The following is a 288,358-nucleotide window of genomic DNA, read 5'->3' as shown; positions in this document are numbered from 1 at the left end:
TATATAGCTAGGTGTTTTAGTGATTAGGGTTGAAGTTGTTGATCAACCCATTCGCAAAGGCATTCATTTAAAGAGCCAATGCCCGAAATGATAGGTCTCAGTGGAGGGGAGACCATACCTTTATGCACTTTTGGTAGCCCGTGGAATATAGGCACTATGGGGTGTTCTACAAAAAGGTAACCTGCTACTTTCTCACAGAAAAAACCTTGATTGACTTCCTCTGTAACAATAGATTTTAATTTATGGGGAAATCATTTCGTGGGGTCTTCTGTCAATTCTCTATAAGTTTCGGAGTCGTCAAGGACATGGTGTACAGAATGTAAATAGTCACATTTATTTAAAACTACAATTTTTCCGCCTTTGTCGGCCATTTTTATTATTTCATTATTATCCTGTAATGTCTTCAAACTATCCCTCTCTTCTCTACTAATATTATCTGTGAAGCCATTCACTCTATGGGTGTCATAGAATTTGACTAAATCATTTTCAATGGCTCTTTGGAAAGAGTCTATAACAGTAGTTCTCGAATTAAGGGGATAAAAATAAGGATTTGTTGTATTTACCGAAACATTGATGAAAACCTACTGATGAAAACCTAGTGTATGGAGATGTGCTTCCCTTAAGAGGGTCTGTGTCACAAGACACATTTATTTCCTATCTTTGTCCTAGGGAATTAATGTGTTTTGTTGAAAAAAACCATTTAATCTGTTTCCAAGAAGGTTGGGTGACAACCAGTAGAGCCACCATTACAAGTTGTCATCCAGATTTCCTAAAATCCTAAATGGCTAATATGTAGCTATATACAGTCATGGCCAAAAGTTTTGAGAATGACAAATCTTATATTTTCACATGATCTGCTGCCCTCTGGTTTTTATGTGTGTTTGTCAGATGTTTTTATCACATACAGAAATATAATTGCAATCATATTATGAGTAACAAAAGCTTATATTGACAGTTAGAATGAGTTAATGCAGCGTTGCAATATTTGCAGTGTTGACCCTTCTTCTTCAGGACCTCTGCAATTCTTCCTGGCATGCTCTCAATCAACTTCTGGACCAAATCCTGACTGATAGCAGTCCATTCTTGCACAATCAATGCTTGAATTTTGTCAGAATTTGTAGGTTTTTGTTTGTCCACCCGTCTCTTGATGATTGACCACACGTTCTCAATGGGATTAAGATCTGGGGAGTTTCCAGGCCATGGACCCAAAATCTCTTTGTTTTGTTCCCTGAGCCATTTAGTTATCACCTTTGCTTTATGGCAAGGTGCTCCATCATGCTGGAAAAGGCATTGTTGATCACCAAACTGCTCTTGGACGGTTGGGAGAAGTTGATCTTGGAGGACATTTTGGTACCATTCTTTTTTCATGGCTGTGTTTTTAGGCAAGAATGTGAGAGAGCCGATTCCCTTGGCTGAGAAGCAACCCCACAAATGAATGGTTTCAGGATGCTTTACAGTTGGCATGAGACAAGACTGGTGGTAGCGCTTACCTCGTCTTCTCCGAATAAGCTGTTTTCCAGATGTCCCAAACAATCGAAAAGGGGATTCATCAGAGAAAATGACTTTACCCCAGTCCTCAGCAGTCCACTCCCTGTACCTTTTGCAGAATATCAGTTTGTCCCTGATGTTTTTTCTGGAGAGAAGTGGCTTCTTTGCTGCCCTCCTTGAGACCAGGCCTTGCTCCAAGAGTCTCCGCCTCACAGTGTGTGCAAATACACTCACACCTGCCTGCTGCCATTCCTGAGCAAGCTCTGCACTGCTGGTAGCCCAATCCCGCAGCTGAAACACTTTTAAGAGACGGTCCTGGTGCTTGCTGGTCTTTCTTGGGCGCCCTGGAGCCTTTTTGCCAACAATGGAACCTCTCTCCTTGAAGTTCTTGATGATGCGATAGATTGTTGACTGAGGTGCAATCTTTCTAGCTGCGATACTCTTCCCTGTTAGGCCATTTTTGTGCAGTGCAATGATGACTGCACGTGTTTCTTTAGAGATAACCATGGTTAACAGAAGAGAAACAATGATGCCAAGCACCAGCCTCCTTTTAAAGTGTCCAGTGGTGTCATTCTTACTTAATCATGACAGATTGATCTCCAGTGCTGTCCTCATCAACACCCACACCTGTGATAATGGAGCAATCACTGAAACAATGTTAGTTGGTCCTTTTAAGGCAGGGCTGCAATGATGTTGAAATGTGTTTTGGGGGATAAAGTTCATTTTCTAGGCAAATATTGACTTTGCAAGTAATTGCTGTTAAGCTGATCACTCTTTATAACATTCTGGAGTATATGCAAATTGCCATTAGGAAAACTGAAGCAGTAGACTTTGTAAAAATTAATATTTGTATCATTCTCAAAACTTTTGGCCATGACTGTACTTCCAATGAAAATGGCAGCACTCCAGTAGTTTCAAACAAAACTGCTGAAGTTTATTGCATATGTAAGCGACATTTCATCTCCAATGAGCCTTTGCAAGCAGATATATACATCCCTATGGCCACAATTTGACTCCGGGAAAGCTGGGTTGCATTCTACAAGGGAGAGCTGAAATGGAATAAGATAAGATAAGATAATCCTTTAATAGTCCCACCTTGGGGAAATTTCATTACAGCTTTAGTCTAAGGCACCTTGGACAAAACAGCTGCAACCCAAGGAAAACTCTGCAGAATTTCTGTAAAAAACGCTGTGGAAAAAAACTTTCTACCACTATCATACCTATGCGGTACACACCAGTGTTTCCATAGGTATAATTGAAATGCTGCATTTCTGCTGTAGATTTTTTTTCTGCAATGTGTGGATGGAATTAAGTAGAATCTCATCCACTTTGCAGGCAATATAAAACGTAGCATTTTTTACTGTGGCATTTCCGCCATGGCTAAAACACTTGAGCTTTTGAAGGTCCCTGACCTTAGTGTTTTGTCACCCAACTTTCCAAAAAGCTTAACTTGTTCCTTGCGCCGTGCCTATGATTGTTTCGGTATCTCAGCAGCTCACTGGGATGCCATATAATGGGCGTGTTGTTGGCGATGATAATCCGCCTGCTTCAGTGTTTCGGCTGCTCTAAGAGCCGCTTGACGCTTAGCTTGCTCAATCCTCCTCAGCTCCACCTGAGGAGAAGGCTGTTGACTTCTCGCTACCTTCATAGCTCTCATTTTTTGAGAATTTTGCAACAAATTAGATTTTCTTTTTCCCACCATGTTTAAAATTGGGAAACTGCCAATTTGGATTAAAGGGGTTTCCCCATCTCAGTGTATCAGCATATGTTTTTGAAAAACCCATGACAATTTTGTTTTTGCACTTGAATTTTATTGGAAATTTTTTTCAAAAGAACAAGTGGAGGGACATAAGAAAACAATAATGTGATACAAAAGCAACACAATAATAATACCATCATAACAATAAGAGTAATAATAATTCCTGCCAAATGGACTTTAAATAAATAATTTTTTAGTTGTCTTAGATGCATGTTAAGACAGAGGTCCAGTAGGAATAATGCAATATATAGAAGTTAGTACTTAAAACCCAACCATGAGACCCACGTCCCCCACTTATTCTTGAAAGAGGAGACATTACCCATTCTACATGATAATAAATGTTCCATAGTGCAGTTAAAAGTAACCCTCTAAACTATTTCAGGCACATTGAAGACTTGTGAACTTTTCCAAAGTTTGACTATTTTAGCTATTTTTTGGCTATTTTAGAATATGGAAAATAATACATTGATTGAGCGACATGTGGACCCCAGGTGAATGGATACTGCACAACTGTACATAATAGATCATAAATTTGATCTAACAATGTGTGATTTGCGGACAAGACCACCATACATGCATTTCCTCGCCACATCTCCACATCTCCAGTAAGTTTTGGATGCTGTACGCAAAATGAAGGCTAATCTGGAGGGTGTATAATACCATATGTATAGCAATTTCCTGAAGACTCCAGATACAGTGAGATACCTTACTAGGCAAAGAAAATACATCAGTCCATTGAGCATCTGAAAATACATGGCTGAGGTCAAATTCCCATTTAGACCTAAAGCCCAGTTGCAGTGGATATAGATGATCACAGATGGCTTTATAGGCATAAGAAATTCCCTTAGACACCTTAGCCTGACTATAAAAATATAAGGCAATTGGAGGAGCAGGGTTAGGACAAGAATATGGGATCCTACTCAGAAAATGACGGATTTGTAAGTATTTATAGAAATCCTGTTATGGGATCTTGTACACTTCACTGATGTGAGCAAAGGAGCATAACACCTGGTCTTGAAATAAATGACCTACGGTTTTTCTGCCTCTTTGGATCCATTGCTGGATATCCAAGTCCCAATGACTGTAAAATTTCTAAGGGAACAGTTGTAAGGTAAAACTGAAAAATATTCAATATGTTCAATATGGCTTAGTTTCCATACTTCTACAGCTGCCTGCATTGTAGGTAGAGACACTTTAACTGTAGGAGATGGGAACAACGCAACAACGTTAAGGAAGACAATCCTGAAACATATTTCTCAATATCTACCCAATGTTTTCCATTAACAATGTGGCACCAGGCTTTCGATTGATCTAAAATGGATGCAAAATAGCAGTGGAGCAAATTAGGACAATCAGCATGACAATTTTAACTGTGGAAATGTTTGTGTTTCCCATTAGATTTAATAAGAGAAGAAAAACAGCAGAGAAAAACAATGAAAAAAACTGTGGAAAAAAATGTGATGTGTTTTGCATCATTTTTTTCACTGTATTCCGCAACTTAGGGCCTTAGCCTTTAAGGGTTATCCGGGAAATAATAGTATTTGAAACCTAAGCTAAACACCTCTTCCCTGCCTACCCTTTATCTTAGTTTACAAAAAATGTATATTTAACCAGATTGCCGGGGCAGTCAGGAGACCTCCCCAGGCATATTTTCAGATTTTCTGGTGACGGTCTGTTTCCCGGAAACGGAACATCACCTATTCTAACCCCCCCCCCCCCATCATACTTTCTTATCTACCTGTCCGGATTTTCTGAGCATGGGACATCAATTCCTTCAGGTGTGTGGCTCCTCCTCTTCTTGACATTAGCTGGCATCTGTGTAATAGAGCCGGAGTGCCGACACATCGGCTTTATTGCACAGGTAGGGGTGACTGGCAGATGGCAGAAGTGTGAGAGAGGGAGGGGAAGGAAGTAAGACAGGGAGGTAGTGTGAGTCAGCTCTGAGTGAAGCGCAATGTGTTTCAGTAGTTGTAGGAAACAGAACAGGAAGCTACCCATGTAAACAAATGCAGAAGATGCCAGGAGCTCCCAGAGAAACTCAGAAATCAAGCAAAATACTGATAAAGGTATTTGATTGCAGTTATTAATCTATTAATAGCACTAACAAACCTTTTTTGAAAAATATTTTAGAAAATGTTAAAATATTTGATGCTCCATAGGTTCTCAATAGGATTGAGGTCAGGAGATGATGGTGGCCAAACCATGATTTTATCTTCTTTTATGTCCATAACAGCCAATGAGTCAACCATTTACCTCAGTTGCGTAACACTTCAAAGTTGGTTTTCTCCAAACCTACAAAAGTGACATACTTAATGAAGGTATGATGTTTATCACTGTAATATGCTCTTTAACACAATGTAGGCAGTTGAGTATGCTTGGGGGAAGTTGTAGACTTAAGGACCACTTTAACCATAGGGCTAATGGTGCACCCTTACCGTGCCCTATGGTTTCTGGGGCCCCCTCACCTGCCCCTGATCATGTGGGACAGTCCCACATTTAGGGCTCGTTCACACGTGAGCAAAGGGGAGGTTTTTGACAGTGGATTTCACGTCAAAAACCTCCCCTTTACAATGGTGGTCTATGCAGACCGCCAGGCTTCTTTTCTCTGCCAGCAGCAGTACCTTCCTATGTCGGCTCATTCATTTGAGCCGACAACGGAGGGGAAAGCTGCGACCGCGATGGTCGCAGCAGGCGGGTTTTGAGTAGGGAGAGACGCGGCTCACCGCGTCTCTCTTAGTGTCAAAACCCGCGCGGGCAGTTCACGTGTGAACTAGCCCTTAGGGTGCTGTCCCACTGTTCCAGGCGGCATTTAGTGATTTCTTTAGGACACTGCACTGGCATCCAGTCGCTCACTCCACTCCCAATTAGGCCCAATGAATGGGCTTAGTCGGGAGGAGGGAGTGTATTCAGGACAAATCGCGAGGTGAATCGGCATGAAGAATGAGCCGTTGTTTTTGGTTAGGATTTAGAGGCGGATACGGCCTTAAAATCCTGACCAAAACACCCCGTGTGAACTTACCCTAACAGTTTTTGGAGTGTGTTTCTCTATTGACACAAACTGGGCACAATATTTCAGCATCTAAATTGGCATATCTCTGAAAAAATTGCAAATTTCACTTTTCATTATGAGCTGCACATTAATTTTTGGAAATTAAATTAATTCAACACTCAAGGTTTAAAAATGCTTAGTTAGGCACTCGATAAATCCCTTCAGTGGTGTAGTTTAATTAAACTTAGATCACATATCTGAGCATTCCACTTTACTGGCAATTCAGTAGCTCTGCAAAAGTGGCATGACATCCAAAAACCAAACTGTGCTCCAAAAGCCAAAATAACGCTCCTTCTCTTCTGTGCTTGGCTGTGACCAAATAGTGGTTTATATCCCCGTATGGCAAGGACGTTATCCTTGTAATGTGCTCATACATGGTGGGCACTGGTGTTTGAGCAAACAGCAGGCCGCATTTGTGAAGGAGCGCTATGTGTGTTTGGATCACAGATTTAGATTGCTGGTCTTTGAATGCCATGTTACGTTTGCAGAGACCCTAAAATTGCCCTTACAAAATGGGGTCACTTCTTGGCGAATTCCAATTTACCGGCATCTCCAGGGTTCTGCAAAAACAACATGGCATCTATGGCATCCCTCTAAATCTACAATTCAAAAGCTAAAAAGCAGAGTGCTACTTCCCTTCTGAGGCTTTCTTTGTGCCCAAGCAGCAGTTTACGTTCCCCGTATGCAACATTTTTGTATCTAGGAAAACCCACTTAAGGCTAATTCTCCATGTAGCCGGCCGCAGCAAAAGAGCGCAGTGGGAAAAACCACAGTAGCAACGCATTGACATTTTTCCTGCATCTCTTTTCACAGAAAGTCCACAGAGGTTTCCTCTATGAACTTTCTACTTCCATTATACCTGTAGTGAAACCGCCAGCATTTCTGTAGCTATAATTGATAGAGATGATAGAGATTTGATCAAATACCTCCGCCGCATAGTTCTTGGTGTAAAAAAGCGCGAGGGAAGGAGGGAGGGGCATCAAATTTTTACTGCCCCTCCCTCCTTCCCTGGCGCTTTTTTACACCAAGAACTATGTTGCGGAAGTAAACAATCAAATATACTCGCTCATCTCTAATAATTGACATGCAGTAATTTCCAAAAACTGCTACGATTTTGAAAATCACAGCGCATCTGCACGAGATATTTTGTGGATGGGGCAGAGCTGACTGCGCTTGCCTGTGGCCATTTTCTTGTGACTGATTACACAGTAAGCTGGTGTAAGTGACCACAAGAAAATGGCCGTAGCATGTGCAGTCGGCTCTGCCCACAGCCCGATGGAAGAGCCCACTGTGCATGCCTAGAAGTTTGAAACCCAGGAAGGAAGAAGACGCAGAGAGAGGCATTTCAGACGAAGAGAGGCTTTTCTATATCATCCAGGGAGAGTCCGCATGGACCGAGGTGCCATTTTCCCGGCAGTGCGTGGGTGCCGCCATTTTCCTTGTGATCACCGGCACCCGGCGTAAACTCCAGGGCCGACGTCACATTACTATGACAGCCAGGAGCCTTGTGAAGGCTCCCCGGCTTGTCATTACATTGCTTCTATAGCAGGCTATGCCACATAGCCTGAAATACAAGGGCCGATATTTTGCAATGCATTGCAATGCATTAGCATTATAATGCATTGCATTGGTGATCAGACCCCCTGGGGTTCAAGACCCCTAGGGGGTCTAATAAATGCAAAAAAAAAAAAGTAAAAAAAAATATAATTTTTAAAAAAAAGTATTAAAAATTAAAATCCCCCCCCTTTCCCTAGAACACATATAAAAGTAGTTAAATACTGTGAAACACATACATGTTAGGTATCCCCGTGTTCGAAATCGCCTGCTCTACAAATCTATAAAAATATTCTTCCTGTATGGTAAACGCCGTAGCAGAAAAAAGTCAAAAGTTTTGATTCTGATAAATATTTGAATAAAAAGTGATCAAAGCAATAGCATTTCCCGAAAATGGTATAATTAATAAATACACCGGGCCCCGCAAAAAAAGACGCCCTATGCATCCCGTACATGGACGTATAAAAAAAGTTACCGCTGTCAGAATATGGTGACTTTTAGAAAAAAAATTTTTTAACACAATTTTGGATTTTTTTAAGGGGTTAAAATGTAAATAAAACCATATAAATTTGGTATCCCCGGAATCGTACCGAAACACAGAATACAGGGGACATGTCATTTTGGCTGCACAGTGAACGCTGTAAAACCGAAGCCCGTAAGAAAGTCACAGAAATGCATTTTTTCTTCAAATCCACCCCATTCTGAATTTTTTTCCAGCTTCCCAGTACATTATATAGAATAATTAATGGTGGCATCATGAAGAAAAATTTGTCCCACAAAGATTAAGACCTCATATGGCTCTTGGAGAGGAGAAATAAAAAAAAGTATGGGGTTTAGGAGGGGAGTCAAAAATGAAAAACGAAAGTCAAAAAATGCCATCGGCGGGAAAGGGTTAAGGCTATTTCTACGTGTTAGGGAGAGAAAATGGGATTCCAATGATTGGATCCCTTTAAAGCGGCTCTGTGATGAGGATTTTGCTGTTTTTTTTTGCAAATTCAGAAAACCCTTACCTAATTCTGCAATACTGAAATTTATATACATCAGAATGGATTCCTTTTTCAGCATAAATTTTTCTGTAAAACCCATTTAGAAGAATGGGACCGCCACGGAAATTGTGCCACATGTGAACACACTTTTTACCTTTATAGAAACATCTGCTCCAACAAACAAAACAGAGCATTAAAATGACAAAAATTCTTCCAAACTGCTATGTAAACTTAGAATATAAAAAATGTGTTGCTCAGCAAAAGCTGTCTTGTTTAGAATCATATTTTTTTAATAATATACTTTCAACAAATTGTTAAAACTGGAATTACTTTGCAACAATTAGATTGATCTATAACATTTAATCATGCTTTTTGTTTCTTGTTGTTAGTCACTTAAAGGTGAAGAGGTGGTTACTAGGGACTCTTAATTTGGATATTTAGTGAATGAGAGAGTAAAGAGTTAAGTATTGCTGGGAAATAAAAAGGGTGGGCAGTTGGAAATCCCAGCTACTTTGGCAGCAGACAGGCCTTTGTCCTGAAACTGGCGCCTGACGCCTGCCTGACGGGCAAAATACCTCCCCTCACCCAGGACAAAAGAGCAGAGAGAACCAGCATGCTGCTGCTCCCAATTAGGAGGCTTCCCTCCCTGTCCATTCTGCCTTTCTATATAGTAGCTCCCATCGCACTAGTCTCGTTTAATCATACAGCCATTGTCACAGTCTGTTATCTCCAGCTGAACAGTGTAGACCACCTGATCTCACACTTTGCAGAAAAACTGTGCATTGTCCTAACCAATCAATGTGTGATCAATAGACAAGTGGTCTGTGTGAAAAGTGGAAACAGATTCAAGCTAATTGAAACAAAACTACACTGTTGCCTTCATTCTTCTAGCCGAATAATAATTTGTGGGAAGTTTGCAATCAACAGCTTTATTTGTCTATGTGAAATAGATGTAGACAGGTTCTTTTACAAGACTTCATATAATGTATTACAATAGCTTATTAAGGTGTGAACTTGGACTTTACTAAGGATGAATAGTAAATGATTTGCTTGTCCTACAACAGAATGAGATGTTTGCTGCCATACTCTGACTGTGTAATTACCAATTAGCTTTGTTATTGTAAAAGTATAAAAAGATACCAATATTGAATTGTTTATTTCATTCACTAAATAGATCTTTTTTAATCTTAACAGACCAAAGCACTATTTTTTTCTGCATAGTTATGTGACATTGAGTGGCAAGTATTTTTTCCATTGTGAAAGTTAACAGCAAGAACGTCAGCTGTCATATATGTCAATCACAACTTCATGTTTTAAATGTGTGGCCTGAAGTATGAACTACCAGTTAAGGCACTGGGTAGTTGTGTTTGTGCAGGTTTAGTGTAAACAGACTGCAATGACTTTACACCAGTTAACTTTACTGGGAACCTGCACCTGTGTGTAGGTGCTATTAAGTAAAGGCTGTCAGGGGTTAAACGTCACCCCTGATTAGCAACACAAAAATGCTGCACAACAGCTTGGAGCTACCATGTCAATACACGGGCAATAGTATATTCCACAGAGCGCTGCTGGCAGCACCACGGGCTGGAACAGCAACCACTGCACAGAGCCCTTAGTCAGGCTACGTGCCTAGCAGGGGTAATGCGCTCAGGACTCTTTGATTAGAACAGATAGTTAAGTCAGCTTTTTGGTCCCTAACGGCAGTGCCCTGGTTGGGCCAAGGAATGCTATCTTAGTAGCCTAGTCTGGCAACCTGCCTAAAATCGAAACCTAGCCCTGACCTCCTGTTCAAAGAATTTTAGTTAAAGTGTGAGCACCCAGTGGGAGTCGGCTAACACTATAAAACGGCAAGTCCCTGCCCACAGGGCGGTGGCCATAACTTCACTGAACATGCTCAGTATGGGCAAAATGGGACTTAGTAGCCGAGCGGCTCCAACAGGTCCGAGCATGCTCAGTAGGGAGAGAATGGGACTTAGCCTCTGTGCGCCTCCAAAAGGTCTGAGCATGCTCAGTAGGGGAAGAATGGGACTTAGCCTCTGAGCGCCTCCGAAAGGTCTGAGCACGCTCAGTAGAGGAAGAATGGGACTTAGCCTCTGAGTGCTGCCAAAAGGTCCGAGCATGCTCAGTAGGCAGAAAGCTGGACTTAGACTCCACACATCCCACTGCACGACGCCAAGAGCGAGAGCTGGGTTAACCCGCAGGTGGCGCAGTGCGCTGGAAGGGAAACCTGAGGGACCCCATCCTAACAGCCACCTTAGGCTGAAGATAAGATAAAATAATCCTTTAATAGTCCCACCATTGGGAAATTCAGTGTGTTACAGCAGCATAGATAATACAGTAATATAATTCAAGAAAGAACACATACAAGCTTAGGATAGCAGATAGAAAATATACTAGGAGTCATAGCAACTAGGAAGAAAAAAGAAAGACTCAGGATCATTTAGTTCTCTTTGCGGAGTGCTCTTCCCTTAGTCTGATGTTGATTATACAGCCTGACCGCGGTTGGTAGGAAGGATCTCCGATAGCGCTCCTTCTCACTGTTGTTGTGAAGCAGTCGGTCAATCCTTCTGTCTCCCACCACTTATACTGGGTCTAGCGGGCTCCCCAGGACAGTGCTGGCCCTTCTATATCAGCTTGTCAAATCTGTTTCTGTCTCTGGCTGGTATTATACTCCCCCAGCCAGCGACTCCGAAGAAGATGGTTGATGCTACCACAGAATTGAAAAAGCAGAAGTGCCCCCTGGACTCCAAAGGGCCTCCGAAGCAACATGTTGCGGAAACGCAGATTTTTTGTTGCACATTTTGTTGTGTTTTTTTCAGCCAAAGTCAAGAGTGGATTAAGTAGATGGTAGAAGTATTACTATATAGTATTACGTACTATATATTTGTCTCCGCTGATTTTTTTTCCTCCAACAAAGATGTAAAACTAGCCTAAAGTGGGTTTTAGCTGAAGGCAAGAGCCAGACAGCATGCTACTGACAGGGCCCCAGGGCAGAAACACAGTGGCAAGGGCTAGGCAGCAAGCTGCTTCTGAAAAATAAATTCATGGTGGCAACATTTTAGGGATTTGTGTATCAGTGTCAGGTAATATTTGTATATAGATATATATTGGGTAAATGTCATCTTCCTGATTTTGGCGAGAGCAACTACCCATCTAATGTATAAGGGCCTTCTGACTCTTCTCTGATGGTTATCTTACATACAGTGATGTCTATAAGTGTTGGAACCCATGAATGTTTTAAATAAAATTAAGGATTTTTCCCAGAAAATTATTGCAATTACACGTTTTGTTATACACATGTTTATTTCCTTTATGTGTATTGGAAAACACAAAAAAAAGCAAAAGAAAAAAAAAGAAGCAAATTGGACATAATTTCACGCAAAACTCCAACCTTTTCAAAAATTGTGGGTAAATATCTTTTTTTTAAGCATGTGATGCTTATTCAAATTCACCTGTAGCAAGTAACAGGTGTGAGCAATATAAAAATCATACCCGAAACTAGATAAATAGGAGAGAAATTGACTCAATCTTTACATTGTGTGTCTGTGTGTGCCACCCAAAGTATGCAAAAGAGGAAGAGCAGAAGAGTAAAGGAGTATACAGCCCATGACACTGTAACTAATCTCCCTGGACATGGAAAGAAGAGAAAAATTGATGAAAGGTTGCAATGCAGGATAGTCCAGTTTTGGATGAGCAGCCCCAATCAAGTTCCAAAGAATTTCAAGCTGTCATGCAGGCTCAGGGTGCATCAGTATCAGCACAAACTATCCCTCGATATTTAAATAAAATTAAATGCTATGGTTGGAGACCCAGTAGGACCCCACTGCTGACAGAGAGACATAAAAAAGCTAGACTGCAGTTTGTGAAAATGTACATATGTTAAAATCTCTCTGGGAAAACGTCTAGTGGACAGATGAGATCAAGATACAGCTTTTTTGATAAAGCACATCCTTCTACTGTTTATGGAAAAAGGAATAAGGCCCACAAAGAAAAGAACACAGTACCAACATTCAAATATGGTGGAGGTTCAAAGATGTTTTGGGGTTGTGTTATGGCCTCTGGCAATGGGTGCCTTTGAAATGTGCAAGGCATTATGAAATCTGAAAATTGCCAAAGGATTTTGGGTGTCAATGTAGAGTCCAGTGTCAGAAAGCTGGGTTTGTGTCCTATGTCATGGGTCTTCCAGCAAACATATTTCAAAAAGCACACATTTTCAAATGTTAGGAGCAATGGTTACATGATGGTACGCACACGTGGTCAGGCTCTGGACAGGACAGGCAAACCATTAATAGAGATGAATCCACCGCTCGCTTCCTGTGCCTGTCTGCCGAGACGGTGACGCTAAGCCAGTCCAGGACAGCTTGTCCTGGACTGGCTTAGGTCAGCAAAAATGCCGCCCTCCCCCGGGGCCCCGGCATAGCACCGCCTGAAGCGGTCACTTCAGGTTGCCTCACGGGAGGTGCGGCGCTGACGGAACCTATATTCTTCTATGCTAATGTATATGCACAATGTATCTCATCTTGTAGATTAGAAGCAGCCCAACTGTGTACTTGAGCCTCCTTTAAATTGGATGTTTTGCCCCCACTAAACGTATCCTTTTGGTGTAATATTGTAATCACTCATTCCATTATTACATTTGCACATATAAAGTTTCTTTCGATGCTAAGAACTCCTTCTTGGTGCATTATTTCTTTTGTCAGTGAGTGTATAAGTGTTAAAGAAATCAATTAACTATATTGGCAAGGTTTTCTCAAATACATAGTAGATGAGATTGGATGAAGACACGTGTCCATCAAGTTCATCCTATAACCCTACAGTGTTCATACAGAAGAAAGAAAAAAGAAAACCCCTTGAAGCTCATGCCAATGCCCCTTGTCAGGGAAAAAAATCCTTCTTGACTCCAGTCTGGCAGTTGGTATGAAAACCTGGATCATTTTTTTTTTTTTAACAAAATCTAAAACCTATAACCCATAATATTTTTTGGACTGGGAAAGTCATCTAGACCCTCTTTAAACTTGCAAAATCAATCCACCTTCACCACATTCATTGCTAAAGAGATCCATAGCTTCACTGCTCTTCTAGTAAAGAATCCTTATGTTGCTGGAGAAACTTTCTCTCCTTCAGATGTAGAGGATGTCTCCTTGTCACTGTCACTGGCCTAGGAGTAAAAAGATCCTTAGAAAGTTTTTTGTGCCGTCCTTTCATTTATTTGTATTTTGTTAGAAGATCTCCCTGTATCTTTTTTCTAAACTGAATAACCCCAAAACTGTCATTTTATTACACTCCATCCATTCCTCTAATAATCTTGTTTACCTGCTGCCCAAATCGTTTTCATTGGCAGTCTTTCCCAGTAATTTACTATTAAGTACATAATCATACTTTTTTTTTTTTTTTAACCAAAATGCATAACCTTACATTTGTGAACATTAAACTTCATTTGCCAAGTCTCCGTCCATGCTTCCAGCTTCCTTAGATCCCCCTGTATTATTCTACTATCCTCCTCATTTTTGATCACCTTACAGAGTTTATTATCGTCTGCAAATATGGACACCCGGCTTTGTAAACCCTCTACCAGGTCATAATAAATGAATTATATAAAAAAAACTGCATTAGTACAAATCCATAACATACAGCGCTGAATGAACACTAGCACATTATAAAAGATGCTACTAAATATACAACTGCATACTGCATGCTATTTGACTACCAAGAAGATCAGGCTGAATATATATCATTATAAATGTATATCTGACAGGTGCTTTTGGATGCACATGATATGACAGTTGTAATTATAGATTCTGTAAGCTGGGGGGCAGCAAACCCTTTGTGAAGGAATCAGACATGTCCATAAAGTTTTGTGTGGCTCACTTCATCCAAGAGTTCAGTAAGACAGATATTTCATCTTTCACATTTAGTTTTATAGACATCACAAAGGTTCTTAAGACAGCTGAGAATCCACCCTAGAGGAAACATAACAAGCCCAACCCCCACAAATCACCAACCCCCACAAATCAATTGTACCTAAACTCAAGCTTGAATTTGCCAGCCTTTGGAAGCAAATCCACCATACTATCCTATTGGTTCAGCTGACTTCTGCTACGACTTGAATGAAGCTGAAATCATTGAAAGAAGAACTAGAGCAGAAATTAATGCATCACCATGGACACATACAACCAGAACACATTTCTATAAATTCCTACCCCATACCCCCGAAAAAATGAGATTAGCTAATAGACATCTGAAGGTACTAAAGGGAGGGTGGCTGAGATAAAGCACCTTCAGATCCCTCAAGGCAGAAGAGGAAGACACCAGGCAATATTGATTGCAGCATATTGACAAATCTGGTGGTAGAGTGTTGTTTTCATCTTCTTCCTTACCAGAATTACCTGAACTGTAATCGTTCAAGTAACACCTGTGAACATGGAGTGGAGGTGGATCAACTTGGGTGCTGCTTCTATTCATGTGACCCTTAGAAATAACCAGCCAATCCAAGGTTCATGAGAAAAAAACACATGGCCAGGGTAGAGTGAAAGAAACTTCCAAGATTTTATGTTGTTAAAATATCAATGTGTAACTCATAATTTCTGGTAAAGTAACTTCAAACCTTAGGGCTATTTCACACGGGGTTACTTGGGCCGGATTTTGATGCGAAATCCGTGTCAGAATCCAGCTAAAAAAAAAAGCCTCCCATTGAAATCAATGGGAGTCGGTCATTTTCTTGTTCCCGCTCGCAGAAAAAAGAAGCGACATGCCCTTTCTTCAGGCGGATTCCCCGGCTGAATCAGCCTCAGACATCCATCCGCCTCGCAACACCTCCCTCCCAACTAGGCCCATTCATTTGGGCCTAATCCGGAGCGTAATGCCACGACTGGATGCCGATGCATGAATCTAAGGTGGCCTCCATGTCAAATTCCAGTCCGAAAAACTCACGTGTGAACTAACCCTTATTACTCTGTATTAAATTTGAGTCAAGTATCTAAGCATACCTTAGGCCCGATTCAAGCACTTTTCTCTCCGCATTTTTCATGTGGAAACCGAGTGGAAACCACATGGACTGCATTATAGTCTATGGGGTCCGCGGGTTCTCTTAGGTAACTGCTTTTTTATGTGGATTAGGTTTCCATTCGGGGGGGTCACTAAGTGGACCCCCATGTACGGAAAGCAGAACACCAGATGTGAACTGGGCCTTAGACTATTTAGTTTGACAAAACAGCAAAATAGCTGATTTTCATACAGGGAAAGTCACCAAACATTAGATGTTTTTGTCAATATTCATTCAGCTATTCTGTAATGCTAATATTTATATACTATGTTAAGCCAGATATTCCATTCATCCTTTAGAAACACATCAGTTTTTAAGTTGATATCATGACATTTCGTTTGAACAGTGCTATTATTTGGTGAAGTGCTAGCATTCTTCTTTTGCAGTGGTTCACATGCTAGGCTTTCTTCAGTGAATCTGAAGACTATATATGTTTTCTTTTTTTTTAAGGGAAACGTGTCACTACAGAATAAGCGGGATGCTGCCTTGCTGTGTAAGAAAAGCAAACCTCCACACCCAAGCACCTAAAGCTGATCTTACTGTCTATTGTTCACCAATTACTAATCCAAGTGAAGAATCAATAGGCTGTGATGCTTTAAGATTTCTAAAACTTCTCTTTTCTTTGAACATAGTATTACTATTAACAATGGCAGTTGAAAGTGATTTAGGACATAGTCTAACATGATCTGAAGAAGCCAATAGCTTTGTGAAAATCTCTTTTTTTTCTAGTCATCAGGAGTTTTAGGATTATGTCGACTTAGTTTACATGATGAGAATGATTCTGTGGCACAAATCTATTACAAGTTTGCAATTTATTGCTTTTCATTTCTTTATGGCAAGCTGCCATTTAAAATTACCCTTATATTACCATAGTAACAAGTTATACGTAGTGTAGTGTTCAAGCCATCAGTTCTTACTTCACACATATTATTTATGCCTGATCATCAGGTAAGTATATATATAGTAGCAATAACTGAAATCAAGAACACAAGTAATATGTTGAAGGGGATAGCATTTATTAGGACAGCTTGATTTGGGAAAACTCTGTTCCCTTCTCCCTTCATCAGGTTCAAGTCTTATAATATGTTCCATAATGTGTGTGTGTATATATATATATATATATATATATATATATATATATATATATACAGGGCTGCCATCAGGAATTTTGGGGCCCCATACAGCCTAAGTGGCCATTTTAAAACTACTTTATTTTGCGACATACCCATTCTGTATTACATTTCCCTTTATTTAGCAGCATTACAAGGCTTAATCAGATTCTATTTGCAGGTAAAATCTGCTACGTGTGAAAGCGCCTATAGAGAGCCAACACCATCTATAAGAGCTCTCTTAATAAATCCTCAGGGCTTTTTCACATTGCGTTTTTGGCCTCCCTTGCCGGGATACGTTGGCAACCAGTCAGAATCAGCTGTCAACTTATCCCTGCATGAAGAACTGGCCATTAAAAAAAAGGGGGGGCTGCAGTTCTCCATGCAGGGATAAGTGGGGAGCTGATTGTGACTGGTTACCAACGTATCCCGGCAAGGGAAGCCAAAAACGCAAGGTGAACACTCCTTTAAAGTGAAAGTCCCACCCCCAAACAGGCTGCATTGCTAGTAGCATAGCAGCCTACATCATTATTAATAGAAAGCACACGTACCTTTGGAGGTATTGTGTGCCTTGTAGTTCTCCAGCTAAAAACTTATATATTATATATTATTGCCCCAGTTCCCTCTCCGCAGTGCTGCACACCCGATGCCCCCCCCCCGTCCACCTTCTAACATCTTTCCATTGCCCCCTGTACCCATACCTCCCAACTTTTGAAGAACCGAAAGAGGGACAAAATGTGCGGCGCTCTGCGTGCTGCGGCAAATTTAGCCCCGCCCACTTTTATGTTGACTCCGCCCATTCTCATTCATTTTTCATGTGCCCGCACACAGTATAATACTCCTACAGTCACCCGTAAATTATGTCCCCCCCCTCTATCTCTCCCCGAGCTTCATATACACCCTTCATCTGCCCCCAGATTCATGTCCCCCCCATCTCTTCCCCCAGATTAATGTCCCCCCATCTCTGCCCCCAGATTAATGTCCCCACATCTCTGCCCCCAGATTAATGTCCCCACATCTCTGCCCCCAGATTCATGTCCTCTCCATCTCTGCCCCCAGATTCATGTCCCTTCCATCTCTGCCCCCAGATTCATCTCCCCTCCATCTCTGCCCCAGATTCATCTCCCCTCCATCTCTGCCCCCAGATTCATCTCCCCTCCACCTCTGCCCCCAGATTCATGTCCCCCATCTCTTCCCCCAGATTCATGTCTCCACATCTCTGCCCCCAGATTCATGTCCCCCATCTCTGCCCCCAGTGTCATGCCATCCTCTCCATCTCTGCCCCCAGTGTCATGCCATCCTCTCCATCTCTGCCCCCAGATTCATGTCCCCCATCTCTGCCCCCAGTGTCATGCCATCCTCTCCATCTCTGCCCCCAGTGTCATGCCGTTCTCTCCATCTCAGCCCCCAGTGTCATGCCGTCCTCTCCATCTCTTCCCCCAGTGTCATGCCTTCCTCTCCATCTCTGCCCCCAGTGTCATGCCTTCCTCTCCATCTCTGCCCCCAGTGTCATGCCGTCCTCTCCATCTCTGCCCCCAGTGTCATGCCGTCCTCTCCATCTCTGCCCCCAGTGTCATGCCGTCCTCACCTTCATCTGCCCCCAGTTTCACGTTCCACCTCAGTACACATTACTCTTACCTTCTTCCACGTTCCCACGCTGCTCTCCAGGCGCCTCTCTCCCTCACTGGCGCACAGTTGTAGACGCGATGTGACGTCATCACATCGTGTCTACACAGCCAGTAGGCGGCGTTCAGCGGCGAAGAGAGGAGCTGACACAGGTCAGCTCCTCGCTTTGCCGCTGCGCGCCTCTCTCGCTGACACATATGCGGCTGAAACGAGGAACTGACAGGTCAGCCCCTCCTTCAGCCGCATATGTGTCAGTGAGAGAGGCGCGCAGCGGCGAAGCGAGGAGCTGACCTGTGTCAGCTCCTCGTTTCAGCCGTATACCGTATAATGACTGCTGCGGGCGCCAGGGGTCGGCACACGGTGGCAGTCCAAAACCGGGACCCCCCCCATTTCTCAATTTGGCCAGGCCCCTGACGCCAGTAGCAGTAATACTGGCCTATCAGCGGCCCTATATATATACATATATATATACAAACACACACACGTCACCCTGTCTTTGCCATTAAAACTGTGTACATTTGCAAAAAGTCAGGGATTTTGTAGAATTACAGTCATGTATAGGATTATCCACTTATTTCGGGTGATAATGATCATCATTTTCATATGTAGGTTAAAACACAGTGGTGTAACTCATGATCACATGAGGTGCGACTGCGACGGGGCCTGGAGTGGTACGGGGCCTGCAACTATCTGGAAATGGCCTGGGCCCCGGACAACCATGATAGTGGTTGGGTAAAGCCTTGTTCTCCGACTACTATAATTATTGCTAATGGAAAGGGGCTCCACCGTGCCCCATTTAATTAAATGCCAGCCCAGGGGAGGTGTATAGAAATAAAAAAAATACTTATATTCACCTGTCCTGGCTGAGCATCCACTCCGGGGCTCTTTCTGCCAGTAACTGAGGTCACGCAAGCGGTCACCTGGGTTGTGCCGCTGTAATGACGTCATTGCGCAGACCACAGGACAAAGCAAGGATGCCCCAGAGAGGTGAGATTAGGTGAGTATAAGTGTTTTTTTATTTTCAATCACTACTCCTGGGCCTCTACTTAGTATACTCTGGGGTCTGAGAGATGTCAATTCCTCCCTGCTGTGCCGTATACTCGACTCTGCTACATATCAGATGTAGCAGAGCTGAGTATACGGTAAAACAGGGATGAAGCAGAAGAGTGGCAGGATGCGGTAAATCCATAGGAATGAATGGAAGTGGCAGACTTTGCCGGCGTCTGGCTGCTTAACCCCCTGTGTGCCGGCCACTTCCATTCATTCCTATGGGTGTGTGCTATTAGAAACGGAAGTTTCGAATAGTATTTGCTCATCTGATACTATAGCTTTTCCCACAATGATTGGCCAGTAGCCAAGCATTGTAGGAAATAACCTCCGACCTCGATCCCGCCGGAAAAGATCGGGATCAGAATTCCGATCGCGATCGTGAAATTTACTCGATCGCCGTTCGGAATCCGAACATTTCAGATCCCGATCGCTCAACCCTATTATTTAGAAGAGCAAGCACCTCAAGGGAAAGAGCTGCATTTTGCACATTCGGGTCAGAGGGGGAAGCAGTCGGCAAGGAGTACAGATTGATGTAATATATTCCTGTAATCTCAGTGGGGTCATAAATTATAGTCTCATCAGAGTGCAGAAGGGCATGTGCAATACCTCTCTCCACTTGATTTCAAATTTGTTTAGCTAAGTGTGTCTTATTGGGCCTGTTATAACAACACTGCTTTGTGTAAAGGAGTATCTTATCAACCCACCGAAGGAGATCTGTAATCTGAGCCCAGAAGTCTATCAGTAATTTTAGGAGGAATCTCATCAGGTGTAACAACATGCGGTGTTCACTTCATCGCAACCAGGAGCGAAGGTCATTAATATGGAAAGTGGCATCAAGTTTGAGTTTAGTGCCCAAGTCAATACAATGACCTCTGATTACCATCCCTTTTGGGCTTCCCAAAGTGTTCCCCATAACTTACATACTCACTTTTTACCACTCGCTGTGCATTCACGTCTGGGAAACCAATGCTCACTACGCCACTTGATAAATTGTTTGAAGAGTGCAGTTTTTACAATGGGGTCACTCCTTAGGGCATTCATTTTTATTGGTACCTCAGGGATTCTGAAAAATTGATACGGGATCCAAATACCAAACATCTAAATCTACATTCTCCAAGTCACATAGCACTTTGCACATGTACAATATGCTGTGTATCCAACCTTCACTTTAGGTCAACATGTATGATAATGTTGTACCCAGAATAACATACAAATGTGTGTCCAAATTGCTGTTTGGGCACACAGCTGGGCACAGAAGGGAAGGAGCGCTATTTGGTTTATGGAGTTGGGATTAGATGGTTTGTTCTTTGAACACTTTCGCAGAGCCTCTTGAAATGCCAGTAAAGTGGAAACTATAGCCCTGAAGGAATTTATCCAGGGGTACAATGAGCCTTTTTAACCCCCAAGTGTTGAATTAGATTGTTTTCCAGATATGAATATGCACCTGATGGTGAAAAATAAAATACAGGATTTCAGTGGACAATATGTTGTGGCCAGCTTGTATGAGAGACAGATGCTCCAAAAGCTTGAAATGTCATATCTCTGGAAAAATTGCAGTTTTTACTTTACAGCTGCACATTCTGGAAACTAAAATAATGCAACATACAACAATTGCTTGGTATGCCGCATTATAAATCCCTTGAGGGTATAGTGTTATGGCCAGCAGGATATATTAAAAAATACTAAAACAAACAAATATCCTGTGGAGTCCACTGGGCTCAGAACTGCAGGGCGTACAGGTGTAAACAAGGCCCGACAGTTAAGCTCACTGCCGGGCTACACCTCAAACTAAATGCTCCCTGTTACTTCACAAGGAAACTGCCACTGCAGGACAAGCAGCCGCCTAAGTGAATACTAAGTCTTGGTGGTTACTTCACCACAAGACAACAGAAATGACCGTGTGCTCCCAGCAGCTTACTGGGCAGCACTAGCACCACAGCTATCTGCATCTGTAGTACCACAAGTGGCAGACTGCCTAAGGTAGGACTTGCACAATAATAACAAAGGTACAGGGAACCCTCAATTTTAACCCATAAGGGAATTTCTGCCTAACTAGGCGGCTTACTGCCAACTAAGTCTTGCACAGACAAACAAGTGGATATTGAGAACCACACAGGAACCCATGCATGCCCACACAGATATTTGCAAATGAAGTTTGATATTAGAGCGCCAGGTGTCCGAACCAGCCTCCTTAAATAGGAAGAAGGCAGGACCGATCAGAAGCCCAGGGGCTACAAGCCAGACATCGATTGGCTGACACCAGTGTCAGTCAGCATGCTGACCACGCCTATCGGCTGCAAAGGGATTAACCCCATACATGCTGGACTGAGCCGAAATAGTGGAACAGGCTGCGACTGTGATATCATGGCCGCACCTGCTACACAATCCTAACATATAGTTTCCAAAATGGGGTCATATGTCTGCAGATTTCATTTAACTGGTGATTCAGGGACTCTGAAGTTGCATGACATCCAAAAACCAAACTGTGTTCCTTCCCTTCTATGCCCAGCTGTGTGCCCAAACAGCAGTTCATACCCACGTATGGCATGGACACTGAAATAGCATATGTCGGAATATTTAAATTTTCATTCTGCATCATCCACTGCACATTTCTTTTTAAAAAAACATCTCTTGGGTCAAAATGCTCATTATACCTCTTTATATATTCTGTGAGGGGTGTAGTTTCCAGTGTACTAGTACTTTAGGGGCTCTGCAAATGTAACATGGCACCCAAATGTGATTTCAGAAAATCTGCCTCAAAAAGTCAAATAGGGTTCTTTCTATTCTGAGCACTGCACATACTATATAATATATACTATATTTTATGACCTTATATGGATTATTGCCCTGTTCAGGAGAGATAGTGTAACGAACTATGTGGTGATTTTTTTTTTTTTTTAATTATTATTTAACCTCTTTTGAAAATGGACGGTTTATTGAAATAAATTTTCATTTTCTCATCCCAGGGCTAATGAAATCTGTGAAATAGCCATGAGGATAAAATACTTGTGTAATTTCCAAAATGTAGTCTTTTTTTGTGGGGTTTCCATTGTATTGGTATTTTAGGCAAATATTATATGGCAGGTGAAAACTATTCCAGCAAAAGCTTCTCTTCAGAAGCGCAGTGTCGCTCCTTCCCTTTGGTGTGCTGTTTACACCCACATGTGGGGTATTTCTGTGCTTGTGAGAAATTGCATAAGAAACTGTGAGATGCATTTTCTTATTTAACCCCTTGTGAATGTTTAAATTTAAGGGATAAATTTATGTATTTTGAAAAAAATGAAATGTCTAAATCTCTTCTACATATTGTTTTAATTTCCATAAAATGCTTAAAGGGTTAAGAAAGATTCCAATATGCATTTTTGAATTATTTGAGGGGTGCAGTTTTCAAAATGGGCTGATTTATGTTGGATTTCTAATATATAGACCTTTTTAATCCTCTTCAGAACTGAAATGGTCCCTCAAAAAATGAGTTTAGGATATTTTCCTGAAAAATTGCCCTTAGACTTAAAAGCTTTATAATATTGAAAATAAATTTAAAAATTAATAAAAGATGATGCCAATAAAAAAGAGAGATATGTTAGATAATATTTATGAATGTACTTGGGAAGTACCACTATCTGAAAAGCAGTATTTCACATTTTGTAAATTGCTAATTTTTCTAAATTTCCAATCTTGTTCTTTGTAAATAAATGCATAAAATATTGATCAATGTTTACCACTAACATGAAGTAGAGTATATCATGAAAAAATTATCTCAAAACCACTTGTGTAATTAAAAAGCGTCTCAAAGTTATTGACATATAAGTGACATATGTCAGTTGAAAATAAAATGGAGCTTTGTCCTTAAGGCAATTTTTGGCCATGCCCTTAAGAAGTTAAAGGGTCTGTCTAGCTTCTAAACCAGGGGTCGACAACCCCTGGCACGGGTGCCACCCTTGGCACGTGGGCATATCTTGCTTGCATGGCAGCCTGCACAGGACCTGCATCTATTAAGAGGAGAGGGAGCGTCCTTCAGTGCTCTGCTACAGCAATGATATAGGAGCTCCCTCTTCTCTTGAGAGAGAGAAAGAAAGAAAGAAAGAAAGAAAGAAAGAAAGAAAGAAAGAAAGAAAGAAAGAAAGAAAGAAAGAAAGAAAGAGGAAAGCCCAGGAGGCCGAACTCACACTGTGCAGTACGAGGACCCTGCCTGGATCCTGCTCCTGCTTTCTGCACCCTGCAAAGAAAAGGAGGAGAGGAAGCTCCATACAGCAGAGTGAGATTAAAAAACACCAGGTACATGCTGGGATTGCTATTCCTATTAATTCCAGGCATTTGGGGTTATTAATTTAATCCCTCACATTAACCCCTGTGTGCCTCATATAAGGGTTAGAAATATGTGAGATATATGGAGGTAATAATAAAGGACCTTAATAATGAAGATACCTAATTAGTACCTCCATATGTCTCTCACATATCAGTAACCCTTATGTGAGGTACACAAGGGTTAATGTAAGGGACATTATAGGGTTAACTGCTATTACTATGAGGCACGTGGAGTTACTAAACTGTAATGCACATGACCAGACTTTGTATCTGCAATCGTGGATAAAATTATGGACTATTATATTTCAATGGGCCCAGACACACAATCGTCGTTTTTGCGGCTGTGTTTCCCCGGGGCCAAATTGAAGAGCTGCAAATTATGGAGCAGGTCCATTATCTGTCCTATACCTTTCCTATCTTTCTCCACATTTGCAGCCCTGTTACTTCAATTTTAATGTATAAGTCAGTGAATACCACATCTGTGCCATTTCTGTGCAGGAGGCCTAAGACTGAAGCCCCACGTTGCGGAAATGCAGCATTTTTGTTGCAGATTTTGCTGTGGTTTTTTTGAGCCAAAGCCAAGAAAGGCTACTAATGAATGGGAAATATCTAGGAAGCTTCTTATATGTCTTCCTTCTGCTTAATCCACTCCTGGCTTTGGCTCAGACAAACGCAGCAAAATCTGTAACAAAAAAATCTGCATTTCCGTAACGTAGGAACATGCAGCTTTTTTTTGTTGAAGTTGTAGATGCAGTTTTAGTTTTTGGAGCCAAAGCCAAGAATGGCTTCTAGAGTAATGAGGAATATATAGAAAGTTCATATACTTTTATCTTCTGCTCAATCCACTCCTGGCTTTGGCTCAAAAAACTGCAACAAAATCTGCACCAAAAAAAGCTGTGTTTCCGCAATGTGGGGCCTTAGCCTTAGGTCTTAGGCTGTTTCTTTTCAGATGGTGGCACACTGTGTACCCAGGTGCGGCTATAGCCAAATCCAGTCCCCAGGATTGCCTCAGGCGGCAGAAACCCTAGGTTCACCCCTGAGTGTGACATCACCCAACAGGTGTTACCTCACTCTACTCCCAGTCGCATGTATTTACCACTAATTGCACATGTACTTACAAGACTTCTAATGGAAAACTACAGGTGTATCTAGGCAAAAAGTGGTAAACGAAGACCTCATCTGTGATTTTGTGATTTTTTAATTTAAATTGGCACACCGAACAAAAAAAGGTTGTCTACCCCTGTTCTAAACCAATAACAATGCATGGGCCTTTAATAGTAGCAGAAATAAAACTTGATATTACATCCTGGGTGTCAGTGGTGTAACCACCAAAGCCTGGGCCCCCCAGCAAAATTTTGACTTGGGACCCCCCACCATAGCATAGCGCCCCTTTCCTGGCCCCCACACAGTATGACACCCCATTTACACACATTATAATTAGAGATGAGCGAACACTAAAATGTTCGGGGTTCGAAATCCGATTCGAACAGCCGCACACTGATTGACTGTTTGAACGGGTTTCGAACCCCATTATAGTCTATGGGGGGGAAATGCTCGTTTCAGGGGTACGCAACGTTCGATCAAATTCTACTTACCACGTCCATGAGTAAGGATTGGGCTGGATTCTTCTCCCTGCGCAGCGTCCCCGCGTCCTCTTCCGGCCTTGAATTCACTCTGCTAGGCTTCGGGCCTGGCAGAGTGAATTCAGAGCCGGAAGAGGACGCGGGGACGCTGCGCAGAGAGAACACTTCTAAAGGTAAGAGAAGAACCAGCGTTGATTGGCAATGTATAGCATTCTGCCAATCAACGCGGTTCTGCATCGAATCCTAACTTTGAACAGCTAGTAGTACTCGATCGAGTACTACTCGCTCATCTCTAATTATAATGTCTCAAAGTGACCTCCAGACAGTATAATGTCCCATAGCGTCCCCTCCATATAGTATAATGTCCCATAACAGCCACTCCACACAGTATAATGTCCCACCGTGGCCCCTGTACACACAATATTACGCCACACCGTGGCCCATGCACACACAAACTGTTATTCCCCATAGTGACTCCTGTACACAGTATTATGCCCCACCGTGGCCCCTGCACACACAGTATTATGCCCCATAGTGGCCTATGCATACACTATTATGCCCCCATAATGGACCAACCATGAACAAGTAGTGGGGAGTGTGCTGGAGCCCGGGAGAGGTAAGTAACTGTGATTTTATGTTTGTATTCTTCCCTGAGTCTCGGATCATTATTATCTGGGGTCTGAAAAGACCGCAGAGTATAATAACTGTTCATGGTCTACCATGGGGCATAATAATGTGTGCAGGGGCCACTGTGGGGCATAGTAGTGTGTGCAGGGGCCACTATGGGGCATAATACTGTGTGCAGGGGTCATTATGGAGCAGGATTGGTTAAGGGATTAAAGATAAGATAAGATAATCCTTTAATAGTCCCACAATGGGGAAATTTCAGTGATACAGTTTCATAGATGGTACAGTAGTATATAACAAGAGAGGAAAAACACATACAAGCTCATGGCAGATAGAGAAATACTAGGAATCATAGCAACTAAAAAAGAAAGAAACACAGACACACTGCAGGATCATTTAGTTGATTTTAGTTTAGTTTAGTTGAGTTCATTTTAGTTTAAAATGATACATTTTGGTGGAAATGTTATTTCAGGTCCTCCAGGAGTAGGATTTAAAGATTATAAAGTGCTTACATCTTCAAGATAGTCACATGCTTCAGATATACTGGGACAAATCTGCTGTGTGTGAGCATACTATTAACCTTATTTCCCGAAAATAATAATGGTAATAATATAATACATACAATAATTTTATATTTGTATAATTTATCTAATGTTTTTCCTTTGCTGTTTTTTTGTACATAAATGTAAAGCGTCCAAATACAATTCATGTCTCCGCTGCCATGGAGGATCAGGCACTGTAGCTTTATTTTATCAGCTAGTTTCCCAAGCATTACCAATATCCTATTTCCTTAGTCTGCCACTAGATGTCACTGTTTGTTAAATCCCAATTTCTGGAATATTTCATTATTGGGCATTTCCAAAATGGAATTAGTACATCAAATAATCATATCATTTAATTTGCAATTATATTTTTTTTTATTAAAGACAAGATTACCTGTATGGTGTTATTTCTATTTATAAGGTATATTCACATATCCCTTTTTAATTCTAATTATTAAGTATTCTAACATACAGTAAAATGATGTGTTGGAAAGTACTCTAGGGGGCACTTTGAGTATATGATATAGTTTAATAACATGGTAAAAATATCACATCATCTACTGACCTGTTTTCAGCAACTCTTTTTTAGTGCTGTAGCTTTAAGTTTACTTTGTATTGGAAATGGAACTATGAACTTTACGTAGAAGTACACATTTTTGTATCAGAAGTTTCTCATACCATGAGCAATTCTGACAATCCCGAATGTTGGAGTAAATTGAATTACAGATTAACTGTGAAAACACTAGAATTGTCTAAAAATGTTTCACACTGAAATGGTCTTCTCGTGATATAAAAAGATATTTAGCTATTAAAATTAGAAACCATATGTGAGTTATATGTATATCTGCTCTTCACGCTTGGATAAAACATTCTGGACACTTCAGGACATGTACTACAAAGTACTTCACACCTTTCATCTTATATGAAACTGCATGGTACTGCTTCATACAAATTGTAAAGGCATAACAAAGTGCAGAAGGTTCTTGTCTTTGAAACATACCAATTTTGAGAGAAAACAAATGGTGAAATGTTATTTCAAATCCCACATTAAAGAGATTTTCCATTATTGGACAAAATATTTCAAACTAAGTACGCCGGTTTTCTAAAGGTACGATGTCTGGAACATGATATTTTGGGTCAACAATTGAGCCTTTTCCCGTTTTGCCATTTCTCATAGTGGATGGAGTTTTGTAGTGCAACTAAAGGCTCATAGGCCTTTGTACAAAAGTTCAGCTTTGAGCCCCCTGCACATCATCTCACAACTGTCAACTATCAGACTTATTTAGATGTCTGTGCACACAACCTTCCCATCATTTCCTTGTTGGCGCCCCCTGTACAGTAATTGTTCCCTCTATTGCATCACAGCCTACCCTTCTTGACTATATACTGCTGACCAACTGCTATTTTGCTATTATATGGTGAATTTCCTCTTTGCTGACAGTGGAAGGTTGTGTATCATAAATATTCTCACACCAGAGTACTAGAGAACAAGGGTAATATATTTACAATACAAAGACTTCCAGCTATTAAAGGAAAACTAAATGGAGATCAGAGATATTTTATCAGCTTTAGTGTGTTGAGTGTGGCCCGTGGGCCCCCTGACTTTTGGGCCCAGCTGCAGCTGCGGCAACTATGACCCCTATGGATACACAGGCATGTATGGACAGACCTGGACAGGATCATTACTGCTCAAACATTTTTTAACACCAATAGTACCTCTCCAAATATATCCAGCCACCCGGTTACCTCTGTAAGAAATTGTGTTTTTTTAAGGATTAGTGTACTCACCTTCTAAACTTCCTTCTGCCAATCCCTGTATGCCTGTGTGTATATACCTCTGCTTCTGTGGAAACACCCTGGCTTTTACAAATGCATCTCGTCTTGCTTGTTTCATGATCTGCTGTTTGAACACATGTTGTCCTTCTGCCTATATGTCTTTCCATGCATGCACTAGTCCTTCTGCCTTGTACTGCTGTTCAAGTGGATGCATTAGTCCTCTTGACTTGTATCTAAGTTTGAACACATTTGTCATGTATATATATGCGGTTTGGATCGATGTCCTTCCATTGTCATGTTTATATGCATGTTCTTCTATCTGCCATGTTTGGACACATGTCATTTTGTCTACCATGTTTGGTCTTCTACCAGCTATGTACTCTTGCTACTGTTAGGATGGGGTGCCGCAGGTTTCCCGTCCAGCGCACAGCGCCACCTGCAGGCCGATCCAACCCTCACCCTCGGCGTTGTGCAGTGAGCTGTATGGACTCTAAGCCCAGCTTTCTGCCTACTGAGCATGCTCGGACCTTTTGGAGGCGCTCAGAGACTAAGTCCCATTCTAGGTTCCAGTGAAAGGCAGGAGCAGTCTAGGGATCTAGTTAGGATTCCTTGGCTCTGCCAGTGGGAATCTGTATGGCCTATTGTACTGTCTACTTACAATGTAGCTCCTAGCTGTTACGGAGCCCTTTATGTTACTGACCAGGAGTGGCGTTTAACCCCTGGCAGTCTTCACTGTGTAGCAGGGTGAAGCATATGCCAGTGTCCATCTCTCTGCAGAGAGTTTGCAGATGACTTTTGCCACGGCCTCAATTGGCTTCACTCAGCAGCTATACACAGGTGCACTTTCCAAATCCAAATCATATGGAGGTTGAACGGTTAAACGACAAGGAGCCTGCTTGGACAGCACCCTTAGAGGTGGCCCAAAGTCTGACTAGTTTGGTAGCACCGTGGGTCCACATTAGCTGTCTGTTACATAATTATTGTAATTTACACAAGGAAACTGTTGTTATATATAGCTGACATCTAGCTAGAACACAGGAATACTGACTTGCAACAAAATTATTAAGACTCTTTCACTTTGTGCAGCTGATGATTAAGAATGGTGCACTATTGTTTTAGTAAGGAATCAAGGAATCACAAAATATTATAATTCCATCCAATGTTAAAGCATACTCACCAACTATCCGGGATCTTCTGGTAGGCTACTGAAAAGAGGGGTGAGCAAATTCCCTGGCCTAGCAGATTCTCCCTGTCATTTCAGATTTGACTTAGTATGACTGTCACTTAGTATGCCAGCCATATGGTAAGAAAAGAACTTGCTCAAAAGTAGGTATTATATGCACAAGAAAGGGGCAAATCACATCCAAAAGGCCCTGTCCAAAAAGTTCTGAAGAATGCTCTGTACGCTGAACTCCCTAGATCCAGCATTAGAATGTTGGCAAGTGTGCCCTAAAGTTGTTTCCTAAGATAGCATACAAAGGCTTCTTTCAGATGGATTCTGTATTAAGACATCAGAAATAAAATAACAGCACACTCCATTGCATTCTGTATGTTCAGAAGTATTCTCCCTTTGAACCACTGTGTGACTTGACGTGTTTATGAACTCTAATAGCATACTGTATAGAAGTGCCATATGCATGTGGCAGCTCATAGACTGCCTATGGATCTGTAGGCTATGTGTCACTGTTCAGAGTCTGTGCGCAAAGCATTTTTAACATGTAGATGCCCTTAGGAAGCGTACCTCCTGTTCTTGTTTTCACAATGCAGTCTCTCCCTCTGAAATAAGGTAAAGTACTATAATAATATTAGGACACTATTCAAATTGCACATCTGCAGCATTATGTGACCGAAGGAAATATGACATAAAAAAGACACAACAAACTTCCTGTGAAATTTTATTATTAAGACTGGGTTCACACCAGCATTAGTGCACTAGTTTGTCAAACCGAGTATTAGAAAAATTAAACTTGATAATCCAGGAGTGGATTGTAGATTGAACCCTTTATAGGGTCTTCACGACTCACACCTGTTTTTGGCTTCATAAACTACATCACCAAAACCTGAAAGTGAGTCCTTACCTTCAGGATGCTGGCACGCACTATGGCTTTGGCTGGGCTGAATTGCCAGTGTTTTTAATGAACACAGTGAAATAGTTATTAACTATTGCCCGCTGCTTGTACTACCTGCACAGCAACCTGAAAAACTGCACAGAAACAAGTAGCAGGGAACAATTCATAAATGTGGCAGTGTATTCATCCAGAGCCACACCATGTTGGAGGACTTTAAAAACACCACAAAATTGGCCCGTGGAGGCCCAGCCCTACACCGTTAATATCTTACTGCTGCAACTAATTTGGCTTTTATTTTGCAGCAATTATTTGTTTTTTTTTTCATACCTGCCTTCTAGGAGCCATAACTTTTTAATGTTTTTGTCAACGCGGTTTTTGTGCACCATGTAGAGACTGGGTACATATAATGAAAGATGTTATTATTTTTGAGAAGGAATGGAAAAAAGAATTCCATTCATTTTCTTCTGGCCTTCATCTCGCAGTATATAACATAGTAATGAAGTTGGAGGAAGACAAAGAGCTATCCACCTAAATTATTACATAGTTGAACCAGAGTAAGACCAAAAAACCCCATGAGGTTGATGACAATTGCCCCATTGCAGGGATAAAAAAATCAAACCTGCAATCAGTATACTTTAGATCAGTGTTTCTCAACCTTTTTAAGCCAAGTACCTCGCCGTGAAATTTTTTTCCCCCACCGAACAAGTAGAGAAGAAAAAATAGCACTCATAATGTGCCAAGCAAGTCCTTTTGCTTAGGGGCTCCTGTTGTAGGCACACACAGGTTCTGAGACTGTTAGCTTCTGACCAGCTTTTCACTCATCAGATAATAGATCAGAATCTTTCTATTCAGCATAGACTATCCCCTGCTGTAGAGACCTGCCTCCTTAATACCAACCTAATGTCTTCTGACATCAGTCTCTGCTTGGTGGCCACTGTGTCTCAGTATTTGAAGATGGAGGGTGGTTTGGGTGGCACAGGCTTTGAAGGAGCCTTGGAACCTGAGCACTTGCTAAATGTGTCCTTTTCAGAGCACTGGTCCTCAGCCATGGTCCGTATTCCCTCAGACTACATAGTGTTCCCACTGGGGTATACATACCAAAGGTTGAGAACCACTGCTTTAGCTCAATTCAGTCTCAAAAACTCTTAAACCCATAATGTATAATATTTTTCCTTTCAAGAAAGACATTTAGAGCCAACAAAATTATGCAACATACACATAGTTTCTGATATGGAGGGAACTGAGGTACTTCTCCAATGCTTATCTATGAGCATCTTTGCTGAGGTTAGTATGTAAAACATAATGGTTTTATCACCTAGAGAGAGACCTGTTAGGCCAACACGTAATAAAGCTAGATCATTGGTTAAATTTGTGAGTTTAGTATTGTATACAATACATTTTTAATACACTTTCACAGGGGTGTGCTTGCCCTAAAGCACTTTAAGGCTTTAGCCTCAGGCTGTGCCTACTACCAGAAACTGGGGACACAACATATTTTTAAATTGGTCACAACCTATTGGATTATTTCAACAGATTTTGACTAATTTTTACTCACCCGTCCTCGCTCCTGTCAAAGTTGGCTTCTGGTTTGGCCTCCAGGGGGCACTGCATGTTATGTCACCAAAAAAGGTACAATATGCTATGTCAGAGCCAGGGGGATAATACGGTAGATTTCCAGCATCATTTATGCCAGATTTCTGGTGTAAATGATTATATATCTGGTGGGGGCGATGGGCCCACCCCTAGCACAAACTTGCCCCTTTAAAAACTCACAATTTTTTGGCCAAAACCTTGATATTTGCAAAATATTGAGACCTTTTATGCCTTGTACGACAGGCATAATAAATCTGTCCTATTGTGCACATTTATGGTCGAAAGCTAGTAATGTGTTAACTCAGATTTTGATTATTTATTTTTTGTGTAGATTGTGAGCCCCATACAGGGATCACAATGTACATTTTTTTTCCCTATGAGTGTGTCTTTGTAGAATGGGAGGAAATCCACGCAAACACGGGGAGAACATACAAACTCCTTGTAGATGTTGTTCCTGGCAGGATATGAACCCAGGACCCCAGCGCTGCAAGGCTGCAGTGCTGACCACTGAGCCACCGTGTTGCCCCTCAGATTTTATTTTTTGTGGTCGGAAGTGGTATCTCTATAGTTCACTTCACGCATCAAAGAGACTATGGTCACCCCTGCCCTTCCAGTAATCTGAAAGAAGGTCACATTTTCAGAATAGGTGCAAAATAGTACTTTTAATACTTTGGCACCTACAGCATACATGGCATGGAAGAGTAACTATGATATATCAGGACTCTTAGGAAACTATTTATGTAATTTCTAGCTCTCTAAGGCAAAAATGGCCGAAGTTATGTCAAAATTTAAGTGACATGTATGTCTATGGGAAAGTGGATGTTAAGCAGCAGATATAAACTACTAGGTAATGATGCTTGACTGTATCTTTTTTATACACACATGGCTTTTATATTACAAAAAGCAACAGTTGTATATAAAAATTACCCTGTTTTGATGACTTTTTAGTGCTATATGCTTGTTATTATGGTAAAATATTTATGGCTTTGTGTCAGGTTAAAAAGTGATGAAGTGGCATGACCCGAGATGTGGCAGAGCTGAGTGTGCGCTGAGTTCTGTAGCAGAGCTCAGTGCACACTCAGCTCTGCTACATCTCTGGTGTAGCAGAGCTCAGCACAAACTCAGCCCTGCTACATCTCTAGTGTAGCAGAGCTCAGCACATGGCCAGCTGTGCTACATCTCGGGTGTAGCAGAGCTCAACGCACACTCAGCTCTGCTACATCTCTGGTGTAGCAGAGCTCAGCGCACACTCAGGTCTGCTACATCTCTGGTGTAGCAGAGCTCAGCACAAACTCAGCCCTGCTACATCTCTAGTGTAGCAGAGCTCAGCACATGGCCAGCTGTGCTACATCTCAGGTGTAGCAGAGCTCAACGCACACTCAGGTCTGCTACATCTCTGGTGTAGCAGAGCTCAGCACAAACTCAGCCCTGCTACATCTCTAGTGTAGCAGAGCTCAGCACATGGCCAGCTGTGCTACATCTCGGGTGTAGCAGAGCTCAATGCACACTCAGCTCTGCTACATCTCTGGTGTAGCAGAGCTCAGCGCATGGCCAGCTCTGCTACATCTCTGGTGTAGCAGAGCTCAGCGCACACTCAGGTCTGCTACATCTCTGGTGTAGCAGAGCTCAGCGCACACTCAGCTCTGCTACGTCTCTGGTGTAGCAGAGCTCAGTGCACACTCAGCTCTGCTACATCTTGGGTGTAGCAGAGCTCAGCTCATGGCCAGCTCTGCTACATCTCAGGTGTAGCAGAGCTGTGCGCTCAACACTGCTACATCTGAGATCAGACTGTGGACTCATCTTAGACTCCGCCTCCTCCGGCACTCAGCTCTGCTACATCTCTGGTGTAGCAGAGCTCAGCACACACTCAGCTCTACTATAACTCTGGTGTAGCAGAGCTCAGCGCAGGGCCAGCTCTGCTATATCTCAGGTGTAGCAGAGCTCAGCGCACGGCCAGCTCTGCTACATCTCAGGTGTGCACTCAACACTGCTACATCTGAGATCAGACCACAATGGAGACTTCTGTGGACCGATCTTAGACTCCGCCTCCTCCAGCATAACCAACATTGATTGGCCGAATGCTGTACTCTGTATGGCATTCGGCCAATCAACGCTGGTCAATGCATTCCTATGGGAAAAAGTCAGCTCCCGCATATCGCAAGCTGACAGGGATCCCGACGAGATAGAGCCCCAAAGAACTGTGTGAGTAACATTCCCACCTAAATAAAGGTAATCCCTAGCTAACCCTGTCTGTACATCTGTCCCTGTCTCACAGTCACATAGTTCACAGTCTCCTATGACCCGGATCTTAAATCCACTATTCATATAAATTGGAGGTCACCTGATTTAGAAAGCCAATTACTTTTTCCAGTTTTTTTCGATGCCTCTGTTGTCGTAGTTCCTGTCCCACCTCCCCTGCACAGTTATTGGTGCAAAAAAAGCACCTGGGAAGGTGGGAGGGGATAAGAATTTTTAGTGCGTTTGCCTCGTGGTATTCGATTGTAATCGTATACCTCAAACAGCCTGATATTCGATCGAATATCAATTCAATCGAACGCCGTTTGCTCATCTCTACTGTACATACTAACATTACAATAATATTGGAAAATACAATGGTGGAGTTATTTGTTTTAATTTCTTGTTACTATGTCAACAGTGTGACAGTGGCAAGTGACTCTGGCAACTACAGACTTTGGAGAAAAAATTGTGACACACTACATACTGACTTGCCTGCCAGCTGAAAAAACTAGATTTTATAATTATAAGAACAGCACTTGGAAGCCAGAAAAGAACCTGGATTATTCTGTCCATTATCCTCTCATAGTAGCAAATGCAACATCAACATTGTGTCAGCAGAGAGACAATTTACATAACTTCAAGAAAGGTTTGTGTGCCTGGCCTGCCAGCTGAAAAAGCTAGAACATCCTCTGAAGTGGAAAGGGTCCTATAACCATGAGAATAGCACTTGAAGGCCAGAAAAAAGCTGGATTATACTGTGAATTATCCCTGTATGAGAGGAGCACATGTGGCAATTTATGTAATTTCATGAAAAAATTGTGGTACACTTGCAGCATGCCTGTTCTGTCAGCTGAAAAAGCTAGAATATCTTCTAGGAAGGAAAGTTCTAATGACCATGAGACTAGCACTTGACAGCCAAAAAAAAGCTGGATGATCCTGTTAGTTATCCCTGTATGGGAGCACATGCAGCACCAAGGCATGACAATTTATAGAATTTCAAGAAAAAATTGTGGCGCACAAATCAGTGTACCTCGCATGCCATCTGAAAAAACTGGACTATCTTCCAAAAGAAATTGTGATGAGGTAGGAGGTGTTCTTCTTATAGTTTATATGATTTTCTGCATACAATAATAATTTGTCATATACTGATGCTCAACCTGACGTTCCACAATGTGCCTTAGTGCCTCTCAATGTGTGCTTCACCCTACAGCCATTATATGTGGGAGGGGGAGTGTAAGCAATGGCTTGCCCTGGTATGGTTGGGGACAGAAAATGGTCCACTGTGGAGGAACTGGGGGAGATGGATCCCACCTTGTGTTGAAACTGGGCCTGTACCGACAAGATGATACTAGTAAGTACTGAGCCTTGTTGCATTTCTAGACTGTGACCACTGATGCTCAAACATTTGACCCAGTGGGCCAACAATAAGCTATGTCTTGTCCCTGCTCATAATTGCTGCTTCACGTGTTGATGGTGGTGTGCAGTTTTCCTGAAATGGACATTTACAAAGATTTTTTAATATGGTAATGTACAAGAAAAATCCCATAAGGGAACATGTCTGCTAGTGCCACTACCACCTGAGCTTGCCTTAGACTCAAACAGCAATTTGTATGTATATTGGTTAACAGAGAAAAAACCCTTAACAAATGCAGATACTTCACTAACGGAATTGACTTTGTCAGTAAAAAACAATGTGTCCACTGGAATAGTGGGGAATCCAATTTATAAGGTGTGCCGCTGTCACTCCTCTTTAACCCATAACATTTAACTTTTCTTCCTGGCAGCCCTGGGCCTGAGCTGTCATAGCTGATTGGCACTTCCACTTTGTGACGTGTATCAGCCTCCTACTGTATTGTGCAAATGTGGGTGTCTGGCACATGCAATGAAAAGGTGGCCTTCTAGCGATGATGTCCTGGGGTCCAGATATCCACAGGAGAAGTGGTGAGTACTCTCCAGTGACATTGCAGGTGTACATATCGATTAGTCCGACATGACCTATGTATATTATAAAACAACAAAGCAGCAGAGGTAAAAACATAGATTAGAAAGTTGAAGGGGAGGTGTAAGGGAATTGCTAAGACAGCAATTCCCAGAACTGTTAAACCCTGGGAGGGGCACAAGAGACAGTGAGCCCTAAGCTGAAGCCCCCCGCTTTCCCTTCCTATTGCCAGGCCCTATCCTAGGTAATAGGTGACAACCACGAGGACAATCCCTCCCTGAATATGTGAAACACAAAACGCAGACAAGACGAACAACAACAAAGGGAGGTCAGCTAGCAGGGTTCGGTAACAGGAGAGCGATGCAGTGCCAAATCGGAGTCAAGAGAATAGTCAATGAGGAAAGCCAAAGGTCAAGTATAATAGTATAAGCAAAACAGGGACAGTAAAAGCAGGTATGCACACGGCAATAACAAGCACTGGTGTGAATGGGAACCAAGGCTAAATAGGGAGGAAGAACCCGCCCATGGAGTTCACAGAAAGGCAGCTGTCAATCATAGGGCAAGGCCAGATTAACCACTTAATGGACAGAGGCAACCTTGGCAGAAGATGGGTGTGGTGCAAATCCAATTAAGGACTAGAGCCGTGTTCACACAGTGCAACTAAAAACTTTAAGCAGATTATCAAACTGCACACGCCTCCTGCGCCGCAGCACGCGAGCAGAGGGTGGCGCAGAGGCCCGAACAGGCAGAGATGTTACAGGAGGAATGGGGACCTTTTCCTTTCAATGTGGATTTATTCTGGGCAACTCCTTTAAGGCACTGAGATATTATTAGAAAGATGGATTCAGTCTTATGACGCTTATCTGCTGAGGCTCAGCTTAAAAAATGGCCTCTAATCAAAGCTTTGTGTTCACACCACATAAGAGTAATTCTTAAAACTCCAGGGAGTCAAAGGAGGATGGCTACATGCTTTAGCCACTGTGGCATAGATCTTGGCCATGTGTGGTCCAACCAGCTTACAAGTCCTTTTTTGGTGGGTTGAACTTTTTTGGCATGACAAACAGTCTGCCAGGAACATAGCTATCATTCAATAGATTGTAAGTAGGTGAAAAAATAATGTATACTCCCTTTCTGAAGGTTGTTAATGCCATGTGTCCAGGAGAGTCTTGGTTTGAGAAAAATTATCCAACTATAAGTGTTTATCTGTGATAATTTGAGCAGTGGTATTAAGAGGGGCCATATAGATATATTTGTCAGGATTATCAATACAGCTTCTACACTCTAGATAGGTTAAAAAATCCAAACTTTAATTTAGTCCATTAAAACTTTTAATGGACTAAATTGAAGTTTGGATTTTTTAACCTAAGAGTGTTGCAAGCCGCTCCCTTCATCTACTACATTCTGAATGATTTGCCTCCTGGGTCCGGAGGTTTGGTTTGGCACCTCTGAATACTGAACATCTAAGTGGTAAGATACAGCCCATTTTTTTTTCTATTTTCTACACTCTAGATACTTTAAGATTACCATGTCCATCTGGGAAGATTCTTCAATTTCAGAAGTAACCTGGGCTTGTCCAGTTAGCAGCTGCAGATATATATAAGACCCCTCCCTTCTGACCCAGGTTACCTGCTAATTTAGTTTTCTAGTTTGGCAAACCTGATTGCTTCCTTCTGACCCTTGGCTTGTTCTCTGGTTATTCATTTAGCTGCTGATTCTGCCATTGATGTACCCATTCATATTTGACCCTTGGTCTTCTATTGGATTTTGGTTTTGTCTGCTAACTCGGCCTCTGACGACTTCTGGTTTCTGATACTTTAGCCTGGATGATTATTCTCCTGTTTCTGATCTGTCCTGTAAGTTAATTGTAAGTTCTGGTTTGGTTTCAGTTAGTGGAGCATTTATTAACTATACAGTTGCTGGTGGTGACAATTCAGGCTGTCAAAATTTGCAAAGTCCATGTGTCCTTGTGGCTAGCACTGGTGAAGGTGTTTTGGAACTCTGTGTCTGCCTTTCAGTGCTGCACTGGTTTTAAATAGCTTGTATTTTTGCCCACTGTTATCAGTCAGTTTCTGGTTTTGCTGGTTTTTGCCCTTGCATCTCAACCATAACGATATTGCAGTCACCTACAACTAGTATAGACCCCCCTTTAGGCCAAGGCCACACGGTAGCGAGCCGCAGCAAAAAAAAGGAAAACTCTGCAGACTTTCTGCCCCTATTACACCTATACAGAAAATTCCAGCTTTCCAGCTGAAGGTATAATTGACATGCTGCTATTTTGAAAACGTAAGCATTTATAAAAAAGCAGTTTTCCTGTTGCGTAATTTTTTTCTGCAATTCTGGCTAATCCCATCCACTATTCAGGTATGCATGTAAAATGCAGTGTTTTTTGCCGCAGCCAAAATGCTGTGTTTTCGTAATGAGGGGCCATGGCCTTATATTTGTTGATAATCTGAAATAGTGTTCGAAAAAATTCAGGCTTCTTTTTTTTGAGCCATATAAAATAACCAGGGGATAGGTAATATTGTTTATGTTACATACCAATAAAACATATCTACCATGGAGGTCTGTGTGGGATTGACTAATTTATATTGCAATAACCACAGCTCACTTTTCATGTACCTTAGACGGGGCAATAATTTGTTGAAATTGTCTACGATCTAATTCTTTTTCCATAACATGAACCTTCTAAATAGGGTATGATGGCCCTTTACATTCACAAAGGTAATATGTAGAACCATAATGGGTTATTAACAAAAACTTTCATTAGGCCATCCCCTGAATAATAATGAATGCATGAATACATAGGGCAATGCATGGAATCCACAATATAGCTGGCAAGACTTTAGCACACATACCATGTCTTCAAAACGTAAGGCACCATTTATACCAGATGAATGATACCACATGCGGTAAAGAGAAAAACATCAGTCATAGTGTAACATTATATACCATACCCAGAGAATGACTGGTTGTAATACTATAACTGCCATAAGTAACTAAATCCAACTTATAGCCATAGTCCTTCAAATAACGGGGCTACTACTCTGAGATCTGAGGGGAAATAAAAGTGTATCCCAGAGATTTAGTTATCCATTTTATTTCCACATGAGGGAATGCTGTGATGCCGTAGGAATTGGAGTAGTGGTTATGAGGTTCCATTCTTGGATTAATTGCATCAATTTTGTGGGAGTGATTACCACAATTTTTCGTCCATCACCAGCTTACTGGAAATCCCCACTTATTTGGTGGGCTTTCACCATCTGCTACAAACATCGATATGTCATTACATTTTGCAGGCACCTTTTCTGGATTTCTAGTAGCTAACATCATCTTTTCCTTAAAGTGAAAAAAGTAGAGGCAAGCAATAACACAAAAGCGATTTCGATTCATAGATCTGATGTACTGTCTATCAAAAGGCCATTTTGCTTTGCATCAAGAACTAGGGCTAGAAATTAATCTGTCAGAAACTCTCCCAGTTGCTCCATTTTTACTGATTTAGGGTTACCTGAATTCTGATACCTGTTAATCTTAATCTCCACTTTTAGGCATTGTGTACAAACTTCCTTCTCTAGTGAATTTCCCAAATCAACTAGCTCATTGTGGGCTACTGAGTACTTGGCGATTTTATTTTCCTCTTGGGATGTGCATTCACCTGTAGATTCAAAAAGGCAGATTGGCTATCTTTTTGGAGTGATTACCTCAGGTTGTCTAACAATCTATATAAAGAGTCCTCTGAGTCAGGTATAGTAATAGGCTGACAGCTAGGTTAAAGGTCTAGTGCACTATCTTGTGCAATGCAATGCTGATGTATGGAGAAAGGGGCAGCATAATTACTTGTGTGCTTCATGTATTAAGAGGGTCTGGACAGGATACAAGGTCCATATGGAGTTGAAGGCTTAGGTAGGCTATGCTGTGGTATATTGCTTGATATGAAGAAAGTGAAAGAAGTAGGCGAGGAGAAATTGGTGTGCAAATTTTCAGTTCTTTGCGGTGCACTGGAGCCATGTTGGGACCGAGTAGTAAGTAAGAACTGGGTGAGTCTTGCTGCTCCTTATTTTTTTCTTGTCTTCCTCATGCTGCCACCAGGATTGGTATTCTGTGGATTTAAGATATATCTATGTATATGGATTGTTGCTTTGTAGCTACTTTGAGACCTGGGAATATGGAGCTAGTGAAGATGCCTTTGAATCCATATGCCCCCTGCTAGTGCAGTGTTCTTTCCTCTATGCATAGAGGATGTTCCTTTGTCACTATCACAGTCCTAGCAGTAAAACATTACTAGAAACTTCCTCATTTTGCCTCCTCATGTGTTTATACATTGTACATGTTGTTCTTGTGAATAGGGACCCACTATGGTGTACAATACTCTACTTGTGGTTGTACTAATGATTTGTATAGATACAATTTTATTTGCCTTGGCAGCAGCTACCCTGCATTAGTCGCTAAAGGTAAGCAAACTAGTCATCAAAATCCTCATATTAATCCAGCTGATATTATAAGTTCCAAGAAGAAGGAGTAAGCAGAGATTCTGTTTCTGTTTTTGTGATATATTGTTGCTATTGCTCGCAGATTCTGGGTGTCAGAGATAACTTATATTCTGGAATATTAATGCCTTACCAATACTAGTGTACGTGGTTAGAGGGTGAATGCCTTCTCCTACCTCTAAGCCTCCCCCGCAATGAGGCTGTAGAGTGCCGCGGGGTTGCAATGGTACAGGATGACCAAGGAACAGTCACCAGATTGTCATCAATGTATAATAGCGCAACACAGAAGTATTATAAGATAAGATAAGATAATCCTTTAATAGTCCCACAATGGGGAAATTTCAGTGATACAGTTTCATAGATGGTACAGTAGTATATAACAAGAGAGAAACACATACAGCTCATGGCAGATAGAGAAATCCTAGGAATCATAGCAACTAAAAAAGAAAGAAACACAGACACACTGCAGGATCATTTAGTTCTCTGTGTGAAGTGATGTTGATAATACAGCTGAATGTGGTTAGAGGACATGAGGAGGGGTCACAGCATGTAGCTATAACAGGCAGAAATGTTTTGCAGAGGTGGGGGACATATGCAGCTATCATGATAACATGTGGCAGTTCCTTTGGTAGGTGGTGAGATCTCCTGCTCACAGCTGATAGTTCGGTATCTTGCATCAGCGCTATTGTCCATTAACCACAAAAAAAAATAAATGCCCCAAATATCCTTCATCACAAGCCCTCCTCCTCCTCCTTTATTCTTACCACTGTGTTCTACTGCCCAGAGAGGTCTGAAGCCATCCAGGTAGACAGGGTGCTGCTCTCTTGCCAAGCTTCCATAAACACATGGGTAGGTGGGTGATGGTAGGTTCCCAGGTTGTAACAGAGTCTCACGTGTCCACAGTAATAGAAAGAAATACCAGTCAGCTGTAGGCATCTTCACACATCAGCAGTAGACGCCAAAAATCATCTCCTTGAAAAGAAGAATTCCACACATCCATGCAGGTTTCTCCTCCATGCCGCATGGTGTCCATATTATATTGTACAAGTGATCAGTCCCTGTAAAAAGTGAGAAAACGATTTTAAAAAATAATTTAAAAAACAATGTCACTTGTCGAATAACTAGAATAAAAAATTCTAAATTAGTATCACCTAATCCATAAAAATCTGAACTATTAAAATATAAGGTTATTTATTTTGCATGATGAACGCTGTTAAAAACCAAAATACTAAATGCCACAGTTTTTTTGGACACTTCACCTTTCTTCATGAATAAAAAGCGATAAAGTTATATTCACCAAAAATGGTACAAGTAAAAAATACAGCACCGTAAAATACAAGTTCCCAGACAGCTAAATCAATCAAAAAATAAAAAAGTTATGGGTGTCAGAACATGATACCTGTAAGGGGTTCTGTTTTGTAAAGGTGGCAGAACATAACAAAACCTATATAAATTTGGAATTGCTATTACCAGAATGAACTGCGGAAATAATGAATGAAGTTTCTAAAAATAAAACCAAAAAACAAGGATGAATTTCAGGTTTTCAAACAGCGTCCCCAAAAAGTTTAATGGAAGGCAAACAAATCATTACATGTGGCTTGTAGCTGTGATGTCTAAAAGTAAAACTTGTCATACAAAAATACATTTGTTGACAGAGAAATAAAAATATATATATTTTTTAAATGCTCAGATTTGAAAATGAAAAGGTATTGACAATTCCTGAATTCCAAAATATACCAACTACCTAAAGGTTTAAGCTTTTTGTATGTTTGCTCAGTTTTGTCATTCACTATCTCCTGTTAGAATTACCATAAATAATTCCTACACAATATTTCCAAATTTATTTGAAAAATAATAACGTGATCAGGTTCTTCCCTCCTCCACTGTCTCCTAGCCCACTCCTTATAGATGTAATCTCTATAGTCGGAAGGTCCTCTTTTTCTGTTTATTACTTTTATTCTTTTAGTTCATGTTTAGTACTTATGTTTTGGCCTATGTTCACAAACGTTTTTTGTATCTACGGCCACTTGGAATTAATTGGTGCTTTAAAAATCAATAATAAATATTTTTGTATTTGTATTGAACTAACACTAAAAACATGTAACAGAAACTGTCAGAAATTCCAGATAAAATTTTTTTTACAAGCCCGACTTTTTCTTCAGTAATATCAAGGAACAACTCAATGGACAACTGTCTGACCCCATTATAGTTCCTTGAGATGCTTTGTTGTCTGTTATTAGATGGACTATTTTTCTGTTCTTATAGTCCCATGAAGGACCAGAAGAACAGACAGAATGACACAGATGTGAACATGCCCTTCATTGACATTGTACTATGGCCTTTATTTGTTTAGTGCAATACTCAGAATTGGCCTTGTCCTGCAGACAACCATCCTCTGGAGATGCTCTGATACAGTTATGTGCCCAAAAAATCTAAAAGACGATAACCCCATTTGAAGCTGATATTAATGTCACTAGGGTATTTTTCCTATTAGTTGATTTACAAATAACATCTCAAGAATCTTCTCTTTTATCAATGTGGAAACATAAAAAATCCTCTTTGTCACCATGATTCATTCTCCTCTTGACTATTTGCAATTTGCTACTAATTGCTGTTCTACTTACTAAACTCTCCCCTCTATTTGTCCTGAAGCAGTCAGGCTCATCCTTCTGTTGAACTGCTACACGTATCCATCTAACTTGTGCCAGTCATTGTATTGATTGTCCATCCACCACAGAATAGTAGTTACATTTATTACACTCACCAACAAAACCCTCCACAGTAGCTCACCTCCCTATATCTTCTTCCTTATCACTGTCTATCACCCTACCAGTCCTCTCCATTCTACCAGTGCATCCTCTGATACCTGAAGATCTCACTCTCATCTACAAGATTTTTCTCAAGTTGCAGTGGTGCTCTGGAATGCTCTACCTTGGAAATCAGATTAATATCCAATTTCTGCACAGAGCCCTAAAAAGATATCTTTTATAGGAGATTTATCACTATACCTTATACTATATTTCCTTATTCTAAGTGATCCCTTCTACTTTATTTCTCAGCTATCCTTTCTAATTTACTCTTCAGAACCTGACTTATGCAGAAGTTGCTCTTAGTATCATTAAATTCGCTGGCTGGTGACTGGTTTATACAGTTTGAAGGGAGTCTATCATTGTTGACATTGATTTTTCATTAAACATGCATAGGAATAGCCTTTAGAAAGGCTATTCTAGCCCTAGCTCTGTTTTTGTTCTGCTCACTGCTGTTTTTCAAATAAGTTGTTTTCTTCATCTATGCTAATGATGCTCAGAGAGCACTTGAGGATTCATCCTGTGTTCTGAGCACAGCATCATCATACCCCCAAATACCATCTCCTGGGCCACTGCATCATTCCCCCTTCATGCAGATGAGCTGTCCAGGTCACTATCTTCACTGCATCTAAAGTGCCTATATGTTAGGATTCTGCCTTGTGTATCGTGTGTACTGGAATCAGGTGCCCTGAAGCAAGATGGCGGGAAGGGCTTCGCTGAACTAAGTTTCCTGTTTCCTGCAGCTGGGCTGGACTCCTGGTCACATGCCTCTGGTCACATGCCTTTTAAGGGGCATGGTATCTTCTGCACATTGCTTGTGTATTCCGTTGGAGTTTCCTCTGGCTGGCCTCAAGCTCCTGGAACTGGCTTTATCCCGCTGGTTCCCCAATCCTGCTGGGTCTTGCAGTCCACCTCAGGATCATCTCTGCTTGCTTCTGTACCTCTGCTGGGCTCCCCGACTCAGTCACCTGACTACACGTCCTTCAGCTTAGCTGCTGCACCTGGCGACTCTGCTGCCCGCACGGAAGTGCGAAAGGTCTGCGCCTGCTGTCGCTGAAGACCTCGGTGCCTATTCGTCCACCTGGTCCGCTCTCCGGGATTCCCGTCCACCGACAGACTCTATCTGCCCTGACCTCCATTTGACCTCTGCCTGGTTACGCACCGCCTTCCCCCTCTCAGCTGGCCCTCACTGTCTGCTTGTCTATCCTGTGTCAGATTTGCAATAAAGGATTGAAACCGGACCACTGGCCTCCTGCGTATCCACTCATATCGTGACACTATATGAGTCGGATGTTGGAGGCCAGAACAGGCATCTTTGCCAAGCAGGGCATAGTCCTGCCATCTTTGACTGATTGCCACCCTCCAGATTGTCATCGGAGAATGGTGAATGGTTGCCATGACATCCAGGAGCCTATTGAAGTGAAGGGATTTTACTATTCACTGCAATACATTAGTATTGCAGTGAATGGAATGGGCAATAAGACAACCTAGTGTTCAAGGTCCTTAGGGGGTCTGATCATAAAAGTAAAAGAAGAAAAAAAAATTTTTTTAAAAGTAAAAAATAAAAATAAATGCAAAAGTTCAAATCACAGACTTTCCCTAAATCACATATAATAAAAACATCATCTTGACCCACATAAAAAGACGTCATAGCCAGCTCCAAACACATACATATAAAAAAGTTACAGGTGCCAGAACATGGTGACAAATTATTTTTTCATATTTTTCAAAGTTTTAAATTTTTTAAAAGGTAGCAAAACATTACAAATCCTATATAAATTTGGTATCACCTTGATTGTACTGACCCACAGACTACAGGTAACATCATTTTTACCAAACAGTGAACGCTATAAAAATTAAACCCATATGAAATTGTGGCAAATGCATTTTTTTTCAATTCCACCTCATTCAGATTTTTTTTTCAGTTTCCCAGTACATTGTACAGGATATTGAATGGTGCCATTAGAAAGTACAATTTGTTTTGCAAACATAATGTGTATAATGGGAATCTGCTAACTGAAAAATGAATAAGTTATGGCTCTTGGAATATGGAGAGGGAAAAACGGAAATGCAAAAATTAAAATTGGCAGGGTCCTTAAGGGGTTAAATACTGACTTTTCTACACTACTTGAACAGTATTGACGCAACTGAATTATCACAGGAGATTATTCATACTGGCTGATAAGGGTTCTTGTTTTTTGCTCTGAATAATATTCTCTGTAGGATTGAGGTTTATAAGAAAATTTTTTGTTGCTAACTAGCCTTTTTCTGCTCAATACATGCTAACTACCGGGGAATAGACTGAATACTCTGAGCACTTTAATGGCCAGTGATTAAAATGTTAGGCAAGATGAAAAAGCACTAACATAAGAAGTGCCCATGTGCAACCGTTCTTCTATGGAATGGTTGATGCTTCCCTAGGGGAAAGCAACCAGTGCTAACTTTGTTATAATATGCTGATAAATCCCCTGATCAAAGAACTTAAACAATTTTGCATTGCTTTTCATATTATTTTTCAAAGACACAGCTCCAAAATGTTTAAGGCATGCTAGGTGCCGAAATTCTTCTTCTTTTCCTTGGGCAAGGAGGGTGGGGAATGAAGTTTCAATACAATAAAGATAACAAGTATTTAGCTGCTTGGACATGCTCAACTGTATTAATATGAGTTCTTAAAGTTACTGCAGTCATTTTCATGCTAAGGTTTTTAATATATAATAACTCCTTTTACTTATGTGAGCAAAAAACGCAGCCGTAAACGCCGCGTATACACTCATAGTAAAAAACGCCGCGTAAACGCTATGTAAACGCTACCCTCGCATTTCTACACCAGTAAAAATAAGCACACATTGAGCCTGGCGTTACTCCGTGTGAAGGCTCCCTAAAGGGGTTGTCCAGGCAAAAATGGACAACCCTCTTAATGTTTTAATTAGGTGGGGGCAGTGAGAAAAAATTAAAAAATGCATACTCACCTGTCCCCGTAGCTCCGGTGTCCTGTGCATCTCGGGTACCTTCTGGAGTTGTACTGAAGCTGTTGTTAGGCCTTAGCTTTCACGTGACCGTTTAGGCCAATCAGCAAAGGACCTGAATAGCACTACCTGTGACATCATGGGTCCTCATTCTGAGGCCTGCTGAGGCCACGGATTGGCCTGAGTGGTCATATGACTGCTCAGGCCAATCAGTGGCTTCAGTACAACTCCGAATGAGACCTGGGAGAGCAGGAGACTAGTTAAGGAAGTTGAAAATAACATTTTTCCTGATGAAAACATTCAACAATGAAAACAACTCAGCAATGACCATATTAAGCGGATATAGTCCCTACTAAAATTAGAGACATTACAGCAACCTCAATTTAAGCTGAGCATGAGCTTTCTTCAACCTGGAGAGGCTTGGTCCTCTATAAGATACCAGCTAATATCTAGATCAGAGTAAAGATATATCCACCACAAAGCTTACTTCCACTATCCACACCTCAAACAGACCACTGGGGAAAACAGCAATGAGTTGTATCAAGCCATACTTGAAAATTTTGATGTCAATATTGTCCAGAATGCCGTTCAGTTGAAATGTTCCCAATTATTCCCGACTGTCCTAGTGCTGTTAGCAATTAACAGTAAATGACTAAGTAAGTAGGTGTACCTTCATGTCCATTGTAGAACTTTACACGCTACCCTTGATTATCTGGCAGAGACTAAAGTGCCATGGCACAACCTTATGTCAAATTTCTACTTTCAAAATTATATAGTGTTAAATATAGGATTCCTTATTCCTTATTATTATTATTATTATTATTATTATTATTATTATTATTATTATTATTATTATTTGTCCTTCATGGGGATCATGTTTGTGGTCAGAATTTCATATCACTCTCCTGACAGTTTCTGTTCACCAGACACCAGTGATGCTGTGTTGACATGAGATGTGATTTCTCTGGTTTATCACTATTAGCAACAGCAATCGCTATGTCCCTCCACTGAATTCAGCAGTGACATATTGACACTCTGTGACATGTCATGTCTTAGTTTAAGTTTGGCAAACAGAGACTGGTGGGAGCCTTGAGAAAATAAGCACTCATTGCTTTTTCATGTAAAAAAAAATGATGGGGTTGTAAAACATATATAACTTAGCAAGTTTAGGTTTCTAAGTGCATACCATACGGATAGGAAAAAATGCATCTTATGAATATGCTTTATGGCAGTGGGATTCAGTTGTTGGCCTTTGCCACATCAAATTACTGAAAAAATCTTCTGTATCAGAAACTGCGTAAACGTTATCCCAACTTTGATAAAAAGGTGTCACACACAGCTTAGTGTTTGAGACAGGTTTGCTATACATTGGCCAGTGCTGATGCTGACCTCTGTTCACCACTGAAAGCGGGCAGCATGGCAGCTCAGTTTTTAGCACTGTTGCAGCACTGGAGTCCTGGGTTTAAATCCAGCTACGGACAGCATCTGCATGAAGTTTGTATGTTCTCCCTATGTTTGTGTTTTTCCCTCCCAATGTGGAACCTTAGCCTAAACGTGTAAGAAAATGCAAAATGTTGCAATTTTTTAAAAACATAAAAGATGCAAATGCTTATTTGACAACTTCTTCATTTCAGAATTCTGTAGTCTTATAGCAGTTACTGGGCAATGTGTATATGCACTGTATTTATGCATCCAGACGTGTACTTGCATTGTATTTGCTGTGTATAAGAGCTGTTGTTGTTACTGGCAGTTGTTGGAGTTAGGTAATAAGAAAATGCCTTTGCTAATATGTGTAACTGCCAAGCAGTGTTGCACTTACCTTTATACTTGATACTTCTGTAAAAGGCTGTTATAACCATCATGCTACATCCCTCTCTGTGAGAGTATCTGTAACCACCAATATCATTGCTTAAAGAGGACCTTTCATCTCCTGTGGCACATGCGGTGTAATACACCGCTAGAAAGAGGAAGCGTTCCTTAATGCCCAGCGATGACACTCTTACAGTACAGCGCTATAGACGCTGCTGTGAGGAAGGGCTTTCCTGACTGACTGTCAGAAACACCCTTCTGACAGTGAAGAGCTATGGGACCGGCACCGATAGCTCTTCACCGGGGGCACAGAACGGGAAAGCCAATAGTGTGCTGAATTCAGCACACTGTCGGCTTTCTCACGGTATATAAAACTGCATGTGCCCTAGGAGGTGAAAGGTCCTCTTTAAGTACTGTGTAAACTATGAGTCTGGTTCTTCTGCTGTCTTTCTGTCATTCTTTAGTGGGGCCCCGAATTCATCCTAGCATGTCACAAATCCTGAGAAGGTCTGACTCCCTTAGATACATGTATATAGATATACATTTAATAGTTGTCAGTGGAACAGTGATGAGCCAACAGCTATTTCTTCTGAGTTAATCTTAGAGCTCGTTCATACAAAGCACTTTCTTCACGGCCAAGTGTACACCTGAGGGTAACAGAAATGAATCTATTGTAATTGTCCCAAGAAAAGTCATGTTCTATTATTTCTTCGATCACAATGGTTATGTGATTATATCTATCAAAGTCTATGAAGTTGTGTGCTGGCTGTTAATACAACGACTATCACATGGCTGCTGAATTGTGTTGACTCTGCATGTGTTCTCAGTGGGAGGAGGGAAGTAAACTATTGTAGGACACTTTTGTGTATCACCCTGAGAACAAAAGGATAGGCGTATAAAGTTCAACATGTCCAATCCTTCTTTCATTCAACATCCTCGGGTGAAAGTAAAGACTTTTACATGCAGATTAGTTAATTGACCGGCTCTGACAAAATTGCCACACTTGGTTGACATTAGACTAAAATAAATAGACTCTTTTAGGATAGGTTTATACTATCGATATCCATTGCTCATCCATCATAGAATGAGAGCAACAAAGATCAACTGCAGAATACAGATGGAGCACCCTCATGTCCATCTGCGTTCACCCTCATATTAAAAAAAACATGATAGAAGCTTTTTTTTCCATTGCAAAATTAAACAAACATAAGAGTCAGTGAGAATGGATATAGATGGGCGGTATGAGTTGCTTTGGGGCTCTGTCTGTGTTCAAAACTCTATTGCTGTTAAAGTCAGTTGTATTACTCCTATGATAGTTGAGAGCAACAGACGTTCACAACCATAGTGTGCTATGGGAAGAATATGCAAATCCGCCTTCCATGATGTAATTAGGAAGACAGTTGCTGCCTCATTGTTGCAAACCAATAGAGGGCGCTCACTGGAATGTGCAAGCCTGTCTTAAGATAGGATTCCAGTGAAATAACCCAATAATGGCTGCTCCCTTTAGCTTCATGCCCGACCTTCCAAGAGGCCTTTGTTTAGCAATGACACTGGGATTATTACCAGGTTATAGTCTCTCAATCGAGAACCATAGTGTGAACATTCATTAAGAGACCTCCTGTGTAAATTGATGGCTCCATTATTGTGATTACACTATTTCTTAGGGAAAGCAGTTGGAAAAATGTAGATTAGTTAAAGCATGAGCAGAATTTTTGTAGCTACTCTACTTGTTTTCTTGACCATAATTCTTGAAAGTTAACACAAAAAGAAGCCTCTTATCCACTATTTTGCATTGAACAATTTAAGAGCTCATAAAGATAGAGGGAGTTAGTCATCAAGGTTCCATACCTGTTATCAAGTTATGTCTTAGGCTATATTTCATGTGGTATTCATGACTGTTTTTTCCATCATCGGGTCAGATTTATTGCAGCTTTATCAGTATACAAGAGTATTTCAGACTTAGAGGATACATTTGGAAGAGGGTGACTCTGATATACACAGGAGAGCCAGGAGACTGAGCAGCTTGGAATGTTCCAGCTGATGGGTCACAGAGCATGCTGGCAAGATCCTGTTTTTATTAAAATAAAGGATGAAGGACACTTCTCTGAAACCAGCTTTGTATAAAAGAATCATAAATCTTCAATGTTACCATAAAATATAATACTTGAGAACTATTCAGAGTTTTACCTTTTTATTCCCCAGTTCCTGTTTCTTCTACATTTTACATTTTTAATCATCTCAGTAGTGAAGAGATAGGCTATGTTCACATGGTACATCCATTGTTCAGATAAACCGTGGCAGAAATCTGCAAATGAAACGTAGAATTCTACTGAAATGTAGCCAATACATCCACATGCAAATCAGTACCATTGTAATTGAAGGAATTTTTTCCATAGGGATTTCAATAAAATTTCATAAACACCAGGAAAAAAAGAATGCCACACAATGAAAAAAATTGTGCTGTCTTACCTTGTGGCAGGAGGTTAATGCACCTACTGTTACAATACGACCTATTGGCTTGACCCATTGCTTTCTTCAATTCCTCCCCTTATTTATAGATTATGCCTCACACATAATTTGAGGCTTATGCTTTTAGCTTATATATTGTTTTCCTGCTCTTTCTTTTTTTCATTCTCTCTATCCCATCCTATTCTTTTCCCTCATACTTTTTATTTTTATTTTTTTATCATTCCCTACTACTTTATCATGCCTATAGAAAGCTGGTAGTGTGGTTACTGAATGTTAAGGGGCTTCACAGCGCAAAAAAAAAAAAAGCTCAATGCTCATTAACTACTGAAGCTAAAAGACTGCATCTTAATCTCCCTTACTGTTCCCTGAGAACACTTGGGGAACTTCACTGATAGGGATGATTGAATCTCCTGATAAAGGACCTCATTGCCTCGCAGACATACAATATTTGTATCTCTCCAACTCGAGACAATCACGTGCTATTTCAGAATTCTTGAAGGCGGTAGACAAATTTTTGTGGTGATCCTGAGTAGCAACCTTAATGTGACACATGAAACTGAGTTATACTTATCTTCTGGCTCCTTACAGCTTCTTATTTGCGAGTTTCTGTCTTTGCATGGATTATCTCTTTGTATGTCATCAACACTTACACTTCCTCCAAATCGCTGCAAATGTTGACTCCATAATGTTCTTGGATAACGCATTAATTACTGTGACTTTTGCCCAACATACCTCACCAGTGGAAGCTCATTGTATCATTGTTGGACTTTATAGATGTAGCCGTTGCTCTCATGAAATACTTTTCACAAAATTTCACAGACGTCATGGATACAAAAACCCGATGGAAAGCCCATAATTGCATCATACAAGGGGTAATTATCAGCAATGGTTCCCACATTAAGAAGGAGTGAGCAAAGTGAGTTAATTCTCTTACTCCGCCTATCACAGATCTTAAATGGACCTACAAATGTGCCCTTTATTCTTATAAACCTGCTCAACTGTCAATGGAGTTAGAGGAACTTAAAGTACAACTTATCTCTAAAGCAAAGAGAATCTTCATCAACTCTTCTATAAGTACGCTAACAAATGCAATCAATCCCATGTTAGGGCCCTGCTCTCTTGTAGGATGTCCATGTACATTCCACAACTTTATGACAAGCGAAATACAGACCTCCACCTTCTAAATGCCATAGCAGCCACTTTTAGTGACTACTGCACCTCTCTTTACTAGGTGGATCAAACTATCATACAAGGTTGCAGTACGAGGTTCCGTTTCCACATGTGACAATCCATATTCGACTTTGGCCTTCCTAGAATAGCAGGCACAGATTTGTTGGAACTAGATGTTCTGATTGCGATTGAGGAATAAACTACGGGTAATCAAAGATAAGTCTACAGAAAAAGCCCAGACCAGATGGTTTTCCCTTACTCTACTATTAAGTATACTAACATCCTGTCCCCGTCTCTCCTGAATGCCTTTAACTCCAACATCTCTGGCTCTACTTGGTGCACACACTGCGGTAATCCACAAGCCTGAAAAAGATCACACCCTCTGCTCCAATTACAGATCTCACTATCTCTAACTTTAAAATTAATTTCTCAAAATCAGAAACATTGAATGTCACACTATTTGATGCACTTGTAGCCTCTGTGTCACGATACTTCTCATTTCGATGGTCCACACAAGACCTTCACTACTTGAGAATGAACATATTCCCTGAAAGATGCTTACCAGCTGGACTTTCTCCAACTCTTTCAAAACTGACAAGACCCTGATGGAGTATGTACTGGGACTGGGATAATGCAACACACTATCTTGGCAGCGTACACCCTACGCCTTGGTTCTCCGGACCAACCAGCACCATTTTCATGATTAAGGGGGAAACAAACCTTGGAATAACCTTTACTGCAGAGCAGAAAGATTGCGTATTTCAACTCAAGCACAACTGATGCACAACTCATGCATTAGTTCATGGTTCCAGGAAGTTACTAACGTGTTGGTACTGAGTACCGTCCCGACTAAGCATGAGGGAACCTTACGCCACATCTTTTGGTCCTATCAAAAATTAATTCCATTCTGGAATGAGGCAAATAATGCAACAAATGATGGCTATAACCTGCCCTATAGTGTGAGACCCCACTTAGAGTGTATGAATGCTCCCTGCTTCTTTTTCTTATTATGGAAGCTTGAGCTTGCATTTTTCTCTTCTGGAAACAGGATACTTCTCCCCCAATGACACTTTGGACCATGAAGGGCAATGATGTTATGCACACGGTAAACCTGACCGCCTGGACCACTGATTCCCATGCAAATTTAACAAGACTTGGTACTACTGGATAGGATTCCAATCTTCTGCTGAATACCGCAATCTTCCAAGCTCTATGATACGAGCCTGGTTGCTTTAGTGGTCCCCCTGACGATCCGAATCCCTATTAAGTATTACCACAATCTTCCTCGGGACCTTGTATGTCCCAAGACTTCCACTAAAGTGGTGCATTACCTTTGTTTGTCTTTTGTATTTCTATGTTATTAAAGTGACAAAACTAAATAAAAACTAAAAAAAAAGCGCAGCAGCAATTATTGGAGTGTCTTTCCAGCTGCCTATTTATCCTCCCTCCTGTCTTCATAAACTAATGTAGAAAGTAACTATGCCTGAATACTGGAGAAAAAATATTTCAAGATATATTACAAAGTTTCTCATTTTCACTTATACTATGCATTTATGTAAAGTTGAGGTACTCTTTAAGGTTGTCTTTTCTGAGGGCATTACAAAGTTTGGTCTAAAAATAGAATATAGAATTGTATTAGCCTTGCTGAAAGATGCAATATTAATTTTGTTAAATTAAAAGTCCTATTCTGAGGTATTGCAGCTGATGGACATGAGGGTCCTGGCCACATCACAACCCCATGGTTGTGTGATCTGAAACATACTTCAGCCTCTGGGGCGAACCCAACATCTCATCCACCGATTTCACATAATTACCTGTGAGATTGGTGGAGTAAGGGGGGGGGGGGGTGGAGCAATCCTGAAGGCTGAAGGCCCTGGGGTCGTAATGTGATCCATCAGCTGCAATAACCAGGGACAGGTAAGTAAATTAACAATCCCATTAATGACTTATGTTGACTAAATACATGAAATCTAGATCATGTAGAGGAAGGCAAAAATGGAAAGCAGTGCGCTCCTTGTTGGAACCGTAGAATAGTAAATTTTTTCAGTGTGACTCCAAACTTCCTCAAAAATTGGGGGACACTTCACTGTTTATGGTAAGGGCTAAATCTTTGTAGCCACGGCAGAGATAGCCTAATCTGTATCAATTTGTGTCTATATAAAAAAAATTCCTCATTGTGTTCATTTGCCAGGATTTTGTTATACTATGTTGATATCAATGGTATATTCTGTTGGTGTAAATGAGTTGAAAAATGTTTACTTCTAATTCCAGGAATTACATTTATATATGTAAATAGAGAGTATAGTTTTCAGAAACATGTTTTGCTTATCATAATCTATTACCCAAATATTTTAACTTCAATGAAATATATGTCAAAGATAACATACTACATAGATCCAAAAAGCACTGTAAGGGCTAGTTCACACGTGAACTGCCCGCGCGGGTTTTGACACAGAGAGAGACGCGTCGAGCCGCGTCTCTCTCTTGTCAAAACCCGCCCGCCGCGACCATCGCTGTCGCGGCTTAACCCTCTGCTGTCGGCTCAAATGAATGAGCCGACATAGGAGGGAGCTGCGGGGGGCGGAAGCCGCGCGACTGAGACAGCGCGGCTTCCGCCTGAAGAAAGGACATGTCCTTTCTTTTCTCCGCTAGCAGCAGCTCGCCGCTAGCGGAGAACAGAAGCCCGGCGGTCTCCATAGACCACCATTATAAGGGGAGGTTTTGGACGCGAAATCCGCTGTCAAAAACCTCCCCTTATACTCACGTGTGAACTAGCCCTAACTCACTATGCTGACTGCCGTTTATAATGTTGTTTTACAAGTGATCAATTGTAGAATGAATGATTAGTTTATTACTGTGGAATCACATGATTTACACCTTCATGAATGGTTTCCTGTATAGATTTGCTAATATGACCCTAAATAAAAATAAAGCTAGTCACTAGCCCAATGTCCATTAGCACAGTATTTAGTTTTTAGTTTGAAAGCCTTCATTTGTTGGAAATGAAAAACTATCATACACTTTATCAGAGCATAGCATAGCATATGATTTATAGTAGCTGCATGTAAATAGTATTTAAAGAATGCAATGTATGTAATGTAATGTATCTGGATGAGCTGAGTACATAGAAATATGCCTGCTATGATGGCTATTACTATCAATGTTTGCTTTTTATTCAACCTTCCAACATATCTATATACCAACTATTAGAGATGAGCGAGTAGTACTCGATCGAGTAGGTATTTGATCGAATACTACGGTATTCGAAATACTCGTATTCGATCGAGTACCACTCGCTATTCGAATGTAAAAGTTCGATGCAGAACCAGCATTGATTGGCCGAATGCTATACAGTCAGCCAATCAACACTGGTTCTTCTCCTACCTTTAGAAGTCTTCTCCGTGCAGCTTCCCCGCGGCGTCTTCCGGCTCTTCCTTCACTCTGCCAGGCATCGGGCCTGGGCAGAGCCGACTGCGCATGTCCGCTTGTAGTGCGGGCATGCGCAGTCGGCTCTGCCCAGGCCCGATGCCTGGCAGAGTGAATTCAGAGCCGGAAGATGCCGCGGGGACGCTGCAAGGAGAAGACTTCTCGGAGGATCCAGCCCGACCCTCACTCGTGGACTTGGTAAGTATAATTTGATCGAACGTTGCCTACCCCTGAAACGAGCATTTTCCCCCCATAGACTATAATCGGGTTTGATATTCGATTCGAGTAGTCGAATATTGAGGGGCTACTCGAAACGAATATCGAACCTCGAACATTTTACTGTTCGCTCATCTCTACCAACTATGCTGTAATAGTGGAAATACTCTTTTAAGACGGGGTCCCACATTGCAAAAAACGCTGCATTGTACAGTACCTGCAAAGTGGATTAGATTCTGGCTAATCCCATTCACACATTGCAGAAAAAAATCTGCAGCAGGAAAGCTGTATTTTCAAAAATGCATTTTTCACAGACTTTCAATTATACCTACGGATCTATTACCATAGCAGCTACATCATAGGTACAAATTTTCTACAAAGTGATTAACCATATTTGTCATGATACTTATTGAGACAGGGCCTCAACACAGCAATGTGAGCTATTGTTTTAGCAGTCATAGTCAGAAAAATCTGTTCCTACCTAAATTTGAGATGTATCATTACTATCAGAAATATTCAATAGAAAAGAAGGTGAGTGTGTTGCTATATTAATGTTAAAATACCAGCAGAGGCGGCATGGAGGTGGCACCCCACAGGGCTGTTTTACCACATTGGTGGGCCAATGAAAAGGTTTCATAAGCGGGCCACCACATAGTATAATTCCTTCTTAGTGGCCCCATACAATATAAGTGGCCATGCCCCTGCACTTATAAAAAAATTTTGCTTCCTGAACACTTTTGAGTGTTTCTTATGTAATTTGAGCTGCTTAACATGAAAATCATCTCAACATTTTCCTGTCATGTACTGTTTTTCAGAAATCTTCTTTGTTAGGATTTTTTTTTTCAGATTTTCAGGCTGTTCAAGTATTTTCCACAATATATGTGCTGTGCTTTTATGTAATTTATAGGCAAGCAAAGGCAGGAATTTTTTCAATTTTATTGAAGTTGCAAAACTTTAGTGGAATTGTTACAGACTAGGCAAACATACACGTCTGGTAGAGGCTGTAATATCTTTTTGCAAAGATTCTGCAAATTATTTAAAAAATAAGCAACTATGAACTACTCCAGTATAATCTGATATAGCTAAAATGTCTCTTCAGTGTCGGAACAGTCACAGTACTTTCTGTTACTTTTGTGGTCAGTACTCGCATAAGCTTCAAAGACGCACAATGACAGCTCTTACCATGAAAGCCTGTGAGCTGTACTTTAGATGCAAGATTGGTGATCAAGACAAATTCGGGGCTACTTATGTCTTTTGTGCAAGATATATGGTTGATCTTAGAGGTTGGCTGAGAGGTTCTTGCAAGTAAATGCCGTTTGCTGTCCCAATGATATGGCTTGAACCGAAGGATCATGTGGCCGACTGTTACTTTTGTTTACACAGTGTCTGTGGTTTCTCTGCTAAGAATAAAAAATGCATTGAATATCCTAATCTGCCTTCAGTTATGAGACCAGTGCCACATGATGACACTCTTGCAGTACCAAAGCCACCAGAGACATGGAGCCTAGAGGAGGCAGTCGATGAAGATGTTGCAGTCCATAGGTCAGAGATGGAGAATGAGGTTGATTAAGACTTATGTATGTCTAGTGAGTGTCATCTTATAACACAGCCAGAACTGAATGACTTGGTTCTGGACTTACATTGGGCAAACATCAGTGCCGAGGGGGGAGCAGGAGCGTCTGCATCAGTGTGTTGTGATACTTAAAAAAACATCTTACTCATCTAACTCACTTAGATCGCTCTCTTTAGTAAACACCTCTTGTGATATTGCTGGCATTAGTTGTAGCCAGCTTTTGAAACGCGTCAGATGTTTATATTAAAGTCATGGTCACTGTGCACTTTTTGGGAAGGTTGCTACTATTGCAAAAAATACATTGGAGCAGATGTAGTGTAGCTCCCAAAGTAAAACCTCACTAACCATAGTGGACCCTGAAAGTTAGTGAAAGTTGCTATACATATGCTCAGGATGACAATGAGATTAAGACAGCTCGTTAGCACTGTTCCAGAAGAGAGCTAGGATTAGGAATTATGCTTTTTCCTATCTTTATGATCACAGTTATGGTCAGGAAGTATATAGAGGAAAAACTGGAGAGATAGTATCTAATTAAGATCTAGTACTTGTATGTTCTGTGTCCCCCATTGACCCTTTGGTGTTTTAGTCACTATCTGTGTATGTTGTGGAATTATTTTATATGCATTAGAGATTCTTTTAATGGAATTAATAAAGAATTATACGTTTTAATACGTCCTTTTGGTTATGGATGGACTCCTATAATTTTTATTTTTCGCACAATTAAAGCATGCAATGCCCCATTTTTTGCATATAGTTATTTTTGGATTCTGACTGATCCCATCAACACATTGCATAAAAAAATCTGCAGCGGAAAAGCTTAGTTTTCAAAAACAAATAGGGGCAGAGCGTCTGCAGAGGAAAATGCAATGAAAAACTATGCAGATGAAAATGCAATACGTTTTTACTGCAGTTTTTTTCCGCAGTTTTGCTACATGGGGTCTTAGCTTAGAACTGACTTCTGAACTGTGAAAACAGGTAATTGATCGGGAGATGTTCAGTACTGATTCTTGGTGTCATTCTATCCTTGCTTCCTGCTGTAAGCAATGGTGTTATTAGCCTAATACTGCCCTTGGACCCACCTCTTCACAGGTCCCTTACTGGGCACACCATTCATTTTCAGAGAAAGATGAAATTGAAGTAAACTGTGTGTTATATAGCATGGAGATAGTATATTACATTTCTCTAAGGTTACATCTTCTTCAGTTGCTACTTTCATTGCAATCTTCAACTTGTTTTGTCTAATAAACTTATGTGTGAGAAAATGAATGTGGGCAGACTATGACTGAGAACGGATGTCGCAAACATCACTAGTTCGTTTCCTTGAGGAGTGAAGCATCTTCATGCCTCTTCAATTTCGTTTGGATTACCTCATTGTGTAGCAGAGGACATATTTAGAGATAAGGGTGCTATATTTATCAGCACTTCTCCAGCAGCTGGATGTTGCTCAGATGAAGCTTATACAGACTCGGTGGCACCAGTGCACTGATTTTATTGCTTCTTTAATTCTTCCAGTGGTTCTCTGAGTGGTCTTTTCAGAAGGGCTTCCATTATTCTTGAAGGAAATGTTCTTCACTCCTAACCCACACAAATTGATAATGGTATTGATAGACACCTGAGCCCTGCACTGCAAACTTTGGACCATAGGGAAAATAATAGCTATGTTTGTCCAGCTTTTATTGTAAAACATGGTCTGCGCAGCCACCGTAATGGAAAGCCTGTGCACTCCATAATAATGAGATCTTCTGTGCAATTGATTTTCAAGGACTTTCTTGTGGAAGTAACAATTAAAGGAGTGATTCTTGTACATCAAGCACCTTCATAATGCTGGAGGGATAAAATAATACATGCCATTTGAAAAACTGAAACTTCCCCTTCAATACAATGAGACCGTTCAGATAGTCTCGCCAGCCTAGGCTTCTATGCATTATGGCTTGTTTATTTCTTTCATTTGTTATTTGTTCATCTATTTGCTGAACTTTCCATTCTTTTTATTTGAGATCTATGTGAATATATTTATTTTTGTTAGTACAATTGAAAAATATAATTTACCTTTCTATTACATTTTCGCAAACAAAAAAAACTGTAATATTAGAGTGAAATAACAGCAATGGTACAGCAGAAAGCCGCAGCATTACAGGGATTCTATCATTAAAATGACATTTTTTGTCCCTAACACGTAGGAATAGCCTTAAGAAAGGCTATTCTTCTCCTACCTTTAGATGTCTTTTCCACGCTGCCGTTCGGTATAAATCCTGGTTTTCTTCAGGATTCACTATCTCTCTTGCAGCACTGGGGGCGGTCCCCAGAGCTCAAACAGAACTGGGGCCGCCCCCAACGCTGCGAGAGAAATCTCCAGCACCGCCTCTATCTTCTTGTTGAGCAGCCTCTCTCCGTGTCTTCTTCCGGCGCCATGGGTCAGACTTGTACACCTGAGCGGTTGGCTCTGCCATTTTTTTGTGGCCGCAGGCATGTGCAGTCGGCTCTGCCCGAGCCCCGATGGCAAAGCCGACTGCGCATGCGTAGAAGTTTGACCTACAGCGCCGGATGAAGACGCATAGAGGGGCTGCTCCAGAACTAGATAGAGGTGGCGCTGGAGATTTCTCTCGCAGCATTGGGGATGCCCCCAGTGCTGCGAGAGTACTAATTTGCATGCCAAAAAAACCTGGGATTTCTACCGAACGGCGACGTGGAGAAGACATCTAAAGGTAGGAGAAAAATAGCCTTTCTTAAGGCTATTCCTATGTGTCATTTTAATGATAGAATCCCTTTAAGGCACCACAAAACTGCCCCAAAACGCATATTTTTATACATAGTTTTTGGTGCAGGTTTGTCGCATTGTCATTAGAACTGTTTGAATTTAAACAAACATAAATAGTTTAAAATGTTATTGGTTTAAGACTAAAATGTGTTAGATTGCTAAAGGGTTAAAATGTATAGCAAAATGTGCAAAACAAAAAGTGACATATTTGGGAGGGTTTTTTAATTTTTTTTTGTAGATTATGCGCTCCATATAGGGATCACAATGTACTTTTTTTTTCTCATATCAGTATGAGTATGTCTGTAGAATGGGAGGAAATCTATGCAAACATGGAGAGAACATACAAACTCCTGATGTTGATGTTGTTCCTGGCAGGATTTGAACCCAGGACTCCAACGCTACAGTGCTAACCACTGAGCCACCATGTTGCCTCAGGTCTTTCAAATTTTTATCTGACTGTAAGGGTTACTTCACACGGAGTTACGCTCCGTGCTTTTTGTCCATTTTAGGGAGCCTTCACACGGAGTTACGCTGCACTCATTTTGAACGTAAAAACACGTTCAGAATGAGCGCGTAAAAAGCAGCTCCCATTGACTTGAATGGGAGCTGGCATACGCGCGCTACCCATTGAAATCAATGGGAGGCCTTTTTGGTACTTTTCCCTCATCGGGCCAGCATCGCAGTTGAGCATCAGCATCGGGACATGTTGAACTGCTGAATACTGGTCCGATGCTGGTTGACACTGGAGCTGTGTATAAAGAAGCAGCGGATCAAAGGATGCCAGAGAGGGGTGCCCATACCCTGATGCTGTGGCTGCAGTGACACACACGCAGCATCTGTCACGGTGGCACACCGATCACACCAGGCCGGGCTCCACCATCCTCTCCGCACCGCGAGTAAGGGCAGGGTCTGGGCGCCCCTCTCTGGCATTCTGTGATCCGCTGCTCCTTTATAACCAGCTTCAGTGCCAGCCAGCTTCGGGTCAGTAGTCAGCAATTCAGCATGTCCCGATGCTGATGCTGAACTGCGATGCTGGCCCGATAAGGGAAAAGTACGAAAAAGGCCTCCCATTGATTTCAATGGGTAGCGCGCGTATGCCGGCTCCCATTCAAGTCAATGGGAGCTGCTTTTTACGCGCTCATTCTGAACGTGTTTTTACGATCAGAATGAGTGCACCGTAACTCCGTGTGAAGGCTCCCTTACACGTGTAAAAATACACATGTAAAATGTAGTTAGCCATTGAGTTCAATGGCTTTTTTTTAACGCGCGTCTTTTTGCGCGCAAAAAGACACGTGTTATATGAAAAAGATCATTGAACTCAATGGCTTACATTTTACATGTGTATTTTTACACGTGTAAAATGTAGCAAAATGCGCGGAGCATTACTCCGTGTGAAGGCACCCTTAGAGTGTTAAAGGAACACTAAATAACGAAAAAACACAAAAAACTCCCGACACAATCTTAATCTCATTTATTTATTTATTTATTTTTGTCTCATATTAGAATTAACATTGACAAATATATGACAATAGAGTCCAATCTCAGCTGTGTACTCATCATCCTCATCATTAATCTCTGTCTGACTCTTAGACAATTGAAAGAAATTTTTTGAGAGAAGTCCTCAGTAGTTGATACCTTTTTTAATGGCTAACTCAAAAAGTTTTTTGATGACATATTTCGAGCTTTCGGGACTACTATAAAGGTCCCTTCATCAGGATGGTATAACACAATGTCTGAAGGTAGGCATATATATACAGAGAAATGGAGTGTTAGATGCAAAATAGATGGAAAACAGAACATAAACAGTTTTAAAAAACAAACAAACAAAAAAAAACACACATATATATCAGTTCGCAGGAAAGTTCTCTGGGTTTATGGCTTCTTTGATCAGTGACGTGGTGTCTAGTGGTTATAAAAGGCCATAAAACCCTGGGCCCTGTTTAAACCTTGTTGGAGAGTGCGAAAGGTCTTCATAAGTTTAAATTCCCATATGAGGCGATCTTTTCTGTCTCTGAAATTCCCCCTTAGTACCAGGATCTTCATATCCTGGGTCATATTATGATTTTGATTACAGAAGTGTTCTGGCACCGGGAGGTCCATTCTTTGCTCTCTAATCGTATGTCTGTGTGAGTTCATCCTCATCCTAAGTGACTGTCCTGTCTCACCTACATACAGGCCCTCAGGACACTTAGTACACAATATCAAATACACTACATTAGGTGTGCTGCAGGTGAAGTTACCTGGGATCTTGTAGTGTCAATCAGAGTTCGGGATCTTTATTTTGTCCGTAGTCAGTATGTGCGGGCAGGTTTTGCACCTCTTCTGTCCACATGGAAATGTTCCTTTGTTAGTTGGAGGTGACAGTGAGCTGCTAATAATCATATTCCTGAGGTTTGGTGGCTGTCTGTAACACAGGAGGGGGGGTTCTGGAAATATGGATTTTAGATGGTGGTCTTTTTGCAGTAGTGGATGTAATTTGCGTGTGATTCCTCTCAGTGTCTCCAGGTGGGGGTTATATGTGACAACCAGGGGCACCCGAGTGTTCTCCTGTTTGGTATTGTATTTTAATAACTCTGATCTTGGTAGTCTGGTGGCCCTGGTGATTTGGTTATCAATTGTTCTTGGATGGTACCCCTGCCTCAAGAATGTGTTTTTGAGGCCCCCAATGTGCTTGTCTCTGTCCACCGGGTCTGAACATATGCGATGGTATCTGATGGCTTGGCTGTAGACAATGGATTTCTTTATGTGTTTCGGATGAAAGCTATCCCATCTTAGGTAGGTAGGGCGGTCAATCGGCTTCCGATACAGTGATGTCTCAATTTTGTTGTCCTGTATCTTGATGACTGTGTCTAGGAAGTTTATTTCTGAGAAGGAGTGATTGAGCGTCAGGTTGATGGTGGGATGGAACTGGTTGAATTGTTCATGGAAGGTTTTCAGCTGTTGTTCAGACCCAGTCCAAATGATTAGGATATCGTCAATGAAACGGTAGTAGGCCAGAGGCCTGGTGGTGCAGGTGGAGAGGAAGTCACTCTCAAGCTTGGCCATGAAGAGATTAGTGTACTGTGGCGCCATTCTGCTCCCCATTGTGGTGCCAGTCTGCTGTAGGTAGATGCAGTCACCAAAAGAAAAGTAATTGTGGGTGAGGATGAATTTTGTGAGTTTCACCACAGCTTCAGCATTCATACCTTGTCTTTCCATGAAAAACTGGCAGGCGTTTACACCATCCTGGTGTGGGATGTTGGAGTACAAGGATTCTACATCCATGGTGGCCAGGATGGTTCCATCTGGAAGGGGACCTATAGTGGATAGTTTATTTAATAGGTCTGTAGTATCCTGTAGGTAGCTGGCTGTATCTTTCACTAAAGGTTTGAGGATGCCCTCCACCCATCCAGAGATCTGTTCAGTAAGAGTCCCAACACATGAGATGATCGGTCTCCCTGGGTTCCCAGGTTTGTGCAGTTTTGGAAGCATATAAAAAGTCCTGTCCTTGGACTTGCTGGTATGAGGCTGCTTAGGCCTTTGGCTCCATCAGATAGACCGGAGATCACCGTTTTTAGTTTTTTGGAGTATTCCACTGTGGGGTCTGAATCCAACTTGGAGTAGTAGTGCGTGTCATTCAGCTGTCTGTGTGCTTCCTGTATGTAGTCTGATGTGTTCATCATGACTATAGCGCCACCCTTGTCCGCTGGTTTAATGATGATGTCGTTATTATTTCTCAGAGATTTTATGGCCCTTCTTTCCTGGGCACTGATGTTAGATGGCAGTGCTTTATTTGTATCCAGTATAGTTGATTTGACCATGTGTCTAAAACAGTCTATGTAATTATCAAGATGGATATTAGATCCATCAAGATCTTAGACAATTGGTTAGAGTGGGAAGATCCCTACAATGCCTTGTCTATAGAAAGACAAAAAGATCATTAATCCCCTATTCTAGGCTTAGCCATGACCCCTCTGCCAAACCCCAGTTAACAATGGAGCTGATGACTTTGTTTCAGAAAAAATCTGAGACAGCCAGGCTACGTCATCAAGTTTTTACCTGTATCATCATTGGTGCCCCTTTTAGTAAAGATTAATAGGGTGAAAAAAACTATTACAGAAGGAAAATGTTATGCTTCATGACTAGCAGGGTGACCCAGTGGCCAGTCACATTGAAAAAAGTAAAATAGAAGAGTCATTGGGGCTTGTTGACATATACCACAGTGTTTGGGATGATTTAATATGAAATCTAACATGCCTGACCCATTTTCTAACTGCAAATAACGATTGGAGATAACACCTCTTCCCATGTTGGCTGTTTGGTAGTCTAAAGGAGCCATCTTTTATTTAAAGTAATAAAGTTAAAGATGGGTCATTGATCCAAAGAGGTATTTATAGATCGACTTGACAAGAAATATTTCCCCGAAATAAGGAAAATGGTCTTCTGCCTGGTGGGGGTTGTTTTGTCCGCCTTCTTCATCAATACTGCAGGATAATGCATTGAACTATTTACACTTAAAGGGGTTGTCCGGGATAACTTGAATTCCCTACTGTAATCTAAGCACCCTCCCCCTTGTACATTCTAAATAACATTATTAAAAATGTATATTTACCCATATTCCTGGGGCGGTCATGTTGCATTTTTTGATTATCCGATGACTATCCATTTCCCCATTTTCTAATTCCCCCCCATCCACTCCATTATACTTACCCTCCATGCTTCTTCTGGTGAGACAGATCCTCCCTCTATAATGATTCTGCAGGGTGTGTGCTCTTCTCCAAGCACTGTGCTCGCATTGCATAATTCATCTCTACTACACTTCCACGCATGCGCAGAAGAGGATGATCATCACTAGAGGAGACAAGCTTACACAGACTGAATCAGTGCAGGAGGAAGGGAGACTGTCTCACAGGAAGAAGTGCGGAGGATAAGTATATAATATGGGGTTGGGCTGAGTAGGTAGGGAAGGGCAGGATACCTAGAGAGACAGGGAGGGGATATATGGGGGGGAGGTGAGGAAGGAGGGAGGAGTAAGGTGAGAGGGGTTAGTGAGGAATTGATCTGATCACCAAAAACTTTTAGGCTTTGGGCTAGTGCAGAAGTTAGAGCAAGAAACAGAAACATATAAACAAAAGCAGGAGATATGAAAAGCTCCCAGAGACACCCAGAAATAACTCAAACACGCTAAAGGTATATGGGTGCATTTATTAACCCATTAATAGCCCTAACAACATTTTTAAAATAAACATTTTTTGCCCGTAAAACCCCTTTAAACCCTTTTTTAACCTTACGTTGTTACGTTGCAGAAGGGGGGCTCTAAATTAGAAATTAATTCCGAATTAACATGTCACATGTCAGTAATATACTGTTAGATTACGGCTGTTGTGAGTAAGTGGAAGCACTATGAAATTCTTCAATACTTTATAAGAAAACATCCTCTGCTTTAAAGTAAGAACAATCTAAGCAAGGTCATACTGGCCGGAATACTACCTTTTGACTAAGGAGGAAAAGTGACTTCCATTGGGTTTTATTGGATGATTTTAAATAACATGTCAAAGAAACAATTTTGGAGGCTTCCAACCATTTTACCTAAGGCTGTTTTTCACTTCAAAGTGTGGATCTCATAATATGGAAGCAGGCTAAGAGTGTGTTGTGCCTTAAACTATCTTATACTGGACTCAAGCAATGATTGATAAAAGGTTACAAGCTTAATGAGCCAGGTGCAGGTCATTATTAGGCTCTCCAAGCGCCCACGTTTGGAACCTATAGCCCCATTGTGGAATTCATTATTTACCATTATTATAGAGTTTCTATTTGTTCTTATAAACATTATTGAATAGACATAAATATGAGAACCAGTGAATGTGATATCATGTTATCCTCCAGTGTGAATGAGGCTGACATACAATGAACCTCACACAGCTCCATAATCCAATACAGGCAAAGAATAAATATATTATTGCTTGCAGGTGCCACTTTGTACTTGGATATACTTTACCTCTAAGATTGTAACCTGGCGTGATTAGATCTCGCATTACCTTGTGACTTGGCAGTTAAGTCATGTAACTTTCCTGTAATTATTGTTGTCTTCATTATATATAGCAGGTTTTAGGTTGAAATATTTGTTTCTAATGTTATTTTATGTCACATTTGTATTTTGATATATTTTAAATATGTTTTTTTCTTGTATTATTTTATAAACTTCACACAAAGAAAGGAATTGAATGGATACAAGTAAGGTTAGCTATATAAACATTCCCATGCTAATGTTTCTGATAGTCAGACCTGAGACTGACTGTTATAATGGAAAAATCAAAAACCATGATGTATGTACAGTCACTTCAGATTTCTTATGGCTACTTATGGTTGTGGTGTAGTCTGAATTTCAAAATCAATAACTGGTATCTGTACAGTATATGGGTATTGGAGAGCAAACAATCACATTACTGGAAGTACATTATCATAATGTGTAAGACAATAATTAATAGGCCTGATGACTTTTGTAGATTGAGTTATAGAAATAGGTAGGCAATGTGCTATACTATGATCCCACAGATTTCCAACGTAAGCATCCTTAGAACGGGGAATACCCATAAAATAACATAAAAACCTACATACAGTATATGCCTGGAAACATTAAAAAGAAATCCCCATACAAGCTTAAAACAAAAATAGTTTATTACAATATCAAATGAACACAGACCACTAATGTTATAAACAAAGATTTGCATGGGGAATGGAGCATTGTTGTAACCATCCTTATGCACCACATACGCAATGAGTAATTCATGAAAATTCATAAATAAATAATTCATAGATGTCATAACAGTATGGTCAATAGTCAAGACCATATAAATACCCTAATAGAATTCACATATCAATAACATAGTGAGTCCATAAATAATGTGTCAATAGTGCAACATTTTATCACCTAAATATCCAAATCCAATACATGATTCCATGATAAATGATGCATCAGTGATCCATAGAAATAGACTGAATGCTAATGGAGTAAAATTACCGATTACAAACATGAACCATGCTGAACAAACTTGTATAGGTGGAGGTGTAAAGGGTGCAGGAAAGCCCTCATATAGGGCTCTCAGCATAAAACGATGTGAGTCCGGGGCCCCATGGACTGTAAATGCTGCGATTTTACAGTATCTGGCTAATCCCATCCACACGCTGCAGAAAAATATTGCAGTGGACATGTTGCAATTTCAAAAACCATCAGATTTTTTTAAAAATCACAGCATATCAATTATACTTACGGAAACACCGGCGTTTTCAGTTTAGGTATAACTGAAGTAGTAAGTCCACAGAGGAAACTCTGCAAACCATCTGTGAAAAACACTGTGGAAAAAGCTGAAATGCATTTCTACCACGTTTTTTCCCACATCACTTTTTGGCTGTGGCCTTAGCCTGACTCTTGATATTTATGTGTTTAGTTTTAGGCCTAGTTGAAGAACAAGATGCTTTATTTTGTTTGCTAATATGAGTGTCTAATATATGGGTTAGAAAAAAGAGGGTTGCTCCGATATTAACTATCAGTATGTCTTTGTAGAATGTGAGAAAATCCATGCAAACTTGGGGAGAACATACAAACTACTTGAAGATGTTGTTCCTGGCGAGATTCAAGCTCCAGGACTCCAGTGCTGCAAGGCTGCAGTGCTAACCACGGAGCCACCATGTTGCCCCTTGTGATTGTGAATATTCTTGCCAGTGGGCAAATGGTTGAACCAACCAATGGTTTAACCAACAGGTCATTGCCAGATTTGGCAGAGCATTATCAATCTGGCTTTAGGCAAATTTTATTTTTGTGACAGTATGGAACCATAAAAGGCAACCTTGTTATCTGTCCTCCTCTGAAGTCCCTTACATTGCAAATAAATTTAGCATGAAACTCATGAACATCCTTGCAGCTATAAAGACTATTGAGTCATTCTAAAGCTAAAATATTTCTAAAAATAAAATTAGTAAGGGAATTGCTATTTAAGTAATTCTCCTATGTAACCTATAACTTTCCTTCCTGAGTAGTTAAACTGGGTGGTAAAATCTATATGAGGGACATCAATATTTTATGTTGTGTAATGTAATATATCATTCTGACAACTATTTCTCACAAGCATATCCAGCAAAGCCAAGCATTAGGGACATGGATCAATTTCCAATCCCCATTGGTCAGACTCATAATGGTGAAAGCTGTAAAAGCAGACATATATTTACTTAGAAACCCCATAGTAAGGAATCACAGTTCTTGACTATCTTCGTAGTTTTACTTTCAATCTCTAGAAACCTGGCTGCCTAACCAATAACCTAAAAAATATTCTGTAGACCTCGATGCCAAGATACTGCAGTTATTATTTCATTATCTAGCGCATAATAAAATGGTAGTAATGATTTGAAACATTGTATATTTATCCTATAAATATTTTATGAAAGTGAAGGAGATCTCCATTTGTGTGTTTACTCCTGAAACGTAATCCCTTAAAAAGAAATCTCTAAATTATAGATTTTCTTTAGCTTTTCTGGTCTGTGATATATTTCTGCATGGCTTTGAAGAAGAAAATTACATTCTGTATTAATAGGTATTTTCTTTTGAAGACAGTTTCATGTCCAGTGCACAAGTTTCTGTCATGAATTTCTAGCTAAACCTTCTGCAACAAAAGAGCTGAGACTGAAGTTTTAACATAAAAAGTCTCCACATGTTGACTTAATCATTGGATGTCTCCTTTTGATCATTCCATCATTAAGTACCATTGTAAAATAGCTACAAGGCTTTAATGAGGCCAAACTGTCCGGCGTGCACAGAAAAGCCACAATGAATGAAATATTTCAGCTTTTGAAGAGTGCAAAAGCTGCTTGAAATGGAACATGAAGCATCTGCCATTTAAACAAGGTGATAAATTCATAACATTTCATCTGGGCAATATGGCAAATATATGAAAGTTCCTTTCAGTGGTAGATTCCAAATAATGCAGTCATTTGGTGCGCAGTAAAATAGGCTTTACTTCAGGAAAGTGATATTAGAAATATCCTACAAGTATGAGGAAACCGTCAAATGCAGAGACAGCAGAACTGTCCTTGGATATACATACAATAAAATGGAGTCTATTCTGCGCTGTCGTGATACTAAATATCAGAATATTTTTCGGTAGACCTTGATAGTAAAGGTGCACATATCAGTGCTGTGAAACTGCTTCATCTTCATGGTATCTTTCCAATGGGGTAGAGATAAATAACCACAGATAATGGCAAATATTATTGAAAAATTACACATGGAAAGATACAATACATGTCATGGAAAACCAATAAGCTCCTTCACCAATTGACGGCTATTCTTCCACATTTGATGCATAAGTGATCATGTAGCATATGTAGTGGGCTAAATCATTTTCTACTATACAGTAGAACACAGGCATGAAACACTGGATACAAGATAGCATTGATCAGTAATACACACTGTGTTGTAGTGTGTATAGTATAAAATAATCTTTTAATAGTCCCACAGTGGGGAAATTTCAGTATGTTACAGCAGCATAGTAATACAGATACAGGATAATACACAGTAATGTATTACGGAAGCAGACACACATAAGCTAAGAGGAGATATACTAGGAGTCCATAGCAGCTAAGGAACAGAAGAAGAAAGAAGGAAGACTTCATAATCATAATCGTTAGTTTTCTGTGCGGAGCGATCTTCGCTTGGTCTGATGTAGATTTTACAGCCTGATCATGGTTGGAAGGAAGGACTTGCGATAGCGCTCCTTCTCACACTTGTGGTGAAGCAGATGCTGCAGTGCTGCTGAGTGCCATCAAGGTCTCATACATGGGGTGGGATTTATTCTGCCGCATGGAGCTCACCACGAACAGTATCCTTCTGTCACCCACCACCTGTACTGGGTCCAGGGGGCTCCCCAGGACAGAGCTGGCCCTTCTGATCAGCCTGTATCAGCCTTTTGCTGCCAGGGGTCTGAGATGGACAACTAAAAGTGAAATTGCAATGTGAAAAAAATTATACTAACCCCTTATACCTATATATTTTCTGGAAGTAGAAACCTGTAGTATTGTCAAAATATAAACAGGCACCTTCATGCAAATTTGATTTAAAGTGAATGTTTTATAAAAAAAAAAAAAAAGCAAATCAATTTATTAGTTGCTATAAACGAAACCAAACAAAAAATTATATGCACCAAACCTCCCAAGTATAAGTATTAAACGTGTGTAGAGTTCATTCATATCACTAAGGCCTATACCTGAGCGCACGTGTCTTCAGAAAATCACCAGAACTGGAAGGAACAAAAACCTACTTAGAAGCTGCAAATACAAAAAAAAGGATCATCCTATAAAATGTAGGGATTACACATGGTTAAAAGCAAGTGCCCCCCTAATCCCTATATATTTCTTGAAAGTAGAAAACCTGAAGATAGGTAATCACAGGTAGTGTCTCAATGTGTTATTGATAGCCTCATCCATCTTCATGTAACTTTGTAACAAACCCAAATAACATTTTGAAAAATGCACTAAAACATATTTGAACCTAAAACTTTTATTCAATCGTACATTCACACAAAAAATACATATAAAATAACTTTTTTAGATTGCACAGCATACCGTATATAAAAACACAACTTAATATTTCATATATACAACCACCTTGTTGCAGCAAACAGAGATTACAACCAAAAATTGCTCAAAAACTGAAATTTGCCACTCAAGCAATCCCTTTCTGCAAACAAAATGTATATTCCAAAAAAACTGCAATATTTGAGAAATTAATACATACCACACATATATAGATTTACAGGTGCAGGTGTTAATAAAAAACCAAAATCGCAGAAATGCGCCAACCTATTTTGTGCATGAAGGTTAAAGAGGGTCTTACATAATAATATAATTTTCTATCCACCTATAAAAGTTCCAACTGTAATGAATAATTATAATCTCAATACCTAACTAATGTGATAACTTATGTTGGTTTCAGACTGGTGTAATGTGGGCGCTTTATTGCTCAAATATTATGGATGCAACCTCGGCAGTGTGTACTGTGGGTGCCAAAACCCCCCCCACCCATTAGAATACTAATCTGAAACTGCCCAAAACTGCCATTTTATATGGTGATATTTAATGGGAGAAAATGTGTTTTCTGACTGATATAACTTTTCCGCCTGACAGAAATGTTTTATATGCTAATTTCTAGTAATAATTGTTATTGTTGTTATTTTAGTGTATAACAGATATCGCTAGAGAGGCGGTCAGTGTATTTTACTCTTTAAATATCAAGTATGGGCAGGATAGGGACAGGGTACATTTAAACTTTATAGATGACTTTGTGATTGTGTTGTGTAAGTGGTTGGTGCAACTCTATTGGCGCCCCAACCTGGACAATGGTAAACATCTGGGTCACAGCGCAAATAAACTTCCTGGTTATGTTCAGAAGGGTATTACATAAGAATACCCATGTGATTAGGCTCAGAGGGGTATTACATTATCCCTCTGTGTAAAAATCATTGATAGAAGAGGGGATAACAGACAGAAGTCCATGCTAACTCTCCCCCTGGAGTCACATACAGATTAAACCCAGACAATGATGATTTATCATTGACTTTGCAGCCTGCAGCTCTGCTCCTCTGTCTCTCCTTCATGTTTCTTCCAAGATGCTGCCTGAGGCTGGAGGGTGGCTTTAGAGCCTCATATCTCAGGATCTATTAGGGCTATGAAGATGAGATTTGATTTATTTTACAGATGAGAATCTCTTAGGGTCAGTGCACACAGAATTTTTTGGTGCTGATTTTGAGGCAGATTCAGCATCAAATCCTCGCCAAAAAACTCAGTGTGAATGGACCCTTGCACATTCAGGGTGATTTGCTGTCAGAAATTGAGATCTGCATTAGGATCTCCATGCAGAACAGCATTCTCACCAATGAATTGCTCTGGATCTGTAAGGACTATCATGAAATTCTCATTTTTAAAATTAATCCAAGACTATCATCAGAGTGTATAAATACATGGGTGACAGGGAAAGGGTTAAACATGTCTATATTTTGAAAAGTATTGGAAATAACGCTTGTAAGATTTGAGGGTAAAAGAAGAAGATGGCCAGCAATAAGTTTCATGGATAACATTCCAAAAATCATGAAACTTAATAACATGACAATTACATAACCATACAAGGATGGTGGGGGCACTGCAGAATATCAGCATACATCCCCAGCGGAGCTGCTGCAGCAAACACCAGCTTTTTTGGTGCCACAGCTCTCAGCTGAGATTTCTCGGTGGCTGGCCAGGCTTTCAACCTTTGCAATGCAATGCAAAGGTTGAAAACTGCAGCTGAACACACAACAAAAATTGACAAGATGTGTGGGGGAGGGTTGCACTGTGTGGATGGGATGTGTACCTCGTTTCTTTTTTCTGGGAGCCGGAAGAAACGGCTCCCGGAAAAAGACCTGAGCGGTTCCCATTGATTTCAATGGGAGCTGTCTTTTTGGTCAGGGTTTTGTGGCGAATACGGCCTCAAAACCCTGACCAAAAACTACGTGTGAACTTACCCTTAGTGTGTCAGGGCCAGGTATGACTTGCCGTTTTTGCCTATAAATAGCTGCAAGTAAGTTGGTATTTATAGCTGTGGATGACATTTACAGCCTATGCTTGCATCATGACAGTCTGCAGGTAAATGTATGAAATGAGGCTCTGGTCCTTACTCATGCAAACAACCATAGATTTATCAGCAAGTATGGAACCCATTCATTTCTATAGACCCATACACACGGCTGTAGTTTTTGTGTCCGGGAGGTATACAAGGACTGCAAATTATGAAGCATGTGCTATTTTTGCCTACATTTGCAGACAAGTGTATTGGATCATACAAATCTTTTTCGCGGTTCTGTGATTACATATGTCATGTAGACATATTTTTTGGGGATCAGTATTTGCCGACTGTAAAAACCACTATGGTCATGTGCAGGAGGCCTAAGGTTCTATTCCGCATTTATGAAGTCCTGCTCACTTCTTCCAACACATTCTTATGTTTTCAAAATGGTGGCAATAAGGCCTTCGCAAATACACTGCTCATCCCAAAGTCCATATTTTCCTATAAGTTTTTGCCAGAAAACTGTAAATCATTGATAAAACTACTCTAGTGCCCATCTAATTGTACAACCATTTTTTTGTTCTCATATTCCTAACATAACACGTAAAAGGTTTAGAAATTGCAATTGTGAAATCTGGTTACAGCTGAGATAAGTTATGAAATATAGATGACAATCAGTTTAGTTATCCCAGCTGTAAATTGAAAATATATTGGAAGCATAAAGCATTTTTCAATGTAGGGTTAAGAATCAAAATCTATATATTTTAACCAGATGGGATAGGACCGATTTAGACGTTATTAAAGAAGTCTTTTTGCTATTAGCTTTCTGCACAGCTGGTGTAGATGTAACCATAAGAAGCATTTCTAGTAATATATTGATTTTTAACTCCACATTCTCCAGTCTTTATTTTAGAGGAAATGCGCATACAATCTAAGCCATTAACCCTTTGAGGACACAACCCAAAAGTGTGTTAAGGACCAGGCCTCGTTTTTCAAAACTGACGTGTCACTTTAAATGGCAAGAATTTTGAGATGCTTTAACAAGTAATTTTGAGTTATTTTTTTCGGGACATATTGTACTTCATGTTTGTGGTAAACAATCACTATTTTTGTATTTATTTCTAAAAAATAATATGGGAAGAATATGCAAATCTGTCTCCCGAGAAGTAAACAGGGAGACAATGCCTCTGTTATGCCGCCCTCTATGGGAAGCACCCTGAACATCATGCCCGACTTTCCCAGAAGTTCAGGGTGCTTCCCATAGAGGGCGGCATAACAGAGGCACTGTCTCCCTGTTTACATCTTGGGAGACAGATTTACATATTCTTCCCATGTTCCCTTGCAGTGGAGCAACTATGGCTGTATAAGTCTCCACACATCTGAGAAGGTGGTCTCTCCCTAAGGATGGACATTATCCCCATAAAAAAAAAAAAAAAAGGAAATTTTATGGAAATTTGGGAATTTTTTTTTCATAATGTTAAATGCTCTGTTTTTCAGATAGATAGTCATACTACCCAAATACATTAGTAAGTATATGCGAAGAGAGTGGAGGAGCAGCACACAATCCGGATACAAAAGCTCCTTTTATTGAATATGGTGCAGACGGGTATCAGCTGTGGACATGCGGACAGCAACCGGCCATTTCGCACTTACCGCGCGTCTACAGGCTTGACAACATTGTCAAGTCTGTAGAAGCGTGGTAAGCATGAAAAATCCGTTACTGTCTCTTCATCCAATGTCATCCAAAAAACCACAATTTAACTATGCACTCCAAAAAGCACATAGCACTCCATCACATCTGTGCCCTGCTGTGTACCCAAATGGCAGTTTATTTCCACATGTATGACACTGGTGTACCCAGGATAACATACCTAATTCCATAGGTTGGTATAAACTGCTGTTTAGGCACAGAAAGGAAGTAGCGCTATTTTGTATTTTGGAGCACAGACTTCAATGGTTGGGTTTGTGGACGTCATTGCGCTTTTGCAGAGCTAAAACACCAGTCTATAAGAAGGTTGCGGATGGTCTTGTTTCTCAGCATTAACATTTTAAACTCTATTCACTGGGCAGTGGGTAGCCAATGAAGGGTTTGTTAGAGGGGAGAGGCCAATGAAAAACAAGGAGACAATTCTGCAGCCCTTTGGCGATTAGGAGCCTCTTCACAGCCTATACTGCGACTGTTAAGCTTCCTTACATCTCCTCCCGCCCATTCACCTTACATAATGGTACTCATCAGGGTTGACCACTATCTCCACTCCTCTTTGTCGAACCTATAGTTGCTGTTATCTGACTACACCCTGACATTATTGGGATAAAGATACAGGACAAGGAGTTTAAAGTCTTGATCTTTGCAGACGATGTCCTCCTGACTGCTTTTCTTTTTCACCTGTGTTACCCACACACCATCACTTCTGTGATTTTGGGTCTGTGGTTTTTGGTGGGTCTTTTCCGTTTTGTGGATATCATTGACTCTATAATGTGTGCTCTTCTCCCCTTACTGACCTACAAGCTAAATTTAGTCTTCCCCTCTTCAATGAATTATATCTTATATCCAGATTAGCCATCAGGCACTCTTATTTCTATCCTTTTTGAAAAGCTGTGCAAATCTGAATCCTCCATGGTGGTCTTATTTTGGATAGCTATCGTGTTCTGTCTAACCCCACTCTAACTCCGACATACATACAGTATATGTGGAGGTGCGAGAATTATCTGGGTGAACTTCTGTCCTACCTATCCTGGATCATCATTTGGAGACAAGCGGCTAAGACCTCTCGATGTATTCCATATACAGAGAATATCTACAAGATGATGCTCCATTGGTACTACACCCCGGCTTTGCTCCATTTCCTTAATGCTACCATACCAGATGCTTGCTAGTGGTATGGTGCTTGTGGGACCCACATATTTAATCTCTTTTGGTCAGGCCCTCTGATACAACCATTTTGGTCCCAGGTTCAGGTCTTGATATAGCGAGTATTGGGTAGTCCCCTCCCACTCTTCCCCTGCACATATCTTCTCAACTTTCCCACAGAGAAAAAATGAATTAAAAATCTCTCCAGTTGCTATTATACGTTCTTGCTCTTCCACAGTGCATTATAGCCAAGCATTGGAGACAGCTCCGCCACCATCCCTGGAGTTCGAACTCAGAACTCTGGAATACTTGACCGCTCTCCTAAATGATGATGAGGATGGAAGTCAGACAATGCGATACATTATGGTTGCTCTGTGACCTCTAATTGCTACCGCAGTGATTCTCCCTGAATCTCTTCCTGAAAGTACATCCTTTCTTTCTCCCTATTTCTTTTCTTCCCTTCCTTCCCCTTGTCTTTTGTTTTGTATCACTGCTCCCTTTTTTTAAATTTCTTTTATCTTTGTTATGAACACTTGATTTTAATTTACTGTGTTTTATTATTGCTTGCTAAGTATTCATTTCGCTTATTTGATTATCTAGCGTCAGGAATGTATTATGTCTGAGTTTATTTTATTTCTGTATTCCTGTTTTATACCTTTATGTTTTTTTTTTTGTTTTACAAAATCCCAACAATAATTACAATTGAAAAAAAAGAGAGGTGGAGAAAGCAGGCAGGAGGTTGAAGGGGAGCCAAAGCATTGAGGGATCCAAGATAATATTAGATTGTTTTTGCAGATTACAACAAAGCCATTAAAGGGATCCTATCATTAAAACTCAATTTTTCTACCTACCATGTAGGAATAGCATTAAGAAAGGCTATTCTTCTCCTACCTTTAGATGTCTTCTCTCGCAGCACTGAGGGCGGGCCCCAGCACTCAAACAGCACTGGGGGCATCCCCAATGCTGTGAGAGAACTCTTCACTGCCGTCTCCACTTTCTTTAGGAACGGGTATTCTTCACGTCTTCTTCCGGCTGTGGCTTCAAACTTCTACAACGGCCACGGCCACGGCCCAACGGCCACAAGAATATGGCTGCTTACACAGTATTGTAAGCTGCCCGAGGCCAAGAAGTTTTAAGCCACCGCCAAAGAAGACGCTAAGAAGACCTGTTCCTGAAGAAGATGGAGGCAACGCTGGAGAGTTCTCTTTCAGCATTGGGGACGCGACCAGTGGTGTTTGAGGGGCCCACCCCCAGTGCTGCGAGAGAACTCATTTGCATACAGAGGAAAATGGATTATATACCGATCAGCGCCGCGATGAAGACATCTAAAGGTAGGAGAAGAATAGCCTTTCTTAAGGCTATTCCTATGTGGTAGGCAGAAAAAAATGCGTTTTAATGATAGGATCTCTTTAACTAGAAACACTCAGTAAATATTTAGCGACAAATTAATGGCACTACAGCTGCATTAAAACTGAGTCAAATGGCTGTACCCAAAAAAGGGCACAAAAATTGTAGCTATGCCACTCCAGTAAATGGATGGCGTAGAAAATGGAATGAGAGCTACATCTTAGGACAGAAATTATAGACTTATAAATGTGTCAAATTTATCGAATATGCTGCATTTTATAAATTTGGTGCAAATTCGGTAACACAGACTAATGTTAAATTCTCTTCATTGCTTTTTCCTAGGCAGCATCATGGTGTCACATGAGACTACCAGTGAGTGAAATGCTTCTTTCTTGAAGGAACACTCACAGATAAAATGCACAAAACTATTTCAAATATCCCAGCTCTTCATTCCTTCATTTATTCTTTCCCTTGGCTTGCTATTCCATTCCATTCACTGAATTTTATATACAGTCCTATGAAAAAGTTTGGGCACCCCTATTAATCTTAATCATTTTTAGTTCTAAAAATTTTGGTGTTTGCAGCAGCCATTTCAGTTTGATATATCTAATAACTGATGGACACAGTAATATTTCAGGATTGAAATGAGGTTTATTGTAGTAACAGAAAATGTGCAATATGCATTAAACCAAAATTTGACCAGTGCAAAAGTATGGGCACCCTTATCATTTTATTGATTTGAATACTCCAAACTACTTTTTACTGACTTACTGAAGCACAAAATTGGTTTTGTAACCTCAGTGAGCTTTGAACTTCATAGCCAGGTGTATCCAATCATGAGAAAAGATATTTAAGGTGGCCAATTGAAAGTTGTTCTCCTATTTGAATCTCCTCTGAAGAGTGGCATCATGGGCTACTCAAAACAACTCTCAAATGATCTGAAAACAAAGATTGTTCAACATAGTTATTCAGGGGAAGGATACAAAAAGTTGTCTCAGAGATTTAATCTGTCAGTTTCCACTGTGAGGAACATAGTAAGGAAATGGAAGACCACAGGGACAGTTCTTGTTAAGCCCAGAAGTGGCAGGCCAAGAAAAATATCAGAAAGGCAGAGAAGAAGAATGGTGAGAACAGTCAAGGACAATCCACAGACCACCTCCAAAGAGCTGCAGCATCATCTTGCTGCAGATGGTGTCACTGTGCATCAGTCAACAATAGAGCGCACTTTGCACAATCAGAAGCTGTATTAGAGAGTGATGAGAAAGAAGCTGTTTCTGCAAGCACGCCACAAAAAGAGTCACCTGAGGTATGCAAATGCACATTTGGACAAGCCAGCTTCATTTTGGAAGAAGGTCCTGTGGACTGATGAAACAAAGATTGAGTTGTTTGGTCATACATAAAGGCGTTATGCATGGCGTCCAAAAAAAACAGCATTACAAGAAAAACACTTGCTACCCACTGTAAAATTTGGTGGAGGTTCCATCATGCTTTGGGGCTGTGTGGCCAATGCCGGCACCAGGAATCTTGTTAAAGTTGAGGGTCGCATGGATTCCATTCAGTATCAGCAGATTCTTGAGAATAATGTTCAAGAATCAGTGATGAAGTTGAAGTTACGCCGGGGATGGATATTTCAGCAAGACAATGATCCAAAACACCGCTCCAAATCGACTCAGGCATTCATGCAGAGGAACAAATTACAATGTTCTGGAATGGCCATCCCAGTCCCCAGACCTGAATATCATTGAACATCTGTGGGATGATTTGAAGCGGGCTGTCCATGCTCGGCGAACATCGAACTTAACTGAACTTGAATTGTTTTGTAAAGAGGAATGGTCCAAAATCCCTTCATCCAGGATCCAGGAACTGATTAAAAACTATAGGAAGCGACTAGAGGCTGTTATCTTTGCAAAAGGAGGATCTACTAAATATTAATGTCACTTTTCTGTTGAGGTGCCCATATTTTTGCACCGGTCAAATTTTGGTTTGATGCATATTGCACATTTTCTGTTAGTACAATAAACCTCATTTCAATCCTGAAATATTACTGTGTCCATCAGTTATTAGATATATCAAACTGAAATAGCTGTTGCAAACACCAAAATATTTAGAACTAAAAATGATTAAGATTAACAGGGGTGCCCAAACTTTTTCATAGGACTGTATATATATATATATATATATATATATATATATATATATATATATATATAATCATTACCATACATGTTGGCACTCCTGAATTTTTCCAGAAAATTAAGTATTTCTCCCAGAAAATTATTGCAGTTACACATGTTTTGTTATACACATGCTAATTTCGTTTGTGTACTGGAATAACACAAAAAAAAACAGACAAAAAAGCTCCAAAAATGGTCTGGACAAAATTGTTCAAACTCACCTGTGGCAAGTAACAGGTGTGGTCAATATAAAAATCACATCTTAAACCAGATAAAAAGGATAGAAGTTGACTAAATCTTTGCATTGCATTGTGTGTCCGTGTGTACCACACTAAGCATGGAGAACAGAAAGAAGAAAAGAGAACTGTCTGAGAACTTGAAAATCAAAATTATGGAAAAATGTCAACAATTTCAAGGTTACAAGTCCATCTCCAGAGATCTTGATGGTGCACAATATAATCAAGAAGTTTAGAACCCATGGCACTGTAGCTAATCTCCCCGGTCGTGGAGAGCAGAAAAAAATTGCTGAAAGGTTGCAATACATGATAGTCAGGATGGTGGATAAGCAGAAAGAAGTTCCAAAGAAATTCAAGCTGTCCTGCAGGCTCAGGGTGCATTAGTGTCAGTGCGATATATACATCGACATTTCAATTAAATGAAATGCTATGGTTAAGAGACCCAGGAGGACCACACTGCTGAAACAGAGACCTAAAGCTAGACTACAGTTTGCTAAAATGTATGTGGTTAAGCCAAAATCCTTCTGGGAAAACTTCTTGTGGACAGATGAGACCAAGGAAGAACCTTTTGGTAAAGCACATCATTCTACCGTTTACTGAAACGGAATGAGGCCTACAAAGAAAGAGAGATCTTAAAGCTGTTGTTGGGGGAGGGCACCCTTCAAATATGAGAGATCTGGAGCAGATTGCAAAAGAAGAGTGGTCCAAAATTCCATGGAGAGGTGTAAGAAGCTTGTTGATGGTTATAGGAAGTGATTGATTTCAGCTATATTTTTTCAAATGGTGTGCAATATTAAATTGAGGGTGCCAGTAATTTTGTCCGGCCCATTTTTGGAGTTTTGAAGGAAATTATATAGTTTTTTTGGCATTTTTTTGTGTTGTTCCAATACACACAAAGGAAATAAACATGTGTATGACAAAATGAATCTAAGTATTCTTCTCCCCATGTTTAAATTTCTCCTCACTGCAGGTACCAAGGAGAAAACAAACTGCCCCAATACACACTTATGCAATGCATATAATCTACTTAAAAACGGAGTACTTTTCTTTAACCAATTCATTTTATTATTTACTTATATTTTATTATTATCTATATAAATATCTCCATTGGGTCTCAAACAAAAAATGGAAGCAACTGAAAGCCAGAAATAGATGATAAATGGAAGTATGACCACAAAATCAATAATATGGAGTTCATTTGTAGAGATGCATATGTCTGCATAAGAGCTAAAGACACAATGCTAAGAAATGTATATGCAAAGTTCCTTTGGTTTGGGTCATGAAGCTATACATTGCCATGAAGATGTTTTTTTTTCCTGGTTTTATGTTGCAGTTAGAGATGAGCGAACAGTGTTCTATCGAACTCATGTTCGATCGGATATTAGGCTGTTCGGCATGTTCGAATCGAATCGAACACCGCGTGGTAAAGTGCGCCATTACTCGATTCCCCTCCCACCTTCCCTGGCGCCTTTTTTGCTCCAATAACAGCGCAGGGTAGGTGGGACAGGAACTACGACACCGGTGACGTTGAAAAAAGTAGGCAAATCCCATTGGCTGCCGAAAACATGTGACCTCTAATTTAAAAGAACAGCGCCGCCCAGCTTCGCGTCATTCTGAGCTTGCAATTCACCGAGGACGGAGGTTTCCGTCCAGCTAGCTAGGGCTTAGATTCTGGGTAGGCAGGGACAGGCTAGGATAGGAAGGAGAAGACAACCAACAGCTCTTGTAAGAGCTAAATTCCAGGGAGAAGCTTGTCAGTGTAACGTGGCACTGACGGGCTCAATCGCCGCAACCCAGCTTTCCCAGGATCCTGAATGGAATACACTGTCAGTGTATTCCCGTATACCCGATATATACCCCGATACCCGTTCCAACGGTGTGCCCCCCCACCTTCACCCCAGAAATACCCTGCAAGTCCCCTAGCAATAGAATTGGGGCTATATACACCCACAATTTTTACTACTGGTATACAGTGCCATTGTCTGACTGGGAATTCAAAGAATATATTGGGAATACAAATACCCTCATTTCTTGCTACTGCCATATAGTGCCAGTTTCTGACTGGTAATTCAAAGAATATATTGGGGTTACGTGCACCCACAATTTTTACTACTGGTATACAGTGCCATTGTCTGACTGGGAATTCAAAGAGTATATTGGGAATACAAATACCCTCATTTCTTGCTACTGCCATATAGTGCCAGTGTCTGACTGGGAATTCAAAGAATATATTGGGGTTACGTGCACCCACAATTTTTACTACTGGTATACAGTGCCATTGTCTGACTGGGAATTCAAAGAATATATTGGGGTTATAAATACCCTCATTTCTTGCTACTGCCATATAGTGCCAGTTTCTGACTGGTAATTCAAAGAATATATTGGGGTTACGTGCACCCACAATTTTTACTACTGGTATACAGTGCCATTGTCTGACTGGGAATTCAAAGAATATATTGGGAATACAAATACCCTCATTTCTTGCTACTGCCATATAGTGCCAGTTTCTGACTGGGAATTCAAAGAATATATTGGGGTTACGTGCACCCACAATTTTTACTACTGGTATACAGTGCCATTGTCTGACTGGGAATTCAAAGAATATATTGGGGTTATAAATACCCTCATTTCTTGCTACTGCCATATAGTGCCAGTTTCTGACTGGTAATTCAAAGAATATATTGGGGTTACGTGCACCCACAATTTTTACTACTGGTATACAGTGCCATTGTCTGACTGGGAATTCAAAGAGTATATTGGGAATACAAATACCCTCATTTCTTGCTACTGCCATATAGTGCCAGTTTCTGACTGGGAATTCAAAGAATATATTGGGGTTACGTGCACCCACAATTTTTACTACTGGTATACAGTGCCATTGTCTGACTGGGAATTCAAAGAATATATTGGGGTTATAAATACCCTCATTTCTTGCTACTGCCATATAGTGCCAGTTTCTGACTGGTAATTCAAAGAATATATTGGGGTTACGTGCACCCACAATTTTTACTACTGGTATACAGTGCCATTGTCTGACTGGGAATTCAAAGAGTATATTGGGAATACAAATACCCTCATTTCTTGCTACTGCCATATAGTGCCAGTTTCTGACTGGTAATTCAAAGAATATATTGGGGTTACGTGCACCCACAATTTTTACTACTGGTATACAGTGCCATTGTCTGACTGGGAATTCAAAGAATATATTGGGGTTATAAATACCCTCATTTCTTGCTACTGCCATATAGTGCCAGTTTCTGACTGGTAATTCAAAGAATATATTGGGGTTACGTGCACCCACAATTTTTACTACTGGTATACAGTGCCATTGTCTGACTGGGAATTCAAAGAGTATATTGGGAATACAAATACCCTCATTTCTTGCTACTGCCATATAGTGCCAGTGTCTGACTGGGAATTCAAAGAATATATTGGGGTTACGTGCACCCACAATTTTTACTACTGGTATACAGTGCCATTGTCTGACTGGGAATTCAAAGAATATATTGGGGTTATAAATACCCTCATTTCTTGCTACTGCCATATAGTGCCAGTTTCTGACTGGTAATTCAAAGAATATATTGGGGTTACGTGCACCCACAATTTTTACTACTGGTATACAGTGCCATTGTCTGACTGGGAATTCAAAGAGTATATTGGGAATACAAATACCCTCATTTCTTGCTACTGCCATATAGTGCCAGTGTCTGACTGGGAATTCAAAGAATATATTGGGGTTACGTGCACCCACAATTTTTACTACTGGTATACAGTGCCATTGTCTGACTGGGAATTCAAAGAATATATTGGGGTTATAAATACCCTCATTTCTTGCTACTGCCATATAGTGCCAGTTTCTGACTGGTAATTCAAAGAATATATTGGGGTTACGTGCACCCACAATTTTTACTACTGGTATACAGTGCCATTGTCTGACTGGGAATTCAAAGAGTATATTGGGAATACAAATACCCTCATTTCTTGCTACTGCCATATAGTGCCAGTGTCTGACTGGGAATTCAAAGAATATATTGGGGTTACGTGCACCCACAATTTTTACTACTGGTATACAGTGCCATTGTCTGACTGGGAATTCAAAGAGTATATTGGGAATACAAATACCCTCATTTCTTGCTACTGCCATATAGTGCCAGTGTCTGACTGGGAATTCAAAGAATATATTGGGGTTACGTGCACCCACAATTTTTACTACTGGTATACAGTGCCAATTTCTAACTAGGAATTCAAAATGCGCAAGGCTCCCGGAAAGGGACGTGGACGAGGCCGTGGGCGAGGTCGGGGGAATGGTTCTGGGGAGCAAGGTAGCAGTGAAGCCACAGGGCGTCCCGTGCCTACTCCTGTGGGGCAGCAAGCATTGCGCCACTCCACAGTGCCAGGGTTGCTTGCCACATTAACTAAACTGCAGGGTACAAACCTTAGTAGGCCCGAGAACCAGGAACAGGTCTTGCAATGGCTGTCAGAGAACGCTTACAGCACATTGTCCAGCAGCCAGTCAGACTCTGCCTCCTCTCCTCCTATTACCCAACAGTCTTGTCTTCCTTCCTCCCAAAATTCCGAAGCTTTACAGAACAATAACCCAAACTGTCCCTGCTCCCCAGAGCTGTTCTCCGCTCCTTTCATTGTCCCTCAACCTGCCTCTCCACGTCACGATTCCACGAACCTAACAGAGGAGCATCTGTGTCCAGATGCTCAAACACTAGAGTCTCCTCCATCTCCGTTCGATTTGGTGGTGGATGACCAGCAACCCACCCTCATCGACGATGATGTGACGCAGTTGCCGTCAGGGCATCCAGTTGACTGGCGCATTGTGCGGGAGGAGGAGATGAGACAGGAGTTGGAAGAGGAAGTGGTGGATGATGAGGACACTGACCCGACCTGGACAGGGGGGATGTCAAGCGGGGAAAGTAGTGTGGATGTTGAGGCAGGTGCAGCACCAAAAAGGGTAGCTAGAGGCAGAGGCAGAGGTCAGCAGCTTAGGCGAAGCCAGGCCACACCCGGAATCTCCCAAGATGTTCCAGTTCGTACCCAGCCCCGAAAAACTCCCACCTCGAGGGCACGTTTCTCGAAGGTGTGGAGTTTTTTCAAGGAATGCGCCGAGGACAGATATAGTGTTGTCTGCACAATTTGCCTCTCGAAATTGATTAGGGGCTCTGAGAAGAGCAACCTGTCCACCACTTCAATGCGCCGTCATTTGGAATCCAAGCACTGGAATCAGTGGCAGGCAGCAACGGCAGGACAAAGGCCGCCTGCCGTTCACGCCACTGCCACTGCCTCTGCCTCTGCCTCTGCCACTGCCACTGCTGACTGTGCTGGCGATGCACTCCAGAGGACGAGCCAGGACACCACTTCATCTGCCTCCGCCACTTTGTTGACTTCTACCTCATCCTCCCCTGGTCCTGTCTTATCTCCTTCTCCTGCACCATCAAAGGCACCATCAGGCGTTTCTTTACAACAACCCACCATCTCTCAGACATTGGAGCGGCGGCAGAAATACACTGCTAACCACCCACACGCGCAAGCCTTGAACGCCAACATCGCTAAACTGCTGGCCCAGGAGATGTTGGCGTTCCGGCTTGTTGAAACTCCCGCCTTCCTGGACCTGATGGCAACTGCGGCACCTCGCTATGCCGTCCCTAGCCGTCACTACTTCTCCCGGTGTGCCGTCCCCGCCTTGCACCAGCACGTGTCACTCAACATCAGGCGGGCCCTTAGTTCCGCGCTTTGCACAAAGGTCCACTTGACCACCGACGCGTGGACAAGTGCATGCGGACAGGGACGCTACATTTCACTGACGGCACACTGGGTGAATGTAGTTGAGGCTGGGACTGCTTCCCAAACTGGCCCGGTGTACCTCGTCTCCCCGCCTAACATTCCTGGCAGGGACACGAGAAGAACACCCCCCTCCTCCTCCTCCTCTACCGCCTCCTCCTCCGCCACCGCCTCCTCCTCCGCCACCGCCTCCTCCTCCGCTGTTAGATTGACCCCAGCTACGAGTTGGAAACGTTGCAGCACTGGCGTTGGTAGACGTCAGCAGGCTGTGCTGAAGCTGATCAGCTTGGGGGACAGACAGCACACTGCCTCCGAGGTGAGGGATGCCCTCCTCGATGAGACGGCAATATGGTTTGAGCCGCTGCACCTGGGCCCAGGCATGGTCGTTTGTGATAACGGCCGGAACCTGGTAGCAGCTCTGGAGCTTGCCGGACTCCAACATGTTCCATGCCTGGCCCACGTCTTCAACCTAGTGGTGCAACGTTTCCTAAAGAGCTACCCCAATGTTCCAGAGCTACTGGTGAAAGTGCGGCGCATGTGCGCCCACTTTCGCAAGTCGACAGTAGCCGCTGCTAGCTTAAAATCTCTCCAGCAACGCCTGCATGTGCCACAACACCGGCTTTTGTGCGACGTCCCCACACGCTGGAACTCAACGTTTCAGATGTTGAATAGAGTGGTTGAGCAGCAGAGACCTTTGATGGAATACCAGCTACAAAACCCTAGGGTGCCACAAAGTCAGCTGCCTCAGTTTCACATCCATGAGTGGCCATGGATGAGAGACCTTTGTGACATCCTACGGGTCTTTGAGGAGTCCACAAGGAGGGTGAGCTCTGAGGATGCGATGGTGAGCCTTACAATCCCGCTCTTGTGTGTTCTGAGAGAATCCCTGATTGACATCAGGGATAACTCAGATCACACAGAGGAGTTAGGGATAGCATCCGATCCGTCACAGCTGGAGAGTAGGTCCACACATCTGTCCGCTTCACTGCGTTTAATGGAGGAGGAGGAGGAGGAGGAGGAGGAAGAAGAGTTGTCCGATGATGTGATGGTGATACAGGAGGCTTCCGGGCAACTTCGAATCGTCCCATTGTTGCAGCGCGGATGGGTAGACATGGAGGATGAGGAGGAAATGGAGATTGAACTTTCCGGTGGGGCCAGAGGAGTCATGCCAACTAACACTGTGGCAGACATGGCTGAGTTCATGTTGGGGTGCTTTACAACCGACAAGCGTATTGTCAAAATCATGGAGGACAACCAGTACTGGATCTTTGCTATCCTTGACCCCCGGTATAAAAACAACATCTCGTCTTTTATTCCGGTAGAGGGGAGGGCCAATCGCATCAATGCTTGCCACAGGCAATTGGTGCAGAATATGATGGAGATGTTTCCAGCATGTGACAGTGGCGGCAGGGAGGGCAGTTCCTCCAGTAGGCAACCAAGTTCTCACCGGTCCACACAAATGAGGGGCACACTGTCTAAGGTCTGGGACACCTTGATGGCACCCCCTCGCCAAAGTGCCGCCACGGAGGGTCCTAGTGTCACCAGGCGTGAGAAGTATAGGCGCATGTTGCGGGAATACCTTTCCGACCACAGCCCTGTCCTCTCCGACCCCTCTGCGCCCTACACGTATTGGGTGTCGAAGTTGGACCTGTGGCTTGAACTTGCCCTATATGCCTTGGAGGTGCTGTCCTGTCCTGCCGCCAGCGTCCTATCTGAGAGGGTGTTCAGTGCAGCCGGTGGCATCATCACTGACAAGCGCACCCGTCTGTCAGCTGAGAGTGCCGACCGGCTCACTTTGATAAAAATGAACCACCACTGGATAGAGCCTTCATTTTTGTGCCCACCTGTGTAAAGCACCCCAACATGAAACTCCATGTCTGTACTCAACCTCTCCAATTCCTCCGCATCCTCATACTCATCCACCATAAGCGTTGCACAATTCTGCTAATACTAGGCTCCCTCCAACATGATTTCCCCCAACTCTGCTGGTTAGAGGCTCCCTCCACCCTGATTTCCACCAACTCTGCTGGTTAGAGGCTCCCTCCACCCTGCTTTCCCACAACTCTGCTGGTTAGAGGCTCCTTCCACCATGAATTTGCCCAAACTGGGCTGTTTAGAGGCTCCCTCCACCATGAATTGGTCCAAACTGGGCTGGTTAGAGGCTCCCTCCACCATTAATTGGTCCAAACTGGGCTGGTTAGAGGCTCCCTCCACCATGAATTTGCCCAAACTGGGCTGTTTAGAGGCTCCCTCCACCATGAATTTGCCCAAACTGGGCTGTTTAGAGGCTCCCTCCACCATGAATTGGTCCAAACTGGGTTTTTTAGAGGCTCCCTCCACCATGAATTGGTCCAAACTGGGGTGGTTAGAGGCTCCCTCCACCATTAATTGGTCCAAACTGGGCTGGTTAGAGGCTCCCTCCACCATGAATTGGTCCAAACTGGGCTGGTTAGAGGCTCCCTCCACCATGAATTGGTCCAAACTGGGGTGGTTAGAGGCTCCCTCCACCATTAATTGGTCCAAACTGGGCTGGTTAGAGGCTCCCTCCACCATTAATTGGTCCAAACTGGGCTGGTTAGAGGCTCCCTCCACCATGAATTTGCCCAAACTGGGCTGTTTAGAGGCTCCCTCCACCATTAATTGGTCCAAACTGGGCTGGTTAGAGGCTCCCTCCACAATTAATTGGTCCAAACTGGGCTAATTAGAGGCTCCCTCCACCATGAATTGGTCCAAACTGGGTTTTTTAGAGGCTCCCTCCACCATGAATTTGCCCAAACTGGGCTGTTTAGAGGCTCCCTCCACCATGAATTGGTCCAAACTGGGCTGGTTAGAGGCTCCCTCCACCATGAATTTCCCAAAACTTGGCTGTTTAGAGGCTCCCTCCACCATTAATTGGTCCAAACTGGGCTGGTTAGAGGCTCCCTCCACCATGAATTGGTCCAAACTGGGGTTTTTAGAGGCTCCCTCCACCATGAATTGGTCCAAACTTGGCTGTTTAGAGGCTCCCTCCACCATGAATTGGTCCAAACTGGGGTGGTTAGAGGCTCCCTCCACCATTAATTGGTCCAAACTGGGCTGGTTAGAGGCTCCCTCCACCATTAATTGGTCCAAACTGGGCTGGTTAGAGGCTCCCTCCACCATGAATTTGCCCAAACTGGGCTGTTTAGAGGCTCCCTCCACCATGAATTTGCCCAAACTGGGCTGGTTAGAGGCTCCCTCCACCATGAATTGGTCCAAACGGGTTTTTAGAGGCTCCCTTCACCATGAATTGGTCCAAACTTGGCTGTTTAGAGGCTCCCTCCACCATGAATTGGTCCAAACTGGGGTGGTTAGAGGCTCCCTCCACCATTAATTGGTCCAAACTGGGCTGGTTAGAGGCTCCCTCCACCATTAATTGGTCCAAACTGGGCTGGTTAGAGGCTCCCTCCACCATGAATTTGCCCAAACTGGGCTGTTTAGAGGCTCCCTCCACCATGAATTTGCCCAAACTGGGCTGGTTAGAGGCTCCCTCCACCATGAATTGGTCCAAACGGGTTTTTAGAGGCTCCCTTCACCATGAATTGGTCCAAACTTGGCTGTTTAGAGGCTCCCTCCACCATGAATTGGTCCAAACTGGGGTGGTTAGAGGCTCCCTCCACCATTAATTGGTCCAAACTGGGCTGGTTAGAGGCTCCCTCCACCATTAATTGGTCCAAACTGGGCTGGTTAGAGGCTCCCTCCACCATGAATTGGTCCAAACTGGGGTTTTTAGAGGCTCCCTCCACCATGAATTGGTCCAAACTTGGCTGTTTAGAGGCTCCCTCCACCATTAATTGGTCCAAACTGGGCTGGTTAGAGGCTCCCTCCACCATGAATTGGTCCAAACTGGGTTTTTTAGAGGCTCCCTCCACCATGAATTTGCCCAAACTGGGCTGTTTAGAGGCTCCCTCCACCATGAATTGGTCCAAACTGGGTTTTTTAGAGGCTCCCTCCACCATGAATTGGTCCAAACTGGGCTGGTTAGAGGCTCCCTCCACCATGAATTGGTCCAAACTGGGGTGGTTAGAGGCTCCCTCCACCATTAATTGGTCCAAACTGGGCTGGTTAGAGGCTCCCTCCACCATTAATTGGTCCAAACTGGGCTGGTTAGAGGCTCCCTCCACCATGAATTTGCCCAAACTGGGCTGTTTAGAGGCTCCCTCCACCATTAATTGGTCCAAACTGGGCTGGTTAGAGGCTCCCTCCACAATTAATTGGTCCAAACTGGGCTAATTAGAGGCTCCCTCCACCATGAATTGGTCCAAACTGGGTTTTTTAGAGGCTCCCTCCACCATGAATTTGCCCAAACTGGGCTGTTTAGAGGCTCCCTCCACCATGAATTGGTCCAAACTGGGCTGGTTAGAGGCTCCCTCCACCATGAATTTCCCAAAACTTGGCTGTTTAGAGGCTCCCTCCACCATTAATTGGTCCAAACTGGGCTGGTTAGAGGCTCCCTCCACCATGAATTGGTCCAAACTGGGCTGGTTAGAGGCTCCCTCCACCATTAATTGGTCCAAACTGGGCTGGTTAGAGGCTCCCTCCACCATGAATTGGTCCAAACTGGGCTGGTTAGAGGCTCCCTCCACCATGAATTGGTCCAAACTGGGCTGGTTAGAGGCTCCCTCCACCATGAATTGGTCCAAACTGGGCTGGTTAGAGGCTCCCTCCACCATGAATTTGCCCAAACTGGGCTGTTTAGAGGCTCCCTCCACCATGAATTGGTCCAAACTGGGCTGGTTAGAGGCTCCCTCCACCATGAATTTGCCCAAACTGGGCTGTTTAGAGGCTCCCTCCACCATTAATTGGTCCAAACTGGGCTGGTTAGAGGCTCCCTCCACCATGAATTTGCCCAAACTGGGCTGTTTAGAGGCTCCCTCCACCATGAATTGGTCCAAACTGGGTTTTTTAGAGGCTCCCTCCACCATGAATTGGTCCAAACTGGGCTGGTTAGAGGCTCCCTCCACCATGAATTTCCCAAAACTTGGCTGTTTAGAGGCTCCCTCCACCATGAATTGGTCCAAACTGGGCTGGTTAGAGGCTCCCTCCACCATGAATTTCCCAAAACTTGGCTGTTTAGAGGCTCCCTCCACCATGAATTGGTCCAAACTGGGCTGGTTAGAGGCTCCCTCCACCATTAATTGGTCCAAACTGGGCTGGTTAGAGGCTCCCTCCACCATGAATTGGTCCAAACTGGGTTTTTTAGAGGCTCCCTCCACCATGAATTTGCCCAAACTGGGCTGTTTAGAGGCTCCCTCCACCATGAATTGGTTCAAACTGGGCTGGTTAGAGGCTCCCTCCACCATTAATTGGTCCAAACTGGGCTGGTTAGAGGCTCCCTCCACCATTAATTGGTCCAAACTGGGCTGGTTAGAGGCTCCCTCCACCATGAATTTGCCCAAACTGGGCTGGTTAGAGGCTCCCTCCACCATGAATTGGTCCAAACTGGGTTTTTTAGAGGCTCCCTCCACCATGAATTTGCCCAAACTGGGCTGGTTAGAGGCTCCCTCCACCATGAATTGGTCCAAACTGGGGTTTTTAGAGGCTCCCTCCACCATGAATTTGCCCAAACTGGGGTGTTTAGAGGCTCCCTCCACCATGAATTTGCCCAAACTCTGCTGGTTAGAGGCTCAATCCACCCTGATTTTCAAAACAAATGTTGGTGCCAACCTCAACTTACTACAAGGGCCAAATTCACTGCTGGTGACAAGCTCTCCTCACTGCAAGTGCCAAATACACATGTTTCAAGGTGTTTTCCTACTGTCAGAGAGGTGGTATTGAGTGTGTAAAGTGTGTAGTTGTTAGGCTGTGATGTTGGGGTAATAGAGGGTCTTTGGTGTGTTAGATGCCCCCAGACATGCTTCCCCTGCTGTCCCAGTGTTATTCCAGAGGTGTTGGCATCATTTCCTGGGGTGTCATAGTGGACTTGGTGACCCTCCAGACACGGATTTGGGTTTCCCCCTTAACGAGTATCTGTTCCCCATAGACTATAATGGGGTTCGAAACCCGTTCGAACACACGAACATTGAGCGGCTGTTCGAATCGAATTTCGAACCTCGAACATTTTAGTGTTCGCTCATCTCTAGTTGCAGTGCTATATTCCAAACATGAATAAAGCCTGGGTTTTTTTTTTATCTGTCCACAGATATAAATTTCTTCACTTGTGGTTAATATATAATGTAAAATGCTACTTCAGAAATTGTAACGAAGAGCTGAAAAATGTGCACATATCCATAATGGAGCCATCATAGACATGTGATGTCCCTGCATTACAGCATTCATGAAGTGAAGCCAATCTAAAACACATATGACACTTGTTCCATAATCTTTAGGGGGTCATAAATATTTCAGCACATTTGGCTGCTTACAGCCATTTACCATGAACATTTGGGTGTGTTTATATGTGCACCAGGCCTGTAACTTTTCAAAGCAATTGATCTGAGCCCCTGAGTCATAGTATCCCCAGTTTACATTAGCTGCAACGCCCAGATGAGCATATGTAAGAATAGTAAAATAGAACGGACATTGCAGAGCTGAAGTGAGATCCCGCTCTCCTGAGCTATTTCTTCACTTATCAACACTGATCTAGATTTGAACTTGAAACAAAGAATAAAACTTTCTACATCTTCTGATAACATATTTCTATATATGAATCCTCATGTTCCTTTAATATATAAGGTAACCTTGTTTATACTGTCACCCTGTTATATTGTTTTGCTGTAGGATTGGTTGGCTTTTTTCCATTCTACATACTTTATGCTGAATTTACTATGCTATGACTTAAGGCAGGAAACAGTAAAAATAAAATTGCTGGAGTATGCTTAACTGTTCTCTTAAATCACTCAGGCACTACTAGTAAATCCCATCCTGTTCATATCTCACACTATGGTATTTCCCAGTGATGTAATACCAGTAGATGGAGATGATGCTTATTTTACTTGGAACGCTCTGTATCAGCATTCCAATGTTTCAGAGCAGATCACAATGGCCATTGGCCGTACATTCCAGCCATATAACACTTTCTACTACTTGGCTTGTATGGATATCAGATCCATGTTGCTCATTTACTTAATTTACTATTCATATGTATATTCAAGATTTTAAATATGTAATTACAAACTTGTATAGGCACCTATATTTACAATATGAATATTAATTTCTTGTTTAGATAATGTATTACAATACAGCATATGTTACTTGGCTTTGCCTTACAAGTGCACCCAAATGTTTAGCATATATTTTCTTATGCCTTCTATCTATAAATGTACATCAGGTACTTCTGCTATTTTATGATGGGAGCAACCCTTTAAAGAGATCCTATCATTAAAACTCATTTTTTTTCACTAACATGTCAGAATAGCCTTAAGAAAGGCTATTCTTCCCTGCCTTTAGATGTCTTCTCTGCTCCGCCGTTCAGTAGAAATCCCGGTTTTCGCCGGTATGCAAATGAGTTCTCTCACAGCACTGGGGGTGGTCCCCAGCGCTCAAACAGCACTGGGGGTGTCCTCAATGCTGAGAGAGAACTCTCCAGAGCCGCCTCCATCTTCTTCAGGAATGTCCTCTTCACGCGTCTTTTTCCGGCGCAGGCTTCAGACTTCTTGGCATGCCCGCCGGCCACAAGAGAATGGCCGCTTACACAGTATTGTAAGCGGCCATTTTCTTGTAGCTGGTGGGCATGCACAAATATTGCTGGTCTGTATTTCCTTTTGTATTTCTATATTCATTTTGGGGTCCTGTGGTACATATTAATTTCATCTGATCTTTATTAATCTTGGGGTCTGGCCTTTGAAATAATAAAAAAAAAGTGCATAGTGCACTAAAATACATTATCCTGGTCTAGACCCCTAAGATCTGATCTAACCAGTACGCTGCCATTCACATCACACAGAATAACAAATAAGCAAATGGTGCCTGATATCAGTATTGTAGACAATCCCCTCCCTCTATACTGTCTTTACTGTAAGATCTTTATTTTGTTCATTGACATATCAATCCCCCCATCCTGGAGAATGTTATCATGTGCAGTATACTATGGAGTCATCATTGACTGGAGACTTATCACATGGTTGACTGGTGAACCGAATGACTACACTATGTGCTTGTTGCTTTGCAAGATGGTGCATCAATAGTGTCACAAATCGCTATTTGCCTTTGTCCAATCCTAATAAAAGCACTGGCTTAGAGTTTCATTCCTTAGCAATGCCAATGTTACAGTTTTACAGCTCCATTAGGAAAGTTTTATTTTTCTATGACTTTATTTAGCATTATCTCTGGTCCAGATGTACTTAAACACCCAGCAGACATCCTAAAAGGATTGAAGAAATAAATACATTTTAATAACTATGTATTACTTCAGTGAGTACAGCAAATGGGAATATGGTGCCCAAATCAATGGAGAAGAATTGAAAGCTATTTGCTTAAAATCCTATTTTCCAACATTTCCTAATAGAATTTAAGTGAAAGTATGTGTTGGACTTAGAAAACATTGAGTTCTTGGCTAGGTGGGGTTAAATATTTTTTACTCATTAACTGCCCAAAAACATTTCCAATAATTATGTCTGTCTACATTCCAATTGTAAGAAAAACACGTAGTTTGGATTTCAGCTTAATCACCTTTCTCAAAATTTGCAATTTTAGTCCGATCCCAAATGGGGTAGCATCATAGCATACTGTCATTGCACGTAGGATGTTGTTTCCTTGCATTTTTCTTGCAATCTGCGCATTTCCTCTGCTTCCCCATTTCGGTGTATTCAATGCAGTGTGATCCTGATGTTCTGATGCACCGTGAAAATGACCTTGTGTGCACCAGGCAATGCATGCACATGATCAGTTTAGGTTTCCTATCATGGGCGACATCCTGCTGGAGCATGTGAATGTCCTGTTTCTATTCCTCAATGACAGATGATGTTCGTAAACAGGTTAAAGTTCCCGATCCCCAATTGGGGATCATGGCAGTTAATGGGTTAAATAAACTTGGCTTTGCCTTACAAGTGCACCCAAATGTTTAGCTTACATTTTCTTATGCCTTCTATCTATGAATGTACATCAGGTACTTCTGCTATTTTATGATGGGAACAACCCTTTAAAGGGATCCTATCATTAAAACTCAAATGTACTAAGTAAATTTATCAAAATTGTTTTAGACAAAAGGTAGTTTTGGTGGTCACATATTTCTGTCCACAGAACTGTGCACAGACATGTACTGTCACTACCATGGTAAATATACACATGAGATGCCTCTGACGCACTGCACACATGATGTACATGCCACTAACTCACAGAAAAAGTGCCACATGTACCAATAGACAGGAAGCATGGTGCACTTTCTATTCACAAAATGGACACATGCTACACATTCTACTGACATACACATTACTAACATACTAGACACAAACAGCACACACCATAACAGAGCACAGCACGTGGAGCACATGCCACACTTCTCACTCACATTGGGCACATTTCTTATTCACACAATAGACACATATCACACATGCCACACACAGATATATATAAAATATATTATATATTATAAAGTATATAAAATCGTATTGATCATGGTTGCAGGGTAAAGATAGCGGGTGTCAAAAGACTGGTTCCCCAACCTCTATACATACTGTTAATGGAAAGGGACCTGGCGACAAAAGTTTGCATCAGAGCCCACAAGACTATAGTTATGCCACTGTGTGTCACATCACATTATCAGTGGGAAATCAATAAGTCTACAGGTCTTTTGTCTATTGTGATATTACAACTGTGCAGTGTTGGACTTCGGTCCTTAGGGCCCACCAGTAAAATTAACAAGAAACAGGTACAACAGGGTTGAGGTGCAGGATAGCAAGGAAAGATAAAAGGGGGTACAAAACTTTGGTAGGGAAAAACACTAGGGCAGAAGAAAAAGGGAGTGGGAGGCTCTGGGGCAGCAGACTAATGTAATTGTAACAGTTGAAGACATAACATTACAGGAAAAAGATGTCAAACATTAAAGGAGGGAGCCTCCAGATGTTTAAGGAAATGCAGGAGGCTAAATGGGAGGAAGGTTAGGGAAAAGGGGGTGGAAAGAGCAGGACTCTCTCTGGGACAAGAGAGTAAAAAGAGCGAGAGATGGCAGGCAGGGTGGGTGAGTATAGTTAAGATAGAGCGGGAAGGAAGGAAGATTGAAAAGAAGTAGAATAGTGGAAGGTGTTCCCCAAGAACCACACTCTGTGGACAGGGTTATTTGACCTGAGTACCGCAACCAGATCTTCCATAACTAGATATAAACAATCTGACAGGTGCCATTGCAAATAGCCAATTGTGAGAGAACCTCTTTGAGAAAGTTCCACTTTGAGCTGGAGGGGGCTTGGTTCAGTTCTCAGAGTCTTGTAAAAGCAAGCAGTAAAGCCATCTGGGCTTGGGCTTTTACCCGCATGGAGTTTAGACATCCCTAGCTCCAGTGTCTGTGAGGAGAATGGGGTATCTAATTGAATGACATCTTCTGTTGTTAGGGAGGGTAGCACAGTGTTAGCAATATATTGAGAAAGGGGGATGGAGGGCTTCGGTTTCTGCCCCACTCCTTAAAGGACCCTTGGCCTAATTGGTGAAGTCTCTGCTGTTTGTGCTCCAGGAGGAATTTGATCTCATGGCGAGTCGAAGTTAGAGCAGTGAGGGTAGTATACAGGAGAGTTTTTTTCTGGTGTGCCTCCAGAGTATATAAAAACTGGAGGAGAGATTTTAGTTTTAAACCTGCTTCTCATTTGAACCTAGCTTTGTGTTTTATGAGGACTCCTAGCTGAACATACTTCAAAGTCTCCCATTTATTGGGTGGTGAAGTAGTGTCCTGCAAGTGATCGTGTTCAAAGAGAGCTATGGATTGTTTGAGATCTGTCAGACATTAGCATCCTACAGCAGAGATTCGTTTGGTCTCCAAGTACTATGATGGCTAGTAGGTGGTTGAAGGCAATGAGTAGAGGGTACTAGAGCATGGGGGATAAAAGTTCAAGCTACTAATGCTAACATACAAAGCCATCCACAACCTATCCCCTCCATATATCTCTGACCTAATTTCCCGCTACCTGCCCACACGTAACCTCAGATCCTCCAATGACCTCCTACTCCGCTCTGCTCTCATCCACTCCTCACACAACCGTCTCCAAGATTTCTCTTGTGCATCCCCCATACTCTGGAACTCCTTACCACGACACATAAGACTGACCCCCACAATCACAGGCTTCAAGAAGGCCCTGAAGACTAGATTCAGGAAGGCCTACAACCTCCAATAACACTATCACCACACCACCATCTATACAGTCTCCCCCTCTCCTTCTGTCTCTACCCCCTTCCCTCATAGACTGTAAGCCCTTGTGGGCAGGGCCCTCTACCCCACTGTGCCAGTTGGTCATTGTAGTATTATATCTACCTGTATATTCTGTGTATTGTATGTAACCCCCAAATGTAAAGCACCATGGAATTAATGGTGCTATATAAATAAATATTAATAATAATAATAATAATAATAATAATAATAATAATAATTGTGATTGTGTTCATCATAGAGAATTAGGGAACATTTTTCAGGTGTGTTTAGACCTTTAATATTAAAGGAGGAGATGGATACTGTCCACCATCAGGGAGGAGAAGGGGGTGAAGAGAGAAGGGAAGAGTAGCAGTCAAGGGTTGGGGAGGGGAGCAGTTAGGATGAGCAGAGTTGGGATAAAGAGGGGAGATGGGAGTTTGTCAGAGAGTTAGAAACGAGGGCAGGATAGCTGCCCTCATGGGGACTATGAGTAGCGAGCATGAGTCTCGGGTCGGGACAGGGATGTGAACCACTAAGCTATATGGGAACATGATCACCATGAGGAGAGCCAAAGTGAGAAGAAAGGGTGTGTTGGAGAGGTAAAATATTACAATTGATAGTTCACAAAGGTGTGATTAATATAAAACAAAAAAGTGAACCTCCTATTAAACGCAATTTTATTTAAGGAACGTATCCTCTTGTGCACTATTAATAAAAGGCTAGTGAACTACCTGCCTAAAAATGTCTAATTTGTCACACAGACACTCTCAAACCCTAATGTGTAGTGTTGTGGGAAAGGCGTGGACTCACAACACACCAGACAGGGAAAGGGATATGAACCACTAAACTATATGAGAATTTGGTCGCCATGAGGAGAGCTAAAGTGCGAAGAAAGGGTGTGATGTAGAGGTAACATAGGTAGTCTAGGCCCTGATAGAAGGAGAGGATAAAAACAGTGTCACTAATGGGAGAAAAAAGGTCTTATGAATAGCGTACTATGGGCAGAGTAACAATGAACAAAAACAGCCAAATTATAGAACTGTCTCAGGGAAGCCAAATTACAGAACTGTCTCAGAAGTGGAGTTCACCTGACCAGGTAGAAGTCTCACAATCGGTGTAGGGTGCCGTCTGTGACTTGGTCTTTGAGATTTGTTGTCAGTGTCATCCAAGGTAAGGTGAGCTTCAGGTGCATCGGTGTCGCCCAGTAGTAGGTCCCAACTTGGGGAGGATTTTTGTCAGATCCAAGGCTTGGAGTAAGTTAAGGAGGTCATCTGGAGAAGAGAGTACAATCAGTTTGTCCATTACACAAACCTGGAGGGAGAAAGGAAAGCCCCAGCAGTATGGAATTTTTGTTCTTGGAGGAAAGCCAGTAGTGGTTTTAGAGCAGTCCTTTGGTGTGGTGAGAAAGATCTGGACTTAGGAGCCCCATGAAAGACTATCAATTTATGGCTTTCTGCATGTTTTCCTCCTTTATTGCGTAATAGTGCACTCTGCAGATAACATCTCGAGGGTTCCAGAGTTCTGAAGCAGAGTGGAGCTGTGTGTCTTAGGACAAATCCTGATATCACTCCATCAAGTAGGTGATGGAGTGATATCTTCATCAGAAGAAATATCAGAACCCAGTAGAGGTCTAGAGAGGCCTTTTCATAGCCTGAACGTGTGGGAAACAAGATGGTCTCCAAGCCATTGCAGCTGGCCAAAAAGTAGAGGGATTCACCTGCACAAAATAGTCTGGGCCCTGGAATACTGGGTGAGTATGTAGTGTTTCCTCCAGTATAGTGGTGGTATCAGGTTGCCTTATGTATAACGCCAATCACTGTCAGTTGTCGACTTACCTGCCAACACAGATCATTTGGGGGACATGATTGCCCCTTAGACATGGCCCCTGGATTGTCTTCTGTCATGGACAGTAGCAATTGTTTACCAGTCACTGTGTCCTTATTATGCACAAAATCACTGACTTTCTTGCTGAAATAGTACGACGTGTCATTAAGGTGTTAAAATAGTTTTGTGGTTTTTAATAAAAAAGAAAAAATATATACATACAACTTTCAATAGTAGTTTTGCCGATCACTTTAAGCAGTGCAGTAAAATGACTAAAAATGTGGGTGGCAACTGCAACACCACATCTGGTTTTGGTGATACTGCCAATAGCAACAGGGTTGCTGTAATTCATAAAAATGAATATTAAGTTTTTGATTACCTAGCTCATGTGCATGGATGATATTGCATTGTAGAGTGATCTTGACGTAGGTTTCTGTGCATTCTTCCTATTCCTCTAATGTTGTAACAAGTAATTTACTGCAGGGCCTTTCTGGACTGTCATTCATGTCTTCTTCATTTTCCCTGACACATTTTCCCTGGTAGTGATTTAACATCTGCTAAGAAAGATATTTCTCCTAGTCAGTCTTCTTCTCTTTTTGATGAGTTAGCTGAGAACATTTAGCATTTTTTTTTTGTAAATCAATGAGGCAGAAGTGGACGAGAAAAACATGAATGTCTGTGGTAGTAGTGTCTGTTGGAATTGGCAGCAGAAACTGCCAGCAATCATTTCCCACGTTGGATTGTTTTGTACATTGCCAAAAAACAAATTCATGGCAATGTGCAAAACCTTCAAGCAGAATTTTAGTCATGTCCATTTTTGTTGTTCCCTTTCTGTAAAAATTTGGTATTGTTGGGATTTTGTTGATGCATATGTTTAGCATCCTCACTCAGCTGGTATGCTTGTCCCTCCACGGACTTAGTGAAAAGGGATAATAAATAATAGAAAAAAACGAAATAAAAAATAATAAAATAATCATAATAAATAATCAAAAATGAAATCACTCAGATTTTATAACATCATTCTTGCATCACTCCATTATATCACTTACATTTCCTCCATATGAAATCCCACACATTTATCCACACGTTCATTCCATCATATTCTTACACACCCCTTTTATCCCACATTGGTCCATATTTACCATTTATCACTCAATCTCCAACTATCATCCTTTGTACAGCATCACTCTCTTTTGTAATGTAATTACGTCATTATTATTACTTTGGTTGCAATGTTATCACTACTCTATAACAAATATTACTTTCTTACCCCATCTGATCGTTTCTACTACCACAGTCACTCTACTTTATCCCACTTAACTTATCACAGCTTGTCTTCTCATGTGTATCCCCAGGATCGAAGCTGGGAGCTGTACTATAACATTCATATATTAGCATCTCACATGACTTATTATGTATAAGTCCCCATTAACTAATTATTAATTTCTGTAGACATTTCATGTCACAACAATTTATGGCCACCCCGTTTTGTTTTTTAGATTTGTTTTATATGCATTGACTTATTTATTCGATTACTGAATTTTATGTTTATGTTCATGCTTATTTTTTATAGACTGATATATTTGTGCATTTATTTACTAAGACCCCAGAGTATAATAACCAGAGACCCAGGGGGGATAAAAACATTAAAAAAACAATGTTACTTACCTATCTCCCGGCTCCGCTGCATTCTCCGCCAATGTTGGCCATTTTCAATGACGTCTGGGACATCATGTGACTTATGGACGCAGGTCCCAGTCATGTGATGTCATGCAAGTAGGCCCGAAGCAAGCAGAGAGGTAAGTAACACTGTTTTATAAGTTCCGTTACCTCTCCTGGGCCTCTGATCATTATATTTGGGTCCGAAAAGACCTCTAACTATAATAGTGCTTGTGGGGCCTGTGGCGTCACTTACCAATTTCGGCCCCTACCAGGATCAGTAAGTAAGTAGGGCACGTTACTGGCTGCAGTAACTCCAGCCGGTAATGGCCTACTCCTGCTACCCTGGTAGTTACGCCACTGTATTTACTTATTTATTGATATATATGTATGTCTCTGTCATATATTACTCAGTGGCCTGATGAAGACACACTGTTAGTGTCGAAACACATTGCCTTTTTACTGGAATAGAAGCTATTGGAGTCACAACTGTTCTACTAATTATTGTATTTTCTGCATATTCCATCTGAGTACAGCAGAGCTCAATTAGTCCCCTACCATTTTTATCCCTACGTGTATCGGATGGAGTACTGGAAGGTGAGAAACAATGTGTAAATGGATTATTTAAATTTTCTGTATCCTATACAAACATCCAAATTGGGACCATATTATGATGTAAAACATATACCAATAATTTATTCTTATTTTGTATCTCTAGTAATACTACAAATACATTGTGGACATGACATATTATATTATGACGCTGCTGAACGCAATGGCCTCTAGCCGGTAGCCGGGAAATGCAGCCTGCTGGTACAGTGGGTGGGTATCAGTTACCTGTTGTGGCTTTGGTTAGCGATGCAAATAAAAAACTCTGGTTGATAATGTTCCAGATACTGTATTGGAGCTTACTGCTGTGCCTGCTGCATTTACTCCTAATACTTTTAGCTTTAGCGGTGGCAGAGGAGGTGAATCATTTGCTGAGTGAGATGGACTGGGAGTGGGCCGAGGCCACCTGAGTACTTGTTCAACTGGCAGTTGCAATGATCTCCCTAAGTTCTCCAAAATGGTATAACTAAAAAGTACATCTGGCCCTGCAAAACATTATGCAGAATATGGCGACTCCAATATTTTTTTTTGCAAAGTTTTGCATTGGTTAAGACATAATAAAAAAATATTAAATGATACCATTACAAAGTACAATTTGCCCAACAAACATTAATGCTGGAGCACTTTACCCGGACAATCTGATTAATCCCCAACTACAGTAGCTTCGAAACTGCCCTAAAATCACATCTGATTGGTCAGGCTTATCACATGACCTGATCACAGTGTAGTGTGCAGAGGTGTAGAAAAATAACTCTTTTTATCTGTCCTCTTCTGTTCCTCAGATCATGTCCTCTCCATCTAGAAGTTACACTGCACTCCTTGCACTTAGTATCTGTTTATTCAGAGATACCGGCTGGAGACGGCTCATACAGCTTCAGTTACACAACCTTTTCTATGAAAAGATGGCCGGACCATTGTAGCAAACAAGCCCTCTGATCTCGTGTCCCCTGTCTCCTCATAGAATGTAAGCTCTTGTGAGCAGGGCCCTACTGTTTGATATGTTTATTTCTTTATCACATTGTAATGTCTCATATTGTCTGTTCATGTGTCCAATGATTTGTAAAGTGCTATAAAATGTTAGTGCTATGTAAATAAAGTTTATTATTATTATTATTATTAATAATAATAATAATAATAATAATAATAATAATAATAATTATTATTATTATTAAGCCCTCATATGGCTCATATGGCTTTGTGAATGGAAAAATAAAACAAGTTATGGGGTTTGAAAGGCATGGAGTCAAAATGAAAATTGAAAATCAAAAAATGCCTTTGGCGGGAAGGGGTTAAGAAACAGATATTATTTCAGACTAGCAGGCTGTGTCACACTATTTATTGGGTGATCCCAACCTCCCCCTTAAATAAAAGAAATTTTTTCAGATTAGTGCAGGTGGAATCAGCATTTTTGCTGTCTGAACAGCAATTTGTATGTATTAACTCTTTCGCACTAAGGAGATACTGGCTGTATAATACAGCCAGCACCCACTGCTAACAGCCGTGATTGGTCACTGCTGTTAATGCTTTAAATGTCGCGAGAGCGGTGATTGGCTGCCATGACAGCCAGGAGCCTATTGAAGACGTCCAGGTTTATCACAACATTAGTTCTCTTGTAATAGAAGTCAATGCCTTTTACTATAAAAGTAAAAAAAAATAAAGAAGTTTTTAAAAGTATAAAAAACACAAAAATATAAAATTTATAATAAATGTAAACACTTTAGGTATCTCCATTCTAAAAAATGCCAGAACTATTAAAATATAAAAATATTTAGCCCATATGCTGAAATCCGAATGGCCAAATGGTTGTTTTTCACTATTTTGCCTCCTAAATTTTTTAAAATTAATTAATTGAATGGGATCCATCATCAGCCCTTCCCCAAAATGGTATAAATGAAAACTACAGCTTGTCCCGCATAAAAAAAAATGCCTTACTCAGCTCTATACACATAAATATGTAAAAGTTACAGGTGTCAGAACATGGGAACACAAAGTTTGCAAAGTTTTTAGTTATTTAAAAGGTATCAAAACATTAAAAATACACTTGCCACTCATGATTGGCTGAGAAGCTGTCAGGTGGTGCCAAATGCCTGCCTAGGTCACAGAGACCATGTGATCTTCCTTCTCCTTTGTATTTTTACTGCGTGGTCATTGGACAGCAAGAATTTTAGTTTGGCTGAGACAAATTGCAAAAGTTTTTGTTTTGTCAAAATACAAAACTTTTAGAAAATTTTGATTAAAATCAGTTTGTTATAAAACAATTTGATTATCTCAAGTCAGAGGCAAATCTTTGTAAGTTTTAAACTGCCAATATGTATTTTATCTATCAGAAAAACACTTTACACTGCCAATTATCACCCAGAAAATCATTTATGGCCATGGGTTAGAATATTAATATGAGCATATTAGCAGCAAGAATTGCAATTACAACATGCACAAACTTCTCCAACTTAAAAAATGCTTGACAATGTTGTCATTAATTTATATTTTATCTTTCTAGTTTTACAAATTGGTGGCAGATTTACAGATGGTTGGCTACCCTGGTCAACGAGTCTTACTTTGAAGCTTTTCTGTAGTCCATATTCTCTACAAAAAAATCTCTGCAGTCATTACTAAACAACGTTAAGCACCTTTCTCTTTGTACAATGAGCACATTTACCGATATCAATGTTTTCACTGGAATTCTGTCTTCCCAACTTCATCAGGGAAGATAGGCTTGCACATTCCAGTGAGCGCCCTCTATTGGTTTGCAATACAGAGGCAGCATCTGACTTCCTAATTACATCATGGAAGACAGATTTGCATATTCTTCCCATGATCCTTTGCAAAGTGGAGTGCTAAAGGCTTAATGAGTCTCTACACACCTATATGGTGGTCTCTCCCTAAGGAGTGACAATATCCCCTTAACCCTGTCTAAGCCTCTCATCTCTACCAGGCTATAGTCCTCTCTACATCGAGCTGAAGGGATGCAAGTACATCGAAACAGCTGTCCTCGATTGAGAGACTATACCTGGTAATAATCCGAGCGTCATTGGAAAACAAAGGCCTCTTGGAAGGTCGAGCATGACGCAAAAGGGAGCAACCTTTATTGGGTTATTTCACTCGAATTCTGTCTTCCCAACTTCATCAGGGAAGATAGGCTTGCACATTCCAGTGAGCGCCCTCTATTGGTTTGCAATACAGAGGCAGCATCTGACTTCCTAATTACATCATGGAAGACAGATTTGCATATTCTTCCCATGATCCTAGTTTAGTATGTCAGAGACTGCTAGCAGCATGATTGCCTCATTGATGTAAATGCCTGTCATATAAAAGGCAAATTAGATGTAAATACTATTATTTCTATTGCATTGGTTGGTAGAATAATCTACAATGTAGGTTTACTTAGTATACACTCTTTACTATCATAAAACGTATTCGAAAATATTTTGTAGAGAGATCAACAGTCCCACAGGAAAAATAAAGCATCCAAATACCAACCCCTTGAAGACTCTGTCTTCCACATGGAAAGAGTTAACTAAGTATGCTGTATTGTAGCTCTTGGCTATGTAAGCATGTAGCAAAATGATTGAAATGCTAGTTTTGTGCCAATTCGACTATCTGAGATTTAGCAGTAAACATAAATAGGGTTTGTAAGCATTTTCTATAATATATGTCTCATGCCCTGCATTCTGCCCTCTGTCATAATGGCCAATGATCAAAAGTTTTTCTTGAGACGTGTCTTTCCAAAGTCATTGTCACTTGTAGCATTTCATAATTCTAAAAGCCAAGGTAGACTATGTTCCCGGAACTTGTTTATGGAAGAAAGTCTGCTGCAAGATTATAAGTGTTAGGGGAACAGAAAAGAGAATAAAGAATTGAGTAGTAGTGTGGACGTTCCAAAAAGTGAAAATGGGAGTAGAAAGTCAAGACATCTATCAGCAAGTGATAAATATTTGCAGATGGCCACCCAACATTCTAGCCAGTTTTAATTTTATGTAGAACTAGTCTCAAAGTATTGATTGAAGCAACACTTAGAAAAATAAGAATAAAGTATATTTAGAGCCAAAAAAGCACCAAGACAATTACTCTTTAAATCTGACTTTTTATTACATTGAAAAATTCATGAGAAAAATGGTAATTAGCTGAATCGGGTAAATGTCATAAAAATCTACAATGTACATTGTTATTTTGTTAATTAAGTACAGAATTATTAAGAACGTGTGTGGAAATAATGAGGTACGTATTTCTCCCTTTCCTCCATCAAATTTTGTAAATTCTACTTTTGTCCAAATTTGTATTTGTAAGAGTTAAATGGCTGAAACACTAAGAAGGAAAAGTTACTTTCTCCTCTAGTACTAAAGAATATTGAGAAAATTGATATAAAAATTTGCACCCAGACCTTCTCCTAGCACATCAATAAGTAGAACCAATGTAATATTGCTTACAGATGTATCAAGCATTGCACTAATGCTTGGAGAATTTTTTTATGCATCTTATAGGAATAAGTGGAAAAAATTTCTTTCCACAAATTAAAAGATAACAAACCGCTGTTCCAAATTATTCTGCACAATAGAGCTTCTAAACATTTATAGATTGTAATGAACTGAAAATGGTCATTTTTACAGCATTTACTGAAATAAAAAGCTATTTCTATCAAAAACATCTTAATAGGCCAAGATATATGTCAACATAGGGCAACATAGGGCCCCTTCTTTGATATCATCTTCACAATTTTTGCATCGATTGAACTTGAGAGTTTTTGAATAGTTTCTGCTTGTATTTCTTTGCAGGATGTCAGAATCCCAGAGCTGATGATTTGATGTGAACTGCCTCCTGCGGCGCTACGACTAGTAGATGTGTAAGCGCGATGTGATGACGTCACATCGTGCCTACAACTCTGTTAGTGAGACTGCGGAGAGAGCTGCAGGGGAGCTTTGGAAGGTGAGTATAAGTGTCTTTTTGTGTTAAACATTGAGGTGGAACATAATGAAGGGGGCCCATGAAACTGGGGGCAGATGAAGGGGGGGGGAGAATGGCATGAAACTGTGCAGAGATGGGGGGACATGAATCTGGTGGCAGAGATGGAGGGACATGAATCTGGTGGCAGAGATGGTCGGACATTAATCTCGGGCCACAGATAGGGGGACATGATTCTGGGGGCAGAGATGGGGGGACATGAAACTGTGGGCAGAGATGGGGGGCATGAAACTGTGGGCAGAGATGGGGGGCATGAATCGGGGGGCAGAGGTGGGGGACATGAATCTGGGTGAAAAGATGGGAGACATGAAACTGTGGGCAGAGATGGGGGGCATGAATCTGGGGCAGAGATGGGGGGACATGAATCTGGGGGTAGAGATGGCGGACATGAAACTGGGGGCAAAGATGGAGGGGGGACATGAAACTGGGGACAGAGATGGGGGAACATGAAACTGGGGGGAGATGGAGGGGGTACATATAATTTATGGGTGACTGTAGGAGGATTATACTGTGTGGGGGCACATGAAAAATGAATGAGAATGGGCGGAGTCAACATAAAAGTGGGTGGAGCTAAATTTGGCGCACACTTTGTATCTCTTTCAGTTCTTCAAAAGTTGGGAAGTATGGTGTAAGCAATGCTGCCTCTGATGCCTCTTGTGTCACCCCCTCTACCTCATAGATTGTAAGTTCTTGTGAGCAGGGGCCTCAGTCCTATTGTGTGAACTGACTATTTCTTTGTAATGTATCTTTTTGTCTGTACTTGAACCCTATAATTTATACAGTGCTGAGGAATATGTTGACACTATGTAAATAAAATGTATTACTATTATATTAGATAAGGAAAATATCTTTGTGCTGTGTTAGCCAGTGGATATGAAATATATAAAAAAAAATGAGAGTCTTCAATAGTTGATACCTTTTTGGTAACTAAAATGATGAAAAATTACAAGCTTTTGGGACTTCTCAGGTCCCTTCTTCAGGCATAGTTTAAGCACAATTTCTGAAGGATACATATTTATGCAAAAAGAGACACATAGGAATAGAATGTTTGGTGGGAGAGTATATAGTAATCAGTACACAAAAGTAAACAATCATTAGTTCACAAGGCCCTTATCAGTTCAAAGAGTGGCCTTTATGGCTGCTTTGATTAGTAATATGGGGGCTTGTTACTGTAGAAGGCCATAAATCCATGTGACAGATTCAAACCCCCCTGGAGTGTGTCAAACAAATTCATCAGCTTATACTGATACACTTTTCTGTCTTTTTTGGATTTGAAATTTCCCCTTAAAACCAAAATTTTCATGTCATTGATGATATTATGATCTTGATTGCAAAAGTGTTTTGGCACAGGGAGGTCCATTCTCTGCTCTGTAATCATGTGGCGGTGTGAATTCATCTGGATTCCTAGTTTCTGACCAGTTTCCCCTACATACAGGCCATGAGTCATAGACCGCTGATGTTAATACATTAGGAGCAAGGACTTGCTTAGCCATTAAAAATAACTTTTAATTGTCTACAAATCTAAATATGGTTATGTTCATGTGAATACCCCTTTGACTAAACAAGGAAGGTCCTGTTCATCTGAAATGAAATTTATGCCAATCAGGGACAACTTCAGATGACCATGTTATCATTGGGAAAACTCATTTTTAACTAAGCACATACTTGCATAGTCTTTAGAAAGGCTATTCCACACACACCTTTTGTATGTGAATTGTCTCAGTAGTTTTTGAATGAACCCGTTTTTATATATATGCTAATTAGCCTCCAGTGTGCACCCAGATGTCTCAGTGAGCACTATCAGCTGTGTGTGAGAGCAGGGAAGGCTGATGAATCATCATCAGCAGCAACAGACTCTCTGCTCTCATACACAGCTGACAGTGCTCCTTGAGACTTCCGGGTGCACACTGAAGGCTAATTAGCATATGAATAAAAGCGGCTCATCCAAAAACTACTGCGGGGCTTAACATACAAACGGTAGGTATGGAATGGCCTTTCTAAAGGCTATGCAAGTATGTGCTTAGTTAAAAATGAGTTTTCCCAATGATAGAGGCCCTTAAAGAGTCAGTTCACACAGAGTTTTTTTGTGAGAATTTTGACTCTGAATCCGCCTCAAAATTAGCCTCCCAATAGAACTCTATTGGGAGACTTTTGTTGGAGGCTGATTTTGAGGCGGATTCAGAGTCAAAATCCTCACCAAAAAAACTCAGTGTGAACTGACTCTAAGTCTCAGAAACACAATGTGGTGGTTTTGGAAATGTCTGCCACTTGGACTGTTTTTCCTGGATCAAACACAATTGCTATGAACAGATCTAACTACTAATTTATTGATAAGAATCCATATAAACAATAATGCGGGATGCAGGGCTTCCTACTGACATCCTTGTGAATGAGAGTAGTCAGCGACAGAAATCAGTCAGTGGTTTGGTGAAAAAACAAAAGTAATTTACAAAAAAAAAAATCAGATAACAAGTGTCTAACAGTTTTCTTAAAAATAGAAAGGCATTTGAGCTCAGCAGAAAAGATAATACAGATTTGTCTGTCTGTGCTGACATCCGTGTGCTTTGTGCTGTTCACTTCTCTTATTTATTATGTTTTATTTAACCTCAGCATGTCCAGAAAAAATAATTTATTTTGCATCTGTCACTCAGGTTTACTTTGGTTTAACCTCATAATCCTATTGATTCCTTCATTATAGCATAGCACTGAGATTTATTTCACATTATTGAGAGGACTTTGCACATTAATCTTCTACTCCTTAGGATATGGTCAGCCCAAGCTATTCATTATTCTGGATGTTTTTTTCTGTTCTGGGAAATGTGCTTCCTTCTCTAAGGGCTGGCTTTATTCCCAAGCAACTAATTTGTATTTGTAGCTTTTTTTCCCCTATAGTGTCAGGAAGCAAAAAGAAATAGAATCTGGTGGGTGAACACATAACTTTTATTACCCGTAATAGAAACATCACTTAGTTGAATTGTATCATTGTCTTTTTCCGGCACTCCTTCACTATCACTGCAGAAAAGTCTCATTAGAATTTAATTATAGCTCTAACATGATACTGCTATAGGCTATATAATACATGAAAGGTAGGTACATGCATTTACAGAATGAGATTTATAGCTTAGGCTATGCTAAATATGCCATGATAAACATTAATCATTTGAAGATTTATATAGCTTGTTACTTAAAACTGCTTACGTTTTATGGTAAATTAAAAAGGATGTCCAAGACTTGATATTGAGGGCCTATCCTTCAGATAGGTCATAAATATCTGATTATTGGAGATCTGATATCTGGCATCCCCATTATTCTGTTGCTGTGGCTGTCTGATCTACACGCTTAGCTACAGTACACTGACACAGTCTCTACACTGTGTATGGAGCTTCCAGTTCCATAATCCAGATGGACAGACCTCTCAAATTTTGTTTAGTTTCAGGTTCAGGTGGTTTGAGTCCAAGATTAATTTCTGGTCGAACACGTTTGGGTATGAACCATACCTTAAAATGACTCAAAACAGAATGTAGAACACTCTCATGGCTTATAGGAACCTATCTATCCAATTTTAGCTCTCTCAGGCTAGGTTCACAATTGTACTGGGGTCTCCATCATCTGGTTTCCCCAGGAGACATGAACGACTGAGAGCCCATATGCTAAAACAGTTGTTACCCACTGAAATTGGCGGAGAGAAAAGTCTTACGGAGACCCCCATGCAGATGTGAACCTAGCCTAAGTGAAACACAACCAAAGTTATGTCAAAGTTAAAGTGACATGTATGAAAAAATGGATGGTTAATAGTGGATACAACTCTGATTTTAACCAGACACTATGCTGACACTCTCTTATACACATTTAAAATGCTCCAAAAATGAACCTTTTATTGGGGAAAGGTGCTTGCCCACAGTTTTTTATACACACAATAGTAATATTGCAAAAAGCAATGGTTTTGTAGAGAAATTAACATGTTTTGAAAACTTGTAAGTTTCTCCTAGCATCCATACCAGAACAACTATCAGTAGTAGCACCACACCTGACACTACTACCGCCACCACCATCAAACATGTCTTCCTCCTCTACTTGCATACAATGCAAGACTGTTCTTATCCAGATCATCAAAAATAAGAGTAGGAGAAAGAGCTTTCTCAGCAGGTGCCACATCACTACCAAGGCCCTATGTCAGTGAAAAATATGAAGGAGACACAGTTGACAATTTAAAAAGGCCCTGAATTAAATTACATGTTACATAGGAGGATGAGGAAGAGGAACACACAGAAGCCTTACTCAAGATTCCATCACTCTTGGATGCAATATTCTCCTGTGACATAGATGAGACAGCTAAGTAATCAAATCAAATCAAATCATGCGACCACCAAGACCACAAGTAGTGTTGCCAGTCACATTCTTATGGTTAATAAAACTTGCACTTGTGTTATTTCATCCCCCTTGTTGTGACTGTCCCCTGCCCTGTTCTTTTTTAGAGATGAGCGAGTAGTACTACGGTATTCTAAATACTCGTACTCGATCGAGTACCACTCGCTATTCTAATGGAAAAGTTCGATGCAGAACCAGCATTGATTAGCCGAATGCTATACAGTCGGCCAATCAACGCTGGTTCTTCTCCTACCTTTAGAAGTCTTCTCCGTGCAGCTTCCCCGTGGCGTCTTCTGGCTCTTCATTCACTCTGCCAGGCATTGGGCCTGGGCAGAGCCGATTGCGCATGTCCACTTGTAGTGCGGGCATGCGCAGTCGGCTCTGCCCAGGCCCGATGCCTGGCAGAGTGAATGAAGAGCCAGAAGATGCCGCGGGGACGCTGCACGGAGAAGACTTCTCGGAGGATCCAGCCTGACCCTCACTTGTGGACTTGGTAAGTATAATTTGATCGAATGTTGCCTACCCCTGAAACGAGCATTTTCCCCCCATAGACTATAATAGGGTTCAATATTCGATTTGAGTAGTCGAATATTGGGGGGCTACTCGAAACCAATATCGAACCTCGAACATTTTACTGTTCGCTCATCTCTATTCTTTTCCTTTTTTTTTTTTTTTTTTTAAACAAACATGCTTCTTAGTTACGGTGATTGTCAACAATTCTGGCACTGTATGTCTTTTTTTTTGTTGTTCAAGAAATGTTAACTTTATATAATAGAGCACCTTTCCATCACACGGAGTAAACGCTCGCTCATTTTGGCAAAATACACATGTCAAAATACACGTGTAAAATGTCATTGAAGTTAATGGGAGTCTTATTTTAACACATGTATTTTTTACATGTGTATTTTGCCAAAATGAGCGTTTTCAGGTAAACAACACAGATTAAGGCTGCATTCACACTGAGTAACGCTGGCGTTTTTTGTGCTTATTTTTGCACATAGCGCCACGGTAACGCCGCGTAGCGCCGCGTTAACGCCACGCTATTTTGCGGTGGCGTTGACCAGCGTTAATGTGGCGTATACGCGGCGTTAACGCGGCGCTATGTGCAAAAATAAGCACAAAAAACGCCAGCGTTACTCAGTGTGAATGCAGCCTAACAGCGCTCTATCACACTGTGAATTTGGTGAGCAGAGTAGAATTTTTGTTCAAATTAGCACAGGCTAGACTGTATATTACATGAACAAAAAAACTGTTTAAGGCTAAGGCCCCACTGGCCGGAACCGCCACGCTACAGGCCTGCAGAAACAACCGTGGCATGAATGCATTGCGGTTCTTCCCGCAGCGCTTTGAACAGAAAATTCGCAGAGTTTTCCTCTGCAGACTTTCTGTTACAATTATATCTATGGGAAAGCCGCCGGCGTTTCTGTAGATATAATTGACATGCTGCGATTTTCAAAACCGTGATGGTTTTGGAAATCACAGCATGTCCGCGCTGCGATTTTTTCTGCAAAAGTGGGCATGGGACTATAGAAATGCCTCATATGTGGATATAAATTTCTGTATTTGCACACGGAAAATGTTTGTTCTCGTACCGTGTTAGCCAGTGGGTAGGAAATATATATTAAAAAAAAAAAAAAAACCTTGATAGTCTTCAGTAGTTGATACCTTTTTAATGGCTAACTAATAATGATGACAGATTACAACATTTCGGAACTCTAGGCTCCCTTCTCAAGTAAATTTAAAAAACATTTAAAATTTTAAATTTACTTGAGAAAGGAGCTTAGAGTTCCGAAACATTGAGAAAAAGAGTGCTATTTGCCTTTAGAGAGCAAATTTTGCTGGAATTATATTTGGGTACCTTGTCTCATTTGCAGACCCCTAAAATACCGGTACAACAGAAAACCCCAGTTTGGAAACTACACCCCTCAATGAAAATCTATACTGAGCATTTTGATCGAACAGCTGTTTCATAGATTTATTAACATTGGACAGGGAAAATGAAAAATTTTTTGTAATAAAATGTTGCTTGAGCCAGAAATGTTTCATTTTACAAAGGGTTAAAGGAGGAAATGTATCCAACAATTTGTTACGCAATTTCCAAAAAAAAAAAATACACAGCAGATGGAGCAAAATGAAAATGTACATTTTTGCCAATAAATCATGCCCACCTCATGGCACTGTGTAAAGTTAGTGATCCGGTTATTGCACTCTGTCTCCTGATTTTGGAAGCGGCTCTAATCTTTTACCTAGAAATACAGGATGATTCTCTATATGAAGAAGCACCATGCACATTTGGTTAAGTAATGTTTTAGTTTTATTGTTCAGGTTTTTATGCATGTGGTGATACCAAATATGTACTGTTTTGTTTTTTTAACATAAAACATTTTAGATGGGAAAATGGGATTTTGGGTCTTTATTAGAGATGAGCGAACACTAAAATGTTCGAGGTTCGAAATTCGATTCGAACAGCCGCTCACTGTTCGAGTGTTCGAACGGGTTTCGAACCCCATTATAGTCTATGGGGAACATATACTCGTTAAGGGGGAAACCCAAATCCGTGTCTGGAGGGTCACCAAGTCCACTATGACACCCCAGGAAATGATACCAACACCCTGGAATGACACTGGGACAGCAGGGGAAGCATGTCTGGGGGCATAAAAGTCACTTTATTTCATGGAAATCCCTGTCAGCTTGCGATTTTCGCAAGCTAACTTTTTCCCCATAGGAATGCATTGGACAGCGCTGATTGGCCAGAGTACGGAATTCGACCAATCAGCGCTGGCTCTGCTGGAGGAGGCGGAGTCTAAGATCGCTCCACACCAGTCTCCATTCAGGTCCAACCTTAGACTCCGCCTCCTCCGGCAGAGCCAGCGTTGATTGGCCGAAGGCTGGCCAATGCATTCCTATGGGCAGCAGTGCTGAGCCAGTTCTGCTCAACTACACCGTGTGCCAGTCAGCCCATCTGATATAGCAGAGCCGAGTGTACACACTCGGCTCTGCTACATCAGATGTAGCAAAGCCGAGGGTGCACTGGAATCCCTGTGCAAACTCAGCTCACGCTAATAGAATGCATTGGCCAGCGCTGATTGGCCAATGCATTCTATTAGCCCGATGAAGTAGAGCTGAATGTGTGTGCTTAGCTCAACTACTCCATCGGTGTAGTTGAGCTAAGCACACACATTCAGCTCTACTTCATCGGGCTAATAGAATGCATTGGCCAGCGCTGATTGGCCAGAGTACGGAATTCGACCAATCAGCGCTGGCTCTGCTGGAGGAGGCGGAGTCTAAGATCGCTCCACACCAGTCTCCATTCTGGTCCGACCTTAGACTCCGCCTCCTCCGGCAGAGCCAGCGCTGATTGGCCGAAGGCTGGCCAATGCATTCCTATGGGAATGCAGAGACTTAGCAGTGCTGAGCCAGTTCTGCTCAACTACACCGTGTGCCGGTCAGCCCATCAGATGTAGCAGAGCCGAGGGTGCACTAGAACCCTTATGCACACTCGGCTCTGCTACATCAGATGGCCGATCAGCGCTCTGGCCAATCAGCGCTGGCCAATGCATTCCTATGGGAAAAAGTTTATGTCACAAAAATCACAATTACACACCCGATAGAGCCCCAAAAAGTTATTTTTAATAACATTCCTACCTAAATAAAGGTTATCCCTAGCTATCCCTGCCTGTACAGCTATCCCTGTCTCTTAGTCACAAAGTTCACATTCTCATATGACCCGGATTTGAAATCCACTATTCGTCTAAAATGGAGGTCACCTGATTTCAGCAGCCAATGACTTTTTCTGATTTTTTTCGATGCCTCCGGTGTCGTAGTTCCTGTCCCACCTCCCCTGCGCTGTTATTGGTGCAAAAAAAGCGCCAGGGAAGGTGGGAGGGGAATCAAATTTTTTTGGCGTTTGCCACGTGATGTTCGATTCGAATCGAACACATCGAACAGCCTGATATCCGATCGAACATGTGTTCGATAGAACACTGTTCGCTCATCTCTAGTCTTTATTCATTTATTAATTTTGTTAACCACATTTAAACTTTTTAAAAATATAAGTTGTGGAGACCTGAACCAGGATCGCTGGTTCATTAGGTATACACCACAATACACATATATTATAGTATATAGGAGGCTTTGAGCCTATGCAGACACATAGGCTTACAGCCTCCATCATGGGCAGGGTCAACCAGGTATGTGGAGGGCAGTGGTATTATATTAGGGGTTCTGTCAGGTTGCAGAGCTATGATATGCAGAGCTATTCTAGCTGTCAGAATGATATAACCTCATTGAAACCATGAAGTACCCCAATATATATAAATGGGGAACATCAGTGATGTCTGTAATTGATCTAGCCCAGATCAAGCCCAGCATCATGGCTTTCATTATAATCTGAAGCCTTATTGCAGATGTGAACAGAACCTAGGGGAAGGGGAACTCTCTCTAAATTTGTCTATAGAAATAGTTTGGTAATTAATTTATGTTTCCATGGCTTATACATTTTGTAATAACAATAAAAAAAATGTATTTGATATCAATTAATTTAAATGCAATTATCAAATGAATGAATTATATTTCACTTTAGATAGGATAAGATGTATCTGTATATTCTGAATAATAGATACTAAACAATTTCATAGAGTTTGATATTTAAACTTTACATCTGAGAAATCTAAGGAGTATAGTAAAACAAAAATGTCAATTTACAACTCATTGGATCCAGGGGAACTCAATGGACGATAGAATGGACAGCTGTTCTGTGTGACATGACAATACTTATTCTTCCCTGGAGAACTTATTAGTCACTTATATTACATTCCTCGTCCACATAATCGGCTCTCACCAATCTCAGAATCCACAACTGGATTTACTTATCTCCAAGGCAATGGATTTCCTAATGCTTTCTTGTATTATACCTTAACAATTCTTTGAACATAAAATCAGAAAAAAATCCAAGAAAAAACTGCGGCTTTACATATCATATACGTACCATTTTGTTCCCTCTCAATAGATATGGTTTCCATGGGGGACATGATGAGTTTACCAGAAATACTTCATGAGTCATGGCTGTATAGGGATAAGACACAGCTGATGTTTTCTTTTCACATTGCAGGTTAAAAGTTTGCCATCTTCCAACTATTGTGTGGATTGATTTATATGAGAAAACGTATGCTGTGTGTTCCATGTGAATGGCTAGGTAATCAGTGGCGTAACTACTGCCATAGCAGCGGAGGCAGCTGCCACAGGACCCGGGACATTAGGGACCCGGTGACAGCCGCTACCACTGCTATAATTATACTCGGGGGTCTTTTCGGCGACCTGGGAGAGGTAAAAAACATAAAAAACACTGTTACTTACTTCTCCACGATCCGGGCAGGCTTCGGCCTAGTTGTCTGACGTCTCATGACCCTGGCCTGTGTCCCAGGTCATGTGACGTCATTGAAGATGGACTACTTCGGAGGCTGAAATCGTAGGAGCTGGGAGATAGGTGAGTAACAAAGGTTTTTTAAAATGTTTTTCTCCCCCTGGGTGTCCGATTATTATACTCTTGCGTCTGAAAAGACCTCAGAGTAAAATAATTGTTTATGGGTGTCCACAGTGGGACATAATACTGTGTGCAGTGGCCACTATGGGGGATAATACTGTATGCAGGGGCCACTATGGAGGATAATACTGTGTGCAGGGGCCACTATGGGGGATAATACAGTGTGGAGGGGCCACTATGGGGGATAATACTGTGTGGAGGGGCCACTATGGGGGATAATACTGTGTGCAGGGGCCACTATGGAGGATAATACTGTGTGGAGGGGCCACAGTGGGACATAATACTGTGTGCAGTGGCCACTATGGGGGATAATACTGTATGCAGGGGCCACTATGGAGGATAATACTGTGTGCAGGGGCCACTATGGGGGATAATACAGTGTGGAGGGGCCACTATGGGGGATAATACTGTGTGGAGGGGCCACTATGGGGGATAATACTGTGTGCAGGGGCCACTATGGGGGATAATACTGTGTGCAGGGGCCACTATGGAGGATAATACTGTGTGGAGGGGCCACTGAGGGACATAATACTGTGTGCAGGGGCCACTATGGGGTATAATACTGTGTGCAGGGGCCACTATGGGGGATAATACTGTGTGCAGGGGCCACTATGGAGGATAATACTGTGTGGAGGGGCCACTGAGGGACATAATACTGTGTGCAGGGGCCACTATGGGGTATAATAAAGCGCACAGGAATGTGTAGGAGGGGGTCGTTCAAGGTCTTCGGCGTTGGTGTCGGTCGGGGGGGGGGGGGGCATGTCGAAAGTTCACCACGGGACCCTGCCATTCCTAGTTCCGTCACTGGCTAGATTGATAAATTCTGCACATTATTAACATGTTATTAACAAACATATTAACTCAACGTTGTGCATCCATGCCTACGTAAGGATTGTATTAAGTGGATAACCTTTCCAACCAAGGTTTAAGTCTCCATGAACACAAGTGCGGTTCAGATCAGTGTACTCTTCCTTTTTTCAATGGCTAGTATAGTGTCCTATGTTTTTGAATGGTCCCATACACACCACCGTGTTTTACACTGTTCTTTGTAGGTGCTGTGAACTGTGAGTACAAATTCAGAGCAGGTTCTATTTCTGTTCTTAGTTACAATACAGTCCTTGCCATAAAAGTCAAAAGGAAACCTAAAAATATGATTGGCACACAGAGAGCATCCGTATACCATCCACATTTGTGAACATGCTGCTAGGCGATGAATCTTCAAAACCTTCATAAGCTGTTCCAGGAGACGTTCTGCAATAAAAATAATCTTTTTAAATGGGTGTTTGTGGCGGTGGGGGACACTGGAGGACAGGGACAAGTGATTATGTTTTTTGGGTCTTTTTCTACACCCAGGTCTCCTTCTACAAAACTGTATATCCTGGATGACCACTGTAAGGCTATGGTCACAGGTTGCTGAAAAACGGTGTCTTTTTGTTGCAGATTTCACCTTATTTTTTAGCTAAAGCTAGAAGTGGATGAGCGTAAGGAATAAGTATACGTTTTTGTCTTATATTTCCTATTTATTATAAAGCCACTTTGCTTTGACTCAAAAAAGCATCAGCAACAACAAATGCAGCTTTTCTACCAACTTATGGCCTCAGTCTAAAAGCTCTTGTGCTTCAAACAATCGTACAAATTGGGCAGTACTTCTTAGGGCTCGTTCACATCTGCGCCCGACACTCCGTTCTGCAGGATATGGAGCAGGATACGGAAACCTGCAGGAGTCTTTCTCACCCATTCATTTGAGCGGCGGTGAGCGTTTTATGCTCTCCGCCGCGAATCCGGGTTTTTTAATCCGGACACAGAGTCGGACATGCAGTACTCTGTGTCCGGATTTAAAAAACCGGTTTCGCGGTGGAGAGCATAAGACACTCATCGCCGCTCACGGCCGGACTCGGTCTGTGCTTTCCGTCTTCTTGCATGTAGAAGACAGAAAGCACAGAACGGAGTGCTGAACGTAGGTGTGAACCTAGCGTTAGCAGTGGATGGTTGGGTGCAGGTTCTATATAGAGCTGATTGCTTACCTATAGGTATGTATCTAAAAGAAGAGAGTAGAACAGCATTCCACATTTTTTTTTACCATGGCAAAGCTTCGTTTTCACAATGTGGGGCCCTGGCATACAATGCGGAAAGTGCCAGCAAATGTCATTTGACTTATATAGAGTATAGAAATGGGCAAAATGTAATGGAAGGTGAATATAAATGTTTAATATTTTCTACACCTCCTCTGGGACTACACCTATTATACTTTGGTGATTGAAGAGACCCCAGAGTATAATAATTTCACTTCCGGTTCTTTCCGAACAAATTCAGACCAAACTAGACCCTCCTTCCTGGCTAAATGGGAGGCAGACCTGGCTCTGTCCTTCCTGGACTTGCCGTGTACCTGGATTCTTGAGTTTGCTCACAAGAGCTCAGTGGCTAGTAAGAACCAGGTGGCAGGCTATAAACTTTTAATTAGGCAGTATCATGTACCCTCTAAGTTACACAGATTTTTCCCATCTTCTTCTCCCACCTGTTGGTGCTGTGGCTTGGAGGAGGGAATACTCTTGTACATCTTTTGTAGTTGTCCGGTACTGAGAAATTTTTGGGATGGTGTTCACAGGACCCTTGGTCGGATTTTCCAAACCCCCCTCCCCTGCACGCCGGCCTTCTTCCTGATCCATCTCTCGGAATTCCCACTCTGTGCCTACCATAAGTCTTCTTTACGCCATTTTGTCAATGCTGCCAGAGCCTGTATCCCAGCACTTTGGAAGCCGCCCCCCCCCCTTCTTTTTGCCAATTTTTTTGTTTTTGCATTTTTTTACTCCCTGCCTTGCAAAAGCCATTACTTTTTTATTTTCCCATTTACAGAGCCATTTAAAAACTTTTGCAGGACAGGATTTTTTTGCTAGGCAAGCTGTACTTTATAATGGCGCCATTTAACATTCTTTACAATTTACTGGGAAGTAGGAAAAAAATTCAGAATAGGAATTGGGAAAAAATGTAACTGTGCCATTTTCCTCTGAATTTTGTTTCTACAGTGTTAACTGTATAGAAAAAAATTACATATTCTCTATACGATTATGACAGTACCAAATTTATATCTTTTCACATTTTCATAAATCTAAAAATAATTACCGTATATACTTGAGTATAAGCCGACCTGAGTATAAGCCGACCCCCCTAATTGTACCACAAAAAACTGGGAAACTTATTGACTCGAGTATAAGCCTAGGGGGGGAAATGCAGCAGCTACTGGAAAATTTCAAAAATCAAAATGTTTTTTTGGTGCAGTAGTTGCTGGGTGCTGGGGAAGGGGAGGGGGTGTTTTGGTTGTCTGTCTGCCCCTTCCCTGAACTTGAGGACTGTTTTTTTCTTCCCCCACTTGGAATTCAGCCTGGCTGAATATAGGGTATCTGCAGTGCTCCTATTAACCCCTTCCTGATGGAACAGGAGCACTGCAGATACCCTATATTCAGTAGACCGGGCACTTTCAGACACAGGGATACCTAATGTGTTTGTGTTTCACAGTCATTTTCTACTTTTATATGTATTCTAGGGAAAGCAGTGATTTACAACTTTTATTTACTTTATTTTTTTATTATATTTTTTAAAGTTTCTTTTCTTTTTCCCCCCCGCTATTTTATGGGAGATTCTATACATGACTATTGCGGCTGGTCATAGACACCCCCCTCCCAAAAATTTTTTTTTTGCTTGACTCGAGTATAAGCCGAGGGGAGGCTTTTCAGCACAAAAACTGTGCTTAAAAATTCGGCTTATACTCAAGTATATACAGTAAACCTATGAGAGATACAACATTTTTGCACTGCTGTAAGGGTGTAAGGGCAGGTTCACATCTGCGCCCCGGTCTCCTCTTTCACATTTTTGTCTTCTGCCAACAGAAGATGGAAACCCAACAGACAGTGTCCACCTGTAAGGGCCTGTGAGCGTTTTGTGGTCTCCGACCCAAAACTTTTTTTTTTAACCAGACAAAGTCCTGCATGTCCGACTTTGTGTCCAGTTAAAAAAAAAAACAAAAAAACGGTTTGCCGCAGAGACCAGAAGAGGCCTCGCGATTTGTCCTGAAGACACTCCCTCCTCCCAACTAGGGCCTAATCTGGAGCGAAGTGTGCGTCTGAATGCCGATGCAGTGAGCCAGCTTTCAGTCGTGGCAACCCAGCTTTTGGACCGGACTTCCCCCCTGCACATTCCGATCTCACTACAGTATGGGGGGAGGGGCACAGCATAAGCTCCAGTCGGAAATGTACACAAGCAGGGAACAGAAAACCCTGCGTCTGCTTTTAAGGCAATTCACTCCTGATTGCTACAGGGGCCTGTTTGGGATGGTCAGGAGCCCGATCGGGCCCCTGACCAATGCATTTGCATTGGCAAAATGAGGATTAATAGTCAGCCTCGGAGTCCACTGGGGTATTCACCAGTTCCCCGGTGGGCCAGTCCGACCCTACTTATAATTTAATGTAAGTTGGAATATCAAGTGGCCATCCATGGTGAGATGTACTATCATATTGTTATTTGATCGCTCTGGCTTATCATGAGAAGTGCTCATAGTCTGTTCGTACTGCTCGTAGTCTGCTCATAATTACTGCTCCGTTTTCCTGTCTGCTTTCTCTCGGCCTAATTAGATTTTAACAAGTTCATGTAAACGCTATTGTGTAATTAGGCTATTTTAGCTTGATGATTCTGCGCTAGCTTATTTGTGGATTGTGGAAATCAATGGTTTATGATGCAATTCTCGGCAGAAGTAGCTATAAAGTAAGAAAACACCTGCAGAGCTGCATGTCCTTAATCTCCATTAGTGGTATGTTTAAAGAGGAACACCAAGCTGAGGCAGACTCATTAACTCACATTTGTACTCTGCTAACAAGATTTTTCCTTGTAGGTGTAACTTTATTTGTAAAATTATAACTACACAAACATGCTCTTATTAGGTACTAATGTATAAATGTGTAGGGGCTTGACAGAAAGGTTTAGATGCTTCCAGTTTCTGATGCAGTCAAAGCCAGAAGTGGATCCAGCGGAGAGGAGGTGGATATGTTATTTCTTTTTATGTCTCTTTCCTTTTGAAGTCACTCCTGGCTTTGGTTCATAAAGCTGCATTAAAAAGTACACCAAAAAGTGCATCAAATACTGAATGTACGATTACTGTCTAAACATTTTTTCTATTTTTTTATTGCATTTTTGTTGGGTTTTTCTCTACGGAATTTCTTCACTTATTAACTTTATAGGGAAAATACTTACATTCCCACAGCTAAAATAGACATTCAGCATTTTTCAAAAACGCATGCATTTTTGAAAATGTTGCCTTTCCACACATGGGGCCTTAGCCTATTAGCCTATGTGTCAGTCATATATCCTTTATATCCCTTTTTTGACTCCTAAACTTGTAACATGTTTATGCACGAATAATAAATGAAGATAATGCTACGTGGTATTAGGCCTCCTTTACACGACCATGTTCAGTGTACGGGTCAATGAAAACATAACGAATGACACAGGGATATCATTGGTGTTTGTCACTAACCCACGCATTGAAGTGAATGGAACAAATTGTAAATATAGACAGGTATAGAACATGCTCCATATTTTGTGGCTTTTCACTATGGGCCGAGACACAGCAGTAAAAACTACGACTGTGTGTGTGGGCCCATGGAAATGAATGTGTGGATCAAAAGTATGGTCATGTCAAGGAGGCCTTCAAGTTATTCAAATAATCAGAATTATTAAAACGTTTATATTATATTTTTGTATCTTATATGTACTGAGAATAAAATAATGTAACAAGTTGCTAGGCAACACAGGAAACTGACTATCATGGATTATTTTGAACAGTTTGTTCTGTGTTTATTAATAATTAAAGGGATTAATTCATTAAAACTGAATTTTTCTTCCTAACAGGTAGAAATAGCCTTAAGAAAGGCTATTCTTCTCCTACTTTTAGATGTCTTCTCCATGCCACTGTTCCGTAGATATCCCGTTTTTCATCAGTATGCAAATGAGTTTTCTCGCAGCACTGGGGGCGGTCCCCAGTGCTCAAACAGCACTGGGGGCATCCCCAATGCTGCGAGAGAAATCTCCAGTGAGATATCCCATGGCAGAGAGGTACCGTATTTTTCAGACTATAAGACGCATTGGACTATAAGACGCAGGTTTTAGAGAAGAAGAATAGGGAAAAAACAATTTCAAGCAAAAAATGGTAAAATATTTAATGTATGGGAGTTGTAGTTTTGCAACGGCTGCAAGGCCACATTGACAGGTGACCCTGCAGCTGTATGGGGATGTGTAGGCCGTTTTTTTGTGGGGCTAGATGTACTTTTTAGTTATACCATTTTGGGAAATTTGATGGTAAAAAATAATAAAATTTTAGGATATCTTTAACCCCTTCCCGCCGATGACACTTTTTGACTTCCTGACCAAGCTCGATTTTTCAAAACGGACATGTGTCACTTTATGTGGCAATAACTTTGGAATGCTTTAACTTACCAAAGTGATTTTGAGAATGTTTTTTCGTAACACATTGTACTTTATGTTAGTAGTAAATTTTGGTTGATATGTTTTGTGTTTAATTATGAAAAAATAGGAAATTTGGTGGAAATTTTGAAAAATATGCATTTTATAAAGTTTGAAATGATGTGCATTGCATACAGATAGTCAGACCGCCAAAATTATATCCTAAATCTCATGTCCCAGATCTCTGCTTATGTCGGCATCAAATTTTAGTCACGCTTATATTTTTTATGGACATTATAAGGTTTACAAGTGAAACAACAATATTCAAAATTTTCAAGAAATTTCCAAAACCCATTTTTTAAGGGACTAATCCAGTTATGAAGAGGTTTTGAAAGACCCTTGTATTAAACCCCCCATAAATCACCCCATTTTTAAAACTGCACCCCTTAAATAAGCCAAAACAACATATACTTAGTATTTCAAACCTATAAGTGCTTAACAGGAATTAAGACAAAATGGAGGTGAAATTTACACATTTGATTTTATTTTACTAATATTTTCGTTTAGCCCTAGAATTTGCACATTCGCAAGGGGTTATCTGCAGATCTCTGCTTAACTAGAAGCTGTCATCCTGTGTAGACGCATCTCAGGGCATCTCAGGGGTTAACATCCGCGATCGGACCCGGTTCCGACCACGGGTGTTACAGGGCATTGTCAGTCATAACATACGGCTGACACTCGTAGGGCATGGTACGCACACAGGTTCTGTGTACGCACCATGCAGCCGCCGTAGTACTACGGCGGTTTGCGGGAAGTCCTTCCCGGCAGCGCCGTACTATTATGTCGGATGTCGGGAAGGGGTTAAAATATCTCTGTTCTTTAAATCTGGTATGTAAAATTACTTCTTGGGTAGAAAAGTTCCTGCAATAATTTCTCATTTATATTGACTGAACTGAATATTTGTTAGGCTAAGGCCCCAAGTGAGTTGCAGCTAAAAAACGGTGAGGAAAAAAAGTACTGCAAAAATGCGTTTTGTTGTTCTGTAGCATTTTTCATTGAGGTTTTGCTCTTTTTTTTCTCTGTTTTTTTTTCTTCTCCTATTCAATATATGAAGAACACTTGTGATTCCGCCTCTGATATGTTTCAAATTTCAAAAAGCAAGTATTTTTAAAAACAAAGATTTTCTATGGTAATTCTGTTTGAGTCAGTTAGATAGTCAGCTTTTTCTTCCAAGTTTTGTTCTGAATTCAGGTAGTGTTTGATGTTTGCTGCATCTTAGTTCGATCCATACATCCTTGGTTAATAGTATGTAATAGGTGATTGTATTTCCATGGTGTGTCTTACAACTGATGAATTGAGGCCTTTATATAGCTGGAAAGTTTTGTAACATTGTTAGAGATGTAGATTCAGAAAGTGAGACAGGTTTCTGGTGGTGGAATATATTTCTGATATAATAGGGCAACATAGTTGGTTGGTTATGAATTTATGGATTGGGGAAGGTGATTAAAAAGTAAACAATTCAATGGTTGGAATATACGTGGACATGGTTCACTCCTGGATGACAAAGTATTCCTATTTATCCAGTGTCCTGATAATGATATTGGATTTAAGTGGTCACTAACTTTTCTAACATCTTATTCTCTTTTATTAGAATACCTGTTTATGAACCAAAATTTAATGCATTTTATTTAAAACTACACTGTTTTCTGTATGGAGTGTTTTTCATTGTGTTTTTATGCATTCTTCTCTGTAGTTTTATTTCTATTATTAAATCTGTAGGGAAAATTGCACTTCCATAGCTTAAAATAACATGCCACATTTTTAAAAAATGTATACATTTTTGAAAATACACCTTTTCTGCAGTGCTTTTTCCCCATATTTTGTGCATGGGAATAGCCTTTATCTCATTCACTTGCAATCAGTACTGAGAGATACAAGTTATAATAGGATTGCTATGTGCACTGTTATGAGAACACTTAAAATAATGGGCTGCAGTATGAAGCACTGCAAGCCTATAATTGAAGTGGGTTAGTCACAAAGGGGTTAAAGTTACTACTCCTAGTTTGCTGCTCACTCCCTGTTATTAGGGAAAGTCTGTCTTTAGAGACCAAGAAGCTCAAGACTAAACAAAGGAAATGGAGGGGAGAAGCAGATGTCATTTCACAGACTGCCTCTTCTCATGTTTACACACATGTGTAAACAACTACTTCCACACATGTCAGACAATATGCTTCTGTTATTGCTGTTAATAAGTTAGTCATAGACAGCAAGCAACTTTCCTTACTCTGCTCAGATCTCTCTATTTCTGTGTCAGGAATATTCCAATTATTATTTTACAATGCATTGTATTAGTTATCAAACTCCCTGAGGTTCAAGATCTCTAGGGGGTCTTATAATTACGGTAAAAAAAAGGAAAAAAAAAAGAGAAATAAAAATTCAAATGACCCTCCTTTCCCTAGAACACATATAACAGTACAAAGATAAAGTAAAACTCATACACATTGGGAATACCTGTGTTTGAAAATACCAGGTCTACAAACTTCTAAAAAATGTTTTACCATATGATGAACGTTATATTGGAAAACAAAAATGAAAATAGCCAAACCAAAAGTTCTTTCGCTGTTTCACCTCTCATAAAAATGTGGATAAAAAGGGATCAAAACAATAGACATTCCCCAATTTGATATAAATAAAAAAAAAAAAAATCTGTCCTTGCATAAAAGATGACTTATGCATCCATGTACATGGAAATGTAAAAAAAGTTATGGGTGTCAGAATATGGAGACCAAGATTATTCTGTGGATTTTTTAAATGGGTTAAAATATAAAATTGATATAATCATACTGACCCATTGAATACAGGTGACATGTCAATTTGGCTGTACAGTGAACTCTGTAATAATGCCCATAAGAAATTTGTGCAAACAGTTTTTCTCCGATTCAAACCCATTTGATTTTTTTTTTCCAGTTTTCCACTATATCAGGCTATTAAATGGTTCCACTACAAAGTACTGTTTGGCCCATAAAAATTAAGCCCTCAGGCTATGCGAAAAAAAAGTTAGAGTCTTTTGAAGGTGGATAGTCAAAAGTGAAAATAAAAAAAAAGGTCTGCACTGGAAAGGGGTTAAGATCATTCTGTACCAAATATAAGAATTTTTAAACAATATTTATCTGTTTTTATTGGATTAAAAAAGAAAGGTGGAGCATACCCATTCTCTAGCGGAGAGATTATCACATGCATACTAAAAAGATGCTCACTGTAAGTACTCTACAATAAATATATAAACACATACATACATAAATAGTAATAATAATACTTATATTTCTACTACAGCTTTAGTACAATAAGACCTGGAGAAGAAGGAGACTATGACAACTGGGGTCATGCATTACTTTCAGCGCCATAGTGGCAAGGTAAGAAATATTCAAGTAATTGGTCTTGATTAGAACTTGATGAATCCTAGAGGAGGTGAGAGATGAGCGAGTACTGTTCGGATCAGCCGATCCGAACAGCACGCTCGCATAGAAATGAATGGACGTAGCCGGCACGCGGGGGGTTAAGCGGCCGGCTGCCGTCAAAGCGAAAGTACCAGGTGCATCCATTCATTTCTATGGTGCGTGCTGTTTGGATCGGCTGATCCGAACAGTACTCGCTCATCTCTAGTGGTGATGCCTTGAGTTTCCTATTTATACAGGATCCAGATGGATTTTTAGACTGAGGCCCCATTTTGTGAAAAGTACCTGAAAAGTGGATGAGATCCTGGCTGATTGTAAGAAAAATATATGAAGCAGAAATGCTACCATGTCATACCTAGAGATTTGTTGGCATTTTATAGGTATAATGGGGACAGAAAGTCCTTTCTGTGAAAAATGCTGCGGTAAAAAAAAAGTGATGTGTTTTCACCGCAGTCTTTTCCGCAGTGTATTTTTATGCCTTGGGCCGTAGCCTTAATCATTTTTCCCAGGTCACCGCTGTGGCCCAATCACAGGTCTCAGCACTGAGCCCGAGCTGATGAAGTCACCAGGAAAGCGAGGAGGCACAAATGAGGTAAGGGAAGGTGAGTATGAATGTTTTTAAATTTTTATCATCTTCCTGGGCCTGCACCTATTATACTCTGGGATCTAAAGAGACGCCATAGTATAATACGGCAGCCATTTTAGTTTGTCAATGTGGAATCTCCATTTTATTGTTTCATAAACAAAACAAACAATTTAGAATATTTGGGATGAACCCGGCTTGGTATGAACTGATGACCCATCTCTAGTAAGGAACAAAGTAGGAAATGCTTTACATGAAGTGACAAATAGTATGTTTAGACATACCTTAGACTACCTATTTTTTATTTATAATTTTACATATAATCGTCACACATACCGTAGTTTAATAGGAGATTTAATAATTACCTTATGGAAGTGTCATTTTCATACAATATTAATAAAGTTCTACATACAGCATTGTTTTACCTGATAGAAATATTGGGCATCAGAACCTGGAGAAAGATCAACCATATAGTTAGTGGTGCGCACAACATGTAATTGAGCTCTGCGATTTAACCACTAGACTGAACCTTCCCTGTTCCAGGACTCCACATACAGTCTATATATGCTCTGTGAAGTATATTTTACAAGTCAATGTTTGCTTAGAACACGCCGCTGAGAAAGATGTAGTGTACTGGAACATGGAATTAAAGGCTGATATCCAACAGAAACACCACGCCATGTTTTCTCTTAAGTAAAAAGAAAAAAGTTCCTTAAAACATTTTGGGTGAATGTGTAATGTGTTTCCAGACCTCAATGACATCACAGTTATTAGTTTATGCTTCTGATTGTGAAGCGTACAGACGACTTAGAGCTCTAATGTATCAGGTTAGGCATGAACATGACATGAGAAGCTTAAATGAGCCACCCAGTGACTTTTTTCAGGACTGGCTGGACTGTCTCTTGGTGGTTTAATGTATTCTGAAGAACTTATGGAGAAACTGTAGCTTTGTGGAGCCATTTTTTTTTGGCAGCATTGTAGATATTTTGTATAGGACATGATTGTCTCTTATGGAGGCATCTGTGTCAATAAAAAAAGGGAAATTGGCAAAGGCATGTTATCTCCAAAGCTTAGAAGATATGGAGACTTATGGTGCACATACACATTAGGCCAAGGGTCTCAAACATTCAATCATGTTCAATCATGTGAAAGGTCTTTGTCCTACTATAATATATCAATAGCATCTAAAATACTGTATGTCCGGCTGCATTAGCGCAACTGTCATTTTAGTGGAAGTCAATTTTTTTCATTTCATTTCTAAAATACATATTTTGTAGATATGAAAAGATTATCTTTAGCTACAGCACTGTATTGACTACTAGGGGGTTTGCAGAGGAAGGGGGCTCACTCTGCTTCTCCATAGGTACCCACCCCCCATATTGCGATTGCAAGCATGTAATGGTTTTTATATTAGCCTGTGTCAGTTTTTCATCACTCAGACATTCATGTATTAGTATACTAGATATATCAGTCGCTAACAACTGGCTGGGTTAGAGACCTTTGGTGAGGATCTTGGGGTACTGCATTGATGAGGAACATCTACCCCAAAGCAACTGTCTGCATATGAGTGTCTGGTTTAGCACACATCCTAGTCACATTGCAAAGACTGTTAAAGGGTCAGACTTTGACTTCCCTTTATTTTTATAATTGCGTATTTATAAAGCATTGTATGATTAAAATATCAATAAAGGGGTTTTCTCATTAATATAATCATATTTCAGTTTCTAGTCAATTAACCCCTTGCCGCATAAAGCAATTTTCAATTTTAGTTTTTGACTCCCTGTCTTTCTGTTCAATGAACCCTACAAGGGCTTCATTTTTACAGGACAAATTGTATTTCATAGTGGTAACATTTCATATTCCGTATGATGTACTGGGGAGGAATTGGAGAAAAAGTGCAATTGTGCAACTTTATTACGGGCTTTGTTTTTTTTTTACAGTGATCACTGCAGTCAAAATAAAGTCACCTGTATTCCATGGGTTAGTATGATTTTGGTGATAATAAAAAAAAAAATCCAAAACTTTGCAGATATAAAAATTTCTTGAAATTGCCATATTCTGTCACCCTTAACTTTTTTTTAGATTTCTGTGCATGGGAATGCATAGGGTGTCTGTTTTTTTACCGGGTCAGATGTACTTTATTTACACCAAATTGGGAAATGTCCATTGCTTTGATTGCTTTTTATCCGTATGGAAAAAATATTTATACAATTTTGTAGACCAGGCGTTTTCAGGCACAGGGATACATAATGTGTATGTGTTTCACTTTTTTATGTTTTATATTTATTATCATTTTTTTAATATTATTATTATTTACTTTTTTGTTTAAGCATCTTGAATCCAAGGGAGTCGGATCACTGGTACAATACATTATAATTCTAATGCATTGCAATGTACTGTAAAATAACGGCACATCTATTACAGGTTGCATAATGCAGTCTGTAATAGACGCTAATGTCTGGGAGCCTTCAGTCTCATTCTGGGGGTGGCTCAAAATAGTGCCTTGGTCAGCTTTCAGGTTATTGTCCACTATTAGTGACTGAAGGCATTACCGTTGGATCTTCAATTTATAATACAACAGAGATCAGGCAGCTATGACAGCTGCTCAACTCCTGTTAGGAAAGGGTTACAAGTTAAAAAAAAATCCAAATTTTTCAGATTTTCTGTAACCATCTTAGTGACAGTCTTCTGCTACAGGATAAGATGAATACAGGATCTTTCTATAGTCTTGGGCTCAATTATTGTGGCCAGGTTATCTTGTCATACATGTAGTGTACCTGTCCACAATAAGGAAATCATGGCTGGGGTTCTGGCAAGTTCCAAACCATACAAAATTCCTGCATTCATACTTGTATCTATTGGCAAACGATGAAGACAACAAACTATCACTACTAAGAAGATTAGAGGAAATCTTTAATAACTGCACATTTTTTAGTTATTTATATTTGCAACAATATTTAGCATTTATATGTCTAAATATAACTGTGGTTATGTTCTTGAGAAACCCCCTTTAATTTTGAGAATTTACTAACATTCTGAGTTAAAATTTTATGAGGGTAATACAACTGTGCTATATATATGCCATTTTCTTGTCTTTATATCAAAACTCTCTATATATGCCTGGTTTAAATATATAGGTATACATATGGAAATTCCATCCCCAATACATCCTGGTAATGTGGGTTATACAGACAGTGGTTTAAGAAACCAGCACACAATCAGACCACCCTCTGTGAAGCTTGCTATTCTACTTACCTACAACCACAGTAGTTTTTTATACAGCTCTGTAATTTAAGTAGACTATATCAATGTACATGTTTATGTATGTAAAATGCTGTGGCCTGTTAAAAGTCATAGTAAAATTTATGGATTAGTTAGAATGCTGACTATGAACTATGCCTTTCCTTTATGAGGAAGCCAAAATGTTAGCGTTCATGTATCTTTTAATAGAATATAGTGTAAATTTGCCTAAAATTTCAACTAAACAGATACCGAATCTTGTTACCAATACTGCCTGTAACTAAACATTTCACCTACTTTACAGCAGACTTTAATGTTTATAGTACAATTTTCGATTTAGGCCAATATAGGTCAAGTATTATGAAAAAGTGCATTGGGCAGAAAAAAGTTTACAACCACAAATCCAAAGCAAAAAAAAAAAAAATATATATATAAACCACCACTATAACTGTATATGATGTAAAGCAAGCATAGAAAGTAGGAATGATTGTTTATTGTCAATGTCTGGCTACCCCAAAGAACTTAAAAAAGAAGGGAAGGGGTGAACATATCTCAATGTTTACTTACTACTGATACTCCTTAATAAGGCTAAGACTTCATGCAGTGGGCTGTAGCAAAAAAGCAATGCAGGAAAATCTGCTGCGGCAACGCATTGCAGTTTTTCTCATAGAAACCTCTACGGACTTTCTGCTTCCATTACACCTATAGTGAAGCCGCCAGTGCTTCCATAAGTATAATTGACATGCTGCGGTTTCCAAAACCGCAACAGTTTTGGAAATCACAGCATTTCTGCTGAGCATATGTGAAGGCTCCCCAGCCTGTCATTCAATACGTTCTATTGAAGGCTACTCTATGTATCCTGCAATAGAACTGCCAGATGTTTGTAATGCATTGTAATGCATGGCATTAGTAATCAGGTCGCCTGAGGTTCAAGACGCCTAGGGAGTCTAATGCAATATATATTTATATAATATATATAATATATATTTAAGTACTAAAAATTCAAATCTCCCCCTCTTTGCCTAGAACACATTTAAAAGTACTTAAATACTGTGGAACATATACACATTAGGTATCCCTGTGTCTAAAAATGCCCGGTCTGCAAATCTACAAAAATATTTTTCTTGTACGGTAAACATTGAATCGGGAAAAAAAGTCAAAAGTGCCAAACCAACGTCTTTTTTGCCTCTGATAAAAATTTGAATAAAAAGTGATCAAAGCAATAGCAATTCCCCAAAATGATAAATAAAAATTAGACTTGGTCCCTCAAAAAAAGATGCCCTATGTATCCCCGTACATGAAAGTATAAAAAAAGTTACAGGTGTCAGAATATGGTGACTTTTAGGGAAAAAAAATTGGGCACAGTTTTGGATTTTTGTTAAGGGGTTAAAATGTAAATAAAACTATATAAATTTGTTATCCCCAGAATGGTACCCAAACATAGAATACAGGTGGCATGTCATTTTGGCTGCACAGTGAATGCTGTAAAAATGAAGCCTGTAAGAAAGTTGCACAAATGCACTTTTTCTTCAAATAAACCCCATTCTGAATTTTTTTCCAGCTTCCCAGTACATTGTACAGAATAATTAATGGTAACATCATGAAGAACAATTAGTCCCACAAACATTAAGACCTCATATGGCTCTGAGAGCAGAAAAATAAAACAAAACTTATAGCGTTTAGAAGGAGGGGGGAGTCAAAAGTGAAAAACAAAAATAAAAAAATGCCCGTCATGGGAAGAAGTTAAATAGCAGATGCAGTCATCAACAGCCAATGGGACAACAGGAGTTGCACATGCTGGGAGTCTAGCATAGAAAAGATTGGGGGGACATGGAAAATATGATCAGGGTAATACATCTCAGTAGATCATGCAGTGCACTGGGGAAGGCACTTGTAAAAGTCAACGTGTCTGAAAGGATTGTGGGAGGTCCAGGAGATGGGGTAATAGGCATATATCTGAAAGGGGGCTCAGATGGAGGGGGAAGTATATTGAGGCAAAGTGTTTGAGGGGATTATGAGAGACCTGAGAGAAGGGGCTTCTTCAAAACTTTCCCATACCTAGGGTTCCAGGTCTACAAAACACCAGAACTTTGTGCTGCAATGTAGTGATTAAAACACCAATATAAATCAGACAACAAAACATGTAAAATTGTAATACATATACCATTTTAATAGTTATCTGAAAAATACATAAAGAACACAAATATCTTGTCTCACAACCAACACAGTATAAAAAAACTTCCCACTGTGTATCAAACCTCCCAGCCCCACAAACATATATTTCACAACTGCCTGCAGTATATAATACATAATAATACATACTGATATCAAAAATACATCTTACATAGCTTGACAGCATATAACAATGAGTATAAAGGGGTGTGGGAGGGGGGAGTTATACCAACCACAGGGATAAGGCCGTGTTTTGCCCAGTGACTTTTGATTCAGTAACTTTAGATAAAGTGCACCTAGAAAGCAACTGTAACTTTTTTTCTTTCAATTGTTTTTGCTGTACATATGTTTATTAAGATGAAATCCATTGGTGACAATCAGTGCTTAAATTGGAAATTTTTTTTAGGGGAATTCTGAAATAACGGCTTTCCCTGGATAAAAACTCACCCCCCAAAGCAACCACGCCCCCCCCCCCGACATGCGTATTCCTGCACATACTATTATACCTAATATCGGCATAAATTATGCCCCATAGTGGCCCCTGCACACAGTATTATATGCCCCCAAGCAGCCCCTGCACATAGTATTATAGTCCCCCAAGTGGCCCCTGCACACAGTATTATATGCCTCCAAGCAGCCCCTGCACATAGTGTTATATTACCCCAAGTGGCCCCTGCACACAGTATTATATGCCCCCAAGTGGCCCCTGCACACAGTATTATATGCCCCCAAGTGGCCCCTGCACATAGTGTTATATTCCCCCAAGTGGCCCCTGCACACAGTATTATATGCCCCCAAGTGGCCCCTGCACACAGTATTATATGCCCTCAAGTGGCCCCTGCACACAGTATTATATGCCCCCAAGTGGCCCCTGCACATAGTGTTATATTCCCCCAAGTGGCCCCTGCACACAGTATTATATGCCCCCAAGTGACCCCTGCACACAGTATTATATGCATTCCGGCACTATTAAAGCACTGGTGAAAATGTAATTCAGTACATATCTTATGCAATGTATGCTTTCCGGGAACAGCCATTTGAGGGGGCATATTGTTGTGCAGGGTAAGAGAATTGAAAGCCCAGATTCTAGATCTAAATGAGTAACTCTCAACACTGTGTGTAATTGACAACATGGGGAAAAGTTTGCTGCTCACTGAGTGGGTAAGCATGGAGGTTTAAGATGGACAGACATAGAGCAGGGCAACTGTTAGGAAGAAGGGTAGAGGGAAGAGTGTCAGGAAGGCTAGATTAGAGAGACATCAGCTCAGGTATAGCGCAGCTGCATTAGGACACTTCCTCTAGCATCCATGGGACTATCTGTTCCAGTAAGAGGGGAAATGGAGTGGCCGGACAGGTGCTGGTAGGGGGAAACTCAATTATTAGGGATATACAGTCCTATGAAAAAGTTTGGGCACCCCTATTAATCTTAATCATTTTCAGTTCTGAATATTTTGGTGTTTGCAGCAGCCATTTCAGTTTGATATATCTAATAACTGATGGACACAGTAATATTTCAGGATTGAAATGAGGTTTATTGTACTAACAGAAAATGTACAATATGCATTAAACCAAAATTTGACCGGTGCAAAAATTTTGGTACCCTTATCATTTCATTGATTTGAATACTCCTAACTACTTTTTACTGACCTACTGAAGCACAAAATTGGTTTTGTAACCTCACTGAGCTTTGAACTTCATAGCCAGGTGTATCCAATCATGAGAAAAGGTATTTAAGGTGGCCAATTGCAAGTTGTTCTACTATTTGAATCTCCTCTGAAGAGTGGCATCATGGGCTACTCAAAACAACTCTCAAATGATCTGAAAACAAAGATTGTTCAACATAGTTGTTCAGGGGAAGGATACAAAAAGTTGTCTCAGAGATTTAACCTGTCAGTTTCCACTGTGAGGAACATAGTAAGGAAATGGAAGACCACAGGGACAGTTCTTGTTAAGCCCAGAAGTGGCAAGCCAAGAAAAATATCAGAAAGGCAGAGAAGAAGAATGGTGAGAACAGTCAAGGACAATCCACAGACCACCTCCAAAGAGCTGCAGCATCATCTTGCTGCAGATGGTGTCACTGTGCATCGGTCAACAATACAGCGCACTTTGCACAAGGCGAAGCTGTATGGGAGAGTGATGAGAAAGAAGTCACTTCTGCAAGCACGCCACAAACAGAGTCGCCTGAGGTATGCAGAAGCACATTTGGACAAGCCAGCTTCATTTTGAAAGAAGGTCCTGTGGACTGATGAAACAAAGATTGAGTTGTTTGGTCATACAAAAAGGCGTTATGCATGGCGTCCAAAAAAACCAGCATTCCAAGAAAAACACTTGCTACCCACTGTAAAATTTGGTGGAGGTTCCATCATGCTTTGGGGCTGTGTGGCCAATGCCGGCACCAGGAATCTTGTTAAAGTTGAGGGTCGCATGGATTCCACTCAGTATCAGCAGATTCTTGAGAATAATGTTCAAGAATCAGTGACGAAGTTGAAGTTACGCCGGGGATGGATATTTCAGCAAGACAATGATCTAAAACACCGCTCCAAAGCGACTCAGGCATTCATGCAGAGGAACAATTACAATGTTCTGGAATGGCTATCCCAGTCCCCAGACCTGAATATCATTGAACATCTGTGGGATGATTTGAAGCGGGCTGTCCATGCTCGGCGACCATCAAACTTAACTGAACTTGAATTGTTTTGTAAAGAGGAAGGGTCCAAAATCCCTTCATCCAGGATCCAGGAACTGATTAAAAGCTACAGGAAGCGACTAGAGGCAAAAGGAGGATCTAATAAATATTAATGTCACTTTTCTGTTGGGGTGCCCATACTTTTGCACTGGTCAAATTTTGGTTTAATGCATATTACACATTTTCTGTTAGTACAATAAACCTCATTTCAATCCTGAAATATTACTGTGTCCATCAGTTATTAGATATATCAAACTGAAATGGCTGTTGCAAACACCAAAATATTTAGAACTAAGATTAATAGGGGTGCCCAAACTTTTTCATAGGACTGAACATGCAGCATCCCAGCAGGAGGTACTAAACGTTTTGTGATTGTCATTTGTACCTGCAGGTTGTCTTGCTTGTCTTGTCTTTTATATGTCTATGGTAAATGCAAAATGTGTGCCATGTATCTGTGTAAAATGCACTTTACTATAATTTGATAAATGCTGTATTACCTCATGACCTTTCACAGGCCCCTGAAGAAAGGGTTTATATTCTCTGGTAGCTGTTGCCAAGGTTAGTCCAGGATTAGCTCAAGTCCAGTGTCCAGATCCAAATCAAGGTTATCTAACTGCAGAGAGCAGTATTCAGAGCCCAGCAACCATCTTGCATACTCCCTCCTGAGTGGCACAACAGGAGAACTCATCCTAGAAACTAAAGAACCAAGCCAACTTATTCCAGGTATATCCGGAGTCAGTCTCAGAGTTAGTGAGAGAACTTGAGGTGTCACCGAGTGGCATCTGTGTCCATTCTATTAGGATCTACAGAGTTACCCGACAGGAGTATTCCCTATCAGGACTCATAGCCCCACTACAGTCCCCTACCTGCTGAGTTAGGGAGTGGTACGAGAGGAGGAGAGGAGAAAAGTACGGCTAGTACTGCAGAGTCTTAATTACCCTTTGGCTAGTCTCTTAAAGTCTAAGAACTATATGCTGAATGCTATGATCCATCTTGCAAGGCTTCTGGTGAATCTGTTAGCGCTGTTGAATAAAAAGTTATTTGGTTTACCCCTTCAATCCTGGACTCCTGAGTCGTTGCCTGCATCACCATCAGGGCAGCTCTGGTACATCACGGCTCAGTACTGAGAGGTCCCCTTTCCAACAAGGAGCGCCCCGAGGGAGAACAAGGACTCTACCGCATCCAACAGGTAAAACTGCAGGACCCCCATATGGCTGCATGGCTCTGGAGAGGGTTCAAAGTGTGTGAGTACCGTACCAGGCCTAGAAGGCGACACAGCCCGTGTCGTCTTGATCCACACTCTCTGATCTCCTCCACCAGATTGCTAAATACATAGGGCAATCTGTGATCTGGGAATACTGAACAGTTTGCTGTATTCCAGTTACTTGGGTTTGACTTATTGTGGCTTATTACTGGGAGGGGCTGATTCATAACCTAGCGGCCATAGTGTACATGGGCACTAATGACAAAGTTAGAGGTAGATGGAAGGTCCTAAAATGATTTTACGGATTTGGCATGAAGCTTAAGGCTAGTATTTTCAGGAATACTACCTGTACCACCGGCCACACAGGAGAGGCAGCTGGAGATTAGGAAGGTAAATAAGTGGATCAAGAATTGGTGTAGGAAAAAGGGATTTGGGTTCTTGGAGATCTGGGTTGACTTCTGTGTTGGCTACAAGCCCTTCAGTAGGGATGGGCTGCACCTCAATGGGGAGGTGCATGTGCTGGGAGAGAAAATGGATAGAAGTCTTAAGGAGCATTTAAGCTAGAGACTGGGGAGGGCATAAAAAGTATAGAATGGGAAGATAGTGTAGAGATGCACAGGGGCTTAATCATGGAAAGTGGGGGTGGAACAGAGGGAGTTAAAACAGCTAGTAAGAAAATGCAGAATAGTGGTAAAGTAAAACAACTAAAGTGCTTGTATGCTAATGCCAGAAGCATCAACAAGGCTGAGGAATTGGAAGAAATAATGTTGGAAGAGAGATATGTTGTCATGGGGATAAGCAAGTATTGTAGAAGAAAGAGAACAGTTACTATTGGACCAAATAAAGGAGTCAGCTAAAAATAATGAGTTTATAATTATGGGGACTTTAACTATCTCAAGGCTAATCTATTAACCCTGTCCCGACATCCGTACTATTACGGCGGATACTGGGTGTTTAACTATGGCTGCTGCTCTGAAGCCAGGCAGCCGCCATAGCTGCCGGTTGTCTATTGTTTTATACAGTAGACACCAAGCGCCAATGCTGAAGATTAGTGCTTACACCAATCGTGGGCATTAGCCCCTCCAGTGCCTCAGTCAAATCAGACCAAGCAGCCATCTTCCCGGCGATCGCCGACACCAATGTAATTAGGGGATGTATGGATCGGAGTATAAAGACAGGTTATCAAAACATGGGGCTGTTCCGTTTGGAATAAAGACAGCTTGGGGGGACCTAGTTACAATGTACAAATATATGAATGGACAATAAAGAGATCTTTGCAATGATCGCTTTACAGCTAGGCCTATTATTGTGACAAGGGGGCATCCTTTACATTTACAGGAAACAAGTTAGTCCCATAGTCATCGGTGGGGCTTCTTCTTCTGCTGATCTTCATATGATGACCTATTATAGGTCATCAATTTATAAACCTGGAGAACCCCTTTAAACTAATTAACCTCTTTAACCCCTTAAGGACCCGGCCATTTTTTGGTTTCGCATTTTTTCGTTTTTCCCTCCTCACATTTCAAGAGCCATAACTTTTTCATTTTTCAGTTCACAGAGTCACATGATGGCTTATTGTTTGCGGGACAAATTGTACTTTGTAATGGCATCATTCAATATGCTGTGCAATGTACTGGGAAGCTGGAAAAAAATTCAGAATGAGGTGCAATTGGAGAAAAAATGCATTTGCGCCATTTTCTTATGGGTTTAATTTTTACAGCATTCACTGTTTGGTACAAATGACATGTTACCTGTGTTCTACGTGTCAGTACGAACGCGGTGATACCAAATTTATATAGTATTTGAAATGTTTTGATACTTTTAAAAAAATGATAAACTTTGCAAAATAGAAAAAAATTTTTGTGTCATCATGTTCTAACACCTGTAACTTTTTCATATTTCCATGTATGATGCTGGTTGTGGTGTCTTTTTATGCGGGACAAGATGACGTTTCTATTGATACCATTTGGGGAAAGATCTGATGGTTTGATCACTTTTTATTCAATTTTTTTATAGGAGGCAAAGTGTTGAAAAAAACGCTTTTTGGCGGTTTTTATTTTTTTTGCCGCTACGCCGTTCGCAGTACGGGATAAATGTTTTAATATTCTAATAGTTCGGGCATTTTGGAGCGCAGGGATACCTAATATGTTTATGTTTAATGTTCTTTAATTACTTTTATAGCTAATCTAGGGAAAGGGGGGTGATTTGAACTTTTATATTTTTTTTATTTTTTTAATACTTTTAAAAACTTTTTTTTTTCTTCTGTTACATTTATGATCAGACCCCTTAGGTACCTTGAAACCTAGGGAGTCTGATTGCTCATACTATTCACTGCAATACTACAGTACTGCAGTGAATAGCAGAATCGCAGCACTTCTATTAGATGATGCCTCTGGCATCGTCTAATAGATCTAGTGCAGAGACAAGCCTGGAAGCCTTCAATAGGCTTCCGGCTGTCATAGCAACCGATCACCACCCTCATGTGACGTTCAGGAGGGCGGCGATCGGCGAAACATGGCGGCGCCCATGCCGCCGGTGCCGTTTACACACTGCGGTCACGTTTGACCGCAGTGTGTAAAGGGTTAACAGCAGCGATCGGCTTGGGCACCGACCGCTGCTGTTATTGGCAGGTCCTGGCTGTATGATACAGCCGGCATCTGCCGTGTATGGAGCGAGCTCAGCGTGTGAGCTCGCTCCATACATCCCCATGCGACCCATGACGTACAGTTACGTCAAGGGTCGCTAAGGGGTTAAATTACTTCCTGGCTGTGTAAAGCTTTTCCATACAATGTAAAGGTGTCCTATACATTAGACAGGCTGGGCGGTGCCAAAGATGGACTAAATGCTGTAATAATAAATTTTTAATTCTAAACTAAATTTAAAATTCCCCTTCATCTTAATGATTGAAAGGGTTAAAGCATAACTAAACTTTCAAATAACTTTTGATTTTCTGGCAGTGTTTGTGTCATTAATAACTTTTGCAATATACTTTATTAACCCATTGTGGATAATTTCTGTGAAATCCTGCATTTTTTTTCACTCTTTCCCTTGTTTCTGTACTAAGAGCTCTCACTGAATGCTCCTGTGTATGGGTGTAGAGAAGATGAGGGTAGCGGAAAGTCACTTCAAACAGTTATATCTTGCACATTGTAAAATGTACAAACTAGAGATGAGCGAGTAGTACTCGATCGAGTAGGTATTCAATTGAATACTACGGTATTCAAAATACTCGTACTCGATCGAGCACCACTTGCTGTTCGAATGTAAAAGTTCGATGCAGAACCAGCATTGATTGGCCGAATGCTATACAGTCGGCCAATCAACGCTGGTTCTTCTCCTACTTTTAGAAGTCTTCTCCGTGCAGCTTCCCCGTGGCGTCTTCCAGCTCTTCATTCACTCTGCCAGGCATCAGGCCTGGGCAAAGCCGTCTGCGCATGTCCACTTGTAGTGCGGGTATGCGTACTCGGCTCTGCCCAGGACCGATGCCTGGCAGAGTGAATGAAGAGCCGGAAGACGCCGCGGGGACGCTGCAAGGAGAAGACTGCTCGGAGGATCCAGCCCGACCCTCACTCGTGAACTTGGTAAGTATAATTTGATCGAACGTTGCCTACCCCTGAAACGAGCATTTCCCTCACACAGACTATAATAGGATTCGATATTCGATTTGAGTAGTCGAATATTGAGGGGCTACTCGAAACGAATATCGAACCTCGAACATTTTACTGTTCGCTCATCTCTAGTACAAACCCAATGAACCTAATCTTGTTCTTTGTCTAGGTTGCAAGAGACCCCTGCATTCAGATGGTATGGTATGTTGGTGTGCACTGTATAAAATAGCATCAAGGTACTCCCTCCATCGAAATATTTGCCGTAGATCATATGCAGCCTTTTGACAATCCGACCAGTAGGTGCAGTTTATGTGCAAGCACAAAAACTGACCCTTCGGAATTCCCTTCCATAGGGAATTAGGATGTCAACTCTGCCAGTTTTCCTGGCAACACTTCAACTTCTTGTCAAACCCAAGAATCAGCAGCGTTTGATGAACAGCCTGGTCCTTCAGAGAGCTCTGAGTCATCTCTGGCTGTGGATATTTACTCCCAGGGCCATATTTATTTGAACTGTACCGGTATTGAGGATTCAGTAAAGATATTTGGAAAGTTATCTGCAACACTTCCCTGAGGACTATAAACTTCCTAGTAGAAATGGCGAATCAGTATGTACTGAGCTCAGTTCGACCTGAAAATTCCAAATTGTTCAGTTTTTACAAAATTGAACAAATAGAGATTCATCTTGGGTGAATTAAAATGGCTATCACATCATATTTTGCGGTCTCTTCAGTCCCTAGGGTATAATAGGGGAGCTGAAAAAAAAATGTGAAAAATATTTATACTCACCTTCCCTTACCTCTTTTGGGTGTCCTTGTAACAAGGGCTGTTTTAACACAGTGGTGGGCCCTGTGCAAACATTTCATAGTGGCCCCATTCAATATTCCCCTTATACTGTCCCTCACCAGGTTGCCCCATGCAAAATAATGCCCCCCACCCCCCTGAGCAGTGAGGAACATCCCCCAGTACTAGTGTATGGATGAGTACTGTCAGGAGGAGGGGGGCGTTCCTCACTGCTCATCATCATATCTGGTCAGTAAGGAACACCCCCTCACAGTATAGCACTCTACATAGTGCTGGCAGGAGGGGCATTCCCAGATAGACTGTCAAGAACGCCCTTCTGACAGTCTTGTTATTTGGGAGACCAATTTGTGGTTGTGTGCCTAGTTGAAAAGTGATGAAGAATAGGTTTTAAAAAAAGCTACTAAAAAATGGTGGTCCACTGGACCACTCCCTGCCCCCAACTTCATCGGTGTAAGGTGAGGCACTGTCATGCAGTCAGTTTTACAGCCATTGAACCTTGATAAGAGAAGCCAAACAACAGAAAATCTGCTTTGTTGTATCCAGCAACAAAAGTCCTTCTGGGTGTTTCCCCAATAACTAAAACTGGGGAGCATTGCCAGAGATTGACATGAATATTGTGACTGCACTACACTTGGATAAAATAACACATTGTCCCTGCATAATGCATGAAAGAAATTTGGTGGAGCGCCAATTTATAAAGATATATAGTGGCTTAAAGGTGGTATTGCTGGTGGTTAGAAAAGTGTCAGCACATGTAGGACGGCTCATGAAGGAAGTTTGCCATCTACCAAGGCCCTTTGAGAAGCCAGATTTGTCAGTAGGGATAACTGTAGTACCAGTGATGTCATCCCTTTAATATATATCTTAAAGGAGCACTTACTCATGCAACAAAGGACAAAGGTAGAGCTGTGACTTTCACACCTATGGCCTGGAGCTTATGGCTATGAGCAATGAACAATCTTATGTGCAAGGTGAACAGGAGGAAGATGAGAAAATGGGTCTGTGACATGGCAGTCCTGGACTAAAGGAGGAAGATGACTACTTTGATGTAGATGTAGAGGGGGTGTTGATATTTCACTGTCAGAGGATGCGTCTGATGATTATTTTTGTGGAGATGTTCCTCATGATGATGATGACGACAAAGACCACGCTAGGCGAGCATGGCAAGTCTATTGTTAGCTTTAGGCATATGGATGGCTACAGAATCACTCTGATCTTAGACCCTTGATGTTAAACACAAATGGGAGAATTTATTTCTTCTTCCAAAGTGAGGCAAAATCAATGCAGTATCATATACTCTGTTTTAAGCCATTTTAAACTCAGACTCGGAACACATTTAATTGGACCTAATAGAAATAAGATGAAACTTGAAATTACTATTTGGGGTACATTTAATTGCTCTTGGATTCTCTTGTGTTCTAGATAACAATATACAGTATGAAGATCACCTGAAGAAGACTTGTTAATCCTCAGTGATAATATTATTTATTATTTTTTCACTAATACTGAATTTTTAAAAATGTTTTATAAATGCTTTGTAGCTGTCAATGTCTTGGAATAGGATATCATTTTGATGGGGTTATTTATATAAATCAGTCACATAGGAATTGGGTGGAACTATTTAGTCTACATCTTTACCTGGAGTGAGTTAGATATAGGTAACATGCATCTGATAGCTGTATATGATCATACTTGTGATAGCTGACATCAATGTGATATACCTAAAAGCCCAGGGCAATAGGGGTGCCCTACAACTAGTGGTAGGTATTATTCAATATCACGGTCAAGGGTATTCATCAGATCGCAAGTTGGTCATCTATAGTTCACTGTTGTATTCCTCAACTTGGCATAAGGTTTCTATTGTGATATATGACCACCTTATTACATACTATACTTCAGGTTTATCTCTCTCTGTAGTACAGTGTGGGCAAATAGGTTCACTTTCCCTTACTTAATGTGTCTGGTTGGATAGTGATGTGCTCTGTTATTTGACCATTGGATAATAAAGCTATTCTGGCAGAGCTTTGATGTAAGGTGGGGCAAACAGGCATTCTATATAAAGTTCCTACCCTTCTATATAACTTTTGAGTTTGTCTTGATATATTGTTGGTATTTGCTGATATACAGGTGCCACACATGCGCAATAGGTCTGCCCTTACTGATAATGGTAACTCCTGTTGCTGATAGACCGGATACACATGTGCAAGTATTCTCGGTTTTAGACATGTGCAGTAGTAATTGTATACACTCCGATATTGGCATGGATTCATATATACATACATACAGTTCTGTACAATTATGTTTACATAATTTTAATAATAGATTAATAGGATGCACATGGGTGTATTTTCAAACAATTCTGTCTATATTTACTTGTATGCATTGATGTAGATATTCACTGTTTAATCATATTTATTGAAATGTATCAATATTTATCAATATTTTGCACACTGTACTTTAGGTGATGTATTTGTAATAACACTAATGAGTGTATTGTATTAATTAATGCTACATCATATATTGGATATACACATGATGTATGCCCTAGCATTTTGCTTGACAAAGGCTCTTAAGAGCTAAAACATTGTAACATGGAATAAAAGTCACAAGATTTTCTTTATTATACCACTGGAGTGCTGCCTTTTCCTTGGAAATTCTATGGAGTTCTGGATCTGAAACTCTGTACTGAGCATCCAAGCTACGTTTGTGCTGCTGTGGGCTTTCTTATACATATGTACAGTACATACAGTATATGACAGTATATTAAGACGTGATATTAAATACCGATCTATGAGGTCCAGAAACTCGGATGTGCCAAAAATCCAAAAAGTATTACTATGTTTATCTTCAATACACAGAGAGAGAGAGAGAGAGAGAGGTGAGTTGAATTGATTCAATAAAGTGGAAGTTACAAAAAGTTATAATGATTTTAATGCTTTTCTTTTATTTTCAATGGTTTTTATTGAGTTGGAAAAATAAAGGCTACAATGTTGAAATGCTTCTGGTGAACAATTATAGCAAATGATTATATAAGAAATTAATGATACACTTAAGAGGCTCAAATGTACATCTTTCACGAGAGCACAAACTTAGGTAATTCCAGAAAAAAGTAATAGAAGAACATTAGGCTTATTGTTATAAATGTTACAAAAGAATAAAGAAAACTTTTACATTATTGTTATTATTATCTATTAAGTATTATTTCTAGATATACATCTCCAGTTCCTAGACTAAGAATAACATAAGATAATCCTTTAATTTCCCACCATGGGGAAATTTGGTGTGTTACAGCAGCATAGTGTTAGGGAATTGCTAGGACAGCAATTCCCCAGTAACTCTTTGAACCCTGGGACGGGACACAAGAGACAGTGAGCCCTAAGCTGAAGTCCCCAAGTGACCGTTCCTATTGCCAGGCCCTATCCTATATAATAGGTGGCAACCACGAAGACAGTCCCTTCCTGTATAGGTGAGACACAAAACGCAGACAAGACGGACAACAACAAAGAGAGGTCAGCTAGCCAAGGGTCAGTAACAGTCGAGCGATGCAGTGCCAAATCGAACTCCAAAGAATAGTCAGTGAGGAAAGCCAAAGGTCAAGGATAAGAATGCAAGCAAAACAGGGACAGTAAGGAGCAAGTATGCAAGGCAATAGCAAGCACTGGTGTGAATGAGAGCCAAGATAAATTAGGGGAGGAAGAACCTGCCCCTGGAGTTGACAGGAAGGCAGCCTGTCAATGACACGAATTAACACTTAATGAACAGAGGCAACCAAGGGCAGAAGACGGGTGTGGTGAAAATTCAATCACAGAACTAGAGCCGTGTTCACACAGTGCGACCAAGAACTCTAAGCCAAGAACCAAACTGCACACGCCTCCTGCACTGCCGCATGCGAGCAGAGGGCTGTGCAGTGACCTGAACAGGCAGAGATATTACACATAGATAATACAAATACAAAAGTTCCAAGGTAGAGGCATTCCAGTGACAGTAGGTATAGATAAAAAGTTCTCTGTATGGAATGATCTTCGCTTAGCTCGGTGTTGGTTGTACAGCCAAACTGCAGCAGGGGAGGAAAGACTTCTGATAGCGCTCCTTATCACACTTAGGGTGAAGCAGTTAGTCACTGACAGTACTGCCCAGTGCTATCACAGTCTCATGCATGGCATGGGAGTTATTCTTCAGCATGGAGCTCACCATGGACAGTATCCTTCTGTCTCACCACCTTCAATAGGTACACGGGGCTCCCCAGGAGAGAGCTGGTTCTTCTAATCAGCTTGTCAAGTCTATTCTGAAGAAGATGGTTGATGCCACTACAGAGTTGAAAAAGGCCCTAAGAAGTGCCCCCTGGACTCCAAATGCCCTCAACCTTCTGAGCAAGTAGAGCCTGCTGTGACTCTTTCTATACAGTGCATTAATGTGATCAGTCTAGTCCAGCTTATTATTGAAGAGCACACCCAGGTACTTAAGGCACTTATAGGCATTGACTATCTCAAAACCAAAATGAAGATGAACACAAAAGGGAAGACAGACAGAACAAGCATGGGATCCAAACTGAGGAAAGCAAGAAAGAAACAAAAAGATCGAGGAGAATTTAAAAGAGGGGGAGGCCCTGAGCAACACCTCCATCAGAACAGCAGCCATGAGATGGACGATCTTATACAGAGCTTTCCAGATATTAGTTCCAAGGGGACAAATCAGCTTAGAATTTCTTTTGGGAGTCAGTTGGCAGGCACATTAACCATGATCCACTGTAGTTTAGGGGAACACTGTCGAGTGAGAAGCCAGAGAAGCAGATCAACAGATACAGAGCTAACCACCGAGGTCTCAATGGTCACTCGCTGAGAGGTATCACATCTCACATGAGTATGCATTGTCTGTGCCAGTCTAGCCACTTGACAATATCTAGCAATATGAGGTAATTCCAACCATCCTCTATGATGTGGCACATACAGTGTCCCCAATCCCACCAGTCTCCCCTTTGCCCCTTTATAAATTTAAAGAGGACCTTTCATGTCCTCAGGTACATGCGGTTTTATATACTGGTAGAAAGCCAACATTACACCGAATTCAGCATGCTGACGACTTTCCTGTTATGTGCCTCGGGGCAAGAGCTATCGGTACCGTTACCACCACCGTTCTTCACTGTCAGAAGGGTGTTCCAGACAGTATAGCTGGTCTGTGAGGAACATCCCTCATGACAATACTGTCCGCAGCTCTGTACTGTCTAAAGGGGCATTCCTTACCGCCCTACCATGATGCTGTAAGCTCAGAACACCGCCTCAGACAGTACAGAGCTATGGACAGACTAAAAATAAATATTCCCAATGAGGCAATAGGTCTTACAATAGTAGGATGCCCCTAACAATGTAGAATAGATTTACTAAACTTTGCTTAGGCGTTTCATGTCATTATTTATTAGCAATATCAATCTATAAGAGGATTCCTTTCTTTAAAGTTTTTGGCAAAAGAACTACATGATACTATTTGTTTTCTGGTGTTATATCAGGTTTTTAATATGATGTCTGCTTTTTTTATTTCAAAAACATTGTAAAATATGATTCAAATTAGTGCATGATACTAAGTGAAACAAATACAGTAACGCAATGAACTCATACCATTAATACAAAAAGGAACAAACAGCCTGTGGCAGACTCTCAATTTCATGTTGTAATGTGTAAATGAATCTGATCGGTCATCCATGTGTAGGCCGCAGTGCTCCATCAATTAATGCTTCTTCTCTCCTATGCACTATAACTCTGCTGTTCTCATTATCACATTAGTTGTGCTTCCTTATAGAGGCCATGAATGTGCAGAGCTGCTCAGTGTGGGCCCTTGTTTCAGAGTCGGCCTCTATACCATTTCCTGACCCGTTCTTGTTGAGTACCTGCTCTACTGACCGTGATGCTAACGAAAAATAGCATTACGATGTAATGAAGTGAGGCTGAATTGTTTTATGAAGAGCATTAATGCACCCTAGGAGCACTGTGCTGTTCTGTAACTGGAGACCACTCCACTCAGCACAATGAAGGCATAGCAGAGGTTGACTTGCTTGTAAAACAAACGTATTGACTGGTAGGGTGCTCAGAAAGCCGCTTGAATGACATGCGCAGAATTACACTATAGATGGATTAAACCTGTAAAAGAAATAACAATCTATTAAAAATGAATCAAATAGAACACAATTATATTCATTCACCGTATATATATATATATATATATATATATATATATATATAGCATAATAACAGATCACAACTTATTTGTTCTGAATACAGATATTATTTCTATCATCCAGGATGCATTGCAAAATAATACATTTAGTACATAATATTTAGCTACTTCCTAATAGCCCCAACATATTCTGCATGTTCAGTGTAGACACACTTGCCAAGTTCATCCAGATAAACATATACTATTGCACATGAAGCTATCCAGACAAGTCTTAATCTTCTCCAATCTGATCACGCATCTTATATTTTATAAGGAAGTTGATCATACACATAAGATTACTGCAATGATCTTAAAGGGAATCTGTCACCAGAACTCAGCATATTAACCCCACAGATACATAGGTTTAGGGTCACATGAATCAAACTACATTTGCCCTTTGTGAAGTGGTGCCGCCATTGCCAATATGGCATAATTGTTTTTTATAAATATGCAGATTAACTTTTCGGATCAATGAGGATCCTCACTGCTCCAAAGTGTCTTTAAATACACACACACACACACACACACACACACACACACACACACACACACACACACACACACACACACATATATATATATATTAAGGTAAAATTTGACATAAAATGTAACTTTTTCATTAAAAGTCAACAAAACAAATCAAACAAAAATGTGCTACCGAACGTGATTTTCTGCGGACAATATTTGGTACCATCACAACAAATGTTAATGTTCTTTGGCAATAGTTGGGCAGTTTCTCAAAAAACAGCCAAGCATGAGCTCCTATTCCTTAATGCTAAAACAAGAGTAGCAACACCCTCTTGAAAGCAGACAAAGTGATTCGCCTCAATGTTTAGGCCGGACAGCAAAGAGCAGATACATATATTGACCAAAATGGCAATGTCTCATAACTGAGGCACTGATTCATAAGGGGAAAACGCTATCTGCTTCAGGTGACAATAACCTATCTATCCTCATGGCTGGGTTGATATTCTGGGTTCTGGTAACAGATTCCCTTTGATTATTTGCACCATAGATACTTTGTTCCAATCCTTGTAAATATTATCATATGCTTTCCTGCACAGGTATTCTCTTATATAGTATCTGAATAAATCCACCAGGCAGAGTGTTTACCTAAACCATTTGCGACCAATAGAACAAGATTCCTTCAATTAAACTTATTGCTGCAGTCTTATGACCATGAACAGTAACAGCGGTATTTTTATGGTTGGAGGTCAATTTTGGTATCTGTTTACTTCCATTCAGATGACAATATACCATCTATCTATATGGCTGTAACCATTCACTGGCCTCAGTGGTCTCATCTGCACGTACGTCATGTGGCTCGGTGCATGATCAATAACATGGTAGTAAACAGAGATCAACGGTAAGTGGTGATGGAGTTTAAACAGTCTTTTTTTATGAACAGATATTTCCAACCACAGAGTAATATGTTGTTATGGGTGACCTGATGGCTTAGTGGTTAGTACAGTCGCCTGTCATCACTGGGGTTCTGGGTCGAATCAGATCTCGGAATCATTTGCATTGAGTTTTTGTCCTTGAGTGTAAGGATTAATATACATGGCATTACTATACACACGGATCCTGAACTGAACCACATAGGCCCCCATAAGAATCCATATCACATATCTCCAGGCACTCTGTGAGGTATTGTATTCCCCTCTAAACAAATCTTCTATGGAAACTCTGTGTGGTGACGTTATGCTTATGTACAAAGTTGGGCATAAAGTGTTAGGTAAACTGCGTAGGTTTATGTGTGTGCAAGATAAGGAATTTAGAAAAATGTAAACAATGATGACTGAAAAATCATATCCAAGAGTGTATACTCTATGTACAGTGCCAAAGAATTTTTTTTACAGCTTTTAAATTTTGTTTAGGTGAATGCGCACATATGCAATGTCATTTTAATATAACTCTCCTGATATTTCCCATACCAATCTCTTGATTGTTTTATATTTTTAAATCAATATATGTAATATATTATATTATAAATTATATTTCTACTTCTATAGCTAGGAGTATAAAATATACTAAAATACACCATTTTTTTTCCCTTTATCCTTGATTCTATGGTTGCGTGTTGCCATTGGATGATTTTTGACTTGACAATGACTAACACATCGTTTCTATCTATCTATCTATCTATCTATCTATCTATCTATCTATCTATCTATCTATCCATATCTCCTATCTATCTATCTATCTATCTATCTATCTATCTATCTATCTATCTATCTCTAATCTATAATTGGTGTGCCAGCCACAAAGTTGCCAATCTTCCATAAATTCTAAGGAAAAAAAATGGATGCACCCATGTTGTTCTTTGAAGCTGGTGCAAATTAATTTGATGGAATTATAATTATTTTCCAATACACAGTAAATGCTGTTAATACGTTCATATCTATATTCTGGCCTTTGGACCTAGTTTTCCAATTTATTCACAAAAATATTAGCTGTCAATGATTTTTTGATAAGTTGCCCAGAAAAAAAAGGAATAGTTTGGTTCACAAGACTGTCCAGTGATTATAGAGCCAGATCATGGACATACTTTAAGAAGGTGCAGGACTCCTAGATGCAGAGAAATGTTGTCATTTTATTCTCTCATGCAGAGGTGGCTAAAAAATCTGTTTATTTAACTACATGAGTACTGGAAGTCTTCAGATTTTCTTTCTATTCATGATCTATCTAATCATCTATCTATCTATTATCCATCTCTTTATAGTTTAAAACATATCAATAATCATGTGTGACCATGTGTTTTTATAGAAAATTTTTGCTGCTTTTCAGACTTTCGCAGTTGCAGAACATTGTTTCAAGATGACGCAATCCTGTTTGCTGGATCTATCAATTATTGCAGACAGTGGATTAAGAACGCAGCCTCTTGTTGTGCTTTAAGTGTACGCCATCCAAGGTATCATTCTTTGACTTTTGTACCCTATTGTGTAAAACTTGCTGATTTCAGTAGCAATAATGAGCTGTTGCTGGACCCCGTGACCCAGTGTAATAACCAACTAATAAGGACAATCAAACTTCACATATGTTTGTATTTCTGTGCATGCAAACCAACTTATGCAGGGGTTTTGTTCAAAACATTTTGTTTTCCAGTAAGCTCCTTCTTTAAAAGTATTGATAGTATTTTTTAGTTGGAAGTGTAGATCAGTTTGGTTCAGCCATTCATTCATTTCCCATTAACATTTTTAGTATGTTTAACTTAACACATTAGCTTTTCTATTTATGGTATGTTAATATCACAAATACATAGAAAGAAGATAAATGTGGAGTTAACGTCTAGAAACACATAAATGTATAAATTAAGTTCTTTAATATATTAGCAATTCTAATTTAATGTATTTTTCAAAACTAGCAAAATCTACATATATATATATATATATATATATATATATATATATATATTATAATGTGCATATATCTATCTAGCTATACCTATATATAAATATATTATAATGTGCATGTATATATTGGAATGGAATAGAAGTGTTCAAATCCAGTTATTAAGTATACACCGCAATTCAATCCTTATCATCTGTTAAACATATCCTTTTGTACTAAATATTACAAACCTATTGCTACGCAATACACATTCAGTTATTACAATTTTTCTATGCTTTGTCATTTCTTCTTTGTGGGAAAAATATTTTAACTAGACCTCATTAGCCCTTTAAAACTTATGAAATGTTCCATAAAAGGAAATCATTTTGCCCCCTCCCCTGCAAAAAACCTCTGTGTAATCATTCTTTAAGCTAAAACACCTAGTAAACGTATAACGTGTTGATCTCTGAGCAGTGATATGATGAAATAACCATCAAAGCTATATAAAAAATTATAATCTTAATTGTAAACAAATGTTGTCTGAAATTATTGACGTTTTGTTCACTGTAAAAATATAAAGCGCATTTTCTTTATCTAAGTTTGTGAAATAACGTTAATATTGAAGTCACTCAAAAGTTCAAACGCACATTAAAATTCACTGCTTGCACAGTCATGTCTGTTTTATTTATGATACACATAATTCACTCATTAATTTATACACAAATACATAATACTGAATTAATGAATCTCTGATGTTTTGCCAAGATTTTTTTTCTGATGTGGATACCAGGTCAGTAACCGAAAATGGGTAAAATTAAGTTAACATTTCCAAATGGAAGTCAAGTGCCTCTAATAGGCTGTTGAGGTCTTTGTATTAAGGAATTAGATTTGCCCAGTGCTATCCACCCATGCTGGACTTCCAGACCACTGATAAATCCTGCAAATCTAATATTATATTAACTGCTGTTTTGCGACCAGATGCTGACAAGGGGTTTAAGGCTGTCCTTAGACTTTTGCTGTACCTCAAACCATACCTAGTATCAGGCATCTCAAAATGAAGAAATCTGCAAGACATGTATGTAACAACCAATGCCAAACCACACACAAATCATTCAGACATATTCCACCAAGTTATCTGTCTTTAGATTTTGAATCGTTATATAACAATATAATGAAAATCAATATTGTATATGTACAATTTAGCAAATATGGAACAATAAACAAAATTCTTCCATATCTTTTTCACGTAACATAAGAACAATACATTCATAATATGTGTTGTATACATGCAACTTGTCTACAGGGAGAGCAGAATATATGCTACTATGTCCCTTGCATGCAAGTCAATGGAAGATAACAATCACTCACTCTGGTGATCTTTCTTACGTAAATCATTGCCAAAGCGAAAAAGCAGATCAATGTATTTTCAATGTACCTAACACTCCATCTTAAAAGCGCTGACAATCTACTTTAGTCATTCTTCACAGCCTTCGAAAAACAAACAAATCATCTCCTCACACCCTGGAAGATTCCATACATCCAACACTGTCTTCACTCTACTCCTCTAAGCACCTTCTACTTATCTGATGATTTTTTTTATTACGTCCCCCCCAAAAAACTCACAAACATTTTACATCTCACAGTTCATAACCCTTTTCAACAATCTACCATCACAGACATATTGTAATCCTTTTGCTATTCGTTAACAATAATTGCAAAAATAATCATTACCAATATTACTTCGATTTTTCCTTCAAATATTAAAACAAGGCTTTGGAGGAACAAAAAAAAAACAACTACTAAACTAAACTTACAAAAAGCTTTCAAATATATAAAGACTGCAATGAAATATGTCATAAATCCAGTATACAGACAAAACATAATATATGATGCTAATTTTTTCTAATTCTCAAATTTCCCTGTTATTTATTGTTTCCAAACTTTATTTGACTCTCTCTATTTTATATTGTTGTTTCTATTGTCTGGATTTTTGCATCTTAAGGAGGCAGAAAGGTCTATTAGGAGTAAAGCATATACATCATACTACCTTAAAACCGACCGAGGTGATGTCCTGTATCCTGACAAGGTTAAACAAATAAAACTTTCAATATGATCACAATGAAGAAACGGCTGAGCCAGTGCGATATGCTAAATATTTAACCAAGATTAGTCTTGTAAATTCATTTTCTCTATATACCATATATAAACATTGTGTCTCACATTTATGACAAATAACGTGTAACCGGTAGTATTTACCAGTAGTAAGAAGCATAATGATGCAGTTAAATATTTTTGGCTTTGGGATCAAGAAGATTTTCAGTTTATTTCTCAATCCTTATATAGGAATTTAAAAGAGAGAGTTCAAAGAGAGGAGATTTGACAGCTTTTGTACGCAGTCACTCGCTCTGTTTACATATCATACGTGTTTTAAACTTGGTATAATACTTAAAGAAAAAAGTTTTTTTGGGGATATGTGAGAATGGTAATTGTGCACTACTAGATCACACAAGCTTAGGAACTTTGAAAGTTTCTATTAGCTGTGAGATATATATAGAGAGAGTGTGTCTGAGAGAGTGAGGGGAGATAGAAAAGAGAAGAATATGTGTATGTTGACTTAAGCAGGCACAGTAGAATTCTCTATTTGTTTTTGGTTGATTTTTGGGGACACATGTAGGTGGCTAACCTACTTTTACGTACAGTTGCCAACCAAGGGATGAAATTTATCCAACTCTCATCCCCTTGCTGTGGCTAAAACCCACATCCCAAAATGACCTGCACTGATACCCGCAGCAGGCCATTTATTGCTGCAGATTGTAAAGCCAACGTTCAATCTTTGCAATACATAGGTTGAACACTGCAGGGGTCCCACAGAGATTCCTGCAGGTATGCTGATGCAAAAAAACCCCAAAACAACCCACTTCATTTCAGAGTTTTGCAGCAACAACTGTCGTGATGGAAATTCAGCTGCGTGCCTATCCCATGTGTCCCCAGCCTAATAGTCATTATATTAGACTGATACATTGTATTACTTTAAATCACTTGTTTAGTTTCTTTAGTCAAATTCTGTTTTAAAGACCCAATGATGAGGCAAATATGGGAATGGAAGTTTCTATCATTTCTCCATAATATTACAATGGTCTGGGAATCAAAAAAGTAAAAAATAATAATTCTGTGCAAAGATGTGCTACGTTTATAATCCTGTAAAGTAACAAACTTGTACTAAAATTGATTAAAATAAAACAACAACTGAATAGGAACCTTTCATTTATTTATTTAGACGTTATAAATCCGACCAATGATCATATGCTGTAACCCCGACAACTATGTCACCATAGCTCATGCTACTATGACCATTCATTGGGTTTCATGACTCAGTCTAATGAATTTCCTTGGTAGGTCATGGCCCTTATGGTAAGCTATGTCCTTCACCATATATCACTTCTCAATAAATAAAGTCGAATTTGGTTATAAAAAATAATAGCTTTATTTGTTAATTACTAAGAAGTTATCCTATTCAGCGCCTCATAGCAAACATCAAATGAAATGCCCTTGAGGAGCAGGAGGAAACGCTACAAGGAGGAAATGCTACAAGGACTTGGGTTACTCTTATTAGTGGGTATTAAAAGAAAGCAAAATGTTTGAGTACTACGCTTCTGGCATTTCTATTGTATGCTGGTAAACTCACCTATAACATCAAATATTACATTCATTAATACCCCTGAGTTATGCAATCAACAGAACCCTGTAAACCAAGTAAAGCCCAGCAATGTAATTGTATTTATACGTATATCCATAATTAATCATGCTGGTAGATATGTACTAGCACTTTATTACTAATTATCATGATAATAATAATCATCATATAAAACTATATGAAAGTGAACATAACAAAAAAAATTACAATTGCTTATTACATCTCCATAGGAAAAAAACGAAGCATATTACCATGTTATGGTTTTGTGAAAACAATTGATCAATTGTTTCAATTTATTTCTATGGGGAAAACTGATGCCAAGTGCATTTGTTTTGGTCAGTTTTCAGTCATCAACAACCATACTGTAAAAAATAAGTCTTACGTGAATGAGTTAGATATTTTCACCTTTCACCTATCCAATGGGGTTTTAAAGATGTGGCCGTGTAGTTCCTCTCTGCTAACTTGCTGCTCCTTGACACTAACTCACTGCCATTAGGTGAATCCTGACACTGGATGAAAATCATGAGTATGTGAGTAAGTAGCCATCTGTGTAGTGTGCAGTGGGTAATAGCTAGATAATCTGGAGACCTATAGATATATAGATAAAATACACATATCAACAACAAGCATCCAAACTTGGATATATACATATACATGTAAAGATATATATATATATATATATATATATATATATATATATATATATATATATATATGTGTGTGTGTGTCTGTGTGTTTGTGTGTGTGGGTGTGAAGAGTTTCAACTGCTCACGTGTTTCTTTTCTTGTGAAATTAAAACCACATTGGGTCACATAATGAAGCCAATTCTCCTTCAAAACCTTTACATAATCTATAAATTATAGTCTTTATCCCTCTTTCAAAATTACGTTCAAAATTCTTGAATTTACACTAAAAGCATGTCTTTTAACCTGACCTACATTTCAGATAAGGTAAATCCCTTGGTCATAAATTGCCAATCCTTTAGTAGATCTTATTTAAGGGTGCAGACATTGAGGCTTCATGATGGCCATTATCTTCACATCACACAGATTACTAGGTGTATGGATGGAATGTCCTGAAATGAGCACTTCTCACCCTGTTCTCTAGTCATTGAGGTTTAACCCAACCAAGTAGTTTTACATTTTACATTTGGACTTTCTTCAATAACGTTAGACTAGACAACACGTGCATAATATTTAGTGGGGTCTGTTAGTGGAAAGGGTGTTCAGAGATCAGAAATCTGCACAGATCAAACTGTTTAGCTATTGAATTTAATGAGAATATAGACAATGACTTGCCATGTCACAAAATCTTTATTGGTTAAAAATTATCATCTTAATATTGGGATTGTTGACGAATGACGATCATTACACACTGTTGCTACAGTAGCAATAATAAGCATACAAAAGGAATAAAATATAAGCTGGGTTTTTAAATATATATATATATATATATATATATATATATATACACACTATGCTGACATGGTGCTATAATAAAGTAATGTGAGTAAGGATTCATTGTCTGAGATCACTGTCCATCACTGAAGACATATCAGCGAAGGAGACCTGCCAAACAGATTTGGCTACCACCCACAACCTCTCAATTAGATTGTATTTTTACAGAATATATAAAGACTGCTATTACGAGATTATAGGAATTTCCACCTCTACCGTTTCCTCACGTTTTGACATAATCAATAATAAAAACTCCATAACAGAGCATTTACATAATTCGTAGATTTATTTCACATTTCTAACTCATCAAATAGTTGGGATTATTTACCCATATGGATAGGAAACAATTATATATTTTCCAAATTGCTAACAAAAATTTTCTTGCACTTGAGCTATATTTTATCACATTTTTAGAAAAATATTGAAAATGGCATTGAAACAAGCTGTCCATACATAGGCGATGGAATTATATGAGGTATTTGCAGCAGAATAAAGACATATTTTACTGTTATTAGAGATGGTTCTGGAAGTGATGATCGGTCTCAAGGATATCACTATGTTCACTTCCATGCATTATTTGCACGCTAGGAATGAATGCAGGTCGTCTATGGATTGGGACCTCGATGCCAAAAACCAACATAAGTTGAAAATAAAGGCACAAACCGCAGCTGAACTAAATCAATCGCTCTCACGGGTGTCCATGTTTGATCTTTGTCTAATGGATCTGCAACACCTCCCAGAAATAAACATAACATTTGATTTTGAGGAGCAGCTTATATATTAATACATTCACTTCACAGAATGATTAAGAATTATTATGGAAACCATCTTGAGGTTAGTACATGACAAGACATTTGAAGAGTCTAAACATGATTAACATGCGTCTAATTCGAAGGCAAGCAATAGGGGGTGGCTCCTGCAAAGTACATGACTGTATGTTGTGAAGGTAATTTACTTAATTGAATCAAATTCCTTACGGCTCCACAACATGGGTGTGCATTGCCCTCTACATGTACAATAAACATTTGGTTATGGTTCTTATTCTGGTAACGCTATCATTAAATAACTCATATATATTCATTACACACAAAGCTACAACTATTAGTAATATCATCAATGTTCTTACCAGGCCAGGGATATTTCTTCATATTTTTCAGAAAACATCTCTGTATCTCTTCTAGAACCATTTTTTTTGAGAGTGGGAAAATGGTTCATTAAAAGGTTGACCCCAGTATACTTTATCCTGCTTCTGTTCCCAATTTCTGGACCACGTGACTGTGGGAGTGAGTTTGGTTTAAATTTACTTTCAAGAAAATCTGATAAAATCTTGCCCATAAAGAACCAGTAGTTTTATAGCATTGTCTTTCTTATACTATCGGTATGCTGGAGAATTGGTTGCCTTTGCAAATTTGAGGTTGTGATTAATAAAGGTCTTTGTGCATCTCATCGAGAGGATCAGCATTCATCTGACTGGTAAGAGTATATTTTTTAGTACATTTTACGTTGCGATAGAGGGAGTGAAGGAAAATAAGGCGTATTTATTCCATCAGAATATCAGAATATAAAATTATATATATTCCTCTTCATAGTCATTCATGGAACTTTTACTCCACAATACTTTTGTGCTAAATCTTTAATAGTAATAGTAATAATAATCTTTGATATTTTATAGTACAAATGAAACCTTACACGACATAGGGTTAGCTGCTATTAAAATATTACACATACTGCTAATGCAGTATAGCTGTAGGTATTTTTATATCTTTTTTAAAATCGTGTTGGTATTTTTTTTTTTTTGTTTATCTAGATTGAATGTTTGGCCGGTTTTTTAAACCAGTATATCGTAGTGATAATACTGTGATAAATTCTAATTTTATTATTTAATACCACACGCTAAACACAAGAAAATAAAACTGAAATTTGTACGACCATATTTTGCTATTGGCCGTCATCCAGAAATTCAGCAAATGAACATCTATCTATCTATCTATCTATCTATCTATCTATCTGTCTGTCTGTCTGTCTGTCTGTCTGTCTGTCTGTCTGTCTGTCTATCTATCTATCTATCTATCTATCTATCTATCTATCATCTATCTCCTATCTCTCTATATCTATCTATCTATCTATCTATCTATCTATCTATCTATCTATCTATCTATCTATCTATCTATCTATCTATCTATCTCTCTCTCTCTCTCTCTCTCTCTCTCTCTCTATATATATATATATATATATATATATATATATATATATATAGTTGTGTACCAAATATACAAATATATTTGACTCTTTAGCTGTTGAATCTATTACCTATTTATTTATTAACTAGTTGTTTATGGGATCTATGTGTCTCATTTCCATCTGTCTTTTATCCCTTTATAATATCGATCTTTTTTTAAATAGAAATCTTACTATGTAACTTCTATTTACTGTCTATCTACCTCATGCTTATCTGTATATTTATGTAGTTTTTATATACGTCTTTGCAAAAAAAAAAAAAAAACATTCATCGACAATCCCATATTCCATATATTTCTCTGTTCTTGTGCAAGTGGGTACTATATATATCAATACGGCGTTGTGTATTTGTAAATGAGGATAGATAGACGTACACAATACCTGAAGGTGTAATTATGACATAAGAGCAGAAACACTGTGAGCAAGTAAGTGGTAATAGGAGCGGTTTGTCAAAAGACCAGGCCTCTCCAAGATATTTTACAAACAGACATTGGCTTAGATAAAGGCCATTTATTTCAATCACAGTCAAGAGAAGGGTATGGAAGGAAAGAAAAAAAATATCTACCAGGAGCACACTTTGTACATGGCGGTAATGTTGCTGTTCACTGCAGTGTGTTTGTGACAATTTCTGCTATACATTTCTGCCACACACTATACCTTGAAGCAGGGCCTTAGAAGTGGAGTAATATGCATTAGTTTGACATTGTACAGCCCTTCCAAAATATTTATTTATTACTGTCTCGATGCTTGGCTCTTTAATAGCCGCTGGCACTAAATGAATAGTTTGCTTTGTTTAGTGATATATAGCCAACAGTTTGCTGAAGCCATGCCATTGTTCATATTTCAGGGGGAAAAAAAACGTATTAAAAAAAAACAAATTTCCAACTACAGCAACCTTCCTGACCCTAAATAAAAAAAAAAACATCATTTGCCTTCATCCTATTCAAAACGGAATACTAATCGCTGAATATTCATTAGTCACTTATTTTACAGGCTACATGTAAATATATATCTATAATCCACAAACCTTAGAAATGTATTGAAATCCATCATATAGGTTGATTATTTGCTATACTATATGTTCTGTATGACTATAATTTATGTGAAAGTGTCGCATTTATGGTTCTGCCTGGAAAGTCCGGGATTTGGCTAAAATGTATAATGCCCGTATATAGGTTACTAACAAAGAATTGTTAATACTAAGAATATTAAATGGTGTAAATTATTGCCATCAATGCAAGAAAAATAAAGATTGGCATAATGACAGTGGAAACCAGATACCACATGTGGGTAGCACGTCTTTGTTTGCCTGCCAACTGAAAGAGAAACTACGCCGAACCTGACGCCTTCCTTTAAACCATTCCTACTCGATTTTATTTTTTATTTATTTTTTTATATCTATTACTATTGTGCGTCGTTTTTTGTCTTCTAAAAGTAAAGGCGATACTTTATTTTTCTACTTTAATTTGTTCTTAGTTTATCTTTATTAGTTGTAAATGAGAAGAATGCGCTATCGTTGTACTGGTGCCATGCTATATACCTATAGATAGAAAGGGGAATGTAAAAGACTATATAAAGTACTCCATGGAAGGTGCGATAGTCAGAAATAGCTGAAAACTTAGTTTTTCATGTTTACTTTTTAATTCTATTTTTATTCCAATAAAAATGCGTTTTGGAATAGAAAAACTTATGCCTATTGCAATACACAATATCGCGCAATGCAATAGTAAATAACATTTGTTACATGAATTAATTAACAAATTAAATAATTGACTCATTCTTTCATTATGCACCTAAGTGCCATGGGTCTGTAGTTTACGCTGAGACAAGCTATTCACGTAGCAAATACTTTTTACTTCCTGAGCACAAGGGAATTTCGAAGGATAGGTGTAAGTTATGAATTGAAATGGTCAATGGAATTAAGTTATGAGCTGCTTTCATAAAGCAGTAGCCTAGTAGTATATGAAGGACTAAAATAGTTAAGTTTTGTGTGCATAATATTGCTGGAGCAGGGTTCTACTGGGACTGATTGACAGCAGCAACGTCAGCAGGAGGGGGGAGACTCAAAGGGGAGGGAGAAAGAAGGCCAAAAATTCTATCTCTGAGAAACATTTTTTAGAGAAGATCAAGGAAAAGTTTCTGTGGGATCTGGGAATGTCTCCTCTCTGCTGCCTGTGATCAGTGACCAGGATGCTTCAACTGGACAGGGATCCTTTGACCGGTATCATCAGCTGTTTCTGAACCTACTGTCAAAGCCCTCATCTTTCAGCTTGTAGCTTCCGCATTATTCTCAGTCCTGCTCAGAACGCTTAGAACCAACCTGCCTCCGGCCCAGTTTCTTTTTTGCACCAAGAAAGGGACCAAGATCTTGTACTCTCAGCGACAGTATTTGTCTCAGGACATGCTGCTTCTCCTTATCTGGATGCAATTTACGTATAAGTGAAGTGTCAGCCTTTGGACATTGTAAAACCAGTGTAAGTGTTCATTAATTCTTTACGTTTGTCTCTTCTGCTTTTGCCTGTTCATCATATATGTGACTATGTCAGGGAAGTGAGAGGAGTATATGCTGCTGCATATCGTTCATCACTGCATTGTGTGATATGTGTATACAATACCATACATTATAACTTGTCTGCTGTGAAGAATAGAGTCAGGAAAATAAAATAAACCATTGTGTGTAGAGCAATAAGCACCATTAGAACTAAAATCTAGACTTATCTGACAAGTACTTCTAACTTTAAAGTATTTGAGAGTCACTGGCAAGATAACGGTTTCAGAGGCCCATCGCAGCAGAGTAAACACTGCCTTAAAGGATCCTTAAGCTACCTTCTGCAGGTACGACAGCTTGCAAGTTATGCCTTGCAATCCCCAACCCCCTTCTCCTCCTCCTAACGCTGCCACATCCTTTCACTACAAAACGTCTGTCCTATGCAGTTTTTTGGGCCTGGTTATCTTGGAAGACGCCGCACCAGAACTACTAGCAGATTTTCCATTAGACACGGGCCTACAAGTGCTTTACATTATAGGGGTATGTTTTAGATAATGAGAAACCTGCACGATATTACAAGTATTCTACATCTGATCAAAATAAAAGCCGTGAAATCGGTGCAAGTCTGGTACATTCTAGTCTTTTCCGAACCCGTTACTTTAGGTTTGCCTATCAATAATGGACAATAATGACGCAATATCCAGGAAACACATTTCTATAGTAAAAGTGTAGTTAGTTGGTCGATGTTTGATTTTAGGATAGGAATATTGGACCATAAAATACCAATCCTGCCATTAACCTTGACCTTATTTTTTTTGCCTAACATTTTGCTTTTTTGATGGTTGTAAATAGTCAAAAAGAGATTCTTTAAAAAAGAGAAATTTTATAAAAATACCTAAATGTACTTACCTCAGTAAGTTTAAATATATATTTATTTGATTATTTACCTTTCTATCTTTTATATATATTTTCTTCTATTTATCTATTCATTCATGTTATCAAACTCAAAGATATAAAAGAACATATAGAAAATGTTACTACTGAAAACATTGTAAGATATAAATAACATGACTGTTGAAATCATTGCTACAAAATATCAGTCGCTACGAATTTGCCACAGGAATTACTCATGTATAGATTTTATTTAATACCAAATATTAACTCAACAAATTTAAAAGCTCCGTGTACGTATTGTGCTACACAGACAAATATTTGTATTATTTGAGACGCAATGTATTAGAAGTATATTTTGTAGCGGTAAATTGAAACTTTGTAAATACGACCCAATATGAATCTGAAATATCCTATTTCTAAATACAATATATTTATAGGTGGTATATTTCTAGCTGACTATAACCATAAATTAACCCTAGTGAGTGAATTTCATGACGTCTGTTTTTTTTTATTTCCTATACATTTCCTATATTTAGAAGTATTCTTAGATAGATATCGAATTATTTAATTAAGTAACTACAAATAATTATTTTCTTAAAAATGGTAAAGCATTCAGCATGATATACGGGTAAAATATTGACAATATGTGAATGTAGGCATTGTGAACAGTCATGTACAATTCACCATTGTATGAACTTTTTCTAATCACAGATATTGTGTGAATATTAAAAAGTTGGCTTGTTTCACATAACCATGTGCCTGTCAGACACCAAATCTTTATTCCTTCTAGATAAACTAAGTTTTGCTGTCAAGCAATAGGAGAAAGGTTTACCCCAAAGAGGTGATACAAGTCACCTGTAAAACTGCATGACATTGAATCTCTAGCAATGACTTTTGCTGGCTGCTGGCTGTACTATACTTGACACACACATCTCTCATTCCTGCCTGCTTGAGACTGAAAACTGCCTTTCCCCACTAAAAGTTCAGGTTGATGAGCAACAGGTCCTACAGAGCTGCTGTCATGCCTTATCTTTATTGTTTTTCTCCAGTCTCTGTCCAAGTTTAGGAGGGGTCTCCTATAATCCTGGTCTTTGCACACTTACACAGGTTTGCGATCTTCCATTTCTGGACACATATTATCAGCACATGAAAAAACACATATTACTAACTGTGATCTATATAACGTATTACATAGACATATTGGCATTTTGTGTACTTACGTACATAGAACGCATAATATATAAGCTAATATATATGCAACACACACTAATATATTATGTGTGTGTGTATATATATATATATATATATATATATATATATGTTGTACATGTACGGAATATCAAAGTATTTTCAATATATTTTATTAACAAGCAAAATGATATATATATACAATACAATACAATACAATCGTATAATATAATCGTATAATATAACATTATATGATAATATATATATATATATATATATATATATATATATATGTATATTGGGTTTTTAAACTAAAATTGAGCAGATATTAAATTATAGTAAAGTATAACACATTGAAAGTGATAGGTGAAACATATTTACCGATGAAAAAATCCTCCATTAATTGCCCATACCGGAGCCTAATGCTTGCCAGGACACAAACTAACTATTATACATTAAGTAAAACACACATATTCTTGCTGTCTAAATGTTACTATATATTAAAACGTTTAACATATATGTCGTATAATGGACTTGATTGGTGCTTTAATGTGCAATTAGAAAAAATCAGTTTTGAGTTTAGCCCAATATTTAAACAATGGTGTTTTTCTCCAGATGGAACCTCATTCATCTCACTTACACAAGGCATTAATTTAAAAGTGCTCTCTTACTTACTGTACAAGACATCTGTACTAACAGCTCTCACATATTGCACTCTATTTTTCAATGTCTACCTACTTTGCCAGTGAGACTTCAATAGTTCAGTAAATGCTTAATCCTATGATTCACCTTATATTGCTTATTTTTTTTTATACATAATCTTAATTCAAATTGTGCTGTGAAAACTCTGAGGAAATAAAAATATGCGATACAAAAGAGGTTTGTCGATAGGAGATTTTGATAAATGCATGTGTCTGTATTTAAGTATCCCAGCTGCATATTGGTGAGTAAACAAACACTAGACAGACAGACTATCTAAATACTCCGAGGCCAAAGTCTAAAAGCCTAACCATTGCTATATTCTGATATATTAGTTTACCTTTAGTTATAGAATTGTTCATATTTTTATATATTTGGAACTTAAACTATAAATGTAACCTCGATAATAGCCCTGATATTTACAACTATGACTAAGCCTTATTCTTATAGCATGCGGTATGTACTATATGGTATATGGGACATAAACCAAGGCTTCACAAAATTGCTAATTTATTAATAATTGATGATATTTTCAATTAATGGTTGAATCTTCAATCTGACATTTAGTTAACCTTTTAATACTTATTGTAAACTGCTGTCTATAAAATGAGCAAAATCTTCAAGATAGGGGTTTTTATATCTGTTTATTGTCAGGTTACTCCTATACTTGTGAAATATTAAAATGATTTAAACAGGTTTTCATACTTTAATAATGCAGATGAATTATTTACATTACATACAGCTATGATGTGATACCTGATAAATTGACCAGAATTTTGCCAGAAGAAACTCTATCTATCTATCTATCTATCTATCTATCTATCTATCTATCTATCTATCTATCCATATCTATCTATCTATCTATCTATCTATCTATCTATCTATCTATCTAATTATCTATCTATCCATCCATCCATCTCTATTATCTATCATCTATCTATCTATCTATCTATCTATCTATCTATCTATCTATCTATCTATCCACATCTATCTATCTATCTATCTATCTATCTATCCATATCTATCTATCTATCTATCTATCTATCTATCTAATTATCTATCCATCGATCCATCCATCTCTATCTATTATCTATCTATCTATCTATCCATATCTATCTATCTATCTATCTATCTATCTATCTCCTATCTATCTATCTATCTATCTATCTATCTATCTATCTATTATCTATCTATCTATCTCTCTATCCATCTATCTATTATAATGCCATATATTTCTTTGTGAATGTTTATTGTAGGACATACTAGCAGGTATCTAGATTAGCAAATCAGGATCTTTAACTGGAATAAAAGTGGCCCAATGGTAATATCATCGAGGGCATTACACTACAATTTTATGTGGGTGAAATGGTAAATAGCAGCAATTCTAAATAACCTCTCTCAAATAAAAGTCAGACTTGTTTTCTCAAAGTTTCTTGGCTACCATTAGAGAGCCATTTCCTTCAGTCCTCTTGGGCCTATAACAGGCCGTGTTGATATTGTTGCTTCAGCAAAAGGCTGTGTAAGTGGATCAGTCATTTTGATTGACACACCTGTGCCTTAAGAAAGGTCCTATATAAACCAATTTGGTATTTACTGTTGAAGGCCCCCAACTCTATTTTTCCACTAATGTGTATAAAAACATAACATAATTGAATTGTATAAGAATAAGATCACATAACATATTTGCTGTATATATTGCACATTAAGTCATTAGTAGTTCAACATTGCACAACACAGTAAAGGTTTTTGATGAATTGTAACAAAGGCCCACTTCTGATTTTGAGTTTGCACTAAACTGCCCTATGTTATAAATAGCAATGTATGTATGTATATATGTATGTATAATACGGTAATTGTGTCATTCTAGAGTAATTTGAATACTAAATGACATGACTAAACTGACCAAAATCCCTATAAGGACTGTAAAGAACTTATAGAATAATCCAGAACACAGACCTTTCCTACTACTACTACTACTACTACTACTACTACTACTACTACTACTACTACTACTACTACTACTACATTGTTATTGAAGACTGAAATGGGAATAGAATAAATTCCAAATAAGAACAATAATCGAATATACAATTTACAGTAGTTTAGATTTGAAAATAGCAGAAAAAGAAAATCTCAAAGCAAACTTTACAAAAACATCTGGAAGAGCTTATTGTTTCATTAACAAAATTTTAAAATGACACTTAAAAGTATTCTAAGGAATTATATTCGGTTCAGCAAAATATTTTGTGTATAAAATGTAATGTTCAATTTAGGGCAGGAAAGAATAACTTATTTATAAGAAAATCATTATATGTTAAAGGCTAAAATGAAAGCAGGATTTGCAAAATATTTTAGGGGTTCATAAAATATCCAATTTCCTATGGAAATTTGAAATGTTTTTTTTTTTTGTTAAAAAAGAGTCGCTCAGTATAGCTTCTGTCTAATAGTGCATTAAAATGGTGGCGGGATGTTGTTTCCTACGGTATAAAATGGCTGTTACTGAGATGTGAAATAGACCTTTTCCTGCTGAAAGAGACAGTTCACCCAGGAAACCATTGCTTTATGGAAAAAATTCCATGTTGCTCCAATTATATGGATTATGTGAAGAATCTGTGATCCCGACTGAACTATGCAGCTGCCAGACTTAAATTAGGAATACCTCCATGCTATGTTATCTATAAACCACATGATACCATTTTAAATTATGATTTTTCCTATTGTTTCCTTCTTATATGTAGCTTTAAGTAGGATTTTAAGCTAGAAAAATTGTATTCCCAGCAAAAGTTTAGGATGAGGAGCATCAGACTCAACTGTGCTATTGCAAGGCCTTATCTTTATTCTGTATCCCAGTCTATATCCAATCTTAGCAGAGATTCCTTTTATCTCATATTCACTAACACACACAGCCATATACTTTGAGCTCTATATATACTCTATATATACTCCATATACTCTAGCTATGGCAGACATATACAAATAAATATGTTTCATTGATTCTAATATGCCATTGTATTTGGAGTTGCATATTATCAATGCACTTGTATAATAGTCAATATGATCTTACGGTACATGGCTACTAAAACTGTATAAAAAACCCAAAACTATGAAAGTATGAATAAAACACATATACACCCACATATAGAGTCAACCACATGAGTCCTTACGGTTGCATGGTGTTACACATTATATAAATAGTATACAACTACATAGGTATAAAATATAGATTTAAAATATTTGCCAGTTTTTGACCAATTCCAATATAATAAAAAGATGGGGGACTCTAAATCGTATTATATTGAGGTACGTTCTAGTCTATTGCTAAATAAATTTTCTATAGTGGAAAATAGTGTTATGTATTGTATCTGTTGTGCATCTCTGAGGCTCAAAAAACATTTAGCAAATAAAAATGTACATGTTGCATTTATTTTTAAAAAGATAGCCAACATATGGCCTCGCCGCAGTTCTCGCAACCCTTTGATTACAATTATTTTTTATTTTCTAGAGTTTCTCAAAACTAGTAAATAACTACACCAAAAACAATGCACAATGGCCATAAAATGTGGCTTCTAACAGCATTTGCCATCATCACCATATGAACACCATAACTGTCATCGTACACAACACATCTGGTAACTGGTACCTATTTTTATTATTTTTTTTTCTAATTAATTCATTGTAATAATTATTTTCTTAAATGCGTTTTAATTAAGTTTCAAAGGACACATTCTTTATACATTGAAGTGCCAGACAAAGTGTAAAACGGCTTTTAAAAAAAATCCATCCTAACCAGTTTTCTTTCATTACAAGAAAATTAAATTATGGCCATCTTGACTAAAATCCATCTAGGAAAAAGTTCTAGGGAAAAAAATCTGGAGCTGTCTCATAAAAGAAGAAATACTCCACATGTCAAGCATGGTAATACCCCTTGCATGTTAGACTGGCAGGACACACAATTCTTGTGTTCTAAGGCCATTGGCTCGAGTGCTCCTTGAAAATATGTAAATAAAATAAAGATTAAAGATACATCTCATTTACTTGTGTAAACTTAACCGTTTAATACGGCTCTTAACTTCAAGACGTTAAAGTGCATCTGCCATTGGCATGAACTTGTTTGCTGCTTTGATCTACAATTAGAACAGATCAGTCTTCTTTAGCTCTAAAATGACATTTTTATCCACATAGAATTTAACATACGCTAACTTATTGACGAAAGTATATCCTTAAAGTTACAAAGTAACACCAGACACAGGTATACAACTATACAGGTACACTTAGTATACACTATATATTAAGCATATATTTTTTGTGTAATGTAAACAATAAAACATGATTTAATTTAAAGGGTTTCAACAGTTTTACAAAATACTGCTCAAGTAATATTACAATGAGCATATAATGGGTTTGAGGTTTATACTATACTGTAGGCATTAGCTTTTGGGTTTCTTTTTATAGCATATTATTGTACTGTATATGGTTATACTGCTTAGCCTGACCCATATATTACAATAAATATCATCAGTTACAGACTTTTTTCATTTCTAAAATATGAAGAAAGTGTAAATTTACGTGTTTTTGCACATTTGCTTGCTGCACACACTATTTGGGAAGAATAAGAAGAAAAAGAGTCAAGACCAGCACTATTCCAATGCATATGTGTATACCTATTGCTTTGGTCTTTTTCTTTATCTTTGGGCTTGTGGTTTTTCCTCCACAACCGTCTTCCTCCAGAGAAGTACTGATGACAGGAGAGGCGGAGAAGGATGAACAAGGAGGGAGGAATTCCTAATTCATTTTCTTCATTATGGAACAGTATCACAGCTGATGTTATCTTTCCGTAATATAGATCTCTTTTATCTCACCTTTTTTTGCTGTCATTCATGTCTTTCTTTTTTACGTAAAAACATTGATGGCCTGCTTGAATATTAAACGCTTCCTTCAATACAAAAAAGAAATTATTTTGTGTTATATATTCATATCTTTTCTCCAATGTTATCGCCTAGCAAATAAATTCATCCTAATATATACAGTTTTCCCATAAGAGCAAAGTGTGAATTATCAAAGTACTTATCGTAGATATAGGTCAGATAATTATATAGGCATTAATAGTTATGTGCAAAAAAACCCTATCTATCTATCTATCTATCTATCTATCTATCTATCTATCTTTCTTACTATCTATCTATCTATCTATCTATCTATCTATCTATCTATCTATCTATCATCTATCTTTCTTACTGTCTATCTATCTATCTATCTATCTATCTATCTAATTATCAATCATCTATCTGTCTTACTGTCTATCTATCTATCTATCTATCTATCTATCTTCTATCTGTGTTATTGTCTATCTATCATCTATCTATCTTACTGTCTATTATCCTATCTATCTATCTATCTATCTATCTATCATCTATCTATTTTACGGTCTATTATCTTTATCTATCATCTATCTATCTATCTATCTATCAATTATCTATCTATCTATCTATCTATCTATCTATCTATCTATCTATTGTCACTCAATTACATATAACGATAGCCAAGGCCAACTAGTCATAAACATATGTTTAGTAAATTTTTTTAATTAAATATTTTGTGTGTCTTTTGATAGGTACAGTGCTGCAGAATATGCTGTTGCTATATAAATAAAGTTATTTTTATTATTATTTTCCAAGAGCAAAGATCTTTTTGAAAAGCTAGAGCACATCACCTGCATATTGTGTACTGTCAAGTTAACTGACCTTTTGATCCCCATACGTTTTCAGTCTTTGCATACAGAAGAGTAATAGGGAGGGAATATCGCCTTGCCCAGATGGAAGACTAGGAAGTATATGAGTTTGACCCTTTGTATTATGGTTCTGAATTGGCAAATTAACAAGGCAGTTAAAAATAAAAGATTTTTTTTGCTCTCATACCATTTGTGTAAAAATGTTATTTTATGGACAGAATAAGCACGTGGTTATTGCAACCTATGCTTTTTGCTGGGGTTACATTTACATTTTATTCCTTAAAACAATTACAAAATTTGAAATGTATTCTTAATAGAAGAGGTTTGATATATAGTGGCATATCTTGTATTGATCAGTTTAAGTTTTTACTTGCTTAATCTTTTATTACACTGTCTTAATGGTGGTTTGGTTTTGCCTCACTCATAAAATGACTTATATGGCTCTTGAGGGTGTTGAAGGCAGTGCCTCTGTAGCCCACCGACACTTTTTAGTTGACTATAACTGTTTTGTTCAAGTTCATATTGGCCTTTTCTATTCAAGGGTATGAACCTGTTGGGACTGTATTCAGTGTTAACCTTGTTTTACACCTCTGCTTTCATCTTTAGGTTTGTAAGCCATAGAATTAAACAATTTTCCTCTTTTTAAAAAGGAAATGCTCCAGGAGAAAAGCTTGCCTGAGGGTGAGGATGGCTTCACAACAGGCCAAACAGCAGGACATGTAGAGGCTGCAGCAGGATCACCAGCAATGGGAGTAGCAGGGTTGAGCAACTCACTGAGTAGCCCACAGAGTCAAGACCCAGAGCAGGTAAAGCATAAATCTATGTATATATTAAATATTTTAATATAACATCTTTTCCTTTTGTGGAATAGAGACCAAATCAATGGTATGTAGAATGTAAAACAGATAGAACGGCGCATTTTTGTTGGGCAAAAACACTATCCCTAAAGCAAAAAAGCAACAAATATATAGACAATCGACATTATGTTAATTGTTGTTGCTAACAAGGTTTTCTCAATTAAAATGGTATATGCTATGGCTATACTGTACAGCAGAGTCTGCTCCAACATTGTAATTCTATGATAATCTTGCTTGCCTTACTGCATTCAACGCAGTGTCTTCTCATAGGTTATTCATTTTTTTTTTATTATAGCCATTTATTATAGGCATCTCAAAACTAAAAACTATACTATGTGTTTTTTAACTGCATTTTAAAAAAATACCTACCTGCCTGTTGCTCATGTTTAATACTGACCCATGTTGTGTTTGCCATGAGCCATCTGCTGTACTAAAAATAGTCACTAGCCACTTATGAATTCACAGTCAAGAGAGCGCCTCAAAAGTAGATGGAGACTTCGCCAAGAATTTTGCCAAAAACATAGAACAGGATGTGTACCAGCCTATTTTATAACCTGAGATGGTTACAGTGTATCTAATAGGTTGGATATCTGGGATCATCCTGAGATTTTCTACTTTGATTCTAGATGCAATTGAGGATTAGTGGATGAGTTGTAAAGTTCCTTTTCCATTTATTTCCTTACCCTGCTGTAGGCAGGCAGGATAACTATTAGCTAAGAATATAGCAAATGGCAGAGAATGGAGTTCATGGAAAGAGTGCCAAAAAGGCAGACTTTAAGAGTGTATGAGCTATTTATATAGAAAGGTTGTTTGGTTTTGGAGAACCCCATTGTGCACAGTCAATACTGGACCTAAGGGAAATATATTCTTTAAAGAAAAAACTTAGGAAAAACATTGAGACCTGTAAAATATTTCTAAAGTTTAGCACCTGTAGCATCCAGCTTTGTCCTATGGCTGGCTGTCATGCTATAGATGGATGCTGTCATTGCTTGCCTTTCTGTAAAATTGTGTTTTTTATGTTTATCATTCTAGTCACATTCGCTTAATTTTTCTCATTTTAGTAATATAATAGACGCAATGATTTTGTATTATTCTAAAAAAAGGACATAGAAGTTAACTGATGTAAAAGATTGAAATGAACCACTAGTTTAGATGTCTAGATATTGTTACCCCAAATATCATTTGGTAATGATAATTTGGTCTAAAGTTTAGCACAATATGGACACTTGAGCGAATTTGATATATTTTGCGGATGAACTTTATTGAAGGAGCGTAATGTATAAATCAAAGAGCTGGAATCTGTAGTGTATGATAGTAAAACATAATTCATAAAGCCACATTTTATAATGTCAAAAAATATACACATAGAATAGGTTTGGGAGCAATACTTTTAGGATGTTTTAGGATGTTATCTTTCACCAGATCCTGAATATTTCAGTGGCATCATGTTATGTCTATTTGTCTAGCAGGCATTCTACTGGCAACAGCTATCAGGGGAAAAGTATAATTAGAAATCAGACTAGTTGCAGGAAACATACAAACTCCGTAAAGATGTTTCCCTTAGTCAGGACCCCAGTATTTCAAGGTAACACTGCTAACCAATGAGCCACCTATTTATGACACCTAACAGAGTACCTTGCAAACCTAGAATACCTGAAGAAGGGTCTAAGTAGTGCAGCTAAGTTTTAACTGAACTACTTTGGACCATGGATCTCCATCCATCAATGCCAGAGGCAATGCACACATTTTTGATTTTCTTATCATAGATGGTGGTCAACTGCTCATGACTAAGAGACCAAAAATGAGAGTAGCTATGTGGAAGGATCTACTATTTCAACAGATCTGATCTCTCCATGTATTACATAGTTGGCCAATCATTTGAATAACTGCCATGCAATACTATTTTTCCCAGTAAACTCATATATGTTTGCTGAGGAATGCCAGAAGTGGGAGACAAGGTGAACATCCAGGGTTTTTCTCTGATGGGAAAGACCCTTTAAGAATATTTTGTGAACACTATTGTCAGGCAGCAAAGGGGATAGAATAAAAAATAAGTATCTACATGGACTTTGCATTTCCCCCTCTTCATATTTGAATTTCAAGCCACAGATACACAGAAAACATGTAGGAAATCTACGAAATTGGCGCTATTCTTTATATGAGTCTGGGGGAGAGAATGAATATTTTTTATTATTTTTTTTTTTAAATGTAGATTGTGAGCCCAATATAGGGATCACAATGTCCTTTTATTTTCTTATTAGTATGTCTTCGGAGTATGGGAGGAAATCCATGCAAATATGGGGAGAACATACAAACTCCTTACAGATGTTGCTCCTGGCAGGGTTCGAATCCAGGACTCCAGCGCTGCAAGGCTACAGTGCTAACCACTGAGCCACCGTGTTGCCCCAGGGAGAGAATGAATATTGTGATCTTCATTGGCAGGGACAGGGACTGATGTGAGCGGTGACAACCTTTTTACAGTGTTTTAGAATGTGTCAGCAATCATGTATAAAGAAAAGAAATAAATAAGTGAATAAATAAAACTACCCTATAAAGCAAAGCAATAGAATGATAAATAAGATAAAGCCTGGATTTCTGTTGACTATGTAACCCATACTTAGTGACACTTTACATAAATTGATATATTACAACGAAGGCATGCCATGAGTAAAAGAAAAACATATGTCTATTTATGTATCAGTGCAATGTAAGTGCGCTGGGCAGGTCACATGTATATTTTTCCATGGAAGACATCATCATTGGATGCCTATCAGTGCAATGAAACGCATTTAATTTGTAGGAAAGGGATCATTTCTTGCCTTTTGGAAAGTAGAAAAGTACGAGAAAATGGAAAAAGGGTTTAAATGCAGCCACCTGTGGCAATGATAGTAAATTATTTGTTTTATAACTGTATTTTTGGACGGATTCTGTGTAAAAGAGATTGAGAGAGAGATCCTTGTTTTTATGAGAAAATATATTTATAATACTCAACTTGGTCATAATGACCAGAACGCCTTTCCAGAAAATGATGCTTTTATTCCAAATGTTTAGAAGGAAAGATCTGTAAATATCTCTAGGATATTTCAGAGGTAAGTGGAGGTCATTACCGTGTGGGTCATCTGCTAGATATGTCTGAGACATTTATTTCATTGTGATAGAAGAATAATACAGTGAATGGATGATTTATTCAGACCAAACTATCTCACTTGGTTACAATACAAGTTATGAAACTACTTTACTGCCTCATTTCCGTGACCTGGAAAGGCTTCTTTGGCGTAACATTGATCTATAGTCCATCAAATAATACAGAATTAATCTCATATTAATATGAATGATATCATTAAGAGATTCTTAATGATTCTTAATGATTACATTACTGAATGTATATACATAGCCTTTAATATATCTATATGTCATGCTATAACATTTAACACAATGTATATTCTAATTTTCAATCATTTTCAAGGTAAGTTCATTTAAATAATACTTAAAATATATTCAAATTGTCAAACTTCCTTAAACTGCTAATAAATCTAAAACATATGAATATGATGTTTTATAAAACAAGACAGTATTATTTCTAGAAGTTCTCCCAGCTGGGAATATACCATGTCTGAGGAAAGCAAAAGTCTTGGATGTAGACATTTTTCTAGACTTTATGTCAGTAATCCTAATGGAGACTTCTTCAGGCGACCTCTCCCTGTCTTATATGTCCAATAACGTAGAACAGCAGCTTTCATTTACTCTATTTTCACAAGAAATATAAAGAAAGATAAAATTGGAAGTGCATTGTACAATGATGTTTCCATATATTGACTGGCTGAAACAGAGAGTAGGAAGCACATAATTGTAAAACGTATCTTTATCACAGAGATGTTCCAAACATGTAGAATTGGTTTAGGCAAATATAGGGCTTCTTTGGGACCTCCCCTCTGTCATGGGACTCCCTTATTCAAAATGTATGATCTGGCCTAAAAAGCCGCTCAACTGGTACTTGACCACTTGTCTTGTATATTTGCCAGTATCACACTGTACATTATGCTGTACAAAGTGTTATGATGTTGATCATGCTACATGGCTATAACTATGCATCTACCATAAAAAAAATCTAATGACCAAGGTGAAAAGCATAGCACCATATAGTAGACATAACAGTATGAAAGGCAGAATAGAAGAGCCATTCCAAAAGTATCCCTCAGGTTCCAACTGTGTAAACATAACAAGTGCCATGGATCCTTCTATGAAATTATACCTATTTTTTAGTGAACTGTTGTACATGCACTATGCATGGGAATGTTGGTTACTGGCCAACATGGAGAATTCAGTATATCCAGCACATCACCACTGCAGCTTTCTACTAGTAGTTACAATCACTTGTTATGTACCATCAAGGATGTAAACATGCATGGGTAACAGCAATGGGCCAAAATTCAAAACTAAATATATTATTTCTTTTTTTTTTTCATGTAGATTGTGAGCCCCACATAGGGCTCACAATGTACATTTTTCCCTATCAGTATGTCTTTGGAATATGGGATGGAAATCCATGCAAACACAGGGAGAACATACAAACTCCTTGCAGATGGTTTTTTGCCCTTGACGGGATATGAACACCAGGACTCCAATGCTGCAGTGCTAGCCACTGAGCCACCATGTGGCCCCTAACTGCTTATAATTTCTATACATATGAATGCTCCTGGGGGATTGTCTGTGCAAGCTAGATAACTACTTTAAGCATGTGGTGCACTGCCAGTACAGGGTTTACCAGTATGTGACATTTCACACTTTAGAAAAAGCTCTATCCAGTTTACAACAGTTTAGATTTTTTGTCAAATGTCCAATTTTTTTGTTGTGGGAGATATTGTACAAGCTTTCTGTATGCCGTGTATGCTGTTTCACAATACAATTAGAAAACTGTTGGCCAAGTGTAAAAGTTAGAAAAGATGACGGCAAGTTGTACATGCGTATGGTGCATGGGCATATATCTTTTTCTAATTTATATGTATTTCATAAAATTGTCTGCAGAAATATTTATTCCCGGCCCACTGTGTTTGTGCAACCTGACATGTAGTGTTTGGATAGTTCTCCAGACTTCTGAAAGGCAATAGGTTTTTGTAAAAATGAGAAATAACTCATCAATTAAAAGTCTCCAATTTCATAGTCTACGCTAGTCTGCTCAAACCATAATTCATTGCAAGCAAGAAAAATGTCTACTGCTCATGGCTTCCCTCTGAGACATGACACAAATAGTCAGCTCATGGTACAGGACTGAAACAGAAAGCTGATAACTGAGGGAGTATTACCTGGTACCTATTCTTTGCTGGATAGAAACAGCTTACACCACAGCAGACCGGATGTACAACATCTAAACAGAGGAACCCCGTGCTTCTGCTAGCATTTTGGATACAATGCTTGTCTCTCACAAATCTGTGTCTTGGCTGATTAGGGTAATGGTGGTTGCTGGGTTCCAAGAACCAGTTGATGTTAAGGGTCATGAGATATCTCTTTATCTCAGGCTAATTGTGGCCCTCCATATGGACCTCAGCTCCAGTGAACTCGACAAGCTCCTCCAAATACCCCAAGTGTGAGAACATGCCCTTAAATTGTATGTCCGTTCTCACAATGGGTAGTCAATTCATCTACTTGTCAAGAATCTCAATATATGTATTTATATTACTATCCATGATACTTTTCAGATATGCTCACTGCCATCACTTTAAGGTTGCTATGCCTATAAGTGAAACTCTGGGTGGGTCTGCACTTAGTCAAAGCTCTTGGTGGCTGAGCATACCAATGTGTTGCCTCATAGAGATGAGCGAACACTAAAATGTTCGAGGTTCGAAATTCGATTCGAACAGCCGCTCACTGTTCGAGTGTTCGAATGGGTTTCGAACCCCATTATAGTCTATGGGGAACATAAACTCGTTAAGGGGGAAACCCAAATTCGTGTCTGGAGGGTCACCAAGTCCACTATGACACCCCAGGAAATGATACCAACACCCTGGAATGACACTGGGACAGCAGGGGAAGCATGTCTGGGGGCATAAAAGTCACTTTATTTCATGGAAATCCCTGTCAGTTTGCGATTTTCGCAAGCTAACTTTTCCCCATAGAAATGCATTGGCCAGTGCTGATTGGCCAGAGTACGGAACTCGACCAATCAGCGCTGGCTCTGCTGGAGGAGGCGGAGTCTAAGATAGCTCCACACCAGTCTCCATTCAGGTCCGACCTTAGACTCCGCCTCCTCCGGCAGAGCCAGCGCTGATTGGCCGAAGGCTGGCCAATGCATTCCTATGCGAATGCAGACTTAGCAGTGCTGAGTCAGTTTTGCTCAACTACACATCTGATGCACACTCGGCACTGCTACATCAGATGTAGCAATCTGATGTAGCAGAGCCGAGGGTGCACTAGAACCCCTGTGCAAACTCAGTTCACGCTAATAGAATGCATTGGCCAGCGCTGATTGGCCAATGCATTCTATTAGCCCGATGAAGTAGAGCTGAATGTGTGTGCTAAGCACACACATTCAGCACTGCTTCATCAAGCCAATACAATGCATTAGCCAGTGCTGATTGGCCAGAGTACGGAATTCGGCCAATCAGCGCTGGCCAATGCATTCTATTAGCCCGATGAAGTAGAGCTGAATGTGTGTGCTAAGCACACACATTCAGCACTGCTTCATCAAGTCAATACAATGCATTAGCCAGTGCTGATTGGCCAGAGTACGGAATTCGGCCAATCAGCGCTGGCTCTGCTGGAGGAGGCGGAGTCTAAGGTCGCTCCACACCAGTCTCCATTCAGGTCCGACCTTAGACTCCGCCTCCTCCGGCAGAGCCAGCGCTGATTGGCCGAAGGCTGGCCAATGCATTCCTATGCGAATGCAGACTTAGCAGTGCTGAGTCAGTTTTGCTCAACTACACATCTGATGCACACTCGGCACTGCTACATCAGATGTAGCAATCTGATGTAGCAGAGCCGAGGGTGCACTAGAACCCCTGTGCAAACTCAGTTCACGCTAATAGAATGCATTGGCCAGCGCTGATTGGCCAATGCATTCTATTAGCCCGATGAAGTAGAGCTGAATGTGTGTGCTAAGCACACACATTCAGCACTGCTTCATCAAGCCAATACAATGCATTAGCCAGTGCTGATTGGCCAGAGTACGGAATTCGGCCAATCAGCGCTGGCCAATGCATTCTATTAGCCCGATGAAGTAGAGCTGAATGTGTGTGCTAAGCACACACATTCAGCACTGCTTCATCAAGCCAATACAATGCATTAGCCAGTGCTGATTGGCCAGAGTACGGAATTCGGCCAATCAGCGCTGGCTCTGCTGGAGGAGGCGGAGTCTAAGGTCGCTCCACACCAGTCTCCATTCAGGTCCGACCTTAGACTCCGCCTCCTCCGGCAGAGCCAGCGCTGATTGGCCGAAGGCTGGCCAATGCATTCCTATGCGAATGCAGACTTAGCAGTGCTGAGTCAGTTTTGCTCAACTACACATCTGATGCACACTCGGCACTGCTACATCAGATTTAGCAATCTGATGTAGCAGAGCCGAGGGTGCACTAGAACCCCTGTGCAAACTCAGTTCACGCTAATAGAATGCATTGGCCAGCGCTGATTGGCCAATGCATTCTATTAGCCCGATGAAGTAGAGCTGAATGTGTGTGCTAAGCACACACATTCAGCACTGCTTCATCAAGCCAATACAATGCATTAGCCAGTGCTGATTGGCCAGAGTACGGAATTCGGCCAATCAGCGCTGGCCAATGCATTCTATTAGCCCGATGAAGTAGAGCTGAATGTGTGTGCTAAGCACACACATTCAGCTCTACTTCATCGGGCTAATAGAATGCATTGGCCAGCGCTGATTGGCCAGAGTACGGAACTCGACCAATCAGCGCTGGCTCTGCTGGAGGAGGCGGAGTCTAAGGTCGGACCTGAATGGAGACTGGTGTGGAGCGATCTTAGACTCCGCCTCCTCCAGCAGAGCCAGCGCTGATTGGCCGAATTCCGTACTCTGGCCAATCAGCACTGGCTAATGCATTGTATTGGCGTGATGAAGCAGTGCTGAATGTGTGTGCTTAGCACACACATTCAGCTCTACTTCATCGGGCTAATAGAATGCATTGGCCAGCGCTGATTGGCCGAATTCCGTACTCTGGCCAATCAGTGCTGGCCAATGCATTCTATTAGCTTGATGAAGCAGAGTGTGCACAAGGGTTCAAGCGCACCCTCGGCTCTGATGTAGGAGAGCCGAGGGTGCACTTGAACCCTTGTGCACCCTCAGCTCTGCTACATCAGAGCCGAGGGTGCGCTTGAACCCTTGTGCACACTCTGCTTCATCAAGCTAATAGAATGCATTGGCCAGCGCTGATTGGCCAATGTATTCTATTAGCCTGATGAAGTAGAGCTGAATGTGTGTGCTAAGCACACACATTCAGCTCTACTTCATCGGGCTAATAGAATGCATTGGCCAGCGCTGATTGGCCAGAGTACGGAACTCGACCAATCAGCGCTGGCTCTGCTGGAGGAGGCGGAGTCTAAGATCGCTCCACACCAGTCTCCATTCAGGTCCGACCTTAGACTCCGCCTCCTCCAGCAGAGCCAGCGCTGATTGGCCGAATTCCGTACTCTGGCCAATCAGCACTGGCTAATGCATTGTATTGGCTTGATGAAGCAGTGCTGAATGTGTGTGCTTAGCACACACATTCAGCTCTACTTCATCGGGCTAATAGAATGCATTGGCCAATCAGCGCTGGCCAATGCATTCTATTAGCGTGAACTGAGTTTGCACAGGGGTTCTAGTGCACCCTCGGCTCTGCTACATCAGATTGCTACATCTGATGTAGCAGTGCCGAGTGTGCATCAGATGTGTAGTTGAGCAAAACTGACTCAGCACTGCTAAGTCTCTGCATTCGCATAGGAATGCATTGGCCAGCCTTCGGCCAATCAGCGCTGGCTCTGCCAGAGGAGGCGGAGTCTAAGGTCGGACCTGAATGGAGACTGGTGTGGAGCGATCTTAGACTCCGCCTCCTCCAGCAGAGCCAGCGCTGATTGGTCGAGTTCCGTACTCTGGCCAATCAGCGCTGGCCAATGCATTCTATTAGCCCGATGAAGTAGAGCTGAATGTGTGTGCTTAGCACACACATTCAGCTCTACTTCATCAGGCTAATAGAATACATTGGCCAATCAGCGCTGGCCAATGCATTCTATTAGCTTGATGAAGCAGAGTGTGCACAAGGGTTCAAGCGCACCCTCGGCTCTGATGTAGCAGAGCTGAGGGTGCACAAGGGTTCAAGTGCACCCTCGGCTCTCCTACATCAGAGCCGAGGGTGCGCTTGAACCCTTGTGCAGCCTCGGCTCTGCTACATCAGAGCCGAGGGTGCGCTTGAACCCTTGTGCACACTCTGCTTCATCAAGCTAATAGAATGCATTGGCCAGCACTGATTGGCCAGAGTACGGAATTCGGCCAATCAGCGCTGGCCAATGCATCCCTATGGGAAAAAGTTTATCTCACAAAAATCACAATTACACACCCGATAGAGCCCCAAAAAGTTATTTTTAATAACATTCCCCCCTAAATAAAGGTTATCCCTAGCTATCCCTGCCTGTACAGCTATCCCTGTCTCATAGTCACAAAGTTCACATTCTCATATGACCCGGATTTGAAATCCACTATTCGTCTAAAATGGAGGTCACCTGATTTCGGCAGCCAATGACTTTTTCCAATTTTTTTCAATGCCCCCAGTGTCGTAGTTCCTGTCCCACCTCCCCTGCGCTGTTATTGGTGCAAAAAAGGCGCCAGGGAAGGTGGGAGGGGAATCGAATTTTGGCGCACTTTACCACGTGGTGTTCGATTCGATTCGAACATGGCGAACACCCTGATATCCGATCGAACATGTGTTCGATAGAACACTGTTCGCTCATCTCTATTGCCTCATTGTTTAATCCTAAACTGATACAGGGTATAAAAACTGTGCATTCAGACTGATGTGGTGCCTGCTATTGATTGTACTTTAGGTTGTGTTCTATCTGATTATCTGATATTTCCCGGGTTACTGATGTTGGCTTGCTTTCCTGGTTATCTGATTACTTACTGATTTGGCTTTTTCTGGGAAATCCAGGACTCAACCCTGGCTTCAACACAGTTATTCTTATGCTATTGATTTGGATATTTCTGTGCTATCCTGGTTTTTACCTGCCTTTTATGTTTTACTCTGTCCACTGTAGATTAGTGTCTTTAACCCACAATTGCACCTATTTTCAGACACTAGGGTATCTGAACCACAAAGTCCATATATCCTTGTGTTGGGTTGTGGTGAAAACCTGAAATGTGCCTTAGACTCTACCAAAAAGAACGGTGTTGGAGGAGCTAGCTTTGATCTGATGTTTTTTTTCTATTGAATTTGGAAATTTTGTAAGTACTAATTCCATCACTTGGGAATTGTTTCAATTGTCAATTCCATTACACTCCTGGCACCAATGAATCTCACTGCACGAGTACACCATGTAACTATCCCATGGTGCAAGTCTTAGACGCAACTCCATTTCGCCCATATAAATTCAATGTGTGATCCGGTAGACAGAAGCTTCCCAAAACATTGACCATGCAATAACCGGCACCAGCCCGAAAGACATGTACTAATAAATATAGTGAACAGTGCAAGTCATATGCCCATCACAATGCAACGTAGGCAAAATAGCTTAGCATGCAGCAAGTTGTGAAACTCTGTCTAAAGGCCATGCCTCTACTAAACTAAATCATAGCATGCAATGTCAATCAGCTACTTTTAAGGTCAACAGGATATTGTCAAATATAAAAAGGAGTATGGACTCATGGGACAGGGATGTAATATTACCCCTTTATAAGTCATTGGTGTGACCCCAATTGGAATATGCAGTTCAGTCCTGGGAACCAGTTCACAGAGAAAGGATGTCTTTGAGTTGGAAAAGGTACAATGGAGAGACACAAAGCTAATAAGGGGCATGGAGCATTTCTGCAGGTATAATTGACATGCATGCTCCAAAAACGCAGAATCCATAATCCCATCCACTTTGCAGGTACTGTAACATGCAACGTGGGGCCCCGACCTAAGTTAAACTTAGTCTTGAGAATAGGTGTTTAAGGAGATATGAGATAAACCTGTTAAATTTATAAATGTCCCATCTAGAGAAAAAAAAGTTCAACCTCCCTGGACAACAAGGCTTCTTTACTGTAAGGACTGTAGATTTGAGGCATAGTTGGTCACAAATGACAGTTTCAAAAATTACTTAAATGCGTTTTTAGAGCACAATAGCATTGATGCTTATGAAAATGTATAGAATTATTATCTCCTTCACTTGTCCTTTCAGTCATGCCTCTATCCATCCCTTGGTTGAATGTAATGGACACACGTCTTTTTTCAACCATACGGTCAAACCATACCACATGTGAAAAAAGTCTAATAAAAGTCATTTCTGGGAAATCGTGAACATTTAACCAAATGTATTTGTTCTTAATCGAATGCTCAAATCAAGTGTTTCTGACTTGAAACATATTTCAGTATATTAACTCTCTCTACTCCCATTGTAAACAACGAGCAAACACTATATACATTTTTTTTTTGTAGGAAACATACAGTAGTTAACTATGCAGAAATACTGCAAACAGCTTAACCAATTCAGTGACAATCCCCATTCGGAGCGCTTTTGACAAATCGCTGCGATATTTAGTCATTCATTCTATTCCAAATATAGCTAATTTGCCAACATGTTGATCTCCCCCATCATCAACAAGGGCAAAACCTAATTGTAGAAATCTTTTAAGAGCTAATGCATTTACACATGTAAGGAGGTGTTTTTAATGGCCTGCCTCTTTGTGCATTGTGAGACGAAATGGGTTTGACATCATTATTTCAAGTTATCAAAGGCAAATTTTTTCCCTGGTGAGTCCTTTGAAATTATTTTTTGGCAGATATAGAGATATAAAATAATAAACGTAATACATTCCAGCTTTTATGTTGTTTTCTTTAGTTTAACATAGTAGTTTTACAAGTGTTATCAACAAGGCTGTCCTTTACCGAGTATTGTGCCAAGCCAGCTTTTCTGCTGCACATAGAACTATTCTAGCTTACTTAAGCTTCATTGACCATGCCAAGTCATAATAAGCTGTAAAGTGAATTATTTTATTTTATGAAGCCATCTTTCCAAAATACCTCAGAATAATGATTTACGACACTTCTTCATAGGTTACTATGACTTAAGACTTCAGAAAATGATTTAGGACACTTCCTCTCAATAGGTGATTGTCGCTAAAGACCAGGGCACCTCCAAATCACTTTTCTGCAATGTCACTATCTTCACTTAGTAACCTTTGTATTTGCATTATATATTACAGTATATAAATTATTGTAAAATTTCTAATAAAATTTGAAGTCCTATTGTTATTTTACAAACCTCTCTACTACTACCACACTACACCAGTGTTCCTTGCCATGCCAATGGCTTGACTCTCATTCTTCATGACAACGGTACATCCTTTTTTCTAATATACAAGGCTTTCTTGTGTTCCACCTACCCTACAGAGCTCTACATCCTATAGTTAAGCTTATTGCTATCATTCTTTGCGTCTGACTTGCTGGATGCGATATATGAGTGAATTCGACTCTACAATACTCACACACGTTTCAGCTCTTTATTAAAATATACAGAGTAGTTGTATTACAGCTACTGTGCCAGACACTATATTATAGAAACAAAAAGAAAAAATCAAGGTTAGAGATGAGCAAGTAGTATTCGGTTGAGTAGGTATTCGATCAAATACTACAATATTCAAAATACTTGTACTCGATTGAATACCACACGGTAAACGCAGTAAAATTTCGATTCCCCTCCCACCTTCCCTGGCGCTTTTTTATGCCAATAACTATGCAGGGTAAGGGGGACAGGAACTACGACAATGTAGGCATTGGAAAAAAAATTACACAGTCATTTGCTTGCTAAATCAGTAGTAGCAGCAGTAAAAATAATAATAATAATACTGGGACTTGGGCATATTAGATGCACCCAGGCATGCTTCCTCTGCTGTCCCAGTTGCATTCCAGAGTTGTTGGCATTATTTCCTGAGGTGTCATTGTGGACTTGGTGACTCCAATTGGTCAAATTTTGGTTTCCCTAAAACGAGCATGTTTTTCCCATAGACTATAATGGGATTCAATATTCGAATGAATAGTTGAATATTGAGGTCTACTCAAATCGAATTTTGAATTTTCGAATATTTCATTACTCGCTCATCTCTAAACAACGTAAATACATGTGCGATTAACATTCGGAAAAAAAGCCTAAACAGTACAGTAAAAAATGACATGTGACTGTTTTGGTGCCAGTAGTCATGTCCCATTCATGTAAGTCACTGCTGAGGTCAGTATTTGGCTGCAGTGACAACCTGAGCACAAATATAATGACATCAGCACAACAGTATAGATTGGGCTGCTGCTGGTGGATCAGAGGACTTGTTACATTTTTGCATTTAGACTATTTTGTGCCTATAGGTGAATCCTTTTAACTTGAAAAACCAGATGGTCCACAAAAGTAACTTAGGTTAGCCATATAGTGTTCAACTGTCTTTGCAAAGAACTGAAAAATAGGTTATTGATAACACTCCATATACACCAAGATAAAGAGTCCTCCAATAGGAAAGCTATGGGAAAATAGTCACAACAATTGCTTTGTTTTTTAAAATGACTTTACTAAGAAGGTATTCACTTCTTAGAGACACGACTTTTACACAAATATAGAGCACACCATATATACAGGTACATATCCATAGTACACAGACATAGGGATTCCATCTTCCTCTGCACAGCCACCTGGAGACATCACTTCCATATACATAGCACCTTGGTCTTATTGTGCTTGATATTAATTTGTTTATTCTGATCATAAATTGCAGGGAAACAGAGTTTAATATTACTGCATATACATTTTAAAAAAATATAATACTCATTACATTATTTTTTATGCTCAAAACATTTTAGGTAAGCTCAGTTAAGTCACAGTCACCCAATTTTCTAATACTACTGCATGAGTGAATCTGTAAGAAAGAGAAATAATTCTATCTCATTTTTTTGTATCCTACTTTTTTTTTAATTTGCAACTTATATATAATTAAATCCACACATGATCATATGGAGACAATAAAGTTACCACAGTTTCTGAGCAGAATCATCGTTGTACTTTTCTCAGGGTTGTAAGACTTTTTCTTTGTCTGTGACTTTGGATTCTTTAGTTATATTTGGCTGAACTAAAGGCCTAAGGTCAGGAGGCAATCACTGTTTAAGTAAAAGGCTACTGAAAGGTTAGGGGTCACTAATATAATGTTCTTTTTACTACACCAGCCAAATGAGGCTATTTGCTGATGTTCACACTTATCCCAAGTTTATATAGCGCCAACATATACCACAGCACTTTACAACTCAGAGGACACATGAACAGACAATATGAGACATTACAATGTGACAAAGAAATAAACATATCAAACAATAGGCCCTGCTTACATTCTATGAAGAGATAGGGTGACGCAAGAGGTCAGAGGGATTGTTTGCAATGGTCCGGCCATCTTTTAATAGAAAAGGTTGTTCTGACTTCCATTATGTAATTAGGATGCCAGGAGCGCCCTCTATTGGTGTGCATACTTGAGGCACTGGAATCCTAATTACATCATGGAAGTCATATTTGCATATTCTTCCCATGTTCCTTTGCACAGTGGAGCGCTCATGGCTTAATAAGTCTCCACACACCTAAATGGTGGATATCCCCTCAACCTAGAAAAGGTTGTGTAATTGAAGCTGCATGAGCCGTCACTAGCCCGTATCTGTGAGTGCAGAGTAGCTTCTAGATGGAGAGGACAGAATCTGAGGAACAGAGGAGGAAAGGTAAAAAATGTTACTGTTCTACACCTCCGCACTGTACACTGTGATCTGGTCATGTGATAAACCTGTCTAAACAGATGTGATTGTAGGGCAGTTTTGAAGCTTCTGTAGTTGGGGATTAATTGGATTGTCTGGGGTAAAGCATTCCAGAGCAATGATGCAGCTTGAGAAAAGTCTTGGAGATGGGAGTCAGATGTTCAGATAACAGATATGAGTCTAAGGTCATTGGCAGAAAGGGGAGGATGGTTAAGGAGGTATACAGTGACAAGAGAGGACATATAGTTGGGCATAGTGCTATGGGTGGATTTGTGGGTGAGTGTGATCATTTTATATTGTATTCTGTGATGTATGGGCAACCAGTACATTGAATGACACAAAGAAGAGGAATCTGTTTACCGGTTTTATGAAAAGATGTCTGGCGGTGGCATTCGTATGTATCTATTTGTTAATGTCTTAAGTGATACAACATCTTGTTTCTGCTATAACATCATCTTTCTCTATTCATAATTCATGTTAGCCCTTCTCAACAGTGGGAACCAAAATTATTTTGAAATATATTTTACAAACAATATATTACTGATTTAGGCTGAAACCCCACGTTGCGAAAATGCAGCATCTTTTTTTAACACTGGGGAAACGCTGCAGAACTCCCCCCCCCCCCCCCCACACACACACAGCTTTTTAAGGTATCTGCAAAGTGAATAAGATTCTGGCTAATCCTATCCATACATCACAGAAAACAATCCTCTGCGGAATAGCTATATTTTCAAAAATGCCCACATTTTTAAAAATCACAGCATGACATTTTACCTATAGGTTTAAAAAGGGAGAAAATCTGCATAGAAAAACTCAGCAAAAACGAAAAATGCTGCAGAAAAAATTGCGATGCATTTCCGCTGTGTTTTGACTCTGCAGTGTTTTTTTCTGTTCTTTGCTGCATGGGGCTTTAGCCTTAATGTTTTAATATGTTATTTTTAAGACACTAATGTGAATTGATGAATTTGACTTCTGGCAAATATGGGATTCTTAAGTGGAATAGGGTCAGCCTGTCCATAATATCTATCTATCAAATAAGATTCATGGATATAGCTAATCACAGATCATCTATTCTCATTAAATATTAAAGCAAAAAATTATACACAATGAAAAAATATTTGGCGATACTGTACGGTGGTGTGATGGAATGATTATAGGGTTCTCTGGAAATTGAGGGAAAAACAATAACTTAAACAAATAACTGCATTCTCTTAGGTTAGGTTTACATGTGTCTATTGGTTTGGTCCATTGGGGGACCCGAACGATGGAGAGACGTACCACAAAAACAGAGCTTACCTGTAGATCTTACAGACCCATAGACTATAATGTGATTTCCCGGGTGTATGTTGGGTGTCCACCATTTTTATACTGAAACTGGTAGAGAAAAACTTTTCTCTCTGCAAATTTTAGGCAGTTCTTGTAGTGGAGTCTTCAACAGAGACTCTGGTGCAGATGTGAACCTAGCCTTAGTAATATGCATGAGCTCATTTCGCCTATACGAGTGAAAAAAACAAAATGGCCAACAGTGCTGTCCTCTGTGTAGAATTCATTCAAGTTACCAGTCAGTGGCCGGGTATAATGTCATTGGTTTCTGATGAGACTGTAAAAGCTGACAGGACTTTTTAATATGGCTGCCGTCTCAATAGATAATTGTGGAGCAGCTATGAGAAGTTGTACTGCTCCATTACTAATACTGCAGCCACAGCTAGTGCTCCAGGATGCTGCACAACCCAAGCCGAAATGATTGTTATACTCTCTGACCCAGGCTCCTTCCCTCTAGCCGCAGGAAACCCTCCTAGGACAGCAATGGCAGCCATTTTGTTTATTTTTTACAATCATTCCATATTGGTAAAACAAGCTCTTACTTACTAATGGTATGGAAAACACCTATCATTTTACTATTATGGATAAAAAGTTGTAAATGTTTTCATATTTAGATTTTCTGGCTCACTTTAAGTCCAGAATTCTGGCACACTTTATTAACCTGTCCGATGTTCTTACTTCTAAAACCCTAAAGTGTTATAAAGCTGCTTTCAATTGGATCATTTCGTGAATAAACACATTACTGAATGTTCATGAAAAATAGAATATTTACCAATCCTTATTCTATGATATATCCATTCCTGTAGGAATTTGCTATATCATGGCATGTATTTAAAAGAAGCCCTTCTAGGATTCTTTGCTAGTAGCTACAAGCGCACTTACTAAATAGCTGAATGGGGGAGTGTGAAATGAGACCCCTCAATAATTCCAAAAACACTGTTGTCTTCCACCATCAAAATGGCTTCTGAACTACTACTATTATTATTATTATTGTTTATTTATATAGCAGCATTAATTCCATGGTGCTTTACATTTGGGGGTTACATACAATACACAGAATATACAGGTAGATATAATACTAACAGTGATCGGCTGGCACAGTGGGGTAGAGGGCCCTGCCCGCGAGGGCTTACAATCTACTAATCTTATGCTTTTGCATCGGCTCTTAGTGTTATCTTGAATGTACGTTTTATTGTGTCAAAGTGCAAACTGGCTGCTGAGAAAAGCCCCTCTCAGCTTGTCTGCAAATGTGCTGTTCAGGAAAGGCAGTATGTTCAGGGCAACTCTCTTTATTCTGTGTCACTACACATTGGGACCCATCAATTGTTTTATTAGAGGGCTTCACTGAGCAGTGATCAGAAAGACACAATGAACACAGGTGCTATAGAAAGTGTGTTCACACATGGGTGCAACAAACATGGCAACATTTTCATACTGATAAAAAAGTTGGTTTTCTTGTCAGCAACATTTCAATATGACACAAAAACAGTATGTTCACTATCTTACTGACAGCCCCTAGAATAGCTTATGGGTGAAATCCCCATCGTGGTGTTTTACAGTCCCTACAAAGTGGATAGAATTCTAGCGAATCCCATCCACACATTGCAGAAGCATATCGCAGAGGAAATGCTGTGATTTTCCAAAACTGTTCATTTTTGGAAAGCGCAGCATGTCAATTATACCTACAGAAATGTTGGCAGTTCCCCTATAGGTATAATGGAAGCAGAAAGTCCTCTTCAGGAAAAACCGTGATTAACTCTTAACTTACCTTATTTTTGAAATGTGTTATACTACAATGGCTGTCAGTATGTTATTTTAGTGACTGGCGTATATACAGTAATACACAGCTGCATAAACAGCATGTTATAGTCTATGCATTCTCACCATGTCTCATCATCACTGATGGCTGAAGCTTTGAAGGAGTGTTCACTATTTCGCTATGTCCGTAGAGTCTAAAACATTAGGTTAAACACACATTCCTGTCAGTGTCATAGAGGTTACAACAATTTCATTCATGAACACTAAAAGAAAGTGTCAAACTTGGCAGAGACAGAACTGTGAAGCTGTTGACTGATATTATGTGAGATGACTAATATTTTGTTTGGCTTATTTAAGATCATATTACAATTGTTAAAAACGGTGCATACAATATTACAAAATGTATAACAATTCAATTTTATTTTATAGACAATTGAAAATATTAAAGTATATCTTCATGAAAAGGAGCTCTGGAAGAAGTTTCATGAAGCAGGCACTGAAATGATCATAACCAAAGCTGGCAGGTCTGTTTCGTTCTATATTTATATTAATATTGTTGCTATATGTTTATGTATTATGTTAAACACAGTTGTAGTTAGTAACATTTATTTGTTACATTAGAAAAGCTACATAGACACAAAAAATATTACTGTTGAGTATATGCCTTTCTAAGTTATTCTCATTTAATTCCATGTGTAATATTATATTCAAATGATATTCAATACTCAGGTAAAAGGCTTAGAAGTCTTATAAATGTGTTTCTTGTGAGCAAATGTACCTTAAACCTTGTGAAACCCCACTGATAGCCATGGTGCCATATGGTTACATAGGCTGAACAGATACCTTATTTAATTAAAATTTGTATAATTTTGTATACTTTTAGTCATTAAGGCTCTGATCATATTAGCCTTATCGCTTATGTTTATAAAGGAGGTATGATGGAAGGTATAGGAAGTATGACAGGTCAATTTTCAAAGAAACTATGGCCAGACATGACCCCAATAACTTTATTGGGAGCTGTCAAAGTTCTATATGGCATTGCTGACTGCATAAATAACACAACAGACTGCATTATTCTTGCCTTAAAAATATTGTAAAGCCTGACAAAACCCACAATGATTACCTGAATGGTAACATGATCCTAGCCTATTGATAGTACAACTATGTAATAATACTGTATCTGTGTGTAGTTGTCAATAATGTGTTGCGTTGTTGCCAGCCAGTGTTTTGGGCTTGCATAATTTCCGGGAGCTGAATCCTGAGTTAATGTGGAATATGTGGACTGTTTTGCATTTTATTGACATTATTCAGTTCTGTTGGCACTGTATCAATACAAATGATTACTATTTCAATATTATCATTATTTAGTAAAATATGACTCTATTCTCCTTTTGCTGTGTCAAAACATTTTGATTTTCAAGTGATATGACTACTCAACAATATAGGCTCAGCACCTGAGGATGTAGTATTTAGAGATTCAAATGTCATTATGTGCTCTTCAGATTTCTGTCAGGTATGCTGTTGGCACAGAAATCATAAGGGGATATTAATATGCATATTAAACCTAGTGATGGTGCTTGTTCCAGTGGAACTCTTTACTGCTGACGCCAATCAAAGGCTAAGCAAAGGACCCAGGACGTCACTCACATACGTGACCTGTGATATCCCTTTACTTTTCCTTCCGTCACGTGCTGCGAGGACTTCCACTTGATCAAGCCAATGAGTCCTGCTGGACTGGACAGTGGTGGGTGATACCAGACAGCCAGGGACAGGTAAGTATTTCTTTTAAAAAAATAAAATTCTACCAAAAATCTGTAATTCTTAAAGGGTACCTGATTTTTTATGAAAAGTTGAAATATGTGCTGGCCAATCTGTTGTTTGACTGTATAAGTGTTCATACTTCATGTCCTCTCAGTTTTTCTGCTACTAATGAAACCATTATGGCTGGAACAGTTTATATTTGTCTCTGAGACTGTGGGCAGTCTGCCGGCCTTCCCTATCCATTATTAAATATGTTCTGCCATTCTGCCAGGAGTAACTGTACAATACAATTGCAAACAAATATCTGAGAAAAGCCCAAGTGACCATGTTATAGGAGATTCGGGAACATTGCACTGTAAATACATACCAGATTTTGTACACAGCAAGAGATTGCACACTTGTCTGTTAGGAGAATCAATCCTTCCCCTCTTCACTGACTGTGTGAAGAGATAAAAGGACAGCCCCTACACTCAATGACTACACTCAATGACATGAGACTTACTTGTGTAAAAAGTGACCATTTGAACATTTTTACAACTATAACTAATTAAAAAGTTTGTCAAGTTTTAAAGATTTTCTATGCAATGTGATAACAATCTTTTGTCTTGATTGGTTGCAACAAATGTAGGAAATTTCTATGGTGCAGTATGGCACCTGTCAGAAATGCAGTTATAATTTCATTATTGTGACCTGGTTATATTCTCATGCAGTCTTTCTGTCCACAACAAGGAACCATGATTGAGTTTCTGGGTTTCAAACCATAGAAAATTCCTGTCTTCATGGTTGTATCTATTTGCAACTTATCAAGGCTGGCACCGCTAAGATGGTTAAAGAAATTTTTAAAACACAAAAATGTTAAATTGTTATTTATTTATATTTGCAAAAATGTTTATTTTTTTAATTGCCTACAGATTTAAATGTGGTTATTTTAATGGGAAAAGCCCTTTAATACTATTATCCAGGATTTAAATCTCTACCTTTGTGAAGAGTTGTTGTTTCACCCATGCATGGGTGAAAGGAGTCCTCGATTGCCCATAAGCCAATCCCTACTTTGTATTGTTGAGGAATTGCACTGTAAGAAACTTTTTGCAATGGAACCTGTTATTTACTTGAGCACATTTAGTTATATATCAGCATCCACGCAGCATAAAGCAATATTGTTGTTTATCACATGTGCAAAACTCTCTTAAAATCCATGTTACATGATTAATATCTTGGCACTCACGGTTGCACAAACAATAATAATAATAATAATAATAATAATAATAATAATAATAATAATAATACATTTTATTTATATAGCGCCAACATATTCCGCTGCACTGTACAATTTGGGAACATACAGATCACGATTCTCCATGCCTCCTGCGACAAGCAAAGTTACATATTGTGGTATAATTCAGAATTTGCAGCTCAGACTCTCATCAAAGTTCTCAATGGGATAAAGTGGTTCAGAAAGCAGAGAGACATGGGAGGCAAACTACTGGTGATAAATCAGCAAAACATTGCTGTAGTAGTTTGGCTAGACAGTTTATGGATAACCCAGTGACTGCACTTCAGAGGATGACAAGTATGGGTCGTAATGTGGAGTGCGTCATAAAACTCCTTCTGCAGCACAATGCACAACCTACCAAAGGGTTTTGTTTGCTCAGAGTTGCCAAAGAAGAATAAAGGCCTTAGTACCATATAAAAGACTGGATATATATTAACCATCAATGGGATATAAGAGACTGCTCCAATAAAATGCACATGACAAAAATATGTCAATACACAGTAGGATAAAAATATACAAATTTCCAACTACAGTTTAAAAAAAAAAAAAAAGAAAAGAAAGAAATATACATATTTCCAATGCAATATGTAACACCATTGTAATAGTGTCAAAAGAGATAGAACTCCAATCAAAGTTGCCCAGATCAGTATTTGGCTACTACTTAAAGGGAAACTCACCCTCTCACAGCACCTTAAATTGGTATATACAGTCCTATGAAAAAGTTTGGGCACCCCTATTAATCTTAATCATTTTTAGTTCTAAATATTTTGGTATTTGCAACAGCCATTTCAGTTTGATATATCTAATAACTGATGGACACAGTAATATTTCAGGATTGAAATGAGGTTTATTGTACTAACAGAAAATGCACAATATGCATTAAACCAAAATTTGACCGGTGCAAAAGTATGGGCACCTCAACAGAAAAGTGACATTAATAATTAGTACATCCTCCTTTTGCAAAGATAACAGCCCCTAGTCGCTTCCTGTAGCTTTTAATCAGTTCCTGGATCCTGGATAAAGGTATTTTGGACAAACAATTCAAGTTCAGTTAAGTTTGATGGTCGCCGAGCATGGACAGCCCGCTTCAAATCATCCCACAGATGTTCAATGATATTCAGATCTGGGGACTGGGATGGCCATTCCAGAACATTGTAATTGTTCCTCTGCATGAATGCCTGAGGATTTGGAGCGGTGTTTTGGATCATTGTCTTGCTGAAATATCCATCCCCGGCGTAACTTCAACTTCGTCACTGATTCTTGAACATTATTCTCAAGAATCTGCTGATACTGAGTGGAATCCATGCGACTCTCAACTTTAACAAGATTCCTGATGCCGGCATTGGCCACACAGCCCCAAAGCATGATGGAACCTCCACCAAATTTTACAGTGGGTAGCATGTGTTTTTCTTGGAATGCTGTTTCTTTTTGGACGCCATGCATAACGCCTTTTTTTTATAACCAAACAGCTCAATTTTTGTTTCCAAAATGAAGCTGCCTTGTCCAAATGTGCTTTTTCATACCTCAGGCAACTCTATTTGTGGCATACGTGCAGAAACGGCTTCTTTCTCATCACTCTCCCATACAGCTTCTATTTGTGCAAAGTGCGCTGTATAGTTGACCGATGCACAGTGACACCATCTGCAGCAAGATGATGCTGCAGCTCTTTGGAGGTGGTCTGTGGATTGTCCTTGACTGTTCTCACCATTCTTCTTCTCTGCCTTTCTGATATTTTTCTTGGCCTGCCACTTCTGGGCTTAACAAGAACTGTCCCTGTGGTCTTCCATTTCCTTACTATGTTCCTCACAGTGGAAACTGACAGGTTAAATCTCTGAGACAACGTTTTGTATCCTTCCCCTGAACAACTATGTTGAACAATCTTTGTTTTCAGATCATTTGAGAGCGGGCTGTCCATGTTTGGCGACCATCTAACTTAACTGAACTTGAATTGTTTTGTAGAAAGAAATGGTCCAAAATACCTTCATCCAGGATCCAGGAACTGATTAAAAGCTACAGGAAGCGACTAGAGGCTGTTATCTTTGCAAAAGGAGGATGTACTAAATATTAATGTCACTTTTCTGTTGAGGTGCCCATATTTTTGCACCGGTCAAATTTTGGTTTAATGCATATTGCGCATTTTCTGTTAGTACAATAAACCTCATTTCAATCCTGAAATATTACTGTGTCCATCAGTTATTAGATATATCAAACTGAAATGGCTGTTGCAAACACCAAAATATTTAGAACTAAAAATGATTAAGATTAATAGGGGTGCCCAAACTTTTTCATAGGACTGTATATGTTTTTATTCTTAGTCTCCACTACTATGCATGTGTGTGTGTAAGGGACTTTAGACTTCAAACTTCACTTGAGGCCATGCTCTATTGTGAATACATTTTCTGTACATCTTTCAAGCAATATGACAGTATATTACCATAAAACATAAGCATTTCCTTGGTTTTTTACTGGTTCTTTGATAGGTTTTTTTGATTGGTGCGGGATTGACATCGGGTGCCCATGTCAATCAGCTGGAAGTTTGAGACTACCGCTAGGCCTGATACTACACAGTGTACAGAGCAGGAGGAAGAGGGCTATAAACCTTGTATAGTGTCCAAGCAACACTAGTGTAGCTCAGCTTCCCTTGAAGTGATAGGACCTTAGGTACAATATTGGTAGTGGATAGGCCTCGAAAAAAAGAAGCCCAAAAAGCTGCGCATAAATATATATGACACATTGTAACAGAAGACTTTACTTTGGTACAATATTGTTCTCAATAAACCTATGCTATGATGGTGATAACGTGGCAACAGTTGACTTTCACCACCCCATGTCTCTTACTTTTATGTATCCTTGTATGTGATTACCTTGCTTCAGTAAAAGAACTAGAAACATGGTGAAGTTTCTGTATTTGCGTTTTGGATGAAATAAGTCATATTTTCCTTAGGGATCTTGAATTAACCCTGAGAAATGAGCATATGATATCCTACAGAGAAGTATCATATCCACACCTCTACTATTACAGCTAGTCCTAGCGGTACTTGTCCTGAATTACCCTGAGCTAACCATCTCTGAAATAATTAACAGAAAAGGAAGATTTGCCAGAAAACACACACATGTACTGTTTCTGAGCAGCTAGAAAGCTTATTCTGGAGTCTCTGCTGCTTGGTGTTGTAAAGGCTTTATATCATGATTTAATATTGTGTATCAGTTCCAGCCAGTGTTATTTGTATGACAAGTTCATTTTGTCAATTTATAGTGAAGGCTTAACTGTACAGAAAAGTCCTAATTTCTCCTACATCTTTATGCCCAAGTGGTCTAGTTTATACAGCCAGGACCTGTGGTGTAGCTATAAGGCTTACCTTGGGCTCTGGTACCTAAGAACTGCCCAGATGTACATGACTGACCCTCACATACTAAAACAGATTTCGTCCTGTGGTTATATAGTGTACAATGGAACTGTAACACTGTTGATAAGAGCTACTGGTTAGGAGTCTGCTAGGCTTATTATACATAGAATAGGTTACATAGCAGTAGCGATCTGTGATATGGTAAAGGATTCTTTACCGCTCACTAAACTGAAAATAGCTGACAAACCATGACAAGTACTGTGCCTATATGTAGCTACAGTATGTAGTAACTATGTAGTTACTAGCTGTGATAGAGGTGTTTGAAGGCCACTAATTTTACCTTCCTTATTGGGAATAAACATGGCAGTCAAGTCAGGCTTGCATGTCTATGGAGGAGTTAGGAAGAATATGCAAATCTGACTTCCATGATGTAATTAGGATGTCAGTGTCTCAAGTATGCACACCAATAGAGGGCGCTGACTGAGAATGTGCAAGTCTATCTTCCATGATGTAATTAGGAAGACAGAGTCTCAGTCAAACAAACCTATAGAGGGGGCTCCCTTTAACATCATGCTGACCTTCTCAGAGGCCTTTGTTTGCAATGATGTTGGGATTATGCCAGATACAGTCTTCTCAGCCAAGGACAGCCTTTTCAATGTATTTGCATCTCATCAGCTTGGCACAGAGAATACTGATCTGGCAGAGGTGAGAGGCTTAGACAGGGTTGAGGGGATATCGTCACTCCATAAGGAGAGACCACCATTAAAGTGTGTGGAGTCTTATTAAGCCATGAGCGCTCCACTGTGCAAAGGAACATGGGAAGAATATGCAAATCTGACTTCCATGATGTAATTAGGATGTCAGTGCCTCAAGTATGCACACCAATAGAGGGCACTGACTGAGAATGTGCAAGTCTGTCTTCCATGATGTAATTAGGATGACAGAGTCTCAGTCAAACAAACCTATAGAGGGTGCTCCCTTTAACATCAAGCTGACCTTCTCAGAGGCCTTTGTTTGCAATGATGTTGGGATTATACCAGATACAGTCTTCTCAGCCAAGGACAGCCGTTTCTATGTATTTGCATCTTATCAGCTTGGCACAGAGAGGACTGATCTGGCAGAGGTGAGAGGCTTAGGGTTGAGGGGATATCGTCACTCCATAAGGAGAGAACCACCATTAAGGTGTGTGGTGTATGGAGGAGTTGGTGACACTCAACACCTAGTTTTTATCTACAGTATATCCAGCATAGCTCAATCCTTCAAATTATTCACATTTAATGACACCAAAAACTTAGAAAATACAGAAATACTGACATAAGAAGCTACTATGGCGATTATTACTGCATTCCACAAATAGATTTTTTTTATACAGATGTGTCTTTCCTTACCTATCCTCTTAGTTATAGGTGACCGGATATGTGTGTCACAATTCTAACTAACTTTTCAAGACAATATTGTTTCATAATGTTGTACCACTAAATGAAGTCTTATGTGTATCAGTAGTCCTGTAGTATACTCAGTTTGACATGTCATTGCAATTCTTTATTTTTCTGACTTTTCTGAAGTTTCTGCTCCATTTGGTGTCTATTCCCCTTTTTCGTGATAATGTAGTTATACATTGTTGCACTGTTCTTTCTTGTACAAGAGCAGAAGTTTCACAGACCTATTAATACAGAACAGATGAGAGGGCTTACGATAATGGAAACTATGACACCAGTGTCAACAGTGCCTTAAAGTAATTGTCCAGTTTCTTGGCTGAGAAATATTATTTAGGCCCTTGTTTCTGCGACATTTCCGCAGCAGCTAGAAACATTGTATATCTGCAATGGGTTGCCTTCTTGTTTCACGCTATGGTTGTTCAGCTAGATTGATGGGTCTACGGACCCGTTCACACGGGGGGTGGAAGGGTGGATTATGGCACCGAGAGTGATGCGGGGAGCTGCATCACTCTCAGGCCAAAATCCGCCTGCCATGACTGTCGCGGCTTCCGACAGTTGCGGCTTTTCCCTCCGGAGTAGGCTGAAGTGAATGGGCCGAGCCTGGAGGTTGCTGCCGCTAGGCGGACACAATGGCTCAACAAGCCTCGGAATCTGCCTGAAGAAAGGGCAGCTCGTTAGCGGTCTCCATAGACCACCATTGTGAGGGGGCGGATTATGACGTGGATTCCGTGCCATAATCCGTCCCCTCTGTGCCTGTGTGAATGAGCCCTAAATGTCAAACATTCTGACTGAAGGGACCTTCCATTTTTATTTTTTAACACTGAAGACGTTTGGACTGTAAGACAAGCCTTAGAAAGATTATAGTCACTGTGATGTCACATGTTCATAAATATCATTAATTATTAATTATCTTTAAATATTAATAACAGCACAGATTCTATCATATGCCTAGGTATAGTACAATAGTCAAATCCCAAAAGGTAGTGATTAAAATCAGACAGAAATAAAAGGAAAAAAATCGGACATTGCTGAAAAAACCACCATAAAATTGTGTATCTGTTTTTCAGCTCATACAGTTCTTCTGAATGGAAACTGCATTATGGTGCTATACTTTTATATATCCCCCACACCGAAAATTACCTTTTATGCTGCCAATAGTATAGGGCATGCAGAGAAGACTTAAATCAATGGCCGAAAATAAATAGTTTGTAGAAATTTTCCATTGACATAAGATATAAAGGTTTTGTTTTTCTGATTTTTGGTTGCTATGTACAATGTAGAATAGGAACATAAAAAGAGAAAAAACGTGAGTGGTTTATACTCTTAGAACTTTATGGTTAGTCAGGTTTTACACATGGAACAAAGCAATGCCTTTGAAAGGGCTGATAAAAGCAAGCCAAGGCAGCAAATTTTAAATATAATCTCCTAAAAATGGAATTTTCCTAACTGTCTGACCCTCCAGTCACTAGGACACCAGATAAATCTCCACTATCTATCCAAAGACTATGAGTTCAATATTTCTTGTGTAAGTGGCAGTGAAATTGGGCTTGAAAAATGAATCACTGATGAGAACTCCTGTTGAACCTGTATTGTTTGTTATTCTGTGGCTGGGATCTGGCAAGGCCTAATCCCATACTTCAAAGCTAACAGCCCTTACTTTGTATACAGAATGTCATTGCAGAGTGGCGTGAGTGATAAGAGTAGTAAGGGACGACAGGCAATGAATGCTCTGGGAAAATTGGGACTTTGTCAAAATCACTTTGATCTCTTCAGAGAGTTTGGTGATTGGAAGAGCAAATTGAGAAATGATAGTTCATAAATATTCTTTTATAGTTCTTGTAAATCATATAGTTCAGAATTATTACATTAATAGGTAATGAAAACCTGTAACGGTAAAAACATAGGGGAAGATCTATTAATAATACCTAGGTACCATATGATTATTGTGGCAATAGCTCTCCCTGCATTATAGGTGAATCTGGTGTAGACTACAAACATTCATTGCTGGCCACTTCAGAATTCTCCAGCACTTTGTTTCCATCCATTTCTTGATGCTTTTTGAAGTATGTTTGGGATCATTGTCCTGCTGGAAGACCTATGACCTAGGATGCAAATCCCACTTTCTGACACTGGACTCTACATTGAGCCCCAAATCCTTTGGTAATCTTCAGATTTTATGATGCCTTGCACATAGTCAAGGAACCCAGTGGCAGAGGCAGCAAAAAAAAAAACCTAAAACATCTTTGAACCTCCACCATATTTGAATGTTGGTACTGTGTTTCTTTGTAGGCCTTATTCCATTTTCAGTAGAATGATCTGCTTTACTAAAAAGCTCTATCTTGGTCTCATCTGCCCACAAGACATTTTCACTGAAGGACTTTGGCTTACGTACATTTTGGCAAACTGCAGTCTAACCTTTTATGTCTCTGTGTTAGCAGTGGGGTCCTCCTGGGTCTCCTGCCATAGCCTTTCATTTCTTTCAAATGTTGCTAGATAGTTCACGCTAACATTGATACACCCTGAGCCTACAGGACAGCTTGAATTTCTTTTTGAACTTGATTGGGGCAGCTTATCCTTCTTCTGGACTATCCTACATTTCTTCAATTTTTCTTTACTGTTCTCGTCCAGGGAGATTAGCTACAGTGCTATGGGTTATAAACTTCTTGATTGTTACGCACCGTGGACAGAGCAACATGAAGATCTCTGAAAATGGACTTGTAACCTTGAGATTGTTGGTATTTTTCCACAATTTTAGTTTTCAAGTCCCAAGACAGTTCTCTTCTCCTCTTTCTGTTTTCCATTTTTAGTGTGGCACACACACTGCAATGCAAAGATTAAGTCAACTTCTCTCATTTTTATCTGGTTTCAGGTGTGATTTTTATATGGCCCACACCTGTTATTTACCACAGATGAGTTTGAACAAGCATCACATGCTTAGAACAAAGTTATTTATCCTCAATTTTGAAAAGGTGCCAACAATTTTGTCTGTCCCATTTTTGGAGTTTTGTGTGTAATTATGTCCAATTTGCTTTTTTTTTCTCTGTCTTTTGTGTTATTCCAATACACACAAAGGAAATTAACGTGTATAATAAAACATGTGTAATTGCAATCATTTACTGAGAGAAATACTTCATTTTCTGGAAAAATGTCAGGGATGCCAATATTTCAACCATGACTCTATATATGCATAAGTGAATCTGCTGAATTGTTTAAAAGGGACGGTCCCAAAATTTTATGGGACCTCTCTGCAGACTTCTCCTCTATTCCTTTGCCATACATTACAGGGCAAGCTACAGGTTTTTATGGGCCCTTGGGTGACAGAGCCTCAGTGGGCCCCCTTGTGGAGCAAATCACTGGGCCCCCTTCCTCTCTCCCCCTCCCCCTCTTCCCCTCTCTCCCCCATTCCTTTCCCCCTGAAGAATACTCACAAGCGGGGAGCCCGGTCCTGTCCTTCTTGCTTGTAGGAGGCGGGAGTTGAGACACTGCGCGCCGCTGTGGCCGGATGAAGTGAGTGACATCAAGTTGTCACGCAGGAGCGCAGCGTTACCTACACAGCGGGCTGGCGAAGATGCTCCAGAGTGATGAGTGAGCATACCTCCCAACTTTCGAAGAGCTAAAAGAGGGACAAAATATGCGGTGCATGTGCAAGCTGCAGCAAACTTAGCTCTGCCCACTTTTATGTTGACTCCACCCATTCTCATTCATTTTTCATGCGCCCCACACAGTATAATCTTCCTACAGTCACCTGTAAATTATATTCCCCTCTCAAACTCTCCCAGTTTCATATAACCCCTTTATCTGCACCCAGTTTCATGTCCCCCCTCCATCTCTGCCCCCAGTTTCATGTCCCCCCATCTCTGCCATCAGTTTCATGTCCCCATCTCTGCTCCCAGACTCATGTCTCCCCCCCTTCATCTGCCCCAGTGTCATGCCGTTCTCCCCCCTTCATCTGCCCCAGTTTCATAGGCCTCCTACATTATGTTCCCCTCAATTTTTAACACAAACACTTGTACTCACCTTCCAACGCTCCCCCGCTGCTCTCTCCGCTCTCTCACTCCACCCACATAGTTGTAGGCTTTACTCGCTTATATGTTCAAGTTATCGGCTTCCTCCGCCGATGAGTTGAAATCAGGACATATCTCCCACCGACCGGGAAGTGGGGCTGCGCTGACGGCAGCCAGGCACCTGCGTTCTGTGCTGGGGCGGGCAAGTTCCGGGGGGCCCCCAGAGGCTCTGTGGGCCCCGACACTTGCCCAACTATGCCATGTGCTGACGCCGGCCCTGCTACATTATACAAGGCACAGTGAAACAAACATACTGTAGAAGTGTTTATAAAATCCTGTTCTCTCTTCAATGTACTATTTCCATACATACAAACACTTGCATGGATCACTGTGACTAATACAGACTATCAATGAAATACATCTCTTACTTTGATTAAGCACCAAGGAGCTGTCTTACAGTTTGTGAAGAACCTATAATTTATGGTTAATACCAGGCAATCTCTTCACTAACTCTTAAAGAAAGCTTGCGCCTCCTAAGGATACAAACATTTTTTCAAGACATCTGGTAGTTTTGTGGGAGAAAAAGATTATGTGTGATGCTAGGTTCACACTAGCATTGCCTCTCTATTGTTTCGGAGCGGTAACACACCACACCATTGGCTATTATGGGGTCTATTGGGTGTCTATCGTTATAAAATGGACATGACTCTTTCCCTCTGGCAGACACTGTGACAGATGTAAACGTAACCTTTGAGAATTACCTGTATGGCAATCCCTAAATAAAATGTAATTGCCAAATGCAGCCTCTAGCTAACAGAGCTACAAAAAAAAAAAAAATAACCCCACCTATCATGAACCTATTAGCCAACTCTAAACTGTCTGTAGACAAAATCCTGTTTCAAGATTGTTTTTATCTTCTTGCCAGTAGCTAATTTAGAATTGACATTGTGGAATGTGCAGCCATGCCAATATTTCTCCAAGTGGATATAGAATTGGCCGCAGCTATTCACATGATATGGTTTTGATTACATATTTTTGAAAATTAGTGAAAATGAAAACACGTTATACAATTTTCTAATTCATGCACAAAAAATGTACTAGTTATAGTTTTGTCAACATGACAATAGTGAGGGGATGTAGGATGCACGCAATGTGGGTTTTTTTCAGCAATGTTTTTATTGAGTTTTTGTTGCATTTTCCCTGTGACGTTTCTTCCCTTATTAAATGTATAGGGAAAATGCTTGTGATTCCACAGGTAAAATTGACATGCATCTTTATTTTTATTTTTTTGCAATGTGTGGATGAGATTAACCAGAATTTAATACATTTTGCTGGCACTGTAAAACATAGAGTTTTTTTGTTGCATTACTGCATCAGGCAAAAACCCTGTGTTTCTGCAATGATTGGCCTTAGCCTAAGGCGAGTATATCACCAAGAATATTCAACTTCCATCACCATGTTACAGAGCACATTACAGTGAAAACCAAATTATCTTTGTCATTTTTTTCAATTTGGAGAAAATTCGAACTTGTCACACAAAAAACAAGGCCTTGTAAGTCATCATAGAAAATTTATATGAACATGTGCACGTAGTTTTAGTGATATCACTGTCTTTGCAAGCACAGGTTCATACTTTTTTATGCAGTTCTGGAATTCCATTCCATCTCCAAGTGTGGAGCCTATGAAGGTCAGATGGTGCTTTCTTGGTTTTAGCTTCTATCGTACAACCTATATCATTACCTGACACTCACAAGCAAAATAAATGAAAAATAACATTTTGGAAATTCAAACTTTTTAAAAATGATTTGTTAATTTGTATTTTGTAAATGTAGTGACCAAAATTTTCTCCTAACATAAACAATATTGTTTAGCAAAACAACGAAGCAGATAAATTAATACTAAGTTTTAGATAGAGAGTCATCTTCTGTGCCAACATTTCTAAAGTACCTAGTACTGTTTGAAAATCTGGTGCACTTTTAGATTGGCTACTGTAACTTTATACAACTTATTATTTGGCTTAATTTCTAACAAAACAGTGCCATGTTTTGTTGAATTTTCTGTTCACGGTGTTGTATATTTAGTAGAGATGAGCGAACACTAAAATGTTCGAGGTTCGAAATTCGATTCGAACAGCCGCTCACTGTTCGAGTGTTCGAATGGGTTTCGAACCCCATTATAGTCTATGGGGAACATAAACTCGTTAAGGGGGAAACCCAAATTCGTGTCTGGAGGGTCACCAAGTCCACTATGACACCCCAGGAAATGATACCAACACCCTGGAATGACACTGGGACAGCAGGGGAAGCATGTCTGGGGGCATAAAAGTCACTTTATTTCATGGAAATCCCTGTCAGTTTGCGATTTTCGCAAGCTAACTTTTCCCCATAGAAATGCATTGGCCAGTGCTGATTGGCCAGAGTACGGAACTCGACCAATCAGCGCTGGCTCTGCTGGAGGAGGCGGAGTCTAAGATAGCTCCACACCAGTCTCCATTCAGGTCCGACCTTAGACTCCGCCTCCTCCGGCAGAGCCAGCGCTGATTGGCCGAAGGCTGGCCAATGCATTCCTATGCGAATGCAGACTTAGCAGTGCTGAGTCAGTTTTGCTCACCTACACATCTGATGCACACTCGGCACTGCTACATCAGATGTAGCAATCTGATGTAGCAGAGCCGAGGGTGCACTAGAACCCCATGTGCAAACTCAGTTCACGCTAATAGAATGCATTGGCCAGCGCTGATTGGCCAATGCATTCTATTAGCCCGATGAAGTAGAGCTGAATGTGTGTGCTAAGCACACTCATTCAGCACTGCTTCATCACGCCAATACAATGCATTAGCCAGTGCTGATTGGCCAGAGTACGGAATTCGGCCAATCAGCGCTGGCCAATGCATTCTATTAGCCCGATGAAGTAGAGCTGAATGTGTGTGCTAAGCACACACATTCAGCACTGCTTCATCACGCCAATACAATGCATTAGCCAGTGCTGATTGGCCAGAGTACGGAATTCGGCCAATCAGCGCTGGCTCTGCTGGAGGAGGCGGAGTCTAAGGTCGGACCTGAATGGAGACTGGTGTGGAGCGATCTTAGACTCCGCCTCCTCCAGCAGAGCCAGCGCTGATTGGCCGAATTCCGTACTCTGGCCAATCAGCGCTGGCCAATGCATTCTATTAGCCCGATGAAGTAGAGCTGAATGTGTGTGCTAAGCACACACATTCAGCACTGCTTCATCACGCCAATACAATGCATTAGCCAGTGCTGATTGGCCAGAGTACGGAATTCGGCCAATCAGCGCTGGCTCTGCTGGAGGAGGCGGAGTCTAAGATCGCTCCACACCAGTCTCCATTCAGGTCCGACCTTAGACTCCGCCTCCTCCGGCAGAGCCAGCGCTGATTGGCCGAAGGCTGGCCAATGCATTCCTATGCGAATGCAGACTTAGCAGTGCTGAGTCAGTTTTGCTCAACTACACATCTGATGCACACTCGGCACTGCTACATCAGATGTAGCAATCTGATGTAGCAGAGCCGAGGGTGCACTAGAACCCCTGTGCAAACTCAGTTCACGCTAATAGAATGCATTGGCCAGCGCTGATTGGCCAATGCATTCTATTAGCCCGATGAAGTAGAGCTGAATGTGTGTGCTAAGCACACACATTCAGCACTGCTTCATCACGCCAATACAATGCATTAGCCAGTGCTGATTGGCCAGAGTACGGAATTCGGCCAATCAGCGCTGGCTCTGCTGGAGGAGGCGGAGTCTAAGGTCGGCCCTGAATGGAGACTGGTGTGGAGCGATCTTAGACTCCGCCTCCTCCAGCAGAGCCAGCGCTGATTGGCCGAGTTCCGTACTCTGGCCAATCAGCGCTGGCCAATGCATTCTATTAGCTTGATGAAGCAGAGTGTGCACAAGGGTTCAAGCGCACCCTCGGCTCTGATGTAGCAGAGCTGAGGCTGCACAAGGGTTCAAGCGCACCCTCGGCTCTGATGTAGGCTAATGCATTGTATTGGCGTGATGAAGCAGTGCTGAATGTGTGTGCTTAGCACACACATTCAGCTCTACTTCATCGGGCTAATAGAATGCATTGGCCAATCAGCGCTGGCCAATGCATTCTATTAGCGTGAACTGAGTTTGCACAGGGGTTCTAGTGCACCCTCGGCTCTGCTACATCAGATTGCTACATCTGATGTAGCAGTGCCGAGTGTGCATCAGATGTGTAGTTGAGCAAAACTGACTCAGCACTGCTAAGTCTGCATTCGCATAGGAATGCATTGGCCAGCCTTCGGCCAATCAGCGCTGGCTCTGCCGGAGGAGGCGGAGTCTAAGGTCGGACCTGAATGGAGACTGGTGTGGAGCGATCTTAGACTCCGCCTCCTCCAGCAGAGCCAGCGCTGATTGGTCGAGTTCCGTACTCTGGCCAATCAGCGCTGGCCAATGCATTCTATTAGCCCGATGAAGTAGAGCTGAATGTGTGTGCTTAGCACACACATTCAGCTCTACTTCATCAGGCTAATAGAATACATTGGCCAATCAGCGCTGGCCAATGCATTCTATTAGCTTGATGAAGCAGAGTGTGCACAAGGGTTCAAGCGCACCCTCGGCTCTGATGTAGCAGAGCTGAGGGTGCACAAGGGTTCAAGTGCACCCTCGGCTCTCCTACATCAGAGCCGAGGGTGCGCTTGAACCCTTGTGCAGCCTCGGCTCTGCTACATCAGAGCCGAGGGTGCGCTTGAACCCTTGTGCACACTCTGCTTCATCAAGCTAATAGAATGCATTGGCCAGCACTGATTGGCCAGAGTACGGAATTCGGCCAATCAGCGCTGGCCAATGCATCCCTATGGGAAAAAGTTTATCTCACAAAAATCACAATTACACACCCGATAGAGCCCCAAAAAGTTATTTTTAATAACATTCCCCCCTAAATAAAGGTTATCCCTAGCTATCCCTGCCTGTACAGCTATCCCTGTCTCATAGTCACAAAGTTCACATTCTCATATGACCCGGATTTGAAATCCACTATTCGTCTAAAATGGAGGTCACCTGATTTCGGCAGCCAATGACTTTTTCCAATTTTTTTCAATGCCCCCGGTGTCGTAGTTCCTGTCCCACCTCCCCTGCGCTGTTATTGGTGCAAAAAAGGCGCCAGGGAAGGTGGGAGGGGAATCGAATTTTGACGCACTTTACCACGTGGTGTTCGATTCGATTCGAACATGGCGAACACCCTGATATCCGATCGAACATGTGTTCGATAGAACACTGTTCGCTCATCTCTAATATTTAGCTCTGACTCCTTTTTGGCAAGACCCTCCTACAGAAACTGTCAAAAACACTTATAATGAAGTATAAAGAAAGTATTTTGGTCAAATTATGCTGTAATTCTGGCACATTTTAAGTAGTTTATTTGCCCCAATAATGTCAAATTCACTTCAATAAGTTAGGGAGCCTGCACGCGGAGTTACGCTCTGCTCATTCTCAGCATAAAATTTGTTCAGAATGAGCGCATAAAAAACAGATCCCATTGATTTCTATGGGTGCCTGCATACGTTCGCTACCCATTGAAATCAATGGGAGGCTTTTTTCCCTATTGCTTTCAATGCCATACGAGCGTATGCCGGCACCCATAGAAATCATGGGATCTGGTTTTTACGCACTCATTGTAAACGAATTTTATGTTCAGAATGAGCAGAGCTTAACTCCGTGTGAAGGCTCCCTAAATGTATTATGATGTTTTTCTCACATAAAATGACACATATCCTATTTGAAAAATAGGAGTTATCCATAACTAACTAGGCGGTGTCATTTAAGGGTTAAATAAATAGTATAGTGTAGGAGTAATATTATATTGGTAATCAATTGAACATTACACATTTTCTCTATGTATTTATTGATATTTTAGCTATGATAGTTCTGTATGATAAGTATTTTTTTCATTTATATAAACCTTATACTCCAATTACAAATAACTACTTACATATAGGATGTTGAACCTAATTCTTTTAAAGCACTGTAATACACTTCTAAGGCTGGTTATCCCGGTTTCCTCCCAAACTCCAAAGACATACTGATCAGAGAAAGTTTGTGAGCCTTATGTGGGATAAAGACTATATACAATATATGTACAATATACAATATATGTAAAGTGCAACAGAATATCTAGGTGTTATATAAGTAATACATAAATAAATAATATAAAATAATGGTCGAAAAAGGTAATAATGAAATTGAAGTGTTGATCATAACTTGGATACGCTATCAATACATAGTATGCAAGGGAACCAGACCAGTCGAAATATTTTGGAAACAAAACGGAAAATCATTTCTGTTGTTATTAATACACATAGATTTGTCCTGGCAAAACTGATGTTAACTTTTTTTCAAAACAAAATAGTAGCTTCATGACCGAATTTCTTGGGCTTTGTGCTTTCCACTTGCAATTGCTTCTGAATACTCAATATAGTTTGACTATCCCCAGAACATGCAATGAAAATAGACAGGGTGTGGGTCTGAATTCACGCCAATACTTTGCATTCCTGGCTCACCAATACAAACCAGAAGAAGGAAAATCCCAATGGATAGATTCACTCACAAGAATAAGCAGTTCCAGAAAGTATTTGTAATGAAGATACCGTATTTTTATCCACAGTACTAAATAGATAAGAGCATAGAAATCTGGCACGGCTTCATGTATTTGCGTGTGGTAATGGTGAATTGAGCAAGCTTGCCTTTAGATATGTGACATCTCCAGAAGAGCTTATCATGGCACAGTTCATTTTCAAACAATTTGTGAATAGAAAAGATATAAAATATACAAGGCACAACTTTAAATAAACTATAATAGAAGGGATTAGTTTTATGAACTGTTCCGGTAATTTGTTTGCATACCATTGTCTCTTCTATTGCACAGACGATATGATCTGTCTCTGTCATTAATAATTTGGCATTACTCACTGTTATCTTAGATCCTTAAAGTTATTACAATTTGACAACATCTTGTCTCAGTCTTTAAGGGGTTGCCCAGTATTATGTAAATATTAAAGTTTAATAAATACCAATCACTGTATAATGGAAACTTGTGCAACATTTTAATATAGTTTTTCATCAAATCCTCTTCATTTCTAAGATCTCTACTTGCTGTTATTATATGGAATCAAATACTATGTAGACAGCCTGTTTATATTTGTTTTGTGCTATTTGTGAACTAAACAGGGCAGCACTCAAACTTATATTGTACCCATAGCCATAAAAAGCTCAGCCTCTTATCTGTTCTCTTTTTTTTTTTTTTTTTTTTTTTAATGCAGATTGTGAGCCCCATATAGGGATTACAATGTACATTTTTTTTCTTCCTATCAGTATGTCTTTGTAGAATGGGAGAAAATCCATGCAAACACGGGGAGAACATACAAACTCCTTGCAGATGTTGTTCCTGGCGAGGGATTCGAACCCAGGACCCATGTTCTGCAAGGCTGCAGTACTAACCACTGAGCCACCGTGTTGCCCCTAGCCTCTTATCTGTTCTCAACAGGCACTTACTGATTTTAAGACTTCTCTTTCTCTGCTCTGTGAAAGGTTCCATGATGTTTCAGCACAGGGTCACATGGTCATCCCGAGACAGTGCCAACTCTGCCTACTGGAAGCACAGAGTAATTACACTTCTGTCTTTAATTTCTTAAAAATTATAAGAGACCACTAGTATACTACTATGTGATTTTTCTTCCATTATAACTGTATGATAAAAACCTATCTTATCAACAGCATCAACTGCGATAGGAATTTGTGCCCCTTGTGGAAAGTCTGTGTGCAACAGACCGTGCATTTTCACCACATAAGGTGTCTTGGTGTTACTTTTGGAGAGACAAAAAAACATGTAATTCCCTGTCAGAAGAAAATGATGTGAACCAATGGAAGAAAATGAATTTTCTGATAGAAACTAATAACTTAACAGATAAAAATTAGCTGAATTATGCTAGTGATAACTTATAAACTATTATTTTTTTCCCCAAGACTTTCCATATTTTTACCATTGACATAAGCTTAAGCATTTACGTGACCTTTAGGGGGGTCAGCTTGTTTGTTTGTCTCCTTTTAACCCTAATGTTTCTTTATTGACCGATGTATAGACTTTCTACGGTCACTAATGGGCCTTATTCTGATTTTCTATGACAATTGCGGTGGAATAGTACAGGGCCTCCAGGACTGTCAGAAGTGTGTGCCGGTCACGTACTCAGAATCAGTCACCTGCTCCTTAAATCAGGGATCGGTAAACCACTGATTCCATTAATTTAACCCTTTATATGTTGTGGTCACAGCAACATTGGAATTGAACGTGTTTTGGAGGAAAAGTGTTCCTTTCTGTAGGCTTCGGCACCCCTGGAAACATGATATCAGTCTGATGCCCTTCCAAGGCAGACAGGGCTACACTCTGTATAATTCTATTAGGTAATACTACCTATTGTAGTACAATAGAGCTGTCATAAAATCTTTACCCGCTAATGAAAAGACTCAAAGCTGACTAGTGAGGGGCACTCCATCAAAAATAATTGTATGTAGATTTGTAGACAATTAAAAGTAACATTTTTTCCAAATATAAATAATTAAATGTTTATTATTTTCTAGAAGCATTTTATTGGTGATAGTTTGTTTTCTAGATTGGTTGCCATTGGGTCATTAATGCAAGAGCTTTCTATGGTCTGGCACTGGTCAGAAACCCAATCATGATTTTGTTATTGTGACAAGGACAGTATATGCAAGAGAGTATATTCTGGCCACAACACGAAAATCATAGCTGGATTTTAGAATATAGAAAGCTATTGTGATCGTGTTTGTATCCATTGGTATCCAGTCAAGACAAAAAACTGTTACAACTAAGGAGAGAAAATATTTAAAATTCAGCAAAATTTAAAATTAGTATAACTTTTAATTGTCTACAAATCTAAATATAGTTATGTTCATGGGAAAACTCCTTTAAGTGCCACCCTAGTGTGGTTACTCTTGAGGTCAAGGTTAAAAATTTTTTTAATCTAAGGCCCCACGTAGCATCCCACGTCAAAAAAGCACTCAGGGAAGAACCACAGCCACAACACATCATGTATTTTCCTGCAGCGCTTTTTAAAAAGAGCACAAGGTTTTACTCTGCGGATGTTTAATTATAGCTATAGGCAAACCACCAGCATTTCCGTAGGTATAATTGACATGCTGTGATTTCCAAAAATGCGACATGTCTGCTGCATTTTTTTTTACTGCACTGTGGAGAAGGGATTCACTAGAATCCCATGCCCTACACACTGACTGTAAAATGCTGCATTTTTATTCTGTGGGGCAAATTGCAGCTTTTACACCTTATAAGGTCCTGGCCTAAAAAATATGTTCAAGATACTTGATAATATATGACTTTATCTAAACAATACAATATATTCTTTTCAGTTCTTTACAACCTTATAAAATGTTTAGAAACTCTGTTGTGCATAATAATTTAAGAATGTGGATTTCAATTTTTTTAATTTGTGAAATTAAATGTTTGTCCAATTTGTCCAATAAAATGTTATTCTCTAACGGATGAAGATTTGAACATTATACTGAATATCATTTGCATCAACCATTTAGGAAAATCTGAGAAAAATATAACTTGTACTATCATTTGGAACCGAGTGTATCAATGCTCCCCAGTGAAGTCAAGCATTGTACATACAAGGTTGAGATGAACAACATCTAGAATGCTTGACCATTATTTATAACTAACTATTTTTAACTGATAATTATTAGAGATGAGCGAGTAGTATTCGATCGAATATCTCGCTCCCATAGGAATGCGTGTAAGCGGCCGAACACCAAGGGGTTAAGCGCAGTGAATATTCACTGTACTTAACCCCTTGGTGTTCGGCCGCTTACACGCATTCCTATGGAAGCGAGATATTCGATCGAATACTACTCACTCATCTCTAATAATGACCAGATAGCTAAATTAATGTAAGGTTAAAAAAATCACACACTGCAAAACAACACACACCAGTATAAAGCATAATCTCCAGCCAATGTAAAACTTGGCTGTGGTTCTAGATGCTAATGAGTAGTAACTACGTGCAATTCTGCAAGGTAAGATATTCATACTGCAGACATGTAATTATTCCTGGTAGTTCCCTCCTTCTCCCTTTTGTCAGCTAGACTTGGCAAACAATCACTTACTTATTTTATGTTATTAGTTAAACATGTGACAAATTTCATCTTAATATTTTCCTGAAGTAAGGAAAAAAAAAATCTGAAAAATAGCCCCGTAAGTTTACTTTGGAATAGAACTATTCTGCAAAATAAACTCAATCTTGAAATAGAGGCCAAGAGCCCATGACAAAAAGAAGTCCACAGCTCCTCATTTACAAGCATTTATTGAAGTATAAATTCAGGATATTAAAAATATGCAAGCGTTAAATGCTTTTTATAGAGTGGTAACATGCTTAGGAGTCTAGCGCCTACTCTCAATTATAAGCTGTATAATAAATAAATAAATTATATACACATGTAGCAAAGGTAATCCATATCTTATCACAAAAAAGTACCTTATCGCTACAAAAAGCAATGATATACCACTCTGCATCACTTTGACCAATTGCAGACGTTCGGGTTAACTCAGTGTACATATACAGCGTATACGAGTTTGTACAATGTCTCTTAATTAGAGATGAGCGAACAGTGTTCTATCGAACACATGTTCGATCGGATATCAGGGTGTTCGCCATGTTCGAATCGAATCGAACACCACGTGGTAAAGTGCGCCAAAATTCGATTCCCCTCCCACCTTCCCTGGCGCCTTTTTTGCACCAATAACAGCGCAGGGGAGGTGGGACAGGAACTACGACACTGGGGGCATTGAAAAAAATTGGAAAAAGTCATTGGCTGCCGAAATCAGGTGACCTCCATTTTAGACGAATAGTGGATTTCAAATCCGGGTCATATGAGAATGTGAACTTTGTGACTATGAGACAGGGATAGCTGTACAGGCAGGGATAGCTAGGGATAACCTTTATTTAGGGGGGAATGTTATTAAAAATAACTTTTTGGGGCTCTATCGGGTGTGTAATTGTGATTTTTGTGAGATAAACTTTTTCCCATAGGGATGCATTGGCCAGCGCTGATTGGCCGAATTCCGTACTCTGGCCAATCAGTGCTGGCCAATGCATTCTATTAGCTTGATGAAGCAGAGTGTGCACAAGGGTTCAAGCGCACCCTCGGCTCTGATGTAGCAGAGCCGAGGCTGCACAAGGGTTCAAGCGCACCCTCGGCTCTGATGTAGGAGAGCCGAGGGTGCACTTGAACCCTTGTGCACCCTCAGCTCTGCTACATCAGAGCCGAGGGTGCGCTTGAACCCTTGTGCACACTCTGCTTCATCAAGCTAATAGAATGCATTGGCCAGCGCTGATTGGCCAATGTATTCTATTAGCCTGATGAAGTAGAGCTGAATGTGTGTGCTAAGCACACACATTCAGCTCTACTTCATCGGGCTAATAGAATGCATTGGCCAGCGCTGATTGGCCAGAGTACGGAACTCGACCAATCAGCGCTGGCTCTGCTGGAGGAGGCGGAGTCTAAGATCGCTCCACACCAGTCTCCATTCAGGTCCGACCTTAGACTCCGCCTCCTCCGGCAGAGCCAGCGCTGATTGGCCGAAGGCTGGCCAATGCATTCCTATGCGAATGCAGAGACTTAGCAGTGCTGAGTCAGTTTTGCTCAACTACACATCTGATGCACACTCGGCACTGCTACATCAGATGTAGCAATCTGATGTAGCAGAGCCGAGGGTGCACTAGAACCCCTGTGCAAACTCAGTTCACGCTAATAGAATGCATTGGCCAGCGCTGATTGGCCAATGCATTCTATTAGCCCGATGAAGTAGAGCTGAATGTGTGTGCTAAGCACACACATTCAGCACTGCTTCATCACGCCAATACAATGCATTAGCCAGTGCTGATTGGCCAGAGTACGGAATTCGGCCAATCAGCGCTGGCTCTGCTGGAGGAGGCGGAGTCTAAGGTCGGACCTGAATGGAGACTGGTGTGGAGCGATCTTAGACTCCGCCTCCTCCAGCAGAGCCAGCGCTGATTGGTCGAGTTCCGTACTCTGGCCAATCAGCGCTGGCCAATGCATTCTATTAGCCCGATGAAGTAGAGCTGAATGTGTGTGCTTAGCACACACATTCAGCTCTACTTCATCAGGCTAATAGAATACATTGGCCAATCAGCGCTGGCCAATGCATTCTATTAGCTTGATGAAGCAGAGTGTGCACAAGGGTTCAAGCGCACCCTCGGCTCTGATGTAGCAGAGCCGAGGCTGCACAAGGGTTCAAGTGCACCCTCGGCTCTCCTACATCAGAGCCGAGGGTGCGCTTGAACCCTTGTGCAGCCTCGGCTCTGCTACATCAGAGCCGAGGGTGCGCTTGAACCCTTGTGCACACTCTGCTTCATCAAGCTAATAGAATGCATTGGCCAGCACTGATTGGCCAGAGTACGGAATTCGGCCAATCAGCGCTGGCCAATGCATTCTATTAGCCCGATGAAGTAGAGCTGAATGTGTGTGCTAAGCACACACATTCAGCACTGCTTCATCACGCCAATACAATGCATTAGCCAGTGCTGATTGGCCAGAGTACGGAATTCGGCCAATCAGCGCTGGCTCTGCTGGAGGAGGCGGAGTCTAAGATCGCTCCACACCAGTCTCCATTCAGGTCCGACCTTAGACTCCGCCTCCTCCAGCAGAGCCAGCGCTGATTGGCCGAATTCCGTACTCTGGCCAATCAGCACTGGCTAATGCATTGTATTGGCTTGATGAAGCAGTGCTGAATGTGTGTGCTTAGCACACACATTCAGCTCTACTTCATCGGGCTAATAGAATGCATTGGCCAATCAGCGCTGGCCAATGCATTCTATTAGCGTGAACTGAGTTTGCACAGGGGTTCTAGTGCACCCTCGGCTCTGCTACATCAGATTGCTACATCTGATGTAGCAGTGCCGAGTGTGCATCAGATGTGTAGTTGAGCAAAACTGACTCAGCACTGCTAAGTCTGCATTCGCATAGGAATGCATTGGCCAGCCTTCGGCCAATCAGCGCTGGCTCTGCCGGAGGAGGCGGAGTCTAAGGTCGGACCTGAATGGAGACTGGTGTGGAGCGATCTTAGACTCCGCCTCCTCCAGCAGAGCCAGCGCTGATTGGCCGAATTCCGTACTCTGGCCAATCAGCACTGGCTAATGCATTGTATTGGCTTGATGAAGCAGTGCTGAATGTGTGTGCTTAGCACACACATTCAGCTCTACTTCATCGGGCTAATAGAATGCATTGGCCAGCGCTGATTGGCCGAATTCCGTACTCTGGCCAATCAGCACTGGCTAATGCATTGTATTGGCTTGATGAAGCAGTGCTGAATGTGTGTGCTTAGCACACACATTCAGCTCTACTTCATCGGGCTAATAGAATGCATTGGCCAATCAGCGCTGGCCAATGCATTCTATTAGCGTGAACTGAGTTTGCACAGGGGTTCTAGTGCACCCTCGGCTCTGCTACATCAGATTGCTACATCTGATGTAGCAGTGCCGAGTGTGCATCAGATGTGTAGTTGAGCAAAACTGACTCAGCACTGCTAAGTCTGCATTCGCATAGGAATGCATTGGCCAGCCTTCGGCCAATCAGCGCTGGCTCTGCCGGAGGAGGCGGAGTCTAAGGTCGGACCTGAATGGAGACTGGTGTGGAGCTATCTTAGACTCCGCCTCCTCCAGCAGAGCCAGCGCTGATTGGTCGAGTTCCGTACTCTGGCCAATCAGCACTGGCTAATGCATTGTATTGGCTTGATGAAGCAGTGCTGAATGTGTGTGCTTAGCACACACATTCAGCTCTACTTCATCGGGCTAATAGAATGCATTGGCCAATCAGCGCTGGCCAATGCATTCTATTAGCGTGAACTGAGTTTGCACAGGGGTTCTAGTGCACCCTCGGCTCTGCTACATCAGATTGCTACATCTGATGTAGCAGTGCCGAGTGTGCATCAGATGTGTAGTTGAGCAAAACTGACTCAGCACTGCTAAGTCTGCATTCGCATAGGAATGCATTGGCCAGCCTTCGGCCAATCAGCGCTGGCTCTGCCGGAGGAGGCGGAGTCTAAGGTCGGACCTGAATGGAGACTGGTGTGGAGCGATCTTAGACTCCGCCTCCTCCAGCAGAGCCAGCGCTGATTGGCCGAATTCCGTACTCTGGCCAATCAGCACTGGCTAATGCATTGTATTGGCTTGATGAAGCAGTGCTGAATGTGTGTGCTTAGCACACACATTCAGCTCTACTTCATCGGGCTAATAGAATGCATTGGCCAGCGCTGATTGGCCGAATTCCGTACTCTGGCCAATCAGCACTGGCTAATGCATTGTATTGGCTTGATGAAGCAGTGCTGAATGTGTGTGCTTAGCACACACATTCAGCTCTACTTCATCGGGCTAATAGAATGCATTGGCCAATCAGCGCTGGCCAATGCATTCTATTAGCGTGAACTGAGTTTGCACAGGGGTTCTAGTGCACCCTCGGCTCTGCTACATCAGATTGCTACATCTGATGTAGCAGTGCCGAGTGTGCATCAGATGTGTAGTTGAGCAAAACTGACTCAGCACTGCTAAGTCTGCATTCGCATAGGAATGCATTGGCCAGCCTTCGGCCAATCAGCGCTGGCTCTGCCGGAGGAGGCGGAGTCTAAGGTCGGACCTGAATGGAGACTGGTGTGGAGCTATCTTAGACTCCGCCTCCTCCAGCAGAGCCAGCGCTGATTGGTCGAGTTCCGTACTCTGGCCAATCAGCACTGGCCAATGCATTTCTATGGGGAAAAGTTAGCTTGCGAAAATCGCAAACTGACAGGGATTTCCATGAAATAAAGTGACTTTTATGCCCCCAGACATGCTTCCCCTGCTGTCCCAGTGTCATTCCAGGGTGTTGGTATCATTTCCTGGGGTGTCATAGTGGACTTGGTGACCCTCCAGACACGAATTTGGGTTTCCCCCTTAACGAGTTTATGTTCCCCATAGACTATAATGGGGTTCGAAACCCATTCGAACACTCGAACATTGAGCGGCTGTTCGAATCGAATTTCGAACCTCGAACATTTTAGTGTTCGCTCATCTCTACTCTTAATATAGATTTAAATACTAATAAAAAATTGTGCACTATTGTTTCAAATTTTGCACAAATTAGGAGCAACGTGGTGGCTCAGTGGTTAGCACTGCAGCCTTGCAGCATTGGAGTTCGGATCCTGCCAAGGACAACATATGTAAGGAGTTTGTATGCTCTCCCCGTGTTTGTGTGTATTTCATCCCATACTCCAAAGACATACTAATAGGAAAAATGTAGCTTGTGGGCCCTATATGGGGATCACAATCTACTTTTAAAAAAAAAAAAAAAAAAAAAAATTTGCACAAATTAATAGTACAAGTGAAGATGAAAACTTAATAACAAAATATCTTATTAGAGAAAATGTCTCTTTTTTTCACCTATTCTTTCTTCCTCCTTCTGCTCCTGCATCTTTCATTTTCATTTCACTGGTAAAGTCTATCTTGAGAAACAGAAAAGCACAGACAGATTGGATTTTTAGCTTCACTGAGGGATCAAGTTGCTACCCACAGAAATCAAGCTTTCACAGAGATAAACTGGTGAGCAATGCAATTTACATCTTTGTAATAGGCCAGAATACTTATGGAATAGAATCATTTGTTTTGTCTAGATTCGCTCGTCTAAAATTTACAATATTGAAATATAGTACACATATTAGATTACTGAGCAGAGGATCATGGGTTCAAATTACCTGCTATAAAAGTTTTCATTTTTTTTTAAGTGTTTGGAACACTAAAAAAATTAAGTTACAAAATACTTTAATACTTTAATATTTTATATTTAAAGCAATAGGAAGTTTGTAGTAATTTGTTAAATTGTTAGTATGAAATTTAAATTTTTCTGACAATTTTACAGTTGGAGAAGAATTAACAGCTTAAATAACATGAAAAAAACAATAAAGCAATATAATATAAGATAACAATATAAACATTTTAAACTTTTCATTATCCATTACCCAGTCCTCCATTATAGATATGGGCAAAGTAGGATATTTAATAATATCAAAATGATAAGCTATCATTACTGAAACTGAATACTCCCCTGCTTGAGTACACAACAGTTGTAACTTGATAAGTGTGAAATATACTGTATATAATCTCCAGTACTTAGTGTCTTCTGTGAGCGGCATCAGTATGACGTCCAGATTGTAGTGTGATTCCAAATGTATCACAGTCTGCAACATTGTGGTAAACATTGAGAAATAAGAGTCCAAGGCATTTATATCATACGATTGCACATGCTGATTTCATGTAATTAAAAATTACTTCCAAAATAGGTTTTTAAAACATATAGGTTTTCTCTCTTCGAATTAAAATTATTGCAAATAATTCTCAAATAGTTCTCTTACTAAGAATCACTGAGCAATTGTTCATTTTTGGGTTTTTTGTTCTTTGTGCTTGTATTGTCTGATTATGTTTTATAGTTGTGCACATTTGCAACAGAATTCTTGAGTTGCTCCCTTTTCCCACTGCTTGGCAGCAAATCACATGAGCTTGTCTTCATTTGGTTTAGTTTTTTTATTGCTGCAAAAATGGACTATAAGGTACTTGGCATTGGGTAATAGTAAACGTACACACTTACTACTAGGTAGGAAGCAAAAGCAGTAGTAGAAGGTCACATGTCCACACACTATTTAGCTGATTTCTGTAGGTATAATTGACATGCCACAAATGCCACCTTGACAGTTTTGGAAATCACAGCATTTCCGCTGTGTGTATTCTTCTGCAAAAACATTGGTCTAAAAATACTGTGTTTTTTACCCTACATGGGGCCCTGGCCTAACTTAAATTTGGTTAAGGCTCCAATTTCTCAAAAAAATGAATTCATTGTCAAATCAAGGCATGCTAGCAAATTCACCTCCAGAGGAAACCTACGGGTGAAACGCGTCAAGGTGCACCTGTTTACACATGCTTTCTGTGTGGATTGAGGAGCTTTGCTTTGTATTCATAGCTACAGGTAATTTATTACTGTTACTTATATTCCCTTAGCTCCCCTTTTCATGTGCACTTTTACTAAAGGGTTCAAACAGGTTGCCCCAATCTGGACAGTAAAGGATCTTTGCTTTTACACTTTTATACATATTGCAAGCCGATGGATGGTCAGGTAATGGAGGGGGTGTACATCTCACCCAGACTACTAAGGTGGGTGAGATGAGAAAACTCCAGAAAGAGCATTTCTCAGCAGATAACTATTGTCTGCTGAGGGTTATTTCAAAGTACTAGTTACTGGGCTGGATTTTTACGAATGACAGGTAGGTTGGTAGTGGGACCTGTCATTCCACCCCCCTCCAGTCCACACTTCAGGGATGTTTCGACAGCGACTCAGCTGTAGAGAGTCTCCTCGTCAAGGGGGCTAAAGAAGTTGCTCCAGCAGCAACATTTTGGCAGAACTTGGCTGGAGAGCTGACAGAGAGGTCATATTTTTGGAGGTGTGTCCTGAGTGATTCTACTGGCTTTGGATTTCTGTTATTCTAGGTGAGGTCACCTATTCTATGTTTAGTTAGAGCCTAGCTGGGCAGGTATTTATTTTTGTATTGTTTCCATTTGTTGCTGCACTACCTTTTTTGAGTGAAAATAAAACTCTACTTTTGTTTTGGACTAAACAAACTGGGCTTGTGTGTCTATGTCACCCCCAGACCCTGACAATATATATATATGTGCTTATTTGATTAAAGACTCCAGAGCATTATGCTCTGCTATTGATGGCATATTAGTTATGGTCACATACAATTAATTTTAGCATCTCTTCTCCATTTTGTCTCGTGTTTGTTTTATATTTATGTCTTTTATATTTTTTGTTCCACTGATGAATTTTTTATATCATATTTATCTATGTATTTTCATTAATAAATTTACTGTATTTTTATACATGTTTATTTGGATTTTTTTTTTCTTTTTTTGGCCACATTATTGTTTCTTTCACTCTCGTAGTTGTTTTGGTTGTGGTCTTGTATATTTAGAGTTTTTTTTCAGTTGTCATGCTAGAAAAATAAACAGTGGATAGCCAGATACAGGATATACTTTACAACGATATCACAAAATAACATTGTCTTGAAATGACTCTTTATATCATCACTCAATAGCTGTTGACAAGCTAAATTTGATTGATATCTACGAGTATATACAGATGTGGCCATTACGATAAATGATATATTAATAGTCATATCTTGGCTGAAGTATTGAAATGCCTAAACCGGTCTGTCTGTTAAGAGTCTTCACAACTACTGCTGTGATCAAAGACTTATCAGCTGATTTAATAGAAAACTGCAAATGTCTTGGCGGTCTGATTTCACCTTCTTGTGCCATTTCACAGCCCGAGGCTGGGGTCCCATGTTGCAAAAACGCTGCGTTTTACATTACCTGCAAAGTAGATGGGATTCTGACTACGGTTGAGCCGATCTTGACTTTTCAGGATCGATTTCCGATCATTTTTCATTCAAACCCGATCTCGATCCCAATTCTGATCCCAATGCAAGTCAGTGGGATTTTTTTAGTAATCGGAGATCGGATTTTAAAAGCAATCCTATTCACTATACAGCATGGAATCTAAAAATTGTTAGAATCCATGCTGTGTAGTGAATCACTAAAGTATCCAGAGGATTTTTTTAAAATTCTCTGACTACTTAGTCCCCCCTGGTGTCCACTTACCTCCAGAGATGGCTGGTTCGGTGCCCGGTGCCTTCCTTCTTCTTTGCCTCGCTGCCACTCCACGCTGCTCTTCTCCCTTCGCTGCCCCCTTCCTGCCAAGTTAGGAGAATGTGGGTGGGTTAGGAGAGTGTGGGCGGGTACTGGGAGGGGAGATGTCACGTCTCCCCACCCTGTACCCGCCCACACTCTCCTAAGCCACAAGCCCCGCCTACCTAGTGCTTTAAACACTAACCTGGGAGGGGGGGCAGCGAGGCAAGAAGAAGGAGGGCACCGGAGCAGCCATCTCTAGAGGTAAGTAGCTACTAGAGATCTTTAGTTTAGCCTCCCATTCGAATGAATGGAGGCAGCCAGCGCGCAGGGGGTTAAGGCTGTGTGCCGGCTGCTTCCATTCATTCCTATGGAACTGCAGCGGAGCCTTCACACTGAGTATACAGCGTATACTCAGTGTGAAGGATAAGCAAAGAATTGTGGGAAAAGATCACCGATCTCGATCCCACATAAAAAGATCGCGTTCGGCATTCCAATCACGATTGTGAAATTTTCTCGATCGCTGATCGGAATCCGATCTTTTCCGAACATGATCGCTCAACCCTAATTCTGACTAATCCCAGCCACAGATTGCAGAAAGAATGCTATGATTTCAAAAATGGGAGTATTTTTTGCAAATCACAGCATGTCAATTATACCTACGGAAATGCTGGCGCTTTCTGTATAGCTATGAAAGAAGAAAAAAATTCATAAATGAAAACTTTTTTGCAGCAATTCACTTCATGGGGCTTTAGTCTTAAAGGAGTTTTCCCACCTCAAGAATCATATTCAGATTTGTAGCTTCAGCTAGCTGACGCGTTTTAGCCAAATGTAACATCTCTGCCTGTTCGGGTCACTGCGCCACCCTCTGCTCGCATGCTGTGGTGCAGGAGGCGTGTGCAGTTTAATTCCTTGCTTAAAGTTTTTGGCTGCACTGTGTGAAAACGGATCTAGTTCTGTAATTGAATTTCCACCACACCCATCTTCTGCTCTTGTTTGCCTCTGTTCATGAAGTGGTCAAGTTTAGCCTGGCCCTGTGATTGACAGCCTATCCACCTAATTACTCCAGGGTGGGTTCTTCCTCCCTATTTATTCTTGGTTCACATTCACATTGGTGCTTGCTATTGCCTTGTGTGTGCTGGCTTTTCTCTTGCTGTTATCACTTGTATTCTGATTCTTGACCTCTGGCTTTCCCTATTGACTACTCTTTTGGATTTCGATTTTGACACTTCATTGCTTGACTGTTACTAACCCCTGGCTAGCTGACCTCCCTTGTTGTTTGTCTTGTCTGTGTTTTGTGTATCACGTATGTAGGAAGGGTTTTGTCGCCCAGTTGTCACCTATTACCTAGGATAGGACCAGCAAGCAGGAAGGGACAGTCGGGGGTTTCAGAACAGTGCTCACTGTCTCTTGTGCCCCTTCCCCCAGGGTTCATCTACAGCACTGGGGAACTGCTTTCCTAGCAATTCCTAACACCAATACATTTACTTTAACTTTCTCTGTTACTCTTCTTAGTGTTTATAGCTGATACTTTGCTTACAGAACTGTTAGACAGATCACAATGATGACTCAGTCGCTGGTCTTGGGGACACATATTCTCATGCAGGAGCTCCAATGAGCAGAAAACCAGGAAGTGAAGGTAGTGGAAATATGAAGGCAGCCGAAATCCTGATATTAGAAAACCCCTTTAAGTTTAAGATAAATACACTTATTGACAATAAAGCATTTTACATTCAAATAGAAAGGTTGGCTTGCAAAACTTGACATGCAGACAAGCAAATAAGTAGAGTTGTGGTCTGATTAGACAATGGGTTTTCCTCCCCCACTGTCCTATAAAAGGACTTTTCGGAGGCTATGTTTGGGTAGTGTACCTCTTGGTGAGAGATTGCTAATCGCTGGACATGCCTCCACAATTCTTGAAAGACATTTTGCCCAGTTGGCAGAATTTGAAAGGAGGCTCATCATTGCATTGAGAAATGCAATATGGTCATTTTGATGAACTCTCAGCCATCTAGGCCGTTCTAAGCTAGTTGTTAGGAGGTGTTGGGAGCTGTGGTTACATGAGGACACATTCACAATGCGAACAGGATGTAGAAGGCCCAGACAGACCGGCATTGTAGAGGGTTAACAGTCATCCACAAGTGACATTTTTTTTGCTGTGTTTTTGTGAATGAGAAATGTGGACTGCTACACCGCGAAACCGAATTGTCATTAGAGAATTTGGGATTTGTTAACAGTCAAGTTGGAGTGTGGAGGCCTTGTGTTCAGTGTTTCAATAGTACATTTACTGTGATTCGGCATACTGTCCTAACTGCTGGTCTGATGAATCCTCATATATGACAGCTGGTCAAACCTAGCAATGGTACTAAGAGCTCAGCAATATTTGAAGGACATCCTGTGGACACATATGTTGTCTCTCATGTCTGAGATTCCATCTGGCTTTTTTAAGCAGGATAATTCTCACCAACACACAAGAAGGATTTCTGAGGAATGTCTCCACCACATTCCAACACTTCTTTGGCCTGCTTGGTCACCATATTTATTGCCAATCAAAAACTTATGGAATGAGATGGCATATTAACTTCAGTAACCTTAGAATGTGTAGGAACTACAGACCCAACTGCAAAATATCAGTACTGGCGTTTCCTTTTAATTGTACAGTTTTCTCCTCTCACTCTAGTATTGTAATCAAATCACTGTATATGACAGATAGTATCAATTCCTATTTAAATATCTTCACAGTAGAGAAGCTGATCACACCTCCCATAGGAATATTAAAAATTAACTTTCATTTCAACCTATTAAAATTTCCGGTTTATAACATTACAACATAAACCCAATATTGAGAAACTACCAGTTATTTCAATAAGGAGCTTGCTACCATGGCTTTTGATTTTCTGATAGTAGCTAGTATTTTGGGTCAGGCTTCCTATCTGGGACACAATGGGTCTACCGAGTAGTGGAGTTAACCCTTTGTGGATTTTGGGAAGGGTGTAGAAGGAGGGCATGACTGGATGTCGAGGCATTAGATAATCCCTCTCTTGCTTGCTAATCAGCCTTGTCTCATAGGCCTCATTTAAGATTGATTTAAACTCACCCATGAAACCAGAGACAGTTTCCTGATTGATAACCGTGTAGCAATCCTTATCATTCAAGAGGGACCAACACATATCTGTGTACTTGTCTCTATCTAAGGCCACAATGTTGCCTCCCTTGTCAGCTACTTTTAGTACTAATTTGTGCTCCTTTTCCAGAGACATTAGGGCCTGCATCTCTTCTCTCGTAAGGTTAGAAAAATGCCACTTTTTTTCTTTTCTTGTCCAGTTTTTTCAGTTCGCTCTCTACCAGTTTTACAAAGAGATCTATGTGAGTATAGTCACCAGGGGGGGGGATTTGTTCTACTAGGGGATTTTAGATCTGTAAAGGGTCCTTCATTAGGATCATTCTCAGATTCCAAAAGAAGATCTTCCAAAATTTTTAGACCTTCATAGTCTGAGCTTTCTAAACCCAATTCTTCACACTTTGTTTTTGCATTTAAGCATAGAATTTTCGCCACTTCAATTTTCGTGCGAATAAATGGACATCCTTTGTCCAACTGAATGCATCATATTTGACTGTTGGTACAAAAGAGAGGCCCTTTTTCAGTAAATCGGTTTCTATCTCTGAGAAGGTGTGTGATGAGAGATTGCAAATAGATTGTTCTTCAACCATCTCAGCCCCCTCACGTCCTCCATTTTCATATATTCCCCATAGATCTTTTCCCCATCTCTCCTTTAGTTGTATATGTTTCCCCCTTTCCTTACGACCATATTTGCAACCCCCACTCATGTCCATCTCTACTGTATTGTTACTGGTCGTCCCCTTAGCAAATATTTCGAAATGGAGGGGCTTTTCTCTAAAAAAGGCTCTCTAGCGTTTCCTCTCCCACGACCTCTCCTAGGGCGCGTCTCACTTCTAGTAGAATATCTGCCACCCTGCCTTTGATTTCTGGGCTGGTCCCTACTTATGTTGCTATTACTAGATGTATCTGAATCTGTAACTTCACTCTCAGAGGAAATAGAATATTCTCTCCCTATATTTTTACCCTGTTCCTGAACCACTTTATACGCTGTTTTCTCTTTAAATTCCTCCAAATCCCTTCTAAACTGGAAATGTTTTCTTTCTTTTATCTGAGACACAAATTTCTCAACATTTCTTTGCAACTGTTTGTCTTTATTTTCAAAACCTGGTGATTCCGAAAGGAGTTTGGCCTTTTCTCTTTCACTATTGAGTTCCGTCTCCAGGGATTTAAATAAAAAATTTTTACTACTGTACTGCTACTGTAAATTCCGATCTTTCATCATAAATAATGGGGAACTTTATCCCCTTCCATCCCCCCGTTATATTGAATGGCATAGTGGGTATATCCCTGGAGTCAGTGCTCTATAACCTCCTGGTCAATAGGGGTTAAATAAGGGAGAGTGTTGCTTCTGACTAGAAGGGGTTAAAGAATTGGTATTACGTTATGAAAGTGCTGGCTGAGATAGAGCACAAATAGCGAACACAGTATTGGCTATGCATGAATGAAAGGGTAGATCCCTGCTGCCCGAGATAATATATTACGGCAATGAAACTTTATTAGTGTGCAGTGAAAAGAAGGAACGCATGCGTAGTATAACTCGTTGTAGGATACATAGTATCCAATGAATATGACCGAGGAAAGTGGATGCAGAAAGTACTAAGATCACACGCATGCGCTGAATATCTTCCATACTGGGACATAGGTTTTTACTAACGTAAGCCTAATGAAAGTGCGCATGCGTGGGCAATGGCGAAGGAGTGTCTCGTTCCGCCAATTAGAAAGATGGGCGTGACAAAAAGAGACGGCTGTTCCACACATAATGCAATCTACGTCATAGACATCATAGCAAGTATTGGCCAGTGGGAAGAACGGGGGAGTGGCCTTACACGTTTAAGCGTGTAGTCCGGCTGGGCAACTCACCACTGAAAGTAAGAGCGGCGGTCCTGCTGGCAGTCAGCACATCAACCGCCCATATTATCTTTAAAACAAAGCAGTTATTACTGCTACTTTTTTGAGAAATTATAAGACCCCTGATGAGGAAAACGAAACGTGTAGGGTCTAATCTAGCTAAGACTAGCGGTACTTTTACCCTCATAGCATTGGTCTGAATGGAGACGTAGCCAGTGACCCCCTCCCCCCTTGGTTGGCGTGGCAAAAGGCCAGTAACCTCCAAGTGGTGGGGTATTGTACACTGAGCTCAAAAACAATTGATCTCCTGTTTACAGACCTCTATGAGGAGTCAAGACCGCAATATACCTTCAGGGAGGTAGCTACTATCAGAAAATCAAAAGCCATGGTAGTATTGTAATCACTTACATATGTCCTCATTGGATTCATGTATAGAAAGTTTCATTTCATCCCAACAACTTCTTGTTAATTTTTTGTCAATGAGTATATGACTTTATCAAATATCTAGCTGTCTATCGATTTACCATTAAGTCAGAGATTGTCTAGCCATAATTTTATGACAGAGCCAAATGTGTTAATAAATACTGTATATATGTGTGTGCGAACGAATAGGACAAACTTGTAGTTGAATTCTCTATTTGTTTTTGTTTGTTTTTTTTGCAACAGGTACAGTACCTGTTAAACTTGTTATTGTAGCAAATCCTGAAATTCTAGCAATATAGTATGTACCAAAATGGGGCTATGAATTTAGAGAATGCCAGGCAAGTTTAATGAGTAAACAAAATAATGGACATTCTAAAAGTAAAGGTGATTTATGGGGACACATCTTTCTTACACATCTAAAGAGAGTTAATCTCATGAGAAGTGTCAATGCAGATATATATTGTACTACAATTTATATGTTCTAACAGGCTTTTTTTGTGGGAGTTGTCCTTTAAAGAGGTTATTCCCAGAGTATATTAATGATAAGCAATCTTCAGGAGAGGCTACCAATAACAGATCGGAGGGGTTCCGACTCTTGAAAGCCCAAAATCAGATGATTGCAGTGGCTTCTGTGTTTCAGAATCAGCACAGCTCCATACCCTGTGAAGGGACCAGGATAAGCACTGCCAGCTCAGTCAAATTTACATCAATAACCTGTCCTGAAGATTGGTCATCATTAATATAATACCCCTGAAAAAAACCTCTTTAAAAAACTGAAGAAAACTAATAATTACAAAAATAGCCAGAATTGTTGCATAAGGGCGGCTGTTTTGTAAAATTATTTCAGAATAGTTCTAATATTTTATATCGTTCTGTGACACAAGTATACCATTTTCTTTTATTTCTCACCAATGACAAAAGAAAGAAGGTAGCAGTGGATAAAGAGCGTGGCTATTAACGATTATTTGAGGTACTGGTTTTGGTCTTATATCTAAATTTTCTATAACTTACTTTTAGATGTTTGTTTAAAAAAAACAAAAAACAACAACAACAACGATAGATTACTAGGCGTTATTCACTTTTAGAAAAGGAAACATAATCTTTAATTCAATTGTAAAAGCTGTACTTTAAACATTTCACCTGCTCAGGAGCAGAGACACAGCCATAGGCAACCTGTAATAGAACTCAATAGATTTTACCATATACTGCAATACATTAGAATTGCAGTATATTGTATGGATGATCAGGCCCCCTGAAAAAAAAACACACAAACAAATTGCACCTAAATAAAAGAAGATGTGATTGTTCTGAGAGAGGAAATTCTATCAGTGGTGGCCGAGCAATTTAAGCTAAGAATGATGGGGGAGGAAAAGGAAGGCATTACAGTGGTAGTTAGATTAGAGAGGAGACAGGTTGTAGTGGTCAGTTAACCAATGGGTTTTGATGAGGGGAACTGAACAACTGAGAAGAAGATCCATAAAATCCAAAAGTGTAGACCATTGTTTCCCAAACTGTGTCTCACGAACCCTGGAGCGTCGTATCAACACTTCTGTGGGGCTGAGGGTTGGAAAGTTTTTTTTCTGGTCTGCAAAATGCCAAAAATTAGCAGGATTTAGCAGACCTGCAAAAGGACCATTGATGATGTCATAGTTATGTGAGTTTGTGAGGGAAGAAAGGTGGATGTAGCAGAACTATAATTGAGGTTGAACATGGAGGTAGCAGAGTTGTGTGTGTGACAGGTGGATGTGAAGGATGAAGAAGCAGAACAGCGGCAGTATGAAGCTGAAAAGCATAATAGGTGCCAAAATAAATACCTTAAATAAACAAGTATAAACATCTTAAATTACACCCCTCCCCCACAGTTTACAGCTAAGGTTAAAAGGGCAATAAAGTATTTACAAATAGGCCATTAAAAATATAAAAATGAAGGGTCAGCTGTAGCCTTTGAGAATTGCAATACAACGTACTTGATAAAATGCATAATGAAAGGCAAGTGGCTAAGGAAAGCAAAACTAGCCACAAAAATTCTTTAAATATATAAATGCAAAAATAACAAGGTGAGAGCGGGCAGATCACCTAACTAATGGTAAAGAGAAGCTGGTCTGAGAAATAGCAGAGCTGCTAAATGTGTTTGTTTATCTCTGTACCTACAGAAGAACAGGCAGTAGGTGATGTAGGTGTCACCTATGCTAGTAATACATCATCTAATATACAAAACTGGATAGATGATTAACAGAAATGGTCCAGGTCAAGCTAAACAAATTACATGTGAGCAAGACTCCAGGTCCGGATGAATTACACCCATAAATACTCAAAAAACTCACTCCAGTCATTGCTGTACCCCTATTCTTAATTTTTAAGTATTATTTAGTGACTGGTATAATGTGAAGGGACTAGCGTAAACCAAGTGTGATGCCGATTTTTGTTGTCAGACTAACCTGATTTGTTTTAATGAAGAGGTCAGTGGAAGTCTGGAGAGAGGAGAGGCTGTGGATATGCTGTTGGATGTGTTCCCGGACTTTGCAAAAGTATTTGACATTGACCTTCATAGATATTTAATGAGAAATATCAGATCCATTGTTTCAGAAAATATAGTTTGTAATTGGATTACAAACTGGTTAAAGGATTGTATCCAGAGAGTTGTGGTCAATGACTGCGAGTCTGCGACTCAGACTGGTCTTCTGCTATAAGTGGTGTACCCCAGGGTTCTGTGCTGGGTCTGCTGTTATGTAACTTATTTAGTAATGAGTTATTACATCTGCAAATGACAACCAGCTATGCAGTATGGTGTAGTATATGAAGGATGTTTGTAGACAAGCTGACTTGCACAGACTGAGTGTTTGGGCATCCACTTGGCAAATGAGGTTCAATGTGGATAAATGTAACCTTATGCATCTGGGTAAAAATGGACAGGATGCAACATATGTCCTAGGGGAGTAAAGCTGGAAGAGTCATTCATAGAGAATTTATTTATTCTGCTTCCTTGTATAGCAGCAACATATTCTGCAGCGTTTTACAGAAATTATTTGTCACTGTCCCACATAGGGCTCACAATCTAAATTCTCTAGTAGTAAGTCATACACAGGAAGAACATGCAAACTCCTTGCAAATGTTGCCTTGGTCAAGTTCAAACCTAGGACTCCAGCATACTAATATTTAACAATCCAATAGAAATATTAATTTCATAAAATGTTATCAGATTTTTTTCTTATGTGCTAAAGAGACTTTGTTCTAGAATTTACTAGGGGACTAAAGATTTATTAGGGGACTTCCTTTACAAGTGTTACATTGCTAGAGATAAACAATGCAATCTAGATAAAGTTCCTTAAAATAATACTTTCATTATACCTATTCCCCAGGGTCATAACTATGAAAGACTGGGCCCCATAGCAAACTTTTGACTTTGGGCCCTCCCCACAGCATAGAGCTCCTTTTTCTGGCCTTCACGTAGTATGATGCGACATTTACACACATTATAATGTCCCAAAGTGGCCTCCAGACAATATAATAACCCATAGCAACCCCTCCACACAGTATAATGTCCCATAGTGGCCCCTCGACACACTATAATGTCCCATAGCAGCCCTTCACACAGTATAATGTCATTTGGCAGACTCTCCACACACTATAATATTCCATAGCGGCCCTTAGTATTTTATGTCTGATTGTGGTTCCTGTGTTCATTGCAAATATTTAAAACATTTTTGCTGTGCACCAACAAACTATTGTTATACCTGATATCTTTTCAGATGCCAGAGTATAATGACAAACATAAAAACTAGTGGTACTCACCTCGTCTGCGCTTCAGCACGACTCCCTTTGATTTTTCGGCTCACTTTAATGATGTCACAGACATGGGATATGCCTGCCTGACTTACGTGACGTTTGTGATGTCCTTACAGAGGCCAAAGACAGTATGGAGTTGCACCAGAGTGGTGAGTAACACTCTTTTTTGTGTTTGTCACCACCCCTGGGACTCCAATCATTATACTCTGGGGTCTGAAGTGACCCTAGGGTATAATAATAGCAGAATTTGTTGGAGTTTGTCATGGGCCTGCAGCCTTACTTACTGATCCCTGCTCCTGCTCCCGGCCACCTTCGCTTTCCCTTTTTCGCTCCAGGAGGTTCCAGCAAGGTGATATAGGATGCACAAGGCACTCTGGAGGACAGAAGGGGAAGCAGAGATGGCTTGAGCAGGAACAGGGATCAATAACTAAATAGGGCCTTTTACCTGTTGGGATTACTCCAGCAGGTAATGTCCGATTAAAAAAAAATAGCAGCAGGGGCCCTGTGGTAGTCGCTAATATTAACACTGAAATTGCAACATTAGGGAGCACAAGCTGTAAAGCCATGAGAGTATGCAAATCAAGAAAAAAGCATGTATTCCTAAAATCTGTGAATCATCACATTTTTAAGTACCTAGAAACTTTTCAAGCCAGATAAAACCTCAAAAATTGGATCAAGTGGTGAGGGGTGATGCAATCACCTATTTGTTGATTTGTCAGTTATGGACACTTAATAGTACTGTATATGGTACAAATTAAACAGAAGAAAACACAAAACAAAAAAACAAAAAAAGATACCATATAGGCATCTTATCTGGTGGCTACATTTGTACTGTACATTTGCTGTTTTTAACTACTAGTACCACATTAATATCTTTGTCTACTACCTAGGAACCATGAAACTGCTAGTAATTTCATATACACCTAAAACCAAACTCCACAAAGTACATGAAAAGATCACTTGAGAAAGAAATAAACATATAACTTTCACTTTAGATCTATTAAAACGCGTCCATTTCATCTAATGTCACAGATCAAAACAATGCAAAACAAACAGACTGTAAGCTTTTATGTTGCTCCGAGACGTAAGATAAGGACGGAGGGCAATAACTTTACCACTGATCTATGTGCATATTATCAATAACTTCATATTATAGAGCAGAATATTAAAAACTAATGCAAGTAAAAAATAAGTTAGCCAAGGAAACAAAAAATAATATTTTTTAACAATGGCGACAACACAGGCCAATGTTAAGAGACCTAACTCCTGATTCTCAATGCTGCAGAAGTCACTAATAGAGCATGGATGGGGCGAACATACCTAAGATTGGGTGAATTGTGATGTCTCATTAAAATACATCCTCTTGATTCTATGTATGCCTCTGACTTTAAGCATGTGTTTCTGATCGTGGTTAATCTGGTTTAATATTGGTTACTTCACAAATGGCCAAGGGCATTATGGTCTATTTCTTACCGGTTACTTTACGAGTATGTTATTTGAATGTATTAACACAATGTAATTGTTAAATTAAAGTGACAGTGGATATGAATAAGGCTGGCCTGAAGTTATATGTCACTTTGGTGCACCCCTTCTAATAACTGGTAATATGGTGGTACTTGTGATACAAAGCCAGACATTTATGTAGGTGGAAGGGTGAAAGGTTTTAAAATAATGCCATAATAATAATAGTTGATAAATAAGCCTTAGACACTGTGTGCAAGTACTATGGCAAACACTACTTTTATATTGCTGATGATATATAAATACTGGATAAAAAAAAGTGATAATGCTTGAAGAGGACCTCCATGAACTCCAATTTTTGTATCGTTCAGTAGGTGTCACTCCACTGATTACTCAAATGCAATCGGACGACACTCAGAGTGACACCTAAGGGCATTTTGTTATGTATTCACATCTATGGGGGTTTCTGATTCATTTGTTCCCACCAAATCATCTATGTCATTGGGATTCATGGAGAAGAGGAAAAGTTCTTTTTCAAGCTTTGAACAATGCTCAATGAATAAAAGCTTTTTGGGTAGTTTGGGACCAAGATTTGTTTTGGGTTGAACAAGTTTGGTGCAAACCATAGTTAAAATTGGCTTAACACATAGTGTACCATACAGTACATAATAGTGCCAGAGCTTCAAGGAACTTATCTATCCAATTTCTACGTCTCTAAGGCAAACACAGCCAAAGCTATGTCAAAGTGAAAGTGAATGTCTAGGGAAAAATGAATGGGAAGCAGTGGATACAAACTCGGACTATAACCATACACCGAGCTGACAGTCGCTTTTACGCTTTTTATCATTTAAAACGATTTACCTTTAAACCAGATTACCCTTTATTAGGGAAAGGTGCTGACGCTGGGTTCACACCAGCGTTCGGTCTCTGTTCTGTCAGACCGAGTCCGGCCATGAGTGCCGGTGAGCATTTTGTGCTCTCCACGGCGAAACCGTTCTTTTTTTAAACTGGACACAAAGTCCTGCATGTCCGACTGTGTCGGGTTAAAAAAAAATGGTTTTACCATGGAGAGCACAAAACACTCACGGGCGCTCACGGCCAGACACTTTTCAAACCCATTCAAATGAATGGGTTTGAAAAATGCCTGCAGGTTTCCGTCTTCTGCCCAGGAGGCCGGGACGAAGATGGGAACCTGGCCTTACCTGTGTGTTATTTTTAATTGCAAAAAACAATGGATTTATAAATACAATTACCCCCTTTTGATGACTTGGTAGGTGCTACAGGCTTGTTTATTTGGAAATACAAAATTTGTGGTTCTGTGTCTAGTTGAAAAGTGATGACGATTTGGCTTTAAAAAAAAAAAAAAAAAAAAAAAAAGCCATCAAAAATAATCCTTTATGGGAATTATGGGAGCAGATGTGAAACCAAAATGGTTTTGGCTGTTTTGATGTCAATACTGTGGTATAAAGGAAGGTGATGGAATAGGTCCCAGGACATATTTCATTGAGTGGTGGCAGTGGTGGTAGCTGTTTAGGAGTAGCAGGTAGTATCGGCAGTACAGTAAATGGAAACATGGAGACAGTTACACCTTTATTTGAAGGCATCAGAACAAGGTGTTTCAAAATTCTCATTTTTTGCCGTGGTAGTGGTGGACAGTTTTGTTCTTCTAGGTGTTACAATGCCAGTTGCTACACTGAATACCTTCTCAGTCTTCACACTTGAGACTGTACAAGATAAAATTCACATGACAAACTGGGCGGTGGATTTATGGTTGAATAAGGTGAACTGGGAGCAGGTCAGTGGCCACCTGGTTACGTGTGCAAGGGGCACTTGCAGTGGTCTCCCTAAATGCTGCCAAAGCTGAGTATACAGCCTATCCTGATATTATTCCAATTGTTTTTCCCTGTGGGAGCCAATGAAGAATTTTGGCTTTATAGAAAGGGTCTAAGCACACTGAGTCAATTCCTTCTCCTCTTACAGTTTAGAAGTCCTAGTTCCTCCACCATAATGACCATGGCCCAGCTTTTTATCCTCCTCAACAGAGGGCAATGACATAGACAAAGAGATGGAAGATTTTTTACCTTTTCTGTATATTTTTGCATGAGTGTCAGAGTTTCCTGTAAAATAGAAAATAAAGAGATCACATAGCTCATACAGCTGACCCTGCTGACAAATTTGCTGGCCTCTTCAAAGGGCTTAAGAAGCCAACACACTTCTCTCATGAGTATCCAATGACGGATCTCAAAATAACACATTGTCCCTGTGGTCTGACGCATTAAGTAGTCATTTATCACCTTCTGCAACATGTTTAAGATGGAGTTCAATTGACATGGAACATCACAGATAAGGTGGAGCAACGACAAATTGTTTTTTGCTGCAGAGTGAGCAGCTGAAATGCACAGAGACTGCTAAGGCCATGAGGATCACCTCTTTTAAGCCATTATAAATATTAATAAAGTGGTGCACCACTAGATTCAGCACATGATCCATACAAGTACAATATTATATTCAACCTAACTATAGCACAGCAACAATATTAATGTCATTGTTGCTGGCAATGCTGCAAGATACTTGCTGCTGGATATAACGTATCAGTTCCTCATGTAAGAAAGCATGTCAGGGAGGAGGCGGAGTAGAAGCAAAGCTTTGCCCTTGTTAAGAAGGGCAATGAAACAGTTCAGAGATGAGGATCCAGAGGAAGCAGATGGGTCCACCATGGTGTTGGAACTGGGTCTGCACAAACGGAGTGGAACTAGCACCTGGCCATGTTAGGTTTTTGGACTGTGGTTTTTGGATGTTGAGACTGCACATTGGCTAGTAGTGTTATTATCGCCACCAACAAAAAATCATTATTGGAAATATCATTGTCTACACCACGTTTTTGTGAGTCATAATGGCCATGAGATTCCTGAACACTCTTAAAATTTCCACTTCTCTTTCCCCCTAGTTTTCCTATCAGAATGACTACTAGTAGTAGCACCACACCCCCTGCCACTACTTACCTCCACCGCCAACAGTCATGTCTTCCTCTCCTACATGCAAACAATGCCGACTGTTCTTATCCAGCTCGTCAAAAATGAGAAGCAAGGCTGCTCTGACTAGGAAAAATATCTTTCTCAACTATTTCCACATCGCTGCAAAGAAAGTCCACAAGGGCCCTGCTGTAAATTACCTGTTACTTTAGAGGAGGAGGAGGAACATACAGAAGTCTGGCTCAAGATCACTCTTTGATACAATATAATCCTCAGACTGAGATAAGTGAGCTAAGTAATCAAAAATTTCATCTTCAGACCTAGAAAATGACAAAAATCCACATTCTTATTATTACTACTTGCATTAGTATTTCCTCCACACTGTGCTTTAACCTGTCCCCTGTCCTGTTTTTTTCCAGTAATTTTACTGCACGTTGCTTAATTATAATGGTTATTGGCAACACTTTTGTAAAAAAAACTATTTTAAGAAAATAGCAAACCACTAATAGTACTATAAGGATGACCTGGTCAGTAAGATTTATACTAAAACTGCAACAGTGAGGGTAAGTTCACACGATGTAAAATCACGGCCACAAAATAACGCCGCGTATATGATCCAGGCTCCCATTGAAATCAATGGGAGCTTTTACGGCGCGCAAACTCTCACACGCCGTGTACGTGCCACATCACACGGCACGTTACTCCGTGTGAATGGACCCTTAGCTTGATTTTTGTAATTACAATGCAAGACTGTTCATTAGGTGAGAAAAAAAAAAAAACTCTTAAGAAATAGAGATTTGTTTCTTGGTTGAGAATAAAAAACCCTTAAGAAACTGAAAATTTTCCCAATAACACAGGCAGAATCACTTCTTTGCTATTTAAACAGCAGTTTGTATGTATTTGATGAAAAAAAAAAATCAACTTGACCAAAATAATTTTTCACTAACACAACTGACTTTGTAAGTTGAAACAATGTAAAAAATATATGTTTAACACTCTGTAGATAAGGTTCAGGGACTAAGAGAACTCCTGCCATTAAGGCCTCCTTTGCAGGCGTATGGAGACTTGCAAGCCATTTATGCTCCACTGGGGATTCTGGGGAATATGCAAATTTGTTTTCCAGGATGTAATTTGGAAAACAATGCCTCTTTTTGCTGCCTCTAGGACAACTGGTTTGGCTGGGTGAGAGACTATAGACAAGGTTCAGGGGCTAAGAGAACTTCTTAAGGAGAGTGCAATTAAGGCCACCTTTGCAGGCATATGGAGACTTACAAGCCATTTATGCCCCACTGGGGGATTCTGGGGAATATATAATATTAGGCTGTCTGAAAAAGCCATGTCTGGTGTTCAAGGGGACTGTCCTAGAGACAGCAAATAAAAGCATTGTTTTCCTAATTACATCCTGGAAAACAGATTTGCATATTACTCTGTAGACAGTTACAGATCATTTGCTCTATTGCAAAACAGACTTAGAAAAATTTAGATTACACTGGACAACATATTTTTACAAAAGTTTTGCTTCCTTGGATATTTCAGGTTCTTATGATAAACCCATTCAAAGCTAAGTAGAAATATAATTTTGGATAGTCTGTATCCTGTAGAAATATCTTGTAGAAACATGAGATTAAGTGCTATTAATTATGAAGCAGGTAAATGTTACCAACAGAATTAGTTCAAATTAACAAAAAGTCTTTTGCTGCTGATGTACTTGTGTACTCAATGTTTGGTACATCCCGTATTAGTGTACAGCAATATTCAGCTAGCATTGATGGATTCCAGTAGCCTTGATAACGCTTTTCCTTCATGACAATATCCTGGTGAAACCGTTTGCCATGTCATTGACTACACCAAGATATGCAGGGAAAAAATCCAAATGAGAATGCAGAAAATCAATTTTCAATGACATATTACATTCATTACTTAATAGCTTTGTAAGCTTCAAGAAGGTTGTCACCCAATTCAATGTATTTTGGTGCTTGATAGTTGCCAAGGAAATTATCTGAAACATCCTTGAAATATTCATCGGTTATTCCTGGCAAGATTTGTCTCAAATAACGAAAAATGTAATGGTTTTGGAAATCACAGCATGTACGTTGCACGTATTTTCCACAGTGTGTGGATGATATTCGCTAGATAAACACCATGTTTTTTTCTGAGATTTCTGAGTGTGTTATTGATCTGTCTGAGGCACCAATGAGACAATGGAACGGATTCCCAGTCATGTTTTTCATGGCCAATTTGCATCCCATTTGGGAACAGTTTTTTTCTTTAGTTTTTTTGTGGACCAATTCATGGACCCATTCACATCACATTCTCCGCTATTTACACTCTCTGACCATAAGCAATAACTGTTTCTGTGGTTCCTTTTCCACTCTCACTCCTGCTCAATGCTTCCCCTCCCCCCTCACTTTCTAGTGCCATTATAGCTGTCAGGCCTGCCATTGTAATATAACTATCTAATTATACAAGGAATGGTCCAACAGACTACAATACAGTAATATTGTACAGCAATATTGTAACAGTGTATGGTACAATTGTTTTATTGATCATAGATTCAAGCCCCCTGGGTGGAGATGAGCGAGTATATTCGATCAAATACTTCCCCTGCATAGTTTTTGGTTTTAAAAAAAGCGCCAGGGAAGGTGGGACGGGAATCGAATATTTACCGTGTGGTATTTGATCGAGTACGCCAATATCTATGCAAAGGGAGGTGTTCGATCGAGCACTACTATTCGATCGAATACTACTATTCGATAGAACACTATTTGCTCATCTCTACCGCTGGGGAGGGGGCTAAAAAAGTTTTAAAAAATATTTTAAAAAATTAAAAATCTAACTTATAAAAATATAAAAATGTTTATTCCATACCAAGAAACTAAATGCGATCACATGCACGTATATACACATATCCACTTTTTAACGGAATGTAAAACACATCCATTATTCCAGCACCATAGTGCTCCAGGACATGCTAGCAGTTGTAGAGTGACCAGGATTGGGGAGCAACTCACTGCTTTCTACCGCCCTGTAGTTTATTTTGCACTTTCAGGCTTGTTCACAGCCTGAAACGTGTCGTGCCGTACAGTTTTTTACCAACCGCAACAAAAAGGTTCTTCAATCAAATTTCTTGGCCTGTGTTTCACCTTTATGACCAGAAAACGTGGATCTTCTGCTAGGGACCTCCAGTCCTTGCTGTTGTCCATTGTACTTCCCTGTTCTCCAGTGTATACAGATTGAACCACTGCTGCTCTCACAATCTCACCAGGACAGTGTACTATCTACATGTGATCCAGGATGTTGTGATCCACTCCCTACCCCACAAGGTGAGAGGCCATCTGGTTATTTCATCACACTTATGATATCATTTCACTCTAAGGGTGCATTCACACTACGTAACGCCAGCATGTATCACAGCCATACACGCCGGCGTTACAGCAGGGCTGCCGAACACTTCCCATTCATTTCTATGGGAGCCGGCATGCGAGCGCTCCCAATAGAAATGAATGGGCTGCTTCTTTCACTGCGAGCAGTCCCATTGAAGTGAATGGGAAGTGCCGGCGTATACGGCAAGCTCTGCTCATGCCGAGCCGTACACGCCGGCACTTCCCATTCACTTCAATGGGACTGCTCGCAGTGAAAGAAGCAGCCCATTCATTTCTATGGGGAGCGCTCATATGCCGGCTCCCATAGAAATGAATGGAGCTGCTTTATACGCTGCTTATTCTGAACGTGTTTTACGTTCAGAATAAGCTTCAGTATACGTAGTGTGAATGCCCCCTAATATAGTATACTACTACACTTAATGCGCTTGCTGTCTCTCTTCTTCTCCTATTACATATAACCCACGTTTTTTACCAGGCTTAGTTCACACTTTTAGTAAACCTTACTCATGAGAGCCTATATGGTATCTCCATATCACAAACACTGGCAACTAAACCTATGTGAAGCATTGGTCTTAGCCCACCTATGTTCGATGAAAGCACATTGGGAATATATACAACTGCAGCACTTCTGCCACTCATATACAGTCCTATGAAAAAGTTTGGGCACCTCTATTAATCTTAATCATTTTTAGTTCTAAATATTTTGGTGTTTGCAGCAGCCATTTCAGCTTGATATATCTAATAACTGATGGACACATTAATATTTCAGGATTGAAATGAGGTTTATTGTACTAACAGAAAATGTGCAATATGCATTAAAAAAAAAATTTGACCGGTGCAAAAGTATGGGCACCTCAACAGAAAAGTGACATAAATATTTAGTAGATCCTCCTTTTGCAGAGATAACAGCCTCTAGTCGCTTCCTGTAGCTTTTAATCAGTTCCTGGATCCTGGATGAAGGTATTTTGGACCATTCCTCTTTACAAAACAATTCAAGTTCAGTTAAGTTTGATGGTCGTCGAGCATGGACAGTCCGCTCTCAAATGATCTGAAAACAAAGATTGTTCAACACAGTTGTTCAGGGGAAGGATACAAAAAGTTGTCTCAGAGATTTAACCTGTCAGTTTCCACTGTGAGGAACATAGTAAGGAAATGGAAGATCACAGGGACAGTTCTTGTTAAGCCCAGAAGTGGCAGGCCAAGAAAAATATCAGAAAGGCAGAGAAAAAGAATGATGAGAACAGTCAAGGACAATCCACAGACCACCTCCAAAGAGCTGCAGCATCATCTTGCTGCAGATGGTGTCACTGGGCATCGGTCAACAATACAGCGCACTTTGCACAAGGAGAAGCTGTATGGGAGAGTGATGACAAAGAAGCTGTTTGTGCAATCACGCCACAAACAGAGTCGCCTGAGGTATGCAAAAGCACATTTGGACAAGCCAGCTTCATTTTGGAAGAAGGTCCTGTGGACTGATGAAACAAAGATTGAGTTGTTTGGTCATACAAGAAGGCGTTATGCATGGCGTCCAAAAAAACAGCATTCCAAGAAAAACACTTGCTACCCACTGTAAAATTTGGTGGAGGTTCCATCATGCTTTGGGGCTGTGTGGCCAATGCCGGCACCGGGAATCTTGTTAAAGTTGAGGGTCGCATGGATTCCACTCAGTATCAGCAGATTCTTTAGAATAATGTTCAAGAATCAGTGACAAAGTTGAAGTTACTCCGGGGATGGATATTTCAGCAAGACAATGATCCAAAACACCGCTCCAAATCGACGCAGGCATTCATGTAGAGGAACAATTACAATGTTCTGGAATGGCCATCCCAGTCCCCAGACCTGAATATCATTGAACATCTGTCGGATGATTTGAAGCGGACTGTCCATGCTCGGTGACTATCAAACTTAACTGAACTTAAATTGTTTTGTAAAAAGGAATGGTCCAAAATCCCTTCATCCAGGATCCAGGAACTGATTAAAAGCTACAGGAAGCGACTAGAGGCTGTTATCTTTGCAATAGGTGGATCTACTAAATATTAATGTCACTTTTCTGTTGAGGTGCCCATACTTTTGCACCGGTCAAATTTTGGTTTAATGCATATTGCACATTTTCTGTTAGTACAATAAACCTCATTTCAGTCCTGAAATATTACTGTGTCCATCAGTTATTAGATATATCAAGCTGAAATGGCTGTTGCAAACACCAAAATATTTAGAACTAAAAATGATTACGATTAATAGGGGTGCCCAAACTTTTTCATAGGACTGTAAAACCAAACTGAACCTCACTAGACAACTAGTTCATTTGAAATCCTCTGCACCTCATCTTCCCCCCTTTGCAAAACCGATTCCATCTGTTTCTAATCTCTAACTGGGAAACTGTGCAGAAAAACTCCCCTCTGTTGTTGCTGGGTGGGAGAGATCTGGGGTGGTCCTTTTCCCTTGAGTGCTGGTAAAGGACTTATACTCTATGTAATAACCTATCTAATTCATGCAGAGCACAAAAACAAATTATAAAATCCTTTCTCGCTGGTACAGAGTCCCATTCAAATTACGTTTATTGTTTCCAGAAACATCTGATCTCTATTGTAGATGTGGCTCTTATAAGGGCACTATGATGCACCTTTGGTGGCAATGCCAACTTATCCACAAGTTTTGGAATAGAACAGCTCATCCACATGGTGACAGGGATATTGCTTGAAAACACCCCCTCAACTTTCCTAATCTAAATTCTGCCTATCTCGGTGAGACATTACTCTTGTACTTTAATCAGCTTAATGTGGTTTGCTGCCCGATCCGTAATCTCTAGTTTATGGAAATCCACCAGAGCACCCTCCACTACAGGATGGCTGAAATAACTGTTCCAATTGAAGAGAATGGATGAAGGCATGCAAGAACGTTCCCCCCTTCCTTCCCCCATTATTGGCAAAAACACTTCTCTGACTTTTGACATTCTAACTGCCCAACACTATATCCATTTTCTATTCCAATCCTATTGCCCTTTTTCAGTTTCTAATGGACTCTCACTCTTTCACTTAACTATACCCATATAAATATGATGCTTTCCGCCCTGAATCTCGACTTCCCTCGCTACACCATCTATATGGTCTTGTGAGAGACTCTGCCAATGGACCCTACTTTTTTTAACATCTCTCTTACCCCTATAATTGTCCTTGCTTATATCCCCTTTATTTATGCATCGCAAACATGGTGTTTACTTCTTCACTCTTAACTGTATCAGGTATCCAGATTGAATTATGTGTTATCCTATGTATAACGTTTGATCTGATTTTGCATATATCTCTCCCTAGGCTATGGTGGAAAGTAGTTAAATATAGCCTGGTTCACAATTTCTATTGCAACCATTACTCAAGAATTATCAAAGATGTTTGGCTAACGGCAGGCACATGGGGCTTTTTCGTTAAGATACTCAGTAGTCAGGCTTGGTTTGGCCTACCTGTCAATAGTTGAACAGATGGACCAAAACACACCTTGACTTGGCACAACACACTCAATTCACTTCATACAGATACTCATTGTACAGAATTTCAACCATACTACATAGTCAGTATAATGTACTTGGTATATAATGTCAACACAATGATTGGATTGACGTCTAGTTCCAGAATCAGGCCAATCAGTATACTTCCTGGGCCCTATCTTCTCAATTGCAGTGAGAGGATGTCAGTCAACAATTGTCAACCAGCAGGCTACTGACAATGCTCAGAGCAGAAACAATGAGAGATAAGAGCAGTGGGCTACTACTGAACAATACATTTTGGAATTAGTGAACGCGTGTCAAGTAATATTTTCATCTAGCCGCCCAGTTCACTGGTTCTAGGCATCCCAGTCTGGCACTGGCAGTAGTATGCGAGCAAGGAACTAGGACACATACTATAGGCTTACAGAAGACCTAAAACTTTCATCAACATCATCTCCACAAACATTGTCTTCTGTTCCAACTGGCACCACCTTGGGTGATCCCTTGCACAGGCCAACATCTACACAACACAGTCTCCTGCTGTCTTTTAGGATCATAAAAGGGTGCCTTCCTTTGTGTTAATGAACAGGTTTGAAAAGCATTTTCTTGGATGGAAGATTTCAATTTGTGTAGTCGTACACTTAATTCTTAAACTTCATTCACGGTAAATACACTGATCAATAATCTAGAATGCAGTATAGTATCACAACTGATGATTTTCCTGATGTTCTACTCTTGGCTGACTAAGTTGAAATTGGATAATGTGATCATGGTGAAGGTTGCTTTGCTATGTCTGTTCCAAAAGTACCTAGATCTATGAGTGCTCTCCAGGAGATATGTGTAATTACATAGATATTTTTTTCTGAATTTGATTGTTAAGAAATTGGAATTATTCCATCCATATGCCTCTTGGTATTACTAAATCTTGACATGTACAAGACAATACACATGTTTATTAAACTGTCTTAAACAAAAACATACTTAGATGCCAATAACAATCTATCACAATGTATCTTTCATTTTTCAGGAGCTGAATACAAAATGAAAGCTATGCTATGATTGGTTGCTACAGGCAAATAAGACAGCTTTTAATAAATCTGCCTCATTGTGTCTAAGGCTTTGTCAAGTTCTCACAGCAGCTCCAACATCTAAGTCTTTGATAGAACAGAAATATCTTGTATATGACGGACTGAAAAGTGATCAGCAGCCTCATTGGTTGCCTGAGAGGAACTAGTGATGTCACTCCTGACAGGTTCCTCCATTCAAGAGGGAACTTTATCTATTATGTAGCTTTTGTAGTGCAAAGTCAACCACAGTGTTTGTTGGTAGATTCCTGGTATGACCAGCAGCTCAAGGGGACAATTATGGCTAGTTATCTTCTCCTTATGTTTACTGAGGTACTCTCTTATTACTCATGTACTGGGGTGGTAAAAGAAAACCATGATCATTGCGGCCGATGACAACTTTGGATTAGAAAAGGTATTGTCCCGCTCTTTGATGATGCTTATGAGTGGATATGAGTGGCTGGGTAAAACTCTCAAGATTCATTTCGGGTTTGAGTGGCTCAAGTCCAAGATTTATTTTTGGTATAACAAGCTTAGTACAAACCGCAACTTAAATTGGCATACTAGATAACACTGTCAGGAACACTATGGACCCATCCATCCACTTTCTAATTCTCTAAGGTAAACACAGCCAAAGTCAACATAATTTATATTATAATACAACAAATATAATTTTAGAAATACAAAAACAAAGATGGAACATATAAACAAATGGTCAACATTGTTATTTGCAAAAGTAGCATGTAACAGGAGAAAGTATATATATGAAGCCACTGAAGATTCCAGAAGTAACTGAGTGTGCATTGGAAGAAGTTCACATTGTTAATAGACAATATTGCATATTATTATACATTGTTGCTTGAAACCTTTGAGAAACTTAGTTCTGACATCAAAGACTTCATATTCCCATACATGTAAAGACAGTCATTAAAATGCAAAAATGTTAGCTCTTTCTATTTTTTACAATGGTTGTTTATTTCTTGCTTTCTTTTACTATATGCTGTGCATGCACCATATGATTTGAGGAAACCAACTTATACCTATATATATTCAGTTTACAGGATGTGATTCATCAAACTCCATTGTAAACATGTGGTAACCAGAAGAAGCTAAGCTCTAACTTAATGGCTATTCCATCTGGGGGTTTTCTATACAACCTTTAGTGTGGCTCTCTAGATCCCTGGGCCCCCTATGGGGTTAGCACAGCAGCTCTTTCTCTGTGTCCAACTTTGGGCTTATTCCTTGGAGAAGGTATCTGCACAATGCTGAATGGCATTTTCCGGGATTACTTGGCTTTCTCTTTTTCTCTGAAGTCATTTTATTAGCTTTTATATGAAGGGATTAATAAAAGTATTACTCAAGTAGAGCAACAAGCCAAAAAGAATGTAAAGTTTAACAACAAAATAGCCAATTACAACCTGCATAAAAATATCAGTGGAAGCTTTGTTCTATTCTCCTCGGCACAGGGGATATGAGAAGTTGTAGAGTTAACACGTTAGTTCTGTTTTGTGTACTCCCAGGAGACTTGTGTTCATGTCTGGCTCTAGACAATTATTTACTATGTCCACTTTGCCAACCTCCAATAAACATTATTTTATTAAGAATATGATGCTGAAATCCTCTGGACAGAACACTGCTGATCTGCAGGACTGCCAAAGTACAGCAGTTGTGGTCAGACAAACAACTGCCAAAATCCTTCATTTGTGCTGATAGCACTATAGTTAGATATATTATATATAGAATTTAGATAAAACGAAGTGAGGTTTGACCAAGTGTTTTATTGTTTCGATGGATTTGTAATATTTTGCTCTTTTTAACTTGGAAAATGGTGGTAACCTCTGAAAGTAGTACTGCTAGTTATAGGCACTGAATCAAAACTATCTCAATGTTTCGGTCAATGTTTCTATTTATTCAGGGGCGCTCATACAAAAGAACTTTCAAAGCCAAGTCCAGCGTACCCTACATCAGCTCCATATGTCGAAGCTTACTTTTAAATACCATTAAAAAAGCACTTAGCATTTATATGAGCATGACTCCTTGAGCAGTCTGCCTTGGAAGTGTAGGAAAGAAACTAAATAGTCTAAGACGCATAAATCATTTTGGCCATATCTGTTATTGATACATCTTTTTCATCACTGTCAAACATGTAGACTAATTTTGGCTTTGAAATCTTTATTACTACAGTTTGAGAAAGGTACAATTAATAATACACATTCCCAGGCACAGTTTACAATTCGCTAAAGGTCGTTTGTCTTTGCATCACGTATCGCTTTCCACCGAATGTTTCAAGTTTGATTTACAGATAACAATACGTTGATCATGCAAGTTCTCACCTACATAAATAGCACATTGTGGGAATGTACTGCTCTCAACCCAGAAGTAAAAGAAAAGCATTTAGCTATGATGCCCCCTCCTCTTTTGCCCAATGCAGCTACATACAAAACATCTGGAATTTATGGAAAAAGTAAATGAGTTATATGAAATAAAGAGCTTAACCATTTTGCTTCTTCTGTTTATTGAAGAAGCAAACATATTAAATGGAAGCATAAACAAATTCAAAGGGACTGTCAGAAATATCATAATATGCAGTGTATGCAATAAAATCATTTTAGGGATTCTAGATACGTTGTTACATCCTGTCATATTAAGATTGAAGTGCTTTTTACATTTTGTATAAAAGCTACATCTCGATATAACCTCAAACATCACTCTAAGTAGTAAGTACTCATATTTAAGTAGTTTTAAAATGCAAATAATATCATTTTGGTTCTTACCAATACAAGTTGATTTTAGTTTTACATTAAGTTATTGGCTGTGATCAAGTACATGGGAGTGTCTAGGACTGAGAACAGTGAGAACAGACAGGTACATTACGTTCAAGATGGTATAGACCCACATCCACCTGATCAAAGTTATTGGGTCAGTTAGTTTGAAAGCTCAAGGTACGAATGGTCCTCAAAATGGGCATTTGAGGATAGTAAACTGATTTGATCAGTAGGATGTATTTTCAAGTATACTCTACTTTTCCAAATGTATTTACTAACTGTTCTATGGCAGTGCACATATAAACAAGCACCAACCCATATCCATGCAACTGCAGTTTCTGATAAAATGTTGGCTGGGGAATATGTCCAATAGGGCTTTAGTAGACTATTTGACTATTATGACTTGCAGCTAGACATTTCCACAATTCAATCATATTAGCATATTCCTTACCTACAATAGCAGTTACCAATCATAGTTCACTATCTTAACTTATTATCTTTAGCTTCAAGCACTGCCATATAAAGTCCTGACACTGGGTGCTGTTACGAGCTATGTGCAGTGACCCGAACCAGGTCTAGTCTTGTGTATTTTATTGAGGAAACTTGACATGAACTTGTGCTTTGTCAGTGTACTAGCCATATTTTTAATGGCTACCCCGCTAACGTATTATTTTTTATAGCGCTATGCATATTATTATGTGTATATTAAATTATCACAGGTCTATGTAGGGATAAAAACTAAACACAGGTCCTATTTTGGCCACAAAATAGATAGGAACATCTATTTTGTAGCCAGGGCTCACTAAAATAATTGAATGGGTCCATTGGATAACAGCCATGTGTTGTCTATGTCATTTTACCAGGGATCCATCGATGCACATATTGATACACGTATAGCCAAACACTGATTGTTTTGGTTGGCAGAGGAGGGGAAAACCAGTTGTACACCTAGACAGAGGCAAACAGTGACATGGAGCCCCCAGATACACCATAGGAAGAGCATGGAGGTGAAAAATAGGTGGTACATTATTCAAGTTGTATAGAATTTATATAAAATGTGTGTGATAATACTTACAATCAGGTTCAGAAAGATTTGGACAGTGACACAAGTTTGGGCATTTTAGCCGTTTATCAATACACATTCAAGAAACTGTTATATAACCAATATGGGCTTAAAGTGCAGAATCTAATTGGAGGAAGGGTTTAGTAGTTACACCTCTGTAATGTGTAGCTGCCGCTTTTTCAAGAGACAAAAGGAAACAATTGTCTTATAAGCTATTTAAAGGGCTGTAAGGGTGATGGAGGCATTAACCCCCAGACTTAATGCCAAAAGAAATCTTGATGCCAGACCATATCCCTAAATGAATTTAGAACCCCAAATAAAATCAGACCTGAAACCAGACTTCAAAATTATTATATTTCAGTACATATGTTGCTCTATCATATATAATCTCCTAAATAAATGTAGACTAAACTCCATACAAAATTGGAGTAAGACCTCACTTAAGACCTCTAAATAAATATCCCATACAAGATTCTATAATTGGTGAAGGTGGTGAAAGATCCGGGATATTTAGTGGTATGGTTTATGAGAGATGTCACTAATATATAATACTATAAGGCAAAACCAGGTCTGCAGATATTGATTTTTTTTTTCATATCTTCCACCCCTATGCCGCATCCATTCTGAAAGACAACATATAATAGAGCCTTAGAAGCCAAAAGCATGGAGTTATTTACCTCATGATATATTAATAAATCTTTGCCATCCTGTATACTACACACATATCCTATTTACTAGGCTGCAAACAAGCCCTGCAATATACACTAAATGAAGTCTGTAGGTAATGAGGTCAGAGCTATACCACATACTTGGCACACAGCAACATATTATAGACGGAATGGAAGCAGAAAAATATGCTGCTATGTGGTATGTCTGGGTTGGCGGGTTTTATTATGCAATAATTTATTTTGGAAATCCTATTTGGAGCTGCCATAAAATGTATAAACAGATTCATCCAGATCTTCCAAAAGATGTAAGGCTAGACAAAGACTGTAGTTTTTACAGGATGATTTTATATTATCAATTTAAAGGCAATTTAAAGGCAATAATTTGACCTGTATAAACCTATCCCTCGGCCAGTAATAGATATAGTGTGACCCTGGGCAAATTTAAATATGGGGCCTCCAAATGCCAATATATTGTACCAACAATATAGTCACATATTATACAATTCAGCCACAGTCACTACACAAAAATAAATATCACCATTAACACCAGTATACTGTCACATTATGACCACTAACATTATCATTATATTGGGTTCAATAATATCACCATACTGCTAGTGAATAAAAACCATTATACAAAACCAATATTACCATATATTTCAATGGGACAGCACTGCAGTACCTACGGTGAGTAAGCAGCGTGGCTCACAGTATATAGACAATACCATGAACCATGCTTCCTCAGTACCGGTGAACTGTGGAGGCCCCAAGTGTTGTTTAATATTGATGGTTTATCCTAAGGATAGACCATCAGTGTTAGAAAATGGATATTTTTATTATATTGGGTTCCAAAAAAGTTGCAAAAGGGGTTTAGGATTCTTGCCAAGCCCAATACTATGCAAAGTAAATAGCCAGAAGCATATGGCACCAGTTGTATAATTGCTGATCTAAGCTATTACAGTTAAGCTCCCATTCACGCTGCACTGACACTATTCAAAGTACGGAGTCACCTGCTTCCAGCTCTGTACACTGTATAGTACTGGAGCTGGTAATAGTCCTGAACAGCTGATTAATGCACTGCCCCAAAACTATTTTTTGTGCCCCCTTAATTTATGCGCATTATAGCCAAAGGGTGCCCCCATATGCAATTAGTTCCACCTGATCCAAATAGTGCCCCAAGTTCTAAATAGTGATCACATAGATGCAAATAATGACCCCTAGATGCAAATAGTCTTCCTTTTGAAAAGCAGAAGCAAGATGTTCTGCCCCTAAATAACAACACCAAACTGGGATTCTAGTATCGGTGTGGCTTTAAAACACAGGAAGGGGAATTTATCAAGGCTGGACTTACATACACCAGTACTGACGAGAAGTATGCTGGTGAGCTTTGTGTTTAATCCTTTGAGGCACCTCTTAAGAGGTGTTAGAAAGTGAAGTAATTAAAAAGTAATGTTTGTTGATTAATTATAAAGTAAGGAACTCCTATTGGTCATAACAAAAAACAAACAAATAATGGGGTTAACAAGGCCCTGTGTTCACTCAATGTCAATAGAAGAGCACTGGTGGATCAAACACTAATGGCACCCCAATTTACCACTTACCACTGATACATTGTATCTAGTCCATTACAATATAGTATGAAGGAGGTTGTACCACAGAGAGACAAAGGGGATACTCAGTACAGTCAAATAAAACAAGTGTAATTATTTTTGCCATTTAGTCCCACAGGGCTCTGACATGCCATTCTATAGATCCACTGTGCCACCAGATTGTCCTAATCTTCACCCCATCGAGATGAATACAACCATTCAATATTTTGGAAGCATAGGCAATCCACCCATCCCTCATGTTTGTTATGCATGTGTTTGGAAATGGAAGTATCCCTACCATACAACACATGACCTGCATGCTCCCTTATGCAGTTTTGAAACTACCAAATGGCAAGTAAAGAGATGACAAGCCTTTTCATTGTGTAATTTACAAAGTTCCATATAGAATATTTGTTTTGTGTCCTGATGTTCCTGAAGGGCCTACCCACCTGGATAAATTCACATGTGATACAACTGCCATATCTATAGTTGCCAAAAACTTTGCAATCAAGCCACATCCCACTCCTCAGTGGTGGATCCACACTGTAGGGGACTGTAGGGTTATAGGTTGGACTTGATGGACTGATGTCTTTATTCAACATCATCTATGTCACAGTAAGACGGAGATCCAATAAAATTAAAGGGGCTCTATCAGCAAAATCATGCTGATAGAGCCCCACATATGCGTGAATAGCCTTTAAAAAGGCTATTCAGGCACCACTAAAGTTATATTAAACTACCCCCCCCCCCCGTTTTAAAATTATAACCTAAAAAGAATGTGATCTACTTACGCATCGTGCATGATGGGCAGGCATTCATGGTGCGCCGTCTTCTTCATCCACGCCTCTTCTTCCTCCAATGTCCTCGGGTCCTGTCTTCCTCCGGCGCTCGTGAACTGACATCGATAAAAAAAATGGCCTGGACGCATGCGCAGTAGCATGCGGCTTCTACTACGGCTACTGCGCATGCGCCCAGGCCATTTTTTTTTATCAATATCAGATCGCGAGCATTGGAGGAGGACGGGATCCGAGGACATCGGAGGAAGAGGAGGCATGGATGAAGAAGAAGACACACCCTGAATGCCTGCCCATCGTGCACGAAGCGTAAGTAGATCACATTCTTTTTTAGAGTATTATTTTAAAACAGGGGGTAGTTTAATATAACATTTACAGTGCCTGAATAGCCTTTTTAAAGGCTATTCATGCATATGTGGGGCTCTAGCAGCATGATTTTGCTGATAGAGTCCCTTTAAATATGTTTTGCTCATCTCACTTCTGAATCTCAAACCTAATTGTGTCACATTGAGTGTGGCTACAAATTCTTGAACTATCAATATCCACAAGATCAGGATGTCATCAATGTATCTTTACCAAAGACATAAAGAAAATGTTGATTTTGCATATTGCACATGCATAAAGATTCTAGGTTAATTGCCTAATTATCTAGTTTACAGACAGTTCTAATCCAGTAAAAATGGAATGCATCCATATCTAAAGCAAGTGATTCCAAAAACAAATGGGAGAGGCTTAGGGCAGTCAAAATAGAGAGTATAGCTGCTTTCAGATAAAGAGGAAAAATTACCATACAAAAATTATTCCATCAATGTATTAACATATTAGACATACTATTCAATATCACCAAAAAGTAACTGTTCAAAAATTTAGCAGAATTTTTTTTTTTTTTTTTTAATAAAACAGTCCTGTATTGAGTTATTGACCTTCATGAACACAACATGGTAACTATAGTGTTTCTTTCTATGTATTCAATGTATACATTTACTGATACTGAGTTTTTGCTTTCTTTGTAGGAGAATGTTTCCAAGTTACAAAGTTAAAGTGACTGGGATGAACCCCAAGACTAAATATATTCTCCTTATAGACATTGTTCCAGCTGATGACCATCGATACAAATTCTGTGATAATAAATGGTGAGAGATTATCCTCATATTTTATTGTAACTGATCTTCACATTATTTTTGTCTTGGTAATAACAATTACAATACATTAAATCTCATAAATACTGTACGTTATCCAAATGAAATGGTCCCTTAGGATTATGTGGGCTTAAACGTGACAGTTCAGTTATACAGAATGTTATTAATAAATTGCGGGGAAAATCTTCAACTCCATTTCCTGTATAATGGTACAATGGTAGAGAGAATACCAGTGTGTTTCAATAGATATTAGTTTGTTGGTGGATCCCTACAAGACTAGCCATCTCCATTGAGAAAATCTAGTAGCTTTAGGGTTTGGCTTGTTACTGTATGCTCAGGTGCCTAGTTATACTCCATATTACAGGAATCCCAATGTAACTATACTTACATTAGGGATTGCCCAGGACTATGTCTGCATTAAACCATAAATTTCAATGTGCTGAAAATATAAATGAAAGAACTTACCCACTGATCATATTGAACATTGTATTCCATCCATAATTATCAAATAACCCTATACCGTTTGCCTATAACACTGTAAAGTTTTATTTCTCTGTATTGACATTTCTTTTCTAGGATGGTGGCTGGTAAAGCTGAGCCTGCAATGCCTGGAAGGTTATACGTTCATCCAGACTCCCCTGCCACCGGAGCCCACTGGATGAGACAGCTGGTGTCTTTTCAAAAGCTAAAGTTGACCAACAACCATCTTGATCCTTTTGGGCATGTAAGAGTCCAATTAATACTGTTACTATTGCTATGTGCAAAATGTCTGCATATGATAGCTTTCAGTGGATATTGCTGCTTACCCCCAATGCTATATGCAATGATTTCACACTGCACCATACAATATTTGATTCTAGCGTTACTGTTCCCTTAGTATATCTCATGGCCCATGCAGATTTAAGCTTGAATATTGCTCTTGTTCGCCTTTCAAAATGAAATAGCCTTGAGATAAAATAATAGACTTGTATGAGAAAATATAAAAAACATTCAATTTCTATATTGACACTTTGCTTTACATGGAGCTCAGTGGATATATTGTAATGCGAGATGATTAGGTAGAGCTTTAACCTGGAAAATATAACATTTTCTCTGAATTACAGGAATCAATACCAAGCGCAACCCTTTCCGGAATATTAATTATTTTGCTCCTTCATATAGATATCTCACTCTCAGTTTTTACATTTCATGGGAATGTGTTGCCGCAAAAACATCTGGGGATCACATTTTTATTTGAAACATATTTTTTAAAAAATTTTTGTTGATATTTTTAATTTTCCATGTTGTTTTCTATATTGAAAACAAATGCTAAACATCTTGCAATTCCAACTCTTTACACTAAATGTATAATTGTTAGTCACTTCTTGTTTCTTGGAGATGGACCAAGGGCCATAAACACAATAGTTTAACATAAAACTTGTTCTAAAAAATAAGTTATTTTCTGATGGGACATTTCCTTTAAATCCACTGGTCAATTAACAGGAACACTTGTTCCCAATAATAGCTGCTCTAAATATTAGGCTTGTAAATGTGCTTTGATAAGATGAAACTTTTTACATAGCAATACATTGAGTCATGTGTATTGCAGTGTATATTACTGAAGAAGACCGCTAATTCAAGTCCAAGAGTGTGACACAAAAAAGTTATCAAAGTAAAAAAAAAAAAAGCTTCAAAAGTATATAAGAAATCAATAAAATCCCCCAAAATTGCCTTTTCCATATAAATAATATTGATTCTGTAAAAAAAAAGACAAATAAGAATACTAAAAAAAAACAACTATAAATATTTGGTATTGCCTTGTCTGTAACACCTGTACAACATAACTAAAACATTATTGAATCTGTACAGCACCCAAAAATGATGTGATCGTCGTATGTGTGTATAAACTGCTGGTTAGGCACACAGCAGGGCCTAGAAGGGAAGTAGTGCTATTTGATTTGTTGAGCAAAAATTTAGACGACTTGGTTGTTGGATGCTATGACAATTTTGAGCACCTAAAATGCCAGCAAAGTGGAATATCATATGTGACTTGTGACCCCATTTTGGAAACTGTACTCCTCAAGGTATTTATTCAGGAACACACAAAGCATTTATATCCCACATAAATTTACAGTATTTTCCAGTTTGAATACGCAGCTGATGGTGAAAAGTGAAAATGGCAATTTTTCCATAAACATGTAATTTCAATTACCAATATGTTATGCCCAGTTTGTGTCAGAGATTAACACTCCAGAAGCAGTTGTAACTGAGTCAGCCTGGTTAATAGTTCTTGGAGTGCATGTCTCTGCTGACACACGTTGGACACAACATATTGGGCAATGTCATGATTTAGTTCCAGAAAAAAAAGTCATTTTCACTTATCACCATCAGCATTCATGAGTTAAAAATGCTTGGCACACATGTTGATAAATTTCTAGAGGGGTTTAGTTTACAAAATGGGGTCTCTTCTTAGGGAATTCCACAGAGCACCTCAGGAGCTCTGCAAAAGTAACTTGGTGTCCATAAGCCAATCCCCAAGTCTACACCCCAGAAACTCCAAACTCTCCAAACAGCAGTTTATGCCAAGACATTCAATTTTATTGCACCTGGGATAACCTGCATAAAATTATAGGAGTGCGGGTATCTGTTAGGACATAGTAAGCACAACATATAGAGCACTGAAATGGCATATTTCTTGGAGAATTTTAATTTTCAATATACCCCTCAATAAATTCCTTGAAGGGTGTAGTTTTTAAAATGTGGTCATATTTTGAGGTTCAGTATTTAAGTTTTCAGTTTAGGGTTTCAGTTTTTTAATGGAAGATTAGGACAGAGAATAATAACTGGAGAGCTGAATTTTCATAGCTCCACAAGCTGGTCATGACATATTGGGCCCTGAAATAGCATATATCTGGAAGAATATATCTGGAAGAATTCCAACATTTTAGGGTGGATCACCAGCCCCCAGAAAGAGATCCTGTGCCAGCGATCTATTGCCATGACAGCTGGGAGCCTATGAAAGGCTCTTAGGGTTGCCATTGAATGAGTTTTATTACATAATGTTCTAGGCAGGGTCTAAAGTTAACGGTATTAGAAAAAAACTGTAAAAAATATTTAAAAAATAAAAAGCAAACTAAAAATTAAAATCACAAACTCTTTCCCTAGAACACAAAATGGTAAATAAATAAATAAATAAATAAATAAAGTAAAACATACACATTAGGTATCACTCTATCTGAAAACACCTGGTTCACAAACATAAAAATCTTTTTGCCATATGATGAATGGTGTAGCGAGAAAAAATACAAAATTTGGATGAAAATCAAAAGACTAGACAAAATGGTGTAAATTAAAAGCATATCTGGCACTGAAAAACGAGGGCTTATGCATCCCCATACAAAATATAAAAAAGTTATGAGTGTCAGAATATGGCTACTCCAAGAATTTTTTTTTTTGTTGCAAAGGTTTGAATTTTTCTGTAAGTGGTTAAAACATAAAAAAAACAACCTATATACTTTTGGAATTACATTATTGTGATGACCCACAGAATAAAGGTGACATATCAGTTTGGCCCCACAGTGTTCAAAAGTTGTTTACTTAAAGGGGTTGTCCCATAACAAGGATCCTATCTATACTGCTAGTTTATGTGGATATAAGACTTTTTCTAAATACATTGTTTTATCAAAACTGCTTTATTTGGCATTTATCTTCATTTATTCACTTCATTGTTTACATGCGTTTCTATGACCACAGGCCCCGGACCACGGGCTTATCTGCTCAGTCCTCTGTTGACGTAGCTGCCTGCTCTCAGGGGGGAGGGAGGGGCTGAGTGCTGGGAGCAGCTCTGAGCTGTTGATGTCTCTGCCACAGACAAGCAACGAAGCTCCTCATATAGGGGAAGGGGAGGTGAGTGCTCCTGGATTTCTGAGCTCTTATCTCCTGCTCTTCCACTTATCAGTCAGTTTAATTGAATTTGGCTGATAAGGGCTGAGATAGGGAGTCCATTACCTCTGTATGTATTAATAACTGACTCAAATCCAGTTCTGCTACATCAGAAAGTAAAGAGAGCACAGAGCCTGCAGGCTGCTGAACAAGCGTGATGGGAATACCCCTTTAAAACAGATCCGACATCATTCTTTTAAAACTTGAAGGAAACAATATTTAAATGGCTTACATAACTTTATAACTCTTGCCTCCTAAGCATTACATTTGATCAGATTTAACAGTAAGAACTTATGGTGCTATCATATATTCAGTCTGACTCTGATTCAAAAATTAGTTTTCCATAGCGTTATTGTATTCATAACATTACAATTAGAGATGAGCGAACACTAAAATGTTCGAGGTTCGAAATTCGATTCGAACAGCCGCTCACTGTTCGAGTGTTCGAATGGGTTTCGAACCCCATTATAGTCTATGGGGAACATAAACTCGTTAAGGGGGAAACCCAAATTCGTGTCTGGAGGGTCACCAAGTCCACTATGACACCCCAGGAAATGATACCAACACCCTGGAATGACACTGGGACAGCAGGGGAAGCATGTCTGGGGGCATAAAAGTCACTTTATTTCATGGAAATCCCTGTCAGTTTGCGATTTTCGCAAGCTAACTTTTCCCCATAGAAATGCATTGGCCAGTGCTGATTGGCCAGAGTACGGAACTCGACCAATCAGCGCTGGCTCTGCTGGAGGAGGCGGAGTCTAAGATAGCTCCACACCAGTCTCCATTCAGGTCCGACCTTAGACTCCGCCTCCTCCGGCAGAGCCAGCGCTGATTGGCCGAAGGCTGGCCAATGCATTCCTATGCGAATGCAGACTTAGCAGTGCTGAGTCAGTTTTGCTCAACTACACATCTGATGCACACTCGGCACTGCTACATCAGATGTAGCAATCTGATGTAGCAGAGCCGAGGGTGCACTAGAACCCCTGTGCAAACTCAGTTCACGCTAATAGAATGCATTGGCCAGCGCTGATTGGCCAATGCATTCTATTAGCCCGATGAAGTAGAGCTGAATGTGTGTGCTAAGCACACACATTCAGCACTGCTTCATCAAGCCAATACAATGCATTAGCCAGTGCTGATTGGCCAGAGTACGGAATTCGGCCAATCAGCGCTGGCCAATGCATTCTATTAGCCCGATGAAGTAGAGCTGAATGTGTGTGCTAAGCACACACATTCAGCACTGCTTCATCAAGCCAATACAATGCATTAGCCAGTGCTGATTGGCCAGAGTACGGAATTCGGCCAATCAGCGCTGGCTCTGCTGGAGGAGGCGGAGTCTAAGGTCGCTCCACACCAGTCTCCATTCAGGTCCGACCTTAGACTCCGCCTCCTCCGGCAGAGCCAGCGCTGATTGGCCGAAGGCTGGCCAATGCATTCCTATGCGAATGCAGACTTAGCAGTGCTGAGTCAGTTTTGCTCAACTACACATCTGATGCACACTCGGCACTGCTACATCAGATGTAGCAATCTGATGTAGCAGAGCCGAGGGTGCACTAGAACCCCTGTGCAAACTCAGTTCACGCTAATAGAATGCATTGGCCAGCGCTGATTGGCCAATGCATTCTATTAGCCCGATGAAGTAGAGCTGAATGTGTGTGCTAAGCACACACATTCAGCACTGCTTCATCAAGCCAATACAATGCATTAGCCAGTGCTGATTGGCCAGAGTACGGAATTCGGCCAATCAGCGCTGGCCAATGCATTCTATTAGCCCGATGAAGTAGAGCTGAATGTGTGTGCTAAGCACACACATTCAGCTCTACTTCATCGGGCTAATAGAATGCATTGGCCAGCGCTGATTGGCCAGAGTACGGAACTCGACCAATCAGCGCTGGCTCTGCTGGAGGAGGCGGAGTCTAAGGTCGGACCTGAATGGAGACTGGTGTGGAGCGATCTTAGACTCCGCCTCCTCCAGCAGAGCCAGCGCTGATTGGCCGAATTCCGTACTCTGGCCAATCAGCACTGGCTAATGCATTGTATTGGCGTGATGAAGCAGTGCTGAATGTGTGTGCTTAGCACACACATTCAGCTCTACTTCATCGGGCTAATAGAATGCATTGGCCAGCGCTGATTGGCCGAATTCCGTACTCTGACCAATCAGTGCTGGCCAATGCATTCTATTAGCTTGATGAAGCAGAGTGTGCACAAGGGTTCAAGCGCACCCTCGGCTCTGATGTAGGAGAGCCGAGGGTGCACTTGAACCCTTGTGCACCCTCAGCTCTGCTACATCAGAGCCGAGGGTGCGCTTGAACCCTTGTGCACACTCTGCTTCATCAAGCTAATAGAATGCATTGGCCAGCGCTGATTGGCCAATGTATTCTATTAGCCTGATGAAGTAGAGCTGAATGTGTGTGCTAAGCACACACATTCAGCTCTACTTCATCGGGCTAATAGAATGCATTGGCCAGCGCTGATTGGCCAGAGTACGGAACTCGACCAATCAGCGCTGGCTCTGCTGGAGGAGGCGGAGTCTAAGATCGCTCCACACCAGTCTCCATTCAGGTCCGACCTTAGACTCCGCCTCCTCCAGCAGAGCCAGCGCTGATTGGCCGAATTCCGTACTCTGGCCAATCAGCACTGGCTAATGCATTGTATTGGCTTGATGAAGCAGTGCTGAATGTGTGTGCTTAGCACACACATTCAGCTCTACTTCATCGGGCTAATAGAATGCATTGGCCAATCAGCGCTGGCCAATGCATTCTATTAGCGTGAACTGAGTTTGCACAGGGGTTCTAGTGCACCCTCGGCTCTGCTACATCAGATTGCTACATCTGATGTAGCAGTGCCGAGTGTGCATCAGATGTGTAGTTGAGCAAAACTGACTCAGCACTGCTAAGTATGCATTCGCATAGGAATGCATTGGCCAGCCTTCGGCCAATCAGCGCTGGCTCTGCCGGAGGAGGCGGAGTCTAAGGTCGGACCTGAATGGAGACTGGTGTGGAGCGACCTTAGACTCCGCCTCCTCCAGCAGAGCCAGCGCTGATTGGCCGAATTCCGTACTCTGGCCAATCAGCACTGGCTAATGCATTGTATTGGCTTGATGAAGCAGTGCTGAATGTGTGTGCTTAGCACACACATTCAGCTCTACTTCATCGGGCTAATAGAATGCATTGGCCAATCAGCGCTGGCCAATGCATTCTATTAGCGTGAACTGAGTTTGCACAGGGGTTCTAGTGCACCCTCGGCTCTGCTACATCAGATTGCTACATCTGATGTAGCAGTGCCGAGTGTGCATCAGATGTGTAGTTGAGCAAAACTGACTCAGCACTGCTAAGTCTCTGCATTCGCATAGGAATGCATTGGCCAGCCTTCGGCCAATCAGCGCTGGCTCTGCCGGAGGAGGCGGAGTCTAAGGTCGGACCTGAATGGAGACTGGTGTGGAGCGATCTTAGACTCCGCCTCCTCCAGCAGAGCCAGCGCTGATTGGTCGAGTTCCGTACTCTGGCCAATCAGCGCTGGCCAATGCATTCTATTAGCCCGATGAAGTAGAGCTGAATGTGTGTGCTTAGCACACACATTCAGCTCTACTTCATCAGGCTAATAGAATACATTGGCCAATCAGCGCTGGCCAATGCATTCTATTAGCTTGATGAAGCAGAGTGTGCACAAGGGTTCAAGCGCACCCTCGGCTCTGATGTAGCAGAGCTGAGGGTGCACAAGGGTTCAAGTGCACCCTCGGCTCTCCTACATCAGAGCCGAGGGTGCGCTTGAACCCTTGTGCAGCCTCGGCTCTGCTACATCAGAGCCGAGGGTGCGCTTGAACCCTTGTGCACACTCTGCTTCATCAAGCTAATAGAATGCATTGGCCAGCACTGATTGGCCAGAGTACGGAATTCGGCCAATCAGCGCTGGCCAATGCATCCCTATGGGAAAAAGTTTATCTCACAAAAATCACAATTACACACCCGATAGAGCCCCAAAAAGTTATTTTTAATAACATTCCCCCCTAAATAAAGGTTATCCCTAGCTATCCCTGCCTGTACAGCTATCCCTGTCTCATAGTCACAAAGTTCACATTCTCATATGACCCGGATTTGAAATCCACTATTCGTCTAAAATGGAGGTCACCTGATTTCGGCAGCCAATGACTTTTTCCAATTTTTTTCAATGCCCCCAGTGTCGTAGTTCCTGTCCCACCTCCCCTGCGCTGTTATTGGTGCAAAAAAGGCGCCAGGGAAGGTGGGAGGGGAATCGAATTTTGGCGCACTTTACCACGTGGTGTTCGATTCGATTCGAACATGGCGAACACCCTGATATCCGATCGAACATGTGTTCGATAGAACACTGTTCGCTCATCTCTAATTACAATGGTTTCAATTTACAATGGTTGTCCAAGAACCAATTAAGGTTGAAGCCCCAGGTGGTGTAAGCGCCATAGCAAAAATCACTGCGTTGTACACTGTCTACCAATAAGTATTTGGACACCTGTGGTAGAATAAAAAAACAACATATTGAATAGTTAGTAGAACCCAGCAGATGCTTCCTTACGGATGGTATAGATCGACACAACACTCCTGGATGCCTGGTGAAACTCCTGGTGTATGTGAGCCATTGGTTGGGTGCGGTTTCTCGGCCAGCACTCGTCTGTCTCTATCTCCTAGTTTCGGGGTCTCCCGACTTATGACACATTCCGACAATCACTGTTCACCTTCCACTTCATAATCACAGAGGCCACTGTTGATTTTGGGTAATTCAGTTCACTTGTTATGCAAGTAAGCCAAAAAAAGAACACTTTAACAAAAAAAGGCCTGAATTGCTGTTTTAGGTCATACTAGACTGCGTCATCAATAAAAACATTTTTTAAAGTTCTCTCGGAATATTGGGCCACAAAAATACTTTGGAAATTCTTTTTGTTATATAAACATAGTAAAACATGGAAAACAAAATCAAATATGAATTTGGTATTGCTGTAATTGTCCTGACCAGCAAAGTAAAGTTACCATTATACCACTGTGCCAATGCTGATTCTTCTCTTCTCTCCAATGAAATAATAGATTTTCAGTGCGTTATATGTGCCACAAAATGGTGTTCAATGCATTGAAAAAAGGCATGCAACAAAAAGCAGGCCCTTCCAAGGATTCATAATGGCCAGCAGTGGGATTAAAAATTTTAATATGTTCCCCTGGAAGAAATAGTTATGTTTGTAGCACCGTATCCTGTATCAATCTGTATCACCCCAGGATAGCAATTTGGAGAATGGGGGACTGAAATCCCCAATATCCCGCGGGGGATTGCATCCTCCATATGAGTGAAGCACTAATGTGCGACTATTGCATCATAGAAGCTCCATACAAGTGAATGGAGCATCTTTAATGACACAACCCCTTGAGGCTAAGGTCCACCATAGTGAACCATAGCCAAAAAATGCAGCAAAAAAGACTCTGCAGACTTTTTGACTGTATTATATCTATATGGAAAACAACAGTACTTCCATAGGTATAAATGACAAGCGTTTTTGAAATCGCAGCAGATTTTTTTCAGCAATGTGTGCATGAGATCAGCCACAATCCCATCCACTTTGCAGGTAAGGCAAAACGCAGTGTTTTTTGCCATAGGGTTTCCACTGTTGCCAAAACGCTGCCTTTTCACAATGTGGGGCCCCTGCCTTAATGAGTAAATGTCAGTACCACTACTCAAATGAATTATCCTTCCAACTTGCTCACGTTTTCTGAATAGGAATTAGGCATTTCTAGACAAGTCTATATTTTTCAGATTACGACAGCAAACATGTGCAGAGAGAAAATGAATGTAATAAATATTCATCCTCCCTACTAACCCCCACACCAGATTATGTAGATCGTTGAGGTTTCGAGACAGAAGGCTGCCTTAGTAGATAGGCACATATCCAGAATACAGTCTGACTTTGATAGAGTATTCTTTAAATGACTGCAGCTTCCCCAAGAGGGCAAAGGCTAAGCTTTCATGATTTAAAAGAAATATTTGGAGGTATAGTAATAAACACGTCATATGTTCCTGTTCTATTTAGAACACACTCCAGCAGAAAGATTCATACGGATGATTCTGCCATGGACATTTACCAATCATTAGAAAAACTAAAAAAATTATTAGTATTATATTGTAAATATGAAAAGGGACGAAAACATATTATCTATTTTATTGCATATTTTTTAAAAAATAAATATAGCCAATAACAATGCCCTAATTTTCATGAAATTTGTCAGTCCACAATTTGGCTCATCTATAAGTTTTTATACACATGAAATTTTTTTCAAATGCCGTAAGACGTGCAAACTATAGCCTTACAATTTCTTCTGATATGTTCCAAGTCTTCTGGGCTAGCTTCTGGAGAGTTTGGAAGAAAGCTTCTCTAACCTTATCTGCTACAGTAATCATGGGCAAAAATGCCAAGAATTTCATTCTGCAATTTCTCCCAAAGGAAACAGGTGAAGAATCTAAAGTACATGAATAAAATGTCAGTCCACTGTGGCATTAGAGGGATATAAAATCCTAAGTTTCTACCATTTCAGGTATCAGAAAGTAAAAATAAAGTTGTTTGGACTTTTATAGCTCTATAAAGAGGGGAAATGGACATGGCAGAAAATATAATTCCACAGAAAGTGTCTCTGTCTCTGTTCTTTCACAAATAAACTGTTACAGTGTGTTCACACATGGCATTTTACATAGCTGAAAAAATTCAGCTTCAGGAACTTGAAGTTCAATTTTTCTGCTTGACTAAATTCCTCTACAGAATCTGTTGTGGAATCCACAGTGGAATTTGGAAATTCCTCACGAGTAGGGTTGAGTGATCGGGATCGGAAATGTTTGGATTACGATCGGCGATTGAGTAAATTTCACGATCGTGATCGGAATTCTGATCCCGATCTTTTCGGGTGGGATTGAGATCGGAGGTTATTTCCCACAATGCTTGGCTATTGGCCAATCATTGAGGGAAAAGCTTAGCACCGATAGGAATGAATGGAAGCGGCCGGCCGCTTAACCCCCTGTGTGCTGGCTGCGTCCATTCATTCCTATGGATTTACCGCAGCCTGCCACTCTTCTGCTTTGTTCCTGTTTTACCGTATACTCAGCTGAATATACGGTAAAACAGGGACAAAGCAGAAGAATGGCAGGCTGCAATAAATCACTGTGTGCTGCGCTGCTGTGAGGACAACGAGGCAAGTTCGCGAATAGATAGATACTACTGTACATTGACTTGTCTATCTACTAGACAAGTCAATGTACAATAGCATCTATCTACTCGCAAACTTTGCTTAACTTACCTGCACAGAAGTGCTGCTGCTTCCCTCTTCTGGTCCGGTCCTCTCTCCTTCACATGCCTTCAGAGTGCCCTGCGCCCCCCATCTCCCTAGACTAGTATTATAGAGATGCTGGGAGAAGGCAAGGCTTGTGGCTTAGGAGAGTATGGGCGGGTACTGGGAGGGGAGACGTGAGTGATGCACTCACGTCTTCCCACCCACACTTTGCTAATCCACAACAAGCCCCGCCTACTCCGACCATCTCTAACACTAGCCTAGGCAGGTGGTGGCACTCTGAGGCCTGTGAAGGAGAGACCAAGACTGGATCAGACCAAGAAGAACTGGGAGCGGCAGCGGATCTGTGCAGGTAAGCGCACACCAGGGGGATTTTTTAAAATCACTACACAGCATGGAGTCCAAAAATTGAAACAATTTTTGGACTCCATGCTGTGTAGTGAATAGGATCATTTTTAAAAGATCTTCGATTATTAAAAAAAATCCCATTGACTTGCATTGGGATCGGAATTGGGATCAGGATCAGGTTAGATACGATCCTGAAATTTCAAGATCGGCTCAACCCTATTCACCAGCCATGAAGAATTTTTCTGCCTCCCTTCTTCCATGAAGTTTGAGCATGATGCTTATTTTTTTCCCACTAGCTGAAAAAAGAGGAAAGATTCAGCATCTGACTCCCTTTGAAATCAATAGAGGCTGAGTTCAGGCAGAATTTGGAGCTGATTTTGAGGCTGAAGCTGCTGTGTGAACATTCCCTTATAGTTCACATTAAAGTTTTTGAAATTTTCAATGTATGTAAAGTTGTTTTCATAAATATTTATTCTCCTTGCAGTTTGTCCCATGTGGACCATTACACACACATACAATTTACTGTTGATTGCAGCAAAATAAAGATAGTGGTCACGTCTATTAGGCTTTATTATATAGACATTGTTTCTTTCCCATGATCTGCTGATAATAAAAACAGCATAGCTGTCACCTTGTAAGCAGTGTCAAATAAGTGGACTATTGGCAATCCAGAAATTCTAAATAACACTCCATCAAAATGGCCATTCTAGACAAGCTATAAAAAAGAGCTCTACCAGACACACATCAAGTTCCTAGCTTGTGGACACCTGCCACCTCCTCCAGAAGCACATGTATGTGCCAAATATTCCTAGTTTCAGCACTGAGGTTCCTTGACTTCAGAAGAATTCAGAATGTGTAATAATTTGATATAACCCCTTAGGGACCAGCAATATGCCTTTTTACATATGGAATTAGTCAGTCTTATACAGTGCCTGTAATTTTCGTACTGACAACATAATGCATCTAAATAGTGCAATATATCATACATATACAGCTGATATACACTGCAGATGCAAAATACCCTTCAATTTATGGTGGTTTTGCCAGTTGACTAAATAGTATTGTTTTCAGTAAATGTGTTTGCTTCCACTGGGCTTCCACTTATTATATTCTGGGGTCTGAGGAGACCACAGAGTATAATAGCGCTGAAATGAACCGCATGGACAAGCAAATTTCAAGGGATTCGCATGAAGCGGCTCGAGTAGGGGTTCTTGTGAGCATTTTATATTATGTGGGGCCATTGTAGAGCATATTCTACTTTGTGGAGGCCATTGTGGAACAGATTGTACTGTGTGTGGGTCACTGTGGATCATAATGCACTGTGTGGGGGCCACTGTGGAGCATATTGTATTGTGTGGGGGCCACTATGGAGCATATTATTCTGTGTGGGACCCCTTCACTATTTATATCAGTTATATAATAGACATGTGATATTATTACAGGCTGTAATAACATTGCATGATCATTATAAACAGGTTCTGTGCAATGTAAAAATTGAAGGGGCCAGGGCACTCGAAAAAGCGGTCCCTTCAAACACTTGATCAGCAGAGGTCATGGGTATTGGACCCCCATTAACATTTTAGACTGTTAGGACCCCACAGATCAGCCGTTTCCCAGAGCACGCATCTCTCAGTATTGTTTGCATGGCGGGTACTGTGCTGCTCACTTACTGTATTCTTAATAACTGCAATTGTGGGAATTATAGTTATATCCCTTTCAAGTATCTGAGATACGTTTGTAGAAACCATAAGTGTTGCTATCAAAAATATAATGTAGGGAGGGGGTAGGGGTTGCCGGTCAAAGTTTGTACCAGAGCCTACGAGATGTTAGTTATGCCACTACAGCCATAATTTAACTCTGTTGTCCAAGCAGGAGAACTGGAGCTATGTAAAAGAGAAAATTCCACTGCTGTGTTAAAAGGTGGAGTGTTTAGATGATATATTTATTCATGAAGATTACATAGCTTGTATACATGATATATAGAATTGATTCTGACACGTCAAAACTGGCTGTTAGTTTAAGTATCTGCTAGGGTAATGACTAGCAAGAGCCATATTATGGAGGAAACATAGGAGAAATCTTGGACAGTGGTGTGAAAAGGAGACAAGTGTAGAATGAAGAAGGAAGTCTTGAGAGGATTGGAGATTACTGTGCGTGTACCGTAGGGATGGTAGGGTGCTGTAGATCAGACATGTACACAGGAGACATGTTGTAGACGGCTATTTATGTCAGTGTTCATTTTTTTATTGAATTTGCTGGCCGATCTATAGCCAGTGAAACAATTGGCAGAAAGAAGAGACAGGGGACAACATGGTGAGTGATGGATTAACACATCTGTTTTCAGTTCTCAGTTTCTGTTTTTTTATATAACTGTATTTTAGCAACAATGCATTCATGAACTCAGTCAAATCTAGATTTTTAAATGTGTTGCAAAGAAAATGTTCATTTTCACTTGAATCCAAATCTAACCCCGTAACCAAGTCATAGTTTGGAGCCAGTAACTACTGTGCATTCTGAACATTTCACACGCCATTATCAAAATCCTTCTAGCTGGAGAGATACAACAGTGTTTCATTGCTCCTCCTTATTCCCATCAGTCAGGACATGTTGGAATCAATTGAAACTTTGTATGTGTGAATATAATAATAATTTATGTGAGTGGAGGAAGCAAGTTTATGCCGTATTGTGGCAAGACCCATTACCTGGACCACAACTTCTTTACATATCTGCCTGACGCATAACTGCACGTTTTTGCAGCAATCCACCATTTATATCTGAGAGCATTATTTTTTGTCAATGAGTATACTCCACTTTAGCAGACAGGTGTCAACCACATAACCACAACCACCTAGGGACACCCCAACTTAGAAAATGAAGCTTAACAACAGTCTGTGACAATAGGTTAGACGGCATTGAAATGTGTGCTTGATGTACCCAGAAATTCTAAGAATTCACCTGTTATCGCTAAGTCAGCACATATTGCCTTAGACTGGATGATGCACCTGATGTCATCCACAAGCTACTGTAGCAGAGAACTGGGCATGTGCAGGGGATTTTCCATTCCATGGGCAAAGGGTCCCCCAAAGAGAGATGGGGATGGCACATGCACTGGATATTGACTCCACTGACCACAAAAGGGAAACCCACAGTACTTCCACCGGAGTGTCCCGTGTATGATGAATGAATACGCCCAACAGTTACTTTACCAATAACTGGCATATCAAACTCTTTAAATGAATATCCCCTTTAAATTATTGATAGGAAGGCCAAGATTTCTACTTGATCTCAATTTTTTCCAGATTCCAGTTTTTAGAAGCTCCACTTCTCATGGACAATTCCTTTACCATGAAAATCTTTACAGCAGTCAACTCACTTATTAGACAACAACTGTTCATTTTCCCTGCAAATAGATGTAGTAGTGCTATACATGCCCCCTTCCATTGATGTGCAAATTTGTGCTTGTTAGTAACTTTCTACTTTGGCTAACAGAGGTGGGTCCTGGGTTTTAGAAACACCAAATGTCTTATTATTATGCAGAGGTGTAACTTGAAGCTCATAGGCCCTATTCAAAGCATGTAATGGGGCACCTACCTATGGTGTACCTTTTAGAATAGTGGCATATTTTATATAGGAGAGGGAACTATGAGGCCCCTTCAGGGTCCATGGGCCAGTAGTTACTGCTACCTCGGTACCCTGTATACCTCTATGAGCAGGGCCATTCTCAAAGAATGACCCCTTTAAAAATAAAGATCATGATTTCAAGATATTCCATATTAGTATCAAATTAAGACTCGTTTTAATTAAACACATTTCTTTGTAACTATTGTTACTGTATATATTGTGCAATCTTAGTTTGCAATGCAATTACATACTAAATTGGCTAATGTAGAACAATAGACCAGATTGCTGCTGTTTTTACTTGTGCATGACTTACATTGTATTTTAGTTCACATTTGACCATAGAACAACACCCCTGTTGGTCCACACAAAGGTATCACTTGAAAATCATTCCTATGTAACTTTATAATACATCTCTCTTGCAGAAATTCATTCATGCATTTGTAATGCGTGTTTTGGCTAAATGTGTTTTGGCTAAACCCAGAGCTTCAACCTACAGTCTCTGTGCAGCTGCTCAAATCCATTTCTTGGCATTGTATAAACTCGATCTGCAAAGCAGACTGGGGCTCATCAACTCGCAGTCTCAAGGAAAGGAAATGATTAATAAATCACTGCAGATATTTATGGGGTAAATGTGGCGTTTATGCGTTAGTTGAGGTTATTACATGATTTGTGTTCCATGATGTGTGAGACCTTTGCATTCTGGCCTGAATAAACCCACAGAGGAATACCCTACACTCTCCTTCTACTTGCACATTATTGTCATACTTATTGACATTTGCCTTCAGACAACAAAGGCTTATAGCTTGAGAACATATCACATGTAACACGAGCTAGGAAACCACCAGATACTCAATCTTTTTACTACAATGCTTTCTGAAGGTTAGTTCTCATGCCAGTTGTAATAATTTGATCACATAAAGGCATTATCACCATATCAAACATTACCTGATATTTGTACCTTCACTTAACTAAACTAGGACCTGGGGTGTAAAGAAGTGTTGGAGCTTGAGATAAATATGGCTTAAGTAACAGAACACATGTTTTGCCCATACTTACTATTATCCACTGTTTTAGAATTCAGTCCCTGCAATGATATTGAGCAACAATGAGCTCTGAAGACTGTAGTTTTTGGGACTGGAATTGTTTATTCAAATGCTGTTCATCCACATTGACATTCACTGTTTGTGAATCACAGTGATGGAACCCCATGAGGTTGATGCCAATTGCCCCACCAAAGAAAAAAATTCCTTCTTATCTCCAAATATGGCAATTAGACTAAATCCCCAGACCAACATCCTATTCAAAAACATCTACTTTGCATAACCTGTCATAGTTTTGCTTTCAAGAAAGTCTCTTGAACTTTTATAAATTATAAATCATCACCCCCTTCTGTGACAGTGAGTTCCATAGTCTCACCACTAGTAGAACGATGACACCAAAGATAAGAGGTTGCTTGGGGGTTGATTGTATGCTAATAAACTGCTTATTAATAGAGATGAGCGAACACAATTCGAAACAGCTGTTTCGAATAGCACGCTCCCATAGAAACGAATGGAAGCGGCGAGCACGCAGACTTTGCTAGCGGCTGGCCGATTAACCCCTGGCTGCATCCATTCATTTTTATTCCTATTTCAATCCAGAAGAGGGGTTTTAAATTTAGCTGGATAGCAGTTAGTTATCTGAACTAATATGACTATTGTACATTATTATAATAATATCGCTAGGTTCAATCTTAACCAAAACTAGTGATATTGTTCCACATGATTATTTTTACAATGCAATTTTCCAGTCCAAGTGTTGCTAAATGCAGTCTTGCTGCTCGGTTGGCAGAAACAAGAATGTCAAGATGTGCGGTAGGTAATCGCATGTTGCACAAAGATGTGCAGTGTGGGAAAGAAACGCCTCTACTCTGACACAACCCACACTGGCGTGACTCCATTAAGGAGCACCAGCTCTTCCTTCAGCCTGCTCTCTGCTATCCTGAGGATGTATTGGGAACTCTTGGGCCACAGAGGACAGCCTCAGGGGCCTATGTGTTTGAGACCCCTGATCTAGAATATGACACAAGACTGATGGGAGTAAAGACAGTACAAGGTATAGGCAGCAAGAGTAGGAGAATACTGTTTGCCAGTCTTATAATGAGACTTCAAGATGTACAGCTTAGGGAGCGTTCACACTACTGTCTGTGTCTGACAAGTAGTGTCCGCTCCTAGTGTCCGCTCAAAATCTGGCACGGACATTAGAAGCGGACACTAGCTGTGTCCGTGGACACTAGCTGTGTCCGTGACACCTATCATTTATTTAAATGGCGATCGGGTGCGTTCTTTTGCACTCCGTGCCCTTCCTTCACTGTCCGCATGTAAAGATGTCCGACTTTTCAAGCGGACAGAAAAACCCGACATGTAGGGTTTTTCTGTCCGCTTGAAAAGTCGGACATCTTTACATGCAGACAGTGAAGGAAGGGCACGGAGTGCAAAAGAACGCACCCGATCGCCATTTAAATGAATGACGTGTCACGGACACAGCTAGTGTCCGCTCCTAATGTCCGTGCCAGATTTTGAGCGGACACTAGGAGCGGACACTACTTGTCAGACACAGATGGTAGTGTGAACGCCCCCTTACTCTTGAAGTGTTCCACATTTGTTTTATTTTGAAAAGACAAGGATATATGACTGCTTCAATAGTTACAAGTTTCTGGAAACGCTACAAAAAAATAAAACTGAAACCTACAGTCATACAGAGGTCTATGAATATTATATAGTGCTTATTAATCAGTATTGTTTATGGAATTTTTGTATTCTTTAGACCCTTGAGCTATTTATTTTACAATGTGTACCAAAGTTACTTAAGTATTTTACAGAATATAATTTTGGAGTGTGTGGTGTTGGAAATGCTGTGCAGCACTGGAAAATTGTATGGAAGTGCTCATTGATCAATAAATGGCACTGTTATTTGGGTATCATACGGTATGATGTACCAAGGCACATTATGATATGGTTATTTATATACTGTATGGCTGTACACCATCTTGAAGGGAGTTGGTTATGGGAAGCATGGTGGCTCAGTGGTCAGCACTGGAGTCCTGGGTTCAAATTCTTCCAAGGACAACATCTGCAAGGAGTTTGTACGTTATCCCTATGTTTGTATGGTTTTCCTCCCATACTCTAAAGACATACTGATAGGGAATTCAGATTGGTAGCCCAATATGGCACTATATCCATAATGTCCGTACAGCACTGCAGAATATGATGGCACTACACAAATAATCTAAATAAGAATAGTTCTTTAAATTATTGAGAGCAAGGAATTTCTGCCATGCACAATCGTATCTTCAACTGCATAATAATCTCTTTTATAATGGTGGTTCCAGAAACTAAAAAGTGATGATGTGTTTTCCAGAAGTAAAGCAATTTCATGTGAATTCTTTGAGTCTTCATTTATTCTATGAAAATACAATTGAAAATGCTATAGCACTGGTTCAAACAATATAAAAAAAACCTATGCTAGTAGTGTGCAGCTATGTTTATTTCTATTAATTGTTGATCAGTACTTTATGATATATGTATAATGGTTTATTACCCAGCCTACCCTTTTTCTACAAGAGGGTAAGTAAAGGACAGTATCTGGAATATATCAGCAATAAAATTCACATTGGAGAGTTAAATGAGCAACTACTGAGAGCAAGCAGAAGTTCATCCATTTGAGAATTTTCAAAGTCTGTTTTCCTTATCCTCCTAAATGTGGATAATATTTCTGCCGTTTATATGTGGACTAGCTTGTATTATGCTGGGTTTCATTTTTGCCATGTGTCTATAGGCCATTACCTGTAAGACAGAGGACCTTGATCACATTTAAACATACCAATTCTGTTTCTTGTTATCTGCCAGATGCTGTCTCATATAAAAGACGTAGTATAGAATTGGCAAGCATAATAGGAATAGATCATAAGATCATATTTTGGTTTAGATTCTTAAGTATAGTTACTTCCCATGAATGTGTTGAGATGTATTCTTCCATATGCAGTAGTGGGCTGCATTAATAAAATTCTTCAAAATGCTCATTTGTGTTGTAGAACAATGAAGACATTTATTTATATCAGTAAAGTTCTGGGCAAATATAGAAGGCATACTATTTTCTCAAAGCCACCGCCCATTGAAGCAGCCAATATTGCCTGTAGAAAGCAGTCATTGTGTAGCATTATCTAAAGACCATGGATATCTTTCCATTTATATATTTAGTAATGTTCATTTGCTTCCTAAATGCAAAATTAGACAATTTTCTGAATAATTTTCATTAAAAACAATCTACTAATTTGCTTGCTGCTGTAAAGTGTAAATCTTCTTCCTAGGTATTTGTTTAGCTAAATCTAATCACTCTGATCTTGTTATTTTCCATTAGTATTAAAGATAGCAGCAGAGAGGCGGTGAAGTTTGTACTCCACAGATGAGATAGTGGAAAGGAAGACGCATTTATGTTTTCTGTGAAGGCAGATCACACAATCTGTACATATAAGGAAAATGTTCGTTCTTGTACCATGTTAGCCAGTGGGTTGGAAATATAAAAAAAACAAAAAAACTTGATAGTCTTCAGTAGTTGATACCTTCTTTAATGGCTAACTCATAATGATGACAAATTACTGACGTTTCGGAACCTCTTGGGTCCTTTATCAAAGTAAATTTAAAACATTTCTGAAGGATGCATATTTATATACAGAGAGGGCACATAGGGTGTTAGAATTCCAGGAGGAAGGGGGGGTAAAAATTTTGGTTTTGAGAGGGAATTTCAGATCAAAAAGAGAACGACGCATTCATGAGTGTAAATTCATGACCCTGCTTCAGACACTGGAGTGTGGATTGAATTTGTCACAGAGTTTCATGTCTCTTTCCAGGAACGTGTGAACTGATAAGGACCTGTAAGTGTTTACATTGTCTCTACCAATTACTAACAAACCCCCCCCTTCCTCCTGGAATTCTAACACCCTATGTGCCCTCTCTGTATATAAATATGCATCCTTCAGAAATTTTTAAATTTACTTTGATAAAGGACCCAAGAGGTTACAAAACGTCAGTAATTTGTCATCATTATGAGTTAGCCATTAAAAAGGTATCAACTACTGAAGACTATCAAGTTTTTTTGTTTTTTTATATTTCCAATCTGTACATAGGGAGAATAGCACGCACAAAGCTGTTTGTAGGAGAGGACATTTCGAGGCAATGGGTAAAGGCATAATCCCATGACACCTACGCCTTGCCCAAATCACACCCACAAGAACTACCAAAATTCCTGAGACCATCCCTTTCCACCAAGGAAATGTCAAAAAGCTACCCATTTTGAGAGATAAATTTACTGAGACCATGCCCCTTTACTATTAATCACATCCCCTTCTCACCCTTTTCCAAGGACCGTCATCTATGTAAGAATAAAGAGAAAGCAGAGCATCCAAGACAAACTCTAAGGATTAGGTAAATCAGTATATAAATATATACTTAGGGCCTGTTCACACGAGCACAAAGGGGGTGTATTATGGCGCGTAATCCACGTCATAATCCACCCCCTTACAGTGGTGGTCCATGGAGACCGCCAGGCTACTTTTTTCCATGAGCGGCATGTTGCCGCCCACGGAAAAAGGAAGCGGGCTGCCCTTTCTTCAGGCGGATTCTGCGACTGGTTGAGTTGTGGCATCCGCCTCACGGCAGCAACCTCCGGAGTCGGCCTATTCATTTGAGCCGACTCTGGAGAGGGAAGCCGCAACTGTCAGAAGCCGCGATAGTTGTGGCAGGCGGGTTTTGATACAAGAGTGACTTAGTCACTCTTGTATAGTCGTGGCTTCCCGTGTCACCCTCAGTGCCAAAATCTGCCATACCGCCCTCCATATGAACTTAGCCTTAAATGGAGTCTATCATTGCAAATAGTCCTTTTTAGCTAAACACACTGCGACTAACTTCATGTTTTGTCCCCACCATTTCTTGTTAAAATACTTGCTTTTGGTATACAAGTGATCCTCACAGAGCACCCTGGGCATTCCCCAAGGCCTCCGAGCATCCCTCGCGTCATGCCTTCAACACCGCCCCTCCACTGCTTATGCTCAAAGCGACCATTTTGTTGTGGTCAACTACAAAGTAGATTTCAGCTACAACAGAACAGCGTCAGAGGCCAGGAAGGAGGAGGAGAGATGGAGCACAAGCAGTGGAGAGGTGGTGTTGAAGGAATGACGCAAGGGGTGCTTGGAGGCCTCCGTGAGGATCATTTGCATAGCAAAAGAAAGAGTTTTAACAAGAAACGGCTGGGATAAGACAAGACATAAGTAGAGGGAGATGTAATCTCTAACAGGCTGTAAAGAAGTCAATCCACATAAGAAACTGTACTAGTATATGATAGTAGACAAACATTACATCCGACTTGTATTACAGGAGGAACACATAACCAAAGAAAAGTCTAGAACTAGGAACAGGCTCTGTTTGAAGTGATCCCCCATCCAACTCCAACTTCTCTGTATTATACACCTATTCCCAGTACTCACATCCAGAAGCAATGGGGTTGTCTGCTGGGCAACAGTCAAACAGGGTGGAAAATTCACAATGCAGAATAATTCACTTAGGTCATTTATGTAGCACTTTATTTCTCTGTCTCTGGGATACTGCTGAGAGACATAGATCATTCTAGCCTATTATACAAAACCATTAGTAGTTCCCTGGATGAGTTATAGGTTTGTTAAAACATTTAGATGTATTTAATATATATAATCAGAAAAGTATTTATCCATAGGATAAAGGATAGAGGATAAGGGCAGAGGATAAATACCTGATAGGTGGATGGTCCTTCCATTCACTTCGGAGACAGCACTCAGCTATATCTAGCACTCCCATTCACTTCAATTGAAGCGCCAACAATAGCCAAAGTACAGCACTCATTGAAGTGAATTGGAGCACTATACACCACCCATCACACCCATATTTAGCCTAGCTGTGGCCTCCTGAATAGGCAGTGGGGTAAAGGACCACTCATTCTTATTTTGTGGCATAAGGCCATTAATAGCATTTTTATTGTAAAACTTATAACCTGGAATTGTTTAGAATTTGATGCTATACAGTATAGTAATCCTCAAGATTTTAATGGGAACAAGGAGAAGATACCTAAATTAGTAAGCAGATCTACAGTATAGCCTATAGACTGCCATGTAGCACTCAACTCTGGGTCCTGAGGAAGTTGATACAGACTATATAATATGACTTTTGAGGTAAATGAACAGAATAAACTCTTGAACTAATGCGGTGAACAAATCATAAAACAGCGCTCCAATCAGATACATATGGCTGAGCACAACACCGCCATCTCTGGTATTTTACTGGTACTGACTCACGGTAAGTGAGAGAGCTGAAAAGCAGTTCAGCTACATCTAATATATTTGGCACAGAGATTAGGGCAACAAGACCTATATAGACCATATATGTACCATGTATAACACCCTTTCTCACACACGGTCTATGTCTAGTCAGTACAATATCTGAGTTTATTTTTTTATTATTAAATTTGTACTTTCTGGGTTCTGTTGTGTTTTCTTTTAACTTTGTTTTTCCAGCATCGACAACTAAAAAGCAAATGTTAGTGAGGCTGCGGGTGCTGTAGTACCGCTTACTGCCTGACTCCTCCCACTTGCTTTAGTTCCTTATGAACTAATCATAGTCAGCACTGTGAACTAAAGGAGTTAGTTCACTTTGAAGATCAGTTCATTTTGAACTTATCATTCATGAACTGCCTATCACTATTGTGTATGGAACAGGGCTTACATTGTAGTTCGACTAATATTAGGCTACATGCACAAAATGCTGCACATGTGCCAGGTCCATGAATGGACGGCATAGGTGATGTCCTGTGTTCCGGCCGTGCCTCCCCTTGGGTTTTGTCCCACACTTACGGCTACCATGCATGGGCCCTTGATAATGTACATGTGTATGAGTACTTTACAATATAATGGGTCAATATGCAAGTTGTTAAAAACAAGGCTTGCACACTGGCAATACATAAGGCCATGTATATGGAGACTTACTTCCAGAGATATCATCAGTTGAATACATAGTTGTGATTGGAATATTTGTACACAGTTTCTACCAGTCCTGAACATATTTTCATCTGTTGATATCTCTGGAAATCCTATAGGTAGAATGTTACAGAGTCTCCTCTTTCATTCGACACCAAACATTTACATGAGTTATAATGACCCTTACAATCCTCATTTTCCCTGAATTACACAAAAGCCCATACACAATGAGAAGCATAGCGCAGCTCTCGATAGAGAAGCAAGGGAAAGAATAAATAAATGTAGGATTTCAAAGGAGCCAAAATGTAATTATAGCACCATGCTATCATAGTAACTTTCCATATTAGTTTGTCTATCCTATTAACATCACTATACCAGATACCAATGGTTTTCAACCTCTTCCACTTTCTTACCATCAATAATCACTGACACAGGCTGCTCCTTCTTTCTACCCAAATTGAAGATAATCTTTTGTCTTTGTAAAATTTAGTATCAGACAACTCATCTAACACCATACCACAAACTTATCCAATACTTTCCTGTACACCACCTCACAAATAACAACAACAGGTTCATTCTGAAAACCTCCTCTGCAGACTTTCTGCCCCTATCACACCTATACGGAAAATGCCAGCCTTTCTGCAGGTATACTTGACATGCTGCGATTTTGAAAAGCTGTAATTTTTTTGTGTGTAATGTATGGAGATGGGATTAGCCAGAATCAATTTCACTTTGCAGGTACTATGCAACACATCATTTTTTGCTGCAGTGTTTATGTTGTGGCAAAAACTCAGCATTTTTGTAACAAGGGGCTTCAGCCTAAAGCAGTATTTTGGAGGTGACTGGGTGGATAAGCAGCTTGCACCTACGATGGAATGTCAATTAGAAAGGTGATTAAAAGAGTTGTGTCTCCAAACACAAATTCTGAAGATAAGTGCATTAGCAGTACCTGACTTAATTTTCCCATACAATAATGTTCCCACATAATCCTGCAATCCTACAATCCTATGAACTACCATTTGTAAACATGGCCACAAGATAAATTCAAAAATAGGCAGAATTTCTGTTTTCCCCAACAAGAAATTGTAGGTATCATTAAACACTCCCAAAAAACTAGAAATGTCCTGCAAAAAAACCCAATTCTAATATGGCTATAACACTGTAAAAATAAAAATAAAATTATAGCTTTAGGCATGATACCATGTAGCATTCTGCAGCAAAAAAAAGTGATGTGGGAAAAACCATAGTGGCTACGCATCAGTTTTTAAAGCAGCGCTTTTCACAGAAAGTCCACAAAGGGTTTCTGTTTCAATTATACCTATAGGAAAATCGCCAGCATTTCCGTATGTATAATTGACATGCTGTGATTTTCCAAAACAATGATGGTTTTTGGAATTGCAACATGTCCACAGAGGATATTTTTTCGCAAGGTGTGAATGGGATTCGCTAGGATTCCATCCACCTTGTAGTGACTGTAAAACACCATGGTTTTTTTGTGGTCTTTCCACCATAGACAAACGTGGTGTTTATGCCACGTGGGACCCCGTGGAACCTGCTTTTATTTAGAAAGAATTCTAAAACATTTGGTATAGCCATAACCATATTGACTTATACAGTCCTATGAAAAAGTTTGGGCACCCCTATTAATCTTAATCATTTTTAGTTCTAAATATTTTGGTGTTTGCAACAGCCATTTCAGTTTGATATATCTAATAACTGATGGACACAGTAATATTTCAGGATTGAAATGAGGTTTATTGTACTAACAGAAAATGCGCAATATGCATTAAACCAAAATTTGACCGGTGCAAAAATATGGGCACCTCAACAGAAAAGTGACATTAATATTTAGTACATCCTCCTTTTGCAAAGATAACAGCCTCTAGTTGCTTCCTGTAGCCTGGATGAAGGTATTTTGGACCATTTCTTTCTACAAAACAATTCAAGTTCAGTTAAGTTTGATGGTCGCCGAACATGGACAGCCCGCTCTCAAATGATCTGAAAACAAAGATTGTTCAACATAGTTGTTCAGGGGAAGGATACAAAACGTTGTCTCAGAGATTTAACCTGTCAGTTTCCACTGTGAGGAACATAGTAAGGAAATGGAAGACCACAGGGACAGTTCTTGTTAAGCCCAGAAGTGGCAGGCCAAGAAAAATATCAGAAAGGCAGAGAAGAAGAATGGTGAGAACAGTCAAGGACAATCCACAGACCACCTCCAAAGAGCTGCAGCATCATCTTGCTGCAGATGGTGTCACTGTGCATCGGTCAACTATACAGCGCACTTTGCACAAATAGAAGCTGTATGGGAGAGTGATGAGAAAGAAGCCGTTTCTGCACGTACGCCACAAATAGAGTTGCCTGAGGTATAAAAAAGCACATTTGGAGAAGCCAACTTCATTTTGGAAACAAAGATTGAGTTGTTTGGTTATAAAAAAAAGGCGTTATGCATGGTGTCCAAAAAGAAACAGCATTCCAAGAAAAACACTTGCTACCCACTGTAAAATTTGGTGGAGGTTCCATCATGCTTCGGGGCTGTGTGGCCAATGCCGGCATCGGGAATCTTGTTAAAGTTGAGGGTCGCATGGATTCCACTCAGTATCAGCAGATTCTTGAGAATAATGTTCAAGAATCAGTGACGAAGTTGAAGTTACGCCGGGGATGGATATTTCAGCAAGACAATGATCCAAAACACCGCTCCAAATCAACTCAGGCATTCATGCAGAGGAACAATTACAATGTTCTGGAATGGCCATCCCAGTCCCCAGACCTGAATATCATTGAACATCTGTGGGATGATTTGAAGCGGGCTGTCCATGCTCGGCGACCATCTAACTTAACTGAACTTGAATTGTTTGTCCAAAATACCTTTATCCAGGATCCAGGAACTGATTAAAAGCTACAGGAAGCGACTAGAGGCTGTTATCTTTGCAAAAGGAGGATCTACTAAATATTAATGTCACTTTTCTGTTGAGGTGCCCATACTTTTGCACCGGTCAAATTTTGGTTTAATGCATATTGCACATTTTCTGTTAGTACAATAAACCTCATTTCAATCCTGAAATATTACTGTGTCCATCAGTTATTAGATATATCAAACTGAAATGGCTGTTGCAAATACCAAAATATTTAGAACTAAAAATGATTAAGATTAATAGGGGTGCCCAAACTTTTTCATAGGACTGTATATCAAAGCTAACATATTCATACTACAAAGCTCCTGGCACAAAGAAGCAATAGTGGAATTGCATGTCTTTTTTCTGTCCCTCCATTAAACAGGTATTCCCATGAACATTCTCATATTTATATTTGTAGATAATTAAAAGTTAAACATTTTTGCAAATATAAGCAATTAAAAATTCTGCAGTGATTTTCTATAAATATGTTACTGGTGATATATGTTGTCTTGATTGGTTGTCATTGGATACGACTACAAATGCAAAAACTTTCTGTAGTCTGGGACTTGTCAGGAGCCCAGCTATGATATTCTTATAGTAGCTGAGTTATTAGGTAGACACTATATGTATTACAACATATCCCGGCCATTACAAGGAAATCATAGCTGAGTTTCTGACCCTAGGAAGGTCCTGCATTCATGTTCATATCCACTGGCAATCGATCAAGACACTAACTTGTGACCATAGAATATTTAGAGAAAATCTTTAAAACTCTACAAAATTTTCAATTACTTCTATTTACAAAAATGTTTAACTTTTAATTATATACAAACTTAAAAATGGTTATGTACATGAGACTACCCCTTTAAGTACTTTGCATTAGACCAAGACCATGTGAGAATTGACATTACCACCTTGTATTTCATACAAAAAGATAAAAAAGAAAAAAAAAGAAAAACAATAAACGCCACTGCGACTATTTATTTGCTTTGTGGTCTTGTTAGATGGTTATTTTTCACATGAATACTGTATTGAAGCATTTGCTGAGGCTGAATCACGTTGCTAATGGACACTTAAAGTTAAAGCTGTAAGGTGGAGGTGAGAATTTTATATCCTGACCACAGATGGTGTCAGATTAACATTCTCACATTTTTTGTCATGGTGTGAATGTGCTATGCAATTGGATGAGAATAAACTACTAAAAATAACAGTAGTACTACTATTTGGATAGGGAAAATGTATTTTTGGCTGTCACTCCTAAAGCCAGATGGTCATCAGCTTCTGCCTTGTCTGGGACACAGATGCTTGTGACATTTAATACTCATAAAGTTCATATGATTATAGCTTATATGCCAATAATTCTACCATTTTTCTGGAAAACAAAAACTGGATTGGAAAGAGGTCACTGGATATCTTGTATATTGTTGGCTATTGATTTCATGTCTTGGTAATTCTGTAACTGTAGTGAGACAATGGTGGTCATTTATTAATAGCTGCTCAGCTTTTATAAACACCTCTTAGATATATGGTTATTCACATGTGTGAACATTTTGATGGAATATGCTACATTAATGTTTCATTTTTTTTTTTATATGGCATTGCGATTTCAGTAAAAGGCTACCTCATTTTACTGTAAATAATTACTTATATTTATTAAAAAATAGTTGCGTCATTATTAGCAAAATCAATCCAAGTTAAATATGAATTTTTTAAACAATATTTCAGACCCTCATTTCTATTATTCCACAAGATTTGCTAAGCATTTCACTTTTACCCTTAATATTTTTACTATATCAGTAATAACCCCTTTCCACTTTGCGCTGAGCTTGTAGTTAATGCCTAGCCCCATAATAGTACAGCACTGTAATGTTGTTGGTACAGGAGCTGCGCCTGTGACATTACTTTTGGCACTTGGCTCTATTACACAGCCGAGATCCAAGACTAGTTACCAGAGTCGAAAGATTCTCTGAATCCAGTGTATTAATCTCCTGGATGCCATTGTCAATAGCAATCATAGCATCCAGGGATTCTGGGGGTCAAATCACCCACCGCCAGCAATTGGATTCCTGTGATAAGGTCGCAGGGTGAGAGATTTGCAAGACCGAGCAACGGTCTCCTGACTGCCTATGCACATTTCACATAGGGAGCCAGATGTCTGATGTGTTGTAACGCTATGAACTGAGGACCAGAGATTCCAAGGACACTATCTAAAAGTAGTGTTATTTATACTGTAAGAAGAACGCCATTAAAAAAAATATACCACAATGTGCAAAATAGCATATTTTGTTTGCTTCAATTTCTCCCAAAAATAGCAATAAAAAGCAATTAAAACATCCTACATACCAGACACTGGTGCCAATAAAATGTACAACTCGCCCTGCAAATAAAGAGCCCTTACATATCTCCGTCAGCAAAAGAGGAAAATGTTACAAGCATCACAACACGACCCCAGGAAAATCATTCATTTTCAAAAAATTATGTTTTAATAGTAAATATAGTGAAACATAATATAATCAATAGAACTATTGTTTCAACATAATCATAAAGACCCGTCGTACAAAGTCGGCATGTCATTTTTAATGCAGAGGGAACGCTGTAAGAATAAAGTGCAACAAACTAATCAAAGAATTATGGGGCTTTTCGTATGGATCCCTAAAAAACATTTATAAAAGATAATAAAAAATATTATATGTACCCCAAAATAATGGCCAGTGAAGGTACAACTCGTCACACAAAGCATAAGCCCTCAATGTCAACAGAAAAATAAAAAAGTTAGGAATTCTTGAAAACTTAGAAGGAAATTGTGAAAATATTTGCCAATCGTTAACGTATAAACTACCATGCGTCATTAAAGAGTTAAAAAGCAGCAGAAGCACATACATTTTAAAAAAAAATAATGCTCATGCTTCTCACCATTGAAAGTTTGTGCCTGAAATGGATTACATCTGTTGGTTATCGGTTTTGCATGGACACAGAGACATTCAAGATATAGAAAATGAAACAGATATGAAAACTAGATCAACCATGGAGAGAACACCAAATGAGAATGGGCGAATGAAGCCTAAATGTGAATAGCTTGAATTCATCATGAAGTTCATCATGACCACGATCCCAATGCAAAATCTGACTTGGCAACTTTTTCTGCTGGCTTATTATGCTTTTCTACTATTATTGAATAAAGAATCCATCTTGCAAAAATAAAGGATTTACTAGCTAGTGGCGCTGTATTCTGAGGTCCATAACTTCTGCATTTATCGAGCTATGTGAGGACTCTTTTTGAACAACATTTTTTTACTCCTACAGCTAGTTCCTTGTCCCATTTCTAGAACTGTACTGTGTTATCTTTACTCTTTTAATCACTTTTTTATACCATAGCTTTTATACCATAGGTTTTGCAATAAGCTATCATGTTGCAGCAGGTTACCAGTGTCTAAGGACTCATTCACACGGGGCAAGAGGGGGCAGATTTTGGCACTGAATCCACCTCAGAATCATCACAATAGAGGTCTATGCAGACAGCTAGCTTCTTTTTTTCGTGACTAGGAAAAAAGAAGCGAACTGCCCTTTCTTCAGGTGGATTCTGCAGCTGATTCAGCCGCGGTGTCTGCCTCGTGGCAGCACCCTCCGGACTAGGCCAATTCATTTGGGCCTAATCTGGAGCGGGAAGCCGTGACTGTCGGAAGCTGCGTCAAAATCAGGACCAAAATACGCCATCCCATGCCCTGTGTGAACTAGGCCTTATTCAGTTAAACTTTGCTACATCTGTATACTATTTATATAGATTATTTATTTATTTATATATAAATAAAATAATGAATTCTAAATGTTCTTTGTTTTTCCAGTGTACTGTATATTGCTTCAGTTCCAACTGATAAACATGATTTACGGAAATAATGTGTGTATGTCATTTTCAAATCTATATTTATGCCTTTGTTATTTCAGATTATCTTGAATTCAATGCATAAATACCAGCCAAGGCTACATATAGTCAAAGCAGATGAAAACAATGCATTTGGATCAAAGAACACAGCTTTCTGTACACATGTGTTTTCAGAGACAGCTTTTATATCAGTCACCTCTTATCAGAATCACAAGGTAAGTCATTGCAGACTCTTCAGGCTTGCTAATGCATGCTTCTTTTACTGGAGACATAATGGGAAGTCATGACTAAACTCCCTGTACTAGACAATTTAATACAGCCTTTGGCTGCATCTTAAAGGGCCAGTGTGCATGCTGAGTATTCTACCCCCACACCTTATCCCATTGGAATATGCTTGAGCAAACAGGTCCCTGGTATCCTTGCAAAGATGTTTGGCTAGCCATTTTGTCTGCTTGTTTTTTTTGTTTGTTTGTTTTTTTTTAGTCTCTGCCTGTTTACCTGTATCTGCACCTGTTATGCCTGCCTTGAACTCTGCCTGGTTACTCGCACCTGAACCAGTTCTGTCTGCAATGATCTCTGACTTCAACAATTTTGTGGTGGGGTCCTGGGGACTAGTGTACTTAGAAAAGGTTTAATTAATCAATTGATAGAGATAGGAGTCTGAGTGAAAATTGTCTGTTTCATCACAACAGTGTTAGAACAGCTTGCTATGCATTATAGGAATAGACCGTGTGGTCAGGGACGTGTGTAGCACCACTCAAACTATCAATCACAATTCTCAGCATCCAATTCACATCCAGTCTGTACTGTATGTACTGCACCATGTAGCAACTGCAGGAATCAATGAGTCAAATAAAAGCAACATGTACAATGCATGAGAATGTCCAAGAAGACCAAGTATAGACAAGTAAGTCATGCTGAGCACATGTTGTGTACATTTTGTAATTTAGCCATTGCATTTTATTTGCAAAAATCCCCAAAAACCCGGTGAAGTAATTGTAGTAATTAAAGTAATCTATTTGCCTGTGCCAAGTTTTACTTCCTAATACATTTTCAACGTAAATTCATACTAGTGATGGTTTGTAACCCACATAGTCTCTGTGACATCTGTTGTGTATTACAGAGAATATTACATCACTTGTCCAACGTATCTCAGTGGAAGAGTAGTAATAATACTAATAATAATACATGTTATTTATATAGCACCAACATACTGTGCCAGGTTGAGCTGATGTGAAAGTGGCAACATTTATTTGAATCAGTTCTTTAGAGCCAATTACTAAATTTCCATAGATTTATGTTTTCAAATAATAATAGTGTCAACATATAGTGGTCATCCCAGGACCAATTAATATTATAACTTCGGGAACCAGTGTACTATAGGGTGTAGGTAAAAACACTATCCAAAGATGTCTATTCATATTCACACATAAAGCCATTACTGCAAGTCTTTGTTTTCTTTAAATGCAAGGTTACCTAGTTACATGGGGTGGGATTGGAAAGGGCATGACATGAAGCGACACATGAAGGAAATAAGCCTTTATATATTCTCAGGAGCAGCAATGCTATTTTGCTATAAAAAGGCATCTAACTTTATTTTTGAAGTTTTCAACTGTTGCGACCATCTCCTTCAGTAGCCTATTCCACAGATTCACAGTCCATGAAGTGAAGAAGCCTCATTGCTAGGGTTGAGCCGATCTTGAGATTTCAAGATCGATTTTAAAATCCGATCTCCGATCATTTTCCAGCTGATCTCGATCCAGATCGCGATCGTGAAATTTGCTCGATCGCCGATCAGAATCCGATCTTTTCCGAACCCGATCCTCAACCCTAATCAATGCTTCTCTATGGGAAAAGTCACTTTTAGGGTTGAGCCGATCTTGAGATAACCTCCGATCTCGATCCCGCTGGAAAAGATTGGGTCGGAATTCCGATCACGATCGTGAAATTTACTCGATCGCCGATCGAAATCCGATCTTTTCCGATCCTGATCGCTCAACCTTACTCATTGCCTGTGGAGATTAAACTTCTTTTTTTTTTTAACCCAGATGGAGGGAGTGTCCCCTTGTCTTTTCAGGGGATTTTACATGGAACAGCTTTTCCCCATATATGTTGTATGGGCCATTTAATTTTTTTTACAGGTTTATCGTATCTCCCCTTGAATACCTCTTTCTCAAGACTAAGCTAATGTAACTCCTTTAGGCTTAATTCATACGTAAATTACGTGTGGCTTATTTTGGTACCGGAAAAAAAATGCTTCCTAATTAGGAAGCATTTTTTGGACCTTGTGGAGCGTTTTTTTGTGAAAACTGCTTCCAGGCGGTTTTCCCATCCTTAAAGAGAACGGTCCGCAAAAAATGTGTTGCATTTTTTACTGCGCTTTTTTTGTAAAAAAAAAAGCAACGCTTTTTTACCGGACATTTTACGCTTCCCATTCACTTTTATTGCTTTTTTCAGGCGGAAAACGCCTGAAGAAAGATCATGTTGCTTTTTTTTTCACCTAGCGTAAAAAAAAAACTAGCTAAAGAAAAACAAACCTAGCCCTCTACATAGACTATTATATTATATATTATATTATATATATTATATACATATAATATATATATATATATATATATATATATATATATATATACTCTACATAAATATTCCATTATTATGACGTGGATTCCGCTGTCAAAATCCTCCTCCATATCCCCATGTGAACTAGCCCTTACTCTCTCCTTATAACTAAGATCTTCCATGCTCCTTATCAAATTTGTGGCCATCTAGTATACCTTTTCCAACTCTAGGGCATCCTTTCTATGAACTTGTGCCTAGACTCAGGGCCACTTTAACCATAGGGCCAACAGTACACTTGCACTGAACCCTATGGTAGCCAGGGCTCTATTTGGACAGTGGGGCCATCATTCTGGGCTGCCCCAGTCGCATACAATGATGAAGCAGGGAGTCGTCCGCTCCCTGCTTCACCACTGTTCCCCAAGAGCTGCAGGCACAATGTGATGACATCACTTACATAACGCCTGCAGCTCCCTGAAGACTCTGGACCAAGACAGCAGGGGAGAGAGGAACGGTGAGCATTAGTGAGTTTTTTTGTGTGTGATAGAAGGGGGACAATAAACTGTAGATGACTGTAGGGCTATGAAGACAAACATGGATTCATTATAAAGCTTACCTCCCCCTAAGACATGTATTGCTTGCAGATTATTTTTACCCAGATGCCTAATTTTATATTTCTCCACATTCATCCTCATTTGCCAGGTGGATGTGCAAAGATTCAGTCTGTCCAAATCTGCACATAACTTGTGTATATTCTCCATAGACTGCGATGTAATACACAGCTTGGTGTCATCTACCAAACATAGTTGTAAGAGAATTGCTAGGACAGCAATTCCCAGTAACTGTTTAAACCCTGGGACGGGGCACAAGAGACAGTGAACCCTAAGCTGAAGCCCCCAGCTTTCCCTTCCTACTGCCAGACCCTATCCTAGGTAATAGGCGGCAACCACGAAGACGTTCCCTCCCTGAATATGTGAAACACAAAACGCAGACAAGACGAACAACAACAACGGGAGGTCAGCTAGCCAAGGGTCAGTAACAGTCGAGCGATGCAGTGCCAAATCGGATTCAAAAGAATAGCCAGTGAGGAAAGCCAAAGGTCAAGGATAATAGTGTAAGCAAAACAGGGACAGTAAAGAGCAAGTATGCACACAGCACTAGAGCCATGTTCACACAGTGCGACCAAAAACTTTAAGCCATGAACCAAACTGCACTTGCACTCTGCACGCGAGCAGAGGGCGGCGCAGAGACCCGAACAGGCAGAGATGTTACAACACTGCTATTAATTTGATCTTCTATAAAATTAATAAATTAAGTCAAATATCAGGTCTTTAAGAATACATGAGAAATCCTTCAATTTCTCTTAAAATGACTCTTGCTTCTTTCCCCATTACATATATTTTCATGTACTTTACAAATGAAAGAAGGAATGAAGACTGCATTAACTCACAGTGTAACTTTTTTAAAAAAAAAACCTCAAGGAAATGCTAAAATATGCTAATTTTTTTTCAAATATATATCAGACTGGAGGGGCCTAACTCCCAGCAAACTCATCAAATAGTTGTTCTCAGCAGCTGATACCCAGAGAAGGGAAGAGTAAGAAGGCAGCTCAGCTCTGTGTCTAGTAACAAAACTGAGTCACTGGAGCTTAGGTCAAATTCAAATGAATGGGAGCTGATCTGCAATACCTGGTCTGGTCACTACAAAGAAAACAGCGCTATCTGCTTCCTGTTCCATTCTCTGGTGAAGTTGCTAAGAATAGCTGATCAATGGGGTTGACGTGTGTTGGAGCTTTGCTGATCCAATATTAATGATCTATTATTAGGACAAGTCATCAATAATTTTAGCCTGGAAAACCCCTTTAACCACTTCAGTACCGGGCCAATTTGTGGTCCAGGACCAGACACATTTTAGGTTTATTTTGTATGTGTGGTTTTGAGGTCTGTAAAATTTTTCTCGTATGTCTCAGTCAACTAATTTTTGCGCCTTTTTTCGGGGACACATAGGGCTTTATTTTTATGTTATTTTTATTTTCAAATGTGTTTTAATTTTTTTTATATCCGGGAAAATATAAACAAAATAGGAGGGAAATTGTGTCTGGTTTTCAATTATTTTATTTTTTTTATTTAATAACACAAAGTGTCACTGAAAAACTTTATAATACAGTTTTTCCTCTCCGTTACTGTAATTTTTATTTTGTATGGTGTCGTTGGGGGAGGCACTATAACCTTTAATAACGGCGTTTTATTAGCGTATTATTATTATTATTATTATTATTATTATTATTATTTTATTTACATTTTTTAAAAACTTTTTTATTTTTATTTAATTTTTTTTCCAGATTGTATCCCCATAAGGTGATAAGAGACCTTTGGGGACATCTGATCACTTATTTTTTTGTACTGGAGGCTAATTTCTCCTATAACTGGGGCTGCTACATTTAGCCTCAGTTGCAGGAGAAATCCAGCCTCCTGCATGCTGTATACACAGCTTACTGAGCTGATCTAGGTCCTGTAGGACCCAGCAGCTTTTGCAAGACTCTGCTCCCGGCGGATCACGTGTCCGGATCAGAGGGCAGCTGAATTATGGCAGCGTCCATAGCTGTGTATACAGCGCTCATTGAGCGCTGTATACACAGCGATCCAGAAGGCAGGGGAGGTAATAAATCTTCCCTGCTATCTCTCTGGGAGCTCCGGCTGAAGTTACAGCCGGCTCCCATTGAAATCAGCTGCACGATCTCCATGCAGCTGCTGTGTTCTGACTGGACGTACAGGTACGTCCTGTCAGAACTAGGCAACCACTTCCCGGACGTATATAGTCTATGGGCGGTCCGGAAGTGGTTAAGGAATGAAAGTCAGTCACTATTTATATATAATATCTGTGCCCTATCCTACAGATTGTTTCCATGGTTCTTTGAAAGCCAATAGTTACCTATCATAACTTCAGAGAAGTGTATTGAAGAGCTACCACCAGAATTGTTTTATTTCATTCAGGGAAGACAGGGAAGATTTTCACAAGTCTCAATAATTTAATTATTCTGTATAGCACAGATAATTTTAATATACGTTGCTTTATGGGTTTTTCTTTATGCCGATTATGATTTATTAAATGTGCTCTCCATTCGTACACAGTACATGCAACTTGCACAGCTCCTACTTTTTCAGCATCAAGAGATTGAAAAGCTCTGCAATTTTAAGAATCAATCAGTATTTTATTATTGATTATTTTATTAATACTGATTATTATTATTGATCAGTATTTTTGTTTATGTCTTCTTGTAGATTACACAGTTAAAAATTGAAAATAATCCTTTTGCCAAAGGCTTCAGAGGAAGTGATGACAGTGACTTGCGTGTAGCTCGTCTGCAGAGGTACTTAATATAATCTAAAATATTATGTGCATATATAGCTCAATAATGCACTTTAAAGGGGCTCTATCATTGGGAAAAGTCATTTTTAACTAAGCACATACTTGCATAGCCTTTACATAGCCTAACCTTTTGTATGTAAATTGCCTCAGTAGTTTTTGAATGAGACTGTTTTTATTCATATGTTAATTAGTTTCCAGCAAGTCCAGGAAGTCTCAACGAGCACTCTGTTGTGTGTGAGAGCAGGGAGATGAGTCATCAGCAGCAGCAGCAGCCTGTGTACACACAGGAGAGAGGAGTGCTCACAGACACTTCCGATTGCATGCCGGAGGCTAACTAGCATATGAATAAAAATGGGCTTATTCAAAAACCACTGAGGGAATTTACATACAAAAGGTATGTGTGGAATAGCCTTTCTAAAGGATATGCAAGTATGTGCTTATTTAAAATGACTTTTCCCAATGATAGAGCCCCTTTAAAGGAAAGGGAACTATGCCTAAATGTTTATCTTTTCTTTTGGCCAGTGATCTCTAACTAATTTTGATATAAAAATTAAATATGAGAGAATGGACCTCTCTGGTAGCAATGCTAACAACTAGCACCTAGTCATTTTCTCTGGGTCTCGTAGCACCAACTGTCACCATACCCATTTGTATCTGACTCTTCTCCCTCTACCAGTGCCCCATATTTTTCCGCAGTGTTCACATAATATTGATATGCAGTATACACTGGTTCTTGATAAAGGACTAATGGTGAAGTTGTATCTGTTATATGGCAGTAAAGGTTAGGATACCAATTGTTTCACATTATTTACTATTTAATGCAAATAAAGATAATGTTTGTTTTCTATTTTATTTGTTTTATTTATATTAAAGAATATAAAATGTAACATAATCTCAATATTGTCTGCTATTGTATCAAAAATGTTCATTTACTGATTAATGATATTCTGTCTGAATTTTTAACCATGGTAATTAATAATTAATATTTCTTCCCCAGTAAAGAATATCCCGTTATATCTAAGAGCATCATGAGACAACGTTTGGTATCAAGTCATCCGGGGCAGTTGACGAGCAAGTCAGACCTTAATGCCCTCCATAGTAGCCACCAAGGTTTACAGCATTATCAGTATGAGAATGGGGCGCATATGCAATTTGGTGCAGCCGATGCCCAAGATCTACCGCTCAACTCATTCACAGCTCAGAGGGACTCAGGGCTGTTCTACCACTGTTTAAAAAGAAGAGGTATTTTACAACTAGGTTGGGTGAATTTCTCAAATCATTTTTATTGAAACCTCAGATACTTATTGTATAATCTATTATTATATCTCAAATGGACATGCTGGGTATTGTGATATGTTTATTGCAGGGTTTGTGCAGTATTATATATGGACCCCTAAATTAAAATATCACTGAGAAGGTGAGGGGGATACAGTGCCAAAAGTGCTATGCTGTGAGAGATCAGATGACACATTATTAGGGCTAAGATGTTATCTTACTACAGCTGGATTTACACTACTAGCAGGTTTTTTTGCCCATTTAGAATTTTATTTCATAAAATCTGCATGAAAAGTTGAGTAGCTCTGAAAATATTTGCATTCCTTGGACTGATTTAAAGCCTTATATTCTCTCCTCCCTTTACATCTCAAAGATATGGTTGATCTGCAAAGTACGACCTTGGAATGACCTATTGTTTAAATTATGTTTCTATATTATAAAAATATTTTTAAGACTATTTAGTGATATTGTTTTTTTGTTGTTATCTATTATTTAAAATATAATCCTAAATCTTGCAATTCCAACTCTTCTCACTAAGCCTAAAATATTTGTTTCCTGGAAATGAACCATAGTCACAATAGACTGGAGCAGATCCTATTGACTTCTATGGGAGAGATCTCTAGGCATGGTCTGTAACCTCTCTAGAAGGGGTTGTATATAAGCTGTGAAATCCCCTATTCTCACTGGTTGATTCTGTGTTTTATCTACATATACATGATGTCTTTGATTATGAGTGTGCTGGTAATTGGTTATGGGGATAATGTCACTCCTTGAGGAGAGACCACCTTCTCAGGTGTGTGGAGTCTTACAAATAGCCATTTAAGCTCTACTAGTAAGTCAGATAGCTGATGCAGAGAATTCTCCTATAGAAAAACAGGAAGAACAGCAGGATTTTTTTTTAATTTTTTTAAAATATAGATAACAACATGGAAAATGTTTATGAACTTCACTAAAAATTATTTAATATGTTTAACATAAAAAAATAAAAAAAATAAGTCATTTTCTGGCAACACATTCCCTTTAACTGAATGGTCTTCTGAGATCTCACCAATAGAATATGTGAACAGAGAATACACCATTGTACAATTTAATGCCATGGAAAAGAAGTAAGGTAAAGTAAAGTGAAAGAAGGTATTTACAATAATATTTAACTACAGACATAAATATGATGTAGCTTTGGGAAAGTGTGTAGAGATTGAGCTTCCTTTCAACAATGTAAGTGCAATTCCATAACATTTGTAGTTATAGCATATAAACACCCTTCCCCTAAGGATCATTCTTAAAAGAGTTGCACAACCACTTTATTTTACTTGGAAAACCATTTTCCAAGAAATAAATCAGAAATTAATAATAAATTAGTCATATTCACTTTATGCAATTCACCCTGTCCAGCTGAGAGGGAAGGTAAGGGAGGACACATCTCTATATGAAGGCCAGTTACACAGTAGACAGTTACTACACACACAGTACATATGTTATTAGAAAGATGCTACACATGTTCATTACACAAGCATCACATTTCTTCTAGCTGCACTCAGCTTTACTTAGCTCTCCAGGCATGTGATGTACAGGCTGATATACTTTATGTGGATGTATACAACACATAGGATGATAGAGCACGATCAGCTTCTATAAGCTGCTTATCTACATCTGGGGATGTTTGGACACATGATATATTAAAGAGGTTGCCCAAATAATTTTTATTGATGAGCTATCCTCAGGGTAGGTCATCAATAAGAGATCAGTGACTTCCAAGATCCCACTGATAAGCTGCTTACATATCATATGATCATATGAGCACCATGACTTCTTCACTGTTTGCATCACTCGGTGTCTGTTTCAAAATGGTTCCGAACTATAACTACCTCATCCCATAGAAGTGGATGAAACTGTAAAGGAGGGACTGCATAGATACGATGAAACAGACAATATGCAAAACTGAAGAGGTTCCAATGCTTATATGAGTATTGATCAGGGGAGTCCGTATGTCAGACTCCACCGATCTCTTAATGATGACCTATCCTGAGTAGGACAACCACTTAAAAACTACTATTTGTAGGGACTTAGAAACTGTCTGAGGCAAATAGATTATTTTTAAGTATTGGTATGTCTTTTGTACATTGCTTTAAGTTTTAGTTTTTCTTTTACAGAGGGTGCACGCCACCTAGACCTTCCTTGCAAGCGATCTTATCTAGATCCCTCTTCTTCTATGGCAGATGATCACTACTTTCGATCACCCCCTCCATATGATCAACAGATGCTAAGCCCACCTTACCGCAATGAAGTGGCACCAAGAGATGCTTGTATGTACTCTACTTCAGGAGCTGAAATAGCTGGAGTATCGGGTGTTGATGATTTACCTCCTCCACCACCACCTTTAAGTTGTAACATGTGGACTTCTGTTTCACCATACACAAGCTATAGTGTCCAAACAATGGAAACTGTTCCATACCAGCCTTTTCCAACTCACTTTACCACGACCACCATGATGCCTCGCCTTCCAACAATTGCAAGCCAAGGATCACAGCCTCCAAGTGAATCACACTTTAGTGTATACAATCAGCTTTCACAGTCTCAAGTACGAGAGAGAGTTCCAACCTCATCTTTTCAGCGAGAGAGAGTGCACCCATCTTTATGTGAAAGAAAGCCCCCATCACCACACATAAATACAGCAAATGAATTTTTATATTCTCAAAGTTTTTCATTATCCAGAGAATCTTCATTACAGTATCATTCAAGCATGGGGACAGTGGAAAACTGGACTGATGGATGACTGCACTTCCAACACATCCCATATCTGAGTTATATTCCATTGACCCAGACTATCTGATTTGTTAATACCTGTGGGTAACCTGCACTTCAGCAAACTTTCACTTATGAATCAAACGAAGATTTATTTTTAGTCAAAACAGGGTAAATCACCCACATGAGATTTCTTGTTGCTTTTATGAACGAATCATTGAGTTGTCCAAGACAGCTATTATAGCAGAAAATTCATCAAACTAACTTGTAGAAATTGCCTGGAATCACTAAATCTTTGCATGCCGAATAGCTATTTATACCTATATATATGTGTACATATATATATATTTTTAAATATATATATCTAACACAAATGCAAGCCACATGTCCGATGAAGCTTTGCTTATAAAGTTGAGATGCTTAATAAAATTGTGAATGTTACCAGGGTTCATGGAGACATCTATTTAAGATTTTTTTATGATGAAATAAGAAAAACAAATGATTGCGTGAAAGAGATAACATTTATATATATCTATGGGAAGACACTTTATGAGAAATCCAGCTTACTTCAAACAACTTGGAAATGTTTCTCCTATACTTGTTAAATAGCATGGACTTTATACTTACTACATGGAAATATAAAATGATATAAGACAATTTATCATCATGTCAAACCTCCCGTTGTCTTTTCATTGATTTCTATCTACAGTATTTGGGAGGAGATGAAAATCTGAAGCTAATGTAAAGTCTAGAACTTATTGTCCTTTCTTACTTTCTTCCATCACTCTAAAACTTTTACAGAATGACGCCAATATGTTGAAGATATATTTCCAGGATAGAATAGCTTTCTTTGATTGGTCATTTTTTCTGCTGGAATAGTGAAAAATATTAAACTAATGTTGAAATTATGACTGGTTGACTATTTGGTTGTTGTATTATAATCTATACTTTTTAGTATGACCTACCCACTGCAGTTTATGAAGATAAAACTAAATAATTGTATTTGTTCATAAAAATGAAAACTATAAGATAAGGATATGTCATCATACAGAAAAAAAAATTATATGTATTGGTCAATGTTCTTTGGTATCCAATTTCTTATTAAGAAACAAAGAGAAAACTCTTCAAAAGATCACCACTCAAAAAAGAACAAAAAAAGTTGTGTGTAACATAAAATTTACAATAGAATCTATAACCAGTTCGAGAAAAAAGAAGTGATGATACATATTTAATACATAGTATATATGCATATTTATATGCATATGGCAACCTCTAAAAAGTAAAAACAAAGTAGACCAAATTGATATCATCATAACAGTTTTATATAACATACAGTGATCTCCCTTACAAGCAAATACCAACACTTTAGATGTACCCCAAAGTCATGCCAATTGCTGAAGGGAAAAAAAAAGTTGGTCTTTTGGAATGCCATGATGAATAAATGGAAAATTGTTTGTTAAGGTCCAAAACAGGTTGGTCACTGGGGGTTTCATTTCTCTGGCTTATATTCCACAGCTCTTTGTAGACACCATTACTCATCACAGGCGCTAGAAGTAAACAAAGTATGACAGCAAACAGAGATTCTAGAATACCATAAGGAATGGATACAGAAAATATATTGGAAAATTGTATACATTTTCATTATGCAAACAAATTTGTGAATGGAGGTTTAAAAAGGATGAGAAATTCTGCGCTTTCTTAAAAGTGGGAGAAATGCCGGTATTGGTATGGTGGGTCCCGTGGTTCCTCCTCGCAGAAAACATGATTGCCCAATTCACCTTTTGTGGGAATGGAATGTGAGTAGATGGCTGGACAGCCAGATGCTGAGGTCCCACAACCTGGAAAAACAGCTATCCAGGAGGATGATGCTGTTTAGAAACTCAGACAGTTTAGAATTCCACAGAGATAAAAAATCCAGTGGGCACCCATTCCCTCGACATCAACAACAGATGAATCTGTTCATCAATAAAATTGTTTTGTTTGCCAATCCGGCTCCTGTTGTTGATG

General features: G+C 39.9%; 1 protein-coding gene across 1 annotated transcript; it reads left to right on the top strand.

The window, feature by feature from the left end:
- The first annotated feature begins 158,787 nt into the window (after positions 1-158,787).
- On the top strand, positions 158,788-286,382 carry TBX4 (T-box transcription factor 4). The gene is made up of 10 exons (XM_075264774.1): positions 158,788-158,826; positions 168,000-168,155; positions 186,665-186,759; positions 246,284-246,403; positions 246,986-247,133; positions 276,469-276,621; positions 282,247-282,335; positions 283,332-283,576; positions 283,854-283,856; positions 285,760-286,382. Exons 2-10 carry the CDS (start codon positions 168,003-168,005, stop codon positions 286,380-286,382), a joined length of 1,629 nt encoding a protein of 542 aa, XP_075120875.1. The 5' UTR covers positions 158,788-158,826; positions 168,000-168,002.
- The last annotated feature ends 1,976 nt before the right edge of the window (positions 286,383-288,358 follow it).

Source organism: Leptodactylus fuscus, chromosome 2 (genome assembly GCF_031893055.1).
Source record: "Leptodactylus fuscus isolate aLepFus1 chromosome 2, aLepFus1.hap2, whole genome shotgun sequence".
Classification (NCBI taxonomy): Eukaryota; Metazoa; Chordata; class Amphibia; order Anura; family Leptodactylidae; genus Leptodactylus; species Leptodactylus fuscus.
This window is presented reverse-complemented; position numbering and strand designations above follow the sequence as displayed.

Excerpts from the sequence above, each read along its gene's own strand:
- TBX4 (XM_075264774.1), top strand. The coding sequence starts at position 168,003 with ATGCTCCAGGAGAAAAGCTTGCCTGAGGGTGAGGATGGCTTCACAACA. Across the intron at positions 186,760-246,283 it reads ATCATAACCAAAGCTGGCAG|GAGAATGTTTCCAAGTTACA; the intron begins GTCTGTTTCGTT and ends CTTTCTTTGTAG. Across the intron at positions 247,134-276,468 it reads ATCTTGATCCTTTTGGGCAT|ATTATCTTGAATTCAATGCA; the intron begins GTAAGAGTCCAA and ends TTGTTATTTCAG.